This window comes from Homalodisca vitripennis, chromosome 6, assembly GCF_021130785.1.
Source record: "Homalodisca vitripennis isolate AUS2020 chromosome 6, UT_GWSS_2.1, whole genome shotgun sequence".
NCBI lineage: Eukaryota > Metazoa > Arthropoda > Insecta > Hemiptera > Cicadellidae > Homalodisca > Homalodisca vitripennis.
Window position 1 is genome coordinate 106,692,385 of NC_060212.1, and position 281,451 is coordinate 106,973,835.

General features: G+C 34.2%; 4 protein-coding genes across 5 annotated transcripts; 2 read left to right on the forward strand and 2 right to left on the reverse strand.

Moving 5' to 3' along the window:
* Positions 1-37,839: 37,839 nt before the first annotated feature.
* Positions 37,840-50,051, reverse strand: LOC124364682 (sodium/potassium-transporting ATPase subunit beta-2-like). Its single transcript, XM_046820348.1, has 6 exons — positions 49,902-50,051; positions 49,035-49,139; positions 48,769-48,950; positions 47,182-47,286; positions 46,083-46,251; positions 37,840-38,029 (listed from the first exon to the last, which is right to left on the reverse strand). The coding sequence occupies exons 1-6, from the start codon at positions 49,972-49,974 to the stop codon at positions 37,926-37,928; spliced, it is 738 nt and encodes a 245-aa protein (XP_046676304.1). The 5' UTR covers positions 49,975-50,051; the 3' UTR covers positions 37,840-37,925.
* A 15,907-nt stretch (positions 50,052-65,958) lies between these two features.
* LOC124364685 (sodium/potassium-transporting ATPase subunit beta-2-like) lies at positions 65,959-148,889 on the reverse strand. Its single transcript, XM_046820351.1, has 7 exons — positions 148,540-148,889; positions 92,555-92,695; positions 85,737-85,856; positions 79,794-79,975; positions 77,743-77,853; positions 76,424-76,592; positions 65,959-71,868 (listed from the first exon to the last, which is right to left on the reverse strand). Exons 1-7 carry the CDS (start codon positions 148,682-148,684, stop codon positions 71,765-71,767), a joined length of 972 nt encoding a protein of 323 aa, XP_046676307.1. The 5' UTR covers positions 148,685-148,889; the 3' UTR covers positions 65,959-71,764.
* A 103-nt stretch (positions 148,890-148,992) lies between these two features.
* On the forward strand, positions 148,993-192,706 carry LOC124364684 (saccharopine dehydrogenase-like oxidoreductase). Of its 2 annotated transcripts, none has more exons than XM_046820350.1 (9): positions 148,993-149,015; positions 179,331-179,503; positions 180,876-181,063; positions 183,483-183,612; positions 185,861-185,916; positions 187,566-187,696; positions 188,042-188,279; positions 190,978-191,237; positions 192,292-192,706. In XM_046820350.1, the coding sequence occupies exons 2-9, from the start codon at positions 179,332-179,334 to the stop codon at positions 192,416-192,418; spliced, it is 1,302 nt and encodes a 433-aa protein (XP_046676306.1). In that variant the 5' UTR covers positions 148,993-149,015; position 179,331; the 3' UTR covers positions 192,419-192,706. The 2 variants fall into 2 exon arrangements, with proteins under 2 accessions (XP_046676306.1, XP_046676305.1); XM_046820349.1 differs by lacking the exon at positions 148,993-149,015 and adding an exon at positions 152,298-152,520.
* A 15,422-nt stretch (positions 192,707-208,128) lies between these two features.
* LOC124364686 lies at positions 208,129-273,866 on the forward strand. Its single transcript, XM_046820352.1, has 7 exons — positions 208,129-208,719; positions 257,295-257,366; positions 261,696-261,742; positions 265,022-265,105; positions 267,558-267,702; positions 269,330-269,553; positions 270,394-273,866. Exons 1-7 carry the CDS (start codon positions 208,539-208,541, stop codon positions 272,791-272,793), a joined length of 3,153 nt encoding a protein of 1,050 aa, XP_046676308.1. The 5' UTR covers positions 208,129-208,538; the 3' UTR covers positions 272,794-273,866.
* The last annotated feature ends 7,585 nt before the right edge of the window (positions 273,867-281,451 follow it).

Consider the following 281,451-nt stretch of genomic DNA (forward strand, 5'->3'; position numbering starts at 1 on the left):
GATGTAACATTGTTAAAACATGTTTTTTTAACACAAAACATAGTGGTTTTTTCTAAGTACAAACAACATTACAGTATAACGTAAGTGATATTTTCCTGTAGTGGACAGAAAGTAGGGTAAGTGAAGTCAAGCGTTCATTCCCCATTTTGTTCTTTGAAAGGATCTTGACCCATTTCAATGTTAAGAACGATCTTTCAGCAGTACATGTCAGTAATTATTTAAATATTAATAATCGTGTGCTAAAAGGTAATTGAAAAAATTGAAATTATTGGGGAGGGGGTCCGGACTCTCCACTGGCTACATCCTTGAGTATAATATCATAAAGAAAAAATGAAACTTATGGCGAAGCCGTTTTTTTTTTTTCGAAATCCACCAAGAGGCAGCTAAGATATATAAGAGTTACAGGCCGATTAAAAAGGTAAAATCAGTTTGGACTATTTTTGCTTAAACAAATCTTTTATCACAGCCCTTTATTCACCTTCTCTGAAAACAATATTGAATTCCACGAGGAATGTAGATCCAGAAGTTTGAAGCAAAATTCAGGGACATCTTGTGATGAGGGCCAAATAAAATTTGTATGATCCCAAAAGATAAGGGATATTTATATGAAAGGTGGTTGGAGAAAATACCTTAAGTATAGTATTTCGTTTAAAAATATATCATTTTCTAAAAATATTAATTTAAATATTTTTAAAATAATTAAATTTTTAAATGAATATTAATTAATTACATTTTCCTAAACCACAAAGCATACAAAATTTGCAATTCCCTGAGGCTTTACGAGTATCTGTTGTAAAATATCCACATTTCTATTTTCAACCGATTACATTCGGTCTGGTTACAAATTTCCTATTTGGAGCAATTATAATTTTTAAATTTGTTTCTGTCTGAAGACAACTTACCTGTATATAACAGTGTTCTTTGTTTGAAGTTTATTTTTGACGATGGAAGGATTGTGACGGAAACAGGAGTTTTCCGGACTTTTCCGACGTAGGAGGTTGGTCGACGAATGCAGACGTATTGTGTAGTTCAGTTTTAATAATTAGTGTTGTGTTTAGTTTTTTATTAAGTGCATGTTTTAGAGTTATTGGAGTTGACGCATAACATGGTGGTTAGGATACCTGACATAGGCGTGTCACAACGCTCTGGTATGATTAGTTTATTTTAACCTAGGTTCTAATTATGTGTTAAGTTAGTAAGTTACCTGAAGAAGATATGAGATTGCAGATCTCGAAACGTAGTGTTACTGATTTTTTGTTTCGTTGAACGATGACAAACGTCCGGGAAATCCTGTTTCCTTCATAAAAGTGTTCCTAGTCTAAAAAATACTACAAACACTTCAACCAAAAACCACTACAGATTGGCCCTATAGTAACGTGCGTCTGGCAAAATGAAATTGCAGGAGAAGATGACGTATTACCTATCCTGCGACGGGGCTGACCTGAAATAGTAAGTCTAATGGCGAAGCCGATATACAGTGTGTTCCAAATTGTATGCACACTGAAGGGATGTTGGAAACTAAAAGAGATACAGAAAAGATTAAATGGACAAAGTTATGCGTAATAACAAAACCAAGAAATTAATGTTGTCAAGTTGATTATTGGGTACGTCACGTTCACTCGCTGCGCTTAAAAAACTGTTTTTAGTCAAAACATTCATATATTCACAGTTCTCTTATTTGTACCTATAGTTTAACGTTTTCTTTAATTTTAAATCTGCATTAAATTGTATTCTAGTTTTTAAATATTATAATTTTAAAATAAGCAAGCAGGAGATGTAAGGGTTTAGGTTTTTTCTTTCTTTTTACTGACTGATATTTTCGCACAGTGTTGGGATCAGCTGCTTAGTAAAACACAGAAATTATCAGAAAAATTCAGTATAAAAATGAATGTTACTAAACATTTTTTACTAAACAGCTGATTCCAACTCTGTGTGCAGTGAAATATCAGTCAGGTTTAACTATCAGAATAGTAGAACAATTCCCTTCACGCAATCATAAAAACAGGCTTTTATGAATTATTTTATGAAAACCACGAGTACATTGTAACATATATGGCATTTTTAAACCAGTAAAAAATCTAATATATTTTCACTAAGTAAAAAAATGGATTGTGCGCATTATAGTCAATAGTCAATAGTCAAGTATTTATTGCGGAGACAAATAGTACATTTGTATAGCAAACGTCAAGTATCTAATAATTTTGACACACATGCTACATCGAACTCTCATTCATACATACATTTTGACACTCACTCTGCTCCATTCATCGCCAATTTTTTGCCTACCTCAATTCGAGAGCAAATCTTCTGATTTTGCGGTCTCCCAGTTATATGCCATAAACTCGTTCACGCTATAAAAAGCGCTGGACACTAAACAGCGTTTCAAACGAGTTTTAAATTTTTTATGCGTAGGTGAATTTTTAATTTCATCTGGCAAGCTGTTGATGAGATGAACTCCTGCCTGTGAGGGCAAACGTTCATGAACCACCGTCCTGTGTCTACTGGTTCGGTAGTTTTCTTTGCCTCTTGTCTCGTACGAGTGAACATCCCGTCCGTTGGTCAAGGTGCATTTGAGCATACAATATGACGTTGTTTCTAAAATGTAGAGACTTGGCAGAGTCAACAGTTGCAATCTTTTGAAAACTGGCAATGATGCAATCTCTTAATTTTAATTTTGCAATGATGCGTATCGCTTGTTTTTGAAGCTTGAACGCTCTTAAAAATTGGTTACTTGCACATGCACCCCACAGCACTAGTCCATAGGTGAGATGTGGATAGATCAAGCCATAATAAGCCGTCATCATAACCTGAATAGGGCAGTATTTAGCTAGAGACCTCAGCACATAAATGCCTGAGGCTAATTTGGAGCAAACGTAATCGATATGAAAATTCCATGTCAAACCTTGATCAAGGTAAATTCCAAGGAATTTCGAGGAACAGACCTCTTCTAATATGGCCTCATCCAACACGATGGCCGGGCCATATTCGCAGTCTGTAGAGCGCAAAGAAAAATTTATAACATTGGATTTTGAAGAATTTGTTTTTAGATTGAGGCTATGAAAATTTTGCACACAACTGTTTACTGCAACAAAGGTGTTTTGTTCTAAAACTGATTTTGTCATTAAAACAGAGAGTCGTATCATCCGCATACTGCACGATTCTTCCGTGTGGTAGTGATGATTCTATGTCATTGACATAGAGCAGGAACAGAAAATGACTCTTATTACATTAAATGACTTGAAACGTACACCTCCTGATAGCTTATCTTAAAAATTGTCGTTATAATATTTAAAACCTAGAATAAATTTCATGCAGATTTAATGTAAAAACGTTTCAATATACTAACTAATAAGAGAACTGTGACAATTTGACAAAAAAACAGCTTTTTGAGTGCAACGAGTGAACGACGCAACCAATAATCAACTTGACCACATTAAGTTTTGGTTTCGTTTTTACGCACAATATTGTCCATTTAGTCTTTGCTGTATCCCTTATAGTTTCCAACATCTCTTCAGTGTGCATAGAATTTGGAACATTGTATTTATTCTGAACCCGCCTTGGGTTTACGATATAGGGTTTCAGCAAAGCTAATTTAATACACAGTGTGTAACAAAACAAAAGTCTCTGCACAAACTTTGGAATATTGTTCCTTGGATGAACTGAAGAAAAATTTAAATGTAATACTAATCTATCTCTTCCTGTTTATTGCCTGTCTATCTGTATTTTTTTTTTAAATCACATTAAAAAATTCTTATTAACCATCTTTAACCAAAGTTCAGAAAACTTTTTATTGTGACAATATCTACCAATGAAAATGTATAGTTGAATTTGCACATAACATTTCAAAATGATGGCCTTTATAATATTTAAACGAAAATAACTTCAAAAGCAAATAACAAAATTAACTTTTTGTAGACAATTTAGCAAAAAAACAAATAATACTTTGCAAAAATAGTTATTGCAATTTTAATCCAACTACGCATGTCCAGTCTAATTTTTTCACGACAAACTAACAGGTCTTTGTTTAGAATTATTATTGACGATGTAAGGTATGAAAGGAAAACAGTATTTCGAACATTTGCCATCGTTATGTTGCATAACGTTCAACACATGCATTATAAACACGTGCTATACCTTTTGTAGCATATAACGATTACAAATGTCCGAAATCCTGTTATCCTTTCAATGTAACAGTTATCGTACAATGAAACAATGTAAATAAGTTAACACTTTAACAACACTTTAGTTTTTTATCTATTATTAGATTGTAGAACTTGTGTAATTAAATTGACATATTCAAAATAATTTGGTATATGTTATTTGTTACACCCTGTAATTAATTGTCTTCGGGACAGCAAGCCAGTAGTTTTGCCGGCGAATCCGAATCCACGCTGGGAATGGTAAGATATAAATAACTGATAATTAGTGACAAAAAAACAAATTTAAAGACAAAAGTATTAATTTGGTACCTAACATAAATTATGCTTGCGTCCCACAAAGGAAGTTCAAAGATACCTAGAGGATTTAAAACCCCTAAATCTAATGAGACTATTTGAAGTGATGCTTATTTTGGAACATGTGTCAGTACTAAAAACTGTTTTTTTTTATATAATATACGATTTGGTAGAACATTTTGTAGTGTGGAAATTTAAGAGTTAAAACATACTGTACTGTTATGATTATTATTACTTCCCTCCACAACCAATTGAATCGTTGCTATCGATTGTTTAGTCGATTGTAAACAGGTCGATGGTTTCCACTCGACCGGTGAAGCACTCCTCCCTTACACCGGTTAGAGCTGGTCCGGTACTCTTGCAACTACCGCTAAATTTAGCACCTGTCAGCGACACGCGCGCTCCTCGCGGCTGACCGCTAAACTGAGATAATAAACAGCTGATTTGTCTGTCACATTGTTGGGCGACAGCACGCTCATACAAAACAGTTTTCTCAGTAAATGTGAAATGTGTGTTTTCACTACTTACTGGACGTTTATACTACTTAATTTCAGTTTTACTACGCTACACAATATTAATGTTTGTTTTAATGTTCAAATTGTAAAAGTCGCAAAAGAGTTTGATGATAAATCTTAATATTAACTAGACATCAAATTGTAGATGAATTAAAACCGTATACTAGTGAAAAATTAAAATTTTAAAAATTCTTAAAAATAAAGTATGGTCTGGGAGGATTGAGTTTGACAAATGGGTCTTGTAAACAAATCATTCCATACGTCCAATCTAATATTCAAATTACTTCTGAAGTTACATCATTTAATTCTAGCTTCAGCAAAGTTCAAGTTTACGTAATTACGAAAAACTTCTTCGACGCTAACAGATTTGTGTTTACGAAAACATCGTGTTTTATGGCACTGACGCGTTAAAAAGAACAGGGGAGGTTCCAAATTAGTTTCCTAAGACACGCCTACTCCTACCAATGCAAGCTTCCCCATACTTCAAAATCAAGAAAAGCAATTGTATGAATAATTTTGAAAGGATAACAGGATTTTGGACATTTGCTATCGTTACATGTTACAAAAGTTATATCACAACGTTTCGAGGATTGGAATCTATCCTCTTCGTCAGGTCGGGGAGATATTAATGCGTACAAAAATAAAGAACAGAAAGAAGAGAAGAAGGGAAAGAAAAGGGTTCGAACATACCCAAAAGCTGCTTGGAGTCCAGTCCAAGCGTTGTCACTGCACAGGATGCAAGTCCCGAGCAGAAGTCACGAGTACGAGAATCACAATCACACATCACACCAGCACAGGCCAAGGTGGGACACGTAATAATTGTAACAGATTCTTACTGGACATCGGCTACAGCTTTATTTCAGTATGCCTCCAATTGTCACTGGCATTAGTATAGTGGGTTAAGAAATTTCGCTTGTATATCCCTTATTATTTCGTGATCTTCCTACATTCTTCTTGTATAGCCCTGTTCATATGCAAGGATTGTGTTGCGAATACTTTGTGCTTTTTAAGTGCCCAAGGGGATTCTCTACATTAAAAAGCACCAAGGCGGACAATCCAACTTCCCGGAAACGCAAATAGCAAAATGCTTTGTGCACCATATTGTTGAATTGTAGTGTATTCTTCAAATTCATAACCCCATACAGTACTGGGAATGTTGCAATCTCCTAACAGTTATTTATGATTATAAAACACACGTTACTGGATGAGAAAGTGATGAAATTCATGGGGATTTTCCGAGAACCATTTATTTTCTTTTAGGTAAACAATTCAAGAAAAAAATATCAGTCTGTAGTAATATGCAAATAAATATTCTGTTGACATAATCTGAAACTTCCTCAAACATTTCTAGCATTTTTTCACAAAACTGCAAAAGACGATCGTGCTCTTCTAATTCTATTTTTTAGGGATGAAATATATTATTGTTCTTTTATGCTCTGTTCCGTTCCGTATGGATCATGTTTTAATAGAAAACTATTTGATCGGAATTAGATAGAGTCATCGTGACTGTAACATCAAACAAAATTTGCTTTATATTTATTTTTGTATTCAGAACGTAAATCACTTAGGGTCGTCCTTGACGGAATTAGATAGAGTCATCGTGACTGTAACATCAAACAAAATTTGCTTTATATTTATTTTTGTATTCAGAACGTAAATCACTTAGGGTCGTCCTTGACGGAAAATGTGTTCATACGCAGTAACTGGGAATATCGACAACTGTAAAATATGTTTTAATAGAGAACTATTTGATCGGAATTAGATAGAGTCATCGTGACTGTAACATCAAACAAAATTTGCTTTATATTTATTTTTGTATTCAGAACGTAAATCACTTAGGGTCGTCCTTGACGGAATTAGATAGAGTCATCGTGACTGTAACATCAAACAAAATTTGCTTTATATTTATTTTTGTATTCAGAACGTAAATCACTTAGGGTCGTCCTTGACGGAATTAGATAGAGTCATCGTGACTGTAACATCAAACAAAATTTGCTTTATATTTATTTTTGTATTCAGAACGTAAATCACTTAGGGTCGTCCTTGACGGAATTAGATAGAGTCATCGTGACTGTAACATCAAACAAAATTTGCTTTATATTTATTTTTGTATTCAGAACGTAAATCACTTAGGGTCGTCCTTGACGGAATTAGATAGAGTCATCGTGACTGTAACATCAAACAAAATTTGCTTTATATTTATTTTTGTATTCAGAACGTAAATCACTTAGGGTCGTCCTTGACGGAATTAGATAGAGTCATCGTGACTGTAACATCAAACAAAATTTGCTTTATATTTATTTTTGTATTCAGAACGTAAATCACTTAGGGTCGTCCTTGACGGAAAATGTGTTCATACACAGTAACTGGGAATATCGACAACTGTAAAAAATGTTCAAAGAAACTGGCCTCAATAAAAGTTAAAATCTTGGCTGAAACATAAACTGAAGACGATTCAGACATAAAAGCTGCAGGCCTCAACATGGGCTAATTTCAAATTCATTTTGTGGGGGACTCGCGGTGCACAACTGTTCATAGGTGTTAAAAAACAAAATCTTAAATGATAAAAATAAATTAATAAGGAATAAACAGTTTTAGAACTTGTATTTAATACTTATTAATACTTTATCCGATACTTCAAATTTGAAAATATCACTAAATAGGCGAAAGTCGCTGAGTGAAAACTGAAAACATTTTCAATTTTAACAGCTGCTTTATCTAAACTCCTTCAATGTCAGAAAATGCAATGTGAGAAGTGTACAAATTATACGTCAAACTAATCGAAGGCGCAGCTGCTCTTTTTCCACATTCACAACTCCAAGAAAGTAATTCTTTTTCTATTGTTGCGATTTTAATAGGGAAGAATTGTTAAAACATGTTAATAGCGCGAACTTTAGCGGATTTCACTTGTTTAGACCTTATATGCTTGAACAATTTGCGCCACCCTCTCCTTAAAAACTTATTCGTGAGGTTTGTAAAAATGGTTCTTCCAAAAGGTGCAAAACAAGTATACTCGTAATTCATGTAAAAGATATGTTTAATGAATTTGAAGTACTTTAAACGAAAATATTTATTTTCGTAATCAAATATCTTTTAGCCTCAGGCCTGGTAAGTCAACCACTAGATGGAGGCTATGGAAGTGTTGGACACAATTGTTTATTCCAACAAATGAGTTTTGTTCCGAATCTGATTTCGAAGATTCGTTGAAACAAAGAGTCGTATCATCGGCATACTGCACGGATTTTCCATGTGACAGTGATGATTTTATGTCATTGACATAAAGGAGGAAGAGTATTGGGTGAGAATGGATCCTTGAGGAACTCCATAACTCGTATTCGTAGAATTTGAAACATGATTAGAAATTTGGACAGCTTGAGTTCTTTGACTTAAGAATGAACACGTCGGCGTGGACGTCGACAGCCCCTGAAACCGGTTAATCGGCTCCGGGTGGACCTGGACTGATGCTGTACTAGGGAGTCCGACCATCTCACGACCCCTCGCCCAGCATAACCAGCTCATGTTTCTGTTACTGCTCCTGCTTCTCCAGCTCATTTTCTACGGAATCCGTTCCGTAATTCTTGATTTTGCCCTGTATACTTATCTCCCGAATGCATTCACTGTTTATTTCATCGTTGATCTTTCTTTAGATCACATACCGGTGAGTATTATCCTGGAATCTCCCGGTCCTACTGTATACTCCCTGGGAGCTAGTGTACGACACATTGGATTAGGTTTCATAATTATCTATTGGACCGTCCAATTCCCGTTGTCATTCCACTGATGACTTTGACTAAAGCGTGTCTACTCTGCAGGCTTCTGTACAGGCTGGTGTTGATCATTCCATGTCCTGGTGGCCCTGTTCCTGATCATCTTCAGCAATTGCCTGAATTCCTTCAAGAAGAAGTGTGGCTGTGCCGTCGGCTTCGGAGGCGCCAGCAACGTTCCAGGTTTCCTGCGGACAAAGCAGCGTTTCAACGCCGCGCCAGTCTGATAAAGTTCAACGGCCTCTACAGGAACATTCTGCAGGGCGATGGGAGGACTGCTGGATACCCTCGACGCTGTGGAATAATACATTCCTTTCGGCTACACATCCTGCGATCTGAGAAGCCGGTACACCCCCCCCCCTCTTCCTGTTGGTAGACAAGGTTAGGTTTATATGCCCCAGGACAAAGCTGAAGCCTGTCACGGGCATTTTCACCGAATGCTGGCTTTGAAGACCCTGCTCACGGTGACTACGTTCACATGTGGTTGGAGGTTTTTAGTCGAGAGGCTTCTGATGACGTCGGCAAAATTCCATCCGCCACTCATACTGAAGATGCCGCCTCCATCTCCAACCTGCGTCCTCGGGAAGCTGCTAGTCCCAATAATCTTGACTCTGCAACCCTAAACGGCTCCCGGAATGGGCGTTGCATTTGGTCCCTGTCATAATGAACCACTGTCTCTCTCTCTTGGCTGCTTTCTAACACCCTGAAAACTGTCTAAGGTCGTACTTATTCCCAAAGCTGGCAAGGACCTGGTCCAACCTGAGAACTACATTTGGGTTGCAGTCCCCTACCGCGTGAGTTGTTCGGGTTGCTTCGCTCCTTCCTGACTGGACGCCGCTTCTCGGTCTAAGTTGGGACGTCCACTTCCTCCGTGCGACCTGTCACTGCTGGTGTGCCACCGGGATCATTTCTTGGGCCGATCCTCTTTCTTGTGGTATATCAGTGACAGGCATCTGTCTCCAATGATCTCCACGGCCCTTGTTGGCGGATATTATTTTCTAAATGAATAAAAAAAGATAGAATAATTTAATAAAAAAATTTCAGTAATTTTTTTATTTATTTAATTGTTAAAATCACTTAAACCCTACACCTTGTGCTTGCTGGTGTTGAACATTTTTAATTATAATACTCAAATATAGAAGAATTTGTTTGTAGATTTCACGTAAACAAGATTTAATGTAGGTACTAATAAGAGAGCTGTGACAGTTTGAAATGTTTGACTAAAATCAGTTTTTTGAGCTCATCAAGTGAACGACGCAACCAATTGATCACGTAACGCCCTACTTCAAACAATTATCTATTTTAAATTTACAAACCTTCGAGACTATCACTCACTCATTCTGTTGCACGCTCTTTTAAATATAAAGTGTCCCAGTTATCTTTCAAACAACTTTCGAGTTATGTCTAAAATAAGTGAACGAAGTACAAGGAGGGGTATATCCTTATTATCTATCCCAATTCATCGAACAACTACCTTTAGCAAATCGTTTACAGTTTCTGCCTGTCGATTGTGGAATGCTTTACCTGTGAACATCAGAGCCATCGATAAGCGCGCTCGTTTTGGGGCGCTCACTTGTCTTGCGATAGTATTGTAAATTTGTATAAAGTTATTGATGCTTGTTTTTATGTTAAGATTCAGTTAATATGTAATGTAAATAAATAGACTTATTTTTACTTATAAATGTATACATATATATGTTACTTTAATTTTTATGAGGTTAAGTGGTAGAGAGGACTTTATAATACTAACTTCGCCTCTAATAAAGACATTTTTCATTTCATTTCAACCAATAATCAACTTGGCCACACTAATTTGTTGGTCTTGTTATTACGCACAACCTTGTCCATTTCATCCGTGCTGTATGTTATAGTTTCCAAGAGCCCTTCATGGTGCATAAACTTTGGAACACACGGTATATATAATGAGGGTAATGTATAAGAGGCTCTGGTACTTCAGTTGCTGTACTACAATCAGTACGCATGACAGGGTAGGAATACAAAACTTTACCATCGTTACATGTATGAGAAACTGATGTGTTGTTTCTACGTTTCAGGAATCGGTGAAAAAGAGGACATAAATTACTTCTTGAAAGGTGTTTAAGTTTTTTTTTACATATCGCAATGGGTGATGCCAGAAATTATTAATTGGCTTCTCTATCTGTCAGCACGATATCTATGAAACGAACTGATCTGTAAACTATTTTTAGATTCTCAACATCGAGTTACACGATGATACTTGTAGCTGCATGAATTTGGCTGAGCGTTAACGAATATATTTACATTACTCTTATGGATACCAAAAATGTCATTGTTTTTATTGTTTGTTCTATTTATTATCATTTAATACATATTGATTATTCACTGTTAAAATTTCATCTCCATTACTAATGGTTAGGATTCTTTTGTAGGATGTCTTTTTTTGCTACACGCCATCATAATCTATTTTATTTACTTTTCTAATTGCTTTATTCCAACTGTAAAAATGAAGATTTCCGTTGGAATGTAAAATATAATAAGTTAAAGCATAGAAACTCAGTTATAGCTGCAGATTTAAATATAGACATTCTGTTGAAGACAAAAGGATGCTAAATCTTTCAACGCCTTATCAACTCTTTTGGTCTGAAAATAAATGTTGTATATTCTGCATGAATAACTAAGATTTCAAGAAAATGTATAAATAATATACTCGTAAGTTTCAACTCCGATGTGTGCAAATTGATGGTTTCTTGTTTACCTGATCATCAAATGCTATTGCTAGAATCCTCTCATAAAAGAGAAACGATCCCGAACTTAAACAATCAAGTCTTTGAAATTCAATACAATAGCTGCCATATTAAGAATGTTTTAAGCAACCCTGAATTAGAGCTGAATATTTCCGATCTTGATATGACTGAATTGGATTATTTTTATTCAACATTTTCCAAAACTGTTGAAAATCGTTTCCTCTCAACTTTACGGGGGGAATTAAAAAGTTATATAAGAAAAAGCTAGAATTGTATAAAGCTCAGAAATCACTGAACTGTTCTGCGCTTACTAAGTACTATAAGAAGTATCAAGGAAAGTTATTCTGGCTTCCAAAAAGTGCCAATGGCAAATTAATTTTGGGTGCGAGGAACAAGCTTAAAGCGATGTGAGATGTGGTCAATAGAGAAACTGGTAAGTTACAAATAAAAAATTATGGTTGCCTGTAAAGTCGGTTTTACGGGCGAAGATTTTACGTGACAACGTCTTTTTCTCGGTAGAATATTTATTGATATGAATATTATTAAATTGCACAATAGGAACAAGGAATTGAATGAAAATAAGAATTGCACAAATTTTAACTATAGAAATATATTTTGTTTACTAAAACATTGTACATAATTTGAAATTAATTAAAATTTGTTATTGTAAATGGTAAAGTTAAATAAAACATTTACTAAAATTGGAATTTGAACTTCTTGCTAAACACAGTTAAATTCTAACTCCGCGCGTGGTGATTGATCGGTTTAGTTCGTTTGTTTGGTCGCACTGTTATGACAGGTTAGAGGTTATAATTTGTTATTTTAAATGTTTGACTAGCAATACGCGCTGTTTCTTCTCAATCGACTGAATTACGATTGATTGCAGAGTGATTTAAACTAATAATTTACTTAACACTATCAACATTTGTCAATAGTATGACATAACCTATAAACTCAGTTTCTCAACTTTTGTGTTAATCTAACAATTAATCAATCAATCATAGTTTACGATAATGAAATATCAGTGTACAATTATTTACCTTTATTGTTGTAGTTGTTGTAAATGACGAATCTAAGCACTCCACATTTTCACGAATAAACATAGTTATCTGCTTTATCCCGTGCGGCGGACCCACAGTTATCTGCTTTATCCCGTGCGGATCCCGTGCGGCGGACCCACTGGACGGGCATCGTAACGTTACCGGGCGTTACACTTCTTCATGAGTGACTCCGAGCCGCAACCTAATTTAAGACGTTGTCACGTCAAAAAGGGATGAGTATTTTGAACAACAAAATTAATACATAAATCCAATAATTGCCAAATAGCCAGTTAACTTAAAGTTTTGTTTATTAACGTAAACAACAACAAAAAACTTAACTAACTAACTAACTTATCCCCTTACTTAGTTAACTTTGTTTATTTATCATTAACTAAATGATAAATTATCTTTTTAGATTCTGAACAAGATTAAAATACTTTAAATTTTTGTAAATTATTGCCACCTTAGAAACTGTTTTTTTTTCATTCATAGTTTAAATATATTATAAGGAAATGAGATGAAGTTCCAACTCGCATATTAAAATTATCAGCTTCATTATATATATATATATATATATATATATATATATATATATATATATATTTAATAGGGTGTTTATGTAATTGTATGAATGTTTTTCAACCTATCCATAAGAACAATAATAACAAAACAGTTATGAAAAACTACCGTTCTATAGCCTTTACAAATTTTTGAAAAAGTAATCGTAGTCAGAAGTCTTAAACATTTTACTAAACAAGTATTTTGATTTTTATAAAACAAACAAGACATTTTTTTATAAAAACCAATTTGGTTTTAAACAAAATCATCGACAGTTTCTATTATTTTTTAATTAACTAACACACTTTTATCTCCAATTTAAAAACATCACACTGCACCTCTTTTTAGTGACCTTTCAAATGCATTTGACTGTGTTGTACGTGGATATATATATATATATATATATATATATATATATATATATATATATATATATATGAAACGAAAGGTTTACAATTTAAAATAGGTTTGCAGTCAAGTTTTCATCTCACTGGTAACTCAATGTTCGTGCGTTCCTCAGGGCTCAATACTGGGTCCCCTACTATTTCTAATCTATATGAACGACTTCTCACATAGACCAATTACATCATATGTAGTTACGTTTGCTCTCACTAAAACATATACTCTTAAAGATGTAGAGAATAAGATTATCCCTTTTTATCATCACTATTTATTTAGCAATGGTGAAAAATGTAAACCTATGTGAAGCTGTGACTAATTAAATAACAACAAATTTAAGTTCAAATATAAATATTGTAAAAGTTACAACTTTAACAAAATAATTAGTTAATAAATTGTGAATGTACAAATGCGAATGGACGACTACGTGCCACGAGTAGAGATAGCACCTAGTCGTTGGCGGCGGCATGTAGATTAGGCTACTCAGGCAAAGTTCAGGGCGTGGCTCGGCATCAGCAGATTAGTCTATCGATCTTTCCATTTTAAAACCAATGGACTACATTAACCATTGTTGAATTGTCAGCGGGAATACGTGACATAATGCCATGTACGATAAGCTATAGGTTGGCGGCGACATGTAGACTAGGCTACTGTGACGAAGTACAGGGCGTGCGGTTCGGCATCTGCACATTAGTCTATCGATCCGTCCATTTTGCAACCAATGGATTACATTGACCATTGTTGAACTGTCAGCGGGAATACGTGACACAATGCCATGTACGATAAGCTATAGGTTGGCGGCGTCATGTAGACTAGGCTACTCTGACGAAGTACAGGGCGTGGCTCGGCATCTGGAGATTAGTCTATCGATCCTTCCATTTTTCAACCAATAGATTACATTAACCATTGTTGAACTGTCAGCGGGAATAACTGACACAATGCCACGTACGATAAGGTATAGGTTGGCGGCGACATGTAGACTAGACTTCTCTGACGAAGTACAGGGCGTGGCTCTGGCTCGGCATCTGCACATTAGTCTATTGATCCGTCCATTTTGCAACCAATGGATTACATTGACCATTGCTGAACTGTCAGCAGGAATAAGTGACACAATGGCATGTACGATAAGCTATAGGTTTGGCGGCGTCATGTAGACTAGGCTACTCTGACGAAGTACAGGGCGTGGCTCGGCATCTGGAGATTAGTCTATCGATCCTTCCATTTTTCAACCAATAGATTACATTGACCATTGTTGAACTGTCAGCGGGAATACACGATACAATGGCATGTACGATAAGCTATAGGTTGGCGGCGACATGTAGACTAGACTACTCTGACGAAGTACAGGGTGTGGCTCGGCATCTGGAGATTATTCTATCGATCCTTCCATTTTGCAATCAATTAACCTTGACCTGTCAGCTAGGATTACTGAGACTATGACATGTATAATTAAATATAGTTTGATAAAACGATCCCCATTTCCTTGGATTGACATTGACACCTTGACTAGACAGATTACAAAAGCTCGTGATAATTTATTTCGTATGATGGTTGTACGAGTAGAAAATTACCCTTTTTGTTTCTGTGTATGTTGTTACATTAGTTCATTTATTCTTATTAATTAACTGAGAGGACCTTGGTGCATGATTTCTCTTATTCCAAAGAAGAACTGTCATGATTTTGAGATCAAAATGTGGAAGGACGTCTGTCTGTCTGTCTGAGGAATAAATCATGATATAAAAGTCGTAGAGATTCTAAACTTAGTACATAAGTTTCTTTTAGTGTAAGGAAAAGCGCTATTGATTTTGGGGTGTAAAGGAAAAGGAGCAGCAGTCCTTCCGTATGTCTATACGTCTGTGCGGTAACTCTTTCTTTACGTTCTGTCTGTTTACCCAATATTCCGTTGTGTTGGTTTATTAAAATTATTTTCTATTTTTGTGTCTATAAGATTAGTGTGAACCTATTCTTATTAGAATTGATAACTTTTTTAACTATCCATAATCACAAAATTAATTACGTTTAATGGATCATTATGTTTGGTAGGTATGTATATAATTAAATCACGTAATAAACGTCATGTTTATCGTACCTTTGTCTTACCAAAACTAATAAAATACTACTGATACAGTATATGAACATGAATAACAATAGTTTTGTTTTATTCAATTATTTTTTTCTGATAACGATGAAACCTAACAAATTTGAAGAACATAATAAATATTTTTAAATTCTGTTTTGACTTGCTCACAAAAATGTACAACCGTATCAATGTAACCCAATTACTTAGTGTGTTAAATTATATTAAATTTCGCATTTTCGGCTGTACTAAAAGGGGACCTCCATTTTTGTAGTTAAGTGCCCAAAAAACGAAGTAATTTATAAAATATGTTCTACTTTATAATTTGATCTATTAGTGACAAATTTTATTTACTGTGCAGTGTTCTTCCGCGAATTCTTTTTCAAGTAACGTAGTCTTCTTATATTTACCAGTACAAAATTAAATAAATTTAAAATTCTTACGTATTGGATTTTGTTTTTATTACCCAACGACGCCCTTTCAAAAGCCAAAAGGACTTATTATTAGGGCCAATGGTATCACAAAAGTAGCAATCTTCAAGTTTATTTCCAAAATTCCAAACGAACAATGTTCTGATTGTCCAAAAATAGCAAAAAAGAATTCTCCAGTTAAGACTCACGATAATGTGTATTGATAGTGAGTAATTCATTAACTGCCAGTGAGATTGTTGTACCGTTATCATTATTGTAGGTAGATTTCATAGATAGAAAACTACCTATTGACAACATCTTTGTTAACGCTGAGGGCCAAAACAGTGGATTTTTCAATTAATTTTATCATATGAATTATACTGTGAACTTAATGAATCGTGAATCTATAAATGAAAAATTTAAATACTTTTACTTTATTATTCTAGAATAACTTTTCGAAGACAGCAATATCCAACTGTCACCTGGGAAATTTTTAGAAATAGACATTAGTACATAGATTTAATATGAATCTTATGTAACATTAACATTATCTAAATATTATAATATGCAACACTAGTAAAACTATTTTCATTAACACTATGTAATATTAAAAATCTAACTTTAACGATTTCGTGTAAAGCTCTACTCCAACTCATACTGATACGTAAAAAAAGACTACTAATATAAACAATGTTGTTGTTTGAATGCAGATTTTATGTGTTATTTATTTCAAAAAGCGCCGAAAGTCCAGCACATATATTGTAGGGCAGAAACAAAAAAAGTAATTAGACTAATTTCTAAAATACGTTTTCTTGAACTGAATTCAAAAAGATTCAAAATTGGATTGTACTATAATTGGGTTATAATGGATTATAATTTTTATGAACATACTTCAGACATAGTTGGTAATTATTCATCCTTATTGGACCCAAAGAATTTTACTTTGAATTCTCCAAGAAATTGTCACATCGATAAAAATTCACTATTTGATATGTTTATTACAATATTTAATATTTATTATAGTTAATTTATTTGCACTGGTTTTTACCAAGGTGGTAAACAATCTATTGTAATATATCAAAATAATTCTGAGGTTAGTTTTTACGACAAACTCTTTTTAGACATAATTTAAGAAATCAAACTTGAACAGCGTCATCTTCTAAATTGTTCACACCGAGTATCTGAATTCTAGGAATATCGTAATTGGCCCAGGCGACTCACACTATTCCGTAAGCAGTAATAGGCGATTACGTTAAAAAAACAGATTGCAGGAGAGCATTTGAATCGAGTTAGTGATAAGCGGCCTGTGAATTACAGGCGGCCGTGTGTGATAAGAATACATAACGGACGCTGATAAGAAAAAGTTAGTTGTCGACGAATGCCACCCGGGTAGCGAGTTGTATAGTTGTGTACGAGTGTAATTTATCTTTAAGACTGATAATTGTAACAATTTTTAATAATAGAGGGCCTAGTGTTGTGTCGAGTTGAAGTTTATTAGTTCTAGAGGTTATAATGCTCGTGACAGAGATCGTAGAGACGAGGTCTGCGGACGGCGCTGAACTGCACAATTTGCTGGTTTCTGAGAAGCGGATTAAGAAGATTAAAGTGAGCAGAGCCGACGAGGAGAATATCCTGATATCTCTGGACGACGGCTCGCAACAGATTTCGAAAAGTTTCACAATCGTCCTCGCAGCCGAGGAAGACCGAGGATGCAACCCAAGCCCCGACCAATCACGGTGTGGAAGAAAAATTAGGAATTATTTTGTCGCTGAGAAATGTTTTGATCTTTGTCCAAATCGTGCTCTTTGTCGTTTCCCTGGTGATGCTTTGGAAGTTGGCGACTTACGCAAGAGCACCGAAGTCGCCCGTGGGCGGTTGTCTGGTGGATCCCGAGTGCGTCAGGAAACTTCAAGACAAAGGGCCTTTCGTGAAGGACTTGCTGAGTTGGCTTCTCCAGACAGTGCGAGACTCCTCGAAGGACCAGCTCGGCATCAAGATGTCCTACAGGAGTGGCAGGAGGGCGTCCCTCGACGACCTCTCTGGCATAGACTTCATCGTCCTTCCTAACAACAGAACCGGTAGAGAAACTGACATATTCCTGAAACTTTGAGATTTGGCAAATACTCACTTGCAATGGCAGTGAACTGGGTTCGTTGCACAGTATTTGCATTCAATTTATAAATGTTTGATATCTCAGATACAATCTCATACTATATAGCAGCTTATCACCAACTCCTAATATTTATTCACAATTTAAAATCACTTTAATTCAATAAAACGTTGCAACGAATAAAAACTATAAATCAACTATGTGCATAAATTTCACTTTTATTGATTTTTTTTTTAATTGCGATGTTTAAGCTAAATGGCGTTATTAAAAATGTATTCTATTTTAGCAATTACCAAATAAAATAAAGATTTAATCGATTGGCTTCACTTGCATTAAATCTCATTTAGATGACATGTATATGTATTACAAATTACAAATCGCTTAAATTTTACAATCATTTGTAATAAAAATTGCTTGTTACTAGTAGTGTATACGATTTTCTTGTTATTTTTATTAGGAGTGTATATGCACAACTGCAACATGACGTAACCAAAATCTACATGGTTTCAGACTGATTATATATCATAATGAAATTACTAATTTATAGCTGCACACTCGTTATTTTTAAACACGGTGTAGAACGTTTCAAATATCTACGATCTAGATTAGTTTATAACTCCATGTAAAAATAGTAAACATTTCTATGCAAACTACAATGAAGCAAAATTACGTTCACCCCATTTTACTGTTATGTAATATGTGTGGAGTATTGTTAACATAATATTAAAATAACTTAGTTAAACACCAAATCATGTAAGTATGATAATGTTATTTTCAAGCGAAATGTACATACTTACAAAAATGTGGTGATTTGTATATTAATCAAAGGGCTGGGTTACATAACTTTTAACGTCCATTCCTAAACAAAAGTAATGAAATTTTTAAAACAGTTTGTTGTGAATAAATATTTGTACACCTATTATAAGAAAAGTAGTTGACATAAAAACGTACTTTACTAATAAAATTTTGATAGGATAATAACATAGGCTATAAGTGCTTTATTTCAATCAGTGAGAATTCTGTAAGAACTGTAACTGAATATTATTACAAATGACATAAAACCGAGTTTAAGATAAGAAGATATTTAGAGATTTAACTTACATGTTATGCAATGTTTAATCAGTATCGGTAATGAATACTACTATGTTTTACTATGCACATAATTACAAATATTTATTCAACTTATTGGTTACTTTTATTGATTTTACTTATGCTTTCATTACTTTCTTGGCGTTAATAGATGTTTCCATTGATTGCAGAATAACTCGTGAATAAGTATTTGTTGTAAACATTATATGAGTAATTATATATATATATATATATAATATATATATATATATATATATATAATATATATATATATATATATATATATACAGGGTGTATATTATGTCTGGAAACACCCAAATATATCCTTTAATAATTTAAATATAAATTTGAAACCTCTTACAATCGTCATAGAGATTGGGCATCTACTTTTTGGAACAATGTTTTGTTATGTCACACCAACGGGGGACGTCCTGCCGAGGGTATCGTGAATATTCTTAATGGAAGCCTATACCTTGTGATACATAATTTTAAAGGTAATAGCTTACTGAATTGAATGCCACAAACCGCATCTCAAAGGAATTATTCTATCAGAAAATAGAGCATTTTTAGTATTGAAAATTTACTGATGTTCAACAATGTAATTTTAACATGGTTCTTGCCACAAAATGTGTTACACTAATTTTTTAGCATTTTTTAAATGTTCAATTAAAATAAAATAAACAATTTATTTTTAAGCTGGTTTCATTAGTACAAATTTACCAGTTTTTATTACAATGAATAAAAACTTATGAGTCACTTTCTCTGATTACTTATGAATCTGTACTTGGTGTTTTTCCAGTCAGCAGGAAGGTTTAAAGAGACAAAGGTCACTAGCCTATGAGAAACATTATTGTGTTATTAATCATCTGGTCTACAGGTTTCAGTTTGTTTGAGCATGGAGCTTTCACTAGACAGGTCTAAGCTTGGGAATTACAAATGGACAAAGGTCATATCATTCCTGTCGAGTTAATCAGTGTCTCTGAAGCATTGCTGTCAACAAGTTATCTAATTACAGTAGTTCAGTTTTTATTTGGCATTTTAATGGAATTGTCTGAAAGAGAAACGAATTACTCTGTTGATGATGCGAGGATATGGCGATCGTCAAAGATCTTATCGGGAAGTTTGTAATTTGTTTAATGACACTTTCCCCAGAAAGGAATCCCATAAGTGTTTCAACAATATCAAAAACTATTGAGCGTTTTGAAATGACAGGGAGTGTACGTAATCGGCCAAAGTCGGGTAGGATACAATCTGCAACAGATGAAGAACATGCACTAGATGTTTTGCAAACATTTATTGAAGCTACCCACATACATCGCTCAGAAAAGCTGCACAGCAACATGATATGCACCCTATGTCTGTGAGTAAGATTTTGAAAATTAATAAATACAAACCATTTAAAGTTCATTTAGTCCAACAGTTAAGTGAGGTATGATTACGACAGAAGAGTTGAGTTTTGTGAACTTGTGATGCGCAAATGTGATGACAATAGAGATTTTCTGACCAACATACTATTTTTCTGATGAGGCAACTTTTTTCCTAAATGGCAATGTTAACAGGCACAATTGCCGTTACTGGGCTAGTGAAAACCCACATTGGATTACTGAGTCCCATTCACAGCAACCACAAAAACTGAACGTATGGTGTGGAATTTTAGGTAACAAAATTGTTGGACCCTTTTTCATCAATGGAAATCTAAATGCCGAACTTTACTACAATATGCTCCAAAATGAAATAATCCCAGCTATTCAAATTGCATCAGGAGAATACTTTGATAATGTATGGTTTCAGCAGGATGGTGCTCCACCCCATTATGGGAGACAGGTAAGAGAGTATTTGGATTTAAGGTTTCCTCATAAATGGATTGGCCGAAGAGGAGAAATCGAATGGCCTCCAAGATCTCCGGATTTGTCACCTATCGATTATTTCCTATGGGGTCATTTAAAATCCAATGTTTATAGAAGAAAAGCCTCATAATTTGGAAGACCTAAGAAACAGGATTATAGAGGAGATTGCTTTGATAACTGAAGAAATGTTAGGCAACTCTGTCGAATCATTTTACACAAGATTGGCTCATTGTCAAAACCGTAGAAGGAACACAGTTCGAACAATTGCTTTGACACCAAATGCAGGTAAAACGTTTGTTGTAAGGACTTTTCTAACAGCATACATTATTTTTTATTTGTAATAAGAAATCAATAACATAAGTATTTCCATAATTGTACTGTAATAAAAACTGGCAAATTTGTGCTAATAGAACCAGCTTAAAATGAAATTTTTGTTTTATTTAATTGAACATTTAAAAAAAATGCTAAAAAATTAGTGTAACACATTTTGTGGCAAGAACCATGTTAAAATTACATTGTTGAACATCAGTAAATTTTCAATACTAAAAAATGCTCTATTTTCTGATAGAATAATTCCCTTGAGATGCGGTTTGTGGCATTCAATTCAGTAAGCTATTACCTTTAAAAATTATGTAATCACAAGGTATAGGCTTCCATTAAGAATATTCACGATACCCTCGGCAGGACGTCCCCCGTTGGTGTGACATAACAAAACATTGTTCCAAAAAGTAGGATGCCCAATCTCTATCACGATTGTAAGAGGTTTCAAATTTATATTTAAAATTATTAAAGGATATATTTGGGTGTTTCCAGACATAATTGTATATATATATATATATATATATATATATATATATATATACAGTATATATATATAATTACTACACACTTTTATATATATATATATATAAAATTACAATGTAAATATGTTTTTGTTATTAACGAAAGTTGTTACAAATATACTCATTACAAAAAAATTTATAAAATGAGTGACTACGCTCATAAGATCTTTTAATCAAAACATTTGAGCGAACAAATCCATACATAGGATATTCAAACGCGTGTAGCTATCAGCGTTATTGCAGATTAATAAAAAATAAGTTAATAAGTAAATATAATTATGATAGTATTATATTGATATTAAATCGATAATATAGTTAGCATTGTTAAATATATGTTTGGGTAAGGAATTATACGTTTTACTTCAGATTTGTGATTTAATATGTTACTATGATTTAAACTTAATGATGAGATACCGTAAACCCTTACCAAAACCTAAGGCAATGTATTATAAATAATATCGTCAAGTATGATTAACTATCGCTACATGAAGAAAAGCTTATTGAAAAGACTAACTCTAGAAAATTGATAGTATTTTTGTGTATACTAATTTTTGTTTTAACTTTAAATACATTTTCAAAGAAAGCTTGTTTTTGTTTTATTGTCACTTAAAAACTAAAACTATCAGAAATATATTATAAATTCGAAAGTTTGTGAAGATGTTTGATATTTAATCACGCAAAATTAATGGAAAGATTTGGATGAAAGTCAGTTTTTTATATACGAGAAAAAAACATAGGTACAGTTTTATTCTAAAATGAATGTTACTCTAACTAAATGTTTGTTAAATAAAATGCTACAAATACTCTTGAAAGTGTAAATAGAAGTTATTTACTCTAAAGAAAGGCAATATTTTGATTGCCGATCGACTCACAGAACGTAACATGCAACACAGTATTAAAGTACTTGAAAGTGTAAATAGAAGTTATTTACTCTAAAGAAAGGCAATATTTTGATTGCCGATCGACTCACAGAACGTAACATGCAACACAGTATTAAAGTACTTGAAAGTGTAAATAGAAGTTATTTACTCTAAAGAAAGGCAATATTTTGATTGCCGATCGACTCACAGAACGTAACATGCAACACAGTATTAAAGTACTTGGAAGTGTAAATAGAAGTTATTTACTCTAAAGAAAGGCAATATTTTGATTGCCGATCGACTCACAGAACGTAACATGCAACACAGTATTAAAGTACTTGGAAGCGGAAAAGGGAAGAAATAGGATGATGTAGCGAAAACAGATTGGAAAACAAACGCCGCTGTGTACTCTATAAGGATTACAGGTGTTTGAAAATTCTTTGAAACACCGAGGGTACATACGAAAACAGCGAGCTGGGGGTCTTCAAAGCAGGTATGCAATTAATTTTTCAATACGTTTATGATTCATCTCCAGATTTACAATCAATAAACTTATCACAACATTATCATATCCTTTTCTAATGGATCTTCTGCACACAAGCTGCGAAACTAAATTCAATTGCGTCTGCGAAACCTTGCAAACTGAATAATGCGTAATCAAAACGAACCTCTTTTTCGCGGCTCTCTCTGCCTTATCTCATGATAGCGCTCTGGCTCTGTTGATAAAATCTACTACTAAAGTCAGATAAGCAAATTTTACGGTTGAAATTTTTACTGCTCTTTCTTTAGTATATTTAGTCAAATAATTGTTAAATCACTAACAATTGAGGCTTTTAGCTTAGGGAGGTTTAAAAAAAAAAAACTTAAGAAACAAGCTATTCTCTTTACCTTACCTTTTTCATCTTCAAGATACAATAAATCATATATTTTTGAGCAAATGTGGTATAATATATTTTAAATATTAATTCAGTTAATGAATTGTCTACCGAGTAATTGAGAATTGCTTAATTTAATGTTCCTGTTCATTAACTTTAAGTCATGTTTTTTGGATGAGAGACGAAGGGTGGAACCACATACCCAGAACCGTGATCTACACAACCAGTATTGAGCCCTAATTGTTTGATGGACTTTAAACAAAATTCATATGAATGTTCTAAGTAGTATATTATGTGTACCTAGTATGGGCTTTTAGTGCACTCATTGAGGAAACAGGACGGAATACTAAGAAAACCATTTTATAAACAATGATTCTAAACGTCCTTTGGTTGATTGTATTTTAACCAAAATTTACAAAAACATCTATAGAAGAAGTGATAACCGATGGTAGCTCGTAAGCAGCATTGGGTTCAAGGAGCATGAGTTCCAGGACAAAACTATTTTATGAAAAACAAAAAATTAGCCGGAAGCTGCCATAGTCCAGTAGTTTTCAGTGCTCGGCAGTTCCCAGAGGTCGTGAGGGCAAAACGCAGTGTGATGTCGAAGTTCGCAAGCCTTTAGACTGAGAGCTCTCAAGTGGAGAATCCAGAAGCTGCAATAGGCTGGGAACTACGTAAGCCCAGTAGTTTTCAGAGTTCGGCAGTTCAGAGAGGTCGTGAGGACAAAAGGCGGTATGCTGTCGAAGTTCGCATGCTTTTAGGCTGAGAGCTCAGGTGGAAAATCCGGAATCTGCAATAAGTCGGGAACTCCCAGAGCTCTGTAGTTTTCAGAGTTCGGCAGTTCACAGAGGTCGTGAGGACAAAACACCGTGTGTTGTGGAAGTTCGCAAGCTTTTAGACTGAGAGCTCTCAGGTGGAGAATCCGGAATCTGCAATAAGTCGGGAACTCCCAGAGCTCTGTAGTTTCCAGAGTCCGACAGTTACAAAAGATCGTGAGGACAAAACACCGTGTATTGTGGAAGTTCGCAAGCTTTTAGAGACAGTTCCCAGTTGTCAGAAGCCAGGTACTGTTAGAGGCTGGAAAATCTCGAGGCCGAGAGTTAAAATGGCTGCCTAATGACCAATACCTAACGGGCAAAAGTAGAGCATTGATACTTTTCCTCTTTACAACCATTAATATATTAAATAATCATGTTAGTAGAATATTTGAAGTTCTTACACTGTTAAGATACCGAAGGTACCGATCAAATGTATTATTCGTGGTCATGAATGATTTAAGGACCCAAATTGTATTTCAATAATGACTGCGATGTTTTAATACTAGATTCGACAGCAATATAGACATTCTTCCCTTTACAGCAACTTGCTAAATAGTACCATACCGCAGTGTATGTTCTAATGCATTTTTATCATTACAATTACACTTATTTATTAAGCATCAACAAAATGTACTGGCGTGATGCAATAAATTTATAAAAATAAATATATTAATATTTTCTACCCATTTGAATACATTACTACTTAAGTAGTTCTCATACTTTAAAATTGACTTTTTATTTTCATCAACTTGCCAGATGTTTATAACAATTTGACCAATTCCAATGCATTGGTGTACATTACAAAATGGCGGACACATACAAGCCCCGCCTCATACCACTGACACAAGATAGCAACTATGTATCTTAGTGGTGGTTATTCGCGCTGTTTCCATGTTATCTCTTACCACTGATAACAGAATTGTATAATTGCAAAGCTTATTCATAACCATAAAAAGGTTAATGGGATTGTAAAATAAAAGCAAGTTGAAAATCTCTTCAACGATCAAACAAGGTGTTGTATTTTAACACTAGCAATAGGCTATGTTTAAATTGAAACCTTTTATTGCTTTTTGGTAAACAATCAATATTACAAATTTTAAGAAATCTAACCAATGGATCGGTTCGGCCTCCTATCTACTGTCTATAACGTAACTCCATTGGCTGAACGTTAGTTAAGACTTTAAACATATTTACGTGTATAACTAAAAATAAATCAATGTATTAAAAATTATTATATGAAATCAATCTTAACTGATAAAAAACCTAAACATGTAACTTTATATACCGTGTGTTCTAAATTTTATATACACTGAACGGATCTTTGGAAACTAAGAGATGCAGCAAAAATTAAATGGACATACTTGTGCGTAATAACAATACCAAGAAATAATTGTGGACAAGTTGATTATTGGTTGCGTTGTTCACTCGCTGAGCTCAAAAAACTTTTTGGTCAAAATTTTAAAACTGTTACAGGCCTCTTATTAGCTATATTGACAACACAATGATATCAATTTGCAGAAATGTATACCTTTTGGAAATAACCTATTTGGAGTCCATGAAAAAATAAAAGTTGTGTATCTAAGATGGGCGAAACAAAACCTGTAAGATAATAATTTATTTTTGGAAAATCATATTAATATAAATCCTTTAATAAAATTACCTTCAACAGGATGAATATAGTATTTCTTATTGGACTTCAATATATTAGGAACAGGTAAGCGAGATTGATAATGGAATGTAAAAGCTGTCTGAATGCTTCAGGCACAACTTTAAATTTAGTATGAATGTACATTTTTCAAGCAATACAGGCACCACCCAATTTAGTGACTGTAGCTGTGAGTTCACGTTCTTATGAAAAAAGGTAATTTAAAAAGTTTAGATTTGCTTGTTTGAATGTAATGCTCAAAATCACACATATTTTTTCGATTCATTTAGTAACCATTTATATTAAGAGTCAATAAGAATAAAATCTTAAGAGTTTAATTTTCAAAAAGTGCTATTCAATGTCGTTTTAATAAAATAATTGGTGCTCCAGAGTAAACAGTATAAAAATGTAAAACTTTTTTATTTGGAAATTGTCCTGCCCGGTTGAATTTGATGTGTTATGGACTTAAACACAGAGAGTACCAGTCCCCGAAACGACACATTTCAGTTTATTGTAGCAACAATAGCAGTATATCATCTACTATTCTTTCCATTTTATTCCGTAAATAATGGATTAGTTCATTATGTTTATATGCTTTGGTTATATTAATTTGGGAAAAGGTCTGTAGGACCTATCTATTAAACAGACGGTCACACAGACGGATTGCCCTGTGACTTTGTTTCACCTGAATAGAACTCCTAAACTCATAGTGCTTAGTCAAAGAGGCAGCTATGTACCAAGTTCTAAGTCTGAAGGACCTATCTATCAAGAGCTATCACACTGACGGACAGGTGGACGGTCAAACAGACGGATTGCCCTGTGACTTTGTTCACCTGAATAGAACTCCTAAACTCATAGTGCTTAGTCAAAGAGGCAGCTATGTACCAAGTTCTAAGTCTGAAGGACCTATCTATCAAGAGCTATCACACTGACGGACAGGTGGACGGTCAAACAGACGGATTGCCCTGTGACTTTGTTCACCTGAATAGAACTCCTAAACTCATAGTGCTTAGTCAAAGAGGCAGCTATGTACCAAGTTCTAAGTCTGAAGGACCTATCTATCATGAGCTATCACACTGACGGACAGGTGGACGGTCAAACAGACGGATTGCCCTGTGACTTTGTTCACCTGAATAGAACTCCTAAACTCATAGTGCTTAGTCAAAGAGGCAGCTATGTACCAAGTTCTAAGTCTGAAGGACCTATCTATCAAGAGCTATCACATCGACGGACACTAATGTTTTAAAAACATCGGTATTTAAAAAGTATAAGAACATTAGAATTAGTAATCATTGGAACTTTTGGTTAGAGTGCACCCAATTCTGCCTTGTTAGGAACATGGTAGCCTGGTATTTTTTAACGTTGATACTGAAGAGTATGTTTGTTCTTTGCACATCAGGCTGAGTGAAATCTCTTAAACTTAGATTCACCAGAATGGAATCTACATCAATAACCTCATGCTAATAATAAAGGACCATTCGACAATTCAAAGCAGATGCAACCAATACCAAAATTTTGAATTGAAAATGTTTTAATTATCCAAGTTTGTGTGTATAATTAAGGTTGTCTAGTTTTAATTTAACTAACACATTTCATGCATAACCTGTATAACAGTGAATCATTGTAAAGTAAAATCTACTAAAATAATGTAATTAAAATCTTGATCAAAATGCATTTTTGTAATAACAAAGGTATTGAACATGTTCTTGGCAACTATGAAGGATGCATTATTACAAAAACGTAAACTGAAATGTAAGACTCATGAACAATGTTACATTTAACCCCAATAGAGTAACAAACTAACATTTGAAGATTACTAAATCAGTATTAGGTGCATGAAGATTGAATCTGCAAAAGGAATCGTTAAATGTTATCAATCAATGATGCAGTACTTCAGCCAATTGTATGGACCAGGTATATTTGAGCAAGTTACTCATTTTGAAAGGACATTACCACAAAATGTGTAAGATTTCCTAAAGAAAAATTTGTTTGATCACCAAGTTTGTAAAGAAACTACTCTAAAGTCAATTCTGCATGGTGAAGACCTCCTATATGTTCACATGGACGTATAATTCATTTACCAATTGAAATGAAGGATAATTTTTCAGAAAACATCAGAAATTCTTATAAACACATGATTAAATATTTATTTAAAATTTTATCATCTAATTTCAACTTAGGCAAACATATTGTTGAACTGAACTGAGAAAGATGAGTTCAATCTATACAGTATATTATTTGTAACTTGTACATAATACACTATTTTGTAATGTATCATAATAGCAACTCAAAGTACAGTATGGGTTGTATTGTTCTTAATAAAGTACCTATTCATTAAGAATACATCTTCAAATTAAGTTCTATTCGCACTTTATTATGTTGGCAATGTGACAGATATTACTGTTACGTGATTAAAATTGATATAAATTTGATTTTTAAGTTAATGAAACTATTGAACCTTTCAATAAAAATTCTTATTGAAAGGAAGAACTTATTGGAGGAATTTTAAAAAGTGCTTTCAACTCAGAGCACACAAATATGTGTGACTCTTACAGTGTTTTACATCTGTATGGATTTTCCAACTTAATCATAACTTGGTTTATCCAGTTTACTTCCTTATCATTGTCATGCTAACTGTGGTCAATTAGTGATTCTGATAAAGTTCTTTCAGTGTTATTCACCAACTTCTAAAAAGATAACTCATGTGACTAATGTCTTGGTTTCCATTATAGAAATTGTACGAGTATGTTCCAGTGTTCTACAAATAAAACAAACCATTTATAGTGTACTCACTCCATTGGGGAATCACTTAGCTCTATTTTAAAACTGTCCGAATTTTCACTAATTTATCTAATACATATTACTGTCTCAAGGATGTATCTAGCAAGAGGTATAGACCTTCCTAAATTGTTTATTCTGTTTCAATTACCTTTTAGAACACTGTTATTACTATTTAAATAATTCATTATTACTGACATGTACTGCTAAAAGATCGTTCACAACATTGAAATGGGTCAAAAAATTTTTTAAGGAACAATATAGGGAATGAAGGTTGACTGCACTTTCTGTTCACTACCGATAAATATCAGTTTATCCAGAGCAAGTAGTAGATACAATGGCTCAGAAGTGCAGAGGAATTTTACTTTTGTATAAACTCTTTTACATATTACCGATTCTCAATGTGGATTTGTATACTACACACTGTGTTTTGCATACAATAACAGCATCTTTTTTGTAACTACCTTACTACATAAGTTCAATCAATTTCAATTTTTAATCCTACACAGCATACTAAAGCAGTTCCTCCACAATTATGAATATCAATCATCAATACAACCTATTCAGAGACATAAAAACTTTGTGCAAAATTCACTATTATGCTTTTTAAATTTGAAAGTTTCAAAAATTTTCCAGGGGAGGCCCGCAATTTTTTCTTTACCACCCCAATTTTTCCTGGTTACATCCTTGCTATATTTATTCTAAAAAAAGCACCAAAGATGTCTCCAACTTCTCCAACTTACCTTTCAGGGGATGGAAAGCTCTCCCACTAATATGACATGATGTAGGGTGAGGAAATTCAACTAATGTAACAATTCCATTGTAACATACAAATGAGTAAGTATGGTAAGTGTGATATACATCTTCCACTCTGGGAGTTCTACTTTATCGTGTTAAGAGAATACACATAGAAACACATGTTTTTTTATAAAAATCGCCCATCATTTTAAAATTGGGACTATGGGTCCCACTCAAAAGAGGGAGAGGATTTCAGAGAACCAAACTTGGAATTTGTATCATTCTTATTCACTTACACAACTTAATATGATAAAAATAGGATTTTTGCAAGTAGTTTCAACCCCCAGCAGGATACCTTCCAGTTGATCCCACAAAGGCAACAGTGAAAACTGATGTGTCACTTAAATCTGGGAAACCTTATGGATGTCCAGGATCGTCATGTACCGATTGTATTAAATAACAATTCTGGGGTAACTGGATTACCGGTGGAAGGAGTAGGCCCAGATGAATGATAAGGGCTGGACTGTACAAAAGAGGCTGCTATCGGCGAGGCGCAGTGTTTGATAACGAAATTGAGAGGTGGGGTGAGGTAGACGTGCTCCTTCTCAGTTAATCGGAAGTGATTGTAACGAGTAGATTAACCCATTGGGTTATACATATTTTTACTATCAGCTCAACTGGAGTTATCCTATTAAAAATGCTAAAAACGTAAGAGTTTTGTTATATGTTTATAAAAAATGTATTTTTCCAGTTATTTCGTTATATTTTATATCTTTTTGGATTAACATGAAATGGGCTGTAATAATAAATAGATAGTGATATATTTGGTCATAATTTAAAAATAATAATGCTATACAAACTAAACAAGTTTAGAATTTTTTAAATTAAAAAAGAATTGTTTTTTACTCAAATAATATAAAATAAAATACCCCACTGTTGCTTTTATTTTATTTGAAATTTATTTTTCTACCTAGCAATACTAGAATATGTGTATATATATGCATAGTTTGTCAGAATAGATGTTTTTTCTAAATACTGAAAATTCCAAGAATATTGATTTTTTTCTCTTGTAGTACACTAATATTCTTATAGTAACTTATTATTCATTTAAATTTCAATTAATTGTAGTATTGCAGTTTTTATTATGTGTTACAACAATATTAGTCTAATTTATACCAACATTTGGTTGAAAAAGTAGTTTAAAAAAAAATATTTAGATGGCGCTGTACTTGTCACCGAACGGTTCCGTGATATAAATTTTGAGCCCAGACTAGCTGTCACGGAACCGTTCCTTGATACAAGTCCATTGAGTTAAATAGTGCTTAGAGTAAATCTTTTGCTAATTGTCATCGAACCTGCGGGTAAGTGAACCTTTTAACTGGAGTCCAGTCAATATTCATTCTTAGTTATTTTGAAATAATTTTGGGGAAAGAAATATTGTAAAAATTAAATTTAGTGGGAATTTAGGAACTTGTCCTTTTGATCTGTGCAATATAAAACTTGTTGGTGCAGTGAGCACATGTATATAAAATTTTATGTAAAAATACTAAAAGAGTTTTGTGGTTGTTACAGATGCTTTCAGCAATATGTTTTTGATTTATTAAATCTCTAACACTGAAGAATTTTTTTATTTTAAATCTCTAACACTGAAGAATAATTTTTAAAGTAAATTAAAAAAAATTAGTAACAAAATAAAAATTGAATTTTGAAGATAAATTAAAGTGAAGAATTGCCAGATCAGATTAGAGTATGAATGTATGAATTTTGAAAATTGAATAAAAGACAAGCTGTAAGAACTTTGTACATTTTGGAAGTGAAGAATATATTACAAGTTTGAATTTAAAAGTCATCAAGAAGTTTTTATTTTAATTCTAATTCCAGTTATTATTTTTAAGAAGAAGTTTTATTTTAGTTTGAACTTGATTTATTTCAGAAGATTTACTTTTATTTTAAAACCTTCACAAAAGTTTATTTTAAATTTCAAAGCTAACTCCTCATGTGCCAGTAAAACGGTACAGTCACATCACTAACCAAAAATGTCGAGATTCTGGGGTGCAAGGGTAATTCAATAGGTCTAGTCTACTGCGGGAGATGATTGTTAGAGTTGGTAGGTTCATTCCCTAAGAGTCAAAGGTTCTTGCTAGCCCTAGACAGAAGGGTATGCCACCCCCTGCCTGCTTTGATTAGAGAGGCTGATTCAGAGCTGGCTTCCCCTTCTTTCGAGGGGGCATGACTTGAGATTAGTCCCCTATATTCTTCCTCATGGATCTTGACAGGAGGCGGAACCCAACCTTACTCATCCAGAATATCCTATCACTCCCAAAACAGCACCAAGTTTCTTATTTTCTAAATTTCTTGTCCTAAGAAAACAAAAAAAGTAGTTGCATCCCCTCACCCCATAACATGTTATATTTCAATGGAGGTGGATTCTACAGGATAAATTACTTACATGCTTTTATTTATTGTAAAGCGGTAGAACACGCTTGGAAAACATAAAAGGCCATAAGGTATAAATGGGTGATAAACTGATTATGATGACGTTTTTACTATAAAAAAGTTTTTTGATAGTACCTTGGAATATTCTTAAACTGCAGGCCATGTAAGTAATTATTATACTTTCTGAGAAAAAACCTGTGAGTCAGAATGCCATAAAATATAGTTCTTACCTAAGTTTTTTTACTTTTTCCTTTAAAATACAAAGCATGAATTCAATAAATGTCTGTACCTTATACACAATAAACTTAAATAATTTATATACTTTAGCTCCAGGGGCCACTCTTAGTGGCGTATATAGAACATTTTTTTGGAGGGGGCTGACGCATTGCGTAGTTTAGGAGGTATAAAATGCCCTCCAAAAACAAGTTCTCATGAATCCCCCGAGAAATTGTTGAGCTGTAAGACCTCTTGACAAACTACTGATTGCAATTTTAACATTTTTCTTTCAAAATTTAGGAGAGTGGATGCTTGAGCTCCCTAAGCCCTTCTTATATATGCTCATAGTCACTCCTGTAAATGTTTTATCCTCTTCAAATAAGAAGTCTCACGACACCGGAATACTGATACTCGAGTGGTCTATGACATCGGGACTTTAGATCTGACTTTGAGACAGTGCAGGGCCAAATCCACTTTCTATTTGTACCATAGACCTTGTACTGTAACAACTCTTCTACTTATTCTGTTTGATAAGATCCTTGCACAAGCCAGTGGTCCATGAGGACAGGCAGGATAAGGCTTAAAAGGGAATCACACTTCTTAAAAAAGAACTTTAGTGAAATGAAATGAAATGATTTATTAGCCCAATAGAACATTACAATGATATAAGGCTCGTCAAGAAATAATAACACTAAATACTAAATAACAATTAAAAAAAAAAAAAAAAAATACTAACTACAACACAAGTAACATATAGCTAATACTAGGTGGTATGATATTTCACATCTTAATAAATTATTTTCTGGTGAATTCGGACGAAAATCGTCAAAAGTATAAATTTCAGTTTGAAGCATGTATTCTTTAATAGTTTTTTTGAAAGCCTTTAATGTAGGAATCTCTCTCCATGCTAAAGGTAATTTGTTAAAAAAATGCTGACTATTGTAAGAGAAAGATGTTTTAAAATGGGTTGTTCTGTGTATAGGAACAGGTAGAGAATAACTATTACGTGTTGTGTAGTTATGATGGGAGATAAAGGGATTGGACTGTATTCTTTTATATGTTTGAGTTAAAACTTCCATTATGTAAATACTTCTTACTGTTAAAATTTGAAGATTAAAAAAAATTTTAATCTTTTTTTGTTAGTCTATTCACACAAATACATACCATCCATAAACCTGAATCGATGATTCTTATATTACAGAATTTGCTTGTACAAAGGAACTACAAAGAGAAAAGAATATATACTTTGCATTAAAAAATTGTAGTTATGGTGAATTAGGGCTTGGAAAACAAGGACAATATCTTTAGAAAATTATCTGCATACCAAAATAACTTAGTATATTGTAAAAGTAAATATGGAAATGTTTCTTTCCTCTCCACGACTACATCCTTTATGGTGTAATATAGTTTTATATTTGTGTAAAATAGCCAAGTAATATAGCAGTAGTTCTAGACAGTTGGGTAACATGGAATTCTTGTATAGAGAATATTACACAAAGCAACAAAGCTTTAGGATATAAATGAGAATTATTAGATCTATAAATTCATTATAAAATCAATGGTCACATTGATTTATGGTGACTGAAAGCAGTAAAAAATGGCAGCTAAGAAGATTCCGAGGCTGGAATGTGTATCACTGGAACAACAAGCTCTTGACTCCTGTCCAAGCGTTGAAGGATTTCACAGATGTGCACCTCTGGGACAAGAGGTGAAGAGGGCAGCTGGACCAAGTAAAACAAAGCTTTTGAGAGTAAACTTTACAAAACATATTATCTCTGAAGGATATATGACAATATGTTAACAGTGTATTGCATCATATTACATTGTTTATGTCAATTTAAAATAATAGGAATGAGATCATTGTGTATATTGATATTTAACTCAGTGTTTCATGCAACTGTTGTATCTGGGGGAAGAGGGACTTGATTTTTCAGTAAACTTTTATTGGAACGTGGACTGCACCTGCTGCTATGTATCTGTGTCTAGATTTGTTGATGATTTGTTAATGCTTGTTTAACTGTGTTTTGTTTGTTGATGAAGGATGATTCGATTCACAGGGAAAATAATTATGTATTATAGCATTCATACCAAGAAACATTAGATATCATGAACAACACGGGGTACAGGTAAAGTGATAAAAACAATAAATAAATCTCGCTTGGACCACTTTTCATAAAACTACCTAGACATTTAGAGGTTAATTCATATTCATTAGAGACTTCTGTAACAAACAGATCACAAAGTTATTTTGTTACAATTAGTAGTAATCAAAAAGTGGTAGACTTTAGAAACGTATTCATAGAATTGGTGCAATAATTTTTAACACCAATGCGCATATAAATAATTTAAAAGAGTTCAAAATTAAATTATTACACACAAACGAAATTAGCCAGTTTGTATTTTAGCAAAAAGCTTTAAAAATAATATTGAACAAATTCTTCAAAAATAATATTCAATCAAACCTGAGAAATAGTTTTATGTGTTACATAAATATTTTACGATATAAAAAAGAATTAAATAAAAGACGTAGATAAACATATTTTTTATACAGATAAAATTCATGATGTTACAGAACATCCGTCAAAATTCTTGGATGTACTGTCAGTAAGTAGGTAGGAGGGCTGTCCTGTAGGTGGGATTGGTTCTGATGATTGAAATGATCCTACTCTATAACACTTAGGTCAAATTAAAGAGATAAGTCAACCATTTAATAATTATTTTGCCTCTGTTGGAGAACAGATGGCGGATGCTCTCAACCCCGTGGAACTTGTGGAGATTGACGATGCTCAGAACCTATCTTCCTTCATCTCATAACATGTCGCTTGCCATGATTTTTTTTAGAACATTCTAACCTGGGAAAAAAATGTACACAATTGTGTATAAATATATAAGGTTATGTTGTACCATTATTAGTTAATATTTTAGCATAACTGTTCAGTTTCTGAGCACTTTAAACATTGCAAAAATGACACTTATCTATAAATCTGGATGAAATCAATAATGGCAAATTGCAGGCCCATCTGTTTATTAACAGTAATATTGAAAATTCTTTAAAAATTATGACTATTATTATACTTGAAATTGTATGTACTCAAAGATAATGTTTAAAATTGGTTTTCTAGTTGTTTACATATCCTCATGAAAATAATATCAGTATATGAAATTGGGAGAAATACCAATAGATTGTAGAAACATCAAGGAAGGGTTCCTAATTAATTTAAAATAACACATTGAAAGTGAAATATTGCAAAGTAAATTAATTTCTTTTGCTAATATCATGGCATTGGTAACAAGTCGCTGTAGATTGGAAGAGCTTTTCAAGAGTTGTTGAGAATAAAAGGTTAATTATGTCAAAATTCTCTGTCAATATTGTTAATGATGCTTGTACTTGGTGGATCGCATCTCTCACTTGCGTTTTTGGCATTTTCGAACATATGAAACAGTACTAGTTTTGCCATTCAATACCATAATCAACAAACCGACCACAAATGTTGACCATGGATAAGAGTGTGGGGCTGACTATTTTATCTACATGCAGACACTATTAGTATATAGTATTATGAGGAAAAGCCTCCAACAATGTAGTGGAACCACTTTATGTTATAAAGAGAGGTATAGTCAAAAATATTTGTCTGTTTGAGATATCATACATATTTTGCAAATACTAACTTCCCAGTTACTGAAAGACAACCATGTATCAAAGGCCTGCTGGTTTACATTAAAATTAATAAAGACAGTGTATTTGATGAGATTGTTGATACTTACAAGAAGCAGAATCCCTACAGCTTCAGAATATCTGGACCAAATACTATACTAAAAAGTAATTTTTCACCTTCATATTTTATTATGTTTATAGAAATATATCACAATTTATCAATGCAGCAGAGAATGGCAGTAGTGCTGATTAGATAAACACAGGATGAAGAATTGGTGTTGCCAGCAATAATTGTTTTGTGAGCAGAGGAGGCTCTGATTATGTACCTCATTCACAAGGGGAGTGGGGGCTCAGAGGGTTTAAGACCCTCCCCTGAAATTTTGGAAGACAAACATTAAAATCGCTCACAGTAGTTTTTTTTTTTTTTTTTTTTTTTTTTTTTTTTTTTTTTTTTTTTTTTAAGCTATAACACATTCATAAGGGGCTTAAAGCTCAACTATTTCCTGGAAGAACATCCTGGAGTCCCTATTTTTTTAGGGCATTCTGTTCTTCCTAAACCATCCATGTATCAGTCTCCCCCCTGAAAGATTTTTATTATACACTACTGCTATGATTACTAGTATGAATTTCCTGCCCATAAAGTAAATACACTGTAATGATACATTGTATATACCTAGATGTAAAATTCTTTTTGAAGTCTTTATTGTGACTGTTGTCAATTTTAAATAATGTATACACACGAACACACACACACACACACACACACACACACACACACACACAGTGTAAACTAAGTCCTGATACACCTGGATATATTCCAAACGAATAGGGGTAGAGGGGGTAACTACATTTTCAAATTGTAATCCCTATCTTGTGAAATGTCATTTAAAGGTCAATTCAAAAGAAACACAATGACATGAACAAAGACCTATGACGTTCCTAGCAGAGGTTATATGTAAAGTAACCTCTTACATTTTAGGGTGAAAATTAAGTCCTGATACGCTGGATAATATTCCAAACGGATTGAGATATTCATGTACAACTTTCACCATACTTATTAAAATACTTTTGTGAATTTTTCTGGAGGATAAATAAATTCCCCCTATTTTCGAAGAGGGTTAGAAGACGGTAACTTTAAAATTTCAAATTGCAACCCCTATCTTGTGACATGTCATTTTAAAGGTAAATTCAAAAGACACACAATGACATAAATAAAACATCTGTATGGTGTTTTATTCAGAGTTGCCATTTATTCAGTTTTTGTATTGTTGGCTTTTCGCTGAGAACCTTAATGGGGGCCATGTCTTGTCACAGTAAATTTCCTCTAAATCAGTTATTTGTTATTCGATTTAAATAATTTTTATGTAATTATATTTGGGATAATAACCTCTAAAAACTGTTATACATGTAACTCTTGACAAAAACTGTTGGTTTTTAAGATATTCAAAGTTTTAAAGTTTTAATGGCCGCCATTTTGAAAATACTAAAAACAATTTCATGATAATTTTTTTTAATAAATGGCCTTGTTATCATAAACATTTGAGCCAAATTTGGTATATTTGAACTTATTAGTTTTTTTATTTATATTATTTTTAAGATATTTATAAGATATTATTTTTTTATAAAAAACAACTATGACAGACAGATGGGAAACTAAGCATCAGAGAGAGACACATGTTCATATGGTGAAATTTGTTTGTCTTGATCTGAGCAATAACGTGGTATACCTCTGTTCAGAGAGTTACAGGAAACCCTGTATATAAAATTCTGTGGAGCTGCACTTTGTGAAGCTTTAATGCTAATTTTCACTTTCATAAAATTTAATCGAGCCACAATTCCAAGACTGCAGGTAAAAAAAGTGATATGCCAACTATTAATACATAATAAATTCTTATTTCTACACATGAAACAGAACTTGAACCCAGCGTACTGGTAATTTGAAGACAAGCGTTGGGTATGTATAATGTTTCTAATGTATATACAACATAAATGAGTTTCTAATACCTTTATTTTATTTGGCTATAAAATACATTGTAAAATATAAAAACATGGTAGTGCAGTGGATACAGTGGATGTTCAGTCAATCATCACCTGGAACTTGACAGTGCCGATAGGTTTGTCCTTGTGAGGTTTGATGTTGGCAGCCCAAGTTTTGCATTCAACATTGATCACTACACCCGCTACAACATAATAATTGATTAAAACAAGTGAAAAATCAAATTACATCTTGTTCATGAAATAATCACAGTAATAACTCCTCTTTGCTCATACTGGATCTTCCTTTTTTTTATTAAAAAATTATATAATATTCTAAACCAGTTACAAACATTCTCTCACATCTTCTGTACACGCCACAGCAGAACATTGGCTGGATTTTGAAGGCAACAAAGTTTAAAGACCTGATCACTACAGCCTTACAAATGTCATGGAAGCCTTCGATCAGCCTTAAGGATATGAACCTTTTAGCTACAGGATAGGTTGACTAAAGGTCTTTAATTCACTTTGTGTTATAAAGTAAATCATCAAAATTCTGTAATTGAATCTTCTCTTTGTCAAGCTACTAAATTAGGGTTATCTGTCATAGCAGATTTCCAAGTTCGTTTATGATAAAGCTGAGTGATTCTATCAGTTACTGACACAAAATATGGGACATTTCCCATTGAGCTAGAAATTTAAAATCTAGAACATATTGGGTCCTTAGTCTACAATTAAAAAATTTCAGACCGAATTCACCTCTTTATTTAAAGAAAATTTTGGAAGGAGGAATATTTTCCCATGCAATTTCTTATAGAAAAGAACAAAAGAGTAGGTTTTGAAACACATAGAAAAGTACGCTATCAGAGTAAACTTTTCCAAACTTAGTACGCTGTAAACTTTATGATGGGCACTGCGTACTTGGTTTCAAGATTCCCAATTCAAAGATTCTATGCATTGGAAACAAAAAATAACCTTTTGAAAGCATGTAAAACTATAACATTTCCAATCGTAGTTGTTATAGCTAGATATAAAGTTACAGGCTCTTCTACTTGAACCTAAAATTCCTTCAGTATTTGAAAAAGTCAAAATTTGTAATCATTAGGGCCCAAAATTTTGTCAAATACTCGTATTTTGTTTAAAGAACTTAAATCCTCCCCCCATGTAGTGTACTCTTCAGTCAGATTCATCCCCCAAAGCCAAGTCCTACTTACGCTACTGAGTGTTATCAAATGGAACATGTTAATTTTGAATTGAATCTGAAAACACTGTTAGATTTGGACATTCCAGTAACTAATATTCCATTTATTAGGGCACGCACGCTAAAACAAAAATGCCCAATATTACAATATGCTTAAATGGTGGCATTAAATCAAAATATTTACTTCCTTATTCTGAAAATGCATCAACAAGATGTTAAAAAAGTGTCCAAAAACACTAAGATATGTCTATTATATTGTATAAGAAATAAAAATGCTTTAAAACCTATTCTGTGGACCTCATGTGTACTCTGTGCATTTTCTATAATTTTGTTTAGTTGAGTAGAATATGTCAACAACTCTGTAATTCAACACAGCAGAGATAAGATTTTTTTCGTGAACAAAGTAATCTACAGGAATTCAAGAATTATTTTATTTTCCTGTAGATACAAGAAAACAGTCATACAATTCAAGATAAACTTTGAATATCTATCAGCTACATAACCTTAGGTTAAAGTTCTTTGTTGTTATGTCATTGTTTAGCTCAAGCTTATTTGACCCATCTAAATGTAAACAATAGGTACTGTATTTGAATTTTTTAAATCAATAATATTTTTTTTTATTCATGGTTAACGGCATGAAAAAATAACAAGAAAAAGATGAATTTCCATACAATTTTAACATTGCTCTAAAATTAAAAATCAATACTTGTTATGTTTAAACTCTAAAAATATTATGAAAAACCGCATTACAATATTTATTTTATTGTAATAACAATATGATGTTGTATAAATATATTATTATGCTTGACTATATTTGAGGAGCCTAGAAGCCAAGGGGTACAAGTAACTGAATGTTGATATGGAGAAAAAGAAGTTTGAAGTTTAACTCTCTCTTAAAATTATAAGTAATTGTTTCATACACATGAAACACTTCATGAAAATTACATAGAGTGTTACATAATCTGTAGAATAAGTTTTACATCTAGTTTTTTTGCTCTTATTTTACAATCCTTGATTAAGTGATAAGAGTGATCACTTATACCTCTTGGCTTCCAAAAAATACCAGATATTGGCTGAGCCCTTTGGTTATGGTTTGTCTATGAACATTTGGGTTGAGTAAAAGAACAACTGTGTTGAAAATTATGTATTTTAATAGATAAATCATTAGCAAAAGAATTACAAAATTGAGCAAATCAGTTTGATACTACCATTCCTGAAGCACAGACTAATCTTCTAACTCACTGTTAAAAATGTTTTCTGGCTCTTCATCACCTAGGGGAACAGTACCATCCTGGTTAACTTCTACAGGAACATTGTTAGGCCCATTAATGTATTGTAAGGTGTTGAAGAAGTCATGGTAGATATGGGGAACGTATAGCAGAAGTGATTGTAAGTTGTCAAATTTGAGTTTCTTGATTTTTGGCATGTCTCCTGTCGCTGCCAATAACGGGAGTTCGTTGAGAGATTGACCAGCTCTTGAAGACTTCATGTTCAGCTCGTAAAAATTAGGAATGTTGATGTTTTCTTTGTAAAACAATCTATATGGATGTGCTTTCTCAAAATGCATACACTGCATTTTATTTATACCTGGTACATTTTTCCTGAAGTAAGGTTCTAGTGAATCTAAAGACACAATGTCATCATTCTCCATTTGCGTCACCATGAGCTTCCTACTAGATTTCACTATAATATCGGCCCACATACTTGGTATGTAGACCTGCTGATGGTTTCTGTTCTTTGCTTTTTCGATAATCCCGAAATCCTGGTCACATTCCATGAATGAATGACCCACTACCAGAAATCTGTGGTCAACCGTATCAATTTGTGTCCTTTGGACTACATAATGCCAAAACTTCGCAATATAATGACTTTTGTTTTGGCCACCACAGTTGTCACTGTACAGAATTAGGCGCTTTACGGTTGGTGGCAGCGTCTTGATATATTTCCAAAGGCAGGAAGCAATTTCTTTACAACCACGATTTCCTGTATGTAACTTTCCACGATGGTACTGTATTCTCAAAATTACCTACTGTTCTAGAATAATATCGGTAAACTTTGAATTAAAAGATATGACAATAACAATGACAACAAGCTTGTACAACATTCAACAACAAACTACTTTGGTGACAGTCACTTAGAAGCCTAGGGGTACAAGCGCCACCTGTACCCCTTGGCTTCTCAGGGAAACAGCTGATATTCGAGGTAGTACTTATACCATCCGCTAGAAAGCGGCACTGTACAGTGATGCACTTGTATCCCTTTGCCACTACAATATTTGACTCCATAACAACTAGTTAGTGCACTTGACTCCATTTAAAAAAAAATTGCACTTGTACCCCTTGGCTTCTAGACTCCTCATTTAGAATAGAATAGAATAGAAATTGTCTTTATTCCATAAGCATTGACCTTAGAAATGCTGTCATACAAATTTTACAAGTGATAATATGTTTACGTAAACTATAGGTTTTACTAATTTGAAATCTTTAAGATTACAAATGTTGTTATAATTAAAGTTATGTTACGTGTTTTTTGTCATATTTGTAAAAGTGTTCTTGTCAGAAATTCTTCCAGGGTGTAAAAATTGGCAGATAACCAGCCAATCGATCAGTGCCGTCTTCAGTGCTTTGTCTGTCTTTGATTGCGGCTCTAGTGGAAGGTGGTTGAGGAGCTTCCTTCTGATGTTTGATGGTTTCTTCTCATACAAAGTTAGGTGGTGGTTTGGTACATTGTAGAGATCTCCATGTCTAGTTTTGTAATGGTGTGTGTTTATTTCTTGGTAAATCTTCATCATCAACATACATTATTACTAATTCTAGGATGTACAATGAAGCAACTGTAAGAATTCTTAGGTACTTGACTGACCTTGATTTTTGAGGTTGGATATTTTTGTACCTTATACAGTTGAAAATGATATCTTTATCTTTATTACATCTCCATCTTTTTTCATAGCCTCTTAGTCACAAACCCTTTGCGTCTTTTATTGCACTCATGTATTTGAAGAGCCATCAATTATACTACTGTTTTGAATAATAATGTGTAACATCCGTAACATCCCTTTGCATGGTGGAGGTACCATCCTTCGCTTTTATTGCAATATGCCAAGAAGAGTGAATAACCATGATTATTACATAAGGCGTGCAAATGACTTCTACCGGCCAGCGCACAGGACTTCCCACTCACTACACCAAGAAGCCCTCCTAGATTAAGATTCAAGATCTTTATTAGCCATTAGATACCATTTTCAGTTCCAGTAGGCTTCGTCTTGAAAAAACATTTGACATAAAAACTAATTTATACACCTAATTTATTTTACACCTATTACATTTAACCAGATGTATTTTGTAAGAGATCTAACATGTTGCACTTCATGTACTTGTCAACAGAGTAAAAAGCTTTTGTATTAAGCCAATTTGAAATCCTTAGTTTAAACTTATTAATTGGTAGTTCTCTTATAGCTAATGGTAGTTTGTTGAATAATCTATTTTGTTGGGAATTGGTACTATTATAGGTCCGAGTCAGTCTTACTTGTGGTGCTAAAAGATTATATCGAAACCTAGTGTTGTAATCATGTACTAACTCATGAGAAATAAAGGTGTTGATATTTTTTCTAACATACATTAAATTCTGATATATATAAATACAACCAAGACTCATTACTTTAAAATTTCAAAAAGACTGTCTGTAGGACTCTTGATAAGAAAGACTAATCTGCCATTAATCTGATTACCTTTTTTTGCCACACAAAAACTTTTTTGGAAGCTCTAGAGTTGCCCCATAGACGGGTACCATAACAAAGGTGTATATGGAAAAGTCCAAAGTAGGTCATTAACAATACTTCAAAATTAACACAGTACTTAAGTTTACATAGGAGAAAGATTACTCTAGAAAGTTTTTTACAGACACCTTCCACATGTGGCCTCTAGATAAGTTTACTGTCAAGTACAATCTCCAAGAGCTTAACAGGTTTAATGTAGTTATCGTCTAAATCTAAATTATTATAGCATGTAAAAATTATGTTTTGAGTCTTATTTTCATAATAAAAATATTTTTATAATAAGGTTGTTGGCTGAATACCAATCTTTAGCTTGTTGAAGAGCATTAATGAATTGTACATTAAGTTACCACACATTCACATTAAAACAAAGAAGAGTTGTATCGTCTGCACAAAATACAGACATGGATGAAACATTAACATGGAAATCATTAATAAAGACTAAAAACAAAAAAGGACCAAGTACAGAACCTTGGGGAACACCTTCTACCATCTTCTGATACTGTGACAAAACGTTGTTTACAGTAACCATTTGCATTCTATTTGTTAGGTAACTTTGAATCAACTTTAATTCTTTGTTTCTTACACCGTAGAAATTCTAAAATCCTTGATGGTGCAAGATTTCTCAACCTACTAACATCAAGAATGGGAATTAAGAGACATTCAAGAAACGACTGGCCAATATGCTTGTAGAGAAGTTCATCTATACTATTGAAGAATTTTGCTCTATTACCTACTTATCTATCTATATATATAAAAATGAATGTTTGTATGTTTGTCCTTTATGGAATCGTGAACTATTGGACCGATCATGATGAAAATTTGTACGTATATGTATTTTTCCACGGAGAAGGTTTATAAGCTATGCCCATCCCTTTCCCGATTCAGGATTCCGCCCCACTGGTTACAGAAATACCCATAAGAAATGCATTGCAGCAAACATATGTTAACGTCTTTTCAAATTTTTAATCAGCTGTTTTGTAAACATATATTACACTTATAGTTTTAAAGCATAGAGTAAGCTTAAGAGAAATGACAAATTTTGTTTAAACTGTTTCTGCAATCACTGTTAAACATAGACTTTACTATCCAGATAATACAATTCAAATTTGACGTAAAAATTCACCTTTAACTGCAATATTTATTTAATATAAACCATGCTCATGCTTGATCAGAAGAGCAATGCAGATATCATAATTACTATCTTACGTTGGCTACAAATATAAAGAATGTTATAAAATCAACCTTAGTTGTTTTTTTTGACAGAAGTATGGTTCTCAAAACTCTGTGTGTACATATTCTCTCGATCGAGACAACAAAGCAAGCTCAATCGTGGCATCGGAGATATAACTAATTTAATCTAAAATTTATTATAGTAAAAAAAAAAAATTTACTAAGTAATATAAGGACTTCGGTTCTTAAGATTTGCGTGCGAAGCCGTGGGTAACAGCTAGATAGAGGCAGGAATATGGTACATACCTTCATAATACGCCCAAGAGGCTCACGATGGAACGACTATCAATTATCTCAGCAATGTTTAGAATGTGATAGAAAAAGAATAAGTGAATATAGTGTACTGTTTTCAACGGGAAATTGCGTGCGAAGCCGCGGGCAACTTTTGCAAAAAATTATTGAAATGCGCAGCAAAGCGCGCCGGGCCCGCTAGTATATATATATAAATGAATGTTTGTGTGTTTGTCCTTTATGGAATCATGAACTATTTGCACGATCATTATGAAAATTTGTGTGTATATGTATTTTTCCACGGAGAAGGTTTATATGCTATGCCCGCTGCAAAAGACCTTCTCTAAAATAATAAATGCCTTCTCTATAATGCCGGTCTTTAAAGCGCCTGCACATTATTAACTGCAATTACCTGACAGTTATGTATACTACATAACCAAATACTATTTGAAGGCGGTAAGTTATGATGGGGAATTTCTCTTTAAGATAAATTTCTGGTTGAACTTAAAGCTTGAGTGTTAGACTACTTTATAATAAAGTAAAGGTACGTGTACAATAGCTATAAATATACAGACACTTTCTTGGTCGTGGCAACAAGGCAAACTCTACATCGGCGTTGGAAATCTAATTGACTCGTACCAGAAGTGCACATACACGGGCAAAGCTTACGTAGAGCGTGCGAAGCCGTGGGAATCAGCTAGTGACTTATAAATTGTATAATAATCTTGACTTTAATATTAATAATTTGAAATATTTTTGACCTGCATGTACTAATGTAACAAATATGTATAATTACGTCAATTCATAACAAGAAGATGTCTAACAAAACATTCTGATTTATGATTTCTAATTAAATAATGGACTTGTTCAATCGTAATTGCTTCTGCAATTTAAGGGAATATTTGTTTTTCAAAAGATATAATTTTCGAATGTTGTTTCATTGTGTTTTATCTAGCCTGATAAGTTTATAGTCAGTACTCAAAGGAAACCATGGTTAAATCTGGTACCTATTTAAGTTTTGGAATCAATCAATATGTATTTTCCTTTTGCTCACCGCATTAAAAAAGTATAATTTTTGTACCTTTTTCAGTATGAAAGTTTTTCTGAATTAACTAATTACATTATGTGTAACTAGAATCACTTATCTAATCAACAACTGGCACAGCCCAGAGATACTAAATTCATTATTTTTAAACTTTTACTCTTGTTGGCAGATGCTCACAACAACAAGTACATATAACTATTATTTACATGTCTGTTAGTTTTATGCTTAAGTTTGTATTCTTTTAAAATATCAAACTGCCACTGCTTCCTGGGCTACTGTATAATGTTATAGTTGTATATGTTTAATAAATGAATCATTAGTTTTGTTAAATGTTCACTTTGTCCTTTTATTTCTCTCTTAGGACAAGAAGCTTATAAATTGCACTTAGTCCTGTAAGGACCTTAGCGCTGCTTCCGGAGTTACAGGATATTCAGGATGGGTCCTTACCCACACAATAGGTTGATTAGGTGGTAGGGGCCGCCTTCTATTGAGATCCATGAGGAAAAATTAGGGCACTAATCTCAAAGTCATGTAGTAGGCAGGGGGTCCAACAGTCATCTCCCGCAGACTAGACCTATTGAATTGCTCTTGAACCCCAGAATATCGACATTTGGGGTTAGTGTTGTGCCGCTCCTGGACATCCATAAGGTTGCCCAGATTTAAGTAACACATCAGTTTTTGCTGTGCCCAGTGGTAGTTTCGACTGGAATGTATAAACCAGCCAGAAGTGATCCTTGCTGGGTTCAATTTGTTCTTGCAAAGTAGAAAATAGCTCACCTTGAGGCATCTCCAACTGTACGGCGACCAGAGGTGGGAGATAGCCTTTCTGACCCGCATACGGGAAGTGATACCCAGGAACTCCCGGACCTGGGATATATCTGACCGGTCCTATAAACTCCTTATCAGCTGCATTCTCTCCATCGCACGAAACCCACACAGTTTCCCACTATGACATAGCAAATACATTTACAACATATTGTAGTTACTGAGAAGACAACTGTGGTGATTAAACATAGGTAACTGAAACACAGTAAAGTATAAGACACAAAATGATAATACGTTACTAAATATTTGAATTGTCACATTCCAGCAAAAAGCTATCTTCTATTGAGTTGTATTGTAAAACATTTTAATGAAACACATTTAAAGAACAATTGTTGTTTTGCTGATGATAGTTGTGACTTTATTGAGTTAGTTTTGGATTTTGCATACAATTGTGGTACTCCTTTGGTGAATTTAGTGTAATTTTTCTAGGTTTGTGAAGCATTCTACATGTTTAAATTTCACGTTTTAGGTTTTGCTATCTGAATAAGAGAACAGATGATAGTGGCGTAACTATGACTTAGCTTTGGGGGATGAATCTAATTGAAGAGCATTTGACATAGGGGATATGGAATGCTTTTGAATAAATTTGGATATAAATAAATTAGATTGGTCTAATACAAATTAAAACATTTAACTGCTGTATTTCAAAGAAGTTGAATTGCTGTTATACCTTTGTATAACTGTTCGTAAATATTTTAGGGCTTTTATATCCCGTCATCCCCCCCCCTAGCTACACCATTGGCAGATACCAGGTCTCAGAATGTCATGTTTCAGTAAGTTTACACTTAATGATGTAATATGTATTAACATTCTTGCTATCCCCAAAACAAGTCACTGTCAACAATGAACATTGTAAACAAAGCACCATCTCCAACAGTTATAAAGATTACAAATCTAGAATCATAAAGATCTGTTTAACAACTAATAATCAATCACTTTGAATCAATCCACTACCTGACAGTCTATCAAATAGACTACAAACAAAACACTAACAAGCTTAGTATGTTATCAATCAACTTCCTCATAGTACAGGCTTATGTTAAAAACTTACAGTGTGTGCCTCCACTGATTTTTCATTGATGTAGTTCCTCAAATTTCTTGGCATGACTGGAAGAGTTTTTAAGTCATTGTAATATTTAGGTTTCCAGTCTTTCTCCTGCAATATTAAAAATTGTACGAGTAAATCGTTGTAATGATATTATTATAATACTGACTACAATAATTTAAAACACCAATTAAAATATAGTTTTTATTGTTTATAAATTAATTCTGATCAATCCAAATCTGTTGGTATAAATTTATCCAGTTAAATGTCATAAGAATTTCAAATGGAGTATGTGAAAGAGGTAATTTCTCTGTTCCGAATACCTAAATGGGCTGTTAATAGATGGTTTTCATAATAACTTTTCAATTTGATGATATTTTGCAGTAACTTTAAAAAATAAACTGTATATGAGCATACACTTTGTAAGTGCCATTAAAACTGCAAGTTTTGTGTTGTTAAACTTTATAAAAATACTGCAAAAAATATCAAACTTCACACTACTCTAGTTTATAGTTTAGGAGATGCAAGCTAATTGTATAAACACACAACCTGATTTTTATTGAAATCGATACAAAGAAAATTTTTTCCTAAGAAAGAAATTTATTATACCTTGTGCTAGTTTGGTTGAAGTAGAAATGGAAGATTATCGAAAGGACTAAAAATGTCAAATGATAATTTCCTTAGATCATATTTCTTTAAACACACACACACTAAAAATAAATGACCAATTCCATTTTTAAGACTTATTCTGCCTGCCCTCATGAACCACTGGTCTGTGCGAGGATCTTATCAAACAGAATAAGGATAGAATCGATAGAGTACAAGGTTAAAAGTACTGACAATAAGTACAACAGTCACAGATAAAATCTGAACCTGTGTTATCTCTAACTCATATCCAAAGTTTGACACCTTAGACCACTTGCCATTGGTCTCCCAATCAGCATCAGCTGACCATAAGCATTGGCGACTTTCAGTTTTTTTATCTAGTTTTTATCTTTTTATTGGCTCTCATCTCTCAGACTACTAACATGGTCACCTGACACATTCATGTGTCAAGCTGCTGAAAGTTATTTTTCTTCATATCATCTTGTCGAATACATCAAAAGAGTCTTAATACAGTATAGTACACCAATTATTGATATGATTTTTCAGTAAAAAATATATTTATTTTGTTAAATCACTTGTTTAAACTACAAAATCCTAATGTCTTATTAAATCTTACAGTTACAAAATTTATGCAATAAGTAAGCAAAGTAAAACTAGAAAATTTTCAAACTTTGCAAAAGCATTGACATAGTTTACATTAAAATTAAGTCCATCCTTTTTCTTAATTAGTGTAACATTTAATAAAAGTTTTGATTTTTAAATTACACTTTTATCATCAGTGTTGATACCAATTAATTCTACGGAATCGAAATATTAGTTCTGTTCATTCCCGTTTAATCTTCTTACATCAGAGAAAAGTTCTTGTTAGACCAGCAGAAATGGATGTTAACCATCAAATTATTCAAATATGCATGAAAAATCACCCATAACCTCAAAGTAAAAATAATGGTAGGGTTCAAATGGTAAAGCTAACCCGAAGAATCTTACAGTAATGAACTGAAGGAAGATGCAGGGTGCTCGTTTCTTGTAGCCGAAGTAGTTGGTGATGACGCATGGGGCAAAGCTCTCTGTGTTGATATGGCAAACTTTGCCAGGGGGAGGGGGGGAGGTCCAGTCACATTTCACCAGGTTGCCTGCCCGACCCGGGACCAGTTCTGGGGTACGGTAAGCTGAACACCAAACAGTGTCATTGTCATGAACTAAAATTTGCTACTTTAGTATTGATAGATCACAACAAGACAATAGTACAATACCTTCAATGAAATTGTCCAGGTGATTACTCCAGGAGTCGTATGAAGTTGAGTTGAACCAAATTAAGTCATTTTTTTCATCCGGAGGAGTGGGTTGCACCAACAGTCCTGAAATTAATTGTTGCCATTTCTATTTTTGTGAGCAAAATCCAGGATTGTTACATGAAAACATAGAATATTGAGAACATTGATAAACATCCCTAAAATCAAACTTTTTCCTTTCAAATAATAGTATGAATAAAACTGAAAATTCGTATTCAGGTGGCTTTTAATTTTTATAAATTCATTACATCAATGAGTAATAAATAAATCTGGATATGCAAAATCATACCCTATGATAGTTATGATATGTATCCCATGAAATTATAAAAAATATACAAATTTAAAAAAAATACAAAGTTCTTTCCAAATAATAGTAAGAGTTAAACTGACATTTTCTTATTCAGGTGGCTTTTAATTTTTATAAATTCATTACATCAATGAGTAATAAATCTTGATATGCATAATCATACCCTATAATAGTTACGATATGTATCCCATGAAATTATCCAAAAAATACAAAATTGAATACTTTTTAGTTTAAATTAATGTTCTCTTTCAATGGCACAAAATGTCATTGTACAATTTTTGTCACAAAGCCAATTTATAAAGTTGGACAATATTTTGATGCCTCAATTTCACCAGAGGTTTTCAAATGGAGATATTGCGTAGCACAAGGAAGGGGAAGATCCCTATGTCAGCTCTTCACAATACACTGAACTAATTACAATTTATGTGTAAAATTAATGTATGTCAATATTGGAGACAGAAGGCCAAAACAAGGTTTCTAAGATATCTAAGAAGTAGTACAAAATGACCACACCGACTTACTGATTTCTTCAGCATCTCCAAAGTTCAGAGAGGCAAGAAGACCTCCTAAAACAACCAAAGTTGTGTATGCCATGGTGGAGTGTTGAGATACTAAAGGATGTGGCCACTGAAGGTCTCATCAATTAGACCAGACGATGTAGGAGGATAATGCGACCAGGAAACTCTTTCATTCGAGTTAATTGCTTTTGTTGTCTCTCATTCAAGCATTTGTCAGTCTTACACATTGGGATTCATGCGTTGATGAGATAATCATATTTTTACTTGAGATGTTTCAATGAACTCATTATGTGTTTAGGTTTTGCATTTTATATTTTTTTTACTCCAATGCAGTTCTTTACTTTTTCCAATGGAAATGACTAGCTTTAATATGTCTCCTTACATATAAGTTCACCTTATCCCAAGAAAGCGTTGTTTAGTAACCATACAGAAACTATGCCACTTTAACATAAATTCCTAACCACTTTAGATTTGGTCTACTTATTAATTGATTGACAACATCCACTCCCTTTTCTTATGTTTGGTCAGACTTAAAAATAACTCTCACTCTCTGCCCACATATCTGCATTAAATTTATCTGGTTATATTTAGATTTACCTGGAACAATGTAAGCATCTAGTCCCTCCCCTCCCAAAAAAAATAATGTATCAATAACTAACATTTAAGTTTTCCAGTTCAAATTGCGTCAAAACATTTTTGGCAAAATTGAATAGCACATTAGTTGTACTGGTGGTCTTGTACTCAAATATCCTGCAGTTAAATTTAAAACTGTAAAATTAGGGTTTTCTTTAAATATAATATTCATTTAATTTATGTTGTGTTCATTCAAATATAATTACAAAAATCTTTTCAATATGCAGCCATATTCCTTCTACTTTTTTAATATTACAATGACAAATTTTTTCAAGAACGAGCAGGAGGTCTACGGTTTGACCCAATTTTTTAAATGTAACTGATTTAAAAAATACCACATAAATTACTTTCCTCGTGGTTTTCGCCAAATAATTCTTAAAAACGTGTTTATGTATGTTGTTTGACGATCATTTTTATTTTACTAGTTGGATGGTTGGTAAACCTGAATGATAGTTTAAAATCATCTGACATTTCACTGCACATAGTGTTGATTTAGTGAAGCGTAGAAAATACCAGATAAGCTCAGTATAAAATGACTGTTACTAACATTTTTGTAACTGATTAGCACAATAGCATGTTAATATCAAACTGTATAATATTTTATAATATTGTAAAATTAAATCATTAAAATCATCATATAAAAATAATTACAACCTAATTGAATGTTTAATCAACCGTATAATAGTAAAACTGTTTTAAAGGAAATGAAACTTGATTCAGAACATTTGTTAAAGCATTAAAGCAATGCATCTGTTTTTAAACCTATAAATTTGAATTGTTTGAAATTTTGTGTATGAATTATTTATACTTAACCTGGTGCCTTGAGAGTAATTTTGTCTTGTTAAGAGATTTCCAATTTTGTGTTTATAAATATGTTTATTCTACAATTTGGTAAAATAGCTTTACCAAATTTGAATTACACACTGACTTTATCAGTAAGAATCTTGTTGTAAAAAGTATATATTGTTGTTTCCAAAAATATTACCACAAAAACATTGAGTATTAGTACCAATTGCACTTGGTTGGCAAGCCCAGCCCTTATTACATGAAATCAAATAAATGCTAGATGTTACAATACGCTTAGTTAATGACACTAAAACATACATCTTAGAAAATATAAAACTGGTGGCAAATCCAGAAATATACTCTACTACATAGATCATAATACTATCTGCAGTTCGTCATTTAAATTACCTCACCCTCTTGAATCTCTTCCTGTCCTTCTTTCAAACCAGTTAAAGATACATTTACATTGTCTGAGTTTGTATTTTAGTTAATAAACAAAACAGCTTTATTGGCCACTAACAATTTCATGATGAACTTTTAAACAGTTCTGTATGCAAAAGAATTGTTTTAAAAGTTGCTTTCAATTCCCTACAAGTAGAATTTGCTTAACAACGATCAGCTTAACAAGAAATTATCCACTAGCCTGTACACCATAAGAAGAATTAAGCAAGTATGCAGTCCAGACGTGGCCAGAGTTGCTTACTATGCCCTTTTCGAATCGCACCTCAGATATGGTATTGCAGCATGGGGAGGGGCGTCAAAGGGCAATTTAGATAAATTACTTGTAAAGCAGAAAAGAGCAATTAGATGCCTAGCCAACTTAAACTACAGGGACAGCTGCAGGGAGTCATTTAAGGACCTAAAATACTCACAATAGTATCACTTTATATAAGGGAAGTCATCATTCACACAATTACAACAACACAGCCAAGACACCGAGACCTACATCAGCACAACACCAGACACGCAGCAAACTTCACCATCCCACAGCATCGCCTGAGCCTGTTCGAGCAAAAACCATCTTACAAAGGTGCCCTCTATTACAACAACCTTCCAGAGCACCTCAAGAGAGAACAGCCAAAAAACTTCAAGAGGCAACTCACAGCATGGCTTCTGGAACGGCCGTTCTACTCAGAGAATGAGTTTATGGACTTGCTCCAGTGAATTGCTGAAATTTATTATAATTTTATTTATTGACCATTTGACGTGTAACTGTTCTCAAAGAATATGTTAATAAAGAAATTGTCTAATTGTTATTTTGATTCTTTCGTGATTTCATGTATAAAAATAGTCTTTTAATGTGGTACTAACTAATTTTGTATAACAAGAGGTACTTTAGAGTCAATTGTATGGACCATCACTTACAATTTTCTTTTAGATAGGGAAAGGCTACTAATCAAAACTAAGATTCATAATACAAACAGTGGAACAGAGTTAAGTAGTGGATGACTCATGAAGTGTTATACCCACCACTCAGCCAAGTCACAGCTTTAGCCGACCTCATTGCCATTCTCAGTCTACAATTCCCCCGACCTCGTTGCCATTCTCAGTCTACAATTCCTTAACTCTTAAGTACTGGCATGGTTATTTGTGACAACATTACAAGCACACAGATCTACCAGACCCCCATTTTAGTAAATTTTTAATAAACATGCCAAAATACTTAAATATAAATGTGATTTTATGATAATGTAGATAGTATTTAATTTCTACATCACTGTTTCAAGTATTTATCAGATGTTTTTAAATATTGTACCTGTGTTCTTACCAATCTTTAAAAGTTTGTGTAAAAAATAAACAAGTGTTCAAAAAATTGGTTTAAAAAAAAGTTAAACCATACAAGCTTTTTAACGTTATAGAAATGTAGTGACACGCTTTTCCTTATTTCTTTTTTTGTACATATGTTTAATTTACCAAATTCACTGCCTATAATTAAGAGTAAAATATAAAATAAAAAAGTACACAGAATTACCGGAGAAAATTAACGAATTACTTGTACAGAAAATTAATACAATTAGTTAGTCCTTAATTTGATTTAGCTTCGGGTTTCAAGTCCTCTTCAAAAACAGTTTTCATCTGCTTTATCCACATTGGTTTACTACATTTTGCACAGGAGGCACTTGTTTTAATACCCATTTTCCCTGGGCACACTACACACAAAGAAACAATTATCTTTCTTTTGACATTTGCTCTGTTGGCGTTTCCTTCTTCCAATAAACTTTGAGCATTCTTCTTTGCAGACTGCTGGATATACTCAGAATATGAGCAATGGCAGGTTGTCTTACTGTTTGTGGTTTTACCATTGCAAATTCAATTTCCTTCCTAATTGCCATCTGTAGTACAATTAGTTTTATGGTCAGAAGTACTGATATGGTTCTCTTCATCATGATTGATTTCGACTTATAAGATAGTTATCCCTCCATTCCATATCTTTAGAGATATTGCCTGGTTCTGGCTTCATTTCTTCTCTTCTTAATCCATTATAAAATCCTAAAGAAAACAGCAAATAGCAAATAAAACACAAAAATCACTTTGCAATGATAATTAATTACATGGAGAAGTTCCAACAACAACAACAAAAATGATACAATAGACAATAGGCTTAATTTGTACACTCTTAGAGAATTACAATTGCGTCAAAACAAAAGTATAATTCAGGGATAATACATGTATTGTTTTAAATGTCAAGATTCCATTGAGTTTTCCAATTTAAGAACTCTTCAATTGTGTAAAATTGATGGTGCAGCAACCATCTTCTTAGCTCTCTCTTTATGGTATCACTACTGCTCTGTGATTTGATGTCTTCAGGCAGGACATCAAAAAGCTTGGATCCCATTTACGATTGCTTCTCTGAAAACAGTACCGTTCTGTGTACAGGTAAGGTAAAATTTGCAGCCCAGCGGGTGTTGTGTGTTTTTATTGTATGCGTACATTATCAATTGAAGTATATATAGAGACACCACAGTGATTATGCAGAGCTCAATAAAGGCATATCTACAAGTTTCTCTTGGCTGTAGACCAGCTAAAATGCGGACACACTTTTTTTGAAGAATAAGGGTTCTTTGTAGATTTGCTTTACTAGAGTTGCCACATGCTGAAAGACAGTAGCTGAGGCGAGACTCAAAAACGGCATAGTAAGTGGTAGTTGCTGTTTTTAGATCACTTATAGACTTAATTCTCTTTACAACATAAAGTCCTGTGGCCAGCTTTTTGCAGAGATTGTCAACATTTGTAGTCCATTTTAGGCTGTTGTCAATTGTAAAACCCAAGTATTTGGCTTCATTCGATGACTCAATGTTTGGCAGCACTCCCACCTCCTCTTTTCTGTGACCCATGACAAGCTGCTTACAGTTACTCTCATTTACCACTAGATTGTTGTAATGACAGTACTGAACAGCCATCTCCATTGCTACATGGGCTGAGACTTATAGGCTACCAGGTATGCAGTCACTGAGGAGGAGCGCTGTATCGTCCTCATGCATTATGGTTGTTCAATATTCTTCCAAGTATTTAGGGAGGTCGTTAGTAAATAAAATAAAAAGGATAGGTACTAAGATGGATCCCTGTGGTACACCTCTTAAGACTGGAAGCAGTTTGGATCTCATTGTTCGATTAAAGCCCTTCTTTGTGTATTTTAGTTCAACCAGCTGTTGCCTGTTTGACAGATAACTCTCGAACCATCTAGCTGACATGTCACGTATACCAACTGCTTCTAATGTATTCAGCAGCTGCGCATGGTCAAGACAATCAAATGCCTTACTAAAGTCTAATAGTATAGTAGTAGTTGGGTTGTCATCCTCCAATTGATCGATTATAAACTCTACAAGGTCTATCACAGCAGTGGTTGTATAACATCCTTTTATGAATCCATGCTGGTACTTTGTAAGTAGATCGTGCTTGAAAAGGTGATTCATGAGTCTCTATAGGACCACGTTTTCAATTACCTTGGAGAATGTTGATATTAACAATATTGGACGGTAGTTACCCACTTCCTTAGCACTACCTTGCTTGAGAAGGGGTATAACTTTGGCTAGTTTAAGCTGTGCTGGAAACTTTCCTTCTCTAAAAGACATGTTAATGATTAGGGTTAGTGGGTAGGCAAGTTCATTACAACAAACTTTAAGGAGCTTAGCAGATACATTATCAACTCCCGCTGAAGTTTTATTTTTTAATGAGGAGATCACTTTCTTTACTTCTTTGACTGTCACTGGGTATAAAAACAAAACTGGAGTCTCTTGGTATGGGGCAATTGTAAAAATTAGCCATTAATTGGGGAGTCACTGATAACCTCACCCATTGGATCGAGCAGTTCTATAGGATCTTTTGAAGTTTTACGCTTTCTCTCCTGGTTTACTACTGCCCATATAGCTTCTGATTTATTATCAGAGCGAGCAATTTGATTGGCAGCTTTCTGGCGCCTAAGTGTTTTTAGTTTTAGATCATAGTTCTTTTTTTTAAGTTACCTCTTGCTTATGTTCTAGCAACTCCTCCCTCAGACATTCTGTTTCAGTGTCTGATATCTCTTTTTTTTGCCTTTAAGTTGGGTATTTTTACATGGACATACATGTTCAATTACCATACTAATTGTATTACTAAAACACTTGTAAGCACCGGATGTATTTGTAGAATCATGCAGTTCCTGCCAAACTTCCTGCGCCAATCTGGGTTTTATTTCTTTTAAGTTTTTTTGTGTAAAGTGCCGCTTCAGTGTGTAAGATGGAGTTGTTTCTCTTTGCAAGCATTTGAGGCTACACAGTTGAGCAGAGTGGTTAAAGACACCTTCATGTAACACCTGAACTATCAATTCACTTTCCTCAACATTTGAACATATACAATCAATTGAAGACTGAGATGTGGGGGTAATTCTTGTAGGTGAAATTAAATGAAATGAAATGAAAATTCGTTTATTTAAACAGGCAAAGTTAGGGCCTTATGGCCCTTTCTTACACTTAACCTGTCTGATCAATAATTATTAACAAATATTAACCAAATTAATATTAACACTAATCTACTTTACTAAATACATTAAATTAAACATCAATCTAAACACTAAAAAATTATAAATATGATACTTCTAAATAAAAATATAATTATACAATCATAACACAAAATAATATTACAACTTCCATTTTTAATAAGAACCAAAAACTATAATTAATACCTAATAACAATAATTTATAAATATATAATAAGAATATTTTTGAAATAAATAATATATCTAGTGTTTTGTCTCACTCACACTCCTCACACACAATGCCAGCACCACACCCACAGACCCCTAGGACGGACCCACCCCGACTAACCGTTCATGGTACAAACGTCTCAGTGCCGCCACAAACCGCCGATATCCCTCAATGGAAGTGATTTCTGGGGGGAGGGAGTTCTACAGACGACAACCCATCACTTGAAATATCTATCAAATACTACAGTCCTGTGTTGGGGCATTCTTAAGGTACGAGAACCGGAGCGATTGCTTCTTACACTATCATGAGATATAAATTGGAAATAGTTTGAAAAATATTTTGGAAATCCAGATTGTAAAATTGAATGAACTAAATTTAGTATTTTGATTGATCGTTGTTCTTTTAATTTCAAAATATTTCCCTGAATATAGTACGGTGCAATGTGTTGGTCTCGTCTCACATCATAAACGTAACGTAAACAGTAGTTTTCAGTCCTTTGCAGTTTCTCACTAAGTGCTACCGTCATGTCATTCATCACAGAGTTGCAGTAATTGAAGTGTGGAAGTACTAGTGATTTTGTCAACAGTAGTTTGATCCGTTCAGGTAGAAATCTTTGTAAGCGTTTCAGTGAGTGGACAGATGCGAAGACTTTTTTACATATATCCCTCACCGCTTCTGTCCAAGTCAAATTCGAGTTAAATGTCAAACGAAGATTTTTCACTGTTTCGTAGTATGGTAGAGTAGTTCCGTCAATAATTAAGGATTCAATAGTGTTCGGGTCCAGAAAGTTCCGTAAACGTGTGTGGCATATAAGTATTGGTTTGGTTTTTGCATGGTTTAGTGTAAGCCCATGGTTTCCACATCATAAAACAATATTTTTAATATCGTCATTGATCCTGTTGATGCAGTCATTAAGAGTCAATGAGTTTATAATATAGTTATTATAAACTATAATATATTATATAATAATAAAATATATTATATAATATAAAACTATAACTTATTAATATAATAAGTTAATAATCATTAATGGAGTTAACGTCAAAGTGCAAGTAGATTTGTAGGTCATCAGCGTACATGTGATACCTGCAGTATTTGAGAACTCTGTGAATGTCATTTACATACAGTACAAAGAATAGGGGACTCAGGATAGAACCCTGAGGCACCCCACAAGTAACACACCCCCAGTCCGAAGTCATGTCAGCAACCTTGACACACTGCCTTCTTTCTGACAGATATGATCTCAGCCAATTAAGAACATGATCAGAAAACCCTACTACCCTTAATTTAGCTAACAGTAACTTGTGGTTTACGCTGTCGAAAGCTTTAGAAAAATCAAAGAGAGTAAGAATTGTGCCCTGTCTATGGTCCATGGCGAGTCGTATGTCATCAGTTACCTTTAGCAGTGCAGTTTCAGTACTGTGGTTTGTGCGAAAACCAGATTGGTAGTCACTTAATATGTTATAGTTAGACAGATATTCAGTAATTTGACAGTGCACAATTCTCTCAAGGCCTTTAGATAGTGCAGGTAGAATACTTATCGGCCTGTAATCCGAGCATGACACTGGAGCTGAGATCTTGTTGAGGGGGAGGACAAGGGCAGACTTCCATTGAAAAGGGAAAACACAGCTTCTTAATGACGTGTTGAAGATTAAAGTAATAATAGGGAGGACAGCAAAGAGGATATTTTTAATGAGGCGTATTGGAATACCGTCATACCCCACAGCATTGCTGCGTATACGGCGTAACACGTCACCCTGTATCACTGGCTTAAAAGTAAACTCAGGATAATTTCGCCTGTGATCAGGTAAGTTATGAAGATAGGTTAAGTAGTCATTCACTTGACCTTGGTTGATAGTTGGACTACAAGAAGTGAAAAAGGTATTTAATTCATTCAATGGGATATGGACCTGATGTGATTCACGTTGCTTTCTCACCCCAAGGCTTTTAACCTTTCGCCATAAGTCGCTTGACGAGACTTAGCGCAGTCTGGACAGCTTCCTCGACCACAACCTTCAGTTTAGCCACAAGGGCGTCAACGGCGCCAGCGTGAGAAAAACATTCCCCCACGCACGCCTCGATGGATTGGTGGGCCGTAGTCGGGGTCATTTTACCTCCAGGCATCGGTGAAGGTGAGGCAGACGGATCAGATAAGGAGCGCTCCAAACCTTTCTTATCAGTAGATTGTAGAGGCACTCGCTTGACCTATGATCCTGACCGAAGACCAGGCGGGGACTGGAACATTAATTGCTTAAATTAGGTTTTCTCTCTCTACAGTTCCGGCAGCACTTATTGGTTCCGATAAGACGGTAACGTAATCCAACACTGTCACGTACGTATAGTTTTCAAAACATAAAAACTATTAGAACCCGTCAAACGCGATTAAAAATTCAGGAGCTGACGCACACACGTGTTTTAATGCAGGCTCATCCCCACGTTAGGTGGAAGTATCACTCTAGTCAAGTTATAGCTTAACAACATCTCTTCAAGCTTGCTGTTGTTTTTGTTGTTCTCTAGATAATTTATGTTTATATCACCCATAAGAATAGTGGGGCAGCTCCAAGTCGAGGCTACTTGAAGACCTCGAGAGATTCCTTTACATTACCATGAGATCTATATGTTCCTAAGATATACACTGTCTGTAGTTTTTGATTGAACTTTAACCATGGCAACCTCACATGGCAGCTCTTGACTAAGGTCTGTAACAGGAACTGCGTCTACATTTGATGACAAAGATTCTCTACAGTAAATTGCTACTCCTCCTTTTCTACGATCTTTCCGACTAAAATCTGATACTAATGTATAACCAATTAGGTTAGTGTTGTGAAGTGTGTTGGCCTTCAGTCCATTTTCTGTTAAAACTAGTATATGGGGGTCAATTTTTTCCAAAAGATGATTCATGATGTCAATTTTGTTAGACAGGCAATCAACATTTTGATGCAAGATGGTCAGATTGTTTGTTGCGTGCTCCTCTGAAGTCGGCCTAAAGAATGGTCCTCTGGAAGGTAGTTAACTGTTTCTGCGCCAAAAGGAGGTTAAGTCAGAATTGCCAGGAACTGGTAAAAAAGGTGTATGTAGTTTGATGGCTTCTTCAATATTTTGAGTGAAAAAATTCTCAAGTTTCATCTTTCCCCATTAGTCTGGCAGTCATAGGTAGGCCATTGTGAACCTTAAAGGGATGTGATTTTGGGTTGGAACTAGAGTCAACGTTACACGCAGCTCGATACTTTGCTGCTTGAAGAGAAACACTACAGATATTTTTCTTCAAGCTTTGTTCGGGTTGTTTAAAGTTATCTTCCGTTTGGGTTCGGGTTGAGGTGTAAGTATTTGTCAAAGGATAAAAATACAGTTTTTTTTTTCTTCTGGTATGACTGGCTCTAGGGGTTAGGTTGTTGGTGTCGGTTGACTCTGCAATAGTAAAAGGTGGTGTTTCAGTTTTTTTCCTAGTTTGACTGGCTACAGGCGTTAGGATACTGGCTACTGGCGTGGGGTTCTAGACATCTCACTGCATTTCGAGCTTTTCACTGCAGCAGAGTGACGTGTACTGATGAAAACCATTTTAACACATCATGCAAGAATTAAGTTGGAACTATTGAGCATTGCACAGAAGCTCTTATACACTGTCAAAATATAAGTGTGTCCTCTACATTGTGAGAAAATAATAAAGTTTTCCTCCTCTGAGTGCCAGGGCATACAAGAGTTGTCTGACATGAAGAAACATAATAATGACCTGTCCCTGAGACAATAAGTCTCTGTACTTACAGTAGGAATAAAGCAGCTGGACACCTCAGAGAGGGAAAGATAAAATAACTAAAGAAGAAATTTTTGAGAGAGCAACTCTAGACTGAGACAGTCCATTAAACTGCTTGGGAACTTTGACCAGAGGTTAGCTAAGAAGCTTATTGAAGTTCACAGAAACAGATATGGACTTTCTCTCATGACACTGCAAGTCAAAGACTTGAGGAAACTTGGTTTGAGAGAAGATGGTAACTGTAGTTCTGTCGAGGACAGGGGACACATTACAAACTGACAGTGTAATTTGATACATTATCAAGTAAAAGAGTCAAAAGCCTAGGCTGATATAACTTAGAGCAGTGATCTCCAAGCTATGGCCCGCAAGAGAGTTTCAACCATCCCTGCTAGTCAGCATAAATTTATTTCCATTAATAGTAAAGAGATAATACATTTTAGCAGTACTATGAGTAAGAGATTTGCACCAAGTAAGTTAACCTAACTCCATTAGAGCTTATCTTGAAACAAATATTTCTTATTTATGTTATTATATAATTAAAGTATATTTTACTTATAAACGCAAATACCTTTACCCAGCTTTACATTTTCATTCTCAGTATAACAATAACCGCAATCTTGTTGACGGTGACTAAACACGGCTTCTGCAGTTTTCATAATGCGGTTTGTTTGTGTTTGTAACACTTCAGTTATGTTTTTGTTTGAAAAGAAGAAATTTGACAGTGAGTGCCATTTGTTTAATGATCAGTGGAGTATCAACTACTATGCGTTTCAAAACAACAACACTCCAAGTGTTTTATTATTTATAAAAAATAACCGTATTGAAATAGTATAATATTTGTAGACATTATAAAACAAAACAGTAAAATCAAACACACTCAAAGAACAGGTCTGCTCTGAGCATAAAAAGTGAAATGTTTGACAAAACCTGTGCAATATGAAAGTAACAATTTTACTAAGAGTAAACACTAGAATGAAGCTACTGTTTGAACAAGTTATTATGTTACATATTAGCTTAGGCTGGCAAACCTTTTTCTGATGAGGTTAGTAAAAACATGCATTTGAAGTTATATCCCAAAAATATTTATATCCCAGCTAATATTTTGCTGTCTTCACTCAGATTGTCTTCATATACTGTATTAGTACATTTGTGTGCCTAATAGAAGATATGGGCAATTACTTACATTAGACATGTTTATGGTTTAACAGGCCAAGCCTTTAGATTGTATTTGCACATACTGTTGTTCTTACTCATTTCATATTTTAATTTTGAATCTTGAAATAAAAAAATCATTTGTAAACATGTAAAAGTTTGTAGACCATAAACACTCATAGCTCTCTTTGAAAATCAATTCGGAGAGACAATTTGAGAGCATTTTGAAACCTGCGAGTTTGTTGATGAAACACATGTGCCTTTTCCGTTACATTATGTAGTGGATACCATAGTGAAACTCGTTTTGCTGACTTGAATGATTCATTGACTGCAGAAAAGAATAATCTATTTCAAAAGTTATCTTAAAACTTTGAAATCGAAAATGCACATTCAGAACTTCAACTTGAACATATTGCCAATGAGAATTTGAAAGAATGCTAAAAGAAAGCAGCAAATCTTCTTCCATTTTACAAGTAGGGTTTGAAATGTGTTTCGTAGTTACGTTTATTATTCATTAATTGATAATTAAATAATAGTCAATCAACAAGTTGTTACAAATCTACAACTACTTTTTTGTTAAAGTTTTTGCGTGATGACTTCAAGTGAACAACTTTGCAGATATAATGTTTTCAGTTTTTGTACCAACATGTACCTGTGGACTAACTTCTAAACAATACTTTTGTTACATCAAAAAATAGAGGAAGCTTTCTAATAAACACCTGACCTGTTTTGGTGATAGGGATATCGTAGTTTGAGTCAAGATGGATTGTTGACTGACAAAGACAATGAACTACTCAATAAAAAAATTGATCAATATTTTTTCAACAACTTTACTGCAAAGTCATACATAAGTAAATGTATTTTGTATGAAAATGTTTGAATTTTTCTATAGAAACATACTGCATTGGCTCAGTTACCATAGAACTTTCAGTTGTTCATAGTTAGCATACAAGTCTAATCATATTTCATGTGAATTAAATATCACGTGATCCTTCAAACCAAATGCTAAAGAGTATCAAGAAAACGGTGTATTCGTGCTTTTCGAACTACTTTAAGACATCACCAAAATGAGCATCTTACATGGAGATATAGTCATGGTGGAATATATTGAACTTATATTCATTACTGAAATACCTATCTTAAGCTTATCATACAATTAAAATGTGAGTGTTAGATAAGTAACAATAAAGGTAGCAACATTAGTGGGCTAAGTCATGTGAATGTACTTGGCCCACCGGTCTCCTTAAATCTTTCAGTTAGACTCTCGAACGAAAAAATTTGGGGACCTCTTGTGTTACGGCCTTGGATTTTATTATGTTATTTGTTTATTAATCACAGTTAATTTCTGTTGTATATGAATATATCTTAATTAGCTTATTAACTTTGTGTAAGCTCATTTAGACATTATTTTATAGTTAGAGGAGAATTGGTGCAGTCTTAAATATTATGGGTGACAGGGTCGCCTAGAGGTGTAAAGTGCTTCTTCTCAGAACAAGAATGTAGCCGGGACAAAATTTTTTGGGGGGGAGTCCAGACAACTGATATTTTCCTGTAGTGGACAGAGAGTAAGGCCCCATTTTGTTCCTTAACATGTTCTTGACCCGTTTCTTTGTTGAGAACTATCTTTCACATACATGCCGGTAATACTGAATTATTTAAATAATAATAGCATGCTAAAAAAGTGATTGAGAAAATTGAAAATTTGAGGGAGGTCTGAAATCCTTGAACCCTCTTGCAGGCTACGTCCTTGTCTCGGAGCATAGGAAGCAACAGACAACAATAGATGTAGGCCTTCCACGAACCAAAGGGTGTAACCCCCAAGGGGTGTGAAGCGCTGGACCTCACTCTACTGGGAATAACAATACTTTCACCTCAGGACAAGGGCCCAAAGCCACTAATCAGTCTAGTTTCAGCACTCAATAGGGTACGGGGCACCAGCTCTCTACATTTCATATAGTTTAGGATAGAGGGCAGCAGCTCTTTGTATATTATATTACTTCAGAAGCACTTCAACTTACAATACAGTCCATGTTAATATTAGTGATATTTCTTTGTACAGGGTTCAGCAGAAAGAACTCTCCAATTTTAAAGCTGCGCTGATATGAGCTGGAATGGTGTAGCGTTGGTGTGGTGTGTTAGTGGGGCTAGTGTTATTCGACTACTGTGTACGTGCCATTGTCAGTGCAGCCATGGCTTGGTCAGGTGTGCATCGTGCTTTTGTGATCAAGGAGTTGATTAAAAATGGCGGTTCACTGATAGCTGCGCAGCGATCGTTCCATGTCCACTTTGCGTTTGTCGGAATGACCCCATTCCTGGTAAAAAAAACGAGTTACACGTGGACTCAGAATTGTAGAGAAACAAGTTCTGCATTAAAAAGAACGCAGTTCTCGTACTGCAACAGGACCATAAAAAGTTGCTTTTTTTTGTCCTGAGGGAAAAGGACAGTTTGTCCCCGCTTTTAGTCCTAAAAGGACCTTTGCGCCTCCCTTACTTTAATTTTGTGTCTTCAAAGTCCAAGGCTTTTGCAAAAACCAACAGATTTGAGGGCTCCTGTTCTCTGATGTCCTTGGGGCTGAGGAGATATGCTCACCAAATATGCTCTGCTGATTCCTCCTCTTCTCCACAGAGTCTACATTCGTCAGTCTGGCTAAGGCCAACCCTCATAAGATGTTTTCTTAGGGGGCCATGTCATGTCAACATCCCTAATATCAGTCTTGTATCCTCCTTATTCTGATCCAAGAGAGCTGTCCATCCTTTAACTTAAGGAGAGATAAAAATTTTGGATAGTCTTAATCCTGAGGCTCTACTCCAATTAATGTTTCTTATCCTCTTTTCCCAATCTTAGACCAGAACTTTGCTGTTGGAGAAGGCTATCCCGCAACCTGGCTCAGGCCCCACCATTATGGACTCCGCAAATGTCGCTTTGGTAAGAGAATCAATTCAGCAGAGACCATGGTGCTCAGCACGAAAACACACTACAGCCCTACACTTGTTGAACCGCAGCGTTCGCAGTATTCTCCACCGAGATCTGAAGATGCATCCATATAAGCTTGTGATGACTCAAGAATTGAGTGACAGACTTCGAAACCCGAACACGATTATGTCAAGACATTCTTACAAACGTGGGCTGCACATATGTCATCTTTTTTTCGGAGGGAGCCCATTTCCATCTGTCAGGTGCAATTAATAGGCAACATTTTAGATATTGTTCTGAACACAATCCCCGAGAACTTCACCAACTCTTCATAGCCCAAAAGTAACTGTTTGATGTACAGTTTATCAAGATGGTATGGTGGGTCCATATTTTTGAAGAAGACAGTGCAACATTTACGGTTAAAAGTGATCGTTACTGTGAGATGTTGGAAAACATTCTTCGGTCAAAGGTGGACAGTATTTTTTTATAAACACGAAGCCGACAATGTTTGATTTCACCAAGATGGCGCAACTCGTTGATCTCTTAACAACCTCAGATACATGTTTCCTGGACACATTTTATCCCTACAAGGTGATATCGGGTGGCCTCCACGCTCACCCAACTTGACACCTTGCGATTTCTTCCTATGGGGATACCTCAAATCTAAAGTGTTTCAGAATCGTCCTAGAACCGTAGATACACTAAAGAAAGTTATAACAAATGAAGTTGCTGCCATTCCGCCGGAGATGACACGTTGAGTAATGAACATCTTCTGGGAGAGACTTAATAAATGAATCAACAATGAAGGTCGGCATCTAAGTATTGTGTATTGTTTAAAACCCATACTCAACGGCTGTAGTTTAATGTAAATGTAAATGGCATTTTATATACTTCATTTTATTACAATGTATTTTTTGTACCTTATAAGGTTTTGTTTTTATTGCCTTCTAAAATAGGGGAGTTCTCTCTGCCGCACCCTGTAGTTAGTTGTGTCATTATCACATCATATAGTTTCAGTTTTAGCCAAAGTGTTTTATTTAAAAACTAATAAAATACTCAAAGCGTACCATGTGCACCGCAACAGCTGGGTTAAAGTATAAGAATTTGCTAGCCTTGATCTCATTAAAATAATTTTTCTTGAGATGGCAAGTCTGACAGATATGCTGTAACTGGTATTTTTTTCGTAAGGAAAGAGACAGTAGGCACAACAGTTTGTTGGGTTGTGTTGCTTTTCTTTGTTCCTCACTCAAAACAATAATTGCACAATAATGACTCAAACTTTCTTCTTATTGAAAAATAATTGAAATAGACTAAAACTGAATATCTGAAAAATGCCACCAATGGTTACACTTTTACCAGTATTTTCCTGGTAGTATTTAGACCAAGTCCGAGAAGTGGATAACAACCGATACTCCAAATGGAGTTAAATCTACTACTTTGAATAAAAATGTATGATTTTCAGCAAACCAGAAGTAACAATGCTTTATTTAACATCTCAGCTGTTAAACTTTGTATAATAATAATTTATTGAATATGTGATTGGAAAAAAATGTTCTGAGTGACTCGAATTAAATATGTGCCAGTAATAATTATTGAATTATAAACTTCTTTTGGTTTAAACACAAGGAAATAAAAACAAGATTTTCAACCAAAATATTTGGTATTTATTTTATTAAATCTTAAATACAACACATAAATAATAGACAATGACAGAACATTGCAGTTTTATTTTGTACAATGCTTGGGTCTTATCACACTAATTCTCAAGAGTAAGTCACATTTTTAAAGGCACAGTTATACAACATACAATTACAAGCCAAATAATAAATTAAAGTTTTCAAAAAATTACACATACAATCATAATATCTCGACAAGGTTATATAGGATAATTGGTACACCCAACTATAATGGCTATACAATGCTGTTATACAAAAATTGTAATGCACTAGATTTTTGGGCCTTATTATTTTTAAAGTCTTAAAACATGGTTAGTATGTTATTTTAAAACTTGTAGACAGATTGTGATGAAAATTATGCTATTAAAGTATGCTGCCCTTAGAACCACCCAACTGTTCATTTAGTATCGTCTGTGCATTTCTCTGCACATCTATATAACTAATAACGAGTAGTACTCTTCATTATTAATAGCATTTTCTTTGAAAATAATTTTTACTTTTCTTATTTTGCCTTGTCAAATCTCTAGGCAAACAAAACTGAATGACATACTTTGTTTTAGTAAGGTGAAAATCTTTGAATACAAAGTAATTTTTTTCAAAATTTCATTGAAAACATCTCGGAGCTAGCTACCTAACAAGATAGCTTCATGCACAAGCAATAATTTATGTACACGAGAATATTACCAATTCTTTTGAAATGTTAAAAGTTAATCATCAGTATAAGGAGTGGGGAAGGGGCAAATGAAGAGATTTTGAGGGAAAAAACTAAATTGATTATTGAAAATTCTGAAAGAAAAAAGAAATCAATCCTACAAGTACATTTAAAAAAGGTTAAATATACCATATTTTTACTATACAGGGTGTTCTGTATATGTATACCCTGTACGTTCAAAACTAACATAAACCAAGGGAACGTAAACTAAAGTCTTAAAGAGTAGTATACTCTTTATGTCAAATATAAGTTGGCTCCAATCATGTGTGTCCATAAACATTATTTTTCTGACCACTGATAACTTGGGGTGGGGGATATATCTTTTTTCCAGTGGGTTTTTAAATAATATATTTTCAATCTTTTACCAACTTACAATGCAATTGAATTAACGTATCTAATATTTTATTTACATTTTGAGATAAATACTAAATTTGGCAAGGTTGTCTATTCTTAAGCAGAGTTTTACGTAAGAAGTTCTAATCAATGCAAGATGTTTTTAAACAGCATTAATGAGGACAAAATTGTGGCAAATTCATTACATGAGTTATTATTTATTAAATTGTGTGATAAATAAAATGAAAGATACTCTAGAATGTTAGTTAATAAATAAGGAACAAAATTAAGTTTTGCTAAGTGTACAAAATAACGCAAATATTTTACATATTGGAATTTTTGTAAGAGTTAAAAAAATGATGGAATAGAAGGGATTAAAATCAAGTTTATTTTAGAACCAATTTTAAATATTAACGTAAAAATTTACAAAAGGGTGCATTTCATCCTATAGGTTTATAAGACAATGAATTTTAATCTAAAGAACAAACCACATAATTTTCAAAGATGGGTGTTTTAACACAATATAATTTGTTTAATACACGCTTTTCTATTTACTTTTGAATACAATAGATCTGTCTTCCATGTAAAATAATGTCATATGTTGTAATTTTTCACTTTATGCTATAGTCGATTCTATAATAACATACAGTCCTTACAGTAATTGACGACACCATATTGCATTTGTAATCAACATGTAAAATAATATTGTAATAAATTCTAAAGTATTTTATCATACCTAAAAGACAATGTGACATACTATAAACAATTGAAAACAAAACAAAATACTTTGTAAGCAACAAACAACAAACTAATCCATTTATTTTCCTAATCTATCGGACGGCTTACTGCTGCTTGAAGCAGACCTGCGGTGGTAGACACGCACTCACATGTTACAGGCACATCTCATCTGCCTTGTGTCAACTATATTATAATAAAAATACTTTTTACAACATCTATATAACAAATTTATAAGATATGATAGGACTGTGAGGTGTCCGTTTATATATTTAAATTCATAATTAACCATTTTAAATTTGAACTTAAATGTCTAATATACAGTACTTATTTTAACATTACTATTTTTTTATATTAACAATTATTTTAAAACTAAGGAAAGGTAGCATTTTAATGTAAGGCATTTATTTAACCCCTTGACTGCCATACATTAACATGGGTGAACTCATCTTTGTTTGTAACTGGCTCACACATGTTAACATATCATCAATAGCTGCCTGATTACGCAATCTTATGGTGAGACCTAGTAACTACCATTCTCTGGATATAGCTTAACAATAGCGTATTCTGCTGACCGGTACTAGTACTGGCCTCAGGGAAGCGTCCAAGTTTGCTGTAAACCGAAAAACTAGATACCCTAGAAGGGATTATTTGAAATAAAAGGACTTGACAGCTGATTTCCACTACACTCTACTGTAGTGGCTAACAATGAAACCGCAATCAAATCGTACAATAAGTGTATTGTAATTAATACAGAGTTCATTTGAGTTTTGTCATTTTTAAAAGTGTTTAAATTTGTATGGCAGGTACTAGTATAAATATTATTTAACACGTTCACGATGGTGTGTACCCCATCAGGTACACGCGATCTTTCACAACTGCTGTTGTGTATCCGATCGGGTACAGACCGGGCTTTCATAAACTATGTTGTGTGCTTGATGTGGTACAAGTTCCAACACCACACACACATTCATTCATTGTGGTACACATTTTCCTATTGCGTTTTTATTTTTTGCATGTTTTGGTGGTTTCTTTAATTTGATCTCGCACTGAAATAAATACCTCTGACTAACGTGTACCTTGCCAGGCACACTTTTGCTTAATTTTTAAGATAAATTAGTTTTTTACGTATCTATTGAGGTATACAGAGAAAAATTTTAAACAGATTAAAATTTTTGTTGTACCAAAATTATGAAGCCTACAATTTTTCTCATTATACTTAAACGTTTAATGTAAAAAAATTAAGATTTTTTGCTTCTTTACCATTATTATTAAAAAATAAACAAGTCCGGAAAAAAGCCATTGTCGTGAACGTGTTAAAATGTTTTTTGTTACCCAGCCTAAGTTATGCTCTAAACTATTTTGAATGAGACCAATTTTAATGGTGTTATGATTAAAATGCAGACCCACTTTATCGTACAGTGCCTGCACAAACATATATCACTCATTTCTACTGTATTTTAATTGTTTATTGCAAGGAATTATTATACCCTATGATCATACTATTTTCTACTTGCCTAATGCTTATATTACCAGTCCCAGCAGTATAAGCCAAATACAGGTCTAACAGAAGAGGGAAAGTGCCTCCTCAGGAGCGATAACTCAGCAGCAACACCGAACAGACAAATCTTTGTTTATCTGCCGATGTGCTTAACGACTGAGTCATCCAAAAGCAAAATAAACCCAATAGAGAGTTAGAACAGACAAAAACCCTAGCACTCAAGGGGTTAAACAATCTCATGACTCCATAGATTGGATAGATTATTTTGTAATCTACAAGCAAAAGTTTTGATAAATCTAAATAATATTACTTCATTAAAAAGTGAATTTAAAGCTGTAAAAGGTTTTATATTTATGTGCTGTAAACAAAAGTTTTACATTATTTTCTAGCTAAACAAAACCTGTCAAGATTGAACTCGAAAAGCACAGACTAAGGCCAACACACGATGATTCAGTACCCTAGGTCCCTGTAATCTATAATTTTTAGGTACTTTCAGACCGTGGACTGTGCTCCTTCTATCTAGATTGCCTTGATCTTTATCACTATTCAGACTCAGTCCTAATTACTTTTTAAACCAACTGGGAGCTTCAGTTTCCGGTACTGCCAGGTTCCGGGAATTCCAAGTTTTTGGAAACATTCAAATTCTAAATTCTCACGTGTGTATCCCCTAACTGGTATACCCTGAAACATTAGGAAGGATCCACCATGCCATTGATCTCCTAAGATTCTCTGAACACAATTTTTACGGCACCATCCAGGCTAAAGTTCTAGCTGTCATCAGTAATTTTCTTGCTCCTGGACTTACTCTTCCAATAAAAGGAAAGTAAAAGCCTCTTTGTCCAGCTTTCAATTTCCTCTCACGAGGCTTGTATGACCTCTAACGCTCTTTGTGAGCTCTTGCCTCAAAATGTACCCAGCCTTAAGGGTGTCAGACTTCTGAATACAGCATAGGCCTTTGGGTAAACCGAGGTTGTAGTTTCTTTTGGCCTCTGAGGATCCCCTAGCCTTCAGTTATCTTTCGAGTTTTTGTCACTCCCTGAACTCGGAGTCATCGAATCCTTGACAACTTATTTACGCTGAATTCTATCGTCCCACTCTAATTTAAAAGTGCTATACTAGAGACAATGTCACACTTTAGTAAATTATATTCAGTTGTCTCGATATAGTGCAATACACAACAATATTCAAAATAATTAAAATTGTCAAAATTATAGAATATTTGACAAGTACACATCCCAACAGGTATTGAGGGAAACAACGTGAAAGGCAATCAGTATATGTGCAGTAATTTACTGCCTACACCACCTTCACTATGAAAATAAAGCTTTATCGCTCATTATAAATAATGTAAACCATAAAAACTCACACTAGACATATACACCGAAACAACGTGATTGTAAAATTTATTGAAAAATAAACATCGACGTATTTAAGTTAAAGCACGTTAGAGGCACGTAAGTAGTAAAGTTTACAGCAAAAGTCTTAATATATTAGTCAAAAACATTTATGTAAAGATGTCATATAAAAACTCCTAATATTGAGCATCTAAACTAAATCAAACTACTTGTCCATGATTACCTTAACGGCACTTGTGTTACTCCTGTATTTCAACACTTCACAATGGCTAAGAGAGTATGCAAATTAATACAACTGAACATGGAAACTTACTACAAGGTATAACAAAAAATACCATACGCCTACATTAAACTAAAACTGTAAGTATGAAAATATTTGTTGTTTCTAATACTATAAACATTGCATGACACTAAATATATGTTTTTATAACTCACAACACATAACTGGCCAAAATTAAACTGTTTTAAAATGTTGGATTAATGGATTAATAAAACTCCAACGAAACTGTAAACTAATAACAATAAATCATTAAATTTGCTGATATGGTACTTTGGATGAACAATAAATTAGTGACAAACAATCTTAACACTACAATAAAAACTTAAAACAGTGCACTGAGATGTGAATTCTAGTATTTACAATAAAATGTTACAAAACTCTTGGATCAGATTCTTAAATCTTTGATTTGGCATTCAAAGTTCCTGATCTTAAACTTATCAGTAAATCATTAAAGAATCAGATACATGTACCTTTAAACAAGTATAAGAATTTCTAATCTTTAATTTATATAAATTATTTTATGACTTTTTCTCTCAATATAAATATTTTCAAACAAAAATGTTTAAATTACAAAAATTACCTTGTTTTTTCACAACCTGTACAACTGTAAAGTTTCCAGTATTAAAACTTTTGTAACATAATTTTTGTAACATAAAAATAAGTGTTAGCTTTTAAAATGTTGTAATAAAACATTTAAAAGATACAAACTAGGTTGTTTGCACAATTTGTGCAATTGTAAAGTTTCCTGTATTATAACTAACAACCTTTGTTTAAAATTAAAATGAGTGTTAGAGTTTATAGTTTTACTGATAAATGACGGAAGAGAGAGACGATGAACCGGTTGTCCTGCAACACTTAGTCAATCATCAGCTCGAAATGCACAACTCCAATCTTGTCTCTACGATCATATCCAATGTTCTTAGCCCAGGCTCTGCACTCGATGTTTATCAGGATACCAGCTGTAACACACACATTAATGTTATGTTAGTAAAATGCATAACTCCAACCTTGTCTCTACGATCATATCTGATGTTCTTCAGGATGCCAACTGTAACACACACCAATGTTATGTTAGTAAAATGCACACAACTCCAACCTTGTCTCTACGATCATATCTGATGTTTTTCAGGATGCCATCTGTAACACAAACACCAATGTTATGGTAATGAAATATACAGGTTGTTCTGTAACAATGTGGACAAAGGTATACCATGTTATTGCTCAGGTCAAGACAAATATATTTCACCATATGAACATGGGCCTCCGATGCCTAGTTTCCCATCTGTCTGTCTGTATGTTTTTTATAAGAAAAATTAATATTTTAAAAAGTAATAAATTAAATTATACTAAATTTGGCTCAAATGATTATCATAACAAGACCAGTTACTGCAAAAATATCATGAAATTATCTTTAGAATTTTAAAAATAGAGGCCATTAAAAACTTGCAGCTTTTCTCAAGAATTACAAGAATAACATTTGTTGAGAGCTGCCTCTTATTCAGTTTTTGTATTGCTCACTATACACTGAGAACTGCAATGTGGGCCATGTCTGGTCACAGTAAATCTGCTCTAAAGCATTTATTTATTATACGATTTAAATAATTTTCGTGTCATTAGATTTGTTATAAAAAAATCCTATACAAACTGGTACCTATTTGATCCAGTGGCTTATATAGAAAATTATTTTGGAGAGGACTGACACACTGGGTGATATAAGGATATAAAATACCCTCCAAAAACATAGATCACAATCTTTTTTTGAGAAATTGTTCAGCTTTAAGGGCTACCAATTTTGTTCTATATTAAAACAAACTACTGGGTGCGTTTTTATTGCTTGTCTTTCAAAATTCCGAAGGAGGGAGACCTTGGAACCCTTTATATGCCCATGATTTGATCCCCTCCTATAATAACTAATAACTTTGGTTTGGGTTTCTACTTATAATTTACATTTTTAACATAATTAACATTGTTTCATCTTAAAAACCTGTAAATTTCACTGGCATTATTATTATTTGGGCTAGTCATGAGTATCTTATAAAATTACACAATGTGTTCAGGTGAATGATATTAAAAGTAAACAATAATATCGCACAAACACAATCTAGATACTCTATTCACTGTACTCTTCAGACTACACCATATTAAGTAATAAGTAAGTAATAACTGTGTAATGATTTCTAATAGCAACTATAATCATGTTAGTGATAAAATGTTAGATATTAAAAACATACAGCAAAACTCAACCACTGAGACTGATAAAAATTATAGTCTTTATTAATGCTCAAAAACATTGTTTATGAACCAAAGATTACATTAGACACTAGTTAGTTTTGATAAAAAGTATGTCAAAATACATTAGAAGAAGGTGGTAGGCTGAAAATGATTAAATGCATCAAAGGGTAAATTTAAGGGATGCCACCATAATAATATAAACTTCATCAGAATATTATTTGGTAAAACATGGTTTGTTAACTTTGGACATGTGATTTAATAAAAACTTTAAAATTAAGTACTGTGGGTTATGGGGCTATATTAGATACAATTACGATTGTAACATTCAATGAGCTAAACGACACCTAAAACACAGCCCCACAAATAAGCTACAAGAATTAAAGATTATAATATTTTGTATACATGCCCATATCATAATTAAACTTTGAGCATTTCTAGGCACTGATCCTGGAACTCCATTCACAGGAGTGACGTAATAGACTCGTTATAATAGGCCTCAGATTTGAGAGTTAAAGCTTACTCAGGGAGCAGGTTCCTTTTAGGACTAAACACAACGTTCTAAACTTACGCCTCAACAGAAATGGACCAACAGAAGTTCGAGCTAAAAGACGGACACGAGGAAATGAAGTTCTTGTGCGTTCAGTGGTGAGATTATGGACCTGGAATTCTATGATGAAGCACTGAAACTGACTTTCGGTAACAAAAGCACCATGCAGAGCTTAGAGCAGATGGTGGTACTGGAGATTTGGGACCTTGTCAGTCTAATTACTGTAGTGGAAGAGAAAATGGCCATCCTCCATCCTTGGAATTGGATGGATGAAATGCAGGATATAACAGACAGTAGCTAAAATTCATGAATTGCTTCAGCTTTGACCACCTTCAAGTGGACTGCAGAGGATCAAACAAAAGACATCAATTGCTGTAAGTGCAGGAAAATGGAACACAAGCGAGAAGCTGTTATATGGAAGCTAAGTGCTTTCTGCGCTAATGATTCTCCAGAAAAACAAAAACATCCAGCAGAGAAGATTAGCAAAAATCCTCTTTTCCAACTCGTTTAGAAACATGAGCTTGATTATAAATAAAGGAACAGCAAAATTATAGGAATGAGCTGCATTGTTTTCTAAGACTAGAGGCATCTCTGCAATTAGGATGGCTATCAAAGACGTTCAATAGAACTATTCTAGTCCACACGTGGCTAGTCCGGCATTCCTATTAGTCACTCCACCGCTCAGGTACCTATTTTACGATGTTGGTTACATGTCAGTAATGAGGCTGCATCACGTCAAATGCTAGTTAGTCATCAGACAACAGGAGTTTGCAATGAAGTTGGATATGTCCAAAGTGAAATGCAAACATGTTATAATTTTGATAAGTGTGGAAAGAAAATGTGCCACAAATTGTTGTACTATAATACAAATTTGCAAGGCTAATGAATGTATTTTATAGATACATGGGCAAGAAAGATTCTAAATCACTGGCTGCATATAGACCCTCTTGATACTGAATATAACAGGGAAACTCTTCACTCTTCAAGCGACTTTTGAACCAATTGATGTGCTCATGCCGGCTATGCATGCTGGGAAAGCAAGATGTGTAAAATTTCTTTTTAATTCATTAAGCTGAACTTACATGCTGCGTATGTGTGCCTACCTACTTTTTCAGGATGATTTGACAAAGTTCTGAATGTCAGTTTGAACGATGTGTGTCGGAAGCAGATTATGAATCTATTGTAGTTCAACGTATGTAGTTGTTCAGGATATGTTCTATGAAGAATGCAAGTTGTGTGTTGAGTGAGTAATCACATGAGGTGTTATTAAGCGAGTTCCATGTTCCTCAATGCATGTTGACGTAGTTCAGTTACAATAATGTAATTTACTCACCACTTTTGATGTACTTCAGGCCAATAAAAATTTCCTGGGTTTCATTTGTATAAAATTCATTTATGTACGACTTTATAAGCCGAGCAAGATGCATCGTTCCACATCAAAATAATTTAAACCACTACACCCACACAATTCATGAGTTTAAATTATCACTTCACTAATTTTAATTCATAATTCAATTTTATGAAACATGTGGTCTTTTGTAAGGGAACTAACACATATCATTTCACTGCGATGGTTGCTTTAAATGAAATAAATAAAGAAGCTGAATATTAATCTCATTAAAATAGTTAACTTCAAATCACTTATTCACAATTTACACTTAATTGAATTTTTAGAAAACATGTCTTCTTTCATTAGAGGACTAACACACATCATTTCACTACAAACGTTAAAGCCAGAAAGGGGCAGGCCATATGTTCCAGAGGTCGGGTTAACACTTCAAGAGTTGTGAGTTTTTAGCCTCAGACCCATTTTTAGCCTAATACGTTTCACTTTAATGTTTGTAAACATCGCTTATAGATTATGAAGTTATTTAGTAGTTATTGTAATGAAATAATTCAAATTCATCCCGTTGTAAACTTGGCTTATCTTTCTTTTTATCAATTAGTTTAATCTTACTTGTAATAAAGAGATTGTAATAGACGAGCTTACCGATTTTGCCGTGAACTATTTGAAAATTAAAGTTGAATTACACTGATCTTTTACAGATTCACAGCTACTGCAGATATAAAAGGCTGGTATATGTAATAACTAAAAAGCTGTGAGGGAAGGAAACACGGGGAAGTTTCCTTCTAGGATGTGGGAATGAAATTACCAGAATCATTACTGTGAGGACTCTAGATTAGGCATATTGGTTGTTCGATTGGGTCATGACTAGAATGTGGGCCTGAAAAGTTGTGTGTTCGTGTACTCCAGCAGTGGAGATACTGAAATCTTCTCTCTCTCTAGTCAGAAGATGGTGAACATCTTAGTCCTGGTCCTACTAGTCCAAGAAACATATCAAGATGAAAGGCACAACGCAGTATCTTGGCGTAAAGCTGGACACCTAGCTATGTTTAGTGAGCATATTTCTGACACAAAAGACAAGGTAGCAGGATACACTGGAATGAGGTTTGAGTAGAAATTTAGAACGAAGGATTATAGATTAAAGACAGATGTTTCAGCAAATGATGTTATTCTTTTTATAGTTCAATGAATTAGAGATAATCCACAGAATCTCTTTCATTGATGCAGTAAGACACTTTTGTTAACACATTAGACATCATTTTACTTTCTTTTTCCTGTTATTACAGCAACATATTTTGTTTTATGTAATAAAATTTTTAGCTCAAAAGAAACACATCCTCCTTCCTATCGCATATGAAATATCACAGTTACCTATCTCTATGTTACCTACCTTTGGGGTGTTTGAACTTGACTGCAACCAACGGACTAAGGTAACCCTCTGAGTTCTCGAATGGGAAGAAATATCCGGGAAGACCGGGTCGTGGGTAGTACTCCACAGGTCCTATGTTCTCTATATCTGCAGGACTCTCCCCCTCACACGACACCCACACATTGTTCAGCTGAAAAATCAATATTCATCCACATTTTACAACATATAAGTATTATGAAATACCTACACAATGTAACCTCCATATCCTAGCTATTGTTTTGTTTAAAAAAGTACAATTTTGCATTCTTTATCTAAATTGTTTAAAATTAATGAACTGAAGAACACCATTTTGATTCTTGTTTGTAATACAATTCTGCAGTAATGGTACCAATAAAGTATTTATTATACAATACACCTGAGACATGCCGAATTATCAAATATAGTGAATTATTGGATATATATCAAGAAATAATGTAGATGTAATAAATAAAAAATCACAGTAAAACACGGTTTTATTCAAATATAACCTTCAAGTAATCCTCGTTATATGTGGATCTATAAGAACTATTTTTCTTAACAGTATATTTACAGTGTGTAGTATACACATCACAACGATTTTATGGAACATGGTCACGGTGCATTCATCCCGACTCATCAGAACCCTGTACCGTACTGCCACTGCCAGCCTCTCTAGACATTGCTCGCTCATTTCAGAAGGCAGTGTGGCGAGATGTCAGTCACCTAGAGTCGTCCTTCCATCACAAGCCTGTGCTGAGCACATTAACTATGAAATTAAGCTACCATTGCTAGACTCTATTGAACTGATACAGAAATACGAAAGTGCAACTGGTTACACAGGCTGACAGCCAACGGCCTTGATCAGTCACATGACTCGAGTTTTATCACCCGAAGTTGGCCAAATATGACGCCTAACCTCTTCTTCATGCCTGCTTAAACGCTGTGTCCACCACAAGTGGAAAAAAAAAACATTGTTGCATATTAAATGATTAATATTTTTAATTTTTCAGGAAAATGTTACTTTTCTCAAAAGCCATACCAGATTACAAAGCATGCTGAACTATAGGTTGCCAGATTAATGGAATTTTACTCTGCACATAAATGCATAACTAAAGAAGCTAAATTTTAATGTAACTATTGTTACTGTAGCTTTTTTAGTTTGCAATTAGGATTCAAACTCAGTTATCTCTTATTTTGAATATAGACTGCAGTGTAGGAATTTACAAATATTAGAATATGAGAGGGAAGAGTCTCAACACAGTCCACAATAGTTATTGCCATTAAAAAAGTGCATTGGAACGCAACAAACACACAATACTTACATAAGACGGTCCCAATTCAGCTGTCTTGTTAATCGCATCCTTCAGAGATTGAGGCATTTTCTCTGGAAGGTCGTTGGTATCATTGTAGTACTCTGGCCTCCAGTTGTAGATCTTAAAAAAATCATGAACTGTTACTTAAATAATACCTAGAATGACAATCTTTGAATAGAATATTACTATCACACATACTCTTACTCTTATGACAGCATAGATAGGAATGCTCTATTCAAGAAGATGGAAAAACATGGAATCCCGCAAAAACTGATAAGACTGTCAAAAATGTGTATAAGTGACTCAAAGGCCAAAATAAGAATAGATGGAGAAATGTCGGAAAACTTCCTTATCAACACTGGAGTAAGACAGGGAGATGGGATTTCTCCCACTCTCTTCAACCTGGCTGTGGAAGAGGCATTACAAAAAGTTAAAAGACTACAAAGAGGGGTTAAATTAGGAGTGGACCTGAACATAATGGCATTTGCGGATGATGTAGTGATCTTGTCAGAAAGTTTGGATGACCTCTCCACACTAACAAAAAGTTTTATTAAAGAATGTCAAACAGTAGGCTTAGAGCTAAATGAAGATAAAACTAAAATTATTCATTTTGGAAGACATGCTGGAAATGTGAGAACAAACTTAAGCATTGACAACTACTCGATTGACTGTGTAGAAAGTTTTAAATATTTGGGTGTAACAATAAACAGCAAAAACGTGGAGGATATAGAGATACAAAGCAAATTAGCTAATGCAAATAGGTGTCTTGGGGCGTGTACAAGACTCTTTACGTCAAGATTGTTGTCACAATGCTCCAAAATAAGAATTTATAAAACAATCATTCAACCAGTCCTAATGTATGGAAGTGAAACATGGACATTAACGAAGAAAAATGAGGGGCGGTTGATTGTTTTTGAGAATAAAGTTCTCCGAAAAATATTTGGACCAATATGTGATGAAGGGGTGTGGCGAATAAGAAAAAATAGAGAATTACGCAATGTATACCAAGATCCTGATATTGTGGCTTTGGTGAAGGCAAAGAGAATTAGCTGGCTAGGACATGTACATCGGAGACAGGAGGGCACAAGGTTAAAAGAGGTCTACCAGACGGTACCGACAGGAAGGCGCCCTTTGGGTAGGCCAAAGATAAGATGGTGCGATCAAGTGGTCGAAGATGTGACCCGGTGTGGAGGGTCTGTGGATCTGGCGGAAGACAGGGTGGCGTGGAAGAGGCTCATAGACGAGGCAAAGAATCGACTGAGATTTGTTACGCCCCGGCAGTAAGTAAGTAAGTATACTCTTACTCAATAGGGCTGTCCAGCGAAACGTAACCTCAAGAGGAACAACCGCAATAACCATGTTAAACAGTTATTTCATCTTGCAGTACCTAAGACCTCAATGGATGGATAAAAAATATCTTAATTCATTAATAATAAACATCTTTACTGGGTAAACTTGATTTCATATGTTTTCGAATTCCAAATAATTGTTTCCCAAAACTACAGCTTTGTTTCCAGGTCTTTTCTAGGCATGTAGCCATGGTAAGTAAAGAGTCTCATCATATTTAGTGTAATAAATATCGATCGACTGATTCTCAAATGAAAACAAACTGTTATACAGGTTTATCTTACACAATCTTCAGTTTCTTTACCATAAGAATGGCTCATTTTAAATACATACGTAATACATAACTAAACGATTTCTTATGTAAAAATGTTTAGTTCGATATTTATACAATGAAGTTACAAAAAATTTTGTGATTTGATTTTTGAATAAAAAGTTTTTTTTACCGTTTGGATGTGTATCCAAACTCAAATGGCTCAATCTTTAAAATGAGCCATTTTCCGTAAGCATAAGACTAAAAGTAAGGTCGTAAAAGTGCATTAGTTTCAACATTTTTCTTATGAAGCTATAATTAAGATGGCCACCAATACAGCCGGCTCTTAACTCCAAGTGCCAGAGAAAACCACACAATATGGAGGCCGACTATGGACAAATTACACTACTCTATGATAATGAATGGGTAAGCTTCAACTGTTTGAAGGCCAACTAGAACTGACCTTGTTCAACTTGATGAAGATACAAGGCTCCTGCAGATGGTAGCCGAACTTCTCCTCGAAGGTGCAGGGCTGCCAGTCTCGCACGTCGATATCGCACACCTTGCCAGGAGGCGGTGGTTGGTTGTATGAGCACTTGTAGATGTTCTGACCTCTGCCCGGCGTCTTACCAGGTATTCTGTACACTGAAACACATTTTTTCCAATAATCAATAATCGTCTAAATTGCACAAATCACTCAATTCCAAACACGTATTTTGTCCTATCAAAAGTTCAACAAGCTCTGATACGGTGCAATTTGATAATAGATAGTCTACTTATGAAGAAAGGATAGTAATAAATAATACTAATAAAGGATAGTCCAGACCTCCTGGTATAGAGGGTTAAAGTACTTTTAGGTGGCCACATCTCTCATAAGATCATCTAGATCCCACAAACAAAAAGATGCTTCTAAAGAAGCCTTAGAGATGGGCCTCAGGAATTGGTTTATATTCCTTTCCAATCCAAACATCTCAAGGAAAACTGTATGGACTTTGCTGGAAGAGTTCTCGTTCCCCCTTCCACAAAATAAAAGTGACAATCAATCCATTTTGTTGAACTCTTCAACAAAGACTAAACTCATTATACTAGCCCAGCTTAAACTGGAATTGTTTCAGAATTAAATGTCTCCCAAGGAACAGTTTGCTCAACAATAACCCTAAAACGTTTTTAACATAACCAATATACAGGTTAAGTAAATGAAGAAAACTATCCTCGATACTTAGGAAGCCACTATTTTTTTTAACAGTTTCTCTTACCAGGAATGTAAAAAAACCACATTATTAAAAAGAACAAATTTTATTTACTTACTGTTAAAATTACACATTATTATGACGATTGGTTCTTGTTTTCTGCCTCCCAAATCAATGTCGGCAAGAAGTAGGCCACACTGTCCCTATCTACTTCTTGGTATTACACGATAAAAGTACTCATAGGTTTAGATTAGGTTACCATAAATATGTCAAAGAACAAAATAAGGCAAAGTAGACTCGCATTATGCCAATGCTCACAAATGCAGACCTCAACGTGAAGATGACTGCATTCGGTAAACAAAAGCTACTGAATGTCATTGTTTATCTGTTGATGGTTACTCAACAAAGTTTCAGCCATTTTGGATGCACATTGCAGTTGTTATGTAAAAGTCGATTGAGTGAGTTAATGTGAGTTTTCTTGTGAAAATGGACAAAATCGAGTATAGAGCTGTCATTAAATATTTGTTTTTGGAAGGTAATACGCCTTCGCAAATCAAAGATGTAAGATTCTGTATATGGGGACTCTGCACCATCATTTACCACAGTGAAATTTTGGGCTCCTGAATTTAAACGTGGCCATAAGACCTTGGAAGACAATGAAAGTTAGGGACGTCCAAAAACTGCAACTACCAACGAAAACATTGCCAGAGTTCACCAAATGATGCTAGACAACCGCCAAATTAAAGTGAGAGTGATAGCAGAGGTTATGATCACGTCAAAAGAACGTGTTTGTCACATATTAAATCAACTTTTTAGGAATGAGAAAAATGTCCGCTCATTGGGTTCCGCATTTTTGGACCAAAAACGTGTTCGAGTGAACATTTCCATTGCTCTTTTGGCGCTGTTTAGGCGAAATAGTTTTGGCACCGATTAATTACTGTAGATGAAAGTTGGATACACCATTACACGCCCGAAACAAAAATACAGTCCAAACAGTGGATTGCAAAAGGGGAACCAGCTCCAAAAAATAAAAACTGTTTTTTCGGCTGGGAAAGTGATGGCTTGTGTTTTTTGGGATAGTCATGGGGTTATTTAAATCGTTTATCTTCAAAAACTAACAACCATAACAGGAGCATACTATGCATCATTACTTCACAAGGTAAAGGCAAAACTTTTGGAAAAAACGGCCACATTTGGAGTAAAAGAAATCTTGTTTTACCAAGACAACACACGAAACACAGTCTCACACCTCAGCAGTTGCCATAGTGAATATGCATGAATTACAGTTTGAACTGCTCAACCAACTGCCTTGACAGATCTAGCCCCAAGCGACTTATTTTCGTTCCCTAATCTAAAAATTACGTTTGGAGGACAAAGATTTTCATCAAATGAAGAGGCAATCACCATCGTGAACAATTATTTTGCAGAGAAAAATTCTGAGTCTTATTTGGATGGGTTACAGACATAAAAGCATCACTGAGAGAGGTGTGTAGAGTTACAAGGATAGTATGTTGGAAAATATAAAAAAATTTACAAAAAATGTATCTTTTGTTAGGTCGGAAGCTTTTCAGAACACTCTCATATATATAGGACATTATAATTAAAATCCGATGAGAGAAAAAAAATTAAGAATCAGAATTCTTGCAACTTGTTAAATGAAAATGTATTTATTGTTTTATTGAAATGAGTTTCAATCTAGGAACCAGAAATTCGGTTGTTTCATATTTGTAACTAAAACGTGTTAGACAAAAAAACTTAAACTATTGCTCATATCAAAACCTGATTAAATAAATAATCTTGCAAAACTCAGGTGCAAACAACGAGCAATGATGTACTAATTTAGATCAGCTGTTTTATAGTATATAATTGGTACGTTTGTTTCAGAAAGCTACAACAGAAGTATAATCAGCATACATGAGTATTTGAACTTGGGGTGTACACTCTGGTAGATTGTTACAGTGATATTACATAAAGAAGAAGTCTCAGAATGGTTCGAGGATCATTGTGGAACTACAGAAATCATTCCACTAAAACTACTTACAGTAGTATCCACATCATACTACATCTATCATTTCTTAAGTCAATGATTCCACAAATAATCAAAGTAGATGGAAAGTCTTAAAATAAAATTTCAAAAACTAGGAAGTTTGTACTTTGTTCTACTTCAAGGAGCCTTAAAACATATTATCACTATTTGTACCATAAAACATTTAGGATACTTGAATATTATTATAGAATGATTATTAAAAGTTTCTTGGGACTTCAAAACAAGTGCCTGATGAAAGAAAATGAATTGATTGCTATATGACAACATAGACCTACTAACCTTTTAACTGCCACACTTAAGATATACTTGTATCTGTAATTACTAGTTTCATAAACAACTGTCATGTTTGAGTGTCCTTGTTTTTAAATTATCTGCTGTTTTGATTTTGTGATGACAGATCTATTAGTTTGGAAAAATGTAGAAGATATGTCTAGTGCGAGCTGCATTCTTGTGGATATTAATCAAACTACTTGGAAGTTCAGGGAGATTTCCACTTGTTTTTGTATTTTTGCAGAGACTTTTCTAATGTTTATCTTTTATAAATATTTGATAAAAATGTAGCTCCTAATTTACATTTAAATAGATGTTTATAAACAGTGTTGATAATAATTGTTCTAAATAATATGTTCAGTTAAAATACGAATATATAATAATATTTATAGTGAATCATATCAAGTTATATAGGTGAGTTTAAAACAAAACTAAAAGCCTTATTCCATCAAAAGTGTAGCAATAAAAATCTTTTCATTAGCATTTTAACACAATACTTAATTTAGCACTGTTTGTGTTCTTCTATGTTTACCAATATACATAAACTTTTAATACTCATTTTACTGGCTACATCTACACTAATACTAAAATAATGTTTTTCGAGAAATTTTCTTTCCAAAAAGCAATGAATAAAAAACTATTTAAATGCTGTATTTAAAGTTTCGTTCCACTTTGTACATCAAAAGCGTTTTGTTTAAATGTTCAAAATTTTCAGTGTTATTTCAGTAGATATGGCCTTCCTAAAGACTAAAAAAAACTCACCATTACAACTAAAAAAATTAAAATCTGTATAGAAAATTTCCAAAATAAATCTATTGTCAGCTAAACTAGTTTTAATGGAGGTTAAATGGAAAGGTTAAAAGTATAAAAAATTGATCTTTTTCTCAGATTATATTTTTTATAGCTTAACACACTGGAATCCAACCATTAGATACGTAAATAAATATTACATCAGCATCAGCTAAACAGTTACAGACCTGACAGTTAAGTATAGCAAGGTAACTATAACCTGATAAAAATTATCAACTCAAATTGTTAACCCTTTTGATAGATTTTCTTTCCACCTCAACCCCACCAAAATCAGGTTGACGATTGATTTATTTCTTAAGATAAATTTCTCTATTGAATTAAGGAAAAATCTGGTTGTCAGCAATCTGGTTGTGAGCTTAAAACGCAAATTGGCTCTAGGCTACAAAACTATGTCAGATTACCGTAACACATTATCTCCCAAACCTGTATAATGTCATGTTATTTTAAACTTTATTGTGCTGGTCTATGCATATTTTACCTCAATTAAATTTTTAAGAACAAATTAGTGTTATTCAGTCTTTGTATGGTCGGCTACATTTTCATCTTCTGTATAAAAACTCTTGTAGAAGCATATTGAAATAACTTGTAAAATTATTGTTATGTTCAACTTATTTTCTTCAAGAACACTAAAAAGTTCTATATTGGCCACAGAGTTATCAGTAGCTAGTCATTTAGTGCAGACCATTGTGACCTGTATTCAGTATTTTAGTTTTAATAGTTAGTGTATGTTTTAGAGATAGTGTGCTTTGAGTTGGCAAACAACATGTGTGTTATCATTCCTGAGTTAAACATGTCACCACATTCTGGTAGATCTGTTTATTTTAACCAAGGTTGCAGTTGTGTGTTTGGTTAGTTATCTACCTGATGAAGAGATAAGATTGCAGATCTCAAAAGGTAGTGTTACTGAATTCTTGTATCTCTGAACAATGGCAAATGTCACATAAAATCCTGTAAAATGACTATTTTGATATTCAAAATATTATAACTTGCAATGTCTTCTTTTGTTTATAAAAATAATAAAATATAAATAAAAATCTCTAATTACTCAAATGAAAAACATAGATATATGTATTAATCACACTAAACATTTAGTAAATATTACAGACTAGTCATTTACAAAAGTGCTGGATAAGCAATCGCTTACATTTACATTCTCCTTCTCACTCTCTCTGTCTCTCTTCTCATTAACATTCCACACTGCCAAGTACTCCACTTGGTATTCTACACGATTATCAAGGAGTGGTGAACTCAGAAAAATGTCGCAAGACTTACGAAGCACTTCATTTGTTCCACTCATGGGACTTATATTGGGGTAACTCTGAATACAAACATTTTCAATTTCAATTTCAATTCATGGGAGTCATATTTTATATTTTGGAAAAAGTTATATTTCAGTCCTACGTGAGCAATAATAAAGCACCTCCCTTCTCACTCAAATAAAATGAATTTTGACAGCTTAGCTGCAAAATGCAATATTTTTCCACAGTGTTAGGCTTAGAGGAAAAAAATCCATCTAAATTCATGAAAGGGAAAATGGTAAAGATTCTCTGGTGTGGTGGTACTATACTTACCCAGCAAGTAAGAGACCCGGGTTTGAGTCACGGTGGAGCAAGTCCTTTTAGTGATTCAATCCTTATTGAAACTAATTAGACTATTGCCGTTCATAAAAATTTAATGAACATTAAAAGTGTTTGACAGGTATTTGGTTGTCCGATTAATTTCATTACTTTAACACATATGTGATAGAAACGGTCAAACACAAAATAAACCAAATCGTAATAAGCAAGGGATGTGGTGTAGTGGTAATATACTTATCCAGCAAGAGAGATCTGTATTCCAGTTCCGGTTGTGATTCAATCTTTATTAAAATTAAATTAGACTATTGGCGTTTATACATATTATTATTATACACATAACTGTGTATAAAATATTATCGCTTTAATTGTTAAAATAACATGTAACTAACACAATTTCTTTAGTAATCACGAAAGAGATGTGACAATAACAATATATGAAGCACCAGCTTAGTACAACCTCTGCCCACACTTTTTTTATTCACCAAGCCTGTTGGTAAGTTGCTATAACTTACCATCTAAGAATTGCTGTAGGCTCTCAACCCAGAAGGCATAGTCTCTGTCTTTGGTTCCTCGGTACCAGATCAGCGTGCTGAGGGAGTTGGAGTCATTGGGCATTGGTCGGAACCCTAGACCTGCGTAAGGCACACAATTCACATTACATTCAAGACTATTACGCTATAACATTTATTAGAGAAAGATAAGATATTACTTAAACTAGTGAAGGATATATGCCAGTTTTGTGTATATAGTATTTTTAAAGAGACTGAAATTTAATAGGCTAATTAAAACTGTTCAGTTGATTAGTTTATACTTTTTCAATCTATGTCTTTTAGTTTCTTTCGTCACTAGAATAACAGTTAAATGTGAGATCGACTAAAGAATTGATCAATCGAGACTCTCATTGGCTGATGAGTTAGTTATACTCAGGAGAGTGACAAAATTTCTTTTCTCTGTAGGCTAGTCTGTCTGTCTGTCTGTCTGCAAGATATCTCAGAGAACACAGGCAAGATTGAGAGTTCAATGATGGTGCATGACCCTCCATAGGATTTGGCTGAGCGTTAGAGAAGCTTAAATAATTGTCCATTGGACATCTTGAGACAGAATTGAATTAAATTATGGACTTGATATTTTGCATGAAACATCATTTCCACAATACAAGATCGAAATCCCTCAGTAGTAGTATACTGCTGATGGTACTGGTTAGGATGTTGTAACCGACTGCATTCACAGTGAGGAGTCCAAAGGGACAGCAGTTCTCCTGGCATGATTATAGGTACTTTTAGTCCTTTTTGGTGGTAGTAAGATCAAGGCGACTTTTCATAAATTATATGAACCATATTCCACCAAGAGATGTCTCGAAATAATGCCCATGGTCTTGAAAGTTACTGAAGTCTGTTCTAAGTCATATGCTCTAATGTATTCCTTCATTGTTTAACAATAATAATCTATAACAAATTACATTCACATTAAAGATTTTAATTTACAATGTTTATTTTTATTCACGATTGAAATTTAAAATACAGAAAGCTACATTTTATAAATTTTGTATGTTTTATTGACCCTTTCATTACCAATGCCCAGTTTTATAGATGTTGAAAACTATGCATATTCTACATAGTTATATTATACTACATTAAAAGTCACATTAAAAGTTATTTAAAGTATCATGCTTTGAATTAAATACAATATAATTCCTTTATAGAAAAAAATAAAGTTCACACTATGTACTACCCTCTTTATTCCTGCTAAACAGCCCTGTCATAAAACAGTGGTCACTAGATGACACAGACAACCAATTGTAATGTACGAGGTGCGTTCAAAAATGAATGGAAATTTTAGGTTTTGCAGAGGTTTGCAGAGTCTGATTGTCAAGATTCTTTTTATTATGTTGATACTCATGCTGCTGAAGTATAATAAAATTTCCAGCTGTATTCATTGTTTACTTTTTCAGTGGCAGCTGCTAACGTTAGAGATGTTATATGAATGCAGCGATTTTCATTTGCTACAAAAATTTGATACAAATTCTTTGATCTATCAAATTTTGTGTGAAAAATAAAGAAACTGTAAGTGTGGGAAATGTTAACAAAGGCGTATGGTGGGTCTGCTATGAGTAAAACAAGTGTTTACGAGTGGAATAAACGTATCAAAGATGGCTGTGAAGACATTGAAGATGATGAAAGGGATGCTCCAGCAAATCAACAACTAATGAAAACATGAAAAAAGTGGAAGAAACGGTTCTGAACAATCGCTGTATTACAATCAGAGAAGTCACTGATGGTGTTGGCATATCAATTGACTCATGTCATGACATTTTTTAGAATATTTTGGATATAAAAAGGTGTGGCAGCAAAATTTGTTCCAAAATTGTTGATTTTTTAACAAAAACATTGGTGAATGGAAGGTGCTCAGGAGTCACTAAATGAAGTCAACAACAATGCAGAATTACTGAAGTGTTATAACAGGTGATGAAATATGGGTTTACGGATATGACAAGGCTCAACCATCCCAATATATTGAACCACCAAGACCAGACCGAAAACAGCTTGATAAGTGCAGTTGAATGTGAAAGTTGTATTCATTGCATTCTTTGATTTTTAATCACATAGTGCAAATGAATTGTTGCCACTAGGTCAAACGGTCAATAAGAAGTACTACTTGCAAGTTCAACACCATTTGTGTGAAGCAATCCGAAAAACTCCCATTTTGTGGCAAAACAATTCACAGTATTTGTACTTTTCAATGCACATGCTCACACCTCATTGCTTGTTCACGAATTTTTGGCCAAAAGAGAGCTGTACAAGCACAGATGACATTAAAAGTACATCGCTGAAAGAGCTAAAGGTTATCCAAAAGATCGAATTTGAGAAGTGTTTTGAAGATTGAAAGAAGCGGTGGCACAAGTGCATAATATCTAATGGGGGCTATTTTGAAGGTGACAGCATTAATGTAGATGAATAAAAATAAAAATTCCTGTTACTTTTTAAACACATCTCGTTTAGTTTTCTATGATCTAACTACGACCTGCCAGTCCTAGTCTATATGCTCCCTAAAATAAAAGCACTTAAATTGAAAGCCTTGTTTGGCCGACTGAAACTGGTTTCTGTAATCATTAAAATGGAGCCGACACAACACTCTAACTCTAACGCAACCAGCAACCAAACAAGTTTTGTCGAATTAGAAATTGTAATTTGTTCTACTATTTTATTTTCTTCCTGCATAGAAGGCAGACACAAACTACTTAACTTTAAGTATATAAACTTATCACGATTGTTATAAAATCATTATTAATAATTAATAGCTCAGTACTACTGATGAGTCTAACTCAAGGTCAAGTAAATATACACATTGTTGTATTGATATAATAACTTGGCAAAATATAATTTAATTTCAGTGAATAGTTTGTTTCACATCAGTGTTCTACATGGTCTTTGATATCTCTTAGTATATTTTTGTCTCGTCCCTTTTTTTCTCACAATTTCTCTCACAATTTTTTCAGTCTGTGATTTCCTAAATTGTACATCTTACGTTTCAGCCCAAACAATGATTACATGAAATTCTGCTATTTGTACAAACAATTAGTTTATCAAATTGTACACTTTTCTAGGATGAATGAACTGTCATAGATACTTAATAAATTGATCAAATATTAAAAAGGACATTTTTAGAGCGTTTAAAGATACAAAAGTCACTGATATTCATAACATGAACAAAATTACACTATTCTAATCATTACACAATCTCATTTCAGCACTATATATTCTAAAAAAAATTAATTATATTTCTTTTAAAAGAATTGTTATTATATAGTCAATTTATGTTAATCTAAATTATTAAATTGACGTATTATGATTGGACTTCCGATGATTGATGATGAGCAATAAACCACACAATGCTACTGTAACCCTTGGTAGTTAATACTTGGACTTCCAAACCACTCAGTGAATGATGAAGAGCAATAAACCTCACAATGCTACTTTAACTCTCGGTAGTTAACACTTGGATTTCCAAACCACTCAGTGACTGATGAAGAGCAATAAACCTCACAATCGCTACTTTAACCCTTGGTAGTTAACACTTGGACTTCCAAACCACTCAGTGACTGATGAAGAGCAATAAACCACACAATGCTACTTTAACCCTTGGTAGTTAATACTTGGACTTCCAAACCACTCAGTGACTGATGAAGAGCAATAAACCACAATGCTACTTTAACCCTTGGTAGTTAACACTTGGACTTCCAAACCACTCAGTGACTGATGAAGAGCAATAAACCTCACAATGCTACTTTAACTCTCGGTAGTTAACACTTGGACTTCCAAACCACTCAGTGACTGATGAAGAGCAATAAACCACACAATGCTACTTTAACCCTTGGTAGTTATAATACTTGGACTTCCAAACCACTCAGTGACTGATGAAGAGCAATAAACCTCACAATGCTACTTTAACTCTCGGTAGTTAATACTTGGACTTCCAAACCACTCAGTGACTGATGAAGAGCAATAAACCTCACAATGCTACTTTAACCCTTGGTAGTTAATACTTGGACTTCCAAACCACTCAGTGACTGATGAAGAGCAATAAACCTCACAATGCTACTTTAACTCTCGGTAGTTAACACTTGGATTTCCAAACCACTCAGTGACTGATGAAGAGCAATAAACCACACAATGCTACTTTACCCTTGGTAGTTAATACTTGGACTTCCAAACCACTCAGTGACTGATGAAGAGCAATAAAACCATACAATGCTACTTTATTCTCGGTAGTTAACACTTGGACTTCCAAACCACTCAGTGACTGATGAAGAGCAATAAACCTCACAATACTACTTTAACCCTTGGTAGTTAATACTTGGACTTCCAAACCACTCAGTGACTGATGAAGAGCAATAAACCTCACAATGCTACTTTAACCCTTGGTAGTTAATACTTGGACTTCCAAACCACTCAGTGACTGATGAAGAGCAATAAACCTCACAATGCTATTTTAACCCTTGGTAGTTATAACACTTGGACTTCCAAACCACTCAGTGACTGATGAAGAGCAATAAACCTCACAATGCTACTTAACCCTTGGTAGTTAATACTTGGACTTCCAAACCACTCAGTGAATGATGAAGAGCAATAAACCTCACAATGCTACTTAACCCTTGGTAGTTAATACTTGGACTTCCAAACCACTCAGTGACTGATGAAGAGCAATAAACCTCACAATGCTACTTTAACCCTTGGTAGTTAATACTTGGACTTCCAAACCACTCAGTGACTGATGAAGAGCAATAAACCTCACAATGCTACTTTAACCCTTGGTAGTTATAACACTTGGACTTCCAAACCACTCAGTGACTGATGAAGAGCAATAAACCTCACAATGCTACTGTAACCCTTGGTAGTTAATACTTGGACTTCCAAACCACTCAGTGACTGATGAAGAGCAATAAACCTCACAATGCTACTTTAACTCTCGGTAGTTAACACTTGGACTTCCAAACCACTCAGTGACTGATGAAGAGCAATAAACCTCACAATACTACTTAACCCTTGGTAGTTAATACTTGGACTTCCAAACCACTCAGTGACTGATGAAGAGCAATAAACCTCACAATGCTACTTAACCCTTGGTAGTTAATACTTGGACTTCCAAACCACTCAGTGACTGATGAAGAGCAATAAACCTCACAATGCTACTTTAACTCTCGGTAGTTAATACTTGGACTTCCAAACCACTCAGTGACTGATGAAGAGCAATAAACCTCACAATACTACTTAACCCTTGGTAGTTAATACTTGGACTTCCAAACCACTCAGTGACTGATGAAGAGCAATAAACCTCACAATACTACTTAACCCTTGGTAGTTAATACTTGGACTTCCAAACCACTCAGTGACTGATGAAGAGCAATAAACCTCACAATGCTACTTAACCCTTGGTAGTTAACACTTGGACTTCCAAACCACTCAGTGAATGATGAAGAGCAATATAAACCTCACAATGCTACTTTAATTCTCGGTAGTTAACACTTGGACTTCCAAACCACTCAGTGACTGATGAAGAGCAATAAAACTCTCACAATGCTACTTAACCCTTGGTAGTTAATACTTGGACTTCCAAACCACTCAGTGAATGATGAAGAGCAATAAACCTCACAATGCTACTTAACCCTTGGTAGTTAACACTTGGACTTCCAAACCACTCAGTGACTGATGAAGAGCAATAAACCTCACAATGCTATTTTAATTCTCGGTAGTTAATACTTGGACTTCCAAACCACTCAGTGACTGATGAAGAGCAATATACCTCACAATGCTACTTTTAACCCTTGGTAGTTATAACACTTGGACTTCCAAGCCTCTCTGTGACTGATGATGAGAAATAAACCTCACAATGCTACTGTAACCCTTATTAGTTAATACTTGGACTTCCAAAACCACTCAGTGACTGATGAAGAGCAATAAACCTCACAATGCTACTTTAACTCTCGGTAGTTAACACTTGAACTTCCAAACCTCTCAGTGACTGATGAAGAGCAATAAACCTCACAATACTACTTAACCCTTGGTAGTTAACACTTGGACTTCCAAACCACTCAGTGAATGATGAAGAGCAATAAACCTCACAATGCTACTTAACCCTTGGTAGTTAATACTTGGACTTCCAAACCACTCAGTGATTGATGAAGAGCAATAAACCTCACAATGCTACTGTAAGTCTCGGTAGTTAATACTTGGACTTCCAAGACTCTCTGTGACTGATGATGAGAAATAAACCACACAATGCTACTGTAACCCTTGGTAGTTAATACTTGGACTTCCAAGCCACTCAGTAACTGTTGAGCATTAAACCACTCAATGCTACTGTAACCCTTAGTAGTTAACATATTATTAACACAGTATGATAATGAAACCGTGATAATACTGGGAGGATCTTTATCGGCCTAGCATGCTATGTAGCTTTTTCTGCCTCTGTAAATTTCCTTAATCCCTCCTTATTAGAGGATGATTGAGAAAAAGGATGATTGAGAATGATGGATGGCTGACATATGGCTTTGTTGCTAGAAAAGTCAACTCTTAATTGCATGTTATTATTGACATACAGTAACCAAGAGGGTCATAAAGAAATGGAAGCAAAATTATTAAAATTTTAATCCACAGTTTGGATTTCATATTGAAGTTTATTAAGCTGACAGTCAACTAATTATACTAATTTTGATGATCAATACTGGAGTATGCACAAATTTTTACCACTACTTAGCCTGAGCTGAAGCTAGCTAATTGATGTGGTGTAACGAAACATTGGGAGCCTCTGCTGAATGGAGATTGTTACTGACCTGGGTTGGTACCGATGAGGGAATCGTCCAATTTGTACTTAGGTATCCGAGGATCCAGTGTCAATGAGAACAGCCACAGGAACGTCAACCAGAACACTGCCAGGCAGAAGTAGAAGATCACGTAGAAGATTCCGATTTTCGCTGAAACAAATTACATCTCCGTCAGCTTTCTTATATTATAAAGACAGATTTGGGGGAAATTATTATCGGAATATATATGGTTGGGTGTGCTAATACTTGAATATGTAATTTCCAATATAAATCATGGTACATGGTATAATAACAAAATCCTCAAAAAAGTTCTGTATCTAGAAACTTAAACTAAACAAAAATTGTCTTATTTTACTTGCTACATTTGCATCCCATAGTTATTGCTATTCCTCAATGTTAAATTATTTGTAATAGAAGAATCCTGGTCATCTGTAAAGACAAGACATAAACCTGGGTTGGACGCAGTTATGCTTCAAATTCTATTTTTACTCTCACACTTTGAATTAGTGTAAAAAAAACTTAACAATGTGCAAATGTTTGTACACATACTGTAAAAGTGCCATTTCAACCTTCACTCAACCCTATAGTTCATGGGATGAACAGAATAAACACATCCCTATTTAAAATTAGTGGTATGTTCTGTGTGTACGCAGTTATTTAACTTAACATCACAAAGTCACTAAGTAATAAGAATATATTTTTAGAATACATCTTTTTATTGTCGTAGGAATAGTAGCTCTCCACTCATCTACAAACATTAAGAGTTTTCAACGGACAGATCATTACCCTATATAAACATATACTTTTGGGACATTTTTTGATTTAACAAGAATATGCATTTAACTTGATATTCCTTTAAAATACAGGGTTATCCTAAAAGAATGGTGCGGTTTCAAACATGGTTTAAAGAAAAACCAAATTAATTACAGTTAATTTTGTTTATTCATCTAATTTGTCATCGCAAACAGTTTTTTCATGATTAATACATTTCAATATGTGCGCCCTTAGTCGCTCGTTAAATGTCCAAACGATATGCAACTTCTCTCCGAACATTTGTTAACATTTCTTCGGTTATGGGTGTTATTGCTTCATTAATCCTGTGTTTTAAGTGGTTCAGGTCGCGAATTTTTGTGAATAAACAACACTTTTGATGTACCCCGTTCAAGAAAAAAATCACTAGATGTCAGGTCTGGATTCCTTGCCGGCCTATCCATCGATCTCCAAATCTTTCGTTCAAAGCGTCCGTGACCAATGCACTGAATTGTGGGGAAGTGCCATCTTGTTAGAAATGAAGTTGATGAATGTTTACGAGTTCATCTAGCTGAGGAAAGCAATAACTGGTTAACATGTCAAGATACACAACCTACTATTACGATTTTTAATCACACCACACCAAACATTAACATTTTAGGAAAATCACGTTGTTTCCCATGTGGGTTTTCAGAGCCCCATATTCGTGAATTGTGTCTCTTAACACATCCACTCACATGAAAAGTAGCCTCATTTCTAAAAATTATATCATCTAAAAACAAACGATTCGTTTGTACTTATTCTAGCTAACATTTCAACAGCGAAATTGTAATGGTTTACACAATTATTGGGTTTTAATTCCTGCAGTATCAGGATTTAATAAACCTGTAATTTCAGTTGTTTCATGTAAAACTTTGTAAACAGTTGTTTTTGGAATACCTAATTCAATGCTTCTACGAGAGATGGACAGGAATTCTAATTGCCGATGGTTTAATTAATTCAACCGTTCCGTCTGGTACACATTGTCTGCCGGTTGATTTCTCTTTCTCAACTGATCCGGTTTCTTCGAATGTTCAAGCCTACGTGTTATGTTATTTTTGTGTGGTGGATCTCTTCCTAATTCACGCCGGAACTAAGTATGTTGAACTAAAATTACAGATTTCAATTCAGCCAAAAATAAAACACATTTTGCTTCACCATTATCCGAGAACGTAGTAACTCTCTAAACTCACTGCAACAACAATACAAGAACTGATTTTTGAGGTTAGAACAGCTTATAAACAAAATTTTGGGTTGGAGGCTTTCAGAGACACCAATAAAACATATAGAAATTTCCCTACTATTTCCACGAATTACTGAAACAGCACCATTCTTTTACGATACCACCCTGTACTGTACAATTTAAATTATTATAAATATTGTGTGTTTGGATTTATGTAACAGCAACTTAAATTGGTTACAACATGAATGCATTTTTACTTTCAGAGAATGTTTTAATTTGATACTTCATTTAAGTACTGTACATTTCAAAATATTAGTTAAAAAAAAAATTTTTTTGCTATGGAGACTATACATATTGACATTTGTCAAGAACTAATGGTTTTTTTTTTGCTAGTTCATTTGCGAATAAAGTGAGGGCTGTTAGAAAGAGACGTACTAATATTGAGTAGGTCATATTTTTTGAACAGTTTTCATATAATAAACTTGTATATTTTCATTAAGCAAAAATTTGTTTGTCTACTTTTATGTAACACCAATACCCACTACACATTAACTAGATAAAAACTACTCATTTTAAAGGTGTTATCTCTCATAATCAGGAAACCACATGTGACTTACTAACAACCACTTTACTGTTATTCTAATGACAGTTTATCTGGTCACAGTTATTATTTGTATAATACTGATAACATAACTGCGTACTTGAAAAATACCTCCATTGATGAATATGTATACTTTTCTATGTATTACTATGAATGATTGGCAATTAATGATCCGAAACATTATTGTAACCTATTTTTACCCCCCCTGTGTATATTTAGATACAACTTTATTAACTTCTTGTTTTTGTTTCTATCTATTCACTGGCTTATTATTGTTAATAGTATGAAGCAAATAATATCCACTTCAATAAGCTTACAAATATAATATGTTTGAAAATTTAATTCATTCACGAGAATGAAAATCTAAAACTAGCAAATTCTATTGACTGGTCCTAGTTAATAACGCCAGTGAAATGTCTAGGTTTGCACTGCCTTTGGTGTTGGGATATCCCATTGACTAAAAACATTTTTTGACCAGTAGGTTCACTCCAAACATCTCTTTTCTACCCAAGCTTTGAAACACTACAGGAAGCTCCCACTAGAGCTTAAATTGGAATATCCTTTAGAATCTTCCACACTGATTGTTCTCCCATCACAACCCATTGTAACCCATCGTTTTTTGCAATTAGAATGACAATAATCATTATATTACCTTTTCAGAATTCTTAACTCTAACACATTTGACACCATGGTGCTGTCTCTTATATAGTCATATTATTTCCAAGGTCTTGCTCTCATCTCTTTACTCAGACATAATACATTCTGTTCCCAGCTCTAGCGTGCAGCAGTGGCATATCTAAGATCTGGGTTGGAGGAGGGATAGGGGTGAATCTGATTAAAGAGCACAGTATACTGGGGAGGTATGGAATAAATCTAAATTTGAATTAATTAGATAGGTGTTACCCCTCATCCCACCCATAGTTACGCAATTGACAACCAGCGTAATGTCTCTGATATTCTCCAGATACCTTTGGAACGATGAATTTATTGTCGAATTTATTGTCATCGCTTTTGACACTTCCATAATATTCACACCTAAAAAATACTTCCTTCATCAAGCCAGCCTCAATTCTTGTTAATTTTGTTTCTTATTCTTCTCTAAATAGTTATCTATATTAAACAACTAAATTGATAACTACATAATATGAAAATAGCCTGATGTGCCCAAGTCAACTATTAATTCTCGCACCTCACGCCATTGGTCTTTTCCGATATTACATGTGAAGATAAGATCATATTATGTGACCTTTGAGTGTGTGTACATACTAAAAGTACAAGCTAAAAAAAATATGCAGGTAGTATTATGTTCATTAAATTTTGTACAAATTTGTCTTAATTATTAATAAAATTATTACTAAATAATATACAACCTTAGCCTTTGTCTAAGATCAATCGACATAGGACAGAAATCAATGCATAGAGAAATCATACATAACCTATTTTTCTTTTTTAACATTCAGTGGGTCACCTGTATGAGTGGAGATTTTATCTTACTTCTTCCTTAATCTTGATAATAATGTAAGGAATTCTAATACAATAATGTTTCACTAACTCTCATTAACTGACAAAATGATATAATTGAAAAGCTCCAAGGAAGGTCCTGTAATACTTCCAATTAAGTCTAATGACAAAGACCTCTGTTACTTTGTTTTTGTTCCGAGTAGTCTAACCCTATTACAATATTCGCATTTGAAATTTTTGGTCAATCTTTATACAGAATAAAGGTAGACGTTTGATATCTACAAAACTCGATTGCTACGTTTATGAAATATTCACTTCATATTCAATTTGTTCCTTACCTAAAGCATAGAGTAACTTGTATTACATACACTAAGTGTATAGAAACACTCGAATCTAAATTTCCTTCAATATTCATGGCTTAGGAGCCAAATGTAAGCCTAAAAGCATTGTATTTCAAAAGTTTTTATGAAAGAAAGACCTGTACATATAAAATTGTGATTTATCTGACAAACCAAAGAACAGCTAAACTGATGTGAGACAACAAAATAACGAAATTTCTACGAAGCTATACAACTCATACCAATGAATGACATTGACGTTGGGCAAAACGACAATGACCGCACTGTAAATATGCAACTCCCGCGCGACTGTCCAGGCCAAGTGTCAAGTAGTGAATAAGCTAATCTGGTTTATGCAGATATCCGGTTCATGAACTCTGCCCGCCAGTAATTCACTTTTCCTCTCACCACTATCTATCCTTTGTTATTGTTGAATCAGTTAATCCCATATTCTATACAGCCGCATGTGTAACTGACTGATTGATATGGTATACAAATTCTAACCCACTTCCAGAAGTGCAAGAAACACGAAATTTTGCACGCACGTAGCTTTTACGTTAAAACCTCCGGGAACAGTCTGAAAATCAGATTTTTTTATTTTAAACCCCTCATTCACGAAATGTACCCTTTTTTGCACTTGCAGGCTTTTCTTTGAAGCCCGATAGCGGGCGAACCGCTACAGCTAGCTTCGATCTGACGAAAAAACGCTTGTCTGATGTATACAGTTATCCGGTTCACGATATCTGTCCACCAGTAATTAAGATTTCCGCTCACCACTATCTTCCATATCTCTCCTTTGTTACTGGTGAATCAGTTAATCTGAAGTATACAGTTCTCAGGTTCACGAACTGTGCTCGCCAGTAATTAAGTTTTCCTCACACCACTATCTTCCATATCTCTCTTTTGTTACTCGTGAATCAGTTAACCTGATGTATACAGTTCTCAATTTCACAATATCTGCCATTTTTAAAACCCAAAATCGATTGCATAACGGGCTCTTTGCATTAAAAGTCGTACAGCCTGTACACATAATCAAAATAGCACACAGTTCAAGGTCACCACTGAGAATTCCTCATGTGGCTGCATTGCACGACAGCCTCCTCGATGACACACCCGCCCGTCAGAGCGAGATAAACACAGGCAGACTACAGACGTCAGCAGCTGTTGTCGTAGCGGAAGTTGAATCATCTGACCTGCCCTTCTTCTGGGAACGCCCAGTAAACTCGCTGGCTGTTGTGATACTCAACGTGCTTTGTAAACTATACAGCTGAACACAGCCGTTTGACTTGTGATTATCATTAACTTGCTGATGCATATTAACAATACGCAAATGTGTACATTAACTCTTAAGTTCTGGAGCAAGGTGTTTTCAGACCACCTCTGTAGAGAACTTTTCAAACAGAAGAATAATTTTTAACCTCTTGCACGTTAACGACCTTAAGTTATACGAACAATTACACGATGTATCTCGTTCTGAAGACATAACTAATACGAAAGCAAACACTTGTTCGGTTTTCTTGTTTTTAATTGGTTATCCAGGAAAAAAGTTGAACTTTTTTGAACTTCATCTATTAAATATTCAAAAATTATACAGTTCACGAGAACAACTACAAAACGCGTGGATGCGTACAAACAGATCTTCAGAAAAATATATCCCATAACGCTACGATCAAAAATATGGACCTAAAAGTCCAAAAAGTTTAACGTTGTTATTATGGGCGTTGTCAAGGTCATTTCGCTACAGCCGGCTTTGAAACTAAAGGTCTAATAGTATCCCTTGATGTCTAATGCTGGCCATCGACAATTCCATTGACAAATAATGCTCTTGTTCGCTTTCAGCAACATATTGTAGCACTTCAACAGGTACCGACTGGCTAGCTAAGCCTAAACTGGTATATTGTTATCAGTAGTAATATGAGACGGCAGAAGTGTCGAGTGGGCGGGTAGAAGGAGGGGGGGGCGAGACAACTGACTGACTACAGGCCAGAGAGTAGGCTACGCACGCGACCACTGCAGCGGGTTAATGGGTTAATCACAATAAATTAACTAATGCGATTTAACTGTTGACTTCACTATCACTGCTTGCTCTAATTTCCAGCTGCCGGTTGTGCCGCACACTCGCACGACATGGTGACAGCCCATCTACCTATCCGGGCTTGGCAGCGTAAACCTTGGGAACGTTTGAATAAGCACAAGTTGAAGTCAGGTTACAATAGTGTACGATAGCACACGGTAGAAAGACCATTGTGTGATAGTATGAAAATCAGAGTTCACTAAAATACTCTAGTCAAATACATTAAAGGATAGTGGGGTCACTCGTTAACATTCTCTAATCACCGTATCCGTGGTCGGGATTCCTGATAGGCTTTCGCCTTTTACAGGAAGCCGGTAGTGTTCGAGAACCAGGGAAGAAGTGCAACTTTTACATCTGTCACACCAGTGCAATGGTACAAGGTCCGGCAGTTTGGTCTCCGGCGCCCCCTACCAGCTCACGGGGACTTTTGGGGTTACGTTCCGTGGGGGGCAGCTCTTTTACTCTACGAATCGTTGTCTCAACGACCCTATTTTTATATTTGCAATATCAGTGTTGGGTCTTTTACACTACTAATCGTTGACTCAACGACCCTTTCTGAAAAAATAACAAATAACCAGAGGGTCTTTTACTCTACGAAGCGTTGTGGACAAACGACCGATTTACTAAGAAAACTAAAAGTTCAATCCAATGGTTCTTTGTCACAAACGACCCATATACCGAAATATAAGAATAGAACTACCAAGTGGGTTCGTTGACCACAACGACCCTTTTTCTATTATTTTTTATCTAATTCATTTAATTGGGCCGTTTTACACTACGGATCTTTGTATCAACGGCCCAAATATAAATTAAAAGTTGAAAAGTATAGAAAAAGGTTCGTAGAATCAACAACCTTAAGTTTCAGAATAAGTTGAAATATATGTATTAAGGGGTCGTTGACTCCAAAGACCCTATAATGCATCTAACCTCAAATAAGAAATTCTAGGGCGTTTACTCAACTGATCGTTGTCTCAACGCCCCTCCGTTCCCAAAACAAGCACTTTCAAACGAAACAGGGTCAATCAGTCAAACTCCTAGCCCGGTAGGCTTGAAGGCGCTGCGTCTGTGCCGAGTAGTTAGTCCTAACATCTGATATAAGGGTAAATACTTTGTATAAGTATTATATCTAAATATTTTGTTTATTTATACGTATATATTATTGAAACTAGATTTAAAGTCTGGTAAACAGTTGTATTTATAAAAATATAAGAAATTTATTTTTAAGACATACATTTCTAGTTATGATTCCCATTTCTTGTTTATGTATTAAAATATATTGTCACTCATGTACATAATACTGAAATAATGTAACTGTCATTCATTATTTCTACTTCTGTCGGAAAAACAGGTTGAGGTTTCTAATTATTATTAAATGGTTAATCAAACAGTACCCAACGTTTCAAATTAAAGTTAAAATGAAAAACATTGCAAAACAAATGAAAACACTAATACTAAATTTTGACAACTACAACTCCAAACATGCACTATGAGGAATTCGATTGACAGTGCCGAAGCCACTCATTCTGAGAAGGACACGAAAGATTTAATTTCTGTATGTCTGTATGACCGCACAATATATCGAAAACGAATTGACTTATATATGGTTACTGATTTATAGCGATCACTTTTTTAAATTGCTATTTGCGGTTAACCGTACAGTGACAGGGAAAATCGCAGAAGAAATAAATTTGTAAGCACAAACTGTGTACAGTCATATGACATTTTTAGATGTTGGCATGGTAACACCAAGTACCTATCCATCCGCAAGTTATTTCTAAAAATGTCTTTTTTGTGTGCTTTAAATTTTATATGTAATCTTTTATTTATACATAGACAAGAAGGAGCTCCATTTTGGCGCTTGTATACTCATTTTTTCGGCTGAGCGTAATATATTAGGTATATTGTAACATATTACGTACTTGAATTCTGTGCGCTCCACTACCCGTATGTTATTTGTATTATATCTGATTGAGTTCATTTATAAGTTTCTAGGTGAGTTACTGTAGTCGACACTATATACATCATCTGATATCAAACCTTTCTTACAACTCAGTAGCTAATCCCATCGTGTAACTGTAGAATATTTAGCGTATCAACTATACCATGTAATCGATTTGTTAATTACATGTATAAGTTGTTAAAAGAGGTTTGTTTGCATTGGATAGTTTTAAACAGTTTAAAAATTAATTCTATGGTCAAATATCAATGGAATGAAACTTAAATATTCTAACTACTACTACAGAAAACAACAGTGAGGTAGTCTCAGGTAAAGGCTCGGGTGAGGTGGATTCCTTCCTCAAAATGGTGTCGTTAGCAGACAATGCAATAGTTTTATTGCAACCGGTCTCGAGTTTACGTATATAAAATATTACGTACATGTATATTTTGGAAATTTAACATCAGAGACACACCTTTCTATAAATAAGTTGCCTGGTAGCAAAATAGTTAAACAAATTATTTAAAAAATACTAATATTAAAAGGAAGTAGTTTTGGTGAAAAGGTATGATTGGCTTGCCGCAACATCTCCCTTGTTTGATATTTATTTTTCATATAAAGCCATCCTATAATTGACAACAATGACTGTAATTCTAAAAATCTAATATACCAAATAAATTGCAAGTAATGCTCCATACAAATACATTGGCCAAAACATCTAACCATTTATGAATTCCGTATGACAGGGCATAGGTTTGATATATTCCATAAAAATAAAGAAAAACCATTAGCAAGACATGGTCTAGAACATAAACAAGAGGTGTTTTACATTTAAAAGGAATACACCAAACTAACCACCATTCCCTGATGAAAATTACAACAGATTAAAAACTAAAGCACGTTAGAGCAAACTCATTAAAATCATGTTGAAGACAAAAAAAACCCATTTGGTCTAAATTTAATACAAATTTTTTAAAGACATAAATTTAAATTATTGTTAAAGATTAAAAATTCGTGTCAAAAAAAATTAAAAGTTTTATTCCATCCTTTCTAAAAATCAACTGTTCGAACAAGATTTAAATAAGAAAAAATTTTACGTCAGCTGGACTTTATCAAAATGCACTGTGTTTAAATTTATCATTTCATGATTTCTTGTTTACGTTTTATAGATTTGTATTATTAACTTAATTTAAAAACTAGCCTGAAGACGGTATTAAATCCCCTGAAATATAAAAGTGAAAAATGGTTCTTTTATTTTCTTTCTATTTTAACACAGTGACGATAAATATTATTGAACACTGCATAATTTTGTTATAGGTGAAAAGGAGATTATATATTTTACAGTATTTCTTTAAGTGCAATAGAGTTTTTTAAGTCTCCTAAAAGACAAAATTTATAAGATGCAGCCTATTTTTGCTTTGTGAAATGCAGCCAGAATAAGATTGTTTTGTAAGTTTTATTGAACATTAAAACCAGCTCATTCACAATAGTGTGTTATCTTTTTAAAACTATTTACTAAGGATTTTTATCGTTCATTGAAATAAAAAAGAAATATTTTCATATTCATTTACAACTTTATTTCACAATTGACCCTCCGCCACCCCCCAAGTTACAGACAGTACCCCATGAGACTACTAAGCTGTTATAGAATTTGTAACTACTGTAAGTTGGATCAATTCATAAATTCAAGAGAATGTCAGATCCTACAATGGCATTCAAGCCAATAAGAAGGAATGGCGGTATTTCTATTTATAAGAATTATTTTTCTTCAACTAGTAATTTTCAGGTCATGGCTTTTGCCATCTCGACCGTTGACAGGAACTGTGTTGTTGCAATCCGTAAAATTTTGATTTCTTCCACTGAGATCTTTAATGTCCAGGCTACTCATCTAGATCTTTGATAAGAAATTGTGGTCGACAAGGAATTTTGCAGTGGAAATCCCATCAGAGTGGTTCCGCCTCGGAGAATGTTTAGGTCCAGTGCTTGTACATCTAGACCGCCGACAAGGAATTTTGCTGTGGGCAGTCCATCAGAGTTGTTCTGCCCTCGGAGAGAATTTCTAGGTCCAGGCTTGACATCTAGACCGCCGACAAGGAATTTTGCTGTGGCAGTCTTCAGAGTTGTTCCGCCTCGGAGAATTTCAGGTCCAGGCTTGACATCTAGACCGCCGACAAGGAATTTTGCTGTGGCAGTCATCAGAGTTGTTCCGCCTCGGAGAATTTCAGGTCCAGGCTTGATATCTAGACCGCCGACAAGGAATTTTGCTGTGGCAGTCCATCAGAGTTGTTCCGCCCCGGAGAATTTCAGGTCAGGCTTGACATCTAGGACCGCCGACAAGGAATTTTGCTGTGGCAGTCCATCAGAGTTGTCTTCCGCCTCGGCAGGAATTTCAGGTCCAGACTTGACATCTAGACTGTCGACAAGGAATTTTGCTGTGGCAGTCCATCAGAGTTGTTCCGCCTCGGAGAATTTCAAGTCCAGACTTGACATCTAGACTGTCGACAAGGAATTTTGCTGTAGCAGTCCATCAGGCCCCCCCCCCCCCCGGGTTGTTCCGCAGTCCTCGGAGGATTTCAGGTCCAGGCTTGACATCTAGACCGTCGGCAAGGAATTTTGCTGTGGCAGTTCCATCAGAGTTGTTCCCGCCTCGGAGAATTTCAAGTCCAGACTTGACATCTAGACTGTCGACAAGGAATTTTGCTGTAGCAGTCCATCAGGGTTGTTCCGCCTCGGAGGAATTTCAGGTCCAGGCTTGACATCTAGACCGCCGACAAGGAATTTTGCTGTGGCAGTCCATCAGAGTTGTTCCGCCCCGGAGAATTTCAGGTCCAGGCTTGACATCTAGACCGCCGACAAGGAATTTTGCTGTGGCAGTCCATCAGAGTTGTTCCGCCTCGGAGAATTGTCAGGTCCAGACTTGACATCTAGACTGTCGACAAGGAATTTTGCTGTAGCCAGTTCCATCAGGGTTGTTCCGCCTCTCGGAGAATTTCAGGTCCAGGCTTGAGATCTAGGACCGTCGACAAGGAATTTTGCTGTGACAATTCCATCTCACAACTATTTTCTTTCCTACTAAAATTTTCATACTTTTGAGTTTAGGTTCTTGTAATGAAATCCAGACAGCTAGCAAAATACTTCAACTATTAGTTTTCAGAAAAAACGTTTATTTAAACTTACGGTTTTCAGGTACTTAGGAAGATATCCTGGTCACCGACACAAGGATTCGGAGAATTTTATCCTTCACAAAACTTCTGTTCCCACTGATGACTTGGTCCTTGGAAGGCATTGTGGCAGCCGGTACGGATTTAATCATAGTTTTGTTTCCTACTGAAGATTATGGACTATTGAGAATGACATTCTTGTTTAAACAAGATTTAAGTTGTAGGCATGAAATTTTACTTGATAATACATTGATCCACTGTTTTTATTTTAAAATGATGATTATTGAAGTGCAGTTTTGAAAATTTTACAGTAGCTTGGTCTGACTTTAAATTTTGAATGAAATTACGTTTCACTTTCATATAACCATAGTTACTGATGTCAACCATTATAAAAATTAAGAAGTTGGACTATCCTGTTAATTTTAGCACGTTATACCAATTGCTTGCTAAATAATCTTTAGTACTATCGCTAGCCAGTACACACTATGGTGTCACCCAACAATCAACATTTTTAAACGTTCAATTAACTGTCCACTTTGAATCCGTGTCCACAGTAATCCGAACGCACGCTAGTCCGAACGACCTTCAGTCTGTATTTTTAGATTTTTATGTTACAATTTTAAATCCAGTGTGAGCCACCGAGCATTATATCATTAGTTGTAGAGTGTTTCTGATAGTTTATTAATATTTCCTCATATAATAGCAAAACAATCGGATCAAAGGCACGCCTTTACAAGTTGCTAACCTTTACCTTCAATATACTAAATTATTTTGAGTACTCCCAATGTCACTTCGCAATGTCAGTGTATCTCTGAATAATATCGCCATATTTCAATTCAACTGCCATTCAGAAAGTATTTTTTGTAACGAAGTTATATAAAACTCGAAATTATGTACATTTAAAAGATTAATGTATAATTATCTTTGTAAATAATAAGGCAATGCTTTTATTTTGGGAAGTTCTTATTCTCCCTATAAATTGTATTGTGTATTTTTATCAAGCCGCATATAAACATTGTCCCGTAACTCTTTTGCAAAAGTGTTCTACCAACAGCACAGTAAAACTTTATTTCAAAAATTTAAAAAATGTTCAAAACCAGATACAAATGTTTGAAAATTTGACCAAAACATTTGATACAAAATAATAGAATACAAAATGGTGGTAAGGAAACTTTTAGGTGCATGTAATAATAAACAGTTGCAATTTACCTTATGCTGGAATCTCCGGGAGATATTTAGGATTTTTCACGATCACAACCCCCAGAATCCATAACCACTACAGACCAAAAATGTATGTAATATATATATATATACATATATATATGTGTGTATATATATTTATTTGTTTATATATATATATATATATATATTATATATATATATATATGAATCGCGATTTGTTAAAAGGGCATTAGTCCATTTTTTTGAGAAATTCACTTTTTCACTATTTTGCATTCTTCAGACATAGATTCATCTAATTGTGTTAGAAAGGCACAAATCCACCACATAGCATAAGCTACAGAGCTTGTTTCGTATTGAAAATTTTGTTAAAAGGGCAACTAGTCCGGGACTTGTGCCCCTGTAACAAAACGTTTATTGGCAGCACTGTCTCCAGCTGTGTTGTTTAATTTGTGTCTTAGCTGTTTCCCATTCCCAGATTGTTGTTCCAGTCTAACCTTCTGCATTTTAAGATTATAACTTGTTTTGTTGTCAAATGCGTTGTGTTTAACTTGTCAAAAACGGGACGGTTTTCCTGTTTTAAATGACGAATTGGCAATTGAAAATAATATTTCAAGAAGAAGATGGATGAAATATGATCCTGAGTCCTACAAGAAGAACACCATAAAATGTTCCATTTTGAAAGGAAAGGCATACACAAACCATACAAAGGAAACTTTTGTGAATGAAAAAACGTCCAAAGTTATCTTGTGGGTAAGTTTTTTACAATAATAACTTTAAAGAAAAACTTAAGAAATATGACAGACTCTTCACCCCTATGAAGTTGTGGAGCAAATTGTTAAAAGCAGCATACCAGGAAAGTTTTTGGTTAAGAAAGTTGAACTGTGATGAAATATTGGATTTCAAAAAACTGGTGGGGCAAAGCATTACAAACTCCGCACAGTTTCTGATGAGACGAAAAACTTGAAAAGAGAGAGTAGGGTTTGCTTTGGTATTAGTAAACTATACCACTTTGTGTATAGGTCAGACTTAAAAAGGGTACAATCACGGCCTATTCACAATTAATGGCCTAGACAAGCAAACATTTTTCATGTCTGCTCAATCAGGTATGCCTTCAGCTCCAACCAGACTTGCATACCGGGAGGGAAAATTCCCCTTGAAGGAAGCCAAGGCCATGACATCAAGAACGCTCTTCAGTATGTATTAGTAGAACATCTGGAATTTTATTAATGAAATTGTAAATGGACCCATTGGAACAGCTAAAGAAGAAGATTTGAGCACCAGAGACCTTATAACACATTAAAAAGTGACCAACTAATACTATGGCTCAAAAATATTTTCTCAAATCAAATTAAATGTTTATTTTGTAAATTTGACTAATTTATAATCCAATTACTGTACCAAACTACTAATGTAAGCAATAAAAAGCATAAGTTTGATCAGAAATTGTTTATTTGTTATCCTTTTTTAGTGCATTTTGTTTTAAAAGGGGCACAAGTCCACAGTTTTAAATAATTTAAAAAGTAATATATAAATGAACAAAAAACACCATATATTTTGTTCCATAATTAAAATAGTAATAAACTAAATATAACTAAAAAAATATAAAAGATAAAGTAAATATTTTCCAAACAAGATGGTTTTTTGTTAATTCCTGAAAAGTTTTACCAAAATAAAATGGACTAGGGCCCTTTTAACATAAATCACGATTCATATATATATATGGCTATTTTAACAACTACCAACCATAAATAAAAGAAACAAGGTTTTGTTGTTATTCCAGGTTTTTATCTACTATTATTAATTTGATCTATATTCTTGATATTTAGAATTGCTATTTATCGTTACCAATTTCCATTTTTAATATTTATTTGCATTCCATTTTTATCACTCTTACTTGGTAATTGTCTTATCATTACTGCTTATAAAAGTATATCTGTATCCGGTAAAAAAGGGGTTTATATTAATATAATTTTAAATGGAATACAAAAACAATTATTACATTTGTAAATTTATAGTGGCAAGGAGAATAATGTACGCTACATCAATACGAGCGCAACATTCAGGCGCCGTACGACTGGTGCGCAGTAAACATCTCGCCACAATGTCGAGCTGCACGCAGTTGACACAAAGACCCTAGTAGACTAAAAAAGAACCTCTGAACAGTTAAAGTAGGTCGTTGTCTCAACGACCCCTCTTTACTATATTTTATCCATTGAGTTAAAAATGGGTTGTTGTCGCTTACGAACCCTTCTTCACATTGCTTATACATTTCTCCATTTTGGTCCGTTGACACAAAGAATGGTTGAGTAAAGACCTGGTTCTTTCAATATAAGCAATTTAATATATAATTTAGGGTCGTTGAGACCGACCCATCTTTTGAGAAATATTCAAATAAACAGGCAAAAAGTGGCGTTGTTGTACGAACCCCAGTTGAGTAATTGACCCTTTTCATTCATTTTACTGGGTCGTTGTCACAACGAACCTATGTAGAAAATCTTAAATATCAAAAATGGGGTCGTTGTCTCAACGGACCTGTAGACTAAATGACCCTGTCTTATTTGTTATTTTCTCAGAAAGGGTCGTTGAGTCATACGATTAGTAGTGTAAAAGACCCGTCACCGTTCCGTGGAGACCCGAGGGTCCAAACACGGGGTTATACCACTGCCACTACGAGTCCAACCTCAGTTTCAGGACGACCTTCAGAGAAATTGGGCTTCCCCACGCTCGCAGTACCTTGTTCGCAGCCGTTAAGGTAGGTTCTAAGGTACCTACCTATTAACAAGATTGTATTTTGTACTCAGCATGGGTTGGCTCGTCCTCGCCGAAGCACGGCCAGAGCCTGGTATCCTCTAGCCATGCAAGCTGGAGGTGGGGTCTTAGTACCTTGTGGCACTCACCATCCTAGCGTGCTGTTTGGATCCACTGGCAAATCCAACTCCTAGGCGGGAGCCCTACCCAGGATGGTCGGCTGCTCAAAGTATGCGCGCGATCCTCAGCCGTGAACAGAGTTCCAGCGATAACTTTGAGCAATGGCTCAACAGTACGAATACTAAAGAATATGTTTACACGATTTGACTGCAAAGTTAGGAAAGGCCATAAATAAATTGTTAACCCTAGACCGTCTCCATTCGTAAGTGTAGGCAACGTTCAATCTAATAATAACGCAAAATGTTTTGCATCGATGAAGAGAAGAGATTCGGAAGTGTAGAAATCAATGAGCATCATCAATCTTCGGTTGGATGAATGCAGTGACCACAAGGAAACGAAGAACGAATATTTTAAAGTATTTGCACTTTAATGTGTTTTAAATGTTAAATTGGATTTTTAGAGAAACAAAAAGTCCACCCTGTCCACCTTTTAAGTAGAGTTGATAGAAGTCATTGCTATCACCCCTCATGACAACTAACGGAAGATTTTTTGCGTTTTCACCAATAATAATCCTCACAATCCATAAACACCATAATCTGAAAATGTATACATGTACTTACACATTGCTTGAATAAGTGTGCCAATTTCAACCAATTTTATTGGCACTGTTCTAATTTTCCTCATATATTATTTTTTCAATATTTAAGATTGCATGTAGTCTGATCTATTAATACATTATTATTTACCACCAGTTAGTTCCTCCTATATCCATATACTCCTGAGGAGGTGTAGGGGAATTAAATTGCTAAAATCATAGATAGAAAATAGTAGTTAAACGGATGCAGACCTATGAGTAAAAAAGGTTTCGGAATCTATTTGGCATTCCCACTGCGGCATTACACAAGCAGGCAGAAAACTTGCTCGAGGCTCTTTACTTATGATATTAAACCAAGCACTGAAGTGCAGAACACCCCGCGGCGGTGATATCTGGGACACGCCACCCGTGACCGGTTCGCGCCAGACCGGGACAGACGGAAGCCACATCGGGGGCGAGGAAGCCGTTGTTTGGCAAATAAGATGCTAAAGCCGTTGTCGTGTTACACAATGCTAATTGACTTGTCACTTCGCTATACCTACCCAACCCTTTGTTTTGCTACTGAGTTAACGGGTTTATTTGGCCGTCTGAACGTGGACCAGCAGCAACAGCGATGTTTTTTAGATTTTGGCTGAACAAATTTTAAATCATGGACCATAATTTAAATTTAAACCACAAAGTTAATTTATATAAAACATACATCCTAATCCTAACAATAATATAAATGTTAAAGTTCCTTTGTTTGTTTGTTTTGCTTTCACGTGTAAACTACAAAACCGACTGTACTAAAATTTTCTGAATATATATATATATATATATATATATATATATATATATAGATAGATAGATATATGTATTCTTAGGGTCTCTGGGATGACCATAGACCTTTTCCAATTGCGGAAATCTCTCCGGCCTACATCCCACTGGTTGTTAAAGCAGTGAAAAATCCCATCTTTGGCTCTTAAGTTATGAATAATAATTAACTTATCAAAAATGTAATCAACTGATAGCACAACCATATGATTAATTACTATTTTCAATTCGTTTACATGAATCACAAAAATAAAGCTCAGGTACACTTGGGGCTGCCATTTCTTGTAGAGTGGTCCGATTGCAATTATTTAAGAGTATTTTGTATTGACTAACCAAAAACTTTAAAATGATACGTTACACGACTATAAATGTTATTTGAAAATGTTGAATTGCCCCCCTTTTCCCTGAGGGTCAAAAATTTGAAGAACAAAGTAAGAGTACCACAAACATATTTCACATATCTAAAATAACAAGAAAGTTTAAAGGGAAGAGGGGGTGCAACTTGCTTTTCAAGCACCCGTATATACCTATACAGGCTAAGCTTTATAACGTGCATTGGAGTGACGCTGACCGTACTCCTGAGTGACGCTCCATGGCTCCCATCACTCAAAAGCACAAGCACGACCGCTCGGAGAGTGAGGCACGTAAATGGCCCATCAGAGCAAATGAGGATGCGTCAATAGCATGGGAGGACGCGCCTCCATCAACTCAATAATGGACCTCTGTCACCTGAGCCGTTGTCCACTTATCTCTTCTCAATGGAATTGCAGACCCTAGATTGAACTTTTTACAACTCAAATTGGTTTTTTATTTCTCTTCCATTTACGAAGCACATTGTTGCCTTATCATAATGAAGTTGATCGCGGTTGAAAAAAGTAATTTACTTTCTGATGCGTTGTTATTCTATCCAACGTTAGAAATAATCTTCCTCAATAGGGTCGGCTAATCGATATGCGTGTGTATAATGATATTGGCTAATCATTTTTGACGTGTGTTAGAACGATTTCACGACGTTCAAAATACCTGCACGAAATTGTGGTTAATCGAACTCTATGTTTACATAATTTTGAATACGTGAATACGAATAAGTTTTCTAATCCTAAAATGTGTTCTTTCTGATCCTTCAATATTTAGATATCAGTTGAAGTGATGGGTTATTAATATCGAGCACACTTATATTCTGTCAAAATGGTCTTAAAAATATTAAGTATTTGTATCAAATTTTGATTTTTCTCCGAAAAAGTATGATAAGCCTTTATAGTTGTTTATGTTAAGCCAATTTATGTCATGCTCTGATAACACACTGCTAGGTGAGGGTCTATGTTTTCAAGTAGAATTTGTAAGGATTCTACTCTAGTCTGCAAGTTCTGTATATTTTGATGGAAAACTTTTGTATTTTTTAAATTTAAACAAAGTCGTAAGTTGCTGTTGCGTTTTCAGTGACCAAGCAATTAAAGAGTAGACTTTTATCACACCCCCCCCCCCCCCCGACTGAGCACCACTAACACAAAAATGGAATTTTTAAATCTCACAAAGCACAGTTTAACAATGTTTCGCAATATATAAACTTCGTAACAAAAAATCCTTTATCGTCAAGTAGCAAGACAGTTAAAATTAAACCAGTCAAATTTAAATATCGATTACGCATTTAAATTTAGAATCAATTCTAGTTCCACGAAATGAATGATAACGATAACGTCACTATCTTGTCTGAAACTGTCCTACAATCTGAGCGATGCGAGATAAAATGAAAACTAGTGCACTTTTATAGGTAAGAGTCGAGAAGACGATTCTACAAGTAGAAATTAAAAATAATGTGTAAATCTATCCTATGACACGTTGTGATATTTTTTTATCATAGTGTGCTACACATTTATAAACATTATGCATTTAAAAGATTACTGTATTTATTTCAGGAATTGTTCAAATATTATGTGATTATTCTTTCTTTTTCAAAAAACGTGTTTCGAAATGAAAACTTTCGTCGATGTAATAGGTGGAAACCTATGACAAGATCTGAATGATCATTTACTACAAGATTACTTGTGTCAAGCGCCACTTTCAGGAAGCAGTTTCCGGTCGAGGGCGGCAATTCACACAATTCTTTCCCACTTATAATTTTAAGAAAGGCTCCATCCCTTATTGGACAGGTATTCCAAATTTCTATCCAACATTGATTTCTTTCATTACCAAAATAGATATAAAATGAATTTCTTTATTTCCAGTTTTAGCTATGCCCTCATAACAGCATAACATGTTTTACTTGCTCGCTAGACTAGATAAAAAATTTTGTTTACAGACAAACCAGTACCTTCTGTGAATAACATGCAGGGAGGGGGGCCTCATTTCCATATCATTTGTCTAACCGACCAACTGAGCCGCGCTTCCTTTACTACTACTCCACACCACCGCCACTCTTCCTGTGACTGGCATAGCCACACGTACAACAGGTACGCGTCAGAAAGGATTGAGTCTTCCAACACAGATTGATGTAAATTAATCTGAGATCTTCTAAGACATCACTCAGTCCGTATCAAGATAACTTAGGGAATGAGATGGTTTGTTGACAATTTGGTAAATAATGTTATCTTACTGGACTTTTGCCTCCGGTAGTCCACTGCGATAGCCCTCACCAGACGAGCTGAAGAACGAGGCCAGATCTACTATCCTTCGTAATGGACCAAACCATTTCCATTTTTACAAAAGGAAAAACTCATACTAACTGGGGAATTTCAAATTTTACGATCCAGACTTGGAAAACGATGCTTCAGTCGTCATAAACATCGTTATTCGATATTGACGCACAGAAGTTAGCAAAGAAATGTCTGGTAGGTGATAAGACCTATATCAGCGTTAGTGGTTGCGCTTATGCGCATATCTTTTTATATTCGTTACCGTACACAAGGGGGGCTATTTGTAGAATCTATTATTTCTATGGCGGGAGGGATATGTGCCATCTTGTCATTTCATTTGACGACGGAAATTAAATCCAAACAAGCGTTTCGGATAACATCTGGTGTAACACCTAGTTCTTATCCAGCAGGGATCAGTGGTGGCATTCGTCAACCGACATAATTCATAGATGGACTTCTTAAGAAGAGTATGATTCTATCTACCTCTATCATATGTTAACTTCGTATATAGTGTACAGACTGTTGTTCTGATATTGAATAGTAAAATCGAACGCTCACGTTTACCCAGCAGGGGTCACTTCTGACTGGTTTATACTTACCACTGGGCACAGCAAATACCGATGTGTCACTTAAATCTGGACAACCTTATGGATGTCTAAGAGCGGCACATCACTAACCGCAAATGTCGAGATTCTGGGGTGCAACGGTAATTCGATAGTTCAAATCTACAGCGAGAGATGACAGTTGGAGTTGGTGGGGTTCGTTCTCTAAGTATCAGAGGTTCTTGCTAGCTTCAACAAGGGTGTGCTAACCATAGATTACAATAAGACCAATAGATAGGACATCGGGTGCTCGCAGGTGAAGCCACTAATACCGGCTAGATTACAATAAGACCAATAGATAGGACATCGGGTGCTCGCAGGTGAAGCCACTAATACCGGCTAATTAATACTCTACAATATGGCGGCGCGGGCGTGAGTCACCCTACTGAGGAGCGTCGCCTTGCACCCCCGCTCTTCACTTCGCCCTTGTCGAGCTTACTATACACTCTATATACTCCGCTTACTGACGCGTTGTTGATGTTTACTTGTTGTTTACTCTTGTTTAACTTGTTTATGTTGTTGATGGTGTTGTCTTCACAAACACACAATGCCTATGTCACGTGTTGCCTTGGATGCTTCAATAAAAAGGAAAAATTAAACTTTTAACCAGAAGATTGTTCCCTCTTAGGATCAATTTATCAGAATTCGGACTGTTTGATAAAGCGTCAATAAACTAACATTTATAATATATGACTTAAAACTTCCTCCTCTTCTCAACTGAGTATTAGATTAGTTACAATTAATTAACTGAGTTGTAAAGTTGAAACTATATTTTATTGTACATTTAAGTAATGTTCCATACTTTATTATAATTAATCTATAAATCTTCTTACTTATTGCCTTACTAATTGTATAATAAATGTTTACAGACTTAACAAAATATTTGATTAAACCTTTATACACTTTGTTACAATATGTAAACATAAACTTGATATTGTATTTTGGGATATTTTGAGCTGAAGGATTATAAGGTTTAAAGCCGTGTTTCCCTCATCTAATAATTTACCCGCATATACAAACTTTTCTCATATTATAGTATATATGAAAAAAATAAATAGCAAATAAACTCTTAGTTGTACGTGTTTAGAGTATTGACTCAGATTGAATTCCTTCCTTAATTACATAACTTATGTGATTTTATTTGAAGTAATTACTGTAAACAAGTACAAATAAAGCGTGTTCTACTCACTTTTTATAATATGCTATAATGTACGATACGAGGAAACATGGCCCGGCACGGAGCGTTGAGCTCCAAGCGATCGCGGCACTCGTAAACTAACGTCTCACAAACAATAACTTTCTGGCCAAACCATAAGAGCTAATTAAAAAAGAAAATATGTTCTGAAAACTTCAACTATTCAACAACATTTTCCACCGTTTATACACTTGCCTGACCAAAAAAAACGGCAAAAGTATCAGCCGACTAACTTTTTTATGTCAAGTTTTAAAATGTAAACATAATTCTCGACTTTATTTAATTATTTAAATTGCAAAACTAAATGTTTTGAACATTTGAATGATACCACAGGCATCCATAGCTTATTGACTTCACTCATACAAAGTTTCAAATTATTTTCTTTATTCTAAGTAGGGTAGATCACGAGTTGACTGAAACGGGAGAACTGAATTTTTACACTAATCGGAGCGTAGTTTTGAGTTTCTATCCCACGAAAACATGGCGGACCTGGCTTCACCTGCCCCCATGTTGGCAAGATAGGCATAGCCCATCTATTTGGTCTTATTGTAATCTATGGTACTAACCCCTGCCTGCTTTGACTGGATAGGCTGGTTCAGAACTGGTCTCCCCTTCTTTCGAGGGGACCTAATACCAAAACATCAACCCTAACCCCATCCTGAATATCCTATGACTATTCTCAACCATTCACGAGGTATCTTTCGGCGCTATGAGTCTTCGGCGCTTTCGGAGTTGGTAATATTTACTCGCTCCAAAACTGAAGGTCAACATCTCTCTCATGTGTAAGGTACTTCTCGTAGTTGGCCCCCGTTGTCTCGATTGTGAGAAGTTCCATTATGAACGTCACTTTATCATCAAGCTGTCGATGTTCCTAGAACCACCTACCGCCCAAGGACCCAGGGCTGGCGCCTGCTAATGTTGGCCGTGCGCGCCACAAACCTGTTTGCCCACTGCAGCCGTGCGATAATAATCGCTACACTCAACTTCCATACTACACCACGCCAGTTATCATCTCCAGCTCAACCATCCTCGTTTCGTTCCACAGCTCAGAACAATATATCTTGTAGCTGTTACAACAGTTTTACTCACCAGACATAGATCTTTTCTGTAAATACACCTGTATCTGTATCTCGTCGAGAAAAAGAAATATCTTTATTGTGCGTACTTATGTTCCGATACCACGTACTAGAATAAATTGTATTCTACTTCTTTGCAGTTTTAGTCACCCGATGGCAAATAAAAAAATACTCTTATGGCTGTTGATTAAAAGTCGTACTTATAAATTTAATTGTTTTACATCTAGTTGCTTGAATATCGTTCCGTAGCGCCGAGGAAGAGTATTTTCTACCCGTGAGAAAAATTTGATGTCCAAAAACATTGTTAAATGACCAATAAACAAATTGTTTTTCCTAATATAGATTGTAGAGAATTTAATTCTGAAAACAACCATAGTAAGCAAAGTTAACTAAATGTGTAAAAAAGTTACGAAATTGACTCCTCACGTATTACACTACACAGCAAACTTTTGCTGTTTTATAATAAGGAATGAGTATATACCCTGTATATACACCTCCCTCCCTTCCCCCACAAGCTTCTCATGTAACTTCTGGGACAAAAAAAATTTCGTAACGAACGGCATGAATCAGTATCTCGTAAAATGAATCAGACAACAGATACACACAATTTTCGCAAGACAAATACAGTCCCCTTCCAATAATCAACGCTATATTTCTTATATTTCCTCGTTGTTGAAGATATTCCCGTCGTCCACGTTGTAACCATTCCCTTTTGTAATAGAAACAGCAAAATGGCAATCTTACTTACGAATCTCCAAAAACTAGTTCTCACTTACCTGAAAAACAAAAAAGAACAAATTAAACTTTTTGTCACGTTTAGAAATAACTAATATTATGAACTGTTTTACACAATAAAAAATTGCGACTTATAATTATACACTCTAGTTTTTAATAAAGAAATAATTAAACTAAATGTCGCATTTCGAGCTATTTTGGTAACTTTCAAGTTTCCACTTCATTCTTTACGTGCTCCAATCGATGTTCAATTAATTGGGTTAATATAATTAAAAAGTAAAAATTAGATATATCAACTATTCGAATACTTTTATGAATTTAAAGTAGTAATTAGGAGCATCTTATATATATTAAAACCAAAGCACATACCTAGATATAAAGGAATAAATTTTAAATCTACTATCGTGGTCAAAAAATTAATTTTTTCCTGTATTTACGGAAGTTATATTAAGGAGTTGAAACTCGGAAATTTGAAAAACTAACAACCGACAATAGGACACACTGCCTTGAAACTATCGACTTATAAAGCTGTTGTTATTTTAATTTCTTGAACTTTAGTTTTCTAAAAAGAAAAAAGTAAAACAGTGTACTCAATATTATCTACCTCAACTTAAGAAGTTGGAAGTCTAATCTTTTACTTTATACCTCAACTGCCACCAAACGAAATATTTCAAAAGACAATGTGTATACTGGTGAAAATAATATAAAATTAAAATTAAAATAAACCAACTTAAAAAAATAATAAAAATAAAGAATATAAAAGTAAAAATAATTTTTAAGCTTAGAGACAGCTTAGTCTGTATAACCTCTTTCTTGTTTAAAGTCGTTTACAATAGATGGAAATTAAGGAGAGGAAGACTGTAAAACTACCCCGAATATTTAAATCATCAAAAATCACAAACCTATAGATTTAAAAAATAAGAACTCTGCAGTCTAAACTCTACTCAAAAGACACGCGTCAAGGTTGTTGGGTGAGTACAAGTTCGTATTTTAATTTCACATCAGGCTCATAACTCTTTTGTTAACAAGGAATAAAGATAAGCTAGTAATATAGATTACACTAACCTACCGCAGGATATAATGATAACGATAAAGATAATACGGTAATTAAGTGATTACGAAGTTCTAGAGCTATGTTGACGTTACCACTAATTAACTAGCTCACCATGAGTAACAAGGAACAATACGCCAAATCACGTGTCGCGTAAAGAACTCAATGCAAAATTTCAAGTCTATAGCTCATTTCATTAATGAGATATAGAAATGCAAAAAAAAATCATACGGCAAAGACGTTTTTTAACCACAGGGAAACAAAAAAATTGTATCAGCCTACTGAGTGATAGATAGGCATCAACGATGCTCAGACACATTCCATGGTTGGGCATTCAGCACCATAGACTTTACTCTCGTCTATGTAGAAATGAAGTTTAATCCAAAACTTAAATTCTACAGATGACATCTTTCTCAAGATATCTTGCCACATTTCTGGTGGTACATTCACATTTCTGTTCATTACCTTAATTTTCATATCAGTGTATAATAAACGTCTACACACCGAGTCACAAATTATGTTGGATGCGTTTGGATAATTAGGCTGCATGAGGTAATATGACACAAAATCTCTTGACACGAGTATAATGAGTTTATTTACAAATTTATGTATTCTGTTATTTCCTCGTTGCCATCTTGCTTATCCATGATAACAAATAAATGTAAAATATTCGCTAACACTGAGCCCAACCCCGTGTAGTGACATTCACCATTATCTAACTCGGTGTATATAAATGAACCTTCATGCAAAATTTTAAATCTATTTCAGCTCGTTTTCCAGATATCGTGCAGACAGACAGACAAATTAGACATTTTCTAGCTCACGAATGGTAGGCTTCACTGACGCTCAGCCAATTAACACAGCATGTTATTGTGCAGACAGACAGACAGATAGACAGACAAATTAAACATTTTTCTAGATCACGAGTTGTAGACTTCGCTAACGCTCAGCCAATTAACACAGCATGTTATCGTTCTGTATATTTACCTTTAAATTCAATCGCAGACCCAATTATTCTTCATATACAAAACTTAAAATATTTGTATTATAGCAGTCTTACTATTATTTGCGTTGTGTATGAGAATTGTATCTAAAAGGAGAAAATAACACAAGGAAAAAACCATTCAATTTTCAAAATATTTTGACTTTGCTCACAATAGCATTATCAGTATTAACTTTTAAAAAAATAAACGCATATCCGAATCTCTTGTATGCGGATAAAAAACCTAACTCTGGTATTTACTGGCATTTCTCTGCAACATCAAAACCTTAAGACAGATACATTTTTCTTACATTCATTCTCATATATCGTTTTGGGACCTGCTTTTTGGTTGCACTAAAAATGGTAATTTAGACAGCAAAAGAAAGCAATAAAAATAATGCCCAAATTTAATAAAAGTAACAGCAAGAGAACATTTTGCGAGACTTAAAATACTTAAAATCAATGGACATTATATTTTTGATACCATTATACTCACAAGAAGTAAAGTGATAAATCCTAATTCTGATTTTGCTCATCCTTACAACACAAGAAAGAAAAAATATATAATTACAAATCATCATAAATTAAAAGTTTATGAAAAAAAACAACGTACATGGGTATGAAATTTTTAAAATATATCCCAGATGCAATAAAATGTGAAAATAATCTGAATAAATTTTAAAAAATACTGAAAGGTACCTTATAGGTGCAAAACTATACTCACTGGATGATGTTTTCCACCTCAAAAATGAAAAATAAATACTAGTTGTTAAACATTAGACAGTAATACTACATAAAAAACTTCACGTTTAATATTGTTTGAAATAAAGCAATAGTTGTAAGATTTTTATTTTAAAAATAGTATTGTAAGTGTTTTGTAAAAACCAAAAACAAAAATGGTACTATATAATACATACGTAATAAAATGTATACAATTTATAAATAAAAAATTAATTAAATAAACAATTAAAATTGGACAGAGTTGTAAATATAAACCATTCTCGAATCCCCTTGAACACACACAGGAAATTTCGTCAAAAACAGTCCAGTCGTTTAGGAGGAGTTTAGTGACATACACACGCACAGGAGAAATATATATAAAGATATATATATATATATATATATATATATATATATATATATATATATATATGAATAAAGAAATTATAACTTTTACTATTGGTATGTATAGTTATTCTCTTCAGCACAACTGTCTCATTGGTGCCACTGGGAGAACTTGACCCAACTACGTGTCCCAGGCCCGCGACCCAACGACTCAGCGGAGGTCGGAGGTCACACGGTCGCGGCGGGCGGGTCAGGTCAAGCGACTGGGGTCGACCATCACTCTAACTCTAGTCTTGATGAAATCTGACACATCCTGTCGTATATAGTGCCCTTAGTCCCATCATTTGCCCGTAAATAACGATAACAGGAAAAAGTGTAAACTGCGGTATGCCATGAATACTAAACTTACTCGTTCGTCCTTCATCCGTCCATTCATAAATATCACTAGAGACACCCACGCGTGCGTTTGTGGGCGAATATGAATGAATGGCGAGTTTCGTCAGTGTAATTGGTGAATGGGGAGAAACCTTGATGGTAGTTAGGATCCACGGTTCTTAGCATATAACCGACGACATCAAATGGAAACCTAATGTTTTACGGGAATACGAACTTCGGTTTCAAACTGAGACAGCTCAAATCCACTATGACTTGAATATTGAGTTTAGCTCCAGTTCACTGAATCGACTTCTTTTTGTATCTCTTCAAACGAACACGACTCCAGTTTCCAGCAGTCAAGTCTGAGACACAGCGTCAGTTACCAGACGCTGCAAAAAAGGAAGGTGAACTGTAGCTCAACTCAACATTAAAATTGAATCAACCCTTCCAGCTACGTTATGTGTAGAAAACTCCACCGAATTTAGAGATCGTGTCAGAAACATCGTAGTGCACTCAATTGTGTATCTGATGAGGCGATTAGACTATCACTTCACCTACGAGCATTTATAAGGTGTTTCTGATGTCAAAACGATGTAAAAGTTCGTCGCCGACTTTCTTTGGATCTCTTCAGACGAACACGACTCCAGTTTCCAGCAGTCAAGTCTGAGACACAGCGTCAGTTACCAGACGCTTCAAAAAAGGAAGGTGAACTGTAGCTCAACTCAACATTAAAATTGAATCAACCCTTCCAGCTACGTTATGTGTAGAAAACTCCACCGAATTTAGAGATCGTGTCAGAAACATCGTAGTGCACTCAATTGTGTATCTGATGAGGCGATTAGACTATCACTTTACCTACGAGCATTTATAAGGTGTTTCTGATGTCAAAACGATGTAAAGGTTCGTCGCCGACTTTCTTTTGATCTCTTCAGACGAACACGACTCCAGTTTCCAAGAGTCAAGTTTGAGACAGCATCAAACGCTGCAAAAAAGGAAGGTGAACTGAAGCTAAACTTAACATTCGAATAGAATAAACCCTTCCTATCAAATCCGCTCTTCAGAGAATTTTGACCATTCACCGCTCACAGACGACTTGCACAGTATTTGGATCAATATAGACGTTATGTGGTGAGGAATGTTGATTCCTTAATCTAGCTTCAAAATCTCCCCATAAGAAGCTGAGTTTACAGTACCACGCTAGCAAATGGTTGCAGGCAAAGGAAATGTAAATATACGAAGTCATGACGGTCAGTCGACAAAGTTCGGCATTGTCACCCAATGTCCCATCAATGGTAGCATTAGGTCTGGTCATCGGATGGCGTTGACTGACATATAATTTCTATGCTACAACATCTCCCAGGACTGAATGGCAAAAAGTTTTAACCAGGTCATTTTACATTAACTACAAACCGTAAAACAGTAAGGAATCATTGCCAAACCCAAATTTATTCAAACTATTTCAGAACTATTTAATAGGTAAAGCACTACAAAGTTCGAAAATGCAAATTTATTAATAACTTGAGAAAGTACCGTCCAAATTTCAAATTAAGTTGTATTCAAAATTAAAAATTACACACACAGTCATTAAAATTGTAGAAATATCTACAGTACGTATCATCAAAATAAAGTTCTTGGTGTAACAAACTTTTAATTGTATTAAAAATTCAGTAAGAAATAACACCAGTAGAAACAGGTTCGAAAATTCTTTGTTTGAAATTTGTTTTTGACAATGGAAGGATTGTGGAGGAAACAGGATTTTCCGGGGTTTTTCCATCGTGCAGTGATGCAAACTAATCGGTAACACTATGTTTCGAGATCTACAATCTGACCTCTTCTTCAGGTTAATTAATAAACAAATCACACCAGTGCGTTGTGACACGCATAATTCAGGAATCACAACCAACATTTTGTGTCAACTTGATAACAAACAACTTTTAGCCTATCACTCAACTGTGACATGTCTGGCGCTTGTGCAAGCGTACCTTTAAAGTGGTCGTGCTCACTTATGCGTTGACGGATTCCGTTGGAAAAAGTACCGTACGAATTGTGAAAAAATTACAAAATAGTTGGGCATCGTGTAAAATTTGTATAACCTAAGTAAAATAGGCTCAAAAGACAAAATATTTGCTGTTTTCGGCTTGTACAAGCCCGACTTTAAAGTGGTCGTGTTCGCATATGCATTGACGGATATCTTTGAAACAAGTATCGTTAGAATTTTAATGGAATTATTCAAGTAGGTAGTTGTTGTCTGGTAAATGTTTCATAACTATACTGGTTTTTTGTTGTTGTTATTTACCTTTAAACATTTTCAATAGACGCAATTTTGTAAATATTAAAGAAAATAGTACAATTATTTTATTTACCTCATCTATTTAAATCTATGTGCCAAATTTGCTTTTTTTTAGCTTAAACAGTAAAGTTTTAGAAATATTTTTTTAATACAAAATGGCAGCAACGGCTAAACGGGACATTTATCGATCTAATTTTTAATTACTATTTTGTTTAAAATGATGAATGCCACCCACTTTTGTGTCACCTTTTTGTGAACACTATGTAGGTAACGTAATAAGTCAGCATTAAGTAGCAGTGCATTTATAAAACGTTGTTTTAATATTTCTGTGGATATGTACAACTGTTTGTATGCTGATAACTAGTGTAAGTGCGCCTCATCCCAATAAGTAACATGTTAACATATTGATAAATTCATATAGGAATCAAGGTAGTTGCAATTCAGCAAAAAATAGGCAATAAAGGCATATTACTGAATTAGGTACTCAGTATACTATACAACCCGGGATTACTAATAAGTTCACATCTCACTGTTTAATTAATGAGATTAATTAATCTCCTACGAGATGAAGACCTTTATCTGGTACGATACACTCGAGTTAGAAGTAAACAGGTGGTTAGGGTTTAAATGTTAATTTATTAATTGCCTTAATAATGACATGTACGTAACATCAGGTTCCTACAAGTACACCGGTAGTATTTATTACAAGATCTCACACCAATAATGATTTCAACGGATATTAAGATAACTGGATATAATTTATACCACTTGTATAAAAATAACAAACACTATACTTCGGCAATTTATAATAAACCTGGCACTTTGTCTTCTTCTACAACAATATATTAACTTTTCAGAAAAGTTTTAACTCTTTTGAACCAAAAGAAATTTTCACCTGAAAAATAGATCAGATATTAGTTCTCGAAAGGTCGTAATCTAGTCATTGTTTATACATAATAAATGTAATGTCTCCGTAATGTGTTGATTATCCTTTTAGCTCACATCATAAATGACGGTTTATGTCGTTTAGGATAAAGAGAACACCAAAAACGTATCCAATCTCAATGCCCAAGCTCAAGGAACGTCTAGATCGGCTTAGCGCCCACGATCCTAGCGGAGAAGACGGTAATTATTCATAGCTCACTCCGTATAAACAAACGCCAGGTGTCTTGCCCAACCCGTAGGCTTCTAGCCAAAGAACCACGTCACGATGTTGGCAAATCATAGACAAATAATACAAAAACACGAATTAAAAAACCCAACTCAACCAATCTCAACGTCCGAGCCCAACCAACGTTTAGCCGATCGGCTTTAGTGTCCACTCCACGAGTCCCAACGGAGAAGACGTTGGTAATTATACATAGCTCACTTCGTGTAAACAAACGCCAGGTGTCTTGCCCAACTTGTAGGCTTCTAGCCAAACAACTACGTCACAATGTCGTCACACATCTTTATCCACGTCGGCGTCAGCCCAGATTTCTCACTCGAAAGACTCACTCGTAGCGTAGTTTGAAAATCGAAAATCTCTCTGAACTTAAGAGTTTTGGGATTTTACAACGACATAATACAAATAAATATTTGACTTAGCCAAACTAAAATTGTACTTAATTGTTAGAGCAACCACTTGTCTCTAACAGGCTAACTTACAATTGTTCGGGGTCCTTATAATTACCGATAAGTTGTTCTCCTTAGCCGTTTGGCATGCCATCTATTTGTCGCAAAGGTTGTACACAAGTGACCGAACTAATTCCGCAATTTTTACAAAAACATGCCTATTGTAGAAATAGGCCTTGTTTACATATTTTAGAGGGTTTTCAAGTTAAACTCTTCTCCAAGATGGCTAACACTGATGAATGTTTTAAGGATAGTGAAAGAGCTAATGTTGTTAAAATGGAGAGTACCCTATGTACGTATGTGCGTTCTACATTCAATAAATATGCGGATAGGCATGGTCTTACTACACTTAGGTTGAAAACAGATAATCTACAAATCAGATATTATATTCATTGCCCAGAACTAGGTCTAGTTGACTGCTAATTTATAATTAGTTCTAGCTTCGTCCTCCCAACAGCACTTTGCCAGCTGAGAACAAAAACTTCAGCGTTTGGCGAGACTATTTAAACAAAGTTTACCATATGTTTTGTGTTTAGCTACCTGTAATTAACTTATTGTCCTCGATCATTATTTTCGTAAATACTGATTAAGAACCTGAAGTAGTGTTTTTCACAGACCAGTACTATAAATACCATATTTTTCATAACACAACATTAAATAAAATTCAAAATTGTTGGAGAAGCAAAAACATGTGTAACAAAATGAGATATCAGTTTACAGAGTCGAATCATTTTTGTTTTCTAAATTTGAGGAATTGGCGATTTGTCCTCTTGCCTTTGATGATATTGTTCTTTCAATTGGTTGCTCACACTATTTGATAATTAGCATACTCAAAGCATTTAATAGTTCACGTAAACAATTTATGAAGGACACGAGTACCCATGCCTAGTAACACGAAATTGACAAAGCAATTTTTCACAAACCGATGCCAGCAATACCATTTTTTACTTAACTGCGGATGTGCTTAGTGTGAAGGAGGGTGTGAGGATCTGTGAATCAGGGAATAAAGAAATTCGCTTTGTGCACTTAGGACAATAAGCTTAGAAAATTGCACCAGTCCTATAAGGACCTTTTCGCTACTTTCGAATTGACAGGATATTCTGTATTACCCATACCCATTACCCATGTTTGGTTAGGAGCCGCCTCCTGTCGAGATCCACGAGAAGGATTTAGGGCACTAACCTCAAGTCACATCCCCTCAGAAGAAGGGGAAACCAGTTCTGAACCAATCTCTCCAGTCAAAACAGGCAAGGGGTGTCACACCCCCTTAAATCTAGGCTAGCAAGAACCTTTGACTCTTATGGAAGCCCACCAACTCCAACAGTCATCTCCCGCAGTAGACTGGACCTATCGAATTACCCCTGCACACCGGAATCTCGATATTTACTGTTAGTGACGTTCCGCTCTTGGAAATCCATTAGGTTGCCCAGATTTAAGTGACACCTCGGTTTTTGCTGTGTCCAGTGTGGGTTCAACTAGAAGGTATAAACTAGCCAGAAGTGAACACCCTGGGGGAAAAATTAGGTTGCAGATGCCGAAAATCTAAAATGCCTAATTACACTAGTTTAATGTGGAAGGACTAAGAATATTGTAATACACTAAGCGCAAATTGAAATTTTTTGTGAAATCATTCCGCATTGAGAGTTAGATATAAGAACGAATTCCATATATCTTTCACGTGTTTATGAAAGCATTGTCGGGATAGCTCGAGACGACGTGAAATCTCTATCCCCGCCCAAAATAAACTTGTCAGATGTTTTATTCAGTTGTAAATTTAGTCCACTATTACTTAAGATATTCAATTAAATTGTTTTATCGAGAATGAATAAGCACGTTTAGGTGTAAAAATTAAAATGAACACAATTATGTCTGTTTAGAGAGTTGAATAATCTTTAATCTCTAAATCTGAAGAGTTGACGGAAGAATGTCCATTTAAACTTATCTGACTCTGTCGATACTCTATTTTCGGTGCGTTGGTTACCCAAGAGCAGGGCGCAGCTCCCACAATGAGTTCACTGTTGAACACAGAAAACCACCTCTCCAGCTCTGCTGACGCATTATTTCTGGAGAGTCGATGAGGATGAGACACTAACAGCTTTTTCTGACAACTTCCACACCATCTTACTGATCTCGAATACTTGATTGCAGAGTCAAACTCCAAAATAACAACAATTTACAAAAGAACCAAAAAACCGAGCAATATTATTCTTAGCAAGTGAGCTAGAACTGAAAAAACGCTGCTTACTTTAGTCCGACTAACAGTTGTATCAGAACCAAAGTTGGTGTTTTGTAACGATACACATACTGGTGTACAAGTGGCGCTGGCGGCCATATTTCGGACAACACCGACATGTTTTCTGTATGTTTACTCCACAGTTATAATCCTACGTCAATATCGTAATGATCGATGACTCACTGTTTTGTAACCCGCGATGTTTACAGAAGCACAAGTACATTCAACATTACTGCCCAGGGAGACTTGTCAACATAATTTTACTTCTCCAAGTTAAACTTGCCCACGCGCTCATACGCACTTGTGCTCACAATATCAATGGTCGGACTGCCCTTTACATCGTAAACTGTGTTCCCAGCATTGACCAGTTTTGTTAGTTCTTATTTTACACAGTGAATTTTTTTAGCGCATAATCTTCATATCATAATAGAGAAAATGAGTCCAAATAACATGTACTTATCGAATTGTAAAACTAAAACTAAAACTCAAATTTACAGGGTGTAACGAAAAGGTTAGGCTGGCTATGCATTTTCAGATTCTATGTGTGATTATGAGCTAAAAATGAAGAATTTTACAATTTCCAGTTCGTTTAGCAGCTATACGCCATTATATTTTTATTACAACAATTTTATCTTTATGGTTATCTTTACGATTGTTACAAAACGGAAAACGGGTCTTAAAAGGTACTATATCAGAAAACGATATTTTGTATCGGTTTTAATATTTTCAAAATGGCGGTAAATTATTTTTTTATGAAATGTCTAATAAAACACTTTTTTAAACAAATTTGATAAGACACAGCAGTTTTAAATAACTAAATACCTCTTTTGTAAACATCGGGTGAGAAATAACTATTTTACATTAGGTTTCGTATTACACATGCAATTGGCACATTATAATCTGGCAGTATTTAATTAACTATTTATTAATTTTAAAACAATATACTTTAAGGCTTCCCACATGGACCCGTTTACCAAGTTTTGTTACAATCGTTAAGATAACAACAAAGATCAAATTGTTTTAATAAAAAAAAGATGGCGTATAGTTGCTAAACGAAGCGGAAATTGGAAAAATGTATTCTACATTTTAGCTTAGCATCACACATCGAATGTAAAAATGCATAGCCAATCCAAACATCTTGTTACACCCTGTACAGGGTGACGTTACAATATTATCATTCCATTATTTTAACAAGACATTTATGACATGTTAAAAGACTAATTCTCTCTCACAGAGCTATCATATTTCACAAGATTATTACATTGATTAAAAAAAAACTCAAAATTACTTGCGGTGTGCCACGGTGGCAGTTTAATGGCTCAGAGCAGGACATATTGGGGTGGGGGGTTCGTAGTGGTCAGGATCTAGGCAATATAACCCTTCATGGGCCAATCAATACACTCTGGAAAACGTACAACAAGATTTACAACGCATTGTGTCGGCTTATTAGAGTTATGATGCTTGATGATTCTGGCACGGGGGGGAGGTGTAAAAAGCTGCACCACCCCTGAACCGTTCACAAACTTTCTCAGGGCTGCCTTATTAGATTAGAAGAGGCTAACCTAACATTACTATGTTTCAAAAACAGAATACACACGATTGTGTAATAGAGAATTTTATTTGTCATTCGATTATATAATTCACAGAATGGCTGTATTACGATATTTTCTTGGGATAAGGTTTGGGCCCCCAACTGAAGAATACTTCGCTAGCTCTCAACACACGCAACACATGTTGGCTGTTAACACTGAAATAGACAGAAAGGACAGTGTTTTAATAATAGCAAAATGGTTAGAGTTGGGCTCTTGCCACATTGTAGAACCGTAGGTAGACCTGGCTACTGCTTGACCGCATCAACCTTTACAGTTCATACACATGTACTACATACAATACCTCAGTGACGTAGCTATGGGGAGATACACCCTCCCCCAAAAGCCCTAAAAATATAGAAATATTTGTGTAACAGTAGTCCAACTTGTCTGAAACACTAGAGTTGCACGCATTACTTCCAATTAGGCCTATCTAATTCATTACAATATAGATTTACTCAGAATTATTTAACACTCCCGGCTTGGTGAGCTCTTCAATAAGATTCAACCCCCCCCCCCCCCCCCCCCTACTTCCCCAAATACCAATTCTTAGGTACGCCACGGATTATACACATAGTCAGTCAATGTTCTATTAGTAATCACATAACAATTTAAATACAAGTATCTACTCAGTTAGAAAAAATTATTGAATTTTTTCAAATTCCAAGAATTTTGTACGTGCTTTAGGTATCTATTTTATAGGGAGATTTAGGATTATTAAGATGAATTGTTGATATTTGTACAGCGTAATTACAATTTTAGGTACCACAAATATTATTTTAAAATATATTTGTAATCAATCAAAAGCTCTTCCACTACAGATGTGTAAAGAGAAAAAAGTGTCCTACGATGACATTTCTTTCAATGGTCAGAGCTTATAAACGTTTTAGGGTCCTCGTGGCGTCCAAAGAAAAGTAAGGACGTACCTCTTTGGACGTCTTGAATTTCCAGACTCTTTGCAGCGATTCTGGGATAGATTTGCAGCTTAAGATACCTCCCAATTACCATATCAAATAAATATTTGTAAACCACTCCTATACCCAATTTAAAATTAATTACTAATTCACTGGCTGAGCGTTAGCGAAGTCAATTGCTCAAGGCACTGAACAATTTCATTTATGTCTGTCTGCCCGCACAATATCTCGAGAACGAACTGTGCTATAGTTCTAGTATACAGGGCCGGATCCAGGGAGGGGCAGGGGGGGCATGTGGACCCGGGCGCCGAGTTAGGGGGGGCGCCGCGCCGGGCGCCAAATGATGGGATGAGGCCACCATAAAAAAAAAAACATTTACCATTTCTACTGTCAAGTGTCAATAGCACAATATAGTCTACGTACATACAAATTTCTTACTTCAGTAAACTATATTTGCGCAAACCAAAAGAACATTAGGCCTAGTAAGAAATATCTTTAAAGCGGCAGGGTATTTTCATAACTAAGGCTGTGGGTTGGCAACATTGTCTACGGCTTGACTAGGACTAGAAAAGCGCAAGCGCAAGTCTCCCGCTCCCGCCGCCCCTGACTAGTGACTCGTGAGTGTTCCCGCTTGACGTGAGCGTGAACTTTTGATGAGTTTTAGGTTAGATTTCATGTCGCACAGTTGTATGAATATTCTACCTGTGACTAACATAGATCAACATGTCGAAAAACCATCAGGGTGTTTCCACAGAAAGAAAGCTAAAGCAAGGACAACAAGAGGCCGCGAAATCGTCAACTTTAATGTCATCATGGTTGCAAAATATCAAGGACCAAGGTAACTAATTTGTTAAGATTCATTTTGAGTACAAAAACAGTTATAGGCTATAGCGGCATAATTAACAACAAAACTTCAGTTTTAATGTTAAAAATAGTGGTTATAGATCATTAATTGTAAAATATAGTTTTAGTTTATAGATATTTTATAGATTCGTTGTTTGAATGAAAATCCTCTCCCGTTCACATTCGTCGGCCGACGCCCACCACACCTTGCGTAGCATAAACACATTTAAATATTTAGAACTAAATACATTAAAAAACCCATATACTGGCAGTCGTTCTTTCACTTACTTTTATCGAGCCTCGTGCAAGGGTTTTTTTTAAAAATTTATACGGTAAAAATATAAATGTTAACAAGTACATTGATATATAGAAGTATATATTTTTGTGTTCAGAATTAAACATATAATAATATTTGTATTTAAATTTGGCCTTAAAAATGTTGACTAAAAATTTTTTTCCATGACATTCAAAATTTAGCATTTTTGTTTTTTTAATTTGGGGGGGACCATACCTAGCAAACCAAGTTATAGTAAGAAAACTATAAAAGTGAGAGAGCCATTTTGTGTCAAATTTATTCAGTTCAGAAACCATTAAGCTATACAAATTTATGAAAAACCTATAATAACACTATATAACAAAAAACTAGCGATGCGCATAAATTGTGAAAAATAGGGTGTATATTGTAAGAGTTTGCTAATAAAAGCTATACTAATACAGTTTTACTTCAATAATGTTATATTTCATTTGTATTACTCAGAAATTGAAGTAAACTATGCAGCAGTAGTAAAAATAAAATTCCATTAACTTTTTTTGATGAGTCGAAAAAAGTTTCATTTTGTCATTACTCAAAACTTTTGCGAAAAAATTTTCGAGAAGATTTATTTATTCTAAAATATATTTATTGCACTACTGCAATATTTAACAATTTCACCACACACTAAACACAACACAAAAACAATAAAACTTACTAATAAACACACTCGTCACATCAACAACTCAGATTCATCGACAACATGGCGGTAACATCTTTACGTTCCAAACTACGACACTTGGTCTTGCAACTACAATACGAAGAGGAATAAAACTATAGTATTCTTAGGCTTTTTTTTCCCGAATCCAACTGAATCGAATCGATACGTTGCCGGAATATAATTAATGAGTATTATCAAAATGTTTGTTCATCAAAATTTTGACCTTTTGATGAAACAACAGTTTATTTAAATATTTTCAGAACTTCATACATAAATGCTTCTTTCACTTACTTTCTATGCTATTATTAACGATAGTTTTAATACGGTAACATACGTACTAAATGTTACAATACATTGATTGTAATAATATCCCCTTGCCCTTACTACTAAAACAATTAATATATCGAATATATCGACTAGTACTGTTATAGTATCCCAATTAAGATAGCATGTTTTTTAGCATTATTGTAGCATCGCAAATTGAAGCTTATAAAACATATTTATAGGGAAACAGCAAAGACTAACTAATTTAAATTGTATCAATTGAACATGAAAGGGCTTCTTGATTTATTTTGATCAGATAATTAAATACATTTTGCAGCAAAGAAGGCTCGGAAGATAAAGATTCTATAATTGTTAGTATTGTTGTTTTCTAAAACAATTGTAGTGTTTTGGATTCATGTAAAATTGTAAAATAGACATTTCTATTTCATTAAAATTAACTTTCTTATTCAACCTAAGTTTTATTTTATTTCAACCCATATACAAAGCAATAGTAGTAAAACTTATGGTAAATAGTTTGGTATCGGGGGGGGGCGCCAAAAGTCAAGCTTGCACCCCCCTAGAAGAAATGATAGATCCGGCCCTGCTAGTATAGACTATAGTATAGCTATAGTTCTAGTATAGTATAGACTTGAAAGATTGCATACTGCTTAATTTCTATACAGGCAACACTGAGTTTGTGTTGATGCATGTCATTGCGTGGTATTTGGCTGAGCATTAGCTAATACTTTTACGTTGTTCTTGGTGATGCCATTATCATGTGGGCGAGCTTTGATTTCAGCGTACTCTTACGCTGCAGTACCCTCTCTACCTTGGCAAAACTGTTATTATCTGCTATAGAATCTAACTCAATGAACAAAAATATAAATTTATCGTGTGGCAAGGTATATTGAGAAAGATTTCATATTTATATTTTAAATTTTGCATGAAACTTCATTACCTCTTAGACAAGAATGAATTCTATTATGGTGCATATCATGTCCAGTCATGGAATTTGGCTGATCGTCTTCGAAGCCCTCAACTTGGTAGTTAACACAATTTCTCTTTTGGGCAACTAAATTGTGTTTCCTTTGTGTCGTATCTTTCCAAAAAAAAAAAACCATTAAGAATGAAATGAGCTTAAAACTTGAAATGTTGCATGCAAACTCAGCCAAGCCTGTTACGCGACACGAGGAGTTGCGTACTCCCAAAGATTGGAGTTGTTGCTGAGCCGCGTCATGTTGGGACGTGGAGTTGCGTACTCCCAAAGATTGGAGTTGTTGCTAAGCCGCGTCATGTTGGGACGTGGAGTTGCGTACTCCCAAAGATTGGAGTTGTTGCTAAGCCGCGTCATGTTGGGACGTGGAGTTGCGTACTCCCAAAGATTGGAGTTGTTGCTAAGCCGCGTCATGTTGGGACGTGGAGTTGCGTACTCCCAAAGATTGGAGTTGTTACTAAGCCGCGTCATGTTTGGGACGTGGAGTTGCGTGCTCCCAAAGATTGGAGTTGTTGCTAAGCCGCGTCATGTTGGGACGTGGAGTTGCGTACTCCCAAAGATTGGAGTTGTTGCTAAGCCGCGTCATGTTGGGACGTGGAGTTGCGTACTCCCAAAGATTGGAGTTGTTGCTAAGCCGCGTCATGTTGGGACGTGGAGTTGCGTACTCCCAAAGATTGGAGTTGTTGCTAAGCCGCGTCATGTTGGGACGTGGAGTTGCGTACTCCCAAAGATTGGAGTTGTTGCTAAGCCGCGTCATGTTGGGACGTGGAGTTGCGTACTCCCAAAGATTGGAGTTGTTACTAAGCCGCGTCATGTTTGGACGTGGAGTTGCGTGCTCCCAAAGATTGGAGTTGTTACTAAGCCGCGTCATGTTTGGACGTGGAGTTGCGTGCTCCCAAAGATTGGAGTTGTTGCTAAGCCGCGTCATGTTGGGACGTGGAGTTGCGTACTCCCAAAGATTGGAGTTGTTGCTAAGCCGCGTCATGTTGGGACGTATAGCTGCGTACTCCCAAAAATTGGAGTTGTTGCTAAGCCGCGTCATGTTGGGACGTGGAGTTGCGTACTCCCAAAGATTGGAGTTGTTACTAAGCCGCGTCATGTTTGGACGTGCACGGCTAGCTAGCTACTGGCTGCTCGCCCTCGACCTGCTTTCCAACCTGGGCCAAATTATTACTTCTCTAACAGAACCAGACTTGTTTATAGTCAAAGTTCCTGATATTGTGACAATTTTGTAACCAAGTAGTTTGAGAATTACAAATTAACCCCATTACAGTTTGTTGTGAAATTTCAGCAACGATCCATGGAGGCGTGCTAGTAAATAATACTATAATGAATTTTATTTTATATGAATTTTATTCACAATTGCAACTACCATGTAAAACTGCAACTGTTTTATCGTTATACCAGCTAATCGACAAACAACAGTCTGAACTTAAAGGGTATTGTTAGCCAACTTACAGTGTATAATACTATGGCACTCTAAGTGCAGAACATACGTTTTGTTATAAAAAGGTACGTCACGAGTTTGGATTGGAAATTAAAAATGTTTGACGCTTTCACACCACGTGCAATAAAAAAATTTATAATAAGCTTTATGCAAGCAATAACATTTATTTTGACCTATAACTTGTGTATAGCCTATTTGTGTGAACAATAACAAAACTACGAAAAAACTCGTATTTCATTTATAAAAGTGAAATAAGGCCTCTTTCCAAGTGTTTTCGTTTATTTGAGTACAAATATACTAATTATATAATTGTATATGCAAAATAATAAAATATGTAGCCAAACAAACTGTTTAAACAAATGTGAGTAGGTTACGTGTTGTCACACCATCTCTCTAATGGTAAGGGACTATTATATTTTATACATTTTTATAATTTGTATGTTTTATATATTTTATTGTGCGAAAAAACAGGCTGAGCTTTAGCGAAGCCTATTATTTGAAGGGCTGGAAAATCTCATTTATGTCTGTTTGTTCGCACGATATTTCGAGAACAAGCTGACTTCTATAACTCACAGTGATATCTCGAGATTATTGAATTGAGGTATAGATTTGCTGTGTAATTTGCTTAGCTATCACTAAGATTTCTGGCTAAATCGTTCTTCTGTCTGTCTTTCTGCTATCTATATGCGTGCTTATTTTCCACTCGATATCTCAAGAACGAATTGAGCCACTAACTTTAAATTTTGCATGAATGTTCAATGCATTAAAGAAAAGAATGTTTATTCATGGGATTTGACTGTGTGTTATTGAAGCCTATCTCTCTTCTGTATGTCTCGGATCTATACAAATATTTTTGGACCCAATCGTTGTCAGTACGCAGGACGTCTAGAGAACGAAATGAGCTATAGACTTGAAATATTTTGCATGTAACTTCAGCTAAGCCTACGACATGGAGTGTTGCGTATTTCTACCTGTAGGTTCTAACTCCTTATGTAGTTTTGATATCATGACAAGGTTGCTGGCGGAGTAGGTGAACTACTAGTCTACCTGATGGAAGCAGGCGAGGTAACCTGTCAACTATGGATTATAGCCTATTCTTGAGATCGACAAGAAAAAAAGAGAAATGTTTCTAAGATTTTGCAATCAGTCTTATATTGCGATTTTTTGTATTTAAGAATGAGGGCACTAGCCTATCATTGAGGCTGACAAGGAAGGAAAAGAAATGATATTAAAGATTGTGCAATTGGTCTTATATTGAGAATTTTTTTATTTAAGAGTGAGATCACTAGCATGTTCTTGAGGTTGACAAGGAAAGAAGAGAATCGGTCTTATATTGCGAAATGTTTTATTTAAGATTAAAAGCACTAGCTTATTATTAAGGTTGACAAGGAAGGAAATGTGTTTAAAGATTGCTCAATCTGTGTTTTTGGTATCTCATTCGTCAAAGTTGTATTTCTGTTACAGTAAAATACAACTTAGGTTGAGACTTTATATTTTTAGAATGGGAGAAGTTTGGCAACACTGAACTTTGACCACCTGTTTGATTTTCTGTGTTAATCAATTAATATTTCCATGTTTGTTGGTTATGTTTATAACCTTGTTTTGAAAAAAGCGTTGTCTGTAACAGTTTAGTTGTTCCTTTACGTACTAATCATGTCTATATTATCCCACATTCGTGGTGTTTTCTAAAGTAAGAAACGTCAGAGTGGTAGGCCTAGGCAAATAACCAAGCTTATTCCACCTATCTACTTCTAGGCCTGGATCTTCAATAGAAGACGTATGTTATGACCAAAACAAGGTTGTAAAGGAGTCTGAAACATTAAAGAACTCTTTAAGAAAGCCAACCAGAGAGCAAGGTTGCAAAAAGAAACATTGAGAATGAGATGAAAGCCTTATATAGTGAATCTGGACTGTCCTATGGAGCTGGTCATTACTAAAACTCTGTTTATCTGAAAGTTGTATTTTTATTATAAAAAGAAACATTTCTCAAAAAGAACACACGACATAGACCTGAAATGTTTACCACATAATCAGTATATTACTCCAAAGCTACTGAGTTTTTCATTCATTAAACATTTTAATCAAGTACGCAAAACATATTATTACAGTAAAAACATATTTTTTATAATTTTAAAATTGGAAAAAATTGTAAGACAAAACATCAGTAGCTTTAAAGTAAATAGTAAATATGTGGTAAAATTTGGTAGCACGACGATATGTTTTTGAGAAATGTTCTTTTAAAATTGCAAAAATTAACATTGACAGTATAGACGGTATCGAACCACCAAAAGTGTCAGACGCTATCTTTGACGTTGTAGAGCGGTAAGAAGAAGGTTCAATGTCCACGCGCTGTGCGGCCCCGCTGTACAACCTTGACACAGAAAGTATTAAAACATCGGGACAACTCGCCATCGTGCTCAGGAGTGATTTGACTCGTTGATTTTCCGTATGCCAGTTAACTCTAGGGACCTGATCGTCTTTATAAAATTCACAAAACATAGAAAAATGTATAACCGAAAATATTAACCTAAAAATTAGTTGTTAAGAATTACCTAAAATTGGAAGCCCAAAGGGAACAGCCCTAAAGTCAGATGTATTATAAATCCACAAAAGGCACATCTAGGGTAAAAAAATTTAGATTAATAAGACTACCAAACAAGTATATAAAATAATAAAAAGTTTATGAAATCGCTGTAAAAAGATCAAGAAATTCTTTTAATAACAAGGATTACTTAAAGAAAGTTACCAAATACGTGTAATGTATAGCCAATATTTACATCATTATCTTCAGCATTTTTTCCTGAAAGTCTGATTTCAAGATTAACTCTAAATAACTATAACTCATGGAGTCGTTCGAAATATTTAATTTCTGTCTACAAGGAAGGTAACCTAACCGTCCAAACAGCAATTGAAACTTCTCTAGAAGGCAATTTTGTGTATTTTGTATACACACTTTGAAAAATGTTTTCTAAATGTATGTAATATAAACGGATATTTAAAAATACATTTTTGCAGAAGAACTTTGAGACAATTAGGGTACATAAAAACCGTATTATAAAAATAATGTTTTTTCACCAAACGTATAAACTTTTTTAATTCGTAGGACTCCACCCGATAAAGAATAATTATAATCATTAATACCTGAGAACCGAAACATTATACATTACATGTAGTTTCAGAAAATGTATCTGACGTACATGTTTTATGGAATAAAAACAAATTATAGATGTTATTAAAGGGCGAAGTACATAAAAAACGCTTCTTACAAAGCTACAATGGTTTTCAAAAATGCACAAAAAAATCAATTTAACATTGCATTTTTCAGTTATTACTGCAATTTAGAAGATAATGTGCACTACAGATAAAAGTATGTTATAATGCTTGCCTAAAATGAAATAACTCACGAACCGTACAGCCAAGAATACAACACTCTGACAGTTATGTTCTCATAAAATTAGAATTTACTAATAAAACACTCACTACCTCTGGGAAAATACAAACGTAAATACGGCATAAAATAAATCATTATTTCATAGCCAGTTGTAAATAATAGTAATCAATATTACTTTGACAATTATTAAAACAAGCAAAGCAAAAATATTATTAAAACAAACAAGATGAATAAGAGATCGTTTCACTTTCAACTCATATTTACTATTTTGTAAACATAAAAAAGAAATGTACCATTTTTGTATAACTGTTGTTTATTATTTACAATATATACAATAAAATATGAACATTAAGTAAATATAGTATATTAAGTAAACAATGGTTGATTAGCGTCCAAATCCAAACAACTTAACCAACCTAAAGAACTTAAAAGGAATCACCTAAATCAAGGAAGTTGTTCCTTTGAAGTCTATGCACATGCTCACTATTTTGTGGTACATTCAAAACAAGATCATTTTGATGCCCCTCAAGCTTAGTCATGCAGCTTAAACTGCACGTTGAGATCTCCTCTTCTACATATGCAAATCCAGTGTTTCTGTGAATCCCCGCATTTGTAACGAACTATGGAGTATTGCCAGTATTGTTCTCAGAACTTTGGATTGAAAACTTTGAATTGTTTTCAGATTGAATTAAGAAGCACAGTTGAATCCCATACATCCATATAGGTTTCAAAACAACTTTTAATGTTGTTAACAATAACAATGTATTTTCAAGGGCGAGATATGATTTTCTTCCAAAGTACCAATACATTTTCCAAACTTCGTATTTGCAGTGGTTTGTTCTAAATATGGGTCCGCCGTGTTAAAACGACTACCGAGGTGGACTCACAAACATTTGACATCATTTTGTTAAGTTAGTTGAATTTTTTTAAGGATGTCAACAATTTCCCTTATTAAAAGCAAATGTTACATGTGCACATTTATTTTTATTCTCCAGTGTTAGAGCCAATCAGATACTGAACTCAAAACATCTTGCAAGAACACAGAAGCCATCGATGGGCTTCGAAAAGCCAAGACTGCAGTGTCATCTGCAAAGGTTGCAGTTAACGTCGCTTGGTTGGTACACCTGCTGTAAAGAGTGTGAACAAAAAAGTGCGACTCAATACACTCCCCTGCGGAACTCCAGATTCCATATTTTTCTAACCTGAATAATAGTTTTGAAATCTAATTCCGAAGTACTTTTAAAACGGATAGGATTTAATAACATTGCAGAAGGATTGAGGTAGACGTGACTTTATCTTGAACAAAAGGCCAACAAACCAAACTTTGTCAAACGCCTAGCTTTAAGAATCGCTGCAGAACAAATTTACATTTTCAAGATTTTGCTTGATTTCAGTAACCACCCTACATGTATCTGTTAAATTGTTGAATATTAACATCCGAACTCAAATTGATAATTTGGAATCAAATTTAGCTCAGTAATCAAAGATTTCGAAAACTATTTTTCAAAAACTTAGAAAGAGTTGATAGGAAGCTTATCGGTCTGTACCTGATGAGGTGGTTTGCCCACTTTGGGGATAGCAACTATTTTGGCTACCTTCCACTGAGATGGATGTAATCAAGTCTTAGTACTCTTGGCATTTAACAATCTTGGTTATGATACGGAAATAATTACTTTTCTGGGAAGCGCACTTAATAACTTTCCCGTAATGAGGTTATGGCCGGAGATTTTTAAAGTACTGTATATAGCTCTCCGAAGGTGTAAAAGAGCTGATCGACCTTGAAAGCTAGTTAGGCGATTCTAGGTATCCCTTTATTGCAGAGTTTTCATCATAGTTGTTGTCTACAGGTTAGGCTTGAACACATTAAAATATGGTTGGCAAAGAACTCCAATTTTTTATCTCGTTTATAGTCCAAGTACAAAATATATTACTGAAATCAGCAAGTCCTGACTGCAGTTATATCTAGATCGCGATAATGGTGCTGACATATATCAGACCATGACGAAACGGTCGTGCATCTTATCGATGTTCTTTCAAGGGCAATCGCAACTTTGAAGGTCAAAGGATTGTGACTGAAACTTTCGTTACAAATTCAGTCTAAAATATTTTAATTGATTGTTATCGATTAAAACGTTCAGTATACATATATTCTATAATTACAATGGTCGTATTTGAATGTTAGTACCTATACATATATCTGAAACATTTTTTTCAACTGAGAACCAGAATTTAATAAACTTTAAAACAAAATTACAATCTCTCGATATCTGTAATTTACAAGCACAATATCTGCTCAGCTAGACTAGTATAAACGTCTTACTTACATGTTTTATTAAATACGTCTGTCACTAGAGATAAACATGAAACATGACCTATTTTTATAAAATTGCTGTAAATAACAAGAGTTCCAACAAGCAAGGTCTTACTCTTATCAGCTACAGATAACACGAGGAAGATAAACGTGTGGATATTCCAACAATTAAGATACGATGACACACTCCTGCACGGTCTGAAGGTTTTAGTAAACAACATATCATAAGTCTTCGGCATACAGGGGAAATGTTTGGGTGAATTCATTAATGACATTACTAGCTGTGTGACTATTTAAAAAATTAAAGATGTTGTCTTGTTGTTCTTTTTATAAATTAAATGCACTACCAGATATACGTTACGATATAAATGTTAATTTAGTCGTGTTAGATTGTGTTATTTCTATAGATAGTCCAAATAACGAAAATTTAACTCGCACATAATTAATATTTAAGCATCGCAACCAAACAAATCCAAACTGATAGCTCTATTGTTTTTATTTTTAACAAAATGTCTTTATTGCAACTTCTAAGATTCCAAAGTCGGTGACAAATCACATCTACTATTCTTTAAAAAAGACGTTGTATGGTTTAACACTTTAAAGAATGATTGGCATTTGTGAAGTTTGATTTAATTAAAGCCATTCTTGGAATATTTACATAAAAATATAGTACACACAGTAACTAATTGAAAGTATATTCCAAACGTTAACACACGTTTTATTAATAACGATACTCATATCATTTTCACAGTGAAACTGATTATAACAATAGTAATTAAATCCAGGAGACATACGTATGCAAATGTTAAACATTTTCTATCTGAATATATTATCACTGTAGTTGTCTGAAGAAAGTCTGTCATCCTTTGCCACTACAGGTGCATAATCCTTGATAGGAAAGTCATAGAAAATTGAAAAATGGTATATAGTTTCCTCTTTCTTAATCCAAGGGAGAATTCTACTTATTTTGGGGTCAAAATGTCAAATGGAATTCCAACCGTATGTCTATTCATTTGTGTGATAACTTATTTGTTCTGCCGGATCCTTTGATACCTCATTGTATTGGTTTATTTTTTCTCGAGTAGCGAAATTTGTCTTATTGAGAGCTGCCTTTGATAAATTTATCAACATTCTTTACTTTTACTGAAAAACATTTACCCATTACCTTCACTCAAAATCTGAACCATTTCTATCCTTTTGCCTATAGCCTAGTTCCTTTGCAAAGTTTAAAATACAGATCCAATGATATACAATGATAGGGTATCAATCTTCGAACTGGCAGTCATTTTTCCACAGATGGCAGACATTTTTGAGTGTTTTTGTTTTCGTACTTTAAACAATTGCAAAAATACACTTTTATTTCAAACATTTAAGTGAAATACATTTTTGTCAGGAAAATGTGGAGATAATTGTGGTATAGAAACATTCTAATTAGGCCTAAACCATAAAAAATTAACAACACAATTTTTTATATAATATTATAAATTTTAGAATCAGAGATAGCCAATTTATTTAGTTGTCATTTAGTAGTCACATTATCTAGTTTCAGAAAATATATAATAGTATCCTGGTTCTCCAAAAGAAAAATTATGTACATATTGTACAAACCACAAACAGTACACGAAAGGCTAAATACGTTACTTGAGTACAATTATTTTCAAAACACGATTTTATTGTAAAAATTTACAAACAATACAATTACTACAATAAATATTTCCCAAATATACCACTATTTAGAGAATTATATCCACTACAAAACAATAAATTGCTTCATAACCCATTTTTTTAGGTGGTTGGTCTTTAAATTTTTTACTATGGATACGGTTATTTTAAAACATTAACACAAAAAAAAATAATTTTTCACTAAATATTTCCGCAATATACCAAAATTCAGCATAGTAAAGCCTGAAACAAAGCTATAAACCAACATTATAAACTATACCCTTGATATATCACTAATTTTTAAAATGGCTGGATGAAGACGATCTTACTGGCAAGATTGATGACGTCACTGTGACACCACTGTTGCCAAAACAGCGAAACGAATTTCACCATTAATAAAAATCAGCAAATCTTTGTTTGAAATTGTATATAAATAGTGGTGGTAGTGTTGATTTATGCACTATATGAACTGTCAAAACACGTGCGTGTCAGATCAACATTTATTGCCACTTGTAAAACTATTTACATAATGTCGATTGTCAGTTTGAGGGTTTTAATTGCCTTCTATGTACAGATTTGAATATAAATAAATCTCTTTCAACTACGCTATAAATCAACTAGATGTCCAGGCTTCTGCAGGAAATTCACAGCAACGGAGCAAATAATTTTTGAATTGCTCTACAGGATGGGTTGAGCCCAGGCAGGTGGTGAATGGTGTAGAGCGTGCGGTAGGTACCCGACCTTGCCCCACCCTCCATCCATACAGGACCACGCCTTCCCTACTGTAGGTGCTATACATCACACCCTCTACACAATTCTCCAAGTAGGTCAACTACATAGGCCTATCTATTCACTGACAAGATTAGGTTACTCAAATATGTCCAAAATAACGACATAGATCAATTCCCTGCAAGGTACAATTACTAAAGCACATCTGTTGATCTTTAAATAATTTCTTCTTGGAACTTTCCTAACCTTAGCACTACAGAATTAAGTTAAATGTTAATATTGTATTTTTTTTATTACTGCTCTCATTGTAAACCTGAAATATCTCAAGAACATAAATGTAATTGTTTTACCTCCATTTGCGATGCAGAAGAGCTTAGAAAGATCTTACTATATTCATTTTATGAAGGAGCAAATCAAAATTATTTGACATGAACTGTCTTTATGGAAAAATACATGAAATAAGTAACTATTCCAGCAATTTTGATAATACATATATTTTTTTAAACCACTTCCTGATGATACGCAATTTCTCATGCCGCAATGACACACCACACACTGCTACTGTAACCTTTGATAAACGTGTTAAAGAATAATTCATTAGCTTATTCAGTTATCCACATAGACACCCATTCCAACAATCAATTCATTAATTCATTCACAAACTATGTTGCTGCTTTTTTTAATAAAGCAAAAATACTCTGTTTAAGAATGTGAATAGACAATTTTTACTTCCCTATGTTGAATAGGGTGTTTTAAATTTTCTAGTTTATAATTTGGGAATTTGTTCTTCGGATCAAGCCAAACAAAACATTTAGTCTAACACAAACAAGGGTTAGAAATACTTAGTTTATTACCATCTGTAACGTGATTTTTAGATATTTTTTGTTTTACAAACTAAACAAAAAATTCAAAAAGTATAAAAAAAAAGAAAAAATATACAAAATTAAAATTTTGCATAATTATTGTTTTTATTTTGCAGTTTCAAATCAAGAGGCAAATTTATATTATACTATCATATCACGTTTATAATTGGCACTGTTGAAGTTTTTAAAGCTTAATAACACACGTAATAAGATTATGAAAATATGGCATGAATAATAAAAGTTGAAAATTTTAATAACAAGCATTTTGACACCAAAAACATAACAATTTGCCACACGAACATTTTTATTGTTATGATCTATCTACAACAATTTTTTTATTTAAATTTTGCAACCTTTACTGAATACTAAAGGTTGCAAAATTTAAAAAACATTCATAATCATATTATATTTTTGGAGTATTAAGCTTTAAACTAAGTATTTCTTACCCATATTTATATTACATTTCATGTTTGTCTTGACACAATGTATAAAATCCCAAACTTTTTCTGGAGAGTTTGTTGTTTTTCTTTTTCGTAAGTCGTCCATTTTCCAATTATAATTTAGACTCACTTTACCAATCAAAAATTATGTATGTTATTTTGAATTTGTAAGATAAATTTATATAAATTATAATTATAAGTGACCAACACCAGGGCCCAAAATACAAACAGGTGAAATATTAGGCATCAGCCCTGTTTATATGATTATTATGTAATAAAATATTTGTCTTGACTTGAGGAACAAGTTTAGCATAACAGTTTATGATGTCTAATAGCATAATAATAATAATAAACATACATAGTAATATGTTAAACAAAATAACATACATAATTTTGATTAGTAAAGTGAGTCAAAATTATAATCGGAAAATAGACATCGTACGAGAAAGAAATGTACTGAGACATGTGCCTATATTAAAATAAATGGAGAGGCTAGATTATCATTTAACCCAGCCAAGCAGCTTGAACGCTATAAAGCCTATAAAGATTTATATAAAGCTTGTAATAAGCTGTACCAAATGGTGAAATACAATAAGGTAGAGCTTTTCCTCATACCAGGAAAATGAGGAAATTGACTCACAGCAAAAACGAGTCAGGTCTGGAATCTCTAATTAATAACTACAATAGTTTTTGAAAAAGAGTTAGAAAGATATTGGAAATGTAACCTTAAATCTCATTGTGGCAAAATGGTCATTGACTGATACAGACAGTTTGTTCATCTTAAAAGTTTGGAAAAAACAACAAGCTTTGATGATCCTGCCATAAGAAATATTCACGGACTTACATAGAAATATTTACAGGAAAGGGATCCTCCTACAATATCTTAGGAAATTTGAACTGAGTGACTCAGAGATTTGGTAATGAGGAGGAAGAGCCTTAACCAGCAGGAGTGGATTGCTAAAGATTTTTGGGTTTGCGAGTCAGATGCAGAAACGGATTACTCCAGCAAGTTAACTGATCTTATATAGTGTGTAACTTAAATTGGTACTTACCTCCGAAAAGCCTGCATTATTTTTAAGATTGGGTGACCAATAACTGAAAAAAATATTTTGTACTGCTCTTTGGCTGAGCATTAAGCAAAGTTTCTCCCGACAGCTTCTGATCAACGAAATCCGTTGCCTGTCTGTCTGTTCACACAACTTTCAAACAAATTAACCTACGAAGTTGAGATTTGGTGGGAAACTCTACTAGCTCTACTACCTCCACGCCGCTATTAAAATGATAAAGATCCATTGAGAGTCTGCATTTCTGTCTATCAAGGAAGTGGTCTGGTTACATTGGTCTTATGGGTAATAATGTTGACAACAAGAAAAACAATTATTTTGAGAAGGTTAATAATACTTCATTTCTCAGTAACTTATCAACTTATGTGATGAAGTTACTTTGCAAATGGTAAGAGGCATTTTACTATGGTTTGTCGATTAAGATTATTAATAAAAAATGGGAGGGATGTACCATGGATCTCATGTTTAAAAGTTTCTATTAACTCCCTTCCTTTCTGCTTGTTAAATACAAATGGTTTATCCTTGAAAGAAGGAATGTTCTCCATGCATTTCTTACATTGATGTACATATGTATCTGTTTTAAAACAAACTACCGGTTTACCATTATATTAAAACTCTTGACACAAATTGTGGTTTATTCTGAACTACAGTTGCAGTAGTTGTAGTTCTAGTACCGGTAGTGTAATCTAACGTATTACAGACCAAAAAGTTTGCTTCAGGACATACACCATATTATATGATTCAGTCTTTTGTTCAGCTTTTGAGTATGACCACGGACACATATTTCAAGCAGGTCATCTCTTATCAACAGAATTGCAAGGAGTTGTTTTATTACAAAAAAACCAAAGAGGAAGACATGAAATATGATAATATAAAATAAGCTATACTAAATTCCACGTTGAGACATAATCTGCTGGCGCTGAGGTATAGTAATCATAAAATACACTGTTTATGATTATTTGTTATAAATTATTGTTTTCAGGAAAGAATTAAAAAGTCTTACGTATGTAAAAAACAAAAACTATAATTTTATACTTTTTTTATTGTCTTGAAATTAGGAATAAAGCCCATAATTATCTAGATAATAGTGCTCTTCACATGTATAAACTCATATCGTGTATATGTCTAGGATAATGTTCTTAAACCAGAGGAAATACTTTCTGCTACTTCAAAATCAATAAATTTGTATCACTAGACAATGCAGTTTTTAATTTTTACATGGTTTTTCTACTTTTGAATAGGATATGTACGAGGAAATGTTACTATAAATTTATAGATCTAAGATTTAGGCTGTGAACTATGTATATATATAAAATTAGGTTTATTAGCTGAGCTTTTAGCAGAGTCTCTTCCACCAGACTTCTTTGTGGGAGGTCATCTGTATGCATGATAACTTTTTTCAAGTTAACTTAGAGGGTTGAAATTTGACGTGATTCTTTACCTCTATATCAAAGTTGAAAATGATAAACACACCAAAAAAAGCCATAACCCATAAAAAATTAGTTAATCTGCCATTCCAAAATTCTGTGTATTTGTTTGTTGAGAAAACGTGCTATGGGGCAGAGTATCGCTGATTTTCTAAGCTCAAGGAGAAAGAGTAAACCTTCTTGAACCTTTCTATTGTCAACCTAATGGTTAACTGTGGAGAACTACTATGGTAACAGTTCACTAGTAACAGTTTTGCAGTAAATTTATGTCACACCATGTAGTATTACACGATTCAATTTGACCAATAGACCACGAGGTCTTTAAAAATATAACATATAGCTAAAAAAACCCGTAGGCTATGCAGATTATGGGCAAACGGTCTTACTCACAATTGGACTATTGATTCTAATCAGCTCAATTTTCATGAGCTATACTGAGAGCACAAGATGTCATAGCAGCTCATCATTAAGTAACCGACACAACGAGACCTTAATGAAGTCATGTTGTTAAATGTCTCCCGAGTCCAAACTCTTATCTCTTTAACCCCACTAGTATTATTCCACATGTTTACCTTACAATGGTATTTTTGCAGTGTTGTTTGACTTGTTTGTCTTAGAAACGATAAATAATAAATTAACTTCTTATACTAGACTCTGTCAACGTATCAATATGATTTATACACTTTTAATCATGGACGAATATTGAGCTATCAAAACCTAAACTTTCTTCTCTTTGTTAGATGACATTTTATTGGAATAGAGGAGTAAGGCATTATGAATATTAATGTTCTCCACTCCTGTGAAACCGGTTATTTGTAAATTTATTACATTGTTCATATATTTCAACTTAATTTATGTTTTTCTAAAACTAAAAACATTAAAAATCACTTAGATCGGCTGCAATATAAGAAGAGGCCACCACTGCAATTGTATTAGGGTACCAAATTATCAATTAAAAATACTTAAACTATCAAATACAAAAACATTTTAATTACAGCTATTTACAATTAATGTTTATCAGCTCTTTTTAATGTATTGAATAACAATATTATTCCAAATTAATTCAAACAAAGTATAATCACTTATATGGTATTTTAGTAATAGTCGCTAGTGTATGTGTTGTGTCACTAGCTGTCACACACATTTATCCTTAAAAACAGTAAAAAGTAACTAAATGTAAAACTGTTTTGTTTTGTTACATTTTATAGATACACATAACGTAGATAGCTTTTTATTCATCAAAAAATTATGAATATTTTAGATTTAAAATAGCTGAATTATATTATTATTTAAAAATATATCTATAACGTAATTCGTGTCAACATTTTTGTTTCTATAGTTTAGATAATCATAAATATGACTCTATTAAGGTGATGGCCTCTTATTATACTGCAGCTTTTAGATCTCCTTAAACTATTATTGTTGCTGTAATAAAAACTTCTCAAAACATTATACTCCAGGTATGGCATTTTGTTAGAAATTTGTAAATCATCATAAAAAGTCACAGATTTATTTTTCAAAAACAAGTGTAATGAAATCATTACTGCATTTTGTATTTCAATTAAAGAAAATGTCTAATGTAACATGAATTTAAGTACAATCTATAATATATATTTCCACATGTCAGTAATAGCGTGTAGACTCTGAGCCTTTTGGTAGAGTACATAAGTGGACCCAGTCTTTTATATAAAAATTATCTAACGTTATTTTAATGATTATACCCTTTAATATAATCAGCCAATAGTAATTAATTTTCGAACAATAATTAAATCATCTCCACCAACTATACATACACACATTTTCATATTATAAACACAATTTCTTCTATAAGAAACTTCTTTTAAATAAAAATAAAGATATTTCAATTTAGAAAACTATACAAAATAACACAAAAAATATGATATACTGTGTCTTTCTCGGTTTAAAGATGTTTGTTTTCTTGTTAGGATTTCATTATTATTTAAATGACAATTTCCCGATCTCCTGTCTTAATTTTTTATTTGATTAATGGTTGTGAGGTTTTTTATTATTTATGAAATTACATAATTGTTTTAACTATTTCTATTAATTTAATTTAGTATTTTACATACGTTGTTAATGATTGATAGTTCAGTTATTTGATATATAAAGTATTGATGATTCTAATAAGTGATATAAAAACCGGGTCCGCTTATCATACTCTGCCTGAACCTTCTTATCACTGAGCACTGTAAACGATATACGAGGTGTTTAATGATGTTACAGAAGAATTAGCTTGTATTGGTATCATATTTATAATTTTAGTATAATACTTTTGTTATTAAATAGTATAAGGGTTTTGTTATTCCATAGTGTTGTTATTTATTCGTTTGTTATTCATTGCTCTGTTATTTTTGCTTTGTTATGGTTATTATTAAGTCCGTTGTTTTTGTTCTTTTCTGTTATCTTTGTTAACTGATTCGTAGTACTTTCTAGTCAATGTATTATTAGCATTTGTAGCAGAGTTGTCAGATATCTTCATTGAGTAAGTATTTAACTTTTTTTAAGTATTCAATGTCAGATTTAGTTGTAAGGCATTGCATTGACAGTTAAGCATCTTGTAGCATAGCTATTGTTATATCCAATTGTTTGTTTACTCGTTAAGTTTTTTACTGTTTTTTTTTCTTCTTAACATGTGCCATCAACTTGTTGTAAAGTGTAAATTGGTGTATTGCCGTTGGAATGTAAATAAATAAATACAGGCTAGGCTATTTAACATAGAGTATATCAAAATGTACAATACAAATTTTATTTTAGAACTAATGGGTAGGGTATGATAAGCGGACCCGGTTTTTTATATCGAAATTGACAAACGATATTACTTAATCATAACCACCGATATAATCAATCGATAATGATTAATTATTTTGAACAAATAACTTAATTAATCTATATCAACAGCTGTGAACACTTTCAAATAATACACGTAAGGTAATATTTCAAATTTACATATATAAGTAACATTTGATTATTAAAAATGGCAGTCAATTTTAGAAAACTACACGACGTTGCTTCGAAAGATGATAAGACATGTTTTACGTGGCTTCAACATGTTGGACTCGTACCGAAAAATCCATTATGTGAAATTTGTGGGAAAGAAACAACTGTAACCGTGAGAGGAGCAAATATGGTCGTCTTCAGTTTTCCTAATTTTGCTTATAATAATTAATTGTTTCATCACTGTAAATATTAAATCCATATTTTCATTTGAGATGCGAATATTAGGTATCGATGATTACATTTTTTGATATAAAAAACTAGGTCCGCTTATCGTACCCTACCCGAACTAATTAATAAATAGATCATGTTTCACATTAAAACTTTACACTCCTGCAGCCAAAGTGAAAAATATGAGTAGTATACAGCAGTTTAGACAACTTTTATAACTTTAATTTTTACAAAATAGGAAAGTTACAGTATTTTTGTGACTTAAATAACACACTATTTTACCATTGGAATTTGTAGTTAATTGTAAAAGGCTAACAATAATAAAGGAACAATCATTACAAGAGAGAATTGTTTAAAATTTTCATTTGATGAATTTGAGGCCAGGGTCAATTTGATTACTTTGTCACAATCTTAAGTTTAGCATATTGTCAATCACAATGCTATAAACTTTTAAGTAGTTTGTGTAGATATACTGATGGTTTTAAAAAATTGGTTAGTAGTAAAATCTTCAAAATGAGAACTCCTCCAACCAATATGAAACTGTAGTTACCAATAGTCAATTTAATAATCACGTATAGGCTAATACCTATAAAATAAAATGTATTCCTCTCTATAAAGAATAAATTATAATACTCTTTAATGTTGTATTAAATAGTGTTTTTTTTTTACTTTTTTGAAATAGAATAATCTTTTTTTTTAAATTGATAGGTTTAGGTTGTGTTTTATACTAGGTTAGTATATACAAAATAAAAGTGAGACACCAAAGGAAATATGATTGCAGTTCCACAGTCAAATCTGCAATCAGTACAACAAATGTATGTATATGTGGTGTATCTCATTACAGGTGGTTTAATAATTTTTATTATATTTATAAATTATGCCTATAACTTAGTGTGTAAGTTATAATATGACCAAAACAAAGACTTTTGTTTAATTAGTTATTCCTGTCATAGATTGGACAAATGTATTGTCCTTTGTAGCCAAAATCAATTAAATATTTTGCTTTTAAATTATGGATTAAATTATTGTAACACAGACTTAACTTACCCCAACTTGAAGGTGTGCGCCCAAGGAAAGCACCTGTTTCAGGATTGTATAAAAATCGTTTCACTTGGACCATTGTGGGTTCTTTAGGAGGAAGTTTGTATGGATTATTTGGATAATCAATCATTGGCTCTTTTTGTTTCGACATTTTAAATTAAACTTTCTTAACTTTCACTAGCAACACTGACACACCCAAATACCACTCTGTAACCTAACTCGCTGTTTGAAAACAAACCACAAACTAACTGTAAACACAAACACCCTACAGTGACAAGTTCGAAAGACGGCCGAGCTTCAGCCGATCAGCGCTAGTGTACACCTCCGCTTTCAACAGAGTAATGTAGTGAACTGAATTAGAGGGAAGAGACAACGCCTGAACTCAACCTTCTCAACTTGAATGTGTGATTAATGGTAGTGAGTCAGCCCAACACCATCTAGGTGTAGTACTCTTAACCGAACAAAATCGTCACAGCTTGCAGGCAAGTTCGAAACAGTGTAATAATAAAAGCATGAGCTTTGATTATAATTTTAATTGTTAATTATATAAACTATATATAACAATTAAAATTTAATATATATATATATATATATATATATATATATATATATATATATATATATATATATATATATATATATATATATATATATATATATATATATATATATATATATATATATATATATATATATACATTACGATAACGTGATATGTGGCTTAGATAAAATCGAAGTTAGCTTTAATAATGTGTACCCTCATTTTAGCTTTGTCTAAACGTGTGTCAAACACTGTGTCACATTTCTTTTGAAAATATAAGGTTGTAAACAAGCTTTAATTGCATATTATATGTATTCCTAATACAAAGGTCCCTTGTAACCTTAACTTCAATGTGAACTCCTGATTTGTAGAGGACATCTGCTTTTGTCGTCCTATATAGTGTAGATTTAATCTGCCCCAGATACGTTCTCAAAATGTACAAGTTTTATTGAATTTTATACTAATGATTGAAACATTGTCTAATGCGCCGCTATAGCTAAAACTCTAAACATGTATTAAAAACTAACATCGACCGTATTAATGACTTAATATTATTTATTAGAGATTATATGCATAATTCAATTCCAATTATTACAGATCTACACCATAGTTTAAATTCCAAACATAATTATCATTGTGTTAAGTAAGGAATCTACCCTAAATTACGTAACAGAGGGAGGAGAAGATTTTTCCGCAGCAGTACGCACCGTTATGGAAAAATGCGGGTGAGGGTAGTTCGACGTAGCGTTACATAACTATTAACCTGCTTGAATTCGTTCACAAAATTTGCCTGGTTCATCCCAAAAATTTGAAAGTTAGTATTATGTTTCCTCTCTTAAAAGCAAACGTGACGAAGGCTGAATGCTCTTTCTAAATACCTCCTTAAATGGTAGCTAAAACATTTTGTTTAAATCTCTTTGTGTCTAAGTGTTTGTGAACCAGTATGAGATTTTAACGTTTAAGCCAAACATTGACGGTGTTAGGATAAACTGCCTTCTACACTCACGGGATCGATTGAAAGGACAATACTATAGGAAAGGACCAAAAGCCCAAGAACAAATTTCAACAACAGAAAATTTCGGTTATCACCTACGTTACCTTACGGTGCATTTTATTATATAAGAGGAGAAGTTAAATTTACGCCAAGCGACGCAACGTGTAAATTCGGCTAGCTGAAATTCGTGTATCTGACTGTACGAGCCATATTGTAACAGGACATCGACGCTCCACAATATTTTGGATCGAACCACGAGACAAAGTTATTGCTATTTTTATGTTTGTGGTGTATTTTATTCATAACATATTACGTCCGATACATATAAGTGTAATGTGGAACTGGCGCAGCGTCCAAATAAACCGTTCCAAACTATTTCTCGTTCGTTTATTTTGACAGTAACTTAAAAACAAAATGAATCACTCCTATAGTTTGACACGCCTAAATATATTAATAAATCACGTTTTACTTTGGAGTTTAAAATTGTCTTTATTATATCAAAATTTTCAGAATAATGTGAATTGGGGGTTGTTGGTTGCAGTCTTACATTATTATTGATGGAGGACTAGTGTTACCTGTACAAGTCCGTTACAATGGTGGGATCGGAAAAAATAGAATGGTAGAGTCACGTAATTAAGGGGCGGCCACTTAATAATAGTTAATAGATTTGTCGTGGTTGATTGTTGCTGAGTTGAGATATTTGAGAAAATAAAATGTTGTCTTCCAAACAAAAACATTAAACTTATACATTAGTGCACAAAAATATATTCTTGTCTGCTATAGCTTACATATTTTTTAATATTTCTCTTGGATGTGTTGTGTGAAAAAGAGATTGCCTTACATAAGAGACAAGTTGGATTAATGGAATGTGGGCAGAAAGGTTGAATTTGTAGCACTGTGAACATTTCTTGCAACTTAAAACACTTTGACACTTACTTTGGAAAAGACTAATTTTGATGTTTTGGTAAAATACCTTAAGACTTGAATTCTTCATCTTTGGCCAGTCCTGCTGAATTAATGATAATACTCACAATTAATTGCAGCGAATGTAAACATTTATATAAAGCCAAATCATTAGATTATTAATTTTGTCTTAAATAATACTATTTAATTACATACAAGCCTGCTAGACTAGGTTGGTACAACTGTCTTCAAAAATCACTTTAAAGTGCTTTCCCCTGAAGTCGTGTTTTTATAGACCACACACCGCAGGGAATAAAGCAAACTAAACACGTTCAGAGCCTCCTCAGGAATACAATTTTTTTTAAATTTAGAGTGAGGGAGTTGATAGTATGTCCGTTATTTTGTTACTACGAATGGGTCATATTTCTGGCTGTAAAAACATTTAGATGGGTTAAGATAGACATACAGTGATCGTGTCAGTTACACATAAAAATATCATCTGGTTTTTATCTTGAAGGCGAAGGATGGTCTTGTAGGCAGCCGCAAGCCGCCATAGCTGCATGTCTGAACATAAGTGGCTGTTAATAGCATATGAGATGTGGAGACAATGGGTTTCACCATGATTAGGTTTAGGATTAGGCGTTAGCATACTGGATGCAAAAAGCCACATGGGCCATTTTAGGACATAGCCAACGCGTTGCTCAGGTCTAGGTGTAAACACTCAAGTTTAATTGTTCTCTGTTAAGCTCAACTGTAAGTCTCAGACTATAGACAATCTTTTTATATTTTAATGTAGGAATAAATGCGTTGTATTTTTAATCCACAAATATCATACGCTGTACTATGCTAACCATAACAAAAACAAAAAATGGAATAAATTTAAGTATATAAATTCAAAGGTGGAAACTTAATTCTTCTCTTGGATATAGATAGATTCTGTGGGACCTTCTTATTTGATTGTTGATTCAAAAACTTCTACCTTATAAATTAAGTTTCCTATCTTTCCAATGATTCTGTCTTCTCCGATATTTACTTCTTGCACATCTATAGCTTCTAACGGTGACAGTATCTTCTTTCCTAAATTCCCTGTAGTACATTTACATCTGCATGATTTAGTTCTAGTTTGAACATTATTTATTAGGAGGTTTCGGTTGAACTATGACACAAAATTATAGTAAATTGATCATTATACGGTTATTTAACTTGTAAGCAAGAGATACATAAAATGTTGATAATTGCCTTCGTATAACATTTCTTATTTCTTTATACTCCGTAGCTTTTACTCTATGGACTTTTATTTCCATAAAACACGAAAAAAGAGATTCTAGGTATTCTGGTGACTTGTCTTCAACGATGTGAAAGTGAATTCGAATTGGTAATAGTTATAAATAGATAAGACGAAGTCAGTCAGTCAGTCGTGAGTTGTTTGATTCTGCAATTTATAGAAATTGTTATTATACTAAATATAACAATATTTTCAAAATTTACAATTTGTTTACAAGCATACAGCATCTAAACTTCGCTACCAAAGTATACTTGTGCAATCCAGGTTAGTATATATAGTATATAATGAATTCTAGGCAAATCATGGTGTTTTATTGCAACAGATTTTACTACATTTATATGTATACACATACATATCCAAATATTTTTAAACTGCTGCCTACGTTTTATTGACCTTTGTTTTATTTATTTCTGAGCATCACAGTTATGGCTACATGACAAGTTTATTAGTTATCAAACTAATCCTTCAGAGACCGAGACCTGACCTAACTTCTTCGATTTAAAATTATATCAAATAAAGTTAACCTTAGAAGTGGTATTCAACGGATTTCCGAAAGTCGTTTTTGATGTGGTAGTCATCAGTTTTCTACAGTCCTATACCATTCTCTTGTAAAAAATATATTGATGAAGCCTTGGAGGCCGCAGTATATTTATAATAAATGGCCACCAACACTATTGAATCATGATTATCAAATAATCAATATTCATGACCATATAAAATACTGGTTGTAAATCTTAAAAATAAAATATATTAAAGATGAACAAAAAAATCTATGCAATCTATATTTATGAAATGTAACAAACAAAACTATAATAATAACATTTACTTACCTTTTACTATTTTGAAGGATAATGTGTCTGACACAAATAAAGGGTAGGGTACGATAAGTGGACCCGGTTTTTTATATCGAAGAATATAGTCATCGATACCTAATATTCGCATCTCAAATCCTAGACTATCAATCGATATAAAATTACCTAAAGTCCTCAATAACAATCATATGTTTTAAATTAAAATATGAATTTAATATTTACAGTGATCAAACAAATTATTGTAACCAAAATTAGGAAAACTGAAGACGACCATATTTACTCCTCTCACAGTTACAGTTTTCTTTCCCACAAATTTCACATAATGGGTTTTTCGGTACGAGTCCAACATGTTGAAGCCACAAAAAAGCAACGTCATGTAGTTTTCTAAAATTGACTGCCATTTTTAATAATCAGAATTAATAATGTAAAATTGAAATAATATCCTACGTGTATTATTTTAGAGTGTTTACAGCTGTTGATATAGATTATTTAGTTAACAGTTCAAAATAATTAATCAGTATCGATGGTTATGATTAAGTAATCGTTTGCTAATTTCAATATAAAAAACCGGGTCCGCTTATTCGTGCACAACCACTGCACTTGCTGTTATTACAGATCTGCAGTAAGTAGTGTCAGTGACAGGTAATTCAGTTGTAACCCATTACTGGGATAGGCTACTATTGTTTCAGTAACAGCGAAGGGCATTTCGTGTTAGCAATGGAAGTATTACTGGGGAGACTTTAATAAGAGGCCTGCACTCGTTATCCGGTTGTTTTTATCTAACAATTCGATATATTATCCAACTCTGATATGTAAAAATCGTTCACAATAAGAGTTATAATAAATTACCGTAATTAGAAGAATCTCATACATTACAGTTTTAAGAACATAAGTTTAACACTAACATTAAAAAACAACAAAACCAATTTCGGCATAGACTTATAAATCAAAGAAACCTTACAATAATTATTGGGTAGAGTACGATAAGTGGACCTGGTTTTTTATATCGAAGAATATAATCATCGATACCTAATATTCGCATCTCGAATCCTAGACTATCAATTGATATAAAAGTACACATATATATATCAAACCAGAAGGAGATCGATCAAACAAGAAAACTCATAAATAATAACGAGCCACAATTCATCTGGTTTATGTCATAATTATTGAATTGTTTATAATTATACATTATTACGTGTATATATAATAATAATTATTGTTATATATACACGTAATCGTATACATAATATTAATAATATGATTACGTGTATTATTTGTAAGTGTTTACAGCTGTATCAACCATTGAATCATTTTGTTAAGTTTTTGTGTGATTAAGTTAATTGTTAAAATAATTAATCAGTATCGATTGGTTATATTGATGGTTAAATGATTAGGTAATATCGTTTGCCAATTTCGATATAAAAAGCCGGGTCCGCTTATCACACTCTATCATAATTATAACTTGCCCCGATTGATGTCAATGAGTAACCGCTTTCGTGAAATGGAGGGAAGAATTCTTCCCATGTGTTACCAGGAGTCAACCCCACATGTTGGAGCTACTGAGGTAATTATCATATAAACGGCCAGAGCGGCAAAATACGAGTTTGGCGTTATTAACTTATTGGAATCGTCCTATAAAACAAAAAAAATATAAGGTTTGATGGGGTGGAAATGAGAAATAACGAAGTTCTAGAACATAAAAAATGGAACAACTGTTGATGCGCGGAGTAATATTTCCATGTTCTACATCGACGTTGAGCGTCACGTGACCTTTTGTGACGATGTTTCAACCTTGTGATGACGTCATCGGATGGGTCGCCATCTTTGCAAACGTAAATGAAAAATAATACTGAAATGAGCAGAATTTTGATCAAAATGAATAATGTTTTTCTTAATTTCGAGCAACAAATTAATTACTTGTTATTGAAATGAGACAAGTGCCTCCGGTCATCAGCGCGGGCTTCGGAAGCACCTTCAGTGCTGCCCCGCGCTGATGTCAATTAATGAAAAACATCCCTCTAGATAGTACCTATCAGTAAAATATAAAATTCTAGAGGGGCTGATCAGAAATATAAATTGAAATGTAATGCAAAGGGAATTATAAAAAGTTAAGAAACTTAATAAATCATGAAAAACTCAAATATAAATATATAGATGGATATTAACAGAGAACACTTACCATTAGTGTGTTGGCGGATATAGCTGAGCAGCAGCAACAAAAAAGTGGATTTTTAAAAATTGCAACATTTAAAACTTCTTTTCTTACTAATTTTGTCTAATTTTCCTATCGGAACGAAACAACAAAGTCTCCCGGTTTAAAAACAACACGCGACTGCACGACGAACAAATACATTCATTATTAAAAATTCCATGTTCAATTTAAAAAGGAAATAATTTCGTTTCGGTTAAAACGTAAACCCTTTACGTGCCCTACTAAACACTTCGACACACACAATTCACTAGGGTTGGTCGAACTAGTGGATGGATTCATGATTGCAAGCACTCACTCAATCCAATAGCTATGTTTACACTTGTGAGATTTTCGATTCAACTTTCTTTTCAATTTTTGTTTCGTCTTGCGTCAAGCGCATGCTTTTCCAAGCATTCTTTTGACGCATGCTTCATTGCTGTTTACATTTTAGCGTTATTTGTATGCTTGACGCAGTGTCTTTAATAATTATTTAGTGTTAAAATGGACAGTGACGCTGTGTTTAGCTGGTATTAGTGTAGCGTGTTTATTATTGTCAAAAGTGCGTAAACGTAAAAGGAAAGTTAGGTCTATGTGGATGTGTGTGATTATTTTTAAAAGGAGGAATAATGGTATTTTGAACGATTTGGAACTGAATGAAAGTTTTCTATTCAAAACTTTTAACCAGAATGAGTAGAGAAAACTTTTATAACCTTTTAGAATTAGTCAGAGCAAAAATAGAGAAGAAAAAATACTACCTTCAGAGAAGCTGTTCCTCCTGAGATCAGACTAGCGATATGTCTAAGATATTTTAGCAACAGGTGACTCATTGTGCATCTTTAATGTACCTGTTCAAAAGTATCTAAGCCATTGATTTCGTCGATGATGCTAGGGGCCTTAAAGGCAATAATTGAAGCACTCCAAGATTTTGTCAAGTAATAATGTTTTATTTACATACATTATTACCCTACTATAACACTTATTTCTCAGTATTATCAAGGTTAAAACACAAAAACTGCTTGTACTTCCCCAAGCACATTACTTGGATGCTGGGATTTCTCTGTGGAAATTTGTAGTTGGGAACTAATGGTAGGTTCGTAGTAGTGGGTACCATAAGAAGAATCTGAAGAGGTGCCGAGGAGCTACTGTGTTATTTTGTAAAGAATTATTCATTTCCTGCATTTCAAAATCGAAAATCAAATTTTGTATTCTATTTCTGGCAATTGCCTGGTTTACGCGGAGTCAACTTCCCTTAGCTGGGTTGCTATCATCTCCCCAAATATAGAACAGTCCCATCCTTTTCAGATGATTTAGCTGCTACTTCAAAAAATCCGAAGGCAGCCATCTTCTTTTTTTCCCATCATCATCTATTTTTCTTTTAATTCCTCTGCAGGTCTGTGGTGTTGGGAGAAATTTTTGCTGTCGACAAGAAGACGATGCTGTATCTTGATTTTCAGGTGCTTCTTTTTCTGGTGGGTTGGTCTTCATCCTGAAAGAAAAAAAACATACATAGTTTTTGTTTACACCTTTATGAAGCGTTCGAAAATTTAACTTAGACCTTCTTTTACAGCTCCCTGCGAACGAGGACGAATGGAAATTAGTTTCCCATGATTTTAATGGGGTTTGGAATTATCCACATTGCATTGGGGCCTTGGACGGCAAACATGTCCAAATACAACGTCCGGAAAATACTGTTGCTGAGTATTACAATTCAACAATTGTCTTCCCCAATTTCAACTTCTTAGGTGATCGTATCCTCTAAGGAGTCCTTCGTCGTTCTTGGAGTGATTGAGTCTCCGAGAAATAACAAGTGTTTGTAGGCAAACCAGGAACTTTGATATTCGTCATCAGCACTGGCACCACTTTTTCTTTGCGACATTTTCTGTTGTTCTTTTGAAAAATATGAACAAAGGTTTTTTTAATTTTGGATTTAAAACCTTTTTCACTCATTTTGTACTTCTCACCTAGTGCATGGTAAGCGTCCATTACGTTTGTTTTTATTGGTATAAAACACTTGTCCTTTATGTCCCACAATACACTATAGTGTCTGTAGTCTTCTATAAAATCAACAGTTTGTTTATCTGAAGACATCCTGTAATATATAAACAAAACTAACAAATAACAACTGTAATAATAAATATATGCAGCACGGTTTGACGCACGAAATATCCAAAATTATGGAACTGCTTGCTTTGCAGCATGCGATTCAGAAAGAAGACTGTTTTCTTTTCCCGGAAAACAAGCACTCTTCTCCGCATGCGTCACGTGCGCTAGCGCATGCGCTGTGCAGCATGCCTCAAACGCACGCAAAATCGCACAAGTGTAAACATAGCTATTCTACTGAACACGATATCTTGTGAAGCACTGACCCGGAGAACTCAGATAACAGATACGTTATCAGGCTGCTATCAGTCCGGCCGCAGATAATATTCAAGTAAACAGATTATCCAGACACAGCACACAAACTGAACATTAAAACAATAGAAACTTAACCACTTATGAATATACCCCCTAAAATCATGTTATTTGTCATTTGCACCCCCTAGTATATTTTTTGTTCAGGAGGGTGAGCAGAATACGTTGATAACGTCAAATTCGTGATTTGCCGCTCCGGCCTTTTATCTTATAGCTACCGCTACTTAAACAAATCTCGTCACTTTTGAGAAATATTTCACATATATCCCTCATATTTATCACCATTTTCTAATTCTCAAAATATTAGTTTCTTCTTGTTGTTTATTGTTTACATTACAATTATTATAATAAATAAGTTGAAATCATATACTAAGTTAAATAAATTGTAATATTGAATTATTCCTTCGGATAAAAACATTGAACCATTCGATAAAAACAACTGAATAATAAAAGTAGACCGCTTATTAAAGTCTACCCGTATTACTACATTAAGCAGTGTTATTATGCGATATAAGTAGGGTTAGAGTAGGTTATTGTAAACATGTTACTAGTACTAATGTTAAACATAACCTTTTCAAGCGCTTGAGTGCTCTGAGCTTGAATTTGGGTACTATTTCGAGGGATGTTTTTCCTTTTATGCTAGCAGTGCGAGTAGCGTCAAGACGCACTGATGGCCAGAAGCATTTCTAATTACGTTTCCAGTGCTAAATATTATAACGTGATCTGATGTTGTAGAAGTTGTACGATATGTGACGTATTCTGAAATCAGGAAATTTAACATTTTATTTTGATAATATATACGGATTTATTGTCTAACAACTAATAGTAGTTAAGGACCTCTTAGTAACCAATATTATGCTGTATAGTCAAATTTGAATTAACCCATTTAATTTATTAGTTTATCAGTCTGTATTACATTTTAGCAAGTTAGTTAAATTTTTGTCTACTAACATGCTACCACGGTATCAGGTCACAGGACACTCAACACTTTATTTTGTAATAGGTCTTGACAAACAACAGTATATTCCGTCTCTAGCAGTCATTACTGAAATACCACACACTTGGTTTAACTTTGTTTCAGTTACTTTAGAACAAAAATGTCGAACTGAATTATGTTATAGACTTTTAAGATTGTATTATAGTGAAGCTATAGTTTTATGTCAAACTAATTTATGCATTTTAGATTATATAAAATAACACAACTTTCTTTGTATTAAGTTGGGCAGTTACAATTACTTAACAGGGTAAACAAACATATGTCTGACAGCATTTTAATAGTTGTAGTTTATGATTCGATCTTATCGAGCTCTTGACTTTTGTACGCTTACTATACTGCAGCCTAATTTCCAAACACAATTTTAATTTGAATTAATTTTGAGTGATAATGTCGACCTGAATTACGCATTAGGCCTTTTAAATCGTATTATAGCGAAGCTATACTTTTATGTGTAAAAGAAATGTATTTGTTTCAGATTATATAAAAATAACCAAACTTTATTTTGACTATGTTTGAGCAGAGTAGTACTTACAATTACTTAAGACAATTTAAAATGGTTTTTCTACAGATATTGATGCTGTATAAATTACATTAATTAATTCAAAAGTCATGTTTTGTGTGATTTCAAGTAAAATAGTACACGATTGTTTGTATATTCATAATATCAAACTTGAATGTTGAAAACAAGTCTTCTTGAGTGTGTTTTTTGCAACATCATGTTTGCTATGACTTTTCTTGCAGCGAATCACTGTTTGATTTCCACCTTTAATTCTAGTTTTCATCTCCTCACTACAAACTGGATACTTTGGATTTAAAGGAGCAAGGTCATCTTGTAACCATTTATAACATTGTACATTTCGAGACAATAATTGCATGTTAATCGCTATTGTTCTTACCGATGTGACTAGCCTACTCAGTATGTAAACTAAATAAAAACGGCTGACAGTGATTAAATTATAAATATCTGGGGTCAAATGTTGTATTCAATAGTATCGATATTTATAATCGATAATCATGATTCGATTGTGTTGGTGTCCGCTTATTATACTGCAGCCGCCTTGGACGGTTTTCTAGACATCTCGGAACTAACTGATTTTAAAGCAAGTGAAAGTGAGTATGTGCCTACTGACCACCAAGAAAGTGACCGTTACAATAAGTCAACAGTAAATAGTAGCAATGGAGTCTCACATAATGAAAATTATTTTGATGTAAGGAACCCAACGGAAATTTATCAACAGTTCCTAAATGAGGAGTATCTAAACCTTATGGTTATAGAAACAAATAGTTATGCCCACCAGTATTCAGCTAGCCATCTGATCAAGAGAAGATCGAGGTACCAATGGGGTTAACGATCAAAGTAGCCAATCAAAATTTGAACATTATTAACATAGCTGCTCATCCTCCTGAAGAAAATATATATGGTTTTAGGGAGTGGAAATCACAAATAACTTTGTGTACTGTGCTTCTTGTTATCTATGATTTTCAGTGTTTTCTGCTCCTGATAGCTTATCTGAGTGTTCTGTGGTCAGAATAGTTTAGTTATGCACCATCTACAGTTCTGTGCAAACTCTTCAGTGGCATCTAATTATTCAATCAAGGTGTGTTAACTCTAATACAGTTAAATAATTTCGAAACTTTTTATGTGCTTGGTTGCGAATTACGTGGGCAGTTAAAATATTAGGAAATAAATTTATTCTTTTGGTCATCATGTATTTTTAGAGCGAGAGTATAAGTTCCTTGTGTAATTGTGTGTTATTTTTAAATCAAGATAAGCTATTTTTATGTGGTCGGAAGTTACCACGTGGCAAGTACATAGGAAGTTATGATTACGTTAACCTTTGCTTGTTTATTACATTTTTCTTGATTTTACACTATACATTGGTTTGTTGAGACTTTGATTCAATTTCTATTCATTATTTTTAAATTTATTTTTATCCACACTGAAAATGAGATTCGCGTTATTATCCTATTGCTATTTTTCTTCTGAAAAAAATTGGAAAGAGGCGGAGGGAATAATCAAAACCAACATAGGCCAAAAAAGTAGAAGAAATTTTAGGGGTACGAGCATTTTTGCAACAGTTTCTACCTCTATGTTGATGTTTATTCCTCTGTCCTCTCCTCTGTTCCTGATTTTAGTAATTTTTGCTTCATGTATCATTTTTGAATTTTCTACCAATGCACATCTCGTTACTAATTAATTAATTTTAGCTATTTCATGATTGGTCAACTGTTTTTGCGTTATGCATACACCAAAATAAAGACTGTGTTTTAGCGTTGCCATTAGCCATTTTGTGTTCACATCTTCTTCAGTGAAGTTTGGTTTTCGTGGTTGTAGGAAAATATTAATTACAACAGTGGAGTTACTAATGAGTGACCAATGAGTTACAATGAGTGGTGAAGTATTACTAGTGATAAATAAGTACAGTGGGTGTTCTCTTAAGTTGTTTGACAGCACTGCAATTAACAATTCAGAAATTGTTTCCTTTTTAGTGGGTCTGGGAGTTTTGAAGAGGTTTTCCTTGTGTGATAGATGTGGCGGCCATTGTCTTCTATCTGAGGATACACTGTTATTTTGTTACTGCTTTAAAGGAAGTCAAATTCTGACATTGTATGATTTAGAATATATTTTAGGTAGATTATTACTTATCTAATTACTGAAATCTAAAAACTGTGTTAAAACTAATTGTTACTCCTTAGAGAATTTACACACTATAAATGTAAACAAATTTAAAATAGTGGTTAAATTAATGAAATATGTGGTTGTGCTGTCATAAAACAATGTTTTACACAAAACAGTTGATTAAATTTGACAGGCTCTTTCAATTCAGTTCAGTTCAGTTAGTCGAACTGATAAGACGTGCTCAGTGAGTTCTGTTCACACTATTTATGATATTTTTATAATAATGTCTGTTCTTCATTGTGGCATCTGCAACTTAATCAATGAAGAAAAATCCGAAAGTGTGAAGTGAAATTTGTATGGAAATGTTTTCCATTTAGAACGTGTAAAAGAAGAAGGTAGAAAAACTAGGTCCTTCCAAGACTAGAATGCAAGGATTGCAGAAGTGAAGCATCTAGTGTCCGATCTACGATTATAGGTACGAATATTACCAAAGAATACCTCAAAATCATTTTGGACGACTTCAAAAAAGTAGTGTTTGCAGAGTTTGTTGGTCCGCGATGAAATGGGGAGTTTGACTGATTCATTACAGTTTATATCTGATAAGATGGACCAGAGTAATGAATTAATTGAAAATGTAAGTAGAGAACTAGTCTCTTTGAAAAATGAAAATGAGAAACTGCGTGCTGAACACGGTGAGATGAGCAACTCTGTAATCGAGCTGCAGAAGAAGGTCCGTACTCTGGAACAATACACTCGGCGTAACAACATTGAGATCAGCAGTGTACCAGTAACGGCCCGTGAAGACGTGATGAGCTTGGGGAAGGCGTTGGAAGTGGAGGTCTTGGACAACCACATTGAAGCAGCCCATATAGTTCCAGCCTACAGCAGTAAACGCGAGCCATCCCTAGTCATGCAGTTCCAGAGCAGGAAGCTGAAGGACGCGTGGATCAGGAGTAGCGGGGAAAGAAGATCATCACGTCGGCACAGGTAAACCCTGTTTTCTCCAATAATAAAAGGTGAACGACCATCTCTCGCCAGATAAAAGAGATTTCTCTCAAAACCATATATAGGCTATGCTCATATATGGTTTAGGGATGGGAAGTGTTTTGTTAGGAAGGCGCAAAGGGGAAATTTTTATTCGAATTGTTACTGAGGAAAATATTAATGAGCTTGAGTAAAACTAAAAAGAATTTTTTTTTTATTTTATAAGGACGAGTAAATATTGTATATTACAGTAAAATTATTATTTTAATTACTCGTTATTTCAATAGATAGTTAGTTATAACTAACAACATAAGCGATAATGATGATATGGTTAAATTCTTTAATCCTACTTTAAAAAGTAAAGAAAATTTATTTACTATAATTCATGTTAATATCAGGAGCGCAAGAAAAAATTTTAACAATCTCTTGGCCGAACTATCATTAGTTAATAATAACATAAAACATTATTGTTCCAAGTGAGGTGTGGCTAGGCAGTGATTAGATACAGCTCATAGATTACAATAAGACCAATAGATAGGACATCGGGTGCTAGCAGGTGAAGCCACTGCGGAGCGGCTAATACTCAACAATATGGCGGTGCGGGCGTGATTCACCCTACTGAGGGTCGTCACCCACTGAGCGTCGCCTTGCACCCCCGCTCTTCACTTCGCCCTTGTCGAGCTTACTGTTAGTAGTGACCTGCTTGCTATACACTCCGCTCACTAACCATTTTGTACTTCTTTTAAAGGCAATAGCTAAGAAATATTTTAAGTTGAGACTACACAATTTTTCAAAGAAATTCAATGAATCAATACACAAAACCAAACTTAGAAATTACCTCTTGAAAACAGTAACGTTCATGGGGCAATAGTTGGTTCATTAAATTTTAAACTGTTCAAGTTTTTTTAATTGTATTGTAGTTTTTGTCTTTTGTTTCGTTTGTCATCATGGTTGGAAATGGTCACCTAAAAACAAATCTATTTCTATATTTTCTTTCTTTTTAGCGCAATTTTAATTGAAAAAGGTCAATAAACTAACATTTATAATATATGACTTAAAACTTCCTCCTCTTCTCAACTGAGTATTACAGATTAGTTACAATTACTTGTAAACGTACAACATTTAAGTAATTTTCCATACTTTATTATAATTAATCTATAAATCTTACTTATTGCCTTACTAATTGTATAATAAATGTTTACAGTCTTAACAAAATATTTTCTTAAACCTTTATACACTTTATTATAATATGTAAACATAAACTTTAGATATTGTGTTTTGGGGTATTTTGAGCTGAAGGATTATAAGGTTTAAAGTCATGTTTCCCTCATCTAATAATTTACCCGCATATACAAACTTTGCTCATATTATAGTATATATGCAAACAATAAATAGCAAATAAACTCTTAGTTGTAGGCCTACTTGTTTAGAGTATTGACTCAGATTGAATTCCTTCATTAATTACATAACGTATGTGATTTTATTTGAAGTAATTACTGTAAACAATAATAAAGCGTGTTCTACCGCACGGAGCGTTGAGCTCCAAGCGGTCGCGTCACTCGTAAACTAACGTCTCACAAACAATAACTTTCTGGCCAAAACCATAAGAGCTAATTAAAAAAGAAAATATGTTCTGAAAACTTCAACTATTCAACGACATTTTCCACCGTTTTTAAACTTGCCTGACCAAAAAAAACGGCAAAAGTAGCAGCCGACTAACTTTTTTATGTAAAGTTTTAAAATGTAAACATAATTCTCGACTTTATTTAATTATTTAAATTGCAAAACTAAATTTTTTAAACATTTGAATGATACCAAAGGCATCCATAGCTTATTGACTTCACCCATACACAGTTTCAAAGTATTTTCTTTATTCTAAGTAGGGTAGATCACGAGTTGATTGAAACGGGAGAACTGAATTTTTACACTAATCGGAGCGTAGTTTTGAGTTTCTATCCCACGAAAACATGGCGGACCTGGCTTCACCTGCCCCAATGTTGGCAAGATAGGCATAGCCCATCTATTTGGTCTTATTGTAATCTATGATACAGCTGTATAACATTCCCGGCTACAGGCTGTTTGCAAAGTGCAATGGTGAGTATAGGGCCGGAGGTGTGATGTGTTTTACAAGAGAGGATGTGGTTGCTACCCACATTGATATAAATATGATCACTGTTGATGTCATTGTACTAGATATTAGTTTTAACTTGTATTGTATTTATAGCTTTCACCGCTCTCCTGATGGTGATTTTGATGAGTTTATCTAACTTCTGGACAAATTTTTTACTTTTCTTTCTCGAAATAAGAAAAAACTTGTGGTCTGTGGTGACTTTAATGTAGGCTACACCTGGAAGAAAAATCACGGGAAGAGAACATTTTTACAAACATGCTCATTAGTCATGGCCTATACATTTCAAACAGACTACCCACAAGAGGCACAGCGTGCCTAGATTCCATGGCTACAAATTTTGATTCTTGGGATTATAAGGTGGAAGTCATTGAACCTATGATTGCGGACCATAGTGCAGTTATTATGACAATAAAGTCAAGCTTGGGAAATGGTAAACACAAAGAAGTTTCATGGCATGATAAGTATAGTTTTACAAAGCGCGTCATCAAGAATGAACAGCTGCCTTTACTAAGGAGGGCTCTAAAAAACGTAAACTGGCCAATTGAATTGGGTGATCACTATTTATCTGAGCACTCCTTTGATAGATTTCTTCAAACATTTAATTACAATTTTGACATACTTTTCCATTAAAACCGTTTTAAAAAAATCCAGAAAACGGAACTAAATGTCAGTTTAAAGATAAATCTTGGTATACGGCAGACTTGCGCAGGCTTAAAAACTTAGTAGTTCTTCTAAATGATCATTATAAATCAGCAGTCTCACCAAAAGACCGTGATGAGTACTGTGCATTATATTGTAAAACAAATAAACAGTACAGACTGGAAGTAACAGAAGCTAAGAAGGCCTTCAACGTCCACACCATCAGGTCATCCTCCAACATGTGTAAAGCGGCCTGGGATATTATAAACTCACACAGACCTAAGATGCCGTATGCTTCCTGCTCAGAAAGTCCCGACAACATAAACAATTTCTTCATAGAGGCTGTTGAAGAGATAGTGATAAACCTTCCAGAGATGGACTTTAACCCTCTGTATATTGCGAATAGGCCTAAGCCTATATTAGACCACTGGTTAGAGGTGCGGCCACTAGATATTATAAAAATAGTAAATAGGCTAAAGAACTCTAGAAGCCCGGATATCTATGGTGTTCCTTGCTTTGTTTTGAAAGCGGTGATCCATGAAGTAGCAAACCCTCTATCAGTAGTAATAAACAAGTGTCTTAGTCGAGGTATCTTTCCAGATGCTTTGAAGATTGCACGCACAGTCCCCATCTATAAGAAAGGAAATCCTGAGGAACTGGTGAATTACAGGCCAGTTTCAATTCTGCCAGTGGTGTCCTAAGGTGGTGCGCCTGAATTAGCACCCCCTGGACATAGCACCCCCTCGCTACTGACGTCATTTTGACGTCACGAAAGGGGGTGCTAAATCAGCACAGTAGCCGTGTCCAGGACCCTGAATAAGCACCCCCCCCTTCGAATACGGGGGTCCTAATTCAGCGCCTTGACCGTGTTCATGTGCTGATTTAGCACCCCCTTCGAATAGGGGGGTCCTAATTCAGCGCCTTAACCGTGTTCATGTGCTGATTTAGCACCCCCTTCGAATAGGGGGGTCCTAATTCAGCGCCTTGACCGTGTTCATGTGCTGATTTAGCACCCCCTTGAATCTGGGGGCTGCTAAATCAGCGCCGTAATTGATGAGATGAATAATTACCCAAAAGAATAGAAATAATAAACGTTTTAACCATATTGTGATTTATTTCTCAATAAAATAAAATAAAATAAAATATATATATATATATATATAATAATAATAATAATTTAAATATATTGGCAATGAGTATATTTACTGCATTGCTGTGGTTTACTTAATATTTCAAAAACAAACAGTTCATTACCAATTGTAAAAATAGTATGCATCAAATATACTTAAGTAAAAACTAGGTTATAGGCATTCAAATACAGGTTTATTTTAAAGTAAATTTAATTTGAAAATCATGGTACGAACAATGCAGAGGAACTGATACTGCTTAAATCCGGCATGTGTAATAAATATACATGGTCATAGATTATATCAACTTATTAACCACTTTAAAAACAATTATTTATTTATTTCAATTTTCGAATACCAATCAAAAGCGGGAAAATTTAGAACCGTGAAGTTGTAATTTTGCGACGGCTAAGAGCCAATTATTTTTTTAAGGACGCATCATAAACTGAATTATACTATTTAAACTGAATAGTATAATTCAAATACACTTGACAAACAATTTAAATATTATTTTATATCTACAAGAATCAATATCATTCAGTTCTATCCATATCAGTTAGTTCAAATATAATTAAAAAAAACGTTGAAAACAATGTTAAAACGCGTAGCAATAAATATTACTACCATATTTTCAAAAGACGTTATTGCTTAGGTCAAAACATACATTTATAAACTGAGTATTATGGATCTACATTGCTTAATTTCCCCTCTGTCGGTTAGTGTGCGTTTTTTTTGTTGTTGTTAAAAATGGAATATCTTGGAAAATCTGAAAGGAAAATAATATTTAATCCTACCAAGTCTTGGTCAAAATTTTATGGCGGCTAAAAAATATATTATGATGTTATCTTTAATATTTTCAGAATAGTGGCTATTAAAATATTTTACCTTTAACTTCTTAAAATCTGCAATTATTTTTAAAATATTGCAAGAAAATGAATTTGATTAGGGTTCTATCACAAATCTAATGACCAAATATATAAAATATAATATGCACAGATTTTCTGTAACAAAAACACTGTCGACATTGAGTTTCTCAGCGAGTAGGTCACAATACAAAAATCGAGGGTAAACGGCAGCTCTAGACTATCTTATGCCAATTGTGCTCACATCTTAGTCCCTTTATTTAAAGTACAGGAAATACATTAATATCTGTTGCCAAGCTACTTTTTTGTCTAATAAATTAAAAACTACTAGAGATATTGCAAAATTTATCAACAATGAACGCCTTTATGACAATGAAGGACAAAAACAAACGTCTTAATTAACAATAATAAACTGTTGTATTTATCATAAAGCTTAAATTTATTCACATATATGTAAAAAAAACTAAATAAAGTAACTAGGTTATCTGTTATATATTAAGAATAATAAACAACAAGAAAAATCGTACAGTAATATTCAGACAATAATGCTTTTATATATGACAAAATCAAAGATAAGCGGTTTTATTTGAAATACATCTGATTGTCGCTTGACTAAATTTTCGTAAATAAATATGTCCTAAAACAACAGATATTTAAAATAAATTCATTAAACATCTAATATATGATTCAATTCTATCCTTAGATAGGCCTGAAACATGAATTTCAAATGTTTTGCATAATAAATGACAAAAATAAAAAATAGGGATAAAGATACTCTAAAGCTGATGTTTAATTTATTTTCATATTTGTTTGAAATATTATTTGAGTAATTGGATTTGTGATACAATCCACGATCAGATATTATTCTTGTATACCTGCTGGATTTTAAGACATTCAAATTTAACAGATTTAATGGCCGCCATTTTCGAAAGTATTAAATGAATATTTTTTTATAACTGTCCTTATTACCAAAATATTTTATCCAAATTAGGTAGGATTTGTTTATTCGTTTTAAGATATTAAAGCGAATTTGTCTATAAAAAACACGCAGACTGACGGATAGGAAAACTAAGCACCAAAGATCTATTTCCATATTCTGAAATGCGTCTGCCATGACCTGAGCAGTTGCGGTATATAGACTTGTCCTAAGAATTACAGGACACTCTGTACATAAAATTATTATAGAGAGTGTTTCCACAATCCTCTACCAATATTTTCAGACATTTATTCATGGACCAAAGGCAAAAAACAATCATATTCACCTTTCTAAAACTCAATAATAACTCTAATAGCCACAATTTTTGTTTTGTTTTTTGTCTTTTTTACTTTACTATTTATATTTGATGGATTGTTTTAGGTTTAAAATTTTTGTATATACGTTTATAACCTTAAGGAAAAGCAAAAATTTAAATTTCTTACAAGCTTTATTTTCAAAATAGTGATTTCTAAAATATCTTTAAGCGTAAATATCTTAAAAGCGATATATGGTAAAAAAAAGATCTAAATTATTACACAATTTAATAAAAAATCTAACGATACCAAGTTTTAAAAATTGGTTGTGAAATAAGGGAGATAGTTTGTTTTTTAAAACCAATTACTGTTTTTTAAAACCCAATTACCAAACAATATCCACCTTTATTATATGACTGAATGTGGGCTGCAACAATCAGCTGTTTTGATTTTAGCTGCTCTAATCAAGTGATTTTAACATTACATTGCTGAACTGTGGTCATAATATTATTAATTATTTCTAAAAAAAGTTTCTTTTGATTGAGACGTCAGAAAAAAACACTCTAATACATGTTGATTACCTAGACCAAAAATTAAAAATGTCTTTTGTAGTTATTAAATATCTATTTAATATTTTGTTTTTAATGGAAGACCTCAGACCTACTTTTTGGCTTGTAAATTTATACGGAGTTTGTAGATATGCTATTGATTACGGTGTTAAACGTAGATGCTTAAATGTACCAGCAAATATTGCTATTTGTTGCGTTGTTAAGTTTGTTCTAAACCGAGGTTTGAAGATTTTGTTCTATTCGGAAAATAAAACATTAAAAAACATAAAAGTTTACTGTATACAAAATGAAATATTATGTATATTTGTATAGTATTTTTTTATTATTGATGAAGTAATATTTATGCTTCTATACATCTGTTTACTACCTAGTTTACAAAATCAGTTATAAAAATTACCAACGAATTGAAAATTAGAGTGTAACAAAATTCTCTACACTTTCCGATATAAATAGCCTTAAAATAAAAGTACAGCTAAGCTGAAGTGTAATTTTAAATTTTACCTTTTTATAGACGCTTTATTAAAAGACTTCACTGAGATTTCACTCTCTTCTTTTTACAATATTGTAAGAATGTTCATCCTTAAGTTTGACACTTCCAGATACATGGGGTTAGAAGTGCACGTCTGACTAAATGTAACACACAATAGTTAAATATTCTTTAACTGCATACAAAAAGGCGATGATTTTCAGTTTTTGTCCATAACATCATTACCGTGTTCTACTTTATCTTTTCTCTTTACTCGTTTAAAAATTATCCGTTACCTAGAGAGTATAATATGCCACACCTGTACACTCAAACATTGTTTGATTTCTTCTTATATTTTTTAGGAAATTTCATCAAACAAATTCATTATACATAATAAGTTATGTATTAATATAGGAATAACAACTGAGAATAACATCGATATTATTACTCAACCACTCGATAACGGCCACATCAGTTTGAAAAGTAGGGTCGGTAGTACACGGACGGGTTTCGTCAGCTTCGTCATAATTATGTGTGGACCTACAGTCCTACAATCGATATTTGCAGGTTGATTTCACTCTGTATATTTCATATTTGGTAGACGGCCGATATATAACGAGCAACGATGTTAAGGCAAAAATAACGAGTTTCAAGGTTTTTAAATGTTTACTAGCTGATACCCGACGCCCCTTCGTACGGAATTTTTTTGTAGAATAACTGGTACGTCATAGACATCTCCTTCATGTCTTTAAAAAAATGGCATACTACTGATGAAATAAATTATGGTCATTGGAAAATATTCCAATTTTTAATTTCAATGCGACATTCCATGATTTTTTGAACTGATGTTCTAAAGTAATTAAAAATCACGATCCCTCCTTTCCTAAAGTACTGTAGGTAATAAAAGATTTATGATCCACATTTGAAAATAGGGTTACTCATAAAAGGAGCAACAAACATATATGTGAGAATATTTTACATGTAATAGATGATATCATTTTAATATGAAAGTCCCAATATGAATTCTATTATTCATTATCGTAATATTACACTAATTACCATCGATACCGTTAGAAAAAAATAATATAATCGAGGGTATAATCCTTTACCAGAGGGATATATCTGCTAGAAGTAAGATGGACAGAAGTCGACCAAACATTTTTTTACATTAACTAGTTAGGAAGAAACCTTTGCGGATTAATATACTTCATTCTTAGCTACCAATGCCTCATCCATAAGTTTTTTTTATCACAGTGTTAAGTTCATAAACTAATAATGTATCTTCAAGTTGTAGCCTCATGTGAAAATGTATTTGATGTTTCTATATATTTCTTTAATCATGAAAAATAGTTAGGCATGATTCTATAGAGGATATTTTACACGTAAGCAATAGTAATACTTATGGGCGTAACCTTGAGATATTTTTGTGAGTACCATTCTACGGATTTTTGTGTAGTGTTAAGTCTATGTAGCTGTTCCATTGTGCAGATGATTCAATGTAGGCCTAATAGTGCATAAGATAAAAAATTATAATCTAGTTTCTTACTGCAGATGGTTACGAGTAATTATTTAAGGGCAGGTACTGAAAAGTTATTTCTGTAATAAATGACAAGTCAAAAACTGTAATGTTCATACTTCATCTGTTTCATTCTATAAAACCTAAATTTTGAAATGTAATTAAAATTAAATATGAAACAAAAATGCCGCAGAGAAAAAATTCTATACTGTGTGACAGTGAACTATTTTGCCTAAAATACGAGCCTAAATTGTTTTTACAAAATTATTTGTTGTAATTGTTTTTTAAATTTGAGTTAATTAAACTAAAAAAAAGAAGATTCCATTTCCGTGAAGCTATTAAATGAAATAAATACTTTAATTATGGATTCATATACAAATAACATAGTTTTAAATTATATGTAGAAACATGTTTCATTGAGTTTTCACGATTGGGTTAAGCTTGAAACGTTAATGCTCAGTGAATACCCTTAACTAGACTATGAGTAGACTAGATATTTCATTGGTATGGACGCCCAGTACTCAATGCCTGTACAATAAAAATGACACAGCAAAGATACTAGACTAATTGTGTATAAAAACCATAATTACATTTTACCTTCCGTAAATATTCCAAAAATCGACTCAGAATCGACGAGAATTTTATGTTTTTTTTCAAGATATATTTAGCAGTGCGTTAATTAAATTTACAAACATATTAACTGAAAGAATAAACTGAAGTAGAATAAATGAAGGATATGATTTTAATTTATTATTTTAATATGTGATATATAGAACAAATTAAGAAAGCAAAGTCATGAGTGAAAATTATTACACAAATATGACAATGCGTATGAGAGGGAGGAGTGCTAAGGTCTATTAGCCTTGTTAGTCGGAGCATTATTATGTAATATTAAGTCTATGGTATTTTTTAAGAGAAAGTAGCCATATTTGATTATTATATTATTTAATCGTTCATCGGAAATTTGCAAAACAATCGTAGATAGTAGCTTATAAGTGGCAGCGTCACAAAAATCCAGATAACAACTATTATATTTATGATTGAATTGAATATGTAAAAGATAAAATATCCTTTTTGCTGGTTGAATGCTAGGGGGTGCTAATTCAGTGACTGAGCCATGTCCAAGCGCTGAATAAGCACCCCCTTGGAACAGGGGGGTGTTAATTCAGGGCCTCGACCATGTTCATGCGCTGATTTAGCACCCCATTGTAGTCGGAGGGTGCTAATTCCGTGCCTGGGTCCGTGTCCGTGCGCTGAATTAGCACCCCCCTGCCGTGACGTCAGAGCCCGAGGGGGTGGGTGCTTATTCCAGGGGGGTGCTAAAGCAGCGTCCCCTCTAAGGTCATGGAGTCAATAATGAAAAAACAGTTGGTTGATTTTTTTGAGTCCAACAATCTGCTCAGCAACACCCAACATGGCTTCAGAAGTGGACGTTCTACAACCACTGCCTTATTATCCATAGCATCAAAGATAATGGAAGCTTTCGAGGCTGGCGAATCAATGGCTCTTGCGCTCTGTGATCTGAGCTGAGCATTCGATTGTGTGCCGCATAAGATACTACTTAGCAAGCTAAATTCCTATGGGATCGAAGGAACAGTTCACAAAACTATTTCCAGCTATCTCGAAAATAGACAACAGAGGGTATCGCTTGGTGGGGCTACTTCAGGAAGTAGAGAAGTCATGCATGGAGTGCTCCAAGGTTCCATCCTGGGACCTTTGCTCTTCTTAATTCTCGTGAATGATTTAAGACTGGGAGGCAGGGCAGTGCTGTTTGCAGATGACACTACGCTCCTGTCCAGAGGAAAGCTGATACACTCCGTGCTTCAGGAAGCCGAGGACTTGTTAGCAGATGCCAAGAGGTGGTTCACCACAAACAAACTAAAATTAAACGAAGAAAAAAACACAACTGATATTCTGTACTCTAAAAAATGGAGATGTCATAGAGGACTGTGATGAGGCCGTTAAATTACTCGGTTTCTGGCTGGACCCGAAGTTAAATTGGAATTGCCACATAGACAAAGTCTGCACAAAACTCTCCAGGGTTATCTTCTTGCTGAGAAACGTGGTACCAGAGCGGTGCCTGGTAACGGTATACCACACACTTTTTCACAGCCACATAGCCTATGGTATTCTGCTCTGGGGCCATGCATCAGTATGCAGCAGAATACTTGTTCTCCAAAAGAAGGCGCTACGCATCATTACATCTTCAGACCATCTGGAGCATTGTAGGCCTATTTTCAAACGCCTCAGGGTATTAACGGTTCAAGGCCAATATGTAATGAACTCGCTTATATACATAAAGGAGAATGAATCACTGTTTGGGAGAAGACAAGATGTCCATGGTTACAACACCCGCCATGCAAAAGACCTAAACACCCTAAAATGTAGACTTTCAAAATCGTTGAACAGTTTTCCAATAGCAGCGGTCAAACTATACAACAGCCTACCGGAAAGCATCAGAAATATGAACACTATTAAGTTCAAGGAAGCCATATGGTCCAGACTTACAAGTAGGCCTATCTATGCACTCAAGGAACTTGAAGATGACCCACTGTTCTAGTCCTGCCACCATAAACCTTTGTAAATAGTGTATATAGTTTTAAATACTTGACAAAATTGTTCTGAACAAATTGCAAACAGTTTTTAAACAAAATTGACACAGTCTATCTGGTTTTATCAGTCAAAGACGAAGTCATCAAGTAAGTAAGACCTCACTGATCATTGTTTAGTGGGGTTAACACTTATTTTTAAAAAGAGTATTGGGGAAGAAGAAATACCAAAATTTAGTAATAAACTAGAAGTTAATTATGAAATTGTTAATGATAAGCTAAGCAAGCATAATTTTAATTTTAATGATTATTATAAAATTACTGATGTTAATAAAGTAAAGAATGTCTTATTTTACCAGGCGAAGTTAGGGCTAAGAAGCCCTCTCTAACACTTAACCTGGGGACCAACGGCTTAAAGGTGACTTCCGAACCACCACCAATGGCCGGGCAGGCGGGCCGCTTGCAAGGACAGGATCGCTCAGCGGTCACCTGTCCAAGCAGCAGCCACGCTCGGTGTTACTTGATCTGGTTATCTTGCGATAACCGCCGTACCCACTACACTGCGCCATTGGCAATGAATTGCGCCATTGATTAATGAATGCTTTAATAGGTTAATAGAACTGTTAAGTGAAATTGTTAAGAGTAGCACTATTATAAACAATACAGGTAACCGTAATTTTAATAAGGCGAAGCTGATTAGCCCTTGGATAAATAAAAATATTTTAGATAAAATTTAAAAAAGAAAAAACTTTATAAAGTTTATAGGCGTAGACCATATGACATTGGGTTCTGCAATTACTATAATAGTTTTTGTCTTAATCTAAAACTTGAAATTGAGTTAGCCAAGAACGAATTTTACGTTGGAAGGATTAGAGCATGTAATGGTGATTCAGCACAACAATGGAAAGTAATCAATAATATTACTGGCTCAAATCAAGCCAAGAAATCAGTCGACAAGTTCAAATTAGATAACGGAGATATCGTTACTGAGGCCAGTTGGGTCGCTGAACGCATCAATAATTAATAATTACTCAAAGTACAATCGAAACCTTATGACGATCCGGTTGGCCAGTTTGGTCCATCTTACATGTCGACAATCTGTCTTTATTTCACCAACTAATGAAATTGAAATTTTGAACGTTATTAAACACTTAAAAAATAAAAAATCCTCTGGTTTTGACAAATTTACTGTTATTTTCTTAAAATCTATCGCAAACCATATCGCACCAGTTTTAACACACGCTATAAATTTTTAGTTTTAGTAAAGGCGTTTTTCCTGAAATATTAAAAACTAGTGTTGTTGTTCAATCTTTAAAAAGGAAAACTCAATCAAATTGGATAACCTAAGACCTATTAGCTTACTTTCAATCTGTTCAAAAGTGTAGGAAAACATAATGAGAAATAAACTTATCAGTTATCTAAACAGCATCAGTTTTTTCAATCCAAACCAATTTGGCTTTATAAAGGGTAAATCGACAGAAGATGCGCTGATAAAATTCACAAATACAATTTACGTCGGTTTAAATAATGGTTACAAAACAACAGGGCTTTTCGTTGATTTCAAAAGAGCATTTGATCTTGTAGATCACAAAAAATTTTTTGCTCAATAAATGCCTGAAAAAAATATTTACTCAAAAAACCGCTTTATTATAGTGTAATATATTTAATTGAGAAAGACTTGTGAAAACTTGGTAAAATAATACTAGCAATTTACAGATTTATATATTTTGTAAACAAAGTACAAAACTGACTTTTACCATAGAAACGCATGTGTTGTTAGATAAAACATTCTAGTGTGTATTGTTATTTTGTTTGAATATCATATGAATGTCTATGCAGTGCTACTTGCTATAGTACATTTTACATAAAGTGCAAAAATCAGTTATAATTTTATTGATATTAATCAATAAATGGTTGTGTACTGCATGAAAATGATGAGAGCCCTAAATAAAGGCTTTAGGCGCTAAACGTCCGAACTTGTCCAAGCCTATATATAGGCTCTTGGTGTTTCACCACCAACCTAGCTTGAGCCTAAATAAAGGCTCTTTGTGTTTTATGACTTACAGGTTGAGCCTATATATAGGCTCTTGGTGCTAAAAGGGTTAAATAAAATGGAGGGAGCTGGTGTTAGAGGCGTGGCTGGACTGGTTCAAGACCTTTTTGAATGGCAGGACACAGTGTGTGCGAATTGGAGAATGCCTGAGTCAGCCCTTGCCTGTGAGGGCAGAGGTGCATAAGGCTCGGTTATCTCAGCAACCCTCTTTTTAATATTTATAAATGACCTATTAAATTTGAATTTTGTTGGTAATATAACTGCTTTCGCTGATGACATTGCTTTCTTGTACTCCGAAATAAACGTGACGAATTTATGCAATCATATATATAAAGATGTGTTTTTGTTAAGCCAGTGGAGTAATGTCAATAAGATGAAAGTTAATGAACTAGTAATACCAAGTTTATTAACTTTTGACTTCAAAGGCTTTGACCTGCCTTTTTCTTTAATATATCATGAAACGAATTGTAATTGCCAAGTTATAGATAAAGTTAGTAGTTTTAAGTACCTGGGTGTAATTTTAGATGAAAAATTAAATTGGGTCAAGCATGTAATTAATTTGCTAAGCAATCTTAGAAAATCAGTCAGGAAATTTTACTTTTTGAGAAACTTTTACTTAATATTTTATAGTATTCTTTGATAGATTCAAAACTGCAATATGCAATAACATGTTGGGGGGGGGGGACTTTTGCTTACCTTATTAATAAAATCAGAGCAAATCCAAATTTTACTATAAGAATAATTTTACATAAAAGAATGCTGGACAGTGTTCATTTCCCTCTTTTTGCTCCTTGAATGTTTTACCCATACATTTGTACGTGTATAAAGTACTGTGGTTATTTTATTTAAGGAGTGGCAAAAGGGATAACATAAATATTCCTCATGACATTAGAAGTTCTCAACATCGGATTTTTAGATTACCCAAGGTTAGTAAATCCCTTGCCGGCTGGTAACTCTAGTTACCGCTCGCACTAGGGAACGCCCTTTTATGGCAGTGGGAATATTCCAAATGAATACATTGTAGCTAAGTAAATTGTATTTTATTCGTTTTAGACACATATAAACAATATTTATACGTAAATATGAAAACCAAAATGAATGTAAACGTTTATAAAAATGTGAAAAAGTTTATATAAATCTCCGCTAACTCACTCAAATTCAGTTATTATTTACAAATATTTGGTGAGCAATTAAAACAAAATATATTTAAATGTTTACTTTTCATAATACAAAAATATTGTATTAAATAAGTTTATAAAAATGTATTCCAATCCGATTGTGAGTGCTCCATTGGTGTGGGTTGGTCTCGTAATCAGGATCCTCAACTTCCAAATCTGTCTGGTATTCCACATCGTCCATGTTGTCATCCTGGACGACACTCAATACTGGGCCCTGTTGTACGCTTTGAACTTGGTTATTGTACACCATTTGGTCCCGGGGGAAGATACATTGTGTGTGTTGCTCAACCATTTACTTCTATAAAAATTTAAAAAATCATTAAAAATAATGAAAAAGTCCAATGTGAAAATGAAGTGCATAAAAATGCGAGAAAAGTATCTCCCGAGGAGCGAGAAATACATTGTTGTGATAGCCGAGTGCTGGCCACACTGACCTCATTTTAGAACAAAGGCTCTGTGGTAACCACAGTTGCCGCCCGCAGCGAACGTGCTAAGGAAGTGTTTCAATAGTGCAAATATCTAATAAATCAGTTTAAGTAATATTTGTAATACAGTCTGGTAATTATTATAAACATGATTTAAAACATTGTCCTAATACTGCTCTTTATTTTACTATCTGTATTTGTATTCATCATTTATCCTTCTTAATACTAGTGTATATTTGTTAAAATTGTAGCTGACACTACTGAGCTAAATACTTTAGTTATTATGCTACTGGACTTTCAGTTTGTCAACAAATCTATTAATTATTTGTCTATTTTGTTTTTGTGCATTTTTTGTTTTTTTTTTATAAATAGCTGCCACATAACTTGGTAACATGGCAGTTTTAATTTCTAAGAAATTATTACATGTACCTTGCTTGTATGTAAAGGGAGAAATAAATCATTATTTTCATTAATATTACTAGGTTTCGAAAGGCCTCGTCCAAAAAATAAACAATTTGGAAAAAGTAGTGTTTTTATTAACATTTAGTAATATTTAAAGAATTTTCCAATTGCTCCAAGAGTCTACAATTTTCATTAATATTTCATAACTTACAGACCAAGATGGATTGATTATTCACTGCTTTAAGGAACAGTAGGGGCGTAGCCCGGAGCGATTTTAAAAATAAGAGTAGGCCTATATTCTTACTAGGGACGAAAAAAATTTATGTAAAATTTTAGTACAATCGGTTGAATAGTTTACACGAGGAAGCAAAACAAACAAAGGCACTTTTGCATTTATGATATTATTAGGATTAGGATTTCAGCAGTAACAAAATCTAATTAATTGTAGAGAATTAGAGAAGAGTCTTATCAATAATGCCAAAGGTGCTGCCCTTGCCTTCTGATGGCTGTGAATAGAAAATTCCCTCGAGATAGTATCGATCAAAAAGATATTAAAATTCTAGAACGTCCGAACACACATACTTGAGAGAGCTAAATACATTACAACTCTTTTAATAATATTACTCAAAAGGTATCAGTAAAGTTAACGGTCTTGGTTGCCTATCATAATTTTAACATTAATAACATATTCTTCTCGTCCTTGTGAACAAAACTATATATGGTTTTAGGTGGTACAAATCACAGATAACTGTGTTTTTTAATATTATATATGGAAATGTAATTTTTGGTTGTATTTATGTAATACGCTTCTTTTTATCTAAGTGTTTCAGCGTCAACTGTGCCCAATAGCTTATCTGCAGTTCTGTAGCCAGAACAGCTTTGTACAGCACCAGTAACTGTCCCGTGTAGTAGCCGTTCTTGTGGATAACCATGGTGTCAATTACTCAACTACTATGGCACATTTAACTTAGTGTCATTTAGTGTGGAAATTAAATATATATTTGAGTGTGGATTACATGAGCAGTTAAAGTGTTAAGACATTTATTTATTTGTTTTTTTAATCGGTCATCGTATTGTCATTGTATTAATTTAGACCAAGATTATGATTTCGTTGTGTAATTATGTGTTATTTTTAAACCAGGAAAGTGATATGTTTTTATTATTATATATATATATGTGATATTATGTAGAAAAATAGTGATTGATGTCAGGAATCAAATAAAACAAGTTTTTTGAAAAAATCTGTTGTGGATTTAAAAAAATAAAAAAACGGATCTTACTTTCCGAATTACCCTCGTATTTGTTCCAAAAATAATTTGCTACTTAAACCTAACTGACATTGAGTTTTTTAATTCTTTGTGTCATTGTTTTAAGGAAAGTTATCATAATTAATAAGTATTTTGCTTGGGGAGTACAAATTCAACTTCCATAGAATCGTTGAAAAAATCATTTTGTTTAGCCCTTCCCCATACATTTGCCTCGATGGAGAGCCTGGTACTCAAGTGAATTGCCTCTGATCGCGTCCAAATTTTATCATTGCTGTCACAAACGTGTTGCAGGGTTTCAAGTGGATTTTATCCGCCCCAGATCCTACAGTTATGTGTGTTACACTTGCCACTTAGGTGAAAAATTGACTTGTCAGAAATTATTTTGTTATTTAAGAAATGATCTAATCGATTAAACGTACCCGAACAGCAGTTCTTCCAGGCAATGAATTATGCACTAGTGAACTACGTGAATCAAACTTGATGTGTTTCCCTTTAAAACAACACTAAAATCCCCAGTGTACTGTAAATTTATATGTGGTACTGTAATTTTATGTTGTTTTTTAGCTTTAGAATACTGACATCCAGATATCCATACTTTGTTTGAAAAATAAGTCAAATTACTATATGTTTTGTTATCAGAATGGCACCATCTCGCCTGGATGTTATCATCTTCGGGGCCACTGGGTATACAGGAAAAGTGGCAGTGCAACAGATACTGAAGTTAGTAAAGGAGAAACATCTCAGCTGGGGTGTTGCTGGACGTAGTGTGACCAAGCTTAAAGAAGTGCTCACGGAAGTCTCTGAAAAAACAGGTACTATTCATCGCTTGAATAATCCTATTTAATCATTTTTGTTCATATTGCTGATATTTTTCTCGTTTATAGAAGAAAAAGTGATGGTGTAAAAAATCAATTTCAAGGTTTTGATCAAAATGTCCGTTTGTGAGTAAAGTGAATTGAAGAAATGTAAAAATATGTCTCTGCAACCTCTACTAGAGACTGTAAGGATGTTTTTGTTTACTTTTTGTATGCACAAAATTTGTATATGTCCTCCGATAAAAAAATAAAAGTGCTATATTTTTAATGAAAAGAATTAATTAAGCTCAAATGATTTGATTAACGTTCGCCGCAATCCATTAACTGATTAAACCTACAAACACCACCCATTTTGCACAGAGTATGTTGGATTTATATGAATTTGCAATTCTTTAGAATAAATTTGGTGAAATATTAATGTTACTTGCATAACGTTTATGTTCTTAATATGTATCAATTTCTTTAGTATTAGATGGCCGAATAATAATAAATGAGTATGTAACTGATATTGAGCTGTTTTATATGTAAGAAATAAAAAAAATTATTCTGTTTGTTGAAAATGTGTAGGCTACCCTATTATCCACAATACAGCAAGAAATTACGTTAAAAACATCTGCCTAACTCAAGTTATTTCCACAGAATATTAAATCAAATAATGTGTCTTCAGCTATATAGAACTTACAAAAAAAACTGATTTTATTCGTCAGCTGGTGAAATAAATATGTGAAACGTAAAGGTATGCGCATGGAGGCCTGAGGCGTTGATGGTATTTGTAGTTTTAACAAAACAAACCATAGCAATTCTAGTTCAAGGGTTTTAAAAGATTCAATTTCAATTTTTTTTTAAGTGCTATTTTTAACCATGATAGATACCAAACTGACTACATTTTGTTGCAATTTTACATGCAGATTAAGCCTTGTTTAGGATTACCATATTTTAAGTGAAAACCCAATTTTTAGCGAACTAGTGGTTATAAAAATGTATAAATTATTAAAATTTTGAATTTGTTGTTTCAAACTATAGAAAAATGATACACTAATAAGTTTTGTACTTTAAGAAGGGTATGGATATCTTTCTAAACATTCTGTAGCACAAAAACCAAGAAGCTTTTAACAGGTTTTTCTAGTAGTACAATGGTTTCATTACAACTCGTATGTCTAACTATAATTTGTATGTAATGCACTAATAATAATTAAACAAGATGTAAAGGTGAAAACATAAATATTGATCCACAAAACAATTCTTGTTTGTCTATATTAGTACTGTTAATTAGAAACACTTTGAAAGTTTAGAATGTATAAAGTAGGTTTTTTGAGATTAGATAATTTTTTTCTTTATTATTTGTGTAACCTGATTGGCACTTATGCAGGAGAGAACCTGGAGGATGTGCCTGTGATGGCAGCAGATGTGTCAGATTACAAGAGTTTGTCTGAGATGGCTGTGAGGGCCAAGGTGGTGGTCAACTGTGTCGGACCTTACCGGTTCTATGGCGAACCGGTTGTCAAGGCTTGCATTGAGAACGGGGCACACCATGTTGACGTGAGCGGTGAGCCTCAGGTAATATATCACTGGCTAAGGATTCACACATTTTTAATGTTTAACATTTACACTAGCTGTTACCCACGGCTTTGCACGCTTTACATAAGCTTTGCCCATGTATGAGCACTTCTGGTTGAAGTAAATTATATTTCTAATGCCAATGTAAAGATTGCCTTGTTACTATGATCAAGAAAATGTGTCAAAAGTGTATGTTTATAGCGATGTACATGTACTTTATTATAAAGTGGTCTAACACTCAAGCTTTAAGTTCAAACTGATGTTTATTTTAAAGACAAATATACATCATAACTTAGCGCCTTCAAATAATGTTTGGCTGTGTAATACATGTAACTGTCTTGTAATTGCAATTTATAATGTGCAGGCGCTTTGAAAACTTTAATCTTTGGAAGTGCCGCCTAGTGGCGAGTTACGTCAATGGGCATAGCATATAAACCTTCTCCTTAGAAAAACACATACATACAAACTTTTATAATGATTGGTCAAATAGTTTTTATGATTCTATAAAGGACATACAGACAAACATTCATTTATATAAAAAAATGAATAGGTTTGTTTAGTATGTCTTCTACTACATATGTTTCATAAGCAGGCTGACGTTTAATAAGCTCAAACAATTCAACATTAATCTGTCTCAGTGTCTTCTGTAAATGGCATATTTTTTTATAATAGCCAAGATTGCATGTCAGCTTTGGTACTCTTATCCAGTTGAATGTTATGGTACAAAGCGTTGTCTATGACTACAACACTTATTTGTGGAAGATTTAGTATTAACTTGTCTGTTAAACATTTAATGTACATGTTGTAGTTCATGTGGTCTGGATATTCACCAGTTTTGTGCTGCGCTTGCCACATTGTTCAGCAGCTCTTAACAAAGCCTATTTTTTCACCTGCATTATAAGAGGCAACACTGGCAGTAGAATTATCAAACAGAAGATTCAATGTATTACTCATCATTATATATGACTGGACAGCCATCTGATAGATACTTGGAATGTTTAACAGAAATATTTGATGAGACACGTTTATGGGATTCCATCAATATCTCTTTACTGGTTTTTTATTTTTCTCCATGTGTAGGCTATTCATGTAAAAATCTGCCATGCTCTTAGTTTTCTGTAAAGTTCATATCAGCTTGCATTTTTCTGTGGATTTTTTTACTTTCAGAAGACATTTTTCTACCAAATAAAAATTGTTTACAATACGCCTAACCACACTCTTATATCAAAATCATCCAGACTGGTACATTTTGGGTGTTTTCTTTTTTGTTTGGAGTTTCAGCTTTCATAAAATCCATAACTCTGGAAACCACTACATGCGACCTGTTGTTACTCCTAGCCTCCTAGTTTTAAAACCAAACTTGGAGGACTTGCCATGCTATTGTTTTTGTCAAAGCTTGAAAACTTTGAGTAAAACTCTGATTAATATTTTTTAATCAATTAAACTACATAGCACGGCAAAGGAACAAGCACAAAAAGGAATAAAGCAATTCAATGCATGTGGTGTAGCAATTGACAGCACCACGTTTGTTTGGCACTGACTGTACCACGTGCTCTAGCGTGGAGTGGAGATTGAAGAGTTGCCTGTGTGTAGGTGCTAGCCGCCTGCCTGTGGCTGTGTGGCTGGCTCTCTTGGTACACTATTTTTTTTATATATTCTCTCTAAAATGTGTATGAAATTAAATTTTTAAATTACCACAATTGTTATCTGTATTCAAACTGGGATTTGCTGTAGAAGGGAACATCTTCTTCCTGTAGTTGGCAGCACTGTATAAGCTCCAAACCATCTTGTGTTTTTTCCATTACTGCCATTAAAATCTGTTGGTCATTTATGGCAAAGGGCTATGTTTATTAATAGATATAGCTTTTATAGTTATTCGTGTTTACAGTTCTCTCGAATACACGAGAACAACAATGTATGATATGATCTTCACAAACAGTTAAGGCCATACTAATTACATGTCACCGTTTTTGTCATCACATTCCCTCCGTATTCATCCTTTAACATCTCAAGGGTTTCAGATGGTGATTTCTCAAGCAAAACAGAATTTGATATTGGTATGCTGTTTTAAAGATATTATATTATTTTATTAATAAACACAAACTTTGGCAGAACAACCTGCAGCTTTTGACAGCATTAATGGAAGAATTCCAAGCGCTTTCACCAGTTTGTTTTCTCCAGCAAGGAGAGACATATTTTTTGATCAGAACTCACTTTCGTATAACAATTTCAGGAACTTTGTGTCTCTGCTTTGTTCTTGATATATCAATGTCTCTAATTGCTAATTATTACAGTTCCATGAACTCTTGGAGAATAAAAATTCATATGAACAATAGGCTCAAGTAGATTATGCATTTTATCTTCTCATGTGTCATCATGGTATACTTATAATTATTGATACATGTATGTTTGCTTTCAGTATATGGAACGGATGCAGTTGGAGTACAATAAGGCGGCTGAAGAGAAGGGAGTCTATGTAGTCAGTGCTTGTGGCTTTGATAGCATTCCTGCAGACATGGGACTTATTCACTTCATTGAACAGTTCAAAGGTAGTTGATTGTTTGGAAACACTTGCAGTTCTAGATTCTTCCAATAGCTTTAAAGAGGAACTCTAAGCCAATTGGACTCTAATGTTCCTGTTAAATTTTACAATGTCTATAGATCTATGTAAGTGGTTATGGTAACTTAATAGGGTTTTCTATCACAGCCTTGTAGCAAGTTTCCTAGTGCTGTTGCCCAAATACTAAAAAAAAAAAATCACAGTCCACATTATGTAATTTTTTTGTGATATATAAACTGTGATTCTTCGTTTATGACTGTTGAAGGATTGTGAATGTAACATGATTTTTCTGACATTTGCCACTGTTCAGTGGTACAAACAAATCATTAACACAACATTTCAGATCTGCAATCTGATCTCTTCCTCATTTAGAGGAAATTATACCTACCTAATGTATAATTACAATTTAGGTTAAAATACAGAAATCATACTAAAGCACATTGTGACACGTTGAAGTCAGGAATTTCAGCAAACCTGCTGTTTATAAACTCTATGCCACTACTGTGATACATTTAATAAATTATAAATCAAACCCTAATATTATCAACTGAACTAAACAATCCAGGTTACAATCAGTCTGCAATCTATAACCAACCACTTACTGCTGACCAGCAACAAGTACAGTAGTAAATTATAATTGTTACGGCAGTAACAAGATGGCAGTGAATCTATGAATGGGGATAGGTAATTTTTTAATGGTTCGTTTTAGATGAATTTTGAAAAACCATAATGTGAATCTCCGTTGATTTATTAGAAATCTCTATTTTGAGGAAATATCTGATTTTTTAGGTTTCCCTCTTCAGTTTGTTGTTTAGTTTTGGCAACCAGTGTGGGGGGAGGGGGCAACCAGTTTTGAAGCGCTCTAATTTCAACTAAAGGTTGAAAGAATGGTTAGTTCACTAATTTAATGTATGAAGTCTTGAATGCCCTTTTTAAGAAATGAGGTTCTTGATGTATTATGTTGGCTTCGTCTATATTTATTTGATGAACATCAACCCAACAATGATGCTCAATTATTTTACTTTTCTGTTTGTCTCTTTGTCATTTATTTTTCTTTGTGCTATTTTATGTATAATTCATTTCATGGTCTTTTTGTCTCGCTTATATTCACTGTCATAACTACATTTAATAATGAACTACAGTATGTTCTACATAATTCCAACTTTAAAGAACCTCAGTAAAACTTTACTTATTTACAAATATTTACAAGTGTCTTAGTTATTTGTATTCTTACATGGTGGTACTCATAAGAAATTGTATTTTTTATTTATTTATTCTATTTTTTTAAATAATCTTTTTCGTTATAAATAATCTCAATTTTACTTGATACATTTGTCCAATGAGTGATTGTACATTGTACAAAACATTTTTGTATTTATCTTCAATAATGGTCAATGGCTCCTCCCTTTTTTTTCTCTATGTCATCAATGCTGACAGATCCTGTAAATCCTTTCAAATGCCTCTTTTCATCTCATAATCCTCAGTTGAAATTAGCTGGAACAAGCTCCAAGTTATTCCACTTACCTCTAATAGTTCTTCAGAGTTATTTTAATGCTTAGTGAGCTAGTGAGGGGAAGTTGTTCTCAACATTTTTATCAGGATAACAGGATTTTGGACATTTACTATCATTATGGTTACAAAAGGTATAACACAATGTTTCGAGGGTTGAAATGTATCCTCTTCGTCAGGTGCGGGAGGTATTAGTACATACTAAAATAAAAAGCAGAAAGAAGAAAAAAGGGTTCAAACATACCCAAAAGCTGCTTAGAGTCTTAGTGCAGGCGCTGTCATTGAATGCAAGTCCCGAGCACAAGAAACACAATTACACATCACACCACCACAGATGAAAGTTGGATCATTTTTGTCAGTTTGTACAGTTCATAGTCTTCCAGAACAGGTTCAGTCATCAATCAACAAGTCACCATTTTTTAAATAAGGAACTAGAATTTTTCCCGTTGCGTCATTTTTGTAAGCTCTTTTCAACTTCAAAACTGTTTCAGCAGCGTTTTTACTGAGCTGAAAGCAAAATTTCACAGTTTTTTCTTGTTTACTTTTACTTGCTGTCATAACAAATTGAAAATGAAAAATCAGCACTAGCAAAAATGATTAATATAGACAAACAGAACAAGACAACCAGGTTGACAACACAAATAGAACCAAAGCGTAGCATGTGGTGAATGCTGTACCGTTAACTATTCTTTAGTGACAATTTTTATAATGCCGGTGTTTGTTTTCAGGAGAAGTAAATTCAGTGGAGACTTACCTTGAAACTGATCATGTTGGAAAAGTTGATGTAAGTAAAATCATCTTCTTTGAATATTAATTTTAAAATTAGATTAGGTTGCAGGTGTTATGCTGGTCTCCAACTTTTCCAGATTGGGCCTTGCCTTTGAAATAATGTATTAAATCATAGTAACTATTACAGTATGGTAAAAACTAAAACATACAAACTTGTAATTTAAAAGATGTAGCCTAATAATTTCTCAATATTATTTTTTTAGTCAATAGTATCTGCGACCTATGTACATAGGTGTTATTGCTTAGGTTCAAATGGATTGACAGTAGGCTGTATATTTTGGTAAATTTCATCCTCATATTTTTCATGATTTTATATTATGGGCAGTAAGCACAAAGGATTTTTAAAAGAAAGTACTACAGAATTGTTGCGAAGGTAAACTAAAAAATTGTGTATATGTTTGTTTTTGTTCATGATGACTGAATATTTCAATTAGTACACTTATTAAAAATAAGAATTAATTGACATTTCAAATGCTAATATTCAGTCATTTCTTGATTTACATATTCTTCAAGAATAGTAATAGAGTAACATATGTTTAAAACACGACAGTTAAATATATTAAAATTAATATTATTGACAGTAAATGATGTCAAGATGCGTCTTGCAATCTTTTTCCCTGCTTGCTTCTAGGAATTCTTCAAGGGCGTAAAATGGCTGGTTTATGAGGAAGTTGTGGAGTTTCCTCTTCAGAGATTCTCCTTTTAGTCTTTTGATATTGTCTGATAGAATTTTATATAGTTTTCGGGTGATGTAAGGATGCTCATTTTCAAAATGTGCTGTACGGTGTGGAGGCAGAACAAGGTCAACTGTGTGATGGGCGTTATGTGAGTGAGTGGAGGTCTTTCCTTGTTTGGAGATTCAGCTGATGAGCATACAAAATTACTCCTTGAATGTGCAGCCCAATAACGGTCATTATTCCCAATAGATTGGAAAGCATGTCTTCAACTTTGTTGGAGTTCAAGATCAGCAAGGGTTCTAATAGATTTTTTCTGTAATATGAGCACAATGTTGAGATTTCCAGCAGAGGATCCACCCCCACACAATAAGCCCGTACCTCATATGGTGAACTGATCAGATGACTTTTAGAGTATTATTCTCTGTTGAACTGATTAGATGACTTTTAGATTATTATTCTCTGTTGAACTGATTAGATGACTTTTAGATTATTATTCTCTGTTGAACTGATGAGATAACTTGAATATTTGACAATGCTCAGCAAAAGTATAAATATTTTAAGAAGTTAAAAATTGTTGGACGGATTACGGGTAAAAGGGTTAAACGTCTTTGACTTCAAAATTTTTGCGTTGGAAAATCTGTTTCGTGAACTTGACTTTGCTTTCTACTATGTTGCTGAATTAAGAAATCATAACATTTTATTTCTTTGTGATTTATATTAAATCTAACCAACAGAATTCTGTGTCAAAACATAATTCAATTGCATTACGTAGTTAATCAGTAAGTGACACAATTTAATGTTGTAATATAAATAAAATAGTTGTTATTGTTATTTTCAACAATCAGAGTTTTAGTTTAAATAACAACGTCATGAATGATTTGTCATTTAATTATTAACACCTAAGGAAGTTGTGTTATTCACATGGTGAAGTGCTGTGATATAATGTAATATGATACTATGTTAATAGAGTGCAGTTTTAAACTACGGCACCTGGGAGTCTGCTGTGTACGGACTGGTACATGCCGGTGAGCTGAGGACACTCCGACAGAAACTGTTCCCCACACGACTGCCTGCGTTGCTGCCAAAGCTTTCACCAAGGTTAGTTATTATGACTGATCTTTTGCATCTTCATGTATCAAGAGCTTTAATAAGAACAAGAAAAATTCAGGATACCATTGAGTTGGGTTTTTTCAAACTTTAAAATAATACATTACCTACTGAATTCCATCTTCTCTAGATTTTACTACATAAAATACAACTCATATCACGACCAGGTGAAATAATCAAAAGTATTAGAAATAAGAAACAAGTAAAAAAGCTGTGTTTAATATTACAAAAATACTTAATTTTCTACAATCTTAATTCTTAAGTCTGAACACCAAAATTGTTAATATGTTGAAATACGTGACAGAAATGTACAACAGAATTGTCATGTCATGTCAGGCCCATGCTGCACAAGAACGAGGTGGTTAACAAGTGGTGTCTGCCGTTCCCCGGGTCAGACCGGCCAGTCATGTACCGATCCCAGCGGTTCCGGTACGAGCAGGACAAAGTGCGCCCAGTCCAAGTCCAGGCGTACATGGCGTTCGCCAGCCTCCTGCACGCCATCATGGTGATTGTCATCGGCGGATTGTTTACCCTCATGACCAAGACCGCTTTCACTCGCCAAATCCTGCTGAATGTAAGTGACAGTTAACCAAATAATAAACCATCCTGGTACCTAGTTAGTTACAACTGCTTGAAAAAAATGGATGAGAAAACATAAGTTTTCTTCTCTTATACCATTCAAGACAGTTTATAAAGTGATTTAATTTAAATTTAAAAAATTCAGTTTACTCCATTATTTTTCATTCTGTTATATCAAATGGGACATTGATCTTTTTGCCCAATTTTGAGATTTTTAAGATAATGCTTTGATGATGTTTCTAAGGGACTTAGTTAGTGGTCAGTATTTAGTAACTCCCTCCCAGTTGAATTACTGCAACGTGTCTTTAGCGCTACAGGGATGCATTTATTAGCCACTCCGTCGTGGGAGAACAAACTTGTGTTTGTATTATTTTAACAACTCTATTCGAATAAAACTATTATATATTATACATAACTGTAAATGTTATTAAATTCTTTATAATATGGTGGTATTTGAAACATTAGTAAACTTATAAGGTAAACTAAATCCAAATTAATACTCATTTTTACAAGACATTTTTGTTTGTATTGTCAAATTAAAATAAAACTTTTAAAAGAACAAACAAAGAACAGTTAAAAACATTATTACAATTACATATGTCAGTAAAACAGTGGCTGCAGGAAGTTACAAATATGTCTAGTAATTCTGTAATATATCAAAAGAGTTTGGAAGGAATTTTCAAGAAAAACAGCTAAATCACTTTCAATAAAGATATCGAAAAAACGTTTCATATGTTATTCCTAGATTGCATCACTTGGTATTAAATCATACAGTGAACGAGGACAAAAGTACTGCCAATAGTTATTTCCATTAGCAGTTCCAAAAGCAGCCGTATGATGGCAGAGAGCAATGATAAAGCAGTTGATGGCAAAATGTGGCCATTGTCCGGAAGATGGTTAATAAAAGGTTTCACCTATGCTTATGCTGTACAAAATAGTTAACATCAGTGTTAATTTACTGAGATAATGTTAAATTATGGTTAATTAAATTTAACAGTATCCCATTAATGGAAATGTCCCTTTAGTTGAAACAAGTTGAAATTGATATATTAATTAAATGGGAGTGTTTAATTAATATGATGGCATAAATAATCTGAGTAGTATTAATGAAACGGGTGTAAACTTGGACATAATTGATTATAAATTGGGAAACATACATTAATGATGGTAAATAAAATATTAGACTCTAGTTAAGATAAAGTGATGGGTGATGCAATATAGATGTGTAAGTAAATAATGCATGTTACATATTGTTAAGTGAACATTAACAGGTGATATTAAATAAATTTGAATAACTTGAATTATAATATTATGGATAGTCAAATCAAATGAGTAAAATTAATTAGACATTGCAGCAACTTAACTCTCCTTCTGAGTCATGCACTTATTATTTGCAGGCCAATTTCAGGCAAGAATACTATAAAAATAACCAAATATATAAATATAAAAAGGAATAATTGTTTATATATTTCATGTAGTATAAATCATCCCTCAATTGCCAGAAATATAAATTACAAAGTAAAACATTTTAATTTGTATTCAGAGACACTTTAGTACAGTTTAAATATTTGATTACAACTCTTAAATACTAATAATATATATATATATATATATATATATATATATATAAATGAATGTTTGTGTGTTTGTCCTTTATGGAATCGTAAACTATGTGACCGATCATTATGAAAATTTGTATGTATATGTATTTTCCACGGAGAAGGTTTATATGCTATGCCCATTGATATAACTCGCCACCAGGCGGCACTTTAAAAGAAAAGTTGTCTAAGCGCCTGCACATTATAAACTGCAATTACGAGATAGATATGTATATTAAAACAGTGAAACACTATTTGAAGGCCCTAAGTTATGATGTATAATTGTCTTTAAACTACATTTTTGGTTGAACTTAAAGCTTGAGTGGTAGACCACTTTGTAATAAAGTACATATGCATGTACAACACATTTTTGACAGATTTTCTTGATCGTGACATCAAGGTAAAATCTACATCGGCGTTGGAAATATAATTTACTTCAACCAAAATTGCTCATACGCGGGCAAAACTTAAGAAAAGCGTGCGAAGCCGCAAGAATCAGCTAGTATCATATAAAACTAAATAAAATAACTTTAAGAATTTGAACATGTTGTTGCTAACCAAACTGTACCACTACGATATGTCAAAAACGTACTTGAATTTCAACAGCGAAGACATTATAGCGTAAACCTCAACAGAGGAGAAATATTTAGCTAACAAAAGCTTATATTCAAAATTCCAATAATTCTACTAAGTTTCACGTTGATAAGTTTATATTTAACAGTGTTACAAATAAAAGAGTGAGCGCGTTTTCACTTAGTGGATAATTATCAGTTACAAGAAAGTGGGTTAGTATACTTGTGAATTTGTCACTAAAATTTTGATTAAATTAATACCTTAATTCTCTTTTATTCAGAAAGATTTGTTTACCTGCTTTTATGTAATAAAATTGCAATGTCATCAAATAATATAAAAAAGCAAACAAGATAGTACAGCAAGCTGGGTTGGTCTGTTTAATTATTTAACGAATCCGAACAGCATTCAGTCCCAATTAATGTCTTAATTATTTCTGGTCAGCAAGACTTGAGTAGTGTAAAGGTTATGTAGTGAAGATATTTGAACCGAAGAAGTTAACTGATGTTAATTGTTGTTTGGCAGCATCCTAAGTTCTTCTCGTTTGGCTTCGCGAGTCGTGAAGGTCCAAGTGAAAGCACCAGAACTGGAGCTCTGTTCTCCCTCACATTCTACGGTCAGGGGTGGACCGAGCGTGCCACCGAGGGGCAGGAGCACCCTGAGCCTCCTAACAAGACCATGTTGACCAAAGTGTCAGGACGTGACCCTGGGTACGGTTTCACCACAACAGCTCTGCTTCTGGCTGCCGTCACCATTCTGAAGGAGAGTGACAAGATGCCTGGCAAGTAAGTCAGTTTAGTCTTGAGGTGATTTATGTTGCTATGCAAAATATGAGGTGAAGTCAACAAGTTCCTGAATTTGTTTATATATATTTATTGAAAAATGTTTAAAACTTACCGATCTATTTTTTATCGAAATACTCTCCTCCTGCAACAACACGTTAATACAGCCTTGATAATGTTCATACAGCTGTTCACAACACCGTTGGAAATCATTATGCGAAAGTTCTCTAATTGTTTTCGTGTCAATTTCATTGACAGCCTCAACACTTGTAAATCCCTTCAATTATGGTGTTCAATCATAGGAACAGCAAGAAATTGGCTGGTCAGGCGATATACTGAAATATTGATATACCAAGTGACATTGCTTTACAATAAATGGTTAAAAAAAATTAATAAATCGCTCTGGGACTTTTCAAGCTTATAACAATATATGTGTGTGTTAAATACCACACATACATATGGATCTCTAAACACTCACATTGTTGTAGATATTTCTAATAACCCTTTGAAGAGTAAGGGCCGAACTGTTGTCCGTAACCTTTATCTTTTGAGCACTTAAAATAATAACTCGAGAATATCCGTCCGTGGCAGAGTGGCCCAACAATTCAGCCCAGTAGTGCCAGAATCAATTTGTGGTATTTCGACCGGAGAGGGTTAAGAGGAGTAAATTAATAGAATAAATAATTAAAGTCATTATTTTTACTTTTGATTGAAATAATTAAGCAGAGTTGTGCTTCACTTTTTTCGGTTTTTGTGTCCGAAGAAGTGTTCACCCTCTCCTCCCTAAAATTGTTCTACCAAAATCTGACAAAAAATTGAATTTCTTATTTAGATTAGGCTTATTTTTATTGAATTTGAAGCAGTTTAAAACATTTCAATTTGTGCAATAATAACCAAATGATGTGAAAATTATTAGTACATACTTATAACAACAGTATTAAATAGACCTCGTAAGTTTGTAGCACGTATGTCGGAGCCTAATGGGCCTATAGGTAAATCTCGCTACAGATTAGACTTGCTTTGGACATTTAAATGTAATTATGTGCTCTGTTTGAAGGGGAGGAGTATTGCCCCCTGGGGCTGCTTTTGCCAAGACCTCACTGATCAAGGAGCTCGCCACCCATGGGCTGAAGTTTGAAGTCTTAAAAGAGGAAACTACGACTTCAACAGACAAATCATCCTAAACGTCATTGGAGAAACACACTCTTTGTAAGACTGAGGATTTAAGGTTGCCACAAAATTAGTCTTGTGTCCTTTTGTGTGATTGGACGCAATTTGGGTAGTAGCTTTTTATGTATTTTTGTTAAGGACAACTAACTCTTAGCCGTGTCTTCAATGGTTTTATGTGAACAAATCTCATGTAAATGTCAGCTTTAAGCACTAAATAAAATATTCTTAAAGATGTTATTTTTTAGTGCACAATTAAAGTTATTAATGTTATACTCTATTAAAAAAGAGATTTTATAGCTTAACTCCTTGTTATTTTCACAAACTACCTATAATTTTCTTGTATGTTTAATTTCATATTAACTTTTTTTTCTGCTTTTACAATGAGATCTGGTATTAATGTTAACCCTTTGAGTGCCACAGCATATTTCCCAAGTCATACGCATAAATTGCCGGAGCATTGCCTTCTGTTTTGCAAGCGTGTGGGGAAAAAACTATATTAAAAAAACTATTCAACCGATTTGAATAATTTTTTTTTTTTGTTTGTGTGTTATAAAACAAGGTATTTTTTCCATATAATATTATAATTTTATTTTTATTTACACAAAAAGAATATAGGTTATAACAAAAAACTAAAAAATGAAAAAAAAAATAAATTTCAAGTTTGAACTAAAATTTTATTTATACAATATTTTTTTTAATTTTTTTTAGCTATACCATATGAAAGAGCATGAAAAACTGAACAAAAATCATGCATAATATGGTGTGTTACAGTAATATTTAACCAGATACTGCAGTATATACAAAATACAACAAAAAGCAATTTTTGTTCAAGTTTGTCAAAAGTTTAGAAACAATATTATAACTACCCTATTTCACTCAATGAAGTAAGACGACTGTAAAATACTAATTATATAAAAATATACACAGGCCTACAATATAACCTTACTTCTATAACCTTACTTCACCTAAAATCAATAGTTTGATTGGAACTTGCGTTTTAGTTCATCACCAATCCAACAATAAAATATATGTCACTAAACACGGAAAAAGAAGTTTGTAAATGCATTGTAAGTTTTACTGAACACAATTGCAGAATAGTAATAACAACAGTTTTCAGCATAAACACACGAAACTAGCACAATGTAAACACACAATGAACGAAACTGTGTAGTTAATGGCAACAAGTAGCAGCTGACCAACTATTGCGTCATCTGTTTTTTTCTGATGACAAATAACTACAAGGGGGCGGTGAACAATAAAAATCAATCACAATTGATAGTTCGAAACTTGTAGATTGCCGTGAAATAAGTTATTTGTCAAAACAAAAATGAATTATATGTGATATTAATTAAATAAAAATCGTCTACTGGGTAGATGCCGGCAATTTATGCACATTTCACAACGTCTACTATGTAGACGCTGCGGCACTCAAAGGGTTAATTTTCCAATATAATCGGTGAATCTGAAACATTCCTAAACAGTTACTATTTTTGAATATTCAGGTGCTTGATGTTTACCATGAACTATCTTTCACAAATGTTTGTGTGGACGGTGATTTGGTGATTTTCGTGGTAGAGGCTAAGGAATGTTGCTTCTTACAGAAGTAATGGTATTTATTGTTGGCATAGCATTATTCCTAATGGAAGCTGTGATCTGCACACTGTACTTGTTTTTCGTGTACTTTATTAAGGTCAAAGAAGTCTTAATATTTTTTAAATGTATATATATTTTCAAAATTTGTCAAGATATTGCCCAAGCAGATAATTATATTTATTTAATTTTATTCCTGTTACTGTTTGATTAAACAATGTATTCCGAAGGAATAATGTAATCAGCTTATATAATTTAAAGGGCTCTTTAGCCATTTGCTAGTGTATTTCCATAGTTAATATATTATATGACACTGTTTGACTTTACTTGTGGGTAAACATTTCACAAGAATCCAGTGTTTTAAACTGCTGTTTCTCTACTTATTAGTAAATGTTATAAAAACTTGTAGATTTGAAACTAGTCCACCATCTGTAATGAGCTTTTCGGTTTTTAGATGAGTTAGTTGTGCGAGAAGCCTGCAAATAAACTCTTCCTGAGTTCTCAAGATGTATATTTTTGTATTGATGAAATCTAGGAAGTAATGTGCTGTTAATTCAATTCTGAATTTCTGTGATCTATATCTTACTATATTACTGCTAAATGTACCAAAGAAAACCCGGCCTACAGTGCTTAAATTACGATTCAGTGTTATACAAATATGTCATGAATAGACGTGCACAAATACCTATAGGTGCATCCAACATTCCGATTTTTAGATGTAAATACCTTATCTCATATGTTAACATAATGTTGTATAAGCTTACTTTTTTTTACTGCAATAATTGTCATTTGAAGTCTGTATCTACACTTTTAACATTAATTAACTATAATTTTTTAAGCACTAGCTACATATAAAGGCATTTGTTGTCGTTCTAATTATACGTATATTCGATAAAATAATATGTACTGTGTAATATGTAATGGAGTAGTTAGTGTAAGAAGTTTAATTGAGGTTATCATACTTTCAGACTGTCGCAAGAGGTTTTACAGGTTTACTGTTCTATATGGAAAGATTTATTTTGTTAATGTCGGTTTCTGAATTTATAGTAAAGACTTGTTGGTAATATCGTTACCATTGATAATAATGTTGTGTTCTTTGTTAAATATAGACCTGATTCCTTTACAATTTCCTGTTCTTCAACTTACTTTCCAAGTAGCCCTTCCATATTAGTTCTTAGATTATTTGGTTGAAGCTAGGTTTTTTCATACTAGTTCTTTTGTATATATATATTGGGTCACCTTTGTATGTGCCAGATTTTTGAGTATTTTTCTTTTGTATAATATTTAATTATATATATTTTAATGAATTCAAATCCTGTCAGTCAAGTCATGAATGATAAAATTTATAATCACTCAATTATCTTTGTCATTAGTTGTTTTTAAACGAAGGTATGATGTCTTTATTGACCAGACTCTAATAATATTTATCTGAGGGCAGAAGTACTTCTTGATTTGGAGAGGTAATTAATTGCTATCTTTCATAATGATTTAATTTTTAGATATTGCAATAACATGGATACTAATACAGTGGACCTTGAATAATTCAAACCTCAAGAGACTGATAAGAGTTTCAGTAATATTAAAAAATGTTTGAACTCTATGATATATTTATGTAAAAGAAAACGTTAATGGTAGAAACATTATTCAAAAACATACTGCTATTTAAAACACGATATGAATAACCAGAAAAAACATAACAAGTAACAAAGTATAAAGTCGTATGCTTTAAAAAAACACATTACTTAAGCTGTATACATTCACTTTGACAGAGATGCATTGTGACAGTGATGGCTAATTAAAAACATTGCAAGGAGATGTCATGTGTTGGAGTGGTAGATCCAAGGACACTTAACTTAGGGAGCACGAGGCAAGGCATAGAGACATTCAGATCGGACAAGGCACAGACATTCAGATGGGCAAGACTAGAGATATTCAGTTCGGGTAAGGCACAGAATCATTCAGATCGGGTAAAGCACAGAGACATTCAGATCGGGTAAGGCACAGAGAGACATTCAGATCGGGCAAGGCACAGAGACATTCAGATCGGGCAAGGCACAGACATTCAGATGGGCAAGACTAGAGATATTCAGATCGGGTAAGGCACAGAATCATTCAGATCGGGTAAAGCACATAGACATTCAGATCGGGTAAAGCACATAGACATTCAGATCGGGCAAGGCACAGACATTCAGATGGGCAAGGCTAGAGATATTCAGTTCGGGTAAGGCACAGAATCATTCAGATCGGGTAACGCACATAGACATTCAGATCGGGTAAAGGCACAGACATTCAGATCGGGCAAGGCACAGACATTCAGATGGGCAAGACTAGAGATATTCAGATCGGGTAAGGCACAGAATCATTCAGATCGGGTAAAGCACATAGACATTCAGATTGGGCAAGGCACAGACATTCAGATCGGGCAAGGCACAGACATTCAGATGGGCAAGGCACAGAGAGACAATCGGATCGCGCAAGGCTCAGAGACATTCAGTACGGGCAAGATACAGAGACGTTCAGATTGGGTAAGACACAGAGACATTCAAAACATCCAGTTCGGACAAGACAAAGAGATATTCAGATCGATCAAGGCACACAGACATTCAGATTACTCTTCTTGGTCCGTACAGCAACAGCTGGTTCAAAAATTATGTATGATGTACAATTTTTAATATTAAAAACAAATTTCTAATGAATTGCACTATGAACATAACATGATGTTAGAGTACATTAAGGCACCAGAAGAAAAGTTTGACTTATACTTGCGCCACTGTACTATGTTACTTGACTTGTTAAATAAAGTAATTTGATTTTTCAATTTTGTGGTCAAATGCATTCATTTTGTATTCAGTGTACACAATTAAAAAAACAAATTGGAGAATTTAAATAGTTACAGATTTGAACTGATCAATTGTATGTGTGAGTAGATGGAAAATCAATGAATATCTTGAACCACTGTAAAGTTAATTTTGTATAGGTAACTAGGCAATACCATAGTAACCTTATGAATCATGTATTGCCATTGCATTCAAGAATAATGTCTAAGGTGTGGAAAACTTGAATGTTCATCACATTAATGAGGAATATCTTATATATTAATAATATGAATGACCTTTATTTACTGAAAGGTCCTTATGATTCCTGAGATGGTTCTTTCAGGGTACAGGAAAACAATGGTCTTGAACATTAACTTTGAAATAGTTTTTTTTAATGGTGTGAAGACATTAATTAATACATACTGTAAAATTTATCAGAAACCCAAATTATTGAAATTTTAGTTGAGTTTTGTCTATGGCAACCCACAATATTTGAATTTTTGTTACACTTGTTTAAAAAAATTGACAAACATTGCTAAAAATGAATCTTTTAAATAAAAGTAAAAAACCCAACATGTATTTTTACTTAATTTAATTTTGAAACCTAATTTCAAAAGCACCTGCATTATCTATTCTTGATGTCTTATTAAAATACTTTAAGTATATTTCTAAAAATAATTAAATTAACCAATGCTGCACCAATAATCTTAAACACCAATAAATTGGTCGTTGGTAGTCTTTAGGGACCATTATATTTTTATTGCAGTTATAATGAGAGGAAAATTTTTATTTTGAATTACATACATTTTTTTGAGTTATGTGACATCTAAAAACAAACTTTACTTTTGCTATAATATTATTATATTAGCTTTAGCGTAATGTAATTTCTATTGAAAATAGAAAGTATTTGTCTTTTACAAGTGTTGAATTTTCCTGAGATTTAATAAAGGATTTAACTGTATTTTTAATTTCATGCTCCTGAGTGTCCAGAATATTAACAAGCTGACTGCGGTAGATGCTTTACGGTGCAGAAAAGCAGTGCACTTAGTTGGTCTCAACCGGTACAGAGCCGCATTGAAGCTGTTAATCCAATTTCCACAATATTCAATCACGCTTGGCTTGAACTCAGACAAAACTAATTTGATTGGGTTTAATCCAAGATTTTGTGAAAAGCATCAAACTTGAAGAGACCTCATAAAATTGTTAGATTAAGTTTCTTGATGTGAAGAAATAATTGATCAAGTTTGATCTGGGAATGTTCCACGATTCTGTAAAATTTTGATAAAATCTGATATTTTCATTTCAAACTTTGTTCAGATATCGAAGGTTTCCAATAATTTATTCCAATTGATCAACAACTGGAAAACTTTTAGTCTGCAGTCTAAATTAATTTAACTTTTCACTTTTTAAAAGAATTTAGAGACTTTAAAAACTGAAAAGTGATCATGATATATGTGAATTTAGAACTATTAAAAAAAAAAACAAATTAAATCTCCTACATATTTGCCAAGTCATTGATTGAAATATTTCACATTAAAATATACAAATGAATCACTTGCAGAAGTGTTTATCACCAATTCAAAAATATCAAATTTAGGATTGGAAATCGCCTTAAGTACAAGGACCCGTAAGAGAAAACTCCACTTGCCAAATTTGATCAAAATCATAAAGTAAATAACATGTTATTATAAATTTTCTGTTTCTGAAGTGTTTCTTATTACCCTGGAACTGTTTTTCTTATTACTTTTTCTTATTGTAGGGACTTTTCACAAGTACTTAAATGTTTTGTTGAATTCTATTGTTTTCCATCTTGAAACTGTGTTTTACTGTAGACGGTTTTCTTGACGTTTTGTTTGTTTAATGTGTACATTCACTCGTGTGGATATTAAATGTTCTGTTACTCCATTGTAGGCTGAGCCATAGAGGGCTTCATGGGATTTCATACACTTCTGGTGTACACAGAGGAATCTTCTTCACTGGTCTCAAAAACTTTTAGACAGGCTTTAACAGTTTTGATATTGTATCTCCTTAATGCCCTCCCTAGTTTATTGGTTGTTCCTTGAATGTAAAGAAGGTAGGCTTGTTTTAACACTCTTTATTTTTATTTAGAATATCAGATTGTACAAGTAATAGTTGGACGCAACATAAGCCAGAAGACACTGGTGTTTGTCAACTATATCCCTATCTACTATTATACTGATAGAATCGAACCTAGATTTCAGGTTTCGTGGTTATATGGATATTACCCTTACAAGAGTGACACGATACACAATCTATGGTTGTGAGAAATTTACATTCAAGGACAAATGAAGTCTGACAGTATAAACATACAGTACGATGATAAATCTGTTATCTCCTCTGGTGTTAGTCAGGACACCAGTTACATCTTCACTTTGCCAACATTTCTGGAAAAATATATTTGAGTCTACCCAACTTTTATCCATATAAAACATTTTCGTATTGTCACTGCTTAGCTTTTTGATACGTTGTAGGTACTTAACTCTTTAGTAACAATTGAATTTTGGTTTAAAGTTTGATGGGGTTTAGGGATCGTTTTTTAGAAATGATGTAACTATTGTAATATTAAATATCCCAGATGAAAGAAAACTCTTTGTTTATAAACACCATTAAAACAAAGACAAATGTAAAAGTGCCCTTAATTCCTCAGTATGAACAAGACTTCTTACTGGCTGACTGCACAGTTTCAGCTGTTGGAAGAGGAATGAACATTTGACAAACTGCTACTTTCAAATATTTCCAGCATTAGAGGTTGAAAGGTGGAGCCAAAGTACCCTGGAAATTCTGAGCATAGTACAACCCAGTCATCAATATTGACAGTGAGTCTAAAGCTTCATCACAAACTACTTCCAGAGCTTACGTCTTTTTAGAAATTTCAAGTCTGTTTCCATCTACATCAATCCAGTTCTACACGTCTTAGCCACTCACAACTCTAGATTTTAAAGTTCCTAGGAACAGAATGCTTCTGCTTAAGCGAAGTGATTAAAATAATTGATAAACATTTATGTTTGTGTGCTTGAACAAGAATATTTACTCTCCTTTCATTCTCATACGTATTATAGTCCCTCATAGATACATAAATTGTTCATCAACAACTAATAGACCAGAAAAAGAGATACATTTTAACTCAGTTGAAATTTGATGGCTTAATGGATTAAATCACGGTTCGTGAGGATAAAGGCCTCACACAGAACATCCATCCATTCAATGGACGGATTTTATGCTTTGGTCGTCCACGAGGTATTACCTCGCACCGCAAACGTCCATCCAGCGGAAACTAAAATGGCATTTAGTATACCTTGGGTGTAACAGTGCTTTTGTCAGAAGTGTACCATGGACTGCTGTTGACAGTTCCAGCAGTGATGACGAAAATACAGTCCTGCTGTTTTCAGTTAGTAAACGAAAACATTGTGTGCATTAATAAAAAAGTGTGTGGTAAATTCCACCATTTGATAGTGGATTTAGAGGAGGACGAAATTTTAGACTAAGTAAAAAAACAATTCAAAGAGGTTTTGACATTTATAGACAATGATATAAAGAGGGAAGACACGAATTACAGGAAATCAATCACAAGCAGAGAACAGCTAACTGTATCCTTATGGTAGTGTCCTAAATATAATGTAAGTGATATGTTTTTAAAATTTGACTATTGATGCATGTTGGAAGTGGACTGCTCTTAATAATAGTGATTACATTCAAACCAATGGTTAAAAAATGTAAACATATGGTTGATTTGCATTTGGCTCTTGTCTTCTTTTGTAAAGTGATTGATGTGGAATAGTATTTATTATGTTTAGAATTCCATTAAAAACAAGTACAGTTCTTGTTCATTTGAATTTTTTAATTGCCTTTTCATTTGAAGCTGATATCTGTTAGGTCCATTGTGAGTTAAATTCATCATTACAGAACAGGTTCTCTTCCAAAACTCGATTAAGATTCGCATTAGTAAAAAATGGTCATAAAATGTGATTCTCAAAAATCTTGGCCCATACATTTACTTTTTCTGTTCTGGGTATTGGGTGTAGGATTCACGGAAAACATGAGGATTTTCTGTGACCTAGTACCTGCATTTTTGTTTGTTTACAGCCCCATTGATAAAAAACTGCAATTGAAGACAGTGGTCTGGATCATTTTCATTTAGCTCGTGTACAAGCTGTAGGGTGTAAGATTTGCTACTGATCTGGTGAACTGCTGTGGATTTTCAATAAATTGTGCTACAATTTCAAACTGTTTCTCTTCGTGTAAAGGAGGCCAACCTGAGCGTGGAGCATCTGAAATGGATCCAGATACTCCAAACTTATTTACTAAAGTTCTTAGAAGTATTTTCTTGTCAGGGGTCTATCAGAATGTACAATATTAAACCGTCTTTCTGCCTTATGATAATTTTCATTCAAAGTCTTGAAAATACATATCATTTCTACTTTATCATTGTACAATAACCACTCTAAAAGTATGATGAGATTGAAACAAAGAAGAGACTTGTTTACCATAATTCGAACTGGGAAAAACTACTATCAGTGTGTAATGCCTAAGTATTTTTTGTATTAGTACTCATTAGATTACTTGACTGGGTACTTCCTCCATTGCATTCCTAATGGATTTAGAACACAAATGATCAATAAACCAGTTTCCACGCTGACGTAACTTTACAACAATGTAAGTGTAAAGACTTGATTAAAATGTTGACTACCTATTAGTATGGGAAAGAGATAGCTATCTTTGGTTTTCACCATTCCTTATGTTTTAATGCTCTTCAAAATGTGTGGTCCTCTAACTGTATATTTAAGATCTAATATATTCTGCAATGGATTTACATTTAACATTTTTGAGTTGCCCCCAAATGTACGAGGTGTGATCAAAAAGTTCCAGGACTGAATTTTTATACATTTATTCATATAACATACAGGTTATTCGAATTTGTCTCCTTCAAAGTACTCCCCTTGGGAAGCTACACAATTTTCCCACCGGTGTTTCCACTGATCAAAGGCCCCAGAAAACTCTTCTTTTGTAAAGATGTTTAGCAGCTCCGTCGTTTTTTCTTTAATTTCGTCAACTGTTTGAAATCTTCGTCCTTTCAGGGGTCTCTTGAGCTTCGGGAAGAGAAAAAAGTCTGCTGGAGCCAGGTCAGGTAAGTAGGGGGGCTGAGGAATGACAGTCATTGCGTTTTTACACAAAAGTCACGGATAACTAATGCAGAGTGAACAGGAGCATTGTCATGGTGAAGGACCCAATCACCACTTTGCCACAGCTCAGGTCTCTTTCTTCTCACAGCATTACGCAATTTTCTGAGGGTTTCAAGATAAACAAAAGATTAATTGTTTGACCTTGTGGAAGGAATTCAAAGTAGACGACACCTTTACAGTCAAAGAAAACCGTAAGCATGACCTTCACATTTGATTTGACTTGACGTGCTTTCTTGGGTCTTGGAGAGCCTTTTGATGTCCATTGTGATGATTGGGCTTTTGTTTCCACATCGTAACCAAAAACCCATGTCTCATCTCCCGTAATGACATGATCCAAGAAGCTTTCATCGTCATTTGCCTTTTGAAGAAGTTCCTCAGAAACATGAATTCGGTGTTGTTTTTGGTCTTCAGACAACAGCTTTGGCACTAACTTTTCTGCAACACGACGCATTTGAAGTTTTTCAGTTAAAATTTCCTGACATGACCCAAATGAAATGTTACACTCTTCTGCCATTTCACGGATTGTTAGTCGACGGTCTAATCGTACGAGAGCGTTCACTTTAGCAACATTGTCATCATTGATTGGCGTTGAAGGGTGTTCGGAACGAGCATCGTCGTCTGTGGATGTTCGGCCATCTTTAAACGTCGAACCACTGATGGCAGCGTGATCGGCTTAGACATTCTTCAACAAAAGCCTCTTGTAACATCAAAAAACGTTTCAGAAAACATTTTGTTCAGTTTCACACAAACACGTTGCTCTTCTTTCACATTCATTTTCATTAAACAAAAAAATAGCCAAACTCAATAAAACTAATCTCAAACAAACTGTGCTAATGTTACTTTCAGTGGTGTTATGATTGATCTGCAAACATCGCTGTGTCGCTGTGTTACTGTTGAATCAGAGAATACAATGCTGCCAACCGCATCGCTCTGAGACATTGCATTCCCATAGTATATAAAAAGTCCTGGAACTTTTTGATCACACCTCGTATATGTTTATCACGTAAATGACATCATCGATCTATACAACGCTCCATGTTGACTATGCGGGCGTGGAAAAACGTAATCGTGCAACTACACCTCCGCATCGTCAGAACCGGATGTTGGATGACCTGGAGTTATGGAGGCAAAAGGCACCTTGCGGTTTTTGTTAAATATCGGAGTAAAAATGCCTAAGTATTTTTTGTATTAGTACTTAACATGCGCATTCGGTGTAATATCGTAATCTGTACAGTTTATTAAACAGATTCTTGGCAGAGCAATTGTTTACTGATGTGTTACAGCAGTATTAACCTCCTACTGCCTTTGATTATGAAGATTCATAATCAAGGCTACTGTTGACGTTGATGACTAGCGCTCATTGCGACGATGCGGTAACAATCGCAACTAAACTGACGGGAGTTGCGCGGTAACGCGCCTACCCTTTTACATTTTAACTGCGCGTTATTTATTCTGTACTCCTGTAACTTATGTTTGTTTATTAAATAAATAATGGTGCCAAATCAGAGAGGAGCTCAGGAAAGGAAAAAGTAACCAAAACCGTCAAACTCACGAAAATGGACACGTTGTTTACATAATATATACCTTTATCTACAAAGGTAACAGTAGCCTGGTCGTAACAGTAATAACAAGATTAGTAGAACTTGTGACAGTTCTTAAATATCAGATGTAGGTATTAGAAGACATTAAATCAGAACCCAGTTCTTCAACAGTTGTTTCTGTAACACAAGTACGTAGCCAGCGAGAGGGTCCAACGGGTCCGAACAACCCCTCTCCCCAATTTAAAATGGTTTCAAATACTTTTTTAGTAAACTATTACTATTATTTCAATAATCCAGTATTACTGACATGTAGGTTACTGCTGAAAGATCGTTCTCAACAAAGAAATGGGTCAAGAACTTTTTAAGGAACAAAATGGGTCTTTATACTCTGTCCACTACCGAAAAATATCAGTTGTCTGGACCCCCCCCCATATATTTTCTTCTAGCTACGTTCTTGCCGTAACATCAGATAATCGACATTTTAATGTCACGTGTGCTAATGGCGTTAGTAAAGTTAAAGATTGTGATTACTTTTGAAACAATTATAAGACTTTTTCAGTCAGTACAATACACTATGAGAACTTCCTCACCTTCATGCATACTAAAGAAATATAATTGGCCAAAGAGAGGGTCCTCTAAGACGGATTTTTGAAATTTCTTAGGTATTTTCATACGAATGTAATAAGAATCTCTTCAAACGTAATTCCCTTGTTGGGCAACCCAAAGAAAGGGCTGAAGTTGGGTATGAAAAGAACTTGAATGTGTCATACATTTTTCAAATTGTAGTTAAGACAAACATTTTAGAAGCAATAAATGTGGCAACAAAACGGTGGTTACGGTTTATTTTAAGTAGCTATCCAGGTAGAAAGAGTATAAAAAAGTTAAGAGATGTTAGAAACAACTTTGAAGAGATTCACGACTCTGGAACGGATCTGACAAATGCATGGGGTGTCAATACGCAATTTAAGACAAAGATACAATATTTTCCACGGAAGAGTAACGGATAGCGTACAACAATAAGTAATCTTTTTTATGTAACTCTAACACTGATTTTTCAGTTAATAAGTCATCTTTTTTATGTAACTCTAACACTGATTTTCCAGTTAAAACCAGAATAGAAATCATAAATCTTTTCTCAATTCTCATTCCATATTGCAGGTAGCGGCTGTTAATGTCTCTGAGAAAGTGAAGACCTCCTTTACACATACATTTTTGTTATCTAGAAGAATGGCAGACAGTTTCAGTTTTTAAATACAACAGGGACTATCTCTGGTTGAGTTAAAACTAGGCCTAACAATGAAATACGAAATTGCCTAAAATGCTTAAACAAAAAGTGCGAGAATATCTTAGTCAAACTCAAGGCTTCGAATATTCCAAATAGCGCATTTTGAATATAAAGATCAAAGCATAAAACTAGTGAAGATAGAAATATCACAAAAAGTTTTAAGTCCAGAACGTCACAATTGTTTTGAAACTTCTGTTGGTTTTACAGCGTTTATTCTTCCTTTCGTATAGGAAATGGCTCCACAAAGGTTTTTTCTGGAGACTTTCGAATATAAGCTAAGTAGCAATGTGTCAGTTAGGCTGTCAAGATAGGCGAGTTAATTTATGGTGTTCTGATGCAATGGACTTGGCGTAGAACATAATTCAGAATATAATTAATTATGCTAACAGACATTTTACACTTACCAAACGTTTGGAAATGCTTATGTAGGGGACACTTTACATTGTGTAAAACTTTGTGTAAAAATGCGAAAAGTAAATCTGATCCGTTTACTTTTCGTATTTAACGTAATGTAAATTAGGCCTACATACTTAATAATTACTACTCCCTACTTTTAAATTAGGAATTGTGTTTTTATTATGTCGTATGTTAAGAGGAGCTAAAGAGTTATATAAAACTACTAACTCGATTGCATATAGCAGATGTTCAACAACAAGAGTCTGATTATCGTGGAAACTGTTTCCTACGGAATAAAACGAATCTGACATGGTTCGCCGTTTTGAACAAACCATGTGGATTCCAGCTTTTCTAGAAATGTTTTAATAAAAATTATCTAAAAATATCGGGCGTCTTAAAAGTCCCCTCCCCCTATTAACTTTCCTTAAGTTAAGAGAAAATCTTTGACTCTTTCTCTCCCCTAAAATGGGGTATTTTTGGGATAAGTCAAAATGTTTAAATAGGAACTTCTAGCAAGTGAGCACCGCATTATAAATATATTATAAAAATAAGAAGAATGGCGCAAACTAGAGGTCTCTAACGTTAGTCTACCAAATTTGGTGGTCCATTAAAGTTTTAACTTTTTACAACTCCTCACCCCATCCCCCGGTTTAAGTAAGATTTAAAGTTAGAGATAAAATATTCACTCACTAGTTATTTTGAGAACTTAATACAATAAATCATAAAACAAGTTATTACAAGAATCAAAAAACATCAACAACCATGTTATTATAGCATTTTTTTAGGTTTTGTTTTTGTCTGACCTAAACCCATTAGGAAGTCCTCCTGGGAATACAAATAGCTGGTTTTGCCATGTTATCTCTTATTGGTTACCAGTGTGTATGTGAAACTCATTCAGTCCAGTCACTGTGTCAAAGCGCAAAATTTTGACTTACCCCTAAAATACCCCATTTTGGGAGAGAATCAAAAATGTTTATACATAAAAACTTCTCATTTGTTCATATAAACATCCCCTAAAGTAAATACTCCATCTCTGTTCATAAGAAAGTTAACGGGGTGGAGGGTACCTTTAAGACACCTGTTATCTGACCTTAGTATAGACACCTGTCACCTCGATAGGATTATAAGCTTATAATTAGCCTAGGCCTATATATAATTTTGACGTTTATCTTGACTCTACAGATATCAAATCGTGGTTTAATTAAAGAGTCACATTAATATCAATTATTTCCACAACCCGGCCTCACAATCTAACGACAACGCCGAGCAATATCTGTATAAGGATTCTACATCTATAATCGTATTTTTAGATTTTATTTTTAATTTAGACTGTTGGCTTTGCAGTCTCAAATCAAGAGAAAACATTATTAGATTATCATATCAAGTTTCAAGATGTTGGACGCTTGAACTTTTCAAAGCTTAGTAACATAACAAGTAATAAGATTATGCTAGTTAAATGTATATACTACATGATATGTAGTTATGACGTGTATAATGTAGCATTAATTCAATTTTTCTATTGATTTTGTAGTAAAATGTAAAAGGACATCCGACCGTCTATCTGTCCGATTACTATTTTGTTATAGAGTTCTTCGACGATCCATTGAATTGGTATTGATTTTATAGCGAGATTAAGAATAGCATATTAATAAGCGTGCCATACCTTGATTATTAATTACCTACTTGGAATCTAAACATTTGTAAATTAAAATACCACGTAAACAAAGTATAATTTCTGATCACTGTATTAATTAATTTGTCTGTTCATTTGTTTAATTGATGTCTAGAATTTAACACCTGAATAATACAATTTGCTAAGATTCTTTGAGTATAAGGTTACGTTTGTTGATTATCAAATTTAAAAAACCAAAAATTGTCTTTCAATTTACGAATTTAAAACAGCCATAAAGCATAAAAGCTACCGTTTTGTACCTAACATTATGAAATATTACCCTCGCTTCATAATTTATTATTTCCTAAGAATCCATTTCGAAAAGCAGATATCACTGTCTTCAACGAAGTGTTCTTAGTTAACTAATTACACGTAGTTAATTTACCTTACATGTGATTTATTGACTACGCATACTCTGTTATTTAAATCGCCGAGCGGTTCACCTTCGGAAGAAAATATTGACTGTGTGACCGATGAGGAATGTACAAGTAGAAATGTTCAAGTTCATTTACTGTCACCCTAGCCAACAATCGTAAACAATCGGGCTTGTCTGTTGTCTATGGAATAAGATAGAAAATATTGACTGTGTGACCGAGGAGGAATGCACAAGTAGAAATGTTCAAGTTCATTTACTGTCACCCTAGCCAACAATCGTAAGCAATCAGGCTTGTCTGTTGTCTATGGAATAAGATAGAAAATATTGACTGTGTGACCGATGAGGAATGTACAAGTAGAAATGTTCAAGTTCATTTACTGTCACCCTAGCCAACGATCGTAAACAATGAGGCTTGTCTGTTGTCTATAAAATAAGGTAAATACTGTCAATAAGTTCTATTGTTCATACCCAGCATTCTTGGAATATAACTGTCAGTCATTATATAGTTAATGACACTGTTGCGTTGTTCAACAGCCTTCTATTCTGATATCCTAGCTTCAGTTCTTTTTCCCAGATCGACCTGAGCTAAGTGTAATTTGCATTCTCGTTTATTAATTTTAAATATGGTTGCCCGCTCGTTGGGCCAACCCCCTCCCCCCCTCGACTTCCTCACATGCCGCCCGAAGTAAAAACCAAACAGGTAGATTTCTCTCTCACTCCGGCCGACCTTGAAGGCTGTCACCGCGCTACACGGCGTGGAGGCCGCCTCTCGACAGCCAGGTGAGGTGGGCGGGACGCCACAACGTGTAGCGCGGTGTGCTGCCTGCTTGCCGAGGAATCCAGCCGACCCCGAGTGGAGCGCCAGTCCGACCGTGGCCACAGGTGGAGTAGGAGCTGTCAACAGCTGTTTGTATTCCTCGCCCTCGCGCAGTTGTGTTTATGTTTGGATTTTTTATCAGTGCGGGTCCGTCAATGATGTAAGTAGGCTAAGAGATATTTTGACGTTCGTCCGGGAATTGTTGATTCAGTTCTTTCCAAACACAACTAATTAACACATTTCATCTATTGACATTTTTTAAATTACGTAAAAATTGCTTAAAACGTGATTGCTTTATTTTCATTCTCCTATCGCAGTCGACTCGCCGGTCGTTTCCTTGGAGGAATGCTGGACGCCTGCCTATGTTGACATCCGTGTGCGCAGTTCGCCCAAGAATGTGAGAGTCACTTTCAAATGGCAAATAATTGCTAAGTGCTAAAATGCCTTTAAGTTCGGTTCTATTCGGGTTGGCTTCGGTCGTTTCCGTGGTGGCGGCACAATCCGAAGAATGTTACTCTGCCGGCGGCGTGTTAGGGGCGATCCTAGTCACAATCGTGGCGATAGTGGCGCTGCTGGTGTTGGCCTACTTTCTGTGGAGGTTCTACTGGAAGGGGAGAAGGGGTGAGTGCCTTTTAAATAATCCCTAATACACCTGTGTTCACGTGTGGGGAGGGGCGATGACCCCGGCCACTGCCAGCTGACTTCAACATTGCTTTTTTGTCTGTTATGCTAATCAGCTGATCTACATAGTTCTGATTGGTTAATTAATTGGTGTTTATATTTTTTTACCGTGAGAGTGGGATTTTATAAACAAAAAGAAATAACTTGCGGATTCATTGTTGAATGCAAATTAATTGGCGTGAGAATATAACTGTGGACCAGTGGTAGTTTTGTTTACGATATCATTACTCTCTAGAACTAACAACTATGTGGTTGTTGGTTGCTAACCTTTGGTGAATCTGCACAATTTAGATGTTCCGCGAAGTTTTTCGTATTGGATACATCAAAAAGGTTTAACACTTGTTCGCTGAAGATAAATGTTCACAGTAATAACCGGTATATTTATAGAATTTAATTGTGTTGCCCATGTTTCGTCGGTGTACAAACAGAAAAACTTTGACTAATGGTCTCAATTACACAAACGCAAACTAAAATATTATTATTTTGAAATATTTTTAAAGCCATAGTTTAAACTATTTTGTTTACTTCAAAGCTAGAAATGTTTACACCAATACAATGACCAAAACACCAACATAAAATGTAATGTAGTTGTAAATCATGTAACTCTACTTTATTATGCCTGCAAGAAAGAAACATCTGGAATAAAAATACATCCTTGATGAATCTCTAGTGTACATCTTGGTAAGGTTTGGTATATTAAACCAAGAAACGCTCACTTGTTTTCCTATTTCTTGTGTCTTGATTGGTAAATAATGTCTTACTTTTTATGGAAACGTGTTTTCTTATGTCTTCAACTCTGAAATTAATTTTAGACTACCATACAAGAAACTAAACTAAACTAGATTATATGCTACTCAATGATCACCACACTATTCCAGAAATGTAGCCTGTAAAGTCCATACTCTGAATTGTAAATCCCTTATCAGCCATGCCCCTGGCTTTATCGTAAAACAAGGCAGTACATTAACTTAAGCATCACCAAAGTTATCCAATAAAATTCAATCCAATACCCTCATTAACAATTTTTGAATAGGTACTAAGTGTAATGACAATATTTAAGGCAATTAAACATACCTTTGTTGTTTAGACAACCTGACTATCAATCAGGTGCTATAAAAGAGAGAGTTTTCCCATCTCTCGGCAGATGGAATAAAGCCAGTAGTGCATTGGGACAGGTTATTATTCTCAGGGATTGAAGGAGGGCAAATAAAAGCCTATCAAAAATAAAACCAAATTAATAATTACACCGGTAATGCGTTTAAATTTTGTCGACTCTTTATAAATTCAAATGTAATTTTAAAGTGTTGTTAATGCATTTTTTATGGCATTTTTGGGATTATTAACCATCGAGAAATGCTCTCAATATAAATAATTTTTGGGATGTTCGTTGTGGTTAGAGTTTGTCTCAACTAAATGTAAAGTTTTTACAACTATCCATACCAGAATGTATGTAGTCCACAGGAAAAGTTACTCTGTAGATAACCCAATGCAGTAAACTCGTACCCCACTTCCATTCTGTACTCAGGACGGAAATGGCTTGATGAGAAAATTCCAATTTAAATGCAACGTCAGTGTAGGATCTTGTAAAATTGCACGTCTTCCATCCGGATGAAACATTATTGCATTAGCGAGTTGTTCTCTAATTAATTACTCGCTTTTATAGAAGGAGAAGACGCGTTTACTGTTGATCTTTAAAATACAACAAATACAAAACCACACCATTAAGACGTTTTAACCAGAACCTGTAAATATGAGGAACGTAGAAACTCGTTGGATTTATTTTATCGAGATTTCAGAATAAGGAAATAAAAGAAATAGTCTAGAGGAAAGGGAAGATTGAAGGATAATTATTGTTTTAGGAAACGGATAAAGCGTTGCAGTCTTTTAGGGCATTCCATGAAATCGGTCTGATTTGTCGTTGGTTAACTACTCTGTTGAGAATGTAAAATGCATTATTGAAATTACAACTATCATCAGTACAAGGCTTATCTATCGGCTATCAGTGTTGTTTAATGTTTATCATCAGTTACGTGCCACTACCAAGTTTGGATAGGTTAGGCGAGTCTTCGAGTGTTGGGCATAGATTACGGGGAGACAGCGCAGCGGCTGAATACCTTGGAGGCACATAGTTGAGCGTTATCTGCTCAAGATAGTGTCGTTGAAACTAGATAACAAAGACAATGCTCACAATCAGCTGGTCTTGTTTTATGTCTGTTTGTACATTCTATAACCCCAGCCTGCAGTATTACCTGTATATTTAGGGAATTTTAATTTACTGGCTCTGTAAATTTTGTTGTCTTGTTCTTCTTGGATCTCCGAATATACTCTTTGGGCAAATACAACTGTTTATTTTTGTACAACAGTCAGAGCCGATTTGAAGCATTAGTCTGTTTTTACAAACTTTGTGAATATTCTTTATCTCACTAACAAAATGGTTCGTGTAATTTTGTATAGAAAAATAACAGTAACCACTCACAATAATACAATCGTATGACATTCGTAAAGGTCTTTAAAACACGAATGAAATTTCTTGAAACTGTCGTACCAAAAATAGTTATTTTACAACAAAAATACAACATTAAATTATGTTTCCACGGGTTTCTACTCTCCTCAATGGAATTTGGGGGAGGGGGTTGTGTTCCACGATGACCCTGAGTTTAGTGCCGTATAACCAATGTTAATTTCAAACTGTTGTCTTTGTATTTTATCGGAAACGCCAAATTTTATATATCGTGTGTTTCCGATGTAGGTCTTGTATAGACTTTGTTTCTCTGTGGTAAAATTGAATGTCTAAAATCGAATGTCTCGTATTAAAAAATTCATCTTACTTTCGTTTCGAAGTCTGTATATGGATAGGCTTATATGGATGTTTTATAATTTGTTTGTACTTAATTGTAAGAAAAACCTTCATTAAAACTGGCAGTAAGTCATTTTATCATTTTGAAGTGGTTGTCTAAAAGGTTCCAATACTCTCCAGTCATAGTTTACTCGAATTTTAATCTTTGATGTAACATTATAATCTACTTGTACACTACCTTAAAATAAAGATACTAACTGTACACGACAAATAAATTACATCCTATTAAAAATTTATATAATTTCATATAATTTCCTTTTAGAAGTTCCTTATACATGTCTTAACTAAGACATACTTTTTTATATAAACATTTATCATGAATTAGTTTTCATAAGCAAGAAAGTATACAGTATAGGAAAAATCTTTGATTTCTAAATGACAAATGGAGTGTTGCCATTTAGATAGAAACTCAACGTGGGCATCCTTGAACCTGGTCAGGCTCTCCGTTCGAGGGACGAGGGAGTGTTGCTTTATTGTACCCTCGTCACATTTGGGACAACGGGGCATTGACAGGTGCAACATGATTTAGACCTTCCGTATCCGGTTTAGACACAATATACTCTAGCATACGTCTCCTATTAATACGTAGTTCCAATATTCTCCGAGGTATAGAGCGCACCAGTAGTAAAGAAATCTCTGGATAAGAACTCGTCCACCGAGTAGAACCCCCCCCCACCCCTCAGGTCTTAAAGCTGTTTTTAATAATTTCAATATTTCGATTGCTTCAATGATGTCAGTTCCACCTTTCCCATCCAAGATTGGAGGCGTCCACTTACCCCCCTAGTCTCTGGTTAGCAGCTCTATGTCGGATTCGTTTCGTGTTCTTTTGTTGCACTATAAATTTACTGTCGGTGTAAAGTAAAGATTTTAAACGACAGGTAGTAACGGTCAGTATGATTAAGGTTTATACAAACTGGGTGTAGTCAGGAAGTCCACCTCCCTATAGCGACCTCGGCATTACTTTGTGGGGCAATTTATCATTGATTGTGACAATTCTTTAAAACAATACCGTGACTAGAAAAATTTCTCCACATAATGATTCCATAATACATATAGGAGAACATCTATCCAGTTTTACAGGAAGGATTTTGGAGCAATAATAAGAAAGGTTTCCTAAGGCATAAAATATTTGAAAATACCTTTGAACAAATTCAATCCAATTAAATATTTCAAATTAAATTGTGTTTAACTAAATTTCAAGACAGTTTACATTATCGGTTTCGGTTATTACATTATCATAAATCATGACAATTAGCTTGCTATCGTAGGCTACGAGTTTGAACAAACACCTAATCTGAGTTGGTTCTATAGTGGATGTTGTTTTTGATGTAAAACAAAGTGATTTATCATTACCATATTGCACTTCGGCGTCAGCATTTGCTGACCATGATTAATGTAAAGCAAGAAAAAATGCCTACCATAGTCAAATAACCATTTGCATTATTATGTACCATAATAATGCAAATTTTGCTTAAAAATGTTGTGGTGGACTCGTGGTGAAAAGATCGAATAAAACATCCAAGAGTTGTCTCCACACCCTGAAGATCCTCCACCCTACGTCCAATTAACCGCGTTATCCAGGAATTTGCCGGAACTTTCGAGTAACCTGTTCTCACTGTACATGACTTTCTCTTTCGAAAATTACTATACAGTAACTTAGGTAGCATTTCGTACAATTTTACTCAACGTTTTATTAAATTAGAGAGTTTATTCTACGACTGCATTGCGTAAATTTAGATACAACCTTCAAAATACAAAAGAAGAGCAAATTTTATAATCTAAGGATCACCACCATTCGAAGAAGTCTCTTACCGGCTACTTTTCGGGAACTACATGTTTTCAATATTTAATGTTTATTTACTAGTTTACTAGTTATTACTAAAAATAACTAGTAAACTATGTGTCCTCAGAACTCTTTAGTGCATTGGCACTAAACAAGAAGTTCAGGTCCACTTAAAAGTAAACAACGTAAGTACGAAACTACGAAAAACGCACAGAAGTCATAACTTATCCGTATTAAATTAAAATCTGTACCTAAAACAATATAGTGCTTGACTTTAAAATTAAGTACTTTTTTATTGAACAAAGAAATTTAAGTGTCCGAGAAGATTGGTGCAGTCCTGGTAAAAAGTTCTTTCAATGCGAGGTGATTCAATCCAGATGTATTCTTCCAACACTATATAGGCTTCTTATTGTTCGTCGACCTCTGAATCAGGAGACCAGCACGCGCAGTGTCACAGTTCCGGTACAGGCCCTGTGCAGGGTCTGTATCCTGTTCCTTACAAGGACCGGGCGCCCGTCGCATGTTGATGACCATTGTGGCCGGCACAGACGACAGGGAGGAAGCTGGCCTTATCTTGACGGTTGCGAAGGAACAGACCCAATCAAATGTTGATCTCTTGAATACCCAAGACCACTGACGGTACAGCAAGATTAGACCATCTGGGCATGGGCGGTTTAATTAAGATTAGCTCTTCTACAGAGGCCCACGAGGGGAGCCCGGACAAAAGAACTTATGCGATCTAGGATATAGGAGTATGTAGATGTTAACGGGTAAGAGGGACCAAAATCAATGAATAATAATAATTTATTTCACATTTACACTGTGGAAGAAATAGGATTTTCAGGAAATTCGCCATCGCGGCATCGTTCAGTAATACACTACGTTTCGAGATGTGCAATCCCATCTCTTCCTCAGGTGGATGGGTAACCTCGTACAAAGATGTGTGTCAACAAATTAAGTAGGTCCTTCAAGGACCTATTGTGACTTGTATTCTATTGTCTGGCTTTAATAATTAGAGTTTTGCTTTTATTAACTGCGTGCTTTACAGATATTGTGTCTGGGGATGGCACAACAACATGGTTGTTATGATTCCTCACTGATACATGTCAAAAACCTCTGGTGAAATTTGTTTATTTTCACGTAGATTTTAGTTATCTGCCTGAGGAAAAGATCCGATTGCAGATTTCGAAACGTAGTGTTACTGATTTCTTGTATCACTGAAAAATCGCAAATTTTCTGAAAATCCTATTTCTTTTCGTCATAAAAAAATGTAAAAAATCATTTACACTAAAAGTTTTGCGTTTTATCAAAGATGCTTCTTAAAACCCCTTAAAACGTAATCGTTCTAGTTACAAAGTCCAGTATTAAACGGTGTTTTTTAAATATTCAAACAATTGTTAGATTTTCTTTGGAAAAGGTTTTTAAAAATATACGGATATTGCAGAGAGAATTTGAATACGTTTAGTCTTATGTTTAGTACCTCGTGGTAGTGAAGGACAAGTGATCTGTCGTTTTAGGAAGCCTTAGTGGTGTAATTTGGAACGCTAAAGTAATCTAATTATTTGGTGTTAAATTTAAAAGTGATTTAAGGAACACCGTATTTACATTTAAGCTATTTAAACTACATTCCGCTATACCTTTTCAAGCAACGAAAGAAAAATGTTTCCACTTAATTTTCCTATGTCAACATAATACGAAAAATATGTTACTATGTCTTATTTCCTGTGTTTACACATTTTTATTCCCAACGCAATACTTTGCTAGAATACTAGTTTCATTGTGTTCTTTCTCAAAGTGATTATTTGTTTTATAGTCAAGTTTATTTTTGAACGTGCCATTAATAAACATTGGTAACCAGTGTTTAAGACTTCAAATCCCAAACGGGATAAGATTAGGAACAATGGATATATGAAATATTATCGAATAATCTCAAGTGCCTGCCATTCAATAAATGAATCCTACATGCTCTTATTTGTTGGAGCTAATTGCAACTATACCATTGTTAGCATTTGCTTTGCAAATTTGAAAGTAAGCATTTTATTACGTATGATACCACCATCACAGAAATCTGACTGACACTTATTTTCAATTGGGTCGAGTTATGTGATCGAATGAGTGGCCACTAGGAAGTTTTATTGCTGTAGCATTCACATTTTGTATCATACTACCACCACAATAGAAATATGACTGACAATGATTATCCATTAGGTGATATTATGTGATCGAATGAGTGGCCACTAGGAAGTTTCATTGCTGCGGCATTCACATTTTTCTAGTCTTGAATGGTCTATTTACAAAGATAACAGTTATCAGGTTTCAGATCACCAATTACTTACATTCCTTTTATGATTTTTATTGCTTGATTATCTTTTTGCACAATTTAATTTACCAGGTGCCCCCCATTAGCTTTTGAACAGAAATATACTAATCCATAGTGGGGTCGTTATTAGACTAAAGAAACATGGTTTTATGATATATGAGAATTTCAACCTCCAACCTTATATGGGATAGAGGGTTAAGGAAACAATATGTGAAAATGCTATTTAATTTATTTGTCATGTTATTTAATGTGTTCTAAAATGTGTGTTATTTAATTATTAAAACATATCATTTATTAACAAAAGTATTGATTTTAGCGATTAAAAAATGTAAACGTTAATTATTTTACGCTGTTTTGCAGAAATGTTACTCTATGACAAAGACCTTTAAAAATGATATGTGTGACACGAGGGGGTTTATATTTGTAAAGGTTGACTTAACCAAACTCTTCGCTCGCACATTTAATATATTAAAAAAATATTTGTAGCCTTATAACGATCCCCCTCCATGGATATTGGTTTTTTTTTTTAAGTTTAAGGGGGGGGGGCTTTGAGATGCCTGGTATAACACGTTAGTTATAACTTTAGTGTCAGTTTTTGACAGTAAATTTACTGATTGTTTAATATCAAGTATATCAGTTTCAAATACATTTCCTTGAGAGATAATAGCCTAATGTAAGCAACGATTGTCGTTTCTACAAAATGATATTGTTTGCCTAATTGCTTTAAGTATTATCTTGTCTGTCAATTAAGAATAATTTTGTGTTGTTGTTTCTGGACATACGAGTATTCATACATGTGCTGCATAGACTTTAAATTGTGTTTTGATAAACAACAGTTTTCTAAATTTATACTTTTCTATAACATTTTGCACTGTCTTACTATACAACAGTACACCAAAGTCATTGGGTGATTTGTGTTTTAAAAGATTTACCCTTACTGATGTATAGTACAACAGTGCAATATAAATATACAGTAACAAAAAAATTTTGAACAAGTAATTTGAGCAAATAAAATAATGGCTGCTACTCTAAAATGGTTTATTTTCTCATGTTTTGTATGTAGTGTTACAAGTTAAAAAGTTTACACTAATTACCAAACGCTCTGTATATTACAACTATTTGTACTTTGTAGAAGTTCTCTTCCCAAGTTAAGTTTCTGAGACACTGTTTTATTCAAGACACATTAAAATGCCTACTATTGAAGTTGATTGGTACCGCACTACTTTGACCCTCTTCAGAATGTAAACTACGATGATCACAGTTCACAGTTCCTTGTTTATCCCATGTTAAGTTTCTGAGACACTGTTTTATTCAAGACACATTAAAATGCCTACTATTGAAGTTGATTGGTACCGCACTACTTTGACCCTCTTCAGAATGTAAACTACGATGATCACAGTTCACAGTTCCTTGTTTATCCCATGTTAAGTTTCTGAGACACTGTTTTATTCAAGACACATTAAAATGCCTACTATTGAAGTTGATTGTACCGCACTACTTTGACCCTCTTCAGAATGTAAACTACGATGATCACAGTTCACAGTTCCTTGTTTATCCCATGTTAAGTTTCTGAGACACTGTTTTATTCAAGACACATTAAAATGCCTACTATTGAAGTTGATTGGTACCGCACTACTTTGACCCTCTTCAGAATGTAAACTACGATGATCACAGTTCACAGTTCCTTGTTTATCCCATGTTAAGTTTCTGAGACACTGTTTTATTCAAGACACATTAAAATGCCTACTATTGAAGTTGATTGGTACCGCACTACTTTGACCCTCTTCAGAATGTAAACTACGATGATCACAGTTCACAGTTCCTTGTTTATCCCATGTTAAGTTTCTGAGACACTGTTTTATTCAAGACACATTAAAATGCCTACTATTGAAGTTGATTGGTACCGCACTACTTTGACCCTCTTCAGAATGTAAACTACGATGATCACAGTTCACAGTTCCTTGTTTATCCCAATGTTAAGTTTCTGAGACACTGTTTTATTCAAGACACATTAAAATGCCTACTATTGAAGTTGATTGGTACCGCACTACTTTGACCCTCTTCAGAATGTAAACTACGATGATCACAGTTCACAGTTCCTTGTTTATCCCATGTTAAGTTTCTGAGACACTGTTTTATTCAAGACACATTAAAATGCCTACTATTGAAGTTGATTGTACCGCACTACTTTGACCCTCTTCAGAATGTAAACTACGATGATCACAGTTCACAGTTCCTTGTTTATCCCAAGTTAAGTTTCTGAGACACTGTTTTATTCAAGACACATTAAAATGCCTACTATTGAAGTTGATTGGTACCGCACTACTTTGACCCTCTTCAGAATGTAAACTACGATGATCACAGTTCACAGTTCCTTGTTTATCCCAAGTTAAGTTTCTGAGACACTGTTTTATTCAAGACACATTAAAATGTCTACTATTGAAGTTGATTGGTACCGCACTACTTTGACCCTCTTCAGAATGTAAACTACGATGATCACAGTTCACAGTTCCTTGTTTATCCCATGTTAAGTTTCTGAGACACTGTTTTATTCAAGACACATTAAAATGCCTACTATTGAAGTTGATTGGTACCGCACTACTTTGACCCTCTTCAGAATGTAAACTACGATGATCACAGTTCACAGTTCCTTGTTTATCCCATGTTAAGTTTCTGAGACACTGTTTTATTCAAGACACATTAAAATGCCTACTATTGAAGTTGATTGGTACCGCACTACTTTGACCCTCTTCAGAATGTAAACTACGATGATCACAGTTCACAGTTCCTTGTTTATCCCATGTTAAGTTTCTGAGACACTGTTTTATTCAAGACACATTAAAATGCTACTATTGAAGTTGATTGGTACCGCACTACTTTGACCCTCTTCAGAATGTAAACTACGATGATCACAGTTCACAGTTCCTTGTTTATCCCAAGTTAAGTTTCTGAGACACTGTTTTATTCAAGACACATTAAAATGCCTACTATTGAAGTTGATTGGTACCGCACTACTTTGACCCTCTTCAGAATGTAAACTACGATGATCACAGTTCACAGTTCCTTGTTTATCCCATGTTAACAGTTTTGTAAATTTACCTTTGCTCATATTTAGGTAAACAACATTTTCTTTTTGCTATAATAGGTTACTATTTAACAGTCTATTTGCACGTGGTTCTTAGGTTGACTCTTTTAATTGACATTAATGACTCTTTTAATTGATGATGATGAAAGTTTTTAAGAGGAAACCGTCCAAACTCACTTCGCAATTTGTTTATGTACTCTCGTTTATGACCTCTCAGTTAGTTAGCCGCAGTTTTACCTCCACGCTACTGTATACGTTAAGAATACATTTTGTAATTGAGTAAGTCAAAGATGTTTAAGTGAATGTGGCCTCCCCTGGTATCGAGCACGCGGAGTCTCTGTTGATAACTAATCTCTACAATACTCTGGTCGTACTCTGGATAATCCCATCTGAAGTGGCATTGGTTGCAGGCCTCAACAATCCTGTTTCTTAAATTTTCATCGTTTTCTACTGGTATTGTGTAAATGTTAGTGTAAAGACTTTAAAATTTTGAGGACCAATTATTTTGTATTGAAAAAAGACAGCGATCTCTGGTTTTTAACATTATTTAAGTTTGTTTGGGCTCTTCAAAGTAAGGGGTCACTCTAAGGAGGTTAACATTTGAAATTTATGAGTTGCCCCCATAATGCCACATTTTAGGGGACACAAAAATGTTAAAAATCATCAAATAAAACTAATAATAATAACAATTCTTTATTTTGTCAAAAACACAGAATATACATTTTGCATATACATCTTCATGCATAATAAAATACATACATACATTTACATAGTATAAATCAAAATAAATGTTCTTACATTAAGTAACTACAATATGTTCATTTTAAGATGCAAAAACAGTCTCAATAAAAGATAATATAACTTAAAAAAACTGTATTTAAGACAAGACAAATAGGAACCCCATAGGTAAAACCAGTACAACAAACACAACGCAACTAACTTCCTAACGCGGGTAACTTCCTTTCCACAAAGCATCTTAACGCAAAGGATGCCTTCTCATATAAAATTTAGGAAAAATAGAGGGGGTCCTGACTTTTTATTCACTCTACCAGGCCAATTCACAAATGGGGACCATGGCAAGAGATTATCGCGAGTGGAATACCATATACGCCTGTGGTCTGAATTTCATTTAGGAATGGTTATAACTATTAATGAGATAGAGCCCATGTGTATAGTCTAAACTTTTACTAGTAAAACAAAACAGACACGGGTCCTAACGGGAAGTAAAAGGTTGGGAGGCAACAGAAAGGGTAGATAGAAAAATGACCGGCGCCAGCGCACATTGACTGTCTCTGAAAGAATTGGCGCCACGTGGTCGTGTAGAAAGTTATGAATGTAAAGTACAATGTTAACACGTTGGCTAATAAAGATTACAGTTGCTGTGTATGATGTATCATTGCAGTGATATGAGTACTCAATACTCATCTGGAAGTTGTCAAACATATCGATTCCATTTTACAGCCTTCTAATTCCACTGGGGAATTGAGCGGGAAATCGATGAAAATCAACTGTAGGTGTGTAACATCATTTCGTGATGTTAACATATATTACGTTTAAACCCCTCATACGACTAAAATTTCGAAGTGATGATTTGAAATTTACTGTAATCCGTGTCGAATGATGAATTGAAGGCATAAATTATCTAGACTTATCAACACAATCAGGTTTCCAATGTCAATTTGCTTTGTGGCAACCGGAACCTTCTGAGAATAGTCGTGATATTTTTAATCATAAAGAATAGTCTCATGCCCTAGTTAAAGTAGAATGCAAAAGAAAGTCTAAAATTATTCAATATTGCTTGAGATGCCAGGAATATTTTTGGACATACCAGGAATTTGTAAATTAGATCCTTGATGTGATAGACGTTTGTTCTCATCTTCATACTCAACCGCCCCCCCCCCCTGAGTTAAAACACTGAACCAGTGTGTGTTAACTGTTGATGAACTCACTTAAAACTATAAATCATGTTAAATGAGTTACAGAATCTCTGGCAAGCCCGTCCTACATCACTTTAAAACCAAAATTGCTTGAGTTAAACTGTTAAAGAAACCCACCTAATAGGTCATTACTTACGACAAAAACATAAGAAATGGCGAATTATTTCAGGACAGATGATTTTCTCAAAGTTTAATGTTGCAGTTTAAAAATGTTATTCGTTAGGCTATTACTTCCTTAATCAGTTCTAGTAATGGCAAAAAGAAGATTTTAAGGATATGTTAATTTCCAAATGAGATACGATCGAATAGCTCCTTAAGGTTCGGGAGGCATGTCCATGTTACTGGAATGGAATATTAAACAGCATACAACCTCTCCTTCCTGGTTTTAAAGACATTCAAACTTCTTTGTTTGAAATTTATAATTAACGATGGTTGATTCGAAAGGAAAACAAGGTATCGGACATTTACCATCGTTATGTGTTACAATTATACAGTAGCTAAGGACATTCTGGTGTACGTCAAAAGAATTCAAGCACGTACCAGAGGGTCGTATCTATGTGGGTGTGTGGAGAATTAAATACCATGGAGTTGTTAGACACTAAGTTACGTTACAAACATATATCCAACCTAAGTTCAAACACCTAAGTTGGACCAAGACTAGCTCATATGTACTATATTAAGAAGATCGTCTTCAAATGTGCTTTAATAATTTTCCAGAATATTTCTCAGTCTCTCCTGACTACGCTGCTCTGTGTGGAATTATTCCCTCCCAACATCCACCATGAATAAACTCCAATTCTGATAGAATAAAACATCTTATTCCTCTTATTCCAGGCTGCATTAACGCATTAGCTACATTTCTAGCAAATTTACACCATTCTCCAGATACAGTTCACGTAAGAGGAAATGACGTGTTGTTAGGTTTTTTTAAGGTGATTTATATTATGATTGTAGTTGTATAAATAACTCTGTTAGTGTGTCCTCGTGGGCTCATTAGTTTTTTCATTCGTACCGTTTTTTTTTTTTTTTTTTTTTTTTTTTTTTTTTTTTTTTTTTTTTTTTGTTATGTTTTATATATACTCTTTTAACTTTCTATCTGTAATTATACAATATAATATATCCAAATCAAATAAAGTTACCTCCTTACCTTACCATTTTCTGAGGCATAAAAGATACAAACACAAGAATAATAAAAATGGAAAATATTAATCTCTCGGAAGACTTGTTCTCTATTTAGTTGACTACGCTGTGGGCCTATAAAGAAGCTGACGTCCATATTGTCGTACTTCAGGAGTATACGATATACAGTCCACTGAAACGAGGTCGTTTAGTTGGACAGGGTTAACACTCTTTACACTGTAGTCTGGAGGAGTATTAAAGTGAACAGAATTTTATGGCTATCTAAGCTACTCTGTTAAATTTTAGTTACCTTCCTTCTTTATACATCAGTTCAAAGGATCTCCGATGTCTGGTATCTTTTAAACGAATACGCTCAGTGTAGCCAGTGACCTTTCAGTTAAAACAGCTCCGGCATTGTTGCCAACTCGTGGCCACTCTATAGAGGTGCTGGATGAATGAATTTCACGGATTAAGCGATAACTATAGCCCGTTGTTAATGAAACTCTACTCGTGAAGTGGGCGGTGTTGTGTTCTGGTGGGGTGGGGGGCTCGGCGTTACCCGAGGAACCGCGATGGGACCGGTGTTTTTTTCTCGGATTGTACAGGAATTTGTCAAGCCGGGCCGCGAGTGTACAGGCTCAGAAGGCGTATTGCCCGTTCAAGGTGAACCACTCGTGGGGAGAAAAAACAATACCATAAATTACCCCCTCCCTCCTTCACCACCTCATGTCATGTCTACAGCAGACAGCCGCCGTGAGTAAATATTACCCGGGTATGGGTCGGACCCTTGGTTGCCAGCGCGGCGCGGGTCAACCTGTACGTCGTTTCTCCATTAAGTGCATTTCATTATTTTGCGCCAAGCAGTGAGAAAAATCTGAAACGCCATCAGCTGCACCTGGATTTGCGATGGCGGGACAAGTTTACCGACTGCTTTTTATAAGGAACACGGTTTATAGAAGCGTATCGGTTTCATCATGTTTACTCAAGTGTGCGGTGCAGCTAGGTGTTCCACGCAAACAAGGCCTTCATCAGGCATTCATTGAGTACTCAACTATCCACGACCCGAGGCTTTGAATATGCAGAAAGCTGAACAGCCGTCGGAATGTTGATATAAATTGTATTCACTTCACCTAGATTGTGAGAGGATTATATAAATACTGTACGGCAGGTCCGGTTGAGGTTGACTCACATGCGGTGACCGGAGCCATGATTTAGGTCTTTTCTTCGGTCATAGTCTCTAGTTGAGTACATCCCCGGAAGGTACGCCAGTCTAGTGCCCTATTCTGATTGACTGACAGTACTGAAAATAATATCAAAATTTCCGGCGTCATAGTTTTTTCTTCCCCTCTTGTTAGCTCTTGTCTAATAGGCTTCGGGGAATTCCATGCCGCCTTGACTTACTATTTGATTTTTGACGCAGGAGTCTGGTAAAGATCTAGCACTAAAGGTATATTAGACATTCCTAATCCGAAAAGGGGACCTCGGATGAAGCACCTTTTCCAGGTTACAATTATGTTAAGTCTACAGAGTGTTATTTGGTTTTAAATAAATTTCTTAATTTAACTAAAAAATTCAACTAATTCTTTTAACATTTCTAAATTATTTTACTGGAGAAGTTTAGCTAAGTTTTAAAAATGTATCCCATACTTATTCGTAATAAATTAAAACCCTTGGATTCTAGCATGGTCATATGCAGGGCACGTAAAAAGACGTGTTCCACAGTCTCACTATGACTCACTAAAGTAATAATAATAATAATAATTCTTTATTTTGTCAAAAACACAGAATATACATTTTGCATATACATGCATAATAAAATACATACATACATTTACATAGTATAAATCAAAATAAATGTTCTTACATTAAGTAACTACAATATGTTCATTCTAAGATGCAAAAACAGTCTCAATAAAAGATAATATAACTTAAAAAAACTGTATTTAAGACAAGACAAATAGGAACCCCATAGGTAAAACCAGTATTGGGATCTCCATCACTTAACTAAAACAAAAAAATCGGCTAGCAGCGACACGCAACTCGTATTAGGAAAAAAATTAATTTTACTCAAAAAAATAATCTCTGACATAACAGAGTGAAGTACTGACCAATGGGAAACAGGTTTTTATTTGTGTAAGCGTGACTAAATCTTAATCTTAGAATAATCATATTTTCATTTCAACATTTCTAAACCATGTATATTTTGGCATCGTTTCAACAACCTTTTTACAAGTCCCTTCAATGAATAGTCGATTATTTACTATATTTATTTCTCTTGAGTGAAAAATGTAGAAATTAGTGATAATAAAATTGTCACTTAAACGTTTTTAGCCCCTCACAATACCAACATTTATAATAGTTGCAATAGGACTTTTGAAATCTACTAAAACATCTTCAAGTGGTATAATTATTATTATGATAATGATAATATTATACAATCCTCTAAGAGAATTTCTCTTTTTGTAAAATGTAACTTAATGAATTTTAAGAGATGAACACATTTCAGTGTGAGAAGGTAACTGCGATGTTTGTTGATGGTGATAATTTAAAGTAGAGAACTATCTAATTAATATACATTTATTTTTATAAAAACGATTTTATTCATTGGTAATATATGAATCTGTAAGACAAACTATAGATGGGAAATGAGAGATATGTGGACATGGACTGGTGGTGGAGGTAATGTCCATATATGGATTATAATGGAAGTCTAATAAACCGTGCATCCGTTGTAGTTTTTAATCATCTGAATAATAAAATTCATAAAATTGGTTTATAGTTGTAACTTCTTTGTATAGTTTGAAATAATACATTTAATACATAAACGCCATTAAAATGTTAATTTTATTGTAGGTTTAAAGCATAAAAGTTCGACAGACCACACGTAGAGTAACACGGTGAGCCTCTTCAGATGCACGTCGCCGAGCAATATACGGCGAGGTAGCTGCTGGGGAATAATCCGATATGGATACGTGCGTTATAAAAAATGGACCACCTGTATCGAGAGGACGGGTATCAATTTACGGGTATTCCTGTGTGGGTGGTCTCCCATAAGTGGAATCAAGGAACCACCCCCATCCGTAGTCCGGAGTACCTATTAGGCGTCTACTTCCGTCACGGAGATTCTACCTAACTCTAGTTTTGTACATTCACCACCCTAACAGAGTTGTCCTGAGTGTACTGGAATTGGACCGCTATAGGTTGTAAGCGTGTTTCAATATATACAAAATGTTTCTATGGTACATATTGTATTTCGATTTGTTTGTAGGTTTCGCCTGGGGTGACTTTTGTTGGACAGTTCATAAGCCGTAAACAGTTGAAAGCAATCCACTTATTTGTTTTCGTATTAATACCTAACTTGGGACAAACTTACAAAAAACTATATTTTTAACTTTAAACAAATCACAGTACTGATTCTTACGAAAATCGTTAGGGGAGCAGGCCACTTTTATTATCCCTATCTCCGCCAAGTAAACTTATGTACCTATTACTCAAAACTATAAAAGCTACAGGATTAAAATTTTGCACTTATTGATATTGACCATTTATACATCTTTTACACCAGAGTATTTAGTAAAATATACTTTAATTTTGTATTTATGATTTTTTATTATTATGAAGTTAAAAAGCGTACAAAATTAAATTAGACATTTCTTTGTTATTGATATTTTAAAGCTAACTTACCGTAAGAAAGTATATACGTGTTATATATCGTTGTATAGAGGACATTTCAGGCTATTTACAAACTGCAAAAACGAACAAATGAGTTTTTAAGTGGTCTGCTTCCGTTTAGACACACTAAGAAATCAAGAGAAACAAAACATTTCAGCGAAACGGACACAGTTTTTATTTAATGAGATAGGTGATAAGTAAGTAGGAACATATAATATTCTGACAGAGTAAGTATAAACGCAAGGTATATGTCCGTAACCCTTTCAAAAGCAGTGTCGGATGTTGAAAATGTCTGCAAGTAGCCTAGTATCAGCTTTTTATACATAATTTCACGAAAATATTACTCAATCACAATTTCACCCGTATTATACCAAAAACAACAAAGAAACGTCATTTGTAACGAAATCGTGCTTTGTACTTTGTATAGTACATTACTGGCGAGACAAAACGTATGAAACGTATAATCAGTGATGGTGTAGCAACTTCCTTTGTTTCTCTATGCTAGTCAGCTGGCGGTGAAGTTGCACCTATTCGCAGTTTATTGTCGAGTGCGTTTGTGTTGTTCTTTTCAAATAACTGTCCAGATTTAAATAATTTACATATTCATATTTCTTTAATGTGGGTGCCTTTTTATTTTGGTCAAATTTATTTATTTTGAATGTTTATGTAATTTTAAAAGTATAACACACAAGAGAATTTTATATTAGGTATTTTCGTGGGGGAAAAGTAATAAATTTTGATGAGCTAGTTTATTTTTGGAAGAACCCCTCTACTTAGCATATATCCACGGATATAATACCACGAAAAAAGTTAAAAGAAAATAATTATTCGATTAATAAATTAGAAATAATTGTAATAGAAGCAAAGGGGATATTTAGTTAACTCTTAACAAAATATGCTGAGATGTTTGTAGATTGTTTAATCAGCTGATTTCTAAGAGTTAAATTTTGTCTCATAACCGTAGTAAAATGATTATTTGTGTGTCTGACGGTAGTCTTTCAGGAATGAAACTAAAAAATATAAAATGAAAAATTAATGTATCGTTTCATAATTTTAACTCTTTTTATACCTTCCCATTTCGACCTCCACCAAAATTAGCGCAGTTTACGATCATTTCTCTATCGATTTCAAAGTTTTGTGCTTATGCAGTGCACATTGGTTCTCGGCTCATATACTATAATGCTGCGAGTTGAAACTGATCTTGGGATTAGTTTATTTCAAAGATTGTGTTGTATTGTTATCTTTAAATTGGTTTGAACGCTGATCACTATGCACTCAAAGATTGTCTTTTCCGAACGTTACGTTAAGATTCATAACATTTTAAAGGATTAAGTTTTACTTTCAATACCTCGAAACTAAGTTAAAGATATAAGATGTCCTGAAACCCGTTGGGTTGTCCCTGCCTACAATCCATTAGTAATAATGTTCTTTATTTATAAATTTTCTTTAATTGTAATCTTCGTTGACGATAATGTCCGAAATTGTTTTCATTTTCGGTTGAGAAGGTAGGCCTATTTAGCGGGTTAAAATTAGCAGAAGTAGAATTAGAGGGATTAACATCATGTTATTTTGATATTACTGCTAGTTGGCCGAGCGTCAGCGAAGCGAAAGGTTTCACTTGGACTTGAAAAATTTCATGTCTGCCTGTCTGTCCACACGTTATCTTTAAACGAACGGACATATATAGACTTGAAATTGTTCACAAATATATATTTCTATATAGGCAATATGGAGTTCGATGAGCAGAATAAATAAGTGTTTAAACAATTTGACTACAGTCAAGAAATTTTAACATGTGATGATATACTAAAACACGTAGCCCAACCTAGTGAAATTAGCTACAGACTTGATATTTTGCATACAACCTGTAAATATTTAATCAGAAAAAGATTAACAGTGTTAAAACTAGGATAGCACATAATTTTGCCCTGTCAGTCTGTCTCAACAAGGACAAATCTGTCACGTCAGCGGTCCACAACAAATCAGTAGGTCTCAACAATCGCAAGCTCAAACCTGTGACGTCAGCAGTCCACGACTTGACAGTGTGTCTCAACAAGCACAAATCTGTAACGTCAGCGGTCCACGACATGTCAGTGTGTCTCAAAATGCTCAAATATTTGACGTCAGCGGTCCACGAATTGACAGTATGTCTGAACAAGCACAAATCAGTCACGTCAGCGGTCCATGACACGTCAGTATGTCTCAACAAGCACAAATCTGTAACTTTAGCGGTCCACGACAACTGGTGCGGTCAGCCACTCTCTCTACTCACGGTCCATGACCTAACTCAATCCGTCAATTACTACGTGTTCCACAGCTCCTTTTACTTTCATACCCACTCTCTCATAAACATGAAACGTATTTTATGAATCAACTTAAAATTCCGCTTTTTTTCTTGTGCTCACTGTTGAAGGAAAATTTCTCCATGATTATTTGCAATTTAAGTTATAAACCGATTTGATGTATAATAGATGGTAAAGTTTGGGCTTGCAAAGATGTGACCTTTTATTTTAAGTTGTTGAAGAACATTATAAACAATTTTGGTTACCTATCCGTATAATATTTACCATGGCAATTCGATGAGATAAATAAAATTTAAAAAATAATAATTTTCCTAATTTTTCATCATAAACTAATTTCTTAAATCATTTGTCTATTTTAGGGCTTTGTTTTATGTCGAATAACTGTAATATTCATTTCTTGTTAATATTTATTCATCAGTTTATTGTTCTTAAAATGCTGTTTTTCTTTACGTTTAATATTCTACTAATTTATTAATTGTTTATCGTATAATTTTGATCTAGAATGAGCATTATTATTAATTTTATATTATTTTTATTATTAATATTACGTTATTTATTTATTTATGTACATTTATCTTATATAAATGGTGGTCACCATTGGAATAATAAATAAATAGAACGATATAGAACCTACTCTTATAAACAACCTTCAGCCGTATAACACTAGTTTATACAGGTTAGTTATATTGACTAGTTTACTTTTTTACTTCATTTTAACATGAGAAGAACGAGCGTATTCCTTTTTATACACCTGAAAATTATGTACAGTTAAGCAGATTTAAAAAATATATATATATATAATTGACTGTTGTATAAAACTAGTTATAATAATATTGTTATATTATCAAGTTTCGTCCAGATTACAGTCGTAAAATATCTAACCAACATGACCAACGGTGGATAGTAGAGGTTATACAATATTATAAAATCGTATGTAACGGTTATCCTGAAAAATATATCCGTTACTTATAGTGCGAATGAATTATATTTCCGACGCCAATGTTGGGTTTATCATCTTACCACGGTCAAGAAAATATGTTAAAAGTGTATATATATATATATATATATATATATATATATATATATATATATATATATATATATATATGGCCGTTGTAATTTATTCTGGTCGTAGTATTTTTTGTACCATCGTTGATTTTGCCTGCTTCCTGATTAATAAAATATGTTTACATACACTGCTCTGATAAGCCTACTTCTGTCAAAAGACAACTAACTCAGGTTTCATAACAGTCTTTGAAGGTATAGTAAAGGTTAGACTACTTTGACTTTTATATCGGCACTGCTAGCAGTTACCCGTTTCTTTGCACGTAATTTAGTAGGCGTTGCACGCGTATAACCACTTCTGGTTCGAGTGAATTATATTTCCGACACCAATGTCGAGTTTGCCTTGTTGCCACGACCAGGAAAATATGTCGGCAAGTGTATATTTATGGCTATTGTAATATACTTCGTTCTTATTATTTTTGTTCCTTAATAGATATTGCTTTTTTCCTGATAAGTAACTATATATCTCAGATCAGAGAAGCCTACTTCTGCCAAAAGATTAAGATAAGGTTTATTACAAACATTCTTTAAATTGACTGTAAAAGTTAGATAGTAACTTTGTCTTTTATATGTAATACTTAATATTTGCTAAGTATACTATTTACGTGTTTGTTTCTTTATGCACTAAAAAATATTTTTAATATTTTACAACATTTAGAGTTGGAATTGGTACATTAGTTCAACCATAGTTCAGCGAACTTTCATCTAAGCATAGTTCTTGCCGACTGCTTCAAAGGGAGTCTTCGGAGTCAAATTCTGACTATCTTATGTTTTAGGACTTTTTCTAAAGTGGATGGTGCTTAATTTCTAAAATCTGAAGACGGCGGGAAAACTAAAGTTATTCTTTTAAGAATTTTCACACTATAAATAAATTGGAAGTAATGGTTAAATTAATTAAACATATTAAACATAAAAATATATGGTTGCGCTGTCACAAAACAATGTTTACACAGAACAGTTGATAACATTTGACAGGCTCTTTCAATTAATATTTTACAACTTTAGAGACCAAGATGGGATTTTCACTGCTTTAGTGACCAGTGGGGCGAAGCTCGGAAGGATTTGCGTAATAAGAATAGACCTATATTCATACCAAAGACCCTAAATATGTCCATGTAAAATCTATAAATCGATTGTATAGTTCAGGCCTAAAAATAAAAAAACAAAGGCACTTTTGCATTTATATTATTATTATTATTATTATTAGGATGTAGTGTGCAGCTTAAATCATCGTTTGTGGTAATTTCCCTTTTGTGATGCAATGTAGGGCATACCATAACTAGTTAAATAAATAAAACTAATAGGTAAACAAAACATTCATTTTTACAGCGTCTGGCTTACTTCCAATTCCTCTAATGTGCAAGATTATTTACTATTATTCAGTAGGCGTGACAAAATTTGCATGGTGAGATTTGATTGTAAGAACAAAAAAAATTTGTTAATTAATTGATTCTAGAATTTCAACTTAGAAACTGGTTGTCAGTCATGCTAGTTTTGATGGTAGGTCGATAAAAAGTTAGCAAAAAGGTTAAAAATATAAACCTATAATTAATTTACGGATAATGTTTATTAGCTTGGGGCATCAATTCTATCGTCAGACACATAAATAATAGTGATGTAATCGTCAACAATTAAGATGAAGGGTCCAAAAGTTGCCATTTTCAAAATTTCTACCTCTTGTAGGCTGATACTGATTTCCGAATATTACGGGTTGTTTTAAGTATGGCAAGCTAAACACGTCTGAAAATGGTTGTTTGGGTAATAGAGCCCATTCGTTGCTCTCCAGTTTCGACCTTCTCCAATGTAATATAGTGCGTGTATTTTGCGATTTACGATTATTGGAAAATATTTCTTTATAAACTTCATGAAAAATAGGTTAAGTTCTTATCATAAAATGAAAGTTAGCCCCCGCCTCCTGGACTATACTTTAGGATATGTAAAGAATTGACTTGAAGACAAATCTTGTTGAGATGATTCATGGTATATTCCTATTGAAGTTGGAAAATAACTACATTTCCTATTATTCTTATAATGTCTATATTTGAGATTGACCACGTACTCGTATACTACCTTATCTAATTGTGCAATAAACGTAAATGGATGTGATTAGCGCAATCTAAAACAGTAGATAAGTCATGTTCTTTAACAATGAACAATGGAGGAATAGATTACATTCATTTAATTGCACGTGTTGATTAGGACTTTCATACTTCGGTGTGCCAAGAGATACCAGCTCTGCTGTGTGAATCATAAGCGCAGTCTGCAATATTCTTTACCAATTTGTAATTGGGTCGAGCATGAAGGATGCTGACACACGGCTCTGATTTTAAGTTTTTCATTGTTAATTTTTGGCTGTGACGTATAAACTTAAAAGGAAACCTTGTTAGTGGTGGATGGCTAACCAACAAATATTGCGTTGTGTGTGTATATATATATATATATATATATATATATATATATATATATACACACATATACATTTATACATTTCTTGTCTTATTTTAGAAAGCAAAAGATAAATTTTGAACTTTGATATATGTATAAAGGTATGTTTTGCCGATATTAACTAAAAAAATAGCTTTGGGATTTTCCTGGTTCTTAATAGTTTAAAAAACCTACCACACGCATACAGCTAGCCGTTCTCTGCTGGTGATTGATTTCCTGTAATTTGTGTCTTCCCTCTTTCTAATTCTCTATAAATGTCAAAACCTCTTTAAATTGTTCTCGACTTAGTCCAAAATACCGTCTGAATTTCTCTTTGTCCTTCTCTAAATCTGCAATAAAATGGTGGAATTCACCAAATACTTTTATTTTTTTATTAATGAGGTGCACCCAATGTTTTCGTTTACTAACTGAATACAGCAGGACAGTATTTTCAACACCGCTGAAACTGTCAGCAGCAATACATGGTACACTTCTCACAAAATCACTGTTACACAAGATAAACTAAAAGCCATTATTCAATGTTTCCCTCACGAAGGTCGCAACTCAACTGAAAGACATGATGAAAAAAAATTCGTCCGTCCATCCGCTGGACGAACTGATTACCTGCTACCCCAACAACGGATCGAGTGAGAGAGACGATAAGTTCACTTCACGGCAGTTAAGGTGACAGAGTACTGTCTGTCATCACTGTCAAAAAGCCTTATGACATTGGACGGGTTATCTCTCCTAATATACTCCATAATGACCATACGTATGGAGAACCATCAGATTAGACTGTAAACGTGAGTGTTTTTTTTTTTTTTTGTTCTCTTAGGACAAGAAGTTTAGAAATTGCTTTTAGTCCTATAAGAACCTGCGTGCGCAGCTTTTGGAGTGACATGATATTCCTGATGGGTAAGGTTGGAGTTAGGGACCGCCTCCCTTCGAGATCCACGAGGAGGAATTCAGGGCACTGTCATGTCTCTCGGAAGAAAGGGAAGCCAACTCTGGAGCAGCCTCTCCAGTCAAAGCAGGCAGGGGGTGGCGCACCCTTATGTCTAGGCTGGCAAGAACCTTTGGCACCTAGGGAACGAACCCCATCAACTCCAACGGTCATCTCCCACAATAGACTAAACCTATCGAATTACCCTTGCACCCCAGAATCTTGACATTTACGGTTAGTGATGTGCAGCTACTCGACATCCAATAAAGTTGTCCTGATTTAAGTAACACCTGTTTTTGCTGTACCCAGTGTGGGTTCAACTGCAAGGTATAAACCAACCAGAAGTGACCCCTGCTGGATAAACGAGTGTTAGAACATAGTACCTATTCAATATCAGAACAACAGTCTGTACATGAAGTACGAAGTTGCTCTGATGGTAGAGGTAATCATACTCTTCTTCTTAAGAAGTTCATCTATGAAGTCTGTGGGTTGACGAATGCTACCACTTTCCATCCGGGGATTACTTGGTTTATAGCGCAGCTTTCATCTTATAACTGGGTTGAGGTACTTCTGTACAGCTGAGACGTTTATTTAAGGGGGATAATGTACTCATGAAAAGAGAAAATGGTTCAGGTATTCTGTGTCTCACATCCAATTAAATGTTTCACTTTGATTGAATGAAAATTTAAGCGGTAGAGGTTTATAATGACTATACAGCGTATTGTGGTATGAGAAGAGAGGCAAAAGTTAAAATAGACAACTGCAGAAGAAAGCTGCAGCATAGTTGTGGGAAGAAATCTGAAGTCCAAACCGACCAACTTCAGAAAATATATTAATCAGTTTCTGAAGAATCTCCAAACATCAATGCTGATGGACGTAGTTGTCACTGATTCCACTGTGATGAATGTTAAGTTTTGCCAGTACTTCGCTTCTGATATCAATATTTTCATGAAGATCAGTTCCACGGGAAACCCGAGAGGTGAACATAACAGTTTCTCAAGTGTATCAAACTGTGTTGATTGTTCTGCGTTGATTGGCGATGTCGAGTATACCGTCAAGAACTTAAAAACTCTTTCAGTTTGCGAGAGTGACTGTATTATCTTTCTCATTATCAAAGTTACATCCGTCCTATAGTTGAGCGCATTTGGTAAGCTTCTCAATTACCTCTTTTTTGAAAAAGCTTTAGGATTTCCTTTTGACCTAATTCGCTTCATGAAATCCTACCTTAGAGAAAGAATGTTTAGAGTGTGATTTGGTGGAGTGTACCCAAGAGAATATTTTGTATTATTATTTTATCAATGAAATACAATCTATCCTAGAATCTGCCATTTAGCTTCGTGATTTATGTCATAACTTCTCTATTGATCTAGAGTGGCAGACAGTAAGATCAAAAGAAAGCACATCCTCCAGGATCTTACCAGTGTTTAGGGGATGCCAAGCTGACCTTCCTGAACACGTAAGCAGTATAATTTCGAACTTGGTCGTGAGATGTACATTGCCCGATGTTTATAATACAGATTCTTGTGACGTTTTACATGGTGTTTTGAATTTAACTTGGGTATGCCACCGTTATCTTAAACAGGGGCAGAGTGTACACGGATATATCAATCTGGAATATGTAGAGGAAGAATAGCCTGGAGATGATCAGAGCTGTTTATTGTAAGTAGATAAGAAAAAAGATCGTCGTATTTTGGTAGAATTATTGACTTTCTAAAAAAAATCACGATCTACTCGATGAATATAAAGCTAAGTGGCGTCTTCAAGGTTAGAGAAACTATACTTTGAGATTTACATAATATTTTCTATATTTTGGAGCAAATTGCTGGTAATTAGATGAACTGTCATCCTAAGCACTTTCAATAATGCATATTGTCGATAACGACCAAATTGTTACGGAAATTTAAAATAAAAATGTTATGGCTAGCGTGATTTTTCCATTGCCGAGCGGCAAGCATAGAACAATTGTGACTAATTTTGTAGCTTTTTCATTTTTACGTTATTTAATATTACTTTTGGTATTTTAATATTAATTAATTATTATTATTAATTTGCCTATAAGACTCAAGACAAATGTATACTTTCATAACAAATCTTTAAGACAAAAAAATGTTAAACAAATTAAAAATAGTAAATTTAATTAGCATAGAACTACGTTTTCTGGTTATGGGGTGGCGTTTGGTGCAGTTCCAAAAATGTTAAAAATTTTAATATAAAAAGCAAGGATCCGTATAGGCCCACGTCACGTAGTATTCCCATAGCACTGGGAAGGTGAAACCAATGGCATACTTCGGGAAACGGTACTTCAAATTTTGAGACTATTATTGAGTGAATTTATTACATACATTATCCATTTCATCGTCAACGTTGTGTATTTTTATGTAATCGGGAAGTAGACTACATAAAAATGTATATTTTTATATTCATCGTATTGTGGCGAAAAACGTAGTCAAAACCAACAGAGATTCTGTCTCGATGTACAATCAAAATATTAACGGGCTTAAATCCAAACTCCCTGAAATACGAATCTTTCTGTCCTCCTGTACATATGTTCACTTAGCGAAACCAACTTATTTGCTGATGTATCTGATTCGGAAATTAGTCCTGTCTTCCACAAAATCTATCCCTGATAGGTGATAGGTCCGTTTTAAAAACTCAAAATCTAGTGGTGGCGGTGTCAAAATAGCAGTCGACAACGAAATTTCCTCTCGCCTAATTACAACATCTGCAAACTTTGAATGTTCTTATGTCCATCTCGATCTCAAATTCTATTCTTTTATTCAGAGTTCTTTATTTTTTCAATCAGTACCTTAAAGGTCTGTTAGACTACTGTTGATTTTATGCAAAATTGTTGATTTGTTATTTATATTTCATTTAAATGATACTGCATGGTATTTATTCATCACCTACCTTTACAGCTTTTGCGTGGACTTTAAGATTCAGGGTGTATTATTTAGCAATCTTGATTGAATTGTTATAATTCCGTGTTTAATTAAATTAAATTAATTTCTTATTGTTCTAATTTTCTGTAAAGTGGTAAAACTGTTAGGAATAAATAAAAATAAAATATCAACTTCCCTGTTTAGTAGAATACAATGGCATTTATATGGCAATATCTATCATGTTGTTGGAATCAAATCCACTATTGAAGTAATACACCGTGACTTGCAATATTGCAGTGAATATTATATATCCTCATATTCTCATGGCGGCAGTAGTCATATGATACTGTATATTCAGCGAAGATTACATGGTAGCTGTCACAGTTATAATTTTAACTTCAGAATCTTATCACTACTATCCCAAGGCAGTAATGGAGGTACGAACGGATGTAATGCTAGTACGCATGTAGGGCAAGGACGAGCGAGGTTACGCCGTGGAAAGCGCATAACTTGTACACGGTTATCGCTTATAGCGATAACGTTGCTCATTAAAACAAAACAATTGCCGGAGGCAGAAGCATTCCATAACATCGCGGAGTGTGCAGTGTGTTGAGGCTAAATAGCCAGTCATTAGTTAGGAAAACAAACAAACATTCGCCATAAAGTCAGTTTTCCTAAGATAACAGAAATATTTATCGCGTTCAGTGCATACTTCTTGTGACCAGTAGTGCCAACGCATTCGTCAGGGACTGTAAAGGTATGTGGATGGAATAATAGGAGAAAAGGGCTGAGATTGGGAGGCGATGTTAGAGGACGGTGGAAAAATGAGCGCACTAAAATCAAATACAGAGGATGTTAAAATGGTGGAATAATAAACACAAATGTAGTTCAAATACCAGGCCCGGAACGTAGATATACTCCACACGTCTTAAATCACTGGATATTCAATTACTCGATTCTTCTTATTGTGTAAATATGTCGGGGCCAAGGAGCAAGAAGATCGGCAATAATCGAGATAATGCAATCAAGGATGAGAATTTTGAATAAAGGTAAAAAGGCGAAGTTTTTTTATAAGTGGGAAGAAAAAGGAACAAGGGCACTTTTTGCACGAGCGGCCGTAACTTGTTGCATCCTGGTTGTTCTATTGACAATGCCGCCAACCGAACCAAACTAAAACACGTTTTTGCTTGCTGATTACCTAGTTATATCTTCATGATAGAGCACTGTTTTAGTTGAGTGCTATGTACAAAACCAAACAGGACTCTTTGATGAGGCATTCGGGAATTTCTGATCGAATTGTTTTATAATCCTACCTATGTCTTAAACAAGAACATTTTAACTCACGTGAAAGTTATTTATTTAATTTTCTCAGAGAATACTTAGGACTGTACGCGAATAAGAATGAGTTATTATGGATTTGCAATAGTACTAGTATGAAGTGGTTGCCAACAAAGCAGGATGTAAAGTATTTTTTAAAGCACTATGTGGCATTCTAAATTTGGAGAAGAAACCTTATGACTGATTGATAATGAGAAGACTCCTTTCTACAAATTTAATATTGTAGGAATTCTTACAACAAATTTTAAAGGAGAATGAATTTGTGCTGGTTATTAACTGATATAAATAATAGTTAGTAGGAACAGTGATGGTAGTTTCTAAAAATTGCCTTAGCGCAATGTAAAGTAATTTTAAAGTACAATTTTATATTCTCTGCATTTGAAGAAGAAAGCGCATGACTAATTGAATGATTGATTATAAGACGACTCCTCTCTTGAATATCGTAGTAATCCAACAAATTTTAACGTAGGATAATTTTTACGCCTGTCACTTCACGGGTGTAAGAGTTAATAAGCACAGTAAAAGTAGCTTCTAAACACTGCCTTAATTACGTAGGCCTAGTATTTTAAGATTCCTACATTGATGACAAATTACCGTTCTATTGTTCTTCATGTGAATGAGATGTCCACTGATAGGTAGTAGACTGTTGAGGGAGCTTCTTCCAACTGTTGTGTACCTGTATCCACTTCACACCTGACGGAACTTTCCTGTGGACACCTGTAGGCCTACGACCCCGCGCCACACCGGCCCGCCGGCTTGCGCAACCCCGCCATAGCCGCAGCCTTGGAGTAGCATTCCTGTCCGGCAATTACACGGAATAAGGCTCCAATCGTACCCTTCCTTTTACCGGTCAAGTTTCGGATTCGGACGGCCTCAATGGTTTATCACCTCTTCTCAGAAACGTTCGAAGACCGGTTTGTCAGGCCGCCGGCGCTGCCGCGTCTTCGCGCGCTGTTTGCCGAAACTGTTTTGGCGACACCGCCCCGGAAGCGCTGTTTTCACCGGCTCCGACTCTTTCGAGAAACGTTTTACCGCTCACGTGTTGCCAATTTTACGAATCATCCCGTGCACATTTCTCGTGTTAGTTTCTTCAAAGAAGCATGATGTAGCTGGTGTTTTCTCTTCAGTTAATTGTCAACGTGAATCGTCTGTACTAGAGGCAGTTTCCACGATGTTAAATCTCGTACACCTTTACGACCTTGTATATATTGTTGGAACATTTCTTATTTTATGTACGCATTTAAATTTTGATTGTTTTAAAAAATCTCAAACTTTTCTACTAAGCCGTTTATATACATAAACATCATAATTTCACAATAAAAACGTAAGCGTGTTTAAATCATATCTTTAAAATACCATAACCACAGTTCTAAAGCTACAACTAAAGCGTGCAAGTTCTTCTGTGACAAATCTCAAGGTCGTTCCACTACCGGGTCTTGATTATAATATAATGGTGCATTTAATTTGATTTCTTGGTCAATTTATGGAAATTAAGTATTAATTACACATATTACTAAGCAAAACATTTTAGCTACAGTAGGCCTATTCATTTTTGTGCATTTTGATTTTTTACTAATATATTCCTGATGACTATTTTTCATAGTTTTTATCGTTAAAACGAATTCAACTTTAGTTCAGACTATATTTTAAATATATAAAACATTTTAAACGTATCTGATCAAACCTATAGATAGACACATGTAGTGTTTTATCCAAGAATAGCGAACTCTTTACGACTGTTAAACATGTAGTAACTTATCCACTATTAATTAAAAAACCCACGCGGCTAACTCCAGTTAGTTACCTGTTATTCCACGAGGAGCTAAGTTATGCGTGATTAATGACCTTAATAGTGCTACAAACAATAACATAATTTTCGATAACATGATCTACCAAATACACGCTTATTCGTTGTTACCAGTCGTATTACTATATTTTGTTGTGAAAGCGTGACTTATGGAAAAAAGTTAAAATGTTCTGGTAGAGCAAGTCGAGAGCAGTAAAACGAATCGACATTTTATGAAGCATTCGAATAAATACCGTTTGGATGCGGCACACCGCAGAGTGAGGAATGTAGTCTGTAAACTTTCATCTCGTAAGCAACACGAACGTGTTCGTATACGAGGGATTATCAGTGAATGATGCTTATCACTGACATTATCCTAACAGTCACAGGGGGGGGGGTACAGGCAGGAACTAACACTGCCGCAATTTGTGATTTGTTGTAAAGATCTCCTATCGATTAGTGAGTGAGTACTATATAATTGTTTACCTCGATGATTGTAGTTGTTTATTAATTAATGCGATAAATGTTCCACGAACAAATTAATAAACCATAACTCCAGAAAGAGAAACTGAAAAGATAGTTGTGAAAACCTTCTCCTGAATGTATGCCTATTTGTATTACGTGTATAGGACCCGTCAGGGTCTTCATGATATATTGTCTTTGTGCGTGCATCTTTGCAACTCTTGTTGACACAAAGGTTCCTCTTTGCCCAAGATAGAACCTTATTTCTTTTGAGGACAATGGTAAATTCCGTCTGCCCGTCTGAACAGTACCTTGTACCTTTTGGTAGAGAGAGAGAGGTCCTAGAGATTTAATACTTTGTAAAAGGTTCCTCTTTGTCTAAAGAGTAAGGCTGCTAATTTAAGACTCAAGATGTTAAAGAGTAGTCCGACCTTCTGTCTTCCGTTTGAGCGACAAATCTTTCGATACCTTGAGTCGGATTTTCGATGCTTGTTTCAGTTTATATATAATGAAGAAAACTTTGAAAATAATAAAATGTTTGATGGGAAATCGTTTAATTTCTATGTATTTTATCTTGAAAACGGAAAATTTAGCGGACAGTCATTGAATACCAATTGAATACTGCTGATTTGTCATCTTGGATAACTATGCTTGATTAATAGTTTATTCTTAATTTTTCTTTAATGGTAGCAAGTATTATAGAAACCGATAATGTTTCACTTCAAACTAATAGTTTTACAATATGAAAACCGTTTTTTAATAGCGTTAACCCGAGATAATGTCATATAAAGAGATCGGAATATAATAATTTAAAATATAATTTTAGACGTTTGAGTAAGGTTCTATTTATTCTTAAAAAAACGTAAATGAAAATTCGGTAAATTATTCAATATATTAAGATAGACAGAACAGTTCCTTTGACCTTGAGTCCTATTGCACTTAGTTGTTTTTATCCGTATATCTGTCTGTGCTTTTCTTTGAAAAAGTCATAATTCCAAGACGGTTTAAACTATAGTGCTGAAATTAATAATAATAATAATAAAGAGCAAAATATTGCATTCCACGGGTTTAAGGTGATGGTCGTTTTATAATATTCACAAAAAATGTGTGTAAGAAGAAAATTAGCATAACGACCTTGTAAACAAGTTTATGTTCTTCAAAATACAATATATCAAACGGATTACTTAACTAAATGAGTTTCATTTTTAATGAGCTTCTTTTCATGCCTCCAACATTTTTTCGCGCCACTTTCCTTGATATTTTGTATGAACATTTTGAAATTGCCACAATTTTAGCAAGGGGTTAGATTATAGTAAGATAAATGTCCATACCACACTGAAGCATAAATTAAATTGATTTAGAGTAAAGTCATGAATGCTTCAATGGAAGAATACAGACCGACCGACATATGCTAAACTAATCGAGATGTAACGTGTGGTCCAAATAATATGTTTTGTTATTTTAACCCATTTAACAGGTTACCCATTAATTCTTTCGCACATATTAAACCCTGCCTCTTATTATGTAGCCTAAATGAAACGCGTATCTCTCCATAAATATAATGACTTCAAAATGACTGGCGTATGGTCTGTTACATTTTTGCTTTGCCTTTTTACCGACTCGTAATTAATTACGGACTCCCCACTGAGGGTTCTCATATTGCACATGATTGATTGATTGATTGATTGATTGAGTGGTGGAGGTGAGTGAACCGAGGGTCAACAACCGAGGACACCTGAGGCCGAGGTCACGTGGCCGTGATGAATGAAACTTTACAAGAGAGGTTGTGAATTATTTCTGTTCAGGTGCTAGTACAATGTTGTAAGAAACGTTGGCGATTAAACCCGCTGTAGTGTATCGATTTAATGACACCAGTAAGTCGTGATGATGGAAGCGCGATCTGTAATTTGTTGGGTTAATTTTTTTTAACTAGACCTCTCTTTAAACGTAGCAAATATATAGAGACGTTTGATCAATCCACGATGAATTATTTGTCATTTTAGGCAGTTTTCCAACCAGGACGCATAAAGAGCGCCTGAATATAAGGTTTATTTTACATTATTGTGTGTATAGGAATAATGTCTGTAACACAACGTTTCGAGGATTGGAATCTACCCTCTTCATCAGTTGGAGTAGGTATTAATACATATAAGAAAAGAACGGAAAGAAGAAAAAAGTGCAAGAAAAGGGTTGAAACATACATAAAAGTTGCTTGGGGTCCAGTAAAAGCGTTGTCAAGACGTAGATTCCAATCTTGAAACGTTGTGTTATACCTTTTAAAACGATGGTAAATGTGCGAAATCCTGTCCTTTCAAACCTTCCATCGTCAATAACACACTTTAAACAAAGAAATTATGTCTTAATAGAATGTGACTTAAGAAAATTACATCTTTTCATGGCATTCTTTACATATATATTTCACACTGTATAAATTCATACCCCTTATCTTAAGCCTCATTTTAAGATGATACATTTATTATTAAAGTTACAATTCATCGTAACATGATTTAAATTTTTTTCCATTTTTTGAAATTAGCTTTGAATATGAAATTAAGAAACAATACAATCGACAACGAGTGTACTCCTGTATATCGTTTTAATTAGCAGTTATGAGGGAAATCTATAAAAAACAAACCTTAGTCCAAATTTAATTTAAAGATGCTGTTTCACGTTTGAAATTAACTCCATTAAATGGCTCAGCATGGCCATCACTTCTAACTCATCATCGAATAACACCATTTAGCTGAATGCCTTTTAAATGCTTGTAAGATAATGTGTATACTATGTCAATAATGAGCTTTGCTTTCATTAAATTAAAAGCGATGCGAGATAAGTCTAACGCTTTATCCCCTTCGAAGTTAATTAGGCTACTCAACGAGGTGGAATTAGTGAATCAACGAGGTAATGGTATTGCGATAGAACAATAGGCGGAAGGCGAGGGACTCCAGGACCTGTATTTCCACCCAGGGTATGTCCACAAGGTCAACGTATCTCTGCATACCTCATACATAAACATCTGGACCGATCTCAACACGCTCTGGAGTCTGGGGAATGCGGACTAGTATTCCAGGGAATTGCTTTCCAGGATTTACGTTACATGTAATCACGCCTAGAGCCACATACCTACCGGCGAATTGCTTACTAAACAGCGAGATGAAAGCGTCAGATTTTATTTTTACCTCACAAAGTAATCATGCAGAGTTTGATTAGTAATCAATTTACTAAGGCTTAACTTACATGTGTTATACAGATTGTCGTCCCATGGATCCAAGTGTACTTAAATAGCCCAAGAATATAATTCAGCTTCTGTAAATAACGTAGTAAATTCCAAAGCCTGTAAAAAAATCTTAACAAGGACGTAAAGTCCACGTATCGACCTGTTACTTTTTTCCCCAATAATTTGAACATTTTTCAAATCCCCTCCTTTCCCTTTTGGTTCCTTTCCCTTTTTCAGTGCAATAAAATCGAAAGGAGGCGTACATGAATTAGGTTTATCGAAGTACATTAAAGGTAAAAAAGTGGTGAAGTGTAACAATCTTCAAAATAAATTTATAAAAAAATCTGGATTCTTATTATGTAATTAGAAAGAGATTTCAATTTCAACGTCATAATTTTCCGTTTATACTGAAAGTCAGACTATAATAAGGCTATTAAAATGGATTCAATTTTAATGGAATAAAAAATATATACAGATTAAATTCCTTTTCCAACTTTTGAAGTATCGTTATAAAAAATAAGAAAGACATAAATAACACTGAACAAAATTTATATTTAAAAATTACCCGTTAGACATTTTTATGGCTTTCCAACACGACAGGAACTATTAGTTATTTAACTATTTGAATAACCGGTTTCCTTATTATTGGATCCTTTTGGCGGACGAATCGTGGATCGACATGCTTTGGGAAGAGGAAGATGAAAATTGTGTTTTAGTAAGTCTTGATTCTAGAGCAGATTGGTAAAAGGAATATGGGTAATGGTTATATTCTGAAGAAGTAAAAAATTTCCCGCCTTTTAAATGACTTTTTTACTTAAAAGTCATCTCGATCTGCGTAACATTATCATCGCCAGATGTCATGACTGGCTAAGGCTGTATTCTTGCAGCAAAATGCCCTTGAAATGACACACCACTCCTCAACCCAGAAAAGAGACGCCGGTTCACGCATCCTACGATCAGGAACCATACAATGTTACTTACGCTGAACCATTCTTCTGTGACTTTTTCTCGCCAATCGATCGGCCACGGTGCACGTACGTTGTGTACGTGCGATCAATGCAACAGTGCAGCAGTGGCTCGCGCGTACTCGGCCGGGCCGTACCCGACCGGGGGAAGGGGGGGCACTGTAATATTATACAGTGGTATTTTACTTAAATACATATTTGAAATTAATAAAAAACTGCAAAAATTTTCAAATCCCAAAACTTGTTTCTGGTATTAACCACCTATTACAAAAACGTAATACTAAGTAAACAGCTCCTTTTTTGTTTTATATAAGTTGATTATCACTCGCATTCTATGCCTCTTACAATAAGATAGTACGCTATATACACTTAGATTTTTCTTTCTTTTTTTTAAAATATATCTAAAATCCAGACATTTCGTCGTCCAACAGTCCTCATTGGTGTTTTATTATGGCAATATTTCCTTGTAAAGGCGGTTTAAATGAATGTTAATTAATGTATAGCTTTAACTACTAAGAGATATTACGATTTAAATTCCTGATTATCAAGATTATCTATTGAATCTGAGCTCTGGATCTGATGCCAGTGGAATAGCACATCCAAAGAAAATAATCTTTTCTTTTTCGATTGACATTTTTCAAAATCTTTTAAGAAAGACTAGTCAGGTGTTGGTCACGCGTTTGAGGCTCTGCTGTTAACATAAGGCTTAAATAAATTTTACGCTTTTAACCTGAGTTTTAAACATGAACTCGTCCCAAATACGTTAACGTTTCACTTCAGAAACTTAGATTTTAGTGCCTTAATGCACATGAATTGTTAAAAATATGATTATCTTTTAGTAATAATGATTTATTATAACTGTTCGATATAGATATAATCCGTAGGAAACTCTATATGAAATGAGGTTGAGTTGTTCTGAGATTGCGTAGTAGTGCTTGACTACCTAATAAATCTAAGCTCCGCCTCTTTAATGACGCAATTTTACTGAGGTACGAAAATATAAGTTTTTGAAGTGAAACATTTATGAATCTGAGACGAGTTCCTCTTTACAAGACCATTTAAAATTTTATCACCAATGCAAAAAAGGGACTCAGACGCGCGGCGTGGCATTTAAGTAATCTCCCTTAAATCAAGTCAAACGATCTCATTAGTTAATCAGGGTACATTTTATTTTTATTTTGATAATAACTTACAAGGTTTTTTATTCCAAATTCATTATGCTAGAGCGATCTAACGGCCAGGCCTAGTACTACTACTAAGAGTACGCATCATTACGAATTCTGTCATCAGTCCAAATTACTAACTTCAGTGAGACGTCTACATGTCAAGGCGAAGGCAAACACGACAAGTTGGAACACTTGACTTATGTAATGGAAAGAACAAACTATTGGAAATAATGAATGACTGACCTCTTCGGGTTTTTATAGGGTTTTAAACTTCCATTATATAAATGAAGAACTGTTTAATAATTAATGACTTTACCATTAAAATTTTATAAATACATATATAACTGAATTGCATGTTTTACTTTACTATTTAACATAATTGGAATTCACTTTTTTTATTTATCAAATCTTAAGGGAAGGCATTTTAATTGAGTTTGGTTGTTAAATTAATATATAAATCAACATATTCGACAATTCATTGAACTGCTTTAAGCTATTGTGAGGTTAACTTTGCTGACGGACCTTTTCTTATAAGTCAGCCCATCGAAGTGTGTAACAAGATCGATTACTCGTATTCGCACATAAAATCCAGCTTCATTCGAGTACATCCATTCACTTTATAGTGAAGGTTCGTGGTCGTAAAATTAAACAGGTTAGAAGCAGTCTGAAAAACGAATTTTATTCGCTTGTAGGATCAGTCACTTTTATTGATTCCTCTCTTTATTGGGTCTTGTTTTAATTAAATTAACTTACGAATTGACAGAAATAAAACATAATACTTATCTTACGTGTTATACTGTAAAAGATGTACAAACCTGTAGTGACAAGCCTTCTGTTAAGGATAAAATAACATGGAACTGAAGGAGAAATGCCATTAGTCAATACTTTATATTATTGACCATTGATTGTTGTAACAATTTTATCAATAGGTTGGAATCTTCTCAACCAGTGCAGTGGTCTGTATCCAGGCCTGTATAATATGCGGGTAATGTAACTTGTACTTCTGTTCTAAAAAAATGTAGTTGGATCCCAACCGTCATATTGTGAAAGAAACAGGATTTTCCGTACATTTGCCACCGTTCAGTAAAACAAAAAAAATCAGTAACACTACGTTTCGAGATCTGCAATCTGATCTCTTCTTCAGGTAAGTAACTAACCTAACATACGATTACAAACTAGGCTTAAAATAAACATATCATACCAGAGCGTTGTGACACGCCTGAAAAAGGAATCACAACCACCATGTTGTTTGTCAACTTCACTAACTCTAAAACACTTCGTAAAGCCCTAAACACAACACTAATTATTAATACTGAACTACATATTACGTGATATATTTGATTATTTATAGAGGTGTCTGGAGGACACTGGAGGATCAGTTTTGATTTCGTTTTGGCTATTTTGTATCCTTTCTATGCGACCGCCTGACATTTACATAGTTTTAAAAACAAAATCAAAATTGCAGATAATCGTTGTTTTCACTTAGAAACGTTTGGTTACGCCGGGCCCCGACAGCCGGCTACGCCCTTGGCCTGGCAAGGACTCGCGCAGGAATGCCACACACTCGGCCACACCTTCATTCTTGTGTCTTCCCATCGGTCGGAGCGGCGCGGCGGCGCGTCCTCTACTTGTTTAGAAAGTGGCTGTCCTCCTCAGTAAGCCCAGGACCGTATTGGGGACCGGGAGGACTAGCTGACATCAATTTCAACTGGCCGAGGAACACAAGACGAGCCTTAACCTTCTTTTGCTCCTTAGCTCGGTTCCAGCTAAATGCGCACAACTGAAGGTCTCGGTGAAGGTTCTCACCTGGGTGGAGTGTCACATTGCATAGTACCATGTCAACAGCGTAATTGTTCAAAAGCACTATTCAAATTCCGATGCCTAGTTGAGTTTTGGGCTTAATGCAAAGTCTGTATAATTTAGTTTATATCTATTACAATTTGCTCAAATACGTGTTATAACATTTTTGCAGCACGAAGAATTTGAGTCTGAAAGCAATGCACGGCATTACAGAGTGAAATGATTGTGGTGAGATTACCATTGTTGTGTTGCAAAATACTGAAACACGACAATTCGTGTTGTGCTAGTCAACATCTTCCTTGGATGAAAGTATTATCCAACACAAGATTTCAAACCAGATAAATTAGGCAAATCATTATGAAGCGTTGCAGCGAGCGTCTCAACATAAACACCAATATCAAATATTTAGATAGATAAAAACTAACAAATAAGACAACCAATACACGCACACCACACCATAAACATCGATATCAAACATTCATATAGATAAAATCTAACAAAGAAGACAAACCAACACACACACACGCACACTACACCATAAACATCGATATCAAACATTCATATAGATAAAATCTAACAAAGAAGACAAACCAACACACACGCACACTACACCATAAACATCGATATCAAACATTCAGATAGATAAAATCACATTTAGTAAACTGTGCAATTTCTAAAATGTCGAAATCAAGTAGTTCACCAGTGTTTAAGAAGACATCCTCCGCGCTAAGTCTTATCTAGATCGTCACGTGGTCTAGAGTTTGTTCTTCGAAGGGCAGATCGGTGCAAGCCCTGAGGGAAGTAATATGACAAATGGTTTGCACGTTAGGATCCTGAGATTTTTAGTGTTTAGTTCACGTCTTTTGTGAGAGTCCTACCTCCCCCCCCCCAATAAAAACATCAACTTATCCTTCATGCATAGCTGTTATTTCAAAGTATAATATTCTATTCAAGTCTAAAATTGAAATGGAAATGATAGAGACGGTTTAATTATTATCTCGAGATAAGTAGACTTAGCATGAGATATACGAGTAATAACCACAAAATGTGAATATATTTAAAGTATAATTTTCATTTCAGAAACAAATTGATGTTTGTCAAGAATGAGGTAACATAATGAACAGAAAAATGTGCCACTTCCGGTTCTCGATATTGTTCAGGTCAAGGTATAAAACCTTTTTAAGTGCAAAGGGTTTATTTCGTAATAAAACAAGTCAATGAAAAACGTTTTCTTGCCCTCAGAAAAGAAATATCTGAAGCACTTCTCTACATCATCAGTGTTAGGTCGCAGCAAAAATCTTTATCTAGATCATAAATTTTCTCTCCATATCAATTTATGAATAGAATCAACTTAAGATTGAATGATTTTACTTAAAGTTAATACAATGATTAATACTGTTCAAAGCTTATACATACCTTCATAAATATGGAAAAAAGGCGATGAGATATTAATGTAGTCGTTCAATGTATAATATACTCCGTAACCCTCTCTGTTAATGCTTACTACTGTCAAAAATTAGTCTAAAAAAAAGAAAGATTATTTATAGATTTTAAACTTAATAGAGAATCCAAATTTTTTTTGAAATTATCTGAAATAAAAAGCGGTATTACATTTCCCTAACTACAGTTGGGTTTGAAAATCTAGAAAATGCAACACACCTTCCCGCATCTTGATAAATGTGAACTTTGTGGACACAACTCACGTGTTTGAAGTACAGAATGTTGCTACGAATTCTGTAACTTCTTGAGTACCACAAAGAGATATCATGGTACTAAGTAAATCAAAGTGTACTTTCTCTCCTAAAGAGATCGAGTGCTAGAAACGTCAGCCATGGGTTAGTCTATTGTTGAATCCTTTAATGGGAGTATATACTGATATGGATGTGGATTCCAAAAATCCGACCATACTAAGGTAGGTGTTAACCACATTTGATCATAGGAATGCTCGCTTAGGAATGTTTACTTAATTAATTTAATCCCTACAATCTTTCAAAAGATGTATTTTTTTGTTGACAAGATTAGTCGTGTTCCATTCCTTGCTGTTTCTTCCAATCCACGTGTGTCTCAAAACATATGCAGTACGGTATCATTCTTAAATTATACTCTATCAATTATTGTACTTAACTTTTTGACTTCTGCAATTCATATTTCTTCATGACCTACTGAAAGAAAATTTCTGGGAGAAAGAAAAATTACAATTCTTATATATTTTTCTCTAGAGCATGTTTCTTGATCAAAATCAGAACATTCCAACATTGACAATAAGCTTGATCAATAGAATATCTGAACAATGGTGATACCAAATACAGTATGATGTATTTTTGTACACTGATAACACTGATCTGAACTATACTGATTTGTTTGGAAGTGAAACTAAATGAAAGAGAAGTAAAGAGAAATATGTCCGTTGGAACTTACGTTTTACCATACATGTTACCGTGCTGATACAATGAACATGCATAATTAAAATCTGAAGTAGATCGAATGACTTGGCAACATAACCTCCAAAGCTCATTTAACTCGCTAACATCTGTTTCCATTGTTTCCATGAGAGGTCAGGTAGCTCAGGACGTAGCGCAGACCTGGCGGCGGACCACAGAACTAGCTGAGGTAATCCCCCGTTCATATGAATGATTTATCCCCTGTGTAGCAAGTACAATCAAAGGTACAACTGTAGCCTTACACTCAATCGTAATTGAGCGATGCAAGCAATCGATTAACACAACCTAATATTTACTTAAAGAAACACTAAAAGTTTGACAGGACATTATCGCTGTAAGGTAGGCTCTACGTTTTTACTTGAGCTGCTGTTACGATACTCGTTTAGCGATGGTTCGCTGAAGCAGCTATTAAACCTGAGCGACGATCGCTACCGTGGTGTTTATTGAAGCTATAGTTAATGGCGTCTGTTGAACGAACAAGTTTTTTTATGAATTGATGAGTGAGCCTACAAATAGTACTGCAAAAATGTCGACTAGTAGAAGAAATATATGACAAAGACGTTAGAAATGCCAAGTACAGTACAACAAGATTATAAAAACAAACAATGCTCGCTCAGGGACTGCGATTTTTTCTGATCCAGGAGCAGGCAACAACAAACGACCCTTCCGACCGCAGCGGCAGTCGGTCCAGTCAAAATAAGCCCATAAAACGTACAAGAATTGCACTAAGGTTATCGCTTTGCGGTCGCCGTTGAGCAATGTTCGCAGCGGTCGCTCCTGAAAAACATTCCTTCAACGAAGTGTTGGATTTGGTAGGTTTGGATCTGATTAAATTTTGTAATACTATGGTACAGCTGTTTACATATGAGCACTACAAAATAATATCAAATGAAACCATGGTGAAGATAACTGGAGACGTTATTTTGGGACTGGGAGATGGATCAGTTTCACCCACATTCTGCACCTAATAGTCTTTACAGAGTAAATAAAAAGTCAGGATTCCCCTTCCTTCATTTTGACGTGACAACGTCTTAAATTAGGTTGCGGCTCGGAGTCACTCATGAAAAAGTGTAACGCCCGGTAACGTTACGATGCCCGTCCAGTGGGTCCGCCGCACGGGATCCGCACGGGATAAAGCAGATAACTGTGGGTCCGCCGCACGGGATAAAGCAGATAACTATGTTTATTCGTGAAAATGTGGAGTGCTTAGATTCGTCATTTACAACAACTACAACAATAAAGGTAAATAATTGTACACTGATATTTCATTATCGTAAACTATGATTGATTGATTAATTGTTAGATTGACACAAAAGTTGAGAAACTGAGTTTATAGGTTATGTCATACTATTGACAAATTAATGTTGATAGTGTTAAGTAAATTATTAGTTTAAATCACTCTGCAATCAATCGTAATTCAGTCGATTGAGAAGAAACAGCGCGTATTGCTAGTCAAACATTTAAAATAACAAATTATAACCTCTAACCTGTCATAACAGTGCGACCAAACAAACGAACTAAACCGACCAATCACCACGCGCGGAGTTAGAATTTAACTGTGTTTAGCAAGAATTTCAAATTCCAATTTTAGTAAATGTTTTATTCAACTTTACCATTTACAATAACAAATTTTAATTAATTTCAAATTATGTACAATGTTTTAGTAAACAAAATATATTTCTATAGTTAAAATTTGTGCAATTCTTATTTTCATTCAATTCCTTGTTCCTATTGTGCAATTTAATAATATTCATATCAATAAATATTCTACCGAGAAAAAGACGTTGTCACGTAAAATCTTCGCCCGTAAAACCGACTTTACAGGCAACCATAATTTTTTTTCTAAAGTTTATATAAGGAGATATCCTTTGGGGCGTGTTGCAATGTCGACAAGAAGTTTCATTTGATAGTTTTGAATATTTTTTGTGTCCCCCAAAATTGCAGGATTTTGGGGCAACTCAAATATGTCAAAGGTAAACCCCTCCAAGTGACACCTCATTTTGAAGGGTATAAACAAACTTAAAGAATGGTGAAAACCAGAGATCGCTATCTCTTTCCCATCCAAAGTAATAAGCCAGTGTTACCAGAACAATGTTTTTAATAACTCACCATGATTCCAGGTCAAATAAAATGTTGAAACTGAAGCCATCCTATTATTTGCCATTGAGACAAGCGTAACACAATTTCCTCTCTCACGTTTTCAAAACTCTTAAGTGGTACATTCTGAAGTAACCTGATGATGAAACCTTTGATTTCGAAAGACCTCGTCCAAATAATAAACCATTCGGAAAAGTATTGTTGTATTAACATTTAGTACTATTTTATAGAGACTTGATTACATTTTTTACGACCTATTAGTTTGGGTGGGAAAGAGATAGCGATCTCTGTTTATCCTCTTCAAATGCGGGATCACTTGAGAGGGTGTAACATTACAAATTGTTGAGTTTCCCTCAAAATCCCGCAGTTTTGGAATATTTTCAAAATCGTCAAATTAAACTTCCTTTCGATTATAGTACCACTACCCAAAGGATATCTCCTTATATGAACTTAAGAAATAAATAGAGGGAGGGAGTCCTGACATTTTATTCACCCTGTATAATACACAATTTTGGTGTTTCCAAAGGTCATCAGAACTTGGCTATTTACTGTGGATGGTTCATACCTCATGCTATAATCAGAACTTGGCTATTTACTGTGGATGGTTCATACCTCATGCTATAATCAGAACTTGGCTATTTACTGTGGATGGTTCCTACATCATGCTATAATCAGAACTTGGCTATTTATTGTGGATGGTTCCTACGTCATGCTATAATCAGAACTTGGCTATTTACTGTGGATGGTTCCTACATCATGCTATAATCAGAACTTGGCTATTTACTGTGGATGGTTCCTACCTCATGCTATAATCAGAACTTGGCTATTTATTGTGGATGGTTCCTACGTCATGCTATAATCAGAACTTGGCTATGTACTGTGGTTGGTTCCTACCTCATGCTATAATCAGAACTTGGCTATTTACTGTGGATGGTTCCTACCTCATGCTCTAATGCGAGGTACGAGGCCGGAGCTCACGCAGGTTGCTATTAGGGCAAGGTTTACAACCTCGGTTTATGAGACTTCGACTTGGTGTTTAGTGCCTCGTAAACCGGCAATCGCAGAAAGAAATAAAGTGACACGGTTCTCGATGAGTTTTAACAATAAGCGGAACGGCCCGGGTAAGGATAAAGCAACAATTTACGACCGCTTATGAGAATTTTAAATTTGACACGGGGACGGAGTCAGCGCGCCGCGCTATTGCGTTCCGAATGAAACAGACCTGGCGACCTTGTAAAATCCAATTCGTCTCATTTTTCCAAAACTGTAGATTACGCTCACTAGACAACTCGCGAATATTTATTTTAGTTTTGAACTTCCTGTTTGGCTAATTAGGAAATGTAAGTTTTTCAGATGTAGGGGATAACAGTTTGGTTTACATCAGAAACGGAAGTCGTAAAGCAAAAGAACGCAACATGATTTTCATAATTTTAGCCTTGGGAATGAAGGATGGCATGCTTAAAGGACTAGTTTGAGTAGGCCTACTCTACATCTAAGTCTCTCAATCTTACTTTGTATAACAGATTTATCTCGGTACTGTCTGCTGTAATCGGGCCACCCTCTGGTATACGAACTAGCCGGACTGGCATCCACCTTTTCATGGACGTTAAGGGTAAGACTTTTAAGACTTTCTCTCATGGACATTGTAGAACTGGCTCAAGAAAAGACGTTGTAAAACTTTACCTTTGGAAGTAGGAGGTGAGACAACACCATAAGCACCTGTGGAAGAGTGAAGATGCCCTATGGTGGTTAATGGGGCACTTTGAGGAAGACGAAAATTGACATCATCTGGTGGTTTCTCGTAATATTGCTACCAAGTGACCAATACAAGAAGCATCTATTAACGAAGTCATCTACTTGGTAGAATATTCAAAATTAGAAATATGACGCAACTGGCGTTACCAGACGTGGAGAGTGAGTTCGATAATTGGTATAGTCTATATTTACACACGCAATTAGTATTGGAGTTGGCAAACTATATAAAACTAAGTAGACGTTTTACTGGAATCATTCTTAAATTAAGAGTTTGTTATGTACTTATACTCGTAAAGGGTTAGCTTTTGTACTTCGATGGACACATTGAGGTGTTGCGACGACATATATTACTTCTGAAACAGGTTACGATTTAACTGGTGTGTGAAAACGCCCATTGATTTTTACGGCGGTAAGGACCGCGTGATAGGTTAGCAACGTCCAGTGGGCTACATGGCTTATGTTATGTTTGCCGCGTCGGCAGGCCCCGGCGTGGCGCTATGGCGGCGTTTGCTCCGCAAAGAGAAAGGAAGGCAAGCCCAGAACTCGCCCAGGTTAGGTTAGGTTACGCAACTGATCTGCGGTTATGCCGGCATTGTTATCCCAGTGAATCACAACCAGAACCTACATGAATGGCCAAGCCGACCTACTTGCGCGTGGGATCCCGCCCGCGCCTGTCTGTCTGTGCCTGTCCTGTCCTGTCCCCCACTTCATTAGACGTTAGGCGCCACACTCGCCCCCATTGTTCATCCCGCATGCGATTGCTAACACCTTTACATTACACCTATACGGACTACGGACTACCATATCGCATTTCCCTCTGTTTTGCAGCACAATTTCGTGCTCGTTAGTTTTCTCGCGAAAGGAATAATGCTTGAAGTTTTTGTCAACAACTTTAAATAAATGTTGGACATCTACCTTAAGCCGATTTTACACCGACGTTACAACACTTATTGACAACAAATGTTGACGACAAAAACGTAGCCAGGAAAAACATTGGGGGGGGGGGGCAAGATGACTGATATTTTCCCGTAGTGGACAGAAAGTAAAGTCAACCGCTTATTCCCCATTTTGTAGCTTAAAAGTTCTTGAACCCGTTTCAATGTTGAGAACGATCTTTCAGTAATACTGAAGTATTTAAATAATAATAATTGTTTGCTAAAAATGTAACTGAAAATTGGGGAGAGGTTCCGGACACCTTGGACTCCCTCGCTGACCACGTCATTCATCGACGACATTGAATTTTGCAAAACAGCACTTACGAATATTGTTGGAAACAAATCGTGTCGGCGACAAATTTTTCGTCTGTTAAGAACGAAGGAGTGCGAAATTTAGTATCTTATTGGTGATCTTATTAGTAAAATCAGTGAGTGATTGGAAGAACAGCTGGTATCAGTGATAGAACTATTTGAAGATATACCTGCTCTCTGGGACCAAAAGCTGCTTGAATTCGATGACAAATACAAAAAGAATAGTGCTTGGACCGAAATTTGAAAGAAGTTAAAAATAAATAGGAAAAGAAAAGAAGGTAAGATACGAAATTTAACTTTTTCTTTTAAAAGGAAATAAAAAAAATGGAAAAGGGGCTCAGGAGTAAATAAAAACCAAATGGTATGCATGTGAACAACTACGCAGGCTGCTGCAAGGACATCCTTCACACCCGCCATATGAACTTGAAAGCTCTCCAACTCTTTGTGTCGTCAATAAAAATCGAAATAACTAAGTATTTTATCTGCAACAAAGTGTTGTAAGAAATGTCGTTGACAAAAAGTCTGCGTACAGATGTCTACAACATCCAGTGTGAAGAATAAATTATCACTCTATATTAGATTTGTTGAAAACCGGAAGGGAATTAAAACCTCATGTTTCGGAATTTGTTTTAGTTTCGGTTTCTGCCGATCATCCTTCCTGTCTTTGGACTTTGGACAATATTACCTTGGGATGCTTCAACCCTACAAGCACAACTACCTCTTTGCTATACACTTGCAATCCTTTTAACCCATACTGATCATTCCCACAAAATATTTGATTGAACCTTTTCACGATTTCCCTTGATTTTCCATTGAACTGATTCATCAAGCATAGAACATTTATTGGGAGAATAACATCGGGGACACACACACACACACACACACACACACACACACACACACACACACACACACACACACACACACACAAATAACCAAATATCAAATAATTAACGGTTATTAAATCGTGCGGAACTATTTCAAATAAATACAAAACTATAGTTTGTTTTCTTTGTTTCAAGTTTATTTTTGACTATGGAAGGACTGTGAAGGAAACACGATTTTTTCCGGACATTTTCCATCGTTCAGTGATACAAATGCAGATCTCGAAACGTAGTGTTACTGATTTTTGTATCACTGAACGATGGTAAATGTCCGGAAAAACATCTAGTTTCTTAATAAAATGCTGTCTTCTTAAGTCCTACTGTCAGTAGGTAGTTTTCAGTTTAGTAACTAAAGACTTGATGGAATTATGATCATTTTCTTCAGATCGTTATTACAGTTATAAGTTAAAAACTTTAACAGCCTAATTCGTAATCAACGATAGATAACGAAAATAACGCAACTGAAATGGACGTCAGTGATCCATTGTTTGCCATATAAAGAATATTCCTCTCATCTGTAAATCGCTTTGAATTCTCTAACATGGAAAGCAGATGGTTGTCGCAATTATCAGCGATTTAATTCTATTGTTTGTATTACAGTGGAACGTTGGCAAGGGATTGGCCACGGATGCGTCAGTCAAGGCTTGCATAACAGCTGTAACTTGTGCATTGTTTACAGATCGCCACTCCTCTACCGTGGCTCGTCCTTCTGGGGAAGGACACATCTTGTAGATGTCCTGTCTTCACCTTTGTTGTGTTTTCTTTCGTCATCACATACACCTTATCCTCCAGCTATTTAGGAATGTTCTAAAGGTAATAAATGTTCTTCCTCTTATCTTTCTCATCTCTGCATCTGCGTTCTAGAACGTATTCTTCCTTAACGTAATGCTTCTATAGTAACTATCGTCGAAAACTACATAATTTTTGTGTTCATCTTCTAGAAAGCGCTCATTACAAGTTTTAATCCATATATCTTTTTTTATCAATTATGACAACACAAGTAACTCCATTTGAATTTGGCATAATAGACTTTAAGTCTACTTTGCACAGGAGATGTGCACTCTAGTAGCCAGTCGATGTATTACAATTGCTTACACTATATCATCCTCGATCACTTGTTTTGCTCTAACTTCAAGTAGTAAAAATATAGGATTTTCAATGCTTAGTACACTTTTCTCAAAAACTAAAGCAACCCGCACCAAAATAGTCTGATAGTATTTTAGGCGGTGTTGCCACATCGCTGCTGACACCAACTGTTCCCGCTATGACGTGCTATGATCACAACACTGCCTGCTTGATATGTTCTCTGCAAAAAAGATGAATGAAATCAAACGTTTCTTTGGTTACCGTAACAGCTGATGATGTATGTTTATTTCAACAGATGCTGAGGCATTGTCTATAAATGTACTAGCAACAATTATTGGCGTGGGGTGTAGAGGTGGTTCAGCCACCACCGGACTATTTTCATGCTGGCTACTATAGTTAACTTTTTTACTATTTTTACTATCGTGTCATGATTAATGCGATTGACGAGATGATATTCAGAACTTGATAAAAAAGTTATAGAGCACATTTTTCAATGTTCCTGTATAAAATGATTTAATACTCACATCATACGTCATACAGATACCAAATTCTATAGTGTAAGAGCATAAGAAAGTATTTAACGAAGATAGTGTGAAGATATTAATCGGTTTATTGCAAAGAGTTTTTCACGGTTGAGCATGAACTGATCTTGAACAAGAGGACTATCAAACTTATTTAATTAATATTTGCTCCCCAGAGCTCTGGACTGACCGAGGAAGTATGCTTCTCGCGCCTCATCTCACGTATATTCGTCGGACACCCCGTTCACCTTGGGAGGACGCTTCAGCTGAATACAAATTCGCACCGCATAACTTCGTGTGACAAGAATAAGTCAGCCCGCTCCAGCGCATCGGACGAAACAAAAACACGTCGAAAAATATAGCGGCCGACTCTCCTGTATCGACTGCCGTGGCAGCGATCCAAGAGATGAGGTGTTGTCAGCAAAGGTCATTGGAGTGAAATAAAATGAATAGGCTCGGTTGGGATTGGGCTTTTCATCCGAAACCGGTTTAATGGGTGCCGGCTGGGATGGCATTTCTCGGCCTTCAAGTGGAAGGCGAAATAGCCAACAATCCAGCCAACAACTGCGTCGTGTCCACAAGGTGAAGAGTGCCTCGAGCTCATTCTTGGATAGTTTGGACCGAAGTCAGCCAGTCATCGAGGAGACAGTGCTGATAACAGTATCGAAGGACATCTCGGAATAGTCTGTCCTTTACAAAACAACATTCTAATAGGTACTCACAGCTGCTTAGTTTTATTTGCCACATCTACATACCATTAAACTGCGCGCTTTGTTTTATTCAGATTCTTACATTCCCAGCTCTACCCAAGGCTGTGAGTGTTTTTTCGTGTTTCTGCTAACGCATGTGTGAATGTAAGGTTTAAATTACTACACATCACTAGCTATATTTCGTGTTGTCAAGGTTTATACTCCTAGCACTGGTCAATTGTGACAAATTTCTTATAATATGTTTTACTTAGCTTATACGCTTAAAACCGACTGTATGACTCTTATATACAAGGTGTCTCACGAGAAACCCAACATACTTCTCAGGTGGTTTCCTCTCAACAAAATAATGAAAAATGTTTGAAAACGCTTTGTTAGCGAGCTACAGCTAGCGACAGATTTCGCCCAATTTTGTATGAAAAGGACGGAAATAAAGCGAAACTGATGTTTTTATGGCGTAAAAATAGTTGTTAAATGTATCGGATTTGATATAAAATAAACTGATATAAAATAGAGTATGTACAGTAATTCTGTTGTTTTTTCATTCACAAGTGCTTTTATAATGAGTGAACCCCTTAAGAATGGTTCAATCGGTGAAATATCTCGTATGTAACATTTTAAGGTTCAAAAATTAAACAAAACATTTTTTGTTTCAGGTAAACATCTTGTGCTGGTTACGGACCCAGAGAAAGGAGGCGACTACGCCTTTGACAACCCGGGCTTTAAAGGTAAGTACAAGACTTCATGACATTGATTTCTTTCTTTTTCTTCAAACAAATTCTATTTACCATGATTTTAAATATGTATACATTTATCTGTACAGGAATTATTTGGGGAAAATATCTATAAACTAATGATTTCTATTGAAGGATGATTTTTTAACGAACTTTACTTCGATATAAAGTATTAAAATTAAGCTAAAATTACGTTACTTAATGGCTTCCTTAGTGAGAGAACAAGTAAATGTAATATAACCAATCTATTTTACTTGACACCACTATTGTTTTACTCCATTATATTTACTTGGAGTTTTGAAAATGTCTTTACAAATTGCAACATCATTTAAGCAACAAAACTGTTGACATTGACAATATAACGGACTCAACTGAAGTTAAAATAAAGACAATCAGGTATGAACATAGGATTAAGCCAGCGGAACCCTGAGTTATGGAACAAGAGGGATGTAGACTGTTGTGGCTGAAATAAGTTGGAGAACTTGGTCTCAATTTAATTAAAAGCGATGAGGCAACTTCTCCACGTAATGGTAACAGATATTGCGGTATCGTATTTTATTTTGTAACCATTAATAATTTTAATAGGTATGTTCTTATAGCTAAATATTTATATGATCATTGTCAACCTTTGTCGTTAAGACAGTAACACCTCCATACTTTAAGGGTTTTTTGACAAGTTTCCGTGATCCCTTCCCAAAAGCATCCAAAGCCTGATTCCACTATAAACGATTTTCGAAAAACGTAGTTCTATGTTATGGAATTCTAAGATTTAGTTCATTGCGTAGGTGATGCTCACTACAGATGGCAGTGTCAACAAGATTAATATACTTCCAAACAAACAAAACTATATATATATATATATATAGAATGTATATGGCAGGGAATGTTAAAAAGAGATTGCTTTCTCTAATAGCTCTCTGCATGCAAACCGTCTGCTTTTATTAAGTATGGGTTTTAAATATTTTTTGTAATTTAAAGAGATATTTTTTTTGTATTTTCATGGTTCAAAACATCGACACCATATGAAAGATATGGATAGATAATCCCATAGTAGGCAAAACGCCTTAAAAAAAATTCAGAGCTGATTTTTTTACAAACTTGTTCGATGTGGGCTCCAAACTTAGATGATTGTCGAGGAATTCAAATTCCAAGGAATTTGCTTTCTACAACAGGCGTCACTTCTTGATTTCCAACAATAAACGTTATGGAGCCACGATTATTTGTTCGATTCAAAAGCTACTTCAGTGGTTCTCTTGAAACCACTGAAGTAGGGAACTTGTCTCCATATAAATTTATTTTCAAGTCAGGTTGGTTTTTGCCGATACATTTAAAAAGGTGTCATCTGCAAATAAACACACCCTCGCAGTTAAAATGCTATTTGGCAAGTTACTTATAAATATCAGGAAAAGTAGGGGTCCAAGTACCAATCCCTGTGGAACTCCTCTCACAACCTCAGACACTAAGGAATTAGCCAACCTCAGACAACCCAAATTGTCATGGAAGGGAACTTGGGACCTACCTTTGAGATGAGAAGTAATCCTCGAGCATGTTACACCCCTCAGACCAATGTGATGTAGCTTGTATAAGGCTGCTGTCGACCATATCGAACGCCTTAAATAACCCTGCAGCACACTGGCGGGTGTCAGGGGCATTGACAATGGATGACATGAGCTCCAATGGATGATTGATGGCCTCCACTGTAGATTTCCCCTCGATAAACCCAAACAGACTGAGACAGGATTCGATTCTTGTGAAGGAATGCAGTTAGCCTTTCTATAGTTTGAAAACTAAACAACATTTTCTTATCTTGAGTATATGTTTGACATGTATAAATGAAAGATTTTTTTATACATTCAATGCTAGAGCCTTAAAAAAGGAATCGGATTAGTAAGTTGACCAAAAATGATCACCTCATCTGCCGGCACGCTTGTTTATAACTTTTTATTTGGTCATATATTGTGTCACTTAATGTCTGTTATGAGATTTCAGGACTACATCCCAGGGCTTCGGCCCTTTGGCCTGTAGTTGTGCAATATATACTTTTAATGGCTAGCAAGCACTCTTGCAAATTCTATAGAATTTTTCATACATTTATGATACCATGTAGGTAGTCATTTCACCTAGACACCGTTTTGCTGACCTACTTCAGATCATTACCTCAGTAGGTTTAAAAAGAAATTATTTAAATCTTGGAAGCTACGGTACTAAATATGATTTTTTCAATGTATGGTCCGATACGAGGTAACGAAGGATCCGAGACAATATACCGAACGCCTTTATGTATTTCATTACGGAGTTACAGCTTTGTTGCCTATCGCCCCTTTGACCCCAAAATAATTCTTGGCTCAAGAGCAATGTACACGCCAAGCTGTTAGTCTCTAAGACAGTACTGTAAAGAGTTATCACACAATAGCCACAAAGACAACGATACAGGTTTTAAGAGAACCTGTCAGGTCCTTAATAAATATTACCGCACAGATTTTTAATAAATGGGTTATTGTTTCTAACCCGTGTTCTACCTCTCTAGCATTATCAAATCTGAGGACACAATAGAAAGACAAAATTAAATTTCTGACAAGAAAGGTTCAATCACTTGTTGTCGTAACTTCCACGGTTAAGCCACAAAACGACCTCACACTCAAAAGTTTGGTTAAAATTAAACACTCAAACTACCGTACCTCAGAAATCCCATAAACTATTCAACCAAAAGTAATCAAATTGTACATAGAGATTTCCATGATATTTCGTGATTATTCACAAAGAAAGGGTTTGCTTTCAGACTCCGCTTTGCAAACAATGACCATTAAAACATTCCACGATTTTTAAGTAGTTCCGTTAGTGGAGTTTCTTTTAATGACCATAATTACATTGTGAATGATTGGAATGCCATTTGAAAGTTATTGCCAATGATGGAGAAATGTTTTATTGGAAAGTACGGGTATCTAATAATGGTACCGTCATACTGCCGGGAATGATATACACAAAACTAACCGCTCCTAAGTAATAAAATAGAAACAGTTGGTAATTTAAATTTAATTAATATGAAGAATGTTTGACAAATAAAGGATGGGCAGTGTTAGAGTTATAAATTTGGTTATTTAGGTTCATTCTATTGACATTTACATTGCAAGAGTTATCATAAAAACTACTATAATTGTGATTTTTTTCTATCTTACGCAGACGGTGTCATAACTGATAAGCTTTTCGATGCTTAACCGATGTATCGATTTAACATATACTGACTGAAAGCCGCTCTCGACAAAACAGAAATATTCAAAACATATAATTGCTTAAAACGTTTTTAAGATGGTGTGAACTTGAAATTTAGATGTTAATTATGATTATGAATGTTTATAACACATTATAAAAGCATAAACATATATTTGAAAAGTAAGAACTTCATTAACTGTTAATAAATACTTATGTGTGCAAATTTTAGAAGTAAGCCTTATATTATATATTTTAAAACTATATCCTTTATTTTTTTAGTCGAACATATGTTTTAATCACTCTCTATGGCAAGGACTACTTTCCAATACACTTGAGTATCTGCGGTAGTCACCATTTCCCTCGTAGCCAAGTCAGCTGGTTTTACCTCTCCCAAACATTACTTTCTCTATTTAAACATTTATTTCTCTATGTAAACATCTCTTCCTTTGTACAAACCATTGAATTTCCAGTGCGAATCCGATATTTGTTTGCATTTCATATCGTTTCTTTCTATTAGAATTCCCCGAGGAATAGTACGTCCCTGGTAAAGTTTTCGTTAATGGGGCTAATCGGATTGAAAGGGGTGGAGCTCCAATGAAAAATCTCTTTCTTACACAACAAAATTGTAGACGCCTTGTGGTTAGATGGATTTAAAGCAAAGTTAGCGTCAATGTTTTCTGTGTTATCACATTTATATCTTATATCGGAATTTATATCTTAATTCCGATAGTTTTTCGGCTTTCTTTGTAACAAGAGAGCGGAGTCCTATAGTCAAAACCATTTTACAAAAAACCACTCTTGCCATATTGGGTTTGGATAAATTTCAACCAAAGTTATCGTGGACGATAACAGTTCGTAAGCTGAATTTTCAATGTATAAAAAAATACTGTATATTCATCAAGCTACAACTTTTTCTCACAATCACAAATGCTATCGCAGTCAGCTCAATCTAACCAACTTGATTTATGTTATTTTAATTGCAGATCACCTAGTTTATTGTATCACAAGATAAATTTGCTTAAATGGGTTCAAATTCCACTTAGTTGGTGTTCTATATTTCAGTAACTACTGGAGATAATAGCAATAATTTTACGTTGTGTTTTATTTTTTCAGAGGGAACTCCGATTGGGCGAACAGGAACCAAAGAGGATAGCAACAAGGTTAGTTTACAATAATTGTACTGTACAAATGTTTTAAAGAGAATAACTTATACATTGTATCCAAACGGTAATTAAAATTTTGTTCGGTACATTTATTTCTGTTCGGTCACGCTTAGATCTATTACCGTACCGTACTAAATCTATTGTTTAGAGTAGTGCATTCTGTTCTTTTAGTCTTGAAGTCATTTTTTAGAATTACATTTAAAATGTTGGGCGTATTTTATTATTTTCAGAGTTTACTCAATATATTCAAGACTTTTTCTGCAACATACTTATAACTAATGTTTCTTTCGTTCGCTACAAAATAGCGTGCAACCATAACGTTTGAAGTGGCTACAGATGCATTGGGTGCAATATCTGCTCACATACAGTTACATAATCAAATATCAGTACAGCTTATCAGATATCTGATAAGCTTGGCGTGAAGGGTTGTAGACTGTATGTTTCTAAAAGGGTATTTTTGAGGGGCGCTGAAAAATCTTTAAACGGTCTAATATCTTCTGTATTCGTAAACGTACTTTGTACAGTGACATAGGGCATAAAATAGAACTCTTTGATGCTGTCAGTATCTCTTCAGCACCTCAGGGGGATGGCCCATAAGGTGGAGCTTAGGTCGGTAAACACCTACTCTAATATGTATTCAACGTCCTGATATTCTTCCACGGGAACGGTTCACGAGGAGTCAGTAGAAAATCTTTAATGTAAGCTTAGTTTGATATGCACATCATTTTAAAGAGCTAGCCAAGCAAAGAAGTAAGCCGCAAACCGCACTTCAAAAGTTTTATCTGTTACAAGATAGTGGTGGTTCAAATGTTTTCAAAAGTAAACTGTAAATTCAGCAGACAATTCAGGAAGTTGCTGTAAAGCTTTTATGCGGTGTAATCATATATGAAGTTTTGTAGCTTCATGTGATATGGTTACAATAAAATTAATTCATTCTTGAAGTTGCACGTGAGATCAGTATTGAACCTTTCGAGCGCCGCCATTTTGTTTAGGATTAACCTTTTAAGGTCAAATTTGCGGCATGACGATCAACTAGTTAAGACCATTAAAACAGTACATCGAGCTATGCTTATATTTAAGATTTTACTTACGAGCGTGATGACTCTGAGGTTGTGAAGAGCATCTACTGACTGCATCAAAACGTACAGTTTTTAAGCCTTATGCCACTGTACAAAGTTTTATGTTTTATGTGTATGTTTACGAGTACAGAAGATATTACACCGTTTCAAGACTTTTCAGGACCCCTGTATATCTATTAGTGCGGTAGAAGAGACTGTCTGGGTGAGAAAATTGTTCGTGTGCAAGTAATAGAATTGAGCAATCAATCTAACAATTGAGTGAAACTGTTAATGCCTCGTTAAGGTAGCAGTGACGTTGAATTCGCGAGTTGTGCCATTATTCCTCGCCATCAGCATATAATCGGAATATAACCAGGAATAGAAGTCGGCCATGTAAAGTTGACATAACGCCATAACGGGCGTGTGAAGAACAATATTTATCTATCATAGACCTTTGGCACATGTGACAATTCATGCCTGTCTTATCATAAAAAGGCTGCAATTTCCTTAACTCGTTTATTGTGAAAAAATTCAGTTTGAGCGATTCATCACGAGCCTCTGTTGTAATGTTGCCAAAAGAAATTACAAATGTATGGTCTTGAATCATGTTTTGGTAATTATTACAATCATGGATAGGTGAATGTTCAGATAATTTAACAAATGGTTCTGGATCAGAAGAATATTTATCTAGATCTGCACGTTTCATAGCACCATATTTAGAATCAGATTGATGTAATTGGCTTGGGCTGTACTTGTAATCTGTTAGTACCTCAAATTTATTCCGAGCATACACCTCGGTGGCTACTGCTGTAATTTTTGGGTTCGTTGAGCTTATTAGAAGTGTTGTTACACTTCTCCAGAATAACAAATGAGACACTAACGTTGAATGGCAGCTTAGAAAAGATGAGCTTGTATAGCCTTGTTTACTATGTTACTCGTATTTTTGTAGGAACACAACATCGAAAACAAGGTATAATCGTAAAAAACTCAATGACAACCAAATGAATTCTACCACACGTAATTAGCTGAAACTAAACTTAACACATATTGTATTGAATTTATATTAAGACAAATAGTTATTATTGATGAATAATAATTGGAGTACAGAGTAACCAAATGTTGTACTATACCTATTGTGCCAATAGGTATAGGTACCTATTTGAATGTATCTCAATTGATCAGTATTTGTTTAGTTGGCAAACCATTAGAATATTTATGGAATAAATATGATTGTATGTGAAATCATCAGAAACAATACAAACCAAGGTACTTCATCTGTAAATAATCTTGGGCTTAAACGTCATTCTTGGATTATTCTCAATTTTACCATTTGGCAAATAACACTAATATACAGTAGTCCTCCATAATCCGACCCTACGCCAGTCCCTTCCCCCCAGTAATCCAGCTAGTAGACAAAGACAGTCCGGGAATGCTTATATCGTTGGTAACAAGCAATGTTGCCGACGAGCATAGTCAATGCTTGTTGATGTGTGTGTGTGTGTGTGTGTGTGTGAGAGAGAGAGAGAGAGGGTAATAGCTATCTGTCATCGTAGGCGTTAATTTACGATCAATGCCATCCAAAGTGGGCTGAGGGAAATTGAGAAGCAGCACAAGACATCTTTCTTGGTTTAAAAAAGGCTTTATGACAATGTTTTGAGAAAGTCTGTTATATCTAAGAAGCAAAGAAATATAGACAGTTTTGTAATGCCTTCTTAATATTTTGAAACTGATGTGGGCCTTTGTTTATTTTTTAATCTTTCATTTCAATTTTATAATACAATCTTTTTAACGTACAATACTGCACGTAAGCTTAATAAAAATATACGATAATGTAAATACATACTGTAATTAAACTACTGCACTATACGTTTTTAAGACTCTATTGTACTTCTTTATGGTAAGAATTTACATTTTAAGTAACATTACATTCTATTGTGTAATTTAAACGTGTTTTTCATTTGAACTGCAGTAATCCAGCTTTTTGACTAATCCGATACATGGGTAGTCTGAATTGTGTCGGATTAGTGAGGGTCTACTGTGTTGCTGTTGGATTGAAACGAATGAAAATTTTACATATCAGATAAATCATCACGGTCATAACAATTCAGACGCCTTTGTAATATTCAGATGTTACGAGCCACAGTAGTGAAGGCATTTATTGTCTGACTGCTGTTCTACAAGAATATACTAAGACCTAGACATTGTGAACTGTTTACAGCAGCTGAGATGGCAGAACTGGGCACCGCTGAGTGGTCTAGCTGTGGCGGGCAAGCCGCGGGCTCTGGACGACTCCTACGTGGGCGTGAGTATTGCTATATTACCTTCTCTCTGCATACCAAACTAGCTCACCGGTATATCTGTCGAGTTGCATCATTGCCACTGTCAAGGTCACAATGTGCACATCATTTACAACAAGATATTTTAAAATATGTTTAGAATAAAGAATTTTCCTGACTGTCAGAGCTAATATGTCACCGAGTTTTCACTCCTAATAAAGTTTGGTGGAAAATGTCCAGTATTTAATCTGGATAAACATAAAAAAAGTATAATACTTTATACCTCAGACTAACTTTTTTAGTTTATTTTCAATTAGTTTCTTTTTAATTGTCCTACAAATGTTAGCAAGTATTTATTAAGGGCCAAACAGGATATTCTTATAATCCTCTTGTGTTTGTCTGTATGTGTGATGAATGATCCTAGAGACTTGAAACTTGGTACAGATGTTCTCTTTGGCACAAGGAAGAACTGTATTGATTTGGAACCAAAAGGTCAAATGAGAGTTCATCCATCATCTATCCATGGTGCTTGGTTAACTGTTACTAGATAGATCCTATCACAAACATTTTCTTTCAAACATACTGTCCAAATTTGGTTTTAAAAAAGCTAAACATAACAAAATTGATCAATAACAAAGTAGCAAAGTTAAAAATATGTATATATACACATAATACGGGGTTATTTTCAAATGTTCATATTAGGGAAGTTTTTTTAGGAATTGTATGTTTTGGAGTGACCTTAAAAGTACACAGTCTTCTTTAAAATGAGATAAGGTAAATCTTACTCATTCAAATAGTAAACAATTTAACACTTAGTTTAAATTGATTAATGTGTTGTGTTTGGCCTACGGGTTAAATTAAAGCACAGGTCTGTATTGTAAATGTATCCAGAAAAACAAAATACAGTGAATACTATATCTATCAGTTCAATATAAAAATGAAATACATCAAATCATTAATGTTCACTGAAGGATCACAAGTCAATTTTATATGTCTTGTGAGTGTATAATATAAAATAGGAATAATAAATTATTTTGTAATACATAACCTGATAAGTATGATGCTACTGATAAGAAAATCAATATTGTATTTTTCAAATTACATGATAGTGTAGCTAATAATTAATTATTGTTAATATGTATAATCATGTAAAAATGTAGATAAAAATACCGTACTGTGTTAAATCAATGTAACTCATTTTATAAAATAGTTAATTTCTAATTTTATACCAGTAGTAAAGAGACTATGATAATAATAGAATAGGCAATCTTGAAATAGCCTACTATGTTTGATATCTACCAGAAGTTTCACATTTTCTCATTAGAGGATCTCATGCTGTTAAGCTCTCTCTTCATGGTTTTGTAGATGCTCAAAAATGATAATATAGTTCTGTAAGTCAAAACTTGTGTGGTTGGTTAGAGAATGATCAATTTTAAAAGTCCTCCAACTTTGGCTGACATTCATATTCCCAGCAAGAACATAGCCAGGAAAAAAATTTTTGGGGGGGGGGATCAAGACAACATTTTTCCGTCGTGGACAGAGAGTAAGGCCCCATTTTGCTACTTACAAAGTTCTTGACCCGTTTCTTTGTTGAGGACGATCTTTCAGCATTACATGTCAATAATACTGAGTTATTTAAATAATAATAGTTGTTGTTTACTAAAAAAGTAATTGAAACAATTAAAAATTTGGGGGGTCCGGACCCCTTGGATTCTCTTTCCGGCTACGTCCTTGATTCTCAGATGATACTTATACTCAAACATTTGTGGAGTTGAGAATACTTTGTTGGTGAAAGGAGGATGATTTTCATTGGAACTAAAGTCCCAAAATAAGTTGAAAATATATTCAACATTGAAATTTGCATAGATATTATTGTTCATAAACTGAATTTAGAATTTTCATTTGTCATGAACTTAATAATGAATCAATTCCAAAATATCTCTCTAGTTAATATTAATCTAAACATTACTATAAGTACATACGTTAAAACACTTACACACAAATTTTTTATATGTAATAGAAATATGTTTACATTGTCACATGTTAAAAACAGTATCTTCAGTTAGTGTAAAGAGTACCTTCTCTAGAAAGTTGTCAGAGTCTGATTAGAACTGATAGGCAATTGTTAACAACAGCTAAATTCGAGATTAATGTCCATTGTGGGTTGAGAATAGACTATTCACTTGCTACAAGAGTTCATTACTAGCCTAACAATCTTAAATTTATGCAAAATCAGTCATTTACTTCTGCAGCTCGTCTACTTAACAAAAATACAGAGAACTTGAAGTTGTTATATTTTTTACGTTGTTTGTTTAACGTTTTTCATAACCCATGATAGAATAAATTCATGCTTACCAATGAAATCTAAACTCCAAATTACATTTAAATAGTTCTTACCGTTTTGGTGCTATACTTAATTTGCATTCATATGGTTATGTTTGCGTGCAAACTTCAATTCTGTGGTCACTCTGTGTACAGCAGCCGCTGATGACAGTGGTGCCGTTGCGAAGCCACGACTTCACAGGGCTTGGCTTCAACATCTGTGGCAACATGAGGGATGGCATCTTCGTCAAGGACGTTCTCCATCGGGGACCTGCCTCGGAGTCCGGTCGTATTGTTCCAGGTAGGCAGATATCATCTATTTTGTTTCACTTAAGTTCACACTACTTACCAAATTCACCAATTTAAATTTGTAATCAGAATTTTTTAAATCTTTGTAAGGTCGGCAAAATTCTCTTTACTTTTTAAATTTTGGGTGTAACCTTATAGGATACAAACACGATATTGTTATGAGCAGAAAATAAAAAAAAGCGGTACATTTTTCACTGTGTGTTTGTATGTCTAGATATATATATATATATATATATATATATATATATATATATATATATATATACACATATCCATAAACTTCTGTGGGTGATAGTACTCATAATTTCAAACAAAAATGTCATGTAAACATAGGTCGAGAAATGTTTCGTTTAGCCGCTAACCGCCATTTTTTATTTTTATTAAGAAATTATTATCTTTAAAAATAGTGAAGCGAAAGAAACTAAATTAGGTGAGTAGGTTTGAACAGATAAAGAACAATAAAAAAAAATAATAGTGTTATTTTCTATAATGTTAACAACATAGCACCAGTTGGAAATGTTTTAAATCAAATAACAAAATGACCAGAATAGGTTTAAAAAAACGTACTGGATACCATCTATTTTAACATTTTTATTACAATTCTAATTGTACTTATTTCAACAAAATCCGTCCATGAATAAGCGAGCATGACCACTTTCAAAGTAGGCTTGCACAAGTCAGGAGTATCAAACATTTTGTCTTTTGAAAGGCATCAGCTGTTTTACATAGGTTATCAAAATTTTACGAGATAAGAATTATTTTGCTAGTTTTATAATAATTTCAACAGTACTTTTTTCAACAAAATCCGTCAACGAATAGGCGGGAGCACCAAACATGTCACAGTTGAGATGTAACAGTTATTTGTTGTTTTCGGCTTGTGCAAGCAAATCTATAAAGTGGTCATGCTTGCTTTTGTGAACACTCTGTATATATTCAGGTAATTATATGCAACTCACAAGCAGTAAGACGAAAATCTTAGATGAAAATAGGTTGAGGAGTACATCAAATTAAAAGTCTCTATTAGAACACAATTCCACAAATTTAATCTTAAACGGTTCAATCTATACAAAATTACACTTTATATTGTTTCTAAATCCATTGTCAATATTGGGGTTATACAGTGTAACTAATTGAATGAATGAAACATTATGCTCCACTTTTGATTGCTGCTACTCTGATAAGAAGAAAAAAGATATTTGCATAAAAAAGTATAAATATTTATGTGCAGTATCACTGTGTTCAGTTCAATCTGCATTGGTTCAAAAATATAAAGCCATCCCTATAAGAACTGATTTAATTGTCGGCTTTGGTGGTCATCATTGGTCTTGTTGCTATAACTTTTTAATACACTCTCATATAAAATCTTTCCAATTGTAACTGAGTTTAAATATGTGATAAATTAAACAACATTTAATTAACTATAAACTGAACTAAAACAAATTTTACTGTATTGCAACAGATTTCAAAGCCATATTTGACATGATTAGAAGAGTGAAAAACTATCATGGTAGTCATAACTAGCAATCTAAGAGGTATCTCTTGTGCCCATAACTAGCAATCTAAGAGGTATCTCTTGTGCCCATAACTAGCAATCTAAGAGGTGTCTTTTGTGCTGGCAGGTGACCGAATTGAGAGCATCAGGATCAGTTTTCGCCACATGGTGTTTGAGGATGCCCTTACTATCCTGAGCTATGCATCTCCATACGAGGTCCAGTTAGAGGTGGAGAACGGTTCATCGTCACGGCCCGCAACATTGCTTCGCAACAAGCGAGCCTCTGTCAGTCCTGCGGAGCGTATCTGCCATCCCTTCTATCGAAGCCACTCCATCTCTGATCTGATTAAGGTACAGACATCAGACTTTGCATATGACATCTTGCTTCTGATGCTAAATGTTAACTCAAATATAAGATAAGCTTTCCCCCACCCAAAAAATAATGAACAATGTTTCTAGATTTCAACAATTGGTATTGATGAGCTTTTATTTCAAAACTGTGAGAATAGTGCAAAGTTTTGTTGTGTAACATGATGAAAATTTATTTTGGAAAAATGTATTGATAATCTACATATAATATATGCATGATAATGTACATAACAAAATTACTTTGCACTTTCCTCCAAGAGAGTTCATACACTACATCACTGCAAAAATCCCTCCCTTTCATGTAGATTAATAATTCTTGACTTTTCTAGCTATTTTTTAATTCCAGTTCATCCTTGATTGTTTGACATAAAATTTGTTTTGTTGTCAAGTTTGACCTTAAGTTCATCACCATGTATTGATTTGTTTTTCTCTTTTGTGCATGCTTAACTTTACGTTTTACATGTTTTAGTGCCTGAAGAAAATCCTGAATTTTAGTTCTCGAAACATAATGTTCTATTTCTGCAACATAATAACGATGCCAAATGTCCAAAATCCTATCATCCTTTCAAATTATCTACTGTCAATGACAAACTATAAACAAATAATTTTATTAATGCTTGTAGGGATTTAACAAACCCCCCCCCCCTATAATTGTTCCAATTGAAATTGTAGTTATTAACTTTATATGGGTCATTCTATGTACTCAAACATATAGGCAGTTGTTTTAGGAACTCAATTTATTACAATAGTACTTTTCCATCTTGGCTACCAATTGCAGAATAGCATAATATTTCAATAATGATTATTATTTTTTATTTTCAGATCAATAAAACTAACCCTTCCAAATGGGGAAACGAATCTTCCATCGCAGATCTGAGTAATGGAGACCTGTCAAAGCCAGCGATCATCGATACATCTCCGATCGAAAAAATGCAGAAGGTTGGTGTAAGAGTTTTACCTCCAACAACGAACTCAGAAACCTTGAGGATTGAAGCTGAGAAGTCTCAGAATGCCAGAAACTCTGTAATTGAAAGTGGTCAAGTATTGACAGTGAGTAAGAACTCTCCTTCCAGTACACTAACAAAACCTGAAAAATCACCCTCAAATACATTAACCAAAACAAGGAAATCCCCTATACCTCTAATTAAACATACTATTAGTGATTTCGATGAAATTGATTTGTCTGATAGTCGTGATGATAAAATGAGCCAAGGGGAAGGCACCAGAAAAAACACACCTTCTCCTGGTCTAAAAGAAACAAATGTAAAATCTCTATTGGTGAAAGGATATAATAATTTGAAAGAAAAACTTCACCATGCCGGATTAAAGCTTGAAAAAGAAGGTGAAGAGGAGCCACTGCCAAAACGAAATGAGGTACCTGAGGAAACTGGAACAGTCGATTCAAAAGTTGAAACAATAACAGTAATAAAAAACCAAGAAATCTTCGTCGACAAACCTGAGGCATTTTCTTCTGGTGAAGCCCAAGATATACCAGAAGAAGTCCAAAAAGCAGGAATTGCTGCAAGAAGTAACAGAAAATCAGTCATTGAAGATGGTAAGAGTTGGGATAGACCAGTTTCTGATTTATTTAAAGATGCTGATAGAGGCAGGAAGGATAGTATCAGTGGGGAAAGCTCTAATGAAGGAGACATCGCTAGTCAAAAGAAGAATAAACGGAAAGCTCCTCCGCCACCACCAACAAAATCTGAGGAAGATTTGGAGACACTGAAAGCACCATCAGAAACTGATGAAGTCGATAGCAAAGATAGTTTGTCAGAGAAGAACAACAGTATGGATTCAGTAGATACAGACTCAGAACAAGGAGATAAGAGTGGTACTACTATTGAGCTGAATTCATCTCATATTACAGTTCATCACGCTCCTGATTCTGAAAAAAGTAGAAAAGCAGCATCACTGGGGGATTTGTCTAGAATTGGCAATGATCAGCCAATAGTCGTCCTGGAACGGGCAGTATCACTGGACCTCGCAGATGGAACTCCTGGTGGAGGAAAGAAAAGAAAAGCTCCGTTACCTCCTCAAGAAGAATTCTCAGATGATGGTGGAATGACATACAGTAAAGAAGCAAGAATAGATTCTGCAGTCCATACAAGATTAAAACATTCCTCTGATTTTGGTAGGCTAGAAGATGCTGTTCAGTTGAATGAACATATATCTGATGAAGATTCAGACCAAGGAGTGAGTGGTCTCTCGACTCCAGAACCTTCTCTACAAATGATGATCAGTTCAACTCCAATGAAACATGATTTTTTTATGCCACCTTCTTTTGAATCACAAGTAAATACTAGTAAATCATCCCCCAGCCCTCCTGTGAGTCCAACCTCTGGACTGAGTGGACCAGCCTCAGGCCTGAGTGGAGTTCACGTCAGTCGCTGCAGCTGGGACCTCAGCGTCCCTGAGACCACGACAGATCAATTCGTAACAGCCATCAATGGGAACAATACAGAGGATGAAGACGACATACCTCCAGAATTGCCAACCTCCCCCATACCGACTTACATCACTGAAATTCAAGTGGTCACTGCAAACAAAGATGGTCCGCAAGGATTTCTTGAAAATGGTCAGAGTGAATTAATTGGCAGAGATGACATATTTCCAAAAAACATTCCAGAAATGTCATCTTTCATGACAAACAGCATCCACAAGCCTTTCTCTACCTTTACTAGCAACCCTTTTAGTGGTTCCACCAGACGATCTGAGGTGAGTGTTATCAACTCTAACCAGTCCGATGACATGAACTCATTGCCGAGCTTGGCAAATCTGTCTGATACAATGATGACAGAGGTAAACCAAGTGTCATTGAGTCAGCCGAACAGTCTCGATCCGATTTTACAAGGTGACCTCTCAATGACCATCAAGGATTTGAGACCACCAGGAACACTGATATTCTCTAATGAAAACATGTCAGACGAGCAAATCCTAGCCATGAAGTCCTCCCCAGAGCCGATTTTGATTGACATTAGTCAAAATAAAACGACACAAGTTGCCAAACCAGCTAGAAGCAATGTCAGTGTAACGTCCATCAGGGCCGGGGGATCTCGTATCCCTATTAGGGCAGTACCAGAACCGACCCAGAGGAAAACAAAAAGAGAAAATTATGTCAGTTTTTCTTCACTTAATGTTTCTCCGGCTAATGACAAAAGACATACCAATGGTTCAGGGGAAAACAGCATCACACATATCGTCTTGGATTCCCAGAAGTAAATGCCAGTCGTAAGACTAAGCTCCTCAAAATTTAAGACTACAAACGTTATGCATTTAACCAAAAATTTTGTAGAATTGGATATTTTCAGAGGTGCTTACACAAACTGTTCTGTGATGGTATTATAGAGTTAAGTTTGTTCGTAATATTTTAAGAGTTATCTGACTGACAGTAAAAAGTACTTATGTGCCAGAAGATAGCCATTAACAGTGCTCAATCACACTGTTTTTAGTATTATTAATTGTAAATTAAGTCTATTACATGTTAAATTTGTTACGTTATAACAAACTTTTGTTTTGTATTATATTGTATATAGGATAGGATTTAAGGGAAGAGGAGGTTCACTTGATTTTATTTCTTTCTGTATTTTTTAATATAATTTTGAAGCGGAACACTTCTCAGAATTGTTCACAACTAATCAAAATAAGCGTAGCTTTATATAATCTTTTGTTCAATTCTGTTGTTTTCGTGCTATTAAGTAAATAATTAGTAAAACTGTATACTTTACTACTGCAGAAACAGTGAAATGTATTTCTTGTGTATACCACAAATAAATTTAGGGCATTCCAGTATTTTTACCACACATACGTGTTACTGATCATTCCCACCATACAGCCATTTGTATTGTTATGTAATGGTTGAAATTTATATTTATCCTATTTTACTCTGGTGCTATTTTTTATTTTCTTCATTATTATTTTTAGATATTTATCTAGTACCTAATTCATAAATTTAAGAATTATATTATTGTTAGACAATACCTTTTACTATGAAAATTAACAAAATCAAATATTTAATTTTTTTTTGGCTATCATATTAATTCACTTACTTTGTTCCCTACGGGAAGCAATTCCATTTATTTTTAATGTTAACTTGTAATTACGGACTAAGATAGGGTTTAAATATATAAAATAAATAATTTTTGTTTAAAAGTTTACATATTGTACCTGTATCACGTAGATAACTTTAATAGTCAGTGTATATAGAATTGTATCACTCTTATACAATCACTCTTACTGTTATAAAATTTATTTTAACGGCTCAAAATAAAAATTTTATTATTTTTAACTTGTTATGTTGTGTTTTAATTATTTTATTTACCCACAGCAATGGACCTTGGATAGAGATCTATCAGGTCATAAGGGGACATACACCACCATTGAACACTATCTTGTAATATAAAATATACTGATACAATGGAGTATCATAAGACCTAACGAATGTAAGAAAAGTCTTACTGACCAAGAAAGTAACCTCATGACATGGTCTTTCTAAAAAACTATACATAAAGTGCCAACATCCGGTTAACTGGATGTTACAAAAAATTAAAAAAATAAACATTTTATTTATTTGTAAATGTATAGTTTTACATAAAAACCATGATTATGGTATACCATATATATATATATACGTATATACATATATATATATATATAATCAGAATCATGGTTTTATAGTAAAACCATACGTTTATAAATAAATAAAATGTTTATTATATATATATATATATATATAAGATTTTATTACAGTAGGATATGAAAGTGGCTTTTACAATAAGAGTGTAGACCAAATTTGGCTGTCTTAACAAATGTAACACTGAGGCGTCCTGTTAGAGGTCTTGGAGGAGATACAAATGCTGACATCAATTTTGAAAAACTTCTCAAATGTTAGCGAGAAGAACTGCTGTATTTGTAGTACAGCCAACACAAAGACAAGAAAATCAACATTTATGTGCACAAAATTCAAAAAGGGTTTGCATCCCAAGCAGTGGCGTAACTACCTTGGGTGGCACCCGGTGCGGAAGTTGGTGGTGTCACCCCATCCAAAGTAAAAAGCAGTAAATTTTATATGATAAAGGCCATGGATCATTTATTATTTATAATATTGAAAAAATAGCAAAACAAAAATAAATGACAGAAAAGGAATTGTTATACAATTAAAATTTCTTCTTTCTAGCTTTGACAGCTGCAAACTCGGCAATAACTTAATTGAAATTTATATTTTGTATTGCCCCGTGTTCGATGGCTAATATACCAAGATTGCTAAGCCGCGATTGGGTCATTATTGCCTGCAAATAATTTTTTATTCATGACAAGTTTTTCATTGAAGAAGAATATGATATTGATTAGGTATGTAGATATAAGTATAATTCCTATATTGAGCCCAAGAAATTAGATGATATATAGTGAACAGAGACAATATCTGTTCATTCATATCTTTGAAAATGGAGTACAAAGAGTACAAAGTTAGCAAGCTGGGTGGCTTGCAAGTTAAGCATAATTTTATTTTAGGGAATTAAACTAATCATAAATATTATTAGTGAATTGGGACAGTTTGCAAAATTTGCCTTAGTGTATATGCCCATGTTTATGTTTCTTCACACATTAGTTCGAAAACTGTCTGACATATTATAGTAAACTGTAAAATTGCAAAAAACAATGGTGAATATGTAATTGCCGTAATTTAAACTAAACTTAAAACAGAGACAAGAATTATCACACATGGGTTGGATAAATTCATTAGTTAGTATCAATCTATAAAGGTTTAAAATCACGGCCATACATTTGTGCAAGACTGTTACATAACAGTTTCATAACAAAAACCAAAATGACACTTATTTATAAATTTAAATCAATTTCAAGGAACTCTCATCCATAATGAATACCCATTTACTAACTTGTACACTGCCAAGCAGTTTTTAAACATTGACAAAAAAGTAACAACATGACAAAAAATAAAATAATTTGATAGATCAATATAAGATATTATTTTACATACAAGACCAACGTGTGGTATACTGTAGTAATTATAAAATTGTATTCTATTAGCCAAATGCAATTTTGTCTTACAAAAAAGAATACAAAAAAATAAAAATTTAAAAAATAGAGAAAGTTAGGTAAAACAGTTCCTACATTCATATTGATATTTAATGAAAAAGTATACTAAAAAGTATATTAAAATGAAAAGAGGATTTTATAAACCAATATTCTTATCCCATGGTGTAGAATCTACACTTTCCATTTATATAATAAATGTAAACATTTATTATTGCTGGAATAAACTTCTAAACAGTAAAGTAAAATAATCCGGAATAAAAATTATTTTCTAACTACGAATTAAATGAAAAAGCACTTAAAAATTCTAACGGATATAAAAAGTAATATATGCTATTTAATATATTCACTCTTCTATTACCAATATTTTATATACATATATATACATATATATATATATTAGTTTTATTCTAAAAACAACTAAATATGAAAAAATGTATGTGCAAATATATATTAAGACTGTTATACATGTAAAAGAACATTTAGATTTGTAACAACATTTTTTGAAAGAACTGCTCTCTTCAGTGATGTAAAAGCAAATCTTTATTCTTGCAAATCGAAAATTGTCTTCTGTACGATACTTAGAAGTATTGTTAGTTTTCTACATTTTTTAGAACTTTATGGGTATCTTTATGACTACTTTATAAGTTTGTAACGTAATGAGGTTCATTGGTAATTTCAATTCCTATTTGGGTTTAGTTAATTAGGAGCACATGGGTATTATTTTGTTGAGGTTAACTCCTGATTGATGGTTAAATACGTTACAAAAGCAGACATGACATAATGACTAGCTGAGTTGCCAGGGACTGTTGAGTGAACTAAGAGTGACTCAAAATGAGTTGTCATACAGTTTACAATATTCAATCCGTACTTAAGTAAACATGTGACATGCCATGATAAAACATAACAATACGCTAGTTAAAAATAACACCAATTCAATCAAAATCTTCAAAAATCTCTGCTTCTGTGTAGTAAGCCCTAGACATCAGATACTGTCGTAAGTGCACAATCTGAAAACTTTCAAGTTTAATTCTTGTTTAAGCCTGAGAGGACTTGTATATTCTGAAAACTGAGTAGTACGCTCCCTTCTCATAATGGGTTAATCAAAGAATAGGATAGTGCAAAATTTCATGTCTGAGCTGGTACTGATGAGTGGTTTGACTTTTTAAAATCTGTTAGCATTTTCTCTAAAGAATAAAGTAAATCATATATTTTAATTAATTGAAGTGAGTCAACATTTTAAAGCTGTGATGACAGACCAGCTGAAACATAGCTCACTATCCTATTTTGAATTTTGAGCGAGTTCACAGAATTCCCCAAACATCCTCCCTCACCTCTGGTGCGAATGAACATATGCATAGTAGACAGCTTTAACATTGTTTCTAAACTTGTAACAGCAGAAATTGTTCTTAAATCAAAATATCCAGAGATTAGTTTGCCTGAAAGAAATGAAATGTGGTCTCTTCATTATAAATTGTTGTCCAGTATAAGTTCAGTAAATTTTGAAAATGCCACTGATGTCATGATTTGAATTTATATTACGTCTGAATTTATTGAAATGTTAATTCACTGACTTTTATAGTGATTTAACAACCCATTCGACCTAAACCACTCACCTGCCTCAGAGCATGCAGGTTTATGTCTGTTAAAGTCAAAGTCATGCAGTTTGCAACGAGAGAAACTGAAGCATTGGGAGGTCATTTATATTTTGAAAGAAAAGTACAGACCCCAGAGGAATACACTTAATGGAAGAGCCAGAATAATGTGAGGTGCCAGATGAGTAACTATAAAGTACTCTTAAGTTTACTTTTTAAAAGATACGATGTCAATCATTCCTTTCCTTTTCCTAATGCAATAGATAAACCAGGGGTCGGTAACCTGTGGCCCTTGAAGCAATGTAATGCGGCCCGCACCACAACCGGTAAAATATAAATTTGATAGTAATTTGTATAAATTTTAAGTTTATGCGAGCCTCATTAAGACATTTATTATTCAATCAACCACAGCACATTACAACAAAGAGCGCCAGTCTAGCAACAATGTAGTGTAAGAGAGACTCACTAACAATACAGCTCGACAACTCTTTGATGAGCATATGTGCACAGACATCATGTTTTGAGATAACCGGTACAAAATTGACATCATCAATATTAGTATCAGTTTGAATTAATCTACATCTATACAACTATCAAAGCATAAACATGTTTATATAAAAGATTTCATTTGTTAATAGTAGGTTTAGCCCTAAACAGAATAATTACGAACTAAAGATGCTTGAGTATAGTAAGAGGCGTGGCCCTGTGCTCTTGTTAAAAGTTGTATTAGTCACAGCTAAAAACCTAAGTTCCTCAAGGTGCAGTAGTCCAGAGAGAGAAAGTAGTAGATTGGCTGGGTTCCCTATGTTCTTAGAAACTGCCTATACCCTGCTCACTGAACTTTCTCCTTCCCCCCACCACCCTTCAGATGAACCTGTATATTGCTGCCCTTTTAACCATGCCATCTTGAAGATGCTGCCCATAGGTATAAAAAGGTTGCAGACCCCTGGTCTACATACACAGTCAAAAGCCTTTAATATCTCACAAAATACAGAGGATCCATTGGATCCTACATGTGAAATCTACTTTTTCTTCAACATTTAAAAGTTCACTTTTTATTTCTGAAAAAAGTACATTATTTTATATCTGAAAAAACATTTTTTCAGATATAACTTGTACAACAGTTCCCTCATTTATATCATCTTCTTTTCCACAGCACAACTCTTTATTCTCACCAACTACAGACAAACACACGCAGCTTACCTTTCCCAGAACTCTTCAAAGAAACATAATCTTTTAATCATGCACTTCTCACAGACATTAAATATCTTAGACCCTGAAACTATCAAGTTTGGCAGATTTTTTGTTTCCCTGTAAATTAACCTATATGTGCATGCATTATCCTTACAATGCATTACAGAATTATTTGAATTTCTCCACCTCCTATAGCTACCTCCAGACTTATCTTGTTATTGATCAATCATATTGATGAGTTATGTCAATTATCAATGAGAGTATGTTGGTTCTGGTAGCATAGGCATAGCCAAGGAGTCTTCAAGAAGATGCTGGAGAACAGGGATGCTATTAAGAGTTCTAAATATGCGGGTCGCGGACGTAGGGTGCAGTAGGCCCTATGATATGTGTTTTCAGGAGTGGAAAATGTTAGTATAAATCATCTTCAAATTATGTGAGCAGAAATAGTTATATATCATTAGTCAAGTAATTAAGAATATTTTAGTAATAAAACAACCAGTAATTATTTAAAGTCCCTTAAATTCAACTGAACATCTACGAGTAAAGTACATAGTAATTATTAATAAATTTGTAAATTAGGAAATTTTAGATATAAACATAATGACATTTGAATTGATTTAATATAATATTGCAAATTCTTTACTCGTCTGTAACATAGTCTTACTGTATATTTATTCTAAGCTTGTTTTTATAAAGTTCTCAAATCAAACACTAAAATTTAAATATCACCAAATTGAACTGTTAATTTTTTATAGTGAGTGTTAAGACAAGTTTCTTGTAAATATTTAACCAATAGTGAAACTATTATGAATCCATAAGAACTTATTACTCTGTACATTGTTGATTTTCTTATTATTGTTTTACACCTTCACAGTGACGAGTCAAGTTTTAGACTTATAGGAGCTGGGATAGTATTAATGTACATCCACTGCAGTCAACATGTTAAACTAGAGTTATAAGTTGCTTATCTAGTAGAAGGATCGAGACTATTACATAGAGAACAACCCCAGGAGGGATACGTCTGGCTGGTTTATATCAGGAGCAGCTCATCACTAACCGACAATAGATACCTTTTCTTGCATATTATGTGAAGAATTTCAAGATGGTTTTCGATATTTGTGTACGTATCACAAGCATTATTAAATGGTCAGCATATTTTGAATTTGATGGATCAAGTTTGTCCAATATAGTGGTTAAGACATTCATTGCATTTTAATTCGTATACTTCACTATTGTTAAATTTTTAATGTGGTTTTTTATTTACGTTTATTTTTTATCATAGGGCCGAGGTTATACATTTTGAATACTATTGATATCCTTGTTAAAATAATGATTTGCTAGTTTCGCAGTAATGTTTACCAAGATTTAAAATCTCTTCTTATTTTCGAATCTAATTTATTTAAGAGAAAAGAACATTTTCTTTCTTGCTTGATCGTTAGAAGGTAAAGGAATGTCCAATCTCCTTTAACACACACACACGTTGACGCATGAGCGCGTGCACGCACGCACACACACACACATATATACAGGGTGTCAATTAAGTCTGGAACCTCTTTTTTAATTTTTAAACCACAATATAAAAAAATACCAAAGTTCACACGCGCTTACTGGTGATAGTAACGCATACATCTGCCCAATTACCGACCGGATAATCCCATTGGGGGACGGTCCACAAGGAGTCAGACAAAATTCTTAAATAGCAGCATAGGTCAAGTTTGGTACCAAATTAAAGGTCTTACTTAGCAGAGTACAATGTCACAAACCGGACTTCAAAAGGTGGATTCATTCAGTAGTTATAGCTATTTGAATTTTAAAACAATTGAACAATGTAAATTATTAAGTATTACAAGTAAACACCAATTTTTAAAGTACCTGTGATCAAAGTAAGTGTTCAAAATGTTCCCCTCCCATCGTCTGGCAATGTCCTAGGCGGTTGTAAAAGCCATCCACTGCATTTTGAAGGTAGTCACGAGGAATATCTTGAGCTTCTTGGACTATGAGATTTCTTAGGTGCGCCAAATCTTGAGGCTTAGTACGATAAACTTTATCTTTGAGGTATCCCCAAAGAAAAAAATCCAGCGGAGATAAATCAGGGGAACGAGCAGGCCACTCTACTGCACCATGTCTTCCAATCCATCTGCGAAGGAATATTGTATCCAAGTATTCTCTAACAAGGAGAGCAAAGTGTGGTGGCGCGCCATCTTGTTGGAAATAAATTATTTGAAATTGTCGACCAAGAGCAGCTTGTAGTGCAGGAATTATCTCATTTTGGAGCATTGCTAGATACAAGTCACCATTTAAATTACCATTGATAAATAATGGGCCCATAATTTGATTTCCTGTAATACCTGCCCAAACGTTGTTTCTGTGGATGCTGTGTATGACTCTATCTGCCACTTTCACATTCTAACAGTAGTTGTGTTATTGGTAATAATTATTGGTTCCTGGCTTCGATTACTACATTGTCAGATGATGGGAGGGGAACATTTTGAACACTTACTTTGATCACAGGTACTTAAAAATTGGTGTTTACTTGTAATACTTAATAATTTACATTGTTCAATTGTTTTAAAATTCAAATAGCTATAACTACTGAATGAATCCACCTTTTGAAGTCCGGTTTGCGGCATTGTACTCTGCTAAGTAAGACCTTTAATTTGATACCAAACTTGACCTATGCTGCTATTTAAGAATTTTGTCTGACTCCTTGTGGACCGTCCCCCAAAGGGATTATCCGGTCGGTAATTGGGCAGATGTGTGCGTTACTATCACCAGTAAGCACATGTGAACTTTGGTATTTCTTTCTATTGCGGTTCAAAAATTAAAAAAGAGGTTCCAGACTTAATTGACACCCTGTATATTATATATTGGGAGTGCCGATGGGCGAGCGGTCTAAGTCGTTGGACTTTGGGTCTGAGTTAGAGATAACGCAGGTTCAAATCCTGTCTGTGACCATTGCACTTTTTATCAGTACCATTGACCTTGTATTGTATCGACTCTCCCCCCCTTATTCTGTTTGATAAGATCCTCGCACAGG

Coding starts and splice junctions, on each gene's coding strand:
- LOC124364682 (XM_046820348.1), bottom strand. CDS start 49,974: ATGGCATACACAACTTTGGTTGTTTTAGGAGGTCTTCTTGCCTCTCTG. Junction 47,287..48,768: donor TCTTCCTTCAGTTCATTACT/GTAAGATTCTTC, acceptor TTAATATTGCAG/GAGAAAGACTGGAAACCTAA. Junction 38,030..46,082: donor ACAGTTGGAGATGCCTCAAG/GTGAGCTATTTT, acceptor ATTATGTTGTAG/CGGGTGTAGTGATCAATGTT.
- LOC124364685 (XM_046820351.1), bottom strand. CDS start 148,684: ATGTCGAAACAAAAAGAGCCAATGATTGATTATCCAAATAATCCATAC. Junction 92,696..148,539: donor GCGCACACCTTCAAGTTGGG/GTAAGTTAAGTC, acceptor AATTTGTTTCAG/CGAAAATCGGAATCTTCTAC. Junction 77,854..79,793: donor TCTTCATCAAGTTGAACAAG/GTCAGTTCTAGT, acceptor GATTTTTTTAAG/ATCTACAACTGGAGGCCAGA.
- LOC124364684 (XM_046820350.1), top strand. CDS start 179,332: ATGGCACCATCTCGCCTGGATGTTATCATCTTCGGGGCCACTGGGTAT. Junction 187,697..188,041: donor CTGCCAAAGCTTTCACCAAG/GTTAGTTATTAT, acceptor ATGTCATGTCAG/GCCCATGCTGCACAAGAACG. Junction 188,280..190,977: donor CTCGCCAAATCCTGCTGAAT/GTAAGTGACAGT, acceptor GTTGTTTGGCAG/CATCCTAAGTTCTTCTCGTT.
- LOC124364686 (XM_046820352.1), top strand. CDS start 208,539: ATGCCTTTAAGTTCGGTTCTATTCGGGTTGGCTTCGGTCGTTTCCGTG. Junction 261,743..265,021: donor CCAAAGAGGATAGCAACAAG/GTTAGTTTACAA, acceptor AACTGTTTACAG/CAGCTGAGATGGCAGAACTG. Junction 269,554..270,393: donor CCATCTCTGATCTGATTAAG/GTACAGACATCA, acceptor TTTTATTTTCAG/ATCAATAAAACTAACCCTTC.